General features: G+C 32.6%; 28 protein-coding genes, 2 long non-coding RNA genes, 1 other non-coding gene and 5 pseudogenes across 36 annotated transcripts; 21 read left to right on the top strand and 15 right to left on the bottom strand.

Moving 5' to 3' along the window:
* The first annotated feature begins 9807 nt into the window (after positions 1 to 9807).
* Positions 9808 to 12273, top strand: LOC125816279 (uncharacterized). Of its 2 annotated transcripts, XM_049495867.1 has the most exons (2): positions 9808 to 10940; positions 11010 to 12273. In XM_049495867.1, exons 1-2 carry the CDS (start codon positions 9815 to 9817, stop codon positions 12104 to 12106), a joined length of 2223 nt encoding a protein of 740 aa, XP_049351824.1. In that variant the 5' UTR covers positions 9808 to 9814; the 3' UTR covers positions 12107 to 12273. The 2 variants fall into 2 exon arrangements, with proteins under 2 accessions (XP_049351824.1, XP_049351823.1); XM_049495866.1 differs by having other exon boundaries at positions 9808 to 12273.
* Positions 12274 to 16185: 3912 nt separating this feature from the next.
* LOC125816285 (protein PELPK1-like) lies at positions 16186 to 17950 on the top strand. The gene is made up of 3 exons (XM_049495872.1): positions 16186 to 16714; positions 16946 to 17228; positions 17421 to 17950. Exons 1-3 carry the CDS (start codon positions 16199 to 16201, stop codon positions 17657 to 17659), a joined length of 1038 nt encoding a protein of 345 aa, XP_049351829.1. The 5' UTR covers positions 16186 to 16198; the 3' UTR covers positions 17660 to 17950.
* An 11934-nt stretch (positions 17951 to 29884) lies between these two features.
* Positions 29885 to 31108, top strand: LOC125815017 (protein PELPK1-like). The gene has a single exon (XM_049494434.1). It carries the CDS (start codon positions 29915 to 29917, stop codon positions 31106 to 31108), a length of 1194 nt encoding a protein of 397 aa, XP_049350391.1. The 5' UTR covers positions 29885 to 29914.
* Positions 31109 to 32826: 1718 nt separating this feature from the next.
* LOC125815016 (protein PELPK1-like) lies at positions 32827 to 33783 on the top strand. The gene has a single exon (XM_049494433.1). It carries the CDS (start codon positions 32827 to 32829, stop codon positions 33781 to 33783), a length of 957 nt encoding a protein of 318 aa, XP_049350390.1.
* Positions 33784 to 35607: 1824 nt separating this feature from the next.
* LOC125815015 (protein PELPK1-like) lies at positions 35608 to 36051 on the top strand. The gene has a single exon (XM_049494432.1). The coding sequence runs from the start codon at positions 35608 to 35610 to the stop codon at positions 36049 to 36051; it is 444 nt and encodes a 147-aa protein (XP_049350389.1).
* Positions 36052 to 37283: 1232 nt separating this feature from the next.
* Positions 37284 to 39749, top strand: LOC125815014 (proline-rich extensin-like protein EPR1). The gene is made up of 2 exons (XM_049494431.1): positions 37284 to 39157; positions 39404 to 39749. Exons 1-2 carry the CDS (start codon positions 37284 to 37286, stop codon positions 39747 to 39749), a joined length of 2220 nt encoding a protein of 739 aa, XP_049350388.1.
* A 2722-nt stretch (positions 39750 to 42471) lies between these two features.
* Positions 42472 to 44683, top strand: LOC125815013 (proline-rich extensin-like protein EPR1; annotated as a pseudogene).
* Positions 44684 to 48169: 3486 nt separating this feature from the next.
* Positions 48170 to 50476, top strand: LOC125815012 (proline-rich extensin-like protein EPR1). The gene has a single exon (XM_049494429.1). It carries the CDS (start codon positions 48170 to 48172, stop codon positions 50474 to 50476), a length of 2307 nt encoding a protein of 768 aa, XP_049350386.1.
* A 3829-nt stretch (positions 50477 to 54305) lies between these two features.
* On the bottom strand, positions 54306 to 56173 carry LOC125816282 (uncharacterized). Its single transcript, XM_049495870.1, has one exon. The coding sequence runs from the start codon at positions 55740 to 55742 to the stop codon at positions 54510 to 54512; it is 1233 nt and encodes a 410-aa protein (XP_049351827.1). The 5' UTR covers positions 55743 to 56173; the 3' UTR covers positions 54306 to 54509.
* An 8848-nt stretch (positions 56174 to 65021) lies between these two features.
* On the top strand, positions 65022 to 68428 carry LOC125816287 (peptidyl-prolyl cis-trans isomerase FKBP12). Its single transcript, XM_049495875.1, has 5 exons — positions 65022 to 65254; positions 65476 to 65509; positions 65593 to 65654; positions 66440 to 66492; positions 68088 to 68428. The coding sequence occupies exons 1-5, from the start codon at positions 65167 to 65169 to the stop codon at positions 68187 to 68189; spliced, it is 339 nt and encodes a 112-aa protein (XP_049351832.1). The 5' UTR covers positions 65022 to 65166; the 3' UTR covers positions 68190 to 68428.
* A 3403-nt stretch (positions 68429 to 71831) lies between these two features.
* Positions 71832 to 74776, top strand: LOC125816284 (transcription factor bHLH143-like). Its single transcript, XM_049495871.1, has 3 exons — positions 71832 to 72438; positions 72565 to 72709; positions 72804 to 74776. The coding sequence occupies exon 3, from the start codon at positions 72821 to 72823 to the stop codon at positions 73907 to 73909; it is 1089 nt and encodes a 362-aa protein (XP_049351828.1). The 5' UTR covers positions 71832 to 72438; positions 72565 to 72709; positions 72804 to 72820; the 3' UTR covers positions 73910 to 74776.
* A 2244-nt stretch (positions 74777 to 77020) lies between these two features.
* On the bottom strand, positions 77021 to 80187 carry LOC125815632 (root phototropism protein 3-like). Its single transcript, XM_049495153.1, has 4 exons — positions 79744 to 80187; positions 79583 to 79652; positions 78203 to 79456; positions 77021 to 77817 (listed from the first exon to the last, which is right to left on the bottom strand). Exons 1-4 carry the CDS (start codon positions 79854 to 79856, stop codon positions 77275 to 77277), a joined length of 1980 nt encoding a protein of 659 aa, XP_049351110.1. The 5' UTR covers positions 79857 to 80187; the 3' UTR covers positions 77021 to 77274.
* A 3075-nt stretch (positions 80188 to 83262) lies between these two features.
* On the bottom strand, positions 83263 to 87812 carry LOC125815616 (serine/threonine-protein kinase PEPKR2-like). Of its 3 annotated transcripts, none has more exons than XM_049495132.1 (5): positions 87714 to 87812; positions 87379 to 87486; positions 86328 to 87292; positions 85016 to 85312; positions 83263 to 83932 (listed from the first exon to the last, which is right to left on the bottom strand). In XM_049495132.1, exons 3-5 carry the CDS (start codon positions 87067 to 87069, stop codon positions 83598 to 83600), a joined length of 1374 nt encoding a protein of 457 aa, XP_049351089.1. In that variant the 5' UTR covers positions 87070 to 87292; positions 87379 to 87486; positions 87714 to 87812; the 3' UTR covers positions 83263 to 83597. The 3 variants fall into 3 exon arrangements, with proteins under 3 accessions (XP_049351089.1, XP_049351090.1, XP_049351088.1); XM_049495133.1 differs by having other exon boundaries at positions 87403 to 87486; XM_049495131.1 differs by having other exon boundaries at positions 87643 to 87806.
* Positions 87813 to 89649: 1837 nt separating this feature from the next.
* On the bottom strand, positions 89650 to 89733 carry TRNAL-CAA (transfer RNA leucine (anticodon CAA)). Its single transcript has one exon. It is a non-coding gene; the product is annotated as a tRNA-Leu (tRNA).
* Positions 89734 to 90414: 681 nt separating this feature from the next.
* Positions 90415 to 92059, bottom strand: LOC125816124 (2-oxoglutarate-dependent dioxygenase 19-like). Its single transcript, XM_049495716.1, has 4 exons — positions 91802 to 92059; positions 91387 to 91622; positions 90968 to 91295; positions 90415 to 90764 (listed from the first exon to the last, which is right to left on the bottom strand). The coding sequence occupies exons 1-4, from the start codon at positions 92057 to 92059 to the stop codon at positions 90507 to 90509; spliced, it is 1080 nt and encodes a 359-aa protein (XP_049351673.1). The 3' UTR covers positions 90415 to 90506.
* Positions 92060 to 95558: 3499 nt separating this feature from the next.
* Positions 95559 to 97627, bottom strand: LOC125815741 (2-oxoglutarate-dependent dioxygenase 19-like). Its single transcript, XM_049495289.1, has 4 exons — positions 97381 to 97627; positions 96879 to 97117; positions 96175 to 96502; positions 95559 to 95928 (listed from the first exon to the last, which is right to left on the bottom strand). The coding sequence occupies exons 1-4, from the start codon at positions 97609 to 97611 to the stop codon at positions 95665 to 95667; spliced, it is 1062 nt and encodes a 353-aa protein (XP_049351246.1). The 5' UTR covers positions 97612 to 97627; the 3' UTR covers positions 95559 to 95664.
* An 11870-nt stretch (positions 97628 to 109497) lies between these two features.
* LOC125815833 (calmodulin-5/6/7/8-like) lies at positions 109498 to 110432 on the bottom strand. The gene is made up of 4 exons (XM_049495391.1): positions 110232 to 110432; positions 109998 to 110155; positions 109795 to 109872; positions 109498 to 109728 (listed from the first exon to the last, which is right to left on the bottom strand). The coding sequence occupies exons 1-4, from the start codon at positions 110305 to 110307 to the stop codon at positions 109597 to 109599; spliced, it is 444 nt and encodes a 147-aa protein (XP_049351348.1). The 5' UTR covers positions 110308 to 110432; the 3' UTR covers positions 109498 to 109596.
* A 17535-nt stretch (positions 110433 to 127967) lies between these two features.
* LOC125816735 (RING-H2 finger protein ATL54-like) lies at positions 127968 to 129499 on the bottom strand. The gene is made up of 2 exons (XM_049496357.1): positions 128636 to 129499; positions 127968 to 128315 (listed from the first exon to the last, which is right to left on the bottom strand). Exons 1-2 carry the CDS (start codon positions 129344 to 129346, stop codon positions 127968 to 127970), a joined length of 1059 nt encoding a protein of 352 aa, XP_049352314.1. The 5' UTR covers positions 129347 to 129499.
* Positions 129500 to 131958: 2459 nt separating this feature from the next.
* On the bottom strand, positions 131959 to 132603 carry LOC125815011 (RING-H2 finger protein ATL54-like). The gene is made up of 2 exons (XM_049494428.1): positions 132527 to 132603; positions 131959 to 132451 (listed from the first exon to the last, which is right to left on the bottom strand). Exons 1-2 carry the CDS (start codon positions 132601 to 132603, stop codon positions 131959 to 131961), a joined length of 570 nt encoding a protein of 189 aa, XP_049350385.1.
* Positions 132604 to 132990: 387 nt separating this feature from the next.
* LOC125815009 (RING-H2 finger protein ATL52-like) lies at positions 132991 to 134283 on the bottom strand (annotated as a pseudogene).
* Positions 134284 to 134816: 533 nt separating this feature from the next.
* Positions 134817 to 136111, top strand: LOC125816738 (uncharacterized). Its single transcript, XM_049496359.1, has 5 exons — positions 134817 to 135091; positions 135190 to 135258; positions 135358 to 135440; positions 135611 to 135813; positions 135931 to 136111. The coding sequence occupies exons 1-5, from the start codon at positions 134880 to 134882 to the stop codon at positions 136009 to 136011; spliced, it is 648 nt and encodes a 215-aa protein (XP_049352316.1). The 5' UTR covers positions 134817 to 134879; the 3' UTR covers positions 136012 to 136111.
* Positions 136112 to 138449: 2338 nt separating this feature from the next.
* LOC125816734 (acetyl-CoA-benzylalcohol acetyltransferase-like) lies at positions 138450 to 139751 on the top strand. Its single transcript, XM_049496356.1, has one exon. It carries the CDS (start codon positions 138450 to 138452, stop codon positions 139749 to 139751), a length of 1302 nt encoding a protein of 433 aa, XP_049352313.1.
* A 1113-nt stretch (positions 139752 to 140864) lies between these two features.
* Positions 140865 to 141553, top strand: LOC125815008 (acetyl-CoA-benzylalcohol acetyltransferase-like; annotated as a pseudogene).
* Positions 141554 to 145118: 3565 nt separating this feature from the next.
* Positions 145119 to 150633, top strand: LOC125815007 ((13S,14R)-1,13-dihydroxy-N-methylcanadine 13-O-acetyltransferase AT1-like). Its single transcript, XM_049494427.1, has 4 exons — positions 145119 to 146570; positions 147245 to 147322; positions 147415 to 147536; positions 150432 to 150633. Exons 1-4 carry the CDS (start codon positions 145119 to 145121, stop codon positions 150631 to 150633), a joined length of 1854 nt encoding a protein of 617 aa, XP_049350384.1.
* Positions 150634 to 156320: 5687 nt separating this feature from the next.
* Positions 156321 to 161446, top strand: LOC125816737 (uncharacterized). Its single transcript, XM_049496358.1, has 7 exons — positions 156321 to 156693; positions 157492 to 157603; positions 158482 to 158643; positions 159623 to 159669; positions 160379 to 160496; positions 160958 to 161021; positions 161094 to 161446. The coding sequence occupies exons 1-7, from the start codon at positions 156496 to 156498 to the stop codon at positions 161146 to 161148; spliced, it is 756 nt and encodes a 251-aa protein (XP_049352315.1). The 5' UTR covers positions 156321 to 156495; the 3' UTR covers positions 161149 to 161446.
* A 1096-nt stretch (positions 161447 to 162542) lies between these two features.
* Positions 162543 to 163821, top strand: LOC125815006 (acetyl-CoA-benzylalcohol acetyltransferase-like; annotated as a pseudogene).
* Positions 163822 to 164338: 517 nt separating this feature from the next.
* Positions 164339 to 166245, top strand: LOC125815005 (acetyl-CoA-benzylalcohol acetyltransferase-like; annotated as a pseudogene).
* A 454-nt stretch (positions 166246 to 166699) lies between these two features.
* On the top strand, positions 166700 to 168005 carry LOC125816733 (acetyl-CoA-benzylalcohol acetyltransferase-like). Its single transcript, XM_049496355.1, has one exon. It carries the CDS (start codon positions 166700 to 166702, stop codon positions 167999 to 168001), a length of 1302 nt encoding a protein of 433 aa, XP_049352312.1. The 3' UTR covers positions 168002 to 168005.
* A 218-nt stretch (positions 168006 to 168223) lies between these two features.
* Positions 168224 to 172753, bottom strand: LOC125816732 (bifunctional riboflavin biosynthesis protein RIBA 1, chloroplastic-like). The gene is made up of 7 exons (XM_049496354.1): positions 172598 to 172753; positions 171738 to 172116; positions 171441 to 171662; positions 170427 to 170749; positions 169392 to 169521; positions 168780 to 169076; positions 168224 to 168683 (listed from the first exon to the last, which is right to left on the bottom strand). Exons 1-7 carry the CDS (start codon positions 172645 to 172647, stop codon positions 168411 to 168413), a joined length of 1674 nt encoding a protein of 557 aa, XP_049352311.1. The 5' UTR covers positions 172648 to 172753; the 3' UTR covers positions 168224 to 168410.
* Positions 172754 to 190561: 17808 nt separating this feature from the next.
* LOC125816731 (dicarboxylate transporter 2.1, chloroplastic-like) lies at positions 190562 to 194758 on the top strand. Its single transcript, XM_049496353.1, has 4 exons — positions 190562 to 191492; positions 192624 to 192937; positions 193656 to 194104; positions 194404 to 194758. Exons 1-4 carry the CDS (start codon positions 190596 to 190598, stop codon positions 194517 to 194519), a joined length of 1776 nt encoding a protein of 591 aa, XP_049352310.1. The 5' UTR covers positions 190562 to 190595; the 3' UTR covers positions 194520 to 194758.
* Positions 194759 to 195907: 1149 nt separating this feature from the next.
* LOC125816730 (probable DNA helicase MCM9) lies at positions 195908 to 206758 on the bottom strand. 2 transcript variants are annotated; one of them, XM_049496351.1, is made up of 21 exons: positions 206511 to 206758; positions 206311 to 206413; positions 206141 to 206240; positions 205176 to 205314; positions 204981 to 205047; positions 203415 to 203589; positions 202766 to 202865; positions 201172 to 201269; positions 201006 to 201071; positions 200709 to 200801; positions 200333 to 200449; positions 199572 to 199644; positions 199289 to 199355; positions 198990 to 199071; positions 198734 to 198855; positions 198579 to 198646; positions 197390 to 197499; positions 197263 to 197310; positions 197023 to 197175; positions 196414 to 196530; positions 195908 to 196207 (listed from the first exon to the last, which is right to left on the bottom strand). In XM_049496351.1, exons 1-20 carry the CDS (start codon positions 206627 to 206629, stop codon positions 196439 to 196441), a joined length of 1992 nt encoding a protein of 663 aa, XP_049352308.1. In that variant the 5' UTR covers positions 206630 to 206758; the 3' UTR covers positions 195908 to 196207; positions 196414 to 196438. The 2 variants fall into 2 exon arrangements, with proteins under 2 accessions (XP_049352308.1, XP_049352309.1); XM_049496352.1 differs by lacking the exon at positions 206511 to 206758 and having other exon boundaries at positions 205176 to 205238; positions 206311 to 206378.
* A 1568-nt stretch (positions 206759 to 208326) lies between these two features.
* LOC125816729 (uncharacterized) lies at positions 208327 to 219565 on the bottom strand. Its single transcript, XM_049496350.1, has 14 exons — positions 219218 to 219565; positions 218869 to 218945; positions 217643 to 217801; positions 216918 to 217131; positions 215831 to 215917; positions 215565 to 215704; positions 214499 to 214579; positions 213625 to 213689; positions 212898 to 213073; positions 211523 to 211653; positions 211342 to 211429; positions 209820 to 210036; positions 209521 to 209627; positions 208327 to 208990 (listed from the first exon to the last, which is right to left on the bottom strand). The coding sequence occupies exons 1-14, from the start codon at positions 219383 to 219385 to the stop codon at positions 208511 to 208513; spliced, it is 2190 nt and encodes a 729-aa protein (XP_049352307.1). The 5' UTR covers positions 219386 to 219565; the 3' UTR covers positions 208327 to 208510.
* A 3477-nt stretch (positions 219566 to 223042) lies between these two features.
* LOC125815004 (endo-1,4-beta-xylanase 5-like) lies at positions 223043 to 225842 on the bottom strand. The gene is made up of 9 exons (XM_049494426.1): positions 225814 to 225842; positions 225580 to 225665; positions 225288 to 225391; positions 224987 to 225203; positions 224715 to 224884; positions 224502 to 224600; positions 223997 to 224405; positions 223533 to 223909; positions 223043 to 223460 (listed from the first exon to the last, which is right to left on the bottom strand). The coding sequence occupies exons 1-9, from the start codon at positions 225840 to 225842 to the stop codon at positions 223116 to 223118; spliced, it is 1836 nt and encodes a 611-aa protein (XP_049350383.1). The 3' UTR covers positions 223043 to 223115.
* A 2414-nt stretch (positions 225843 to 228256) lies between these two features.
* LOC125816252 (uncharacterized) lies at positions 228257 to 229574 on the top strand. Its single transcript, XR_007442218.1, has 2 exons — positions 228257 to 228340; positions 229487 to 229574. It is a non-coding gene; the product is annotated as an uncharacterized LOC125816252 (long non-coding RNA).
* A 920-nt stretch (positions 229575 to 230494) lies between these two features.
* LOC125816251 (uncharacterized) lies at positions 230495 to 243434 on the top strand. 2 transcript variants are annotated; one of them, XR_007442217.1, is made up of 7 exons: positions 230495 to 230557; positions 230888 to 231114; positions 232637 to 232796; positions 239488 to 239609; positions 240526 to 240688; positions 241031 to 241181; positions 241525 to 241620. It is a non-coding gene; the product is annotated as an uncharacterized LOC125816251 (long non-coding RNA). The 2 variants fall into 2 exon arrangements; XR_007442216.1 differs by lacking the exons at positions 230495 to 230557; positions 230888 to 231114; positions 240526 to 240688; positions 241031 to 241181; positions 241525 to 241620 and adding an exon at positions 243404 to 243434 and having other exon boundaries at positions 232002 to 232796.
* Positions 243435 to 245221: 1787 nt separating this feature from the next.
* On the bottom strand, positions 245222 to 250086 carry LOC125816110 (2-carboxy-1,4-naphthoquinone phytyltransferase, chloroplastic). The gene is made up of 10 exons (XM_049495703.1): positions 249787 to 250086; positions 248756 to 248859; positions 247872 to 247943; positions 247167 to 247305; positions 246392 to 246498; positions 246227 to 246317; positions 246080 to 246118; positions 245885 to 245995; positions 245542 to 245607; positions 245222 to 245365 (listed from the first exon to the last, which is right to left on the bottom strand). Exons 1-10 carry the CDS (start codon positions 250069 to 250071, stop codon positions 245234 to 245236), a joined length of 1146 nt encoding a protein of 381 aa, XP_049351660.1. The 5' UTR covers positions 250072 to 250086; the 3' UTR covers positions 245222 to 245233.
* Positions 250087 to 256660: the final 6574 nt, after the last annotated feature.

The following is a 256660-nucleotide window of genomic DNA, read 5'->3' as shown; positions in this document are numbered from 1 at the left end:
CATGTAGTTTTCTTTTCCAGCTGACCTCATACCCACTTGCTCTACTCACCCAAAATATAGTAGTAGTAACCACCAGATTCCAAAATCTATATATATATGGGGAGTACAACATTCAGCTTTTTTTAAAAAAAAAATTATTTTCTTGTATATGATATGTGGTGATGGGGTTTTAAAATGTTGATTCTTTGTTCCGTCTTTAATCTACCATGTCATTAATGATTTCATTTATTTAATAATGATAGATAAATTCAATTTCATTCAATTTATTCCTTCATTTGAAAGTGAGACGAGGGCAGGTGGAGGTGGAGGGTAGGTACGACACAATGTGATCGACTTATTTTTTCTAATTTTATTAATTATTATTTTCAAGGAGCTTTTTTTTAAAAAAAGAAGAAGATATTTTTCATAAATTTTGACCAGAAAACACACTCTAAGCTACCAGTTGGCCGTGTATTTGAATTTGAAATATTAGTTTCTAATTTTATATTTTTGAAAATTTCAACATCTGGTTGGACATATATTTTATTTAGAAATTTTTGAACCTTTTTGAGTGAGAGAATAATTTCCTCAATTTTTGGTATGTTCTCTCTCTCTATATTTATATTGCATATCAAAACCTTCAATTTTATTTTTTTAAAAAAAACTTAAAATTGATTTGGCCGGTTGAATTGATTTTTTCTTAAATTATTGACACCCTTAATAAAACATTCACACAATATATAATCCTATGCTTGGCTAGAAAGATTAGAAAAAAAGAATTCTAGTTCATAACTTATGCAGTGTACAATTGATCGTAAAACAAAACAATTCATGCATAATTTTATTTAGTGCTTGGTTGGCATGAATATATTTAGAGACTAAAGAAGAATTATTTACATCACAATTTTTTGTAGTTTTTGTGATTATTAATTTGATTGGATTTATCTATTTTCCGTGAAAGGAAGCATATGCATATATCCATCAAAAGGGTAAATAGTATTTATCAAAGTATATATTCGAATTTTAATAACTTATAATCGAAAATTTTGTTATCTGCGCCTGAGATTTTGTGTCTCCTTTATGAGGAGGGGACCATTTAGTACATACACCAAGATAATATCTTAATAAGAAATACAAAAGTCTGATTAGTCATAATTAAACTACTAATATTTTGATACCAATTCATTGGTGCAAACTATCTGTCTATTTGGCCATTAGGGAAGTTAATGAGAGCGCCGAAGATTCAACTTAATTTAATTGACTTTTAATTTAGCTAATGGGCTACAAGATCTTCGAACGCAACGTCATCAAGATATTTTTAATAACTTAAGAAATTTTAGGTTCAAGTTATGAAAACGAAAAAAATATCTACTAATATCAAACATAAAATGAAAATATTCACCTACCACCACCCCTTCACCAACAAAAAAGAAAGAAAAAGGAAATCATATGTTGAAGGACAAAAACTAGTGATATTGTCTGTATTCCCTTTTATTTTATGTATATATATCCTAAGAGTGCGACGTAATATTTTGAATATAGTGATCTTAAATTAATGATCATACAAAAAATATTACCATTTAAGTTTTGTGATTTTAAACATGTCATGAATGTAATTTCTATAAGGATGTAAATAAATATTCTTATTAATCATAAAAAAAATGAATCTAAGATTTTAATTTGATTAGTTCGATATTTAAAGTTTTCAACATTAAATTTCATCATATTTCTTAACTTATGTTTTTTCTTTCTTTCTACTTTAGGAGAATCAATAGTTTTATCATGTACCCTGGTTAATCTTGAGCAAGCCTTACTTGTCTATTTATGAATTCAAATCTTATAGTTATCGAAGTTTTATTATTTTTCACATATATATATATATACTAGAAAAGAAAGCCCGGGCGCTACCCGGGCCCAACATTAATAAAGTTATATTGTTGCTCTCTCTGTCCCATATTAGATGAGAATCTTACTAAAAATATTTTTTTCATATTATTTGAGCACTTATTAAATTAGGATAGAATTAATTAATCTTTTCCATTTTACCCCTACAATTAATATGACCATTCCTATATTGTATGTGTATTTTTTGTAACTCATTTCAATGTGCATTGATATAAACAAAGGGCAAAATGGTGAAGTCTTCCAATGTATTAATGATTTCTTAATCACCGTGTAAAGTTGAAAGTGCCCATCTAATATGGGACGGAGGGAATATAGTTTATGTATTGTTATAAAATTAGTAAAGATTGTTATAATATATGTTGCTCATAAGTGAGCTAATATAGAAACTTATTTGTCATTTGTCTTTTTAATTTCAATTTTAAATAGCAAATAAATGTAGCGATAAGATTGAGGGTAGAAATGAAGAATATCTTTCTAAATTTAAGTAAAAATAAACAGAGTAGAAGTAACATTAGGGTTATCGATAGGACGATTCATTCGGTTATTTTAAAAAAAATTATATCATTCAATTTTTCGGCTATTTTATAATGTATAACCAAAATTAAAATTTTAAAATCATCTCAATCCTAATTTATGTGACACAAGCAGTACAAAAATTAGTGTTTTTTTTGTTGTCTTGTAGATATTTTAAGTTATTATTTATTGTAAATTATAGTACTTTTTATTAAAGTTTTTAATAACATATGTTACTTTTTATGTTTGAGAGTTAAACCAACTTTTTTTTATATGTCTTTTAATTTTATATGTTTTTTATCCTTTTCCATTTTCAAAAACCAATACTCTCTCCATTTTATTTTATATGTCATTTCTTTTTATAAATATATTGGTTATTCCCTCTTCTTATTGGAACACATGTTGACTTGTGGTGAATACTTATTCCCTCTTCTTATATAGTAATATATATTTATGTTTCACAAGTATGTAAATAGCTGGAAACTTAGAATAGCTAGGCCTATATCCCCTACTTTAGGAATGGGCTTTGGTCCATCTGCTTTGTAGTCACAACTCAGGACATCTTTTAAGGTCCAATGCTTTGCAACTGCTGACTACAATTAGTGTAAGATATTCTTGTTCCTTAATAGCATTTTATTTAGGGAAAATTGTATGAAATAACAAACTATTAATTCAAATTAAATATTATAGCCATAGTTTAATTTATTTGTAATTCGCAGCAAATATCCCATTTTTTTCCATCTGGTTCGGCATACAATTACTCATTCGGTATACAAATGTATAAAATGTGTTTGTGTTTGTATAAAGCGAGAGAAAAATGTATATACAAATACAAATACATATATTTTCGTCTTACACACTTATAATTATATAAATACAGATATTATACAACTTACAGTGTATAAATGAATTTATACAAAACAGAACAATTTGTATAAAATTGAATATATCTAGCGAATTATACAAATCAAAAGCTCCATAGCAAACATAAATTTTTTTATGGAGCGCAATTATGTAAACTATAGCTATAACATACAAATTTGATTTTTATGTTTGCTATATGTTTAAATTGCTCTTTTATTTGAGGAAAATTACGCGTATAAGCAAATATATACTAGTTAATTAGTTAACATAGTTATAGTTTACCTTAATTACAATTCGCGACCTACTTTTAGCTATAATTATACGGCTCAGCTTTTTAGTTTTGTATAATTCGCACGTTTGTATAATTCAGAATTTGTATAATATAATTTGTATAACTTTTGTATAATTCGAAATTTGTATAATATAATTTGTATAACTCTTTACACTTATGATGTTTGTAATTGTATGAATTTGTTATTTCGAGTTTATACAAAAATAACTGAATTATATAAATGTACCCACGAATTATACAAATGAGGTAGTTTAAACTATAGCTACAGTTCGTAAATATGCAAACTATAGTTATGGAGCATAATTAAGTTTATTATAGTGGCTATTTGCAAAAATTCCCCTATTATTTATCAAGAAAATGGAACATTTTGCAACTTCAAAAAATTTCTGAAATATTGGCATAAAGGGTTTTAAAAAATACTCCAATACTTGTTGACATTCAATAGTTGGCAGAATATATTCCCCACACAGACCTTGTGCTCAATAGAAGGGAAAACTAAGTACGCCAAAATTAACCAACAAAAATAAGGCCTGTTGACTAAAACTTTCTTCATATAGCCATGGACTTGAATTTTACATGTAAAAAAGAAGACAAAGAGTTGGATCGGCTGATAATGGATGATCAACTTGACAAGCTCTATCAAGCTTTTAATAATTACTATAAGAAAAAGAAGTCCATAGATGATGTAGATCCTAAAGACTTTATGGACAATTACTTTGCGCAAAATAATTATGATTATCTTCACTATGATGCACAATCCAGTATTATGCAAATTTCTAGGGACTTTGAAGTGTTTGAAAGTACAGAGTTGCCTTCAACAACCAAAACATCAATAGATTTCAATAATAATATGGATCAATTGGAAGAAAATGTAGAGGAGTTTGAAAAGATGATAGAAGAAATGATCTCTAGCAATGTGCATCCATCTAACAATCCTTTTGGATGCTATAGTAACGTTTATGAAGGAGATGGCATGGCAAATTATGATACTAGTATTATGCAAATTTCCAATGATTTTGAAAGAAGAAAACTCACTCCAGCAACAAAAACATCAATAAATTTAAATGAGAATATTGATCAATTGGGAGAAGATGTAGTTGAGAGTCCTGAAAGGATGATTGAGGAAATGGCCTCGCAATACACAAGTATTAGCAATGCACATCATGATTCCTCGAGCCCTGTTATAAGGTACTTCTTCTGTGGCCAAACAAAGGCTAACAACCATCGCAGAAAGAGACAGAAAAGGAAATACAGAGGAGTCGTCATGAGTGAAGAACAAAGGCTTCTCAAAATGGCTAAACAAAAAATTAAAAACAGAGAAGTTGCTGCTAGAACACATGAGATGAGACTGGTAATTAAGCTATTTAATTTTCATGACTTTCTAAATTTTGACACTCTCATTCGATTCTATTCGATCCTTTGTTTTTATAAGGCTCGTGAAGCATATTTGGAGTCTCAACATTTGGAGCTTCTCATGGAGAATGATTTCTTGAAAAAAATGGTTATGGTAAAATTTATTGACGATATAATTCTTCACTATTTTTGTATAAATATGATACTTAGACCTAATTCAACACCAAAACTAGTTCACAAGAGAGGATTTGCCTAAGTTCACATGAACAGACCACTAGGTCATTCCTCAGCCAATGTGTGACGTTAATCCACTCTAACACCTCGTTCACGCTCTGGCCCAACTAGAGCAAGGATCAGGCATGAAGGGTATGTTAGAGTGGGTTAAAGTTTCACATTGACTAAGGAATGAATTGATAGCTAGTCTGCTTATGTGAACTTGGACAATCCTCTTCTCATAAACTAGCTTTTGGGATTGAATTATTAGGTCCAAGTATCATATGTTTATAATTTTGTTATTTCAACTTGAATTAAGTATTAGTTTCTTAAAGAACTTTCACCACTTTCTCTTTGTTAACCAGTTTTTGGAAGATCATAAGAGAGTAAATGTGCCGCCTGAACCATTGAGGAGGACCATCTCAGGACCAATGTTGATCCAATGACATTAGTGTACATGGAATTGAATGGAAAATAAAAAGTTAGGTACACGAAGAACACAAGAGGAAACGCAAGAAATTTTGTTTTTTTTTAACAAAAACCTATCCTTTGTTTGGGCTTACTACTACTATTTAGTATCGCAGAAATATTGATTACGAATATTTTTCATTTAATTACACGTTTCCTAATTATTTAATAATAGATTGGTCTTCTTAATTTTTGTTTTTCAAATAGATTTAGTTATATCTTTAGCAATTGATTTTACACTTAGGGTGTGTTTGGTATGAAGGAAAATGTTTTCCTAGAAAATATCTTCTTGGAAAATAAGTTGATTTTTGACTTATTTTCTCATGTTTGGTTGGTGAGTAGAAAATATTTTTCGGAAAAGATTTTTTGTGTTTGATTTATGAATGAAAAATGTTATTGAAAAATTTCTTTTATTTTTACTAGAGTAGAAAATAATTTTTGAAATTGAAAATATTTTTTAAAAACAAACTTAATTTTTTTTGGGGTGGGGGCTGGTAGGGGGTGGGGGGGATCGAGGGTAGGGATGAAAAATTGAAATTTTGAAGTTAAAAATATTTTTTTTTTAAAAAAAACTTAAATTTTTTTTTGGGGGGTGGGGGGGTCGAGGATAGGGGTCAAAAATTGAAATTTTAAAGTTCAAAATATTTTTTAAAAACAAACTTAAATTTTTTTGGGGGGGTGGGAGGGGCTGGTAGGGGTTGGGTGGGTGGGGGGTCGAGGGTAGGGGTGAAAAAAATGAAATTTTGAAGTCGAAAATATTTTTTAAAAACAAACTTAAATTATTTTTTTTTGGGGGGGGGGGGGTTGGTAGGGGGTGGGTGGGTGGGGAGGTCAAGGGTAGGGGTGAAAAAATGAAATTTTGAAGTCGAAAATATTTTTTAAAAACAAACTCAAATTTTTTTTTTTGGGGGGGGGGGCTGGTAGGGGGTGGGTGGGGGGGTCGAGGGTAGGGATGAAAAAATGAAATTTTGAAGTTGATTTTTTTTTTTTTAAATAAAACTTAAATTTTTTTTTTTTGGGAGGTGAGGGGGGGGGCTGGTATGGGGTGGGGGGTCGAGGGTAGAGGTGAAAAAATGAAATTTTGAAATCGAAAATATTTTTAAAAAACAAATTTTAAATATTTTTTTTGAGGGGGGTGGTTGGGGGGTTGGTTTGAGTGTAGAGACAAAATAAATTGATTTTTTCAACAATTTTTTTTTTTAATTAGAAGTTGGAAGAGAGTTTGGAAAATGTTTTCCTTAAGTTTTGAAGGGAAGTCATTTTCCTTAAATTTGAGGAAAATGAGTTGATTTGAAAAACATTTTCCAAAACATTTAACCCAACCAAACATGAGAAAGTTGGAAAATGTTTTCCTTCATACCAAACACACCCTTAGTTGGGTACAAGTTCTTTAAAAGCGTGTGGCATAAATGGCGAAAAAATTATTTATATTAAAGGATACAAAAATTACAGATTAGCACAAATTGAAGTAAAAGTGCAAATGACCAAACTCCTTACAATTTTTTTAAAATAAAAATTACAGACCGTAAGACTTTGGTTCAAAGTGACCGATTAATATTGGCAACACTGAGCTTCATCTGTCTAATTTTTTTCACACTTTTCAGTACATACGTGTTTTATAAATGTCGTGAACCCAAAAAAAGGTCATTCATAACAAATCACCATATTTTGGGTGGTTTTAATTTTTGTCATTCAATAGTTAAAGGAAAAAAAAAAGGTGGTCTGATAGATTCCTGACATCATAAATTATATATCTATTCGTATCATAATATATCACAAGTTATGTCATAAAAAGTATAATAAATTATGTCGTGTTACATTACTTAATTTCCATAGAACTTATATCGAGCAGAGCAAAACTTAGTTCCTACATAATAAAAAATTCTCTAAACTTATGCCGAGCGAATTAAACCATAAATGAGAGCACTTTGATCTATAAATTTTATGAAATAAGAAGCAAAGACAAAAATTAATGACCATCATATTTGGTGAAAAAACTTGAAAACAAGAATGGGCTTGGATCAATCTGTACCGGGCCTTGCATCATCTAAAGTGGGCCGAAACTTCAACTTCAAAATTATGGAAAAATTACGGAAATTCCGCCTTTTAGTTTACTTATTACCATTATCCCCTATAAGTTTTACAAAATCTCCAAAATCTCTCATTTTCGCGCATCAGATTAGTGTATCTCGCACATTAGATTAGTGTATCATGTATAAAATGTACATCAGATTAGTGTATCATGTATATATAAAATGTAATGTATCTTACTTAACGATTAATGTATCTCGCGCATCAGATTAATGTATCAGCGCTTATATTATTGTATCCGTTTGAGGAATTTCTGTAATTATCAACTTTTAAGGGATATATTGTAATTTTGCATTAAAAGTATGTGATTTCTGTAATTTGCCCAAATAATATTTTACAATTGTAAGCTTGCAGATTAATGACAGAATGCCAACACTTTATTTATCATGTTTCACTGAATTTCATAAAAACAGATGAAATATCTTGATTTAATTATATATTAAGTTGTATATAATTAGGAATAAAATGGGGATTGAGTGAAAGTCATATTGAATATAAAATGCAACCGTCACAAGTTGTGATTCTTAACTATTATTTGACCATAACTTCTTCTAGCTTCTTTTGTCGCTACCCAAAATTTTTCTTGTATAAATGGATTCAATTTTATATGTATACACTTTTTTTTTTAATTTATACAATACATTTTAAGATTTACTCTTAATTGGTTAATCGATAAGGTATATAAAGACACTTAGACTAAAGGTTTCACTTCATTTCTCATATATCTCATGCTCAATAATCAATTCTAAAAAGTTTGTCCCCAATGGTACAAACAAGAAGCAACTTCATGTATCACAATCAAAATTTGGCCATTTTTAAGCGGTTAACGATTAATAATCGATATCTTAATAATTTATAATAGTTTAACATATCTACAAATTGATAATCGATAAGACGAATCAATAGCATTCAAAATCAAATTAAACCACACAATTAATACTCATACATCTAAAAGTTGGACTAATATGTAACCAAATAGATCAGTGAAATTTTTGTCAAAATATATTTCAAAACAATATTTGATAATAACCATAATAAAGATAACGAAAATTTTATTAGATAGTTATACATATTATAAAAATACAAACAGAAAAATTTAAACTTAGTAAGTATTAAACGTGTTTGAATCATTAAACATTTTTTAGCCAATTTTAATTCAAATAACTTTTAAGCGATTCAATAACTTATTTATTTTAATTGTTATGGTTGCTAAATGATTCTTTCTCTGTCTATTTATAATTGTCAGGTTGCGAAAGTCAATTTAATTAATTTTCAAAGTTAAGTTAGATTATATTAATTTGATATTTTTAATAAAAAATTTAGATATTCAAAAATAATATAAAAATACTATAAATTTAATTTTTTTACATATCAATGTGATAAAAAAACAACTCGTAAAATGTCAGTTAGAGACTTAGAGTGGTCGGAGGTAGTATGCAAATTTGCTCACTTTTCTCGAATTGGAAAATAGTCAACCATACAACACTCTTCTTTTTCTTTCTAAAAGAGCTAGATATTTACCACACTATACAATTAGGGAAAAGAAAAAAGAAAAATATTAAATTAGTTTCTACTATTATTAAACTGTCTTTCCACTTTAAATTCTTAACCTGCCACGTGTGAATCGTTCATTGTTCAACTGTTTGTATAGTGCAATAAATTTTACCCCTATATATACTGCTAAATATTACTAGTAATTAAATATCTTAATATAGATATATATAATTTTAACTTAAGTTACTACTAATTGATAACTTAATTTAAATCACTTTGCTTTTAGTAATTAAGTATAGTTTTGAGATTACTTCCATGAATCATAGTAATAACAGATATCCCTATAAATCTTATTGAAACAAATCACAACGGAATAGTTAAATTAACAAATAAATCTATGTTTTACCACAGTAAACATTTTTAATTTTACCTTTTTACCCTTTTATCTAAGGTTATTTTCATTGTTATAAAGTGTACAAACACGTGGCCTTTATGTCATTTTGTATCTAATAACTTGTGTCCTTTTTCAGAGCAGTTAATATAGTACTGCTACACTTAATTTATCTCTCTTTTCTTTCTTCTTCACTTCAATTTCTTCATTTCTTGGAACTGAAAGTTGAAAAAAAAAAAAATTAATCAAAAATGGAACATCCATTCTTCATGAACGGCGCCGGAAATACGTCGAGAGCGGAGGCGATACGGTGGTTATCAATAGCGGAGAAGCTATTGACAAACCGTGACCTAGTTGGGAGCAAATCATTTGCGACCCGGGCCCATGAATCCGACCCGACCCTTTTACCTGCCGACCAAATTCTTGCCATCGTTGACACCCTAATCGCCGGCGACAAGCGGATCAACAACCAGCATCTTGACTACTACTCTATTCTTCAAATTCCTTCGAACCAAACCCATGATTCTGAACTTATCGCTAATCAGTACCGACGTCTTGCGCTCCTATTGAACCCTCAGAAGAACAATTTCCCTTTCTCTGACCATGCTTTTCATCTTGTTGTTGATGCTTGGTCTGTTCTTTCAAACGCTTTTAGGAGAAGTGTTTATGATAAAGAAATTGGGTTTTTTCTTAACCTTAACCCTGTGTCGTCTCCTCCTCCACCTACTAATAACCCAGTTGGTTTCATGCAACAAAGTTCTATGATTTTTCAGAGTCAACCACAGTCGCATCCGGTGAGTTCTGTTCCGAGTTCAAGCAGAGAGCGGCAGACTGTAACATTTCTTCAAGACCCACAACCCCAGTCAATGACTTCTGTGTCCAGCTTGACTAGAGAGCAGCAGCCGGTAACATTTCTGAGCAGAAATCAGACACAGCCAGTAAACTCTACTATGCTTAGTCCGGACAGAGAACAACACCCCTTTACCTTTGGGTCAAGTACCACAAGAGCGCAACAGCAAGTAGCTTTTGCAGAATCAACAAGAGGGCAACAACAAGTTGCTTTTGCAGAGTCGACAAGAGGGCCACAGCAAGTAGCTTTTGCAGAGTCGACAAGAGGGCCACAACAAGTAGCTTTTGTAAAGACGACAAGAGGGCAACAGCAAGTAGCTTCTGTAGAGTCGACGAGAGGGCAGCATCGAGTAGCGTCTATGGAGTCGAGAAGAGAGCAACAAGAAGTTGCTTCTGTACATCAGCAAGGTAATAAGCAGGCACCACAAAGAAACGAGGGCTTGTTGGGCAACAATCAAAATTTCTCTGCTAGTACTGGTAGAAATGTGAACAATGAGGGTTTGTTTGGGAACAATCAAAATCACTCTGTTAGTACTGGTGGAAATGTGAACAATGCGGGTTTGTTTGGAAACAATCAGAATCACTCTGCCAGTATTAGTAAAAATGTGAACAATGAGGGTTTGTTTGGGAACAATCAGAATCACTCTACTAGTATTAGTAAAAATGTGAACAATGAGGGTTTGTTTGGGAACAATCAAAATCAGTCTGCTAGTACCAATAGAAATGTGAACAATGAGGGTTTGTTTGGGAGCAATCAAAATCAGTCTGCTAATACTAGTCACAACAATGAGGTTTTTTTTGGGAACAATCAAAATCATTCTGTTAGTACTAGTAACAACAATGTCAGGGGAAAAGAGAGGAGTGCAGATGCATCAAGTCATGCTGTTCCTAGTTTCTGGACTGCATGTCCATATTGTTATCTGATGTATGAGTATCCTTTAGAGTACGTGGATTGTACTTTGAGGTGTCAAAAGTGCAAGAGGGCATTTCAGGCTGTAAAGATTGCCTCGCCGCCGCCAATTATTGAGGGACAAGAAGCTTATTTCTGTTGTTGGGGATTTATGCCTTTAGGATTTTCCTTGGAGATTTTTAAGAAATACAAAGGCAATATTTCGAGCTGGACTCCATTTGCACCCATGTTTAATAAACATGGAGGTGTAAGAAGGCCAGCTGCTCCGAGAGTTTATATTGATGATTATGAGGATGTGTTTCTGGGATTATCAGAGTCGAGTGAAGAGTCAGATGAGGATTGGAAGGGTGATAATAAGATGAAGAAGGCAAAGAGTGGGAAACGAAAAAGTAAAAGGATTAGGAGAAAGAAGGCCAAGATACAGAAATCTGACAAGGGAAAAAATGTTGTAGTGAATGCTGGTGATGATGTGCAAGATGTTTCAGCGACTCAAGGGGGTGTAGAAGTGCCCAATGTTACAACAGCTCAGTCTAGCAAGAGAGCTGGTAACACAAGAAGGCAAGCTGGAAGGGTTACTAAAGATGTTGGGAAGTTGGATTTGAATGTTGAATTCAGTAATGAGGTTGAAGAGCCCCCTGCACCTGGGATGGGCCAAGGCAATGGAGCTGGAACAGGGGAGGATGGGAACATTGAAGGGATTGAGTTTTTTGAAGGTCTTGATGAATTCCTAAGCAGTCTTCCTATACTCAATGCTGTGGGTGATGATAAGGTTAAGGCTGCCTAGCGAAGTAAGGCATTTCTTTTGTTCTAGTCGTAGCTTCCTTTTGTCTTTTGTATGTTTTAGTAAGGGATGAAAAGCTACTCAGGCATTGGCCTTGATGTTTTCATTGTAATGCTAATGTATTGCTAGTTTGCATTGAAGTAATTGCAATAATCAGCTTTTTGCTCTAATCTCCATACTGCATCAGTTATCTTGGTTTTCTTATTGTATAGTTTAAATAATTTATGATCAGTTTCCTATGTTCCTATCTTTTAAAAGATCAAATAGGTTCTCAGAGGGCCTTGTTTGCCTGTTCGTTTTTTCCGTTCAGTTGTGCCACATAAGTTTTAACTTTATCTTGAACTCTGTTTGCTTGAAACTAAGTCTTTTATCTACTTATCTCAGGCTATTGATTGCTTTTAAGTATACTTGTTGTTGGTTGTTTGGAGCTTAACCCTTGCAACTTGCAAGTAATAGATTCATATAATTTTGATTTTTTTCCCTTGTGAGAAATGACGTCAGCATTTTTGAATCTGTTAGGATAAATTTTTGATATATGCTAAGCTTCCATTTAAATAAAAGGGACTCATCCGCCGCATACAATGTTACAAGTTTTTGCCCCATTTCTCTTTATACATGATTATAAGTCTTGGTTTTGGATCTTTTAAAAGCTTTGACAACAAAATTTTCAAGGAAAAAATTGGCCATGGAGACGGATCTGGAAAAACTAAGGCTCCATTCGAAGTGCAATGTCTCTTGGATGGCAGCAAATGAGGTTTGTTTGAGACGTGACAGCAAATGAGGTTTGTTTGAGATGTGACAGCAAATGAGGTTTGTTTGAGACGTGACAATTTACAAGGAAGAGCTTCACATCACCAATAGGTGGTCTTTTTTTTTTGGGTAAGGTAATCAAATCATATTAGAAAAGCATTACAAGAGAGCAAAAGAAGCTGCTTCAAACAAAACGTGAAGCAAACTTAGGCCTAAACCTGTAAAACAGCCAAATAATTCCCTGAATATTCTACTAGGCTAAAGAAATGGAGCTAACAAATTCCAAAAAGTTATCCCCATTGTTTACTGGGGAAAGAAAGTGCCAACTGAATAAACATTCAAAACATCTAGCCTTGAGTGTGCTAGTAGGAGTTGAGATTCCATCAAAGCATCTGCTATTTCTCTCGTTCCAAGGACACCAAAAAATAACTATTGGGATTATTCTCCAGATTCTTTTGATGGTTTTATCTACTCTCCACAGTGACCAAATTACATAGGCATCTTTCATGAAGAAGGGCATTACCCATTGGAGCCCAGATAAAGTGTAAAACAAATTCCATAAGCCAACTGCTGCAGGGCAGTGCAAAAAGAGATGGTTTACAGTTTCATTGTCCTGCTTGCACAAGAAACATCTGTTGATGGGAATTATTCCGTTTCTCCTGAGATTGTCTTGTGTTAGGCAAGCCTCTCTAAGGGCATTCCACGTGAAACAAGTGACTTTGAGAGGGAAGTAAATCTTGCATATTCCCAAGAACCAATTGTAACTTTTCTTCTGCAGCTGTTATATATTTTCTTGTTACACAAACTCTCAGTCAGTAATTCACCTTAATTTCATAGCTTAGTGCTGAAGTTTCACAACGTACAATTTGAAGGGAAGTTTGTCATGCTTGCTTGTGTGGACTCTTCGCATGTGTCCGTCAACTATGGAAGGTTTCCAATCAGGTGAAGCCTCTGCAATTCACAGTGTGGCAAGTCCAGTGCCTTCTTAGTTCTTATGAAGAACAATTAGCTGTTCCTAATATTTGCTTTTGTTCCTTGTTGATAATCATGTTTTGTATTGCCAAGTGTGTATACATTTTGGGTTGCATTTTCAGTACATATATTTTGGTTCCTTTCTTTCGGTGCCAAAAATAGTCCGTTGGTGGCAAGTTCAGATCATTAATCTTCTGACATGCGACTTTCTTGAATTTTCCTTACTTTCTTTCCTTTTTTGCTTTTGTTTTTAGATTCTGCATTCCTGTCACCTTCATTCAGTAACAATGTGCATATCTTATATTCTTTAATTGTTTAGGAGAATGGAATTTGGTGCAACATGTAATCTCTCAATTAGCATGATGTTGCTGCAATATTATTTGGAGATCTATAAATAAATTATGGATTGGAATTCATTGATATCCAAAATCATGATAAGAGCTTGTGAAATGGATTTATTTTACAACTTCTATGTGAAATTGGGATCTCATTAATTATGCTCGACAGAAATTTGTGACGATAATTAAACTTTATTCATTAACAATGAAGTTGCATGAGGTTCCTATTCAATTTCTCTTTTTATATACTTTCTTCTCTTTGCTTTCCTCGTTTCTTTGTCTAAGCTCTTGTTTTGGAGCTGGTGGTCAGGGAGTGACTTGTAGTGTCTGGTTCATTTTTCCATCTGAAATGATGGTTAAAGGATATTTCGACTTTGATTTCATTTTTATGCAGGTAGAGAACACACTTGTCATTGGTCGCAGGAGCTGTGCAGGTCCCTCCTAAAAAGATTATTCCAGAATAAATGGGCAATAGTTAGGAGAGGTGCGCCAGCGGCGAGCAGAAGCAAGGTTATTAGATACCTCAGGAAAGAGCGAATCGCTCTCCTTTCCCTAATATGAACCTTGAGTCATCAAAGCCTTTCTGACTCGGCCTGGCCCGGTCGCCCTACTCGACTGACGCTTCAAAAGGTGAAACTCTCGGTCGTAGTTTGGCAACCTATCTTCAGTAGGGGATTTATGACATAACGAGAACGTTAGATGATGCAAATTGAAGGTTGGCTAGATTCTCTCTTCTATTTATGTGTTTTCAGGTGACTCCCCACAACGATTGTGTGCAAAGTCAGATATAAACTTAGTTTTGTTCTGATAAGTTCTTATATCACTTCCAACTTGGTTCAAGTTACTAAATTGCTGTTTCCGGCCTCAGTTTTAACCAGCGATGCAACCTCTGTGAGAAGGTATGATCTCTTTTTCATTCTATTTATGTTGCAGTTATACTGAATCCGCTTTTTCTTTTTCTAATAACAAAGAAATTCCGGAGGGCTAGTTAAACTGAATGCACACGAGGGATAACCACCAAAAATCTCAGATGGAGATAAGAGCAGTTCTTATCCATTGGGACCATAAAATACACAGGCTTGTTTATTGACTTTGATTGGTTAAAACTTCAAAATGATATAGCTGCCGTTCTTTCATATGTTCAGAGTTAAGTAGCAAGTATTTCTTTTCTCTGTTTGGTTTCACTTTGAAAAGAAAAATTGAAAGTGCCTATGGTTAGTTTCAAAATAACACATTTTACTCTACAAATGGCCAATATGGTTTAAATGGAAGATGCTGGAAGAAGCATCATGGAACAAATGCATGCTTTGTAGACTTGTATTAAACAGGATTGAACATTTTGTGTTGCATGCTTTAATAAGAATCCTAAAATGTGGTTTGGTAGTTGAAATGATTGCATGGAATAGGCGGCACATGAGGATTCTAGTTGACAAAGAATATGAGTATTCGATCCAAAGGTTTAAGCTGATGGGTGGAGTGGTCTAGGACATTATAAACATTTCTGTGAATCCTTACACATCCAACGAGTGACGAGTATATTTTAACACAATCCTGCATAGGTAGCCTGGTTATATGGTTTACCGGTGGACTGATTTTTATTTTTTTGCTTTTTTCCACGAAGGCTGAAGAGTGGATATGAAGGAAGAGAGAAGCCTAGAGTGGCATGGCGGGATGATGGTCCGTAGAAGGATATTTGTCCAAAGCATAGAGTAGATAGAGAGAAACAGTTGTGAAGACTGATTTACCAAAAGTTTGAATATGGATACCATATGAGTGAATATGTCTCCAACCCATAATAGTGTGACAGGTTTACACTAATATACAATTTAGGTCATCTACATTGACTTTTGACGTACCGTACCAAACTATAAGCTAATTAGTTTGATGAGAAATTCAACTACTCACATCACAAAATCCTAAAAGTCCTTGTAATTGCATTCTTAAAAACCTATATAAAGCAACAGACTTGAAGCCAATGCCACATCCAGTCTTATACACATTATTCTTTCTTATAGCTTCTACCATCTGCAGAAAAATGGCTCAACATTACCACATATCATCTCTCTTACTGCTTGCATTTCTCAATATATTCTTCATTCATGGCAACATAAGTGGCGCGACTGCACGCCACCTCCTTGAGACACCCGTTCCTGAGATACCTAAACCAGAACTCCCAAAAGTTCCAGCCTTGCCAAAGCTTGAAATCCCAACTGTGCCGAAGCCTCAGCTTCCAACCATACCAAAGCCTGAGCTACCAACTCTACCGAAGCCCCAGTTACCAACTTTGCCAAAGCCTAAGATGCCTGAGATCCCTACTATGCCAAAACCTGAGCTTCCTACTATGCCAAAGCCCGAGATTCCTTCAATGCCAAAACTAGAGTTTCCTCCCTTGAAAAAGCCAGAAATCCCACCAGTGCCTAAGACTCAGGTTCCTCCGGCTATGAAAAAGCCTGAAGTTCCAACTCTACCAATGCCCAAGCTACCGAGTCTGCCAAAGCCAGAAATTCCAGAACTACCAAAGCCAAAAGTCCCAGAACTTTCAAAGCCAGAAGTCCCAACTATGCCAAAACCGGAAATCCCAGAACTACCAAAGCCAAAAGTCCCTGAGCATCCAAAGTTAAATATCCCAACAACGCCAAAGCCTGAAATCCCAGAACCAAAAGTCCCAGAGCTTCCAAAGCCTGAAATACCAACTACGCCAAAGCCTGAAATACCAGAATTACCAAAGACAAAAGTTCCAGAACTTCCAAAGCCAGAAGTACCAACTATGCCAAAGCCAGAAATCCCAGAATTACCAAAGCCAAAAGCCCCAGAGCTTCCAAAGCTAAAAGTCCCAACAATGCCAAAGCCTGAAATCCCAGAACTTCCAAAGCCAAAAGTTCCAGAGCTTCCAAAACCTGAAGTACCAACTATGCCAAAGCCTGAAATTCCGGAACTACCAAAGCCAAGAGTCCCAGAGCTTCCAAAGCCTGAAGTACCAACTACGCCAAAGCCTGAAACCCCTGAACTACCACAGCCAAAAGCCCCAGAGCTTCCAAAGCTAAAAATTCCAACAATGCCAAAACCTGAAGTACCAACCATGCCAAAGCCTGAAATTCCAGAACTACCAAAGCCAAGAGTCCCAGAGCTTCCAAAGCCTGAAGTACCAACTACGCCAAAGCCTGAAACCCCTGAACTACCACAGCCAAAAGCCCCAGAGCTTCCAAAGCTAAAAATTCCAACAATGCCAAAACCTGAAGTACCAACTATGCCAAAGCCTGAAATCCCAGAACTGCCAAAGCCTAAAGTCCCAGAGCTTCCAAAGCCTGAAATCCCAAAACTACCTAAGCCAGAAGTACCAACTATGCCCAAACTTGAAATCCCAGAACTACCAAAGCCAAAAATCCCAGAGCTTCCAAAGCTAAAAGTCCCAACTATGCCAAAGCCTGAAATTCCAGAACTTCCTAAACCAACTCTTCCTTCACTTTCTCCACCATACAAGCCCGCTACTCCTTGAGTAAATTATATGCTACTTTCACTCTATTAGGAAGTACCCAACTGATATTTTGCGATTTCCATCTTAGTCTATGAAGCTTGCGACCTGAGCTGTGACATGGAGATAGTATTGGATACTTTCTGCTAGGAGTAGAAATTGTAATTCTTTTATAGTAGTATTTGAGTTGAATGTACCATGTTTGATGTGTCGTTATATTACGAGTTTTTTATTACTTTCTATCAATACAATATGTGTAATATAGCTCTGATCTATGTTACTTTGGTTTAATTCGGCTAATATTTCAAAAGGTCAGATTTAGAAATTTATCTAGTAAAATCATCAAATTTTGTTTTATATTAGTAAAATCACTCAACTTGGTATTTGTATTAATAAAATCACTCAACTAAATTTATTATAAATTATATGACATTATATTTATTGATCCACGTACAACTAGACCCAAATTTATTCACAATTTTACCCATCAACTCAATTAAAAAACTATGTTTTGTTACTTGACAATCTATGCATTCCAAATGGTTCGTGAGCATGGGCCAATGGCCATGGGATCAAACCCCTTCAGTGGGCAAGTTTATTAGCTAATGCAGATTGTTGCTTGTTATCTTTCTTTGGATCCCCACTCTCTGTCAGGCTATGGACAGAGACAAGTTGAAGAGCTATCGTTCTGTCAATCCAGCGAGTTTTTTCATTGGGTTAATGGGTAGAATTGTGAATGAATTTGTTTCTAATTGCATGTGGATCAATTAAAGCTACATCATATATTTAATTAATGGCAAATTTAGTTGAGTGGTTTTATTGATACAAACACCGAAGTTGAATAATTGTTAGATAAATTTTCAAAATTGAGTAATAAACTTCTCTTAATTTTAGAAATTTATATATGGTGACGTTTGTTTTTTTCTTTGCTTTGGTAGGTGATTACTGGTGATTTAATAAATTCTCAAAGAATAAAACATATACGGTTAAGATGGAAGAGTTTCATTGTATATATAGAATTAGTTGACTCTTTCATTGCCACTATTATTTTTGAAATATATAAGATCTAATCAAATTAATTGATGAAAAAAAGAGAGTATGTTTTTATTATGTCTAATTTAGGAATTGAGATTTATTGACAACGAAAATATGAAATTTTTATTCATACAACTTTCTTGGATAAACTCATTATATTCTCTTGACTTTGAGGAATGTTGAAGAACTGAAAAAGCTCCTTAGTGGTGTTTTCTTCCCACATAATAATCCTATTCAATTGCCTAAAAAGGCTTTTGCTAATCAAAAGGTTTAAATTTTCACAATTTATTTATTAATTTTATAATAAATTAATGCATAATTATTAATTTATTTAATGTTTATTAAATTATACATTTAAATTAGTTATAATTCATATCTCTTCATCTTATTATAACTTTACTCTTAAATATCCATTTATATTTTTTTGTGTATTTCATTTTCATAATTCTTAAAAAAAATTAATTCATATTAAAAAAATTATAATAAACAAAATATAGTAATAAGGACATAATTAAGAAGTTAAAAAAAAATTAAATTAAGAATTTGTATGGAGAATCAAGGACTACTAAGAAAAAAGATAGAGAAAATTAAAATATACAAAAATAACACAATATATTGTTATTTCAAAATATGACCTCTTATCCATTTACTTCACTATCATAAATATTGTTCTACTATATACATATGAATAATTTGTATTTAAGAAAATACAAAAAAAATAAAATATATTTTGTATGTTGAAAAAAGATTTAATTTTTTTTATATATACTAAAAAAAACTATAGTCGCGCAAAACACGACAATTTCACTAGTGTATGTCATAAAATTTGAAATCACCCAATGAAATCAAATGAACAAGGTAGACAACACGACGTACAAGCTACGCCAACCGCATCTTATAAATAGTGGTTCGCAATGATCAGTCCTGCCTCTAAACTCTAACGTTAATTTTTTCTCTATGCTATTTATCACTATTAAGTCTTCCATCACCCTTTTCTTCTTCAACATAGAATCACACACGTACTAATCAAGAAAGAAGAATTGCGGTAATTTCAAGAAAGGTCATGTATTTTTTTTAAAAGATCAATATCCCTCGAAAACACTTGTTACTTGTAGAATTTGAAAGGCATGCTAATGTTATTAAGTCCATTGTTCATGAATCAATATATAAAGCTGAATCTAAGCAATCCTATGTGACACCTCTCTATGACCACCATTCTTATTTTTTTTTCCTCAAATTTTTGATTTTTTTTTATTCATTTCAATAATCTATTAAATACCTCTAATGCATCATTAGCATACAATTAAAGAGGATAATAAAAACTTTTAACATAAATAATATCTTTATTGTTGCAATAGGAATGAAGAGTTGTAACGGTTGTCAAGAACTTATTGCAATTAACCAATTAAAAATCTATATAAAAAAAATAGGTAGAATAACACATAATCTGAAGATAAATTGACAAAATGGAAGAATCTTTGCAAGAGAAGATGTACTACTCAAGGTAAATTGAATTTTTAAAAGCTTCACTGTCTCAGATAAATCGATTTTTTGATTTGTTTGTATATAAAATTAGGCAGGAAATCACATAAGCAGAAGGTAAATTAACAAAATGAAAGAATCATTGAAAGAGAAGATTTCTTCCTCTAGGTAAATTAAAATTTTGAAAAGCTTTATTACCTCAAATAAATAAATTTTTTGTTTTGTTTATACAAATGACATTAGGCAGAAGAGCACATAATGCACAGGTAAATTAACAAAATGGAAGAATCATTACAAGAGAAGATTTACTACTTCAGGTAAATTTATTTTGCTTTTTTTTATAAATAAAAAATATGCAAGAGATAAAATAGAGAACATATAGCAAAAGAAGGTTTTACTACCTCAGATAAACCGATTATTTTGATTTGTTTGTATAAATGAATTCATTAGAATATACCTGTGTCGATTTGATCATTTTATGCCAGCAAGAATTATTATAGACGAATCTAGCAAAACAAGAACAAAATTCTATTAAGGAATTCAATATACCGAAGATCTAAAGACATCAAAATATCCTCTAACATTCAATTTGTGAACCGTGAAAATGATGCCCACCATGAAGTATTATTTCTCTCATTCTAATCTTTTTTATTTACAAATAATGAGTATAGAGAGTACTGAAATGATATGAAAAGGGAAAATAAATTTTTGATTCTCTTTTATGACAGTAAAAAATATAGATAAAAGTAAGAAGATAGTAATAAATTGAGTAAAAAGTAAAAGGAAAGAAAAAATTTAAAAGAACTACCATAAAAAGAAAACACGAAAAAAGGAAAACAAGTTAAAAGAGTTACTTTTTATTTTACTTTATTTGTAGTCACTTTTCTCTCTTTCTACTTTTTTTATTTAACATTTGAATTATGAAATTATAAAAATATATTAATTAAACTTAATATATATAACTACTTAAAAAGTAAATAAGATTATAGTTTATAGTATTTTTTGAATTTTCTTAACATAGTACATAAATAACAAAAATATATATGAAGTCAAGAATAGGAGAAAAAAAAACTAATTATAATATTTAGTCAAAGAGATATTTTTGGCAAATTTTATAGATCAAAAGGAAAAAAAATAAGGAAAGAATAAAAATTTTCTTGAATAATAATAAATTATGATAATAAGGAAGAGAGATGGATGATATTATTTTTCTTTAAATTTTTAAAAAAAATAGAAGATAGAAAGAGGAATTTAAGAAAAACTAATAAATAGTAGTAATATGAGGAGAGAGATAATTAAGGTATTTTAAAAAAAAAAATTAAACTGATTTTATAGATCAAAAGAAGAATTTTTTTGTGAATAATAATAATAAATCATGACAATAAGGATATGTTTAAGGAGGAGAGATAATGAGATTTTTCATTTAAAAAGCTACTAAAAAAGTTTTTTTTAAAATTAAATAAATAAATAAATTGTAGTAATGATAAGGAGGTATGGAAGGCAATAAATCTTAATAATGACGTGAAGATAGAGAAATAAGGTAAATATATTTATCATAATATAAAGGTGAGTATCATAATTATGTTAAAAAAACATGATATTAAATAAGACAATATTTTATAACTTTTTTGAGTTTATGATAATAAGGTGGAGAGATAATAAGATTTTTTATTTTTAATAAACTATAAAAATGGAAGGTTAAAAAATGAATTTAAGAAAAAATAATGAGTAAATTGTAGTAACGATAAGGAGAGATGAAAGACAATAAATTGTAGTAATAGTGAGAAGAGAGATAAATAAGGTAAATATATTTATCATAATAATAATATAAAGGTGAGTATCATAACTATGTCTTCAAAAAATATTAAATTAGACACTATTTTATAACTTCTTTTGAGTTTTTTTAACATAAAATATAAATTAAAAAATATTTAAAATTTCAAGAAAAGGAGAACTATGATTCTTGATCAAGAGATATTTTTTATTCTTTTATATATATATTTTATAGGTCAAGAGAGAAAAATTAAGAAAAAAAGAGAAATTTGGAGAATAATATTAATAAATTAATAGTTATGAGAAGAAGAAGGAGAGATAAATAAGATTTAATTTAGAAAACCTTAGAAATAGTAGGTGGGAAGATAAATTAATTTTTTTCTATAGTACCAATGAGTAGAAATAAAAAAATATAACAGGTTGCAGTAATATCACGAAAATAGAAAAAGAAAATATTTGAGATTTATTTTTTATTCAAATTTTATAAATCAAATAAAAAAAGCTTATTGAGGAAAAATAAAATTTTGTGAATAAGAATAATTAATTATGGTAATAAACTGGAGAGATAAATAAAAAAATATTTTAAAAATTATAAAAATAGAAGGTAGAAAATGTAATAAATTGTAGTAGCAATGGTGAGGAGAGATGAAATTAAGAAAAAATAATACATTGTAGTAATGATAAGGAGATATGAAAGGCAATAAATCGTAGTAATGATGAGAAGAGAGATAAATAAGGTAAATACATTTATCATAATGTAATAATATAAAGGTGAGTATCATAACTATGTTAAAAAATATTGTATTAAATAAGACACTATTTTGTAATTTTTTTGAGTTTATGATAATAAGGTGGAGAGATAATAAGATTTTTTATCTTTAAAAAACTATAAAAATGAAAGGTTAAAAAACGAATTGAAGAAAAAATAATGAGTAAATTGATGATAAGGAGAGATGAAAGACAATAAAGAGAAGAGAGATAAATAAGGTAAATATATTTATTATAATAATAATATAAAGGTGAGTATGTATCATAACTATGTCTTAATTTTTTTTAAAAAAAACTCAAGAAAAGAAGAAAAAGGAGAACTATGATTTTTGGTCAAAGAGATATTTTTTTATTCTTTTTTATATATATTTTATAGGTCAAGAGAGAAAATTAAGAAAAAAAGAGAAATTTGGAGAATAATAATAATAATAATTTAATAGTTATGATAATAAGAATGAGAGATAAATAAGATTTTATTTAGAAAACCTTAGAAATAGAAGGTGGGAAGATGAATTAATTTTTTTATAGTAACAATGAGAAGAAATAATAAAATGTAACAGGTTGCAGTAATATCACGAAAAAAGAAAAATAAAAAATTTGAGATTTATTTTTTATTCAAATTTTAATTAAAGGAAAAAAACTTATTAAGGAAAAAGAAAATTTTGTGAATAAGAATAATTAATTATGGTAATAAACTGGAGAGATAATTTTTAATTTTTTTAAAGAATTATAAAAATAGAAGGTAGAAAATGTAATTAATTGTAGTAGCAATGATGAGGAGAGATGAAAAATAAGATATTTTAAATATATATTTTCTTAAATTGATACATCACTCTTCAGTTATAACTTTAAAATAATGATATCAACATATAATTATTTCTTTCATGTTCATGCCGTTGGTGTTTTCATGGATGAGTGTTTGAAGTTAAATTACATCCAGGAATATCATTGAAATTCTTAGTAGTATTTTTAATTAAATCTATAAAAATCTTTTAAATCCCAAGATTTATGTAGCGCTATATCATGATCTAATATGTGTGGATTACTTTCTATACAATAACACCATACTAAACAATTTTTGTCCACCTTTCCCTTTATTTATATAACAAATCAGTAACACAAGCAAGTGCGTACCTCATATTTTACCCTCTGACAAAGACTCTCAAGCTCTCTCACGATACTCTCTACCACTTTACCCGAATTAATAAAAAAAAATACAATTCAACCTTTCTGCCTATTCTTTCTCAAAATGTCTTACACTTATTTTTACATCAAGATTTAACAATTTCATAAATAATCTCATTATTTAAAAGAATAAATGGAGATCACAACCAATGGAAAAAGTTGTAAAATACACTTATTTTTTAATTTCAAAATATTCACGTTGATCTACATGATCAATGTGAAAACTTATCTATATATATTCCTCTACACCTTTTTATTTACTATATCTCCATAATAAATTCATACCATATATTTCATAATAAATAAATAAAAACAATGTGAATCCCCAACTTTCCTCCAATTATTTATAAATTTTTCACACTTACCTTTACACAAACATTTAACAAAACCAAATAATTAATTCATACAATTAAATTGTAGCACAACCAATAAATAAAAAAAGTGGTATAAATACCACAAACAAAATAATAAAGATCCACACACACCATTTATCTTCATAGTCACCATCAACTCATAGTGGTTAATTGAGGTTAGTTTTTCAATATCCAATATTATTATATGAAACTTACCATTTATTGCAATATTGTATCTTTAGTTTGACTTTGACAAATACTTATACAGAAGTACTACAATGGATAAAAAAAATATAACGATGGGCCCCAAATAATTAGTTCAGAGAATTGTTAAGATAAAATATTAATGATAATATGCATGACTAGATTAAATTGTTCTGCTAAATATTTATTTTTGAATACAGATACAATTGAACAATCAAGCAAATCGGTTAAAGTGATGTATGAAAATATTATGCAAGAGCAAATTGCATATTTCAGAAAGGAACAAGAGCAATTGAAAAAATATATATACATAAGAGTTTCACAAGATCAAACAAACAAAGAATGACATGACGTCTTTCATGTATTGGTTTCTATGTAATAGGAAGCTGAAATAAATTATGATTAGAGAATATATTCTCTAAACATCAATCTAATAAAAATGTTGGGCCGTTGTTGATGTATTTATATATTTTAGCAATGAAAATAAAGTATTTTTTTAATAGAGTATATATTCTGACTTATTCATTAAGAATGTATTATTCACATTAAATAGATACTAAATTTGATAAGTTTCATTATGTATCATCATTTCAAATGAAAAGATAATGATATGCTCAAATAATATAACGATATAATTAAGTATAACTTACATAAATTGCATAGTGTAAAACCTAAATTACATCATATCCCTTCTCTTTTCTATTTTACAAAAATCCCTTAAAAAAGAAGTCATCTGGATACATTAATTATGATACATTATTTTGCGGCTATTGCTCTTAAAAAGGAAAATAACAGAAAAAATCTAATTACAATCCCATAATTTATGTTATTCAGTTCCCTTCTTACTGTCAATCACTGAAACCTAGATCCTAACATAACAAACCAATTCAAAAATCAAAACTCCATATACGTCATCGTTCTTCCTGTTTCGTCGTTCTCCCTATTCATCGTTCTCCCTGTTTCGTCGTTCTCATTGTTCATTGTTCTCCCTGTTTCGTCGAAGAAACTTTCTAAAGCTTAGATATGAATGATACCGGAATGATATGATAGTGGTCGGGGAGAATATTAAGGAAGAGTAAGTGAATCAATTTCAAGATACAAAGATCTGATAAAAAAGGCATGTGATTAGTTGTTTTTAAAATTCTCCATGTTTCGTCTTTCTCGTTGTTCCTCGTTCTCATTGTTTTGTCGAAGAAACTTTCTAAAGCTTAGAAATGAATGATACCGGAATGATAATTTAGGTTCGGGTGAGGTGAGCGCAAATAGTAGTTCAGATTCAAGTTGTGAGTAGAAGAACATTCTTTATTGCAAGATGTTCGTCCACCCGCCGCCTTCGGTCAACTCAAACAAGGATAGTTGTCAGGGAGAATAGTACGGAGAAGTAAGTGAATCAATTTCAAGAAACAAAGATCTGATAAAAAAGGTATGAGATTAGTTGTTTTATACTGTGAATTAATATTTTTGATTTTTCGATACCTAAGTCGTGATATTGTTCATGATACATTGTTAGTCACTACTTTATAAATAAAACAGTTGCATCAGATATGTTAGATTATTAGATTTGTGTATCATTGTTTGGTAATTCTAAAGTATCAAAGACATGTAAAATTCTTCTTCGTTGTTTAATGTATTATTGACGATGCGAGTGTAATTATGGTACATAGGTATGACATGTATCATGTAGTTGTTTGTATCTGAAACATGTAAAATGTTGAGGACAATATGGTCTGCTGTGATTTGTTATAATAATGTATCTAGCATTTTTTTTTTGGAACGATACATTAAACAATAACAAATTTTTAATGTATCTTGTACAATTGCAACAGTGAACAAGCAGAGAATGATGACTTCTAACATCGCAAAATGTATCAATGGTTGCCTTGTTGAGGCAAGACAACTACCTATATTATGCTTTTGGAAGAAGCTAGAATTCTATTTAGTTCTTGAAAGTGCAAAAATCGGGAAATAACATCTTATACAAAGGATACATTTGGGAGGATATTTGAAGAGATTTTGATTATAAACGCATCTAAATGTACAAAAGAATGTCAGGACGACCAAGGAAAGGAAGGAAGAAAAATCCAGATGAAAAACTAACCACAAACACGAACTGTTGTGGACAAGAAGGTCACAATTAAAGAAACTTTCTTTCTGAAAGATACTTAATGAATACTTTTTTTGGAGTACTGTGATGTATCAAATTAATAATTTTCAATTTGTAACATTTTTTTTACTGCTATAGATATATACATTATAAAGTACTTTTAAATTATTAATTTCTGATACAATAAATTGATTTGTATCAAACAATTTTTAACTCTAGCTATAATTTTGATTGATAATTTCTGATATAATAAAGTGAATTTGTTACAAGGAATTATGTTTCAGATATACTATTTATATTATGTATGATTTTGTGTTTGATACAAAAGTGATTGAGAAATGTTGTGTGTAACGTATAATGAAGTGTGAATATTAATGTATCACAAAACAAACAAAAGGAATTAAGTTGATACATGTTTAAAATATCCATGCAGTGGTTAAATATTAAATGTATCTATAGCTGCTTAGAACTACATAAAACAATATAATTGTGCATTTATTTGTTAAATATTCTGAGTCAAATACTTATTTTGTTGATATTTTTTTTATCATATATGAATCATGTACTTATTTTTTTTAAAATATTTTTGTATCAGATAATGATATAATATCCAGTGTTATGATGTATAAAATACTTATAATAGACACAATGTAACAAGGTACTAACAATGTCAAAAATTATATTCAAAATAAACAATTTTGTTAAAGAAAAACTGTAAAACTTGAGAAAATGTATCTTGAAAATAATAAACCCTCCAAAATATTAGTTAATGTATCTTAAAAACAATAAACATCAAAATATGTCTGTGAATTGGTACATAATCACTAATCTATATGAACCAAGTCATCTCATTGTTGTGGAGTGAAATAGCTCTTCAGCTTTGGTGGATCATCGTTATCACTAACATATCCTACCTTGACCTTGTCAAGATCGTAATTCCATAATAGTGTTGCATATCTTGTGTGAAGATAGTCAGCTCGGAAACCATTAAATGGATGTTGACTTCATCGCTAAAGAATTCACCAAAGACAACTACAAACATTCCGCAGTCAATATAAACCTTCTGTAGGTACATTATAAAAATGAATTAAATTTTAACAAAAAAGTTAATTACATGTACATTATAGTAACTACAAAAAATCTTACTGTTTAGTTGATACATAATGATAGTAACTGATACTCAATACCACTTGATGATATTTGTATCTGATACTAAATAAAACATCATATATTCATTATATGTTATTTAAGTATCATGGTTAAACTATTTTATAATATGATACACTATTCTGCAAATTACATCCCATGAAAATAATTTCTACTATATAATTTGATACATTAATGACAATATATCAAAAAACAAAAAAAAATCAAAATTAGAATTTTATGTATAATTTCCTAAGATTTAAAGCAAGATACAAAACAATATGATAATGTATCATTGTTGTCAACATATCCAATTTTTTTAAAACAACTCACCAAGGATGACATGAAATAATAAAAAAAAAAGAACCAGATAATAAAAACATACCTGGGTAATGTAGATCTGGAAATTGCAGGAGCAACTTTTCAATAGAAGACGACTATAATCATATATTCGGCTGTGAATTATACATAATTTTGTTTTTACCCCATTTATCATCATCATAATCATACATTCGTCTAATATTAGAAAAATTTAGTTGAGTGATACCAATACTAAAAGAACGATCCAGATCCATATGTATCAGAAAATAAAGAAGAAAAAACATAAAATTGAGGAAGACGACCATGGAGGAGACGCCTGTAACTATTGCGTTGTTTGAATTTGATTGACCGGAGAGAGAATTCTTTTGAAAATCAAATTGATATGCTAATTGTAACTGATAAGATTGTGGAGTGAAATTAGGGAGAGATTAAAGGAGTGAAAAAGGGAAGGGAAATCGTGGGTTAAGATTGGGATACTTGTGTATCTTGAGATTTTGGAAAAAATAAGGAATTTTAGAATTTTTTTTAAAATAGTAGGGAACAATGGAAAATATAAAAAATAAAAGTGTGTACATAGGTAATTTATCATATAATTAATCCAAAATAAAAAAATCCTAACACATATCTATTAATCCTCGCGTGAAGCGCGAACATGTTCCTTAGTTCCAATATAATAGGGGTGACTCAATAGAATGGATGGTCTAAAGCCAAAATTTAGAAAAAGAGAGATACATTTAATTAATATATTTTATACATTTTATTCTTGTAAATTCTATAAAAATATTATAATCTATTCTAATTTAATAATTAATTTTTCTTTTTCAATTGACAACATTACCTTTCTTGTAATATTTTGTAGGAAAATAATAAGCATATATAAATTATAGTACGTTACATAACAACACAAATGTTTAAATCTCTTTTATTGATTATAGTTTTGAAAACTTTTTCATTAGAATCAATTATTATATAAACTATCAAGATTATTCTAAACGTATTTAAAAATAAAATTAAGACTTCACTTTATTGAATATATCAATTAGATTGTCATTTTTTACTTATATAATATTTCATAATACATTAAAATACAAAAAATCAATATTATAGTGATTGTTATCTTTAGAAGACATTCAAAGTTACAATATTTTTTAAAATTTAATTATTCTATAATCTAATTAGTTTGAGCTTGAAATGTTTAATAAAACATCTCAAAAGAATTGAAGACAATCTTACAAAGTCAATATTAAAACATGGTTGATTGAATTTAAATTGAAGTGAATTAGAGAAATAAAGAAATAAAAAGTAACTATAATTTTTGATTATGTAGGATTTTTAATTATAATTACATCAATAATAAAATATGTGCATAATAATTAGTAAGAGATGTCATGGGTGTTCCAGGAAAATGTAAAGGATGCAGCAGTATGCCCTTGTGAGGGCTATCTGTAACAAGGAAGAGATTAGAAAGAAATTAGCGTAATTAGTGGTGTTGTCACCCATTTTGTATCCTCTAGTCATTAATTCTGAAGCTCTCACCCTCTGTTTTGACATTTGCTAGTTTTTGTTGGTGTCATCGAGTTATTACGTACACACCGAAATGAAGATTTGTGGTAAAAAATGAATACTTTTCAAATAAATAAATCAGTTGCCAGCATAACCTATATGCTTGTGACAGGTTCAGACTATTATGTAATTTAGGTAATCTACATTGACTTTTAAGTAGCAGCTGTAATTTAGTTTGATGAGAAATTCAACTAACTAAGGTCCCTGTCTAACAAACAAAATCCAAAAAGTCCATATTGCATGCATTTTTAAAAACCTATATAAAGCAACAGACTTGAAGCCAATGCCACATCCGAAACTCTTGCACACCCACATATTCTTTAATCTTCTAAGATTTGCAGAAAAATGGCTCAGCATTACCACTTATCCTCTCTTTTACTACTTGCATTTCTCAATTTATTCTTCATTTATGGCAACATAACTGAAGCGACTGCACGCCACCTTCTAGAGACCCCCCTCCCTGAGATTCCTAAACCAGAACTCCCCAAAGTCCCAGCCTTGCCAAAGCCTGAAATCCCAACTGTGCCGAAGCCTGAGCTTCCAAAACCTGAGATCCCTAATGTTCCAAAGCCTGAGCTACCAACTTTCCCGAAGCCCCAGTTACCAACTTTGCCAAAGCCAAAGATGCCTGAGATTCCCGCAATGCCAAAACTAGAGTTTCCTCCCTTGAAAAAGTCAGAAGTGCCAACTTTACCAAAGCCCGAGCTACCGAATGTGCCAAAGCCAGAAATCCCAGAACTACCAAAGCCAAAGGTCCCAGAACTTCCAAAGCCAAAAGTACCAACTATGCCAAAGCCTGAAATCCCAGAATTACCAAAGCCAAATGCCCCAGAGCTTCCAAAGCTAAAAGTCCCAACAATGCCAAAGCCTGAAGCACCAGCTATGCCCAAGACTGAAATCCCAGAACTACCAAAGCCGAAAGTCCCAGAGCTTCCAAAGCTAAAAGTCCCAACAATGCCAAAGCCAGAAATCCCAGAACTACCAAAGCCAAAACTACCAGAACTTCCAAAGCCAGAAGTACCAAAGATGCCAAAGCCTGAAATCCCAGAACTACCAAAGCCTAAAGTCCCGGAGCTTCCAAAGCTAAAAGTCCCAACTATGCCAAAGCCAGAAATCCCAGAACTACCAAAGCCAAAACTATCAGAGCTTCCAAAGCCAGAAGTACCAAAGATGCCAAAGCCTGAAATCCCAGAACTACCAAAGCCAAAACTATCAGAACTTCCAAAGCCAGAAGTACCAAAGATGCCAAAGCCTGAAATCCCAGAACTACCAAAGCCGAAAGTCCCAGAGCTTCCAAAGCTAAAAGTCCCAACAATGCCAAAGCCAGAAATCCCAGAACTACCAAAGGCAAAACTACCAGAACTTCCAAAGCCAGAAGTACCAAAGATGCCAAAGCCTGAAATCCCAGAACTACCAAAGCCTAAAGTCCCAGAGCTTCCAAAGCTAAAAGTCCCAACTATGACAAAGCCTGAAATTCCAGAACTACCTAAACCAACTCTTCCTTCACTTTCTCCACCATACAAACCCCCTACTCCTTGAGTAAATTATATGCTACTTTCACTCTATTAGAAAGTACTCAGCTGATATTTTGCGATTTCCATCTCAGTCTGTGAAGTTTGCCACCTGAGCTGTGACATGGATATAGTATTGGATACTTTCTGCTACGAGTTGAAATTGTAATTCTTTTATAGAAGTATTTGAATTGGATGTACCGAGTTTGTCGTGTTATTATACTATATGAATGTTTTATGTATTTCTATATATACAGTGTAATAAAACTTTGATATATGTTACTTTGGTTTAGTTCCTATCATTTGCCATCTCTGCTTTTGCTCGATCGTTGTTTGTCCATTCTTTCCCTCACTGTTTTTTCCTTCCTAATTTATAGTAACCAATTTCTCCATTACATTTCAAGAGTATGGAATAAAGGATGAATTAGTATATTTAAGTGCCACAAAATGGAGTGGACTCACATTTTTAGTGTAGAACCAAATTGGTGATTTAACTAATTTGCTTTTTGTTCCATTCATCCTAATTAATGCACATTAAATGGATTCAATTACCTCTGTTTCACCTTCTCCAAAAGAATGATAAAAGCAATTTATGCTTCATGTATGATTAGTTAGCTGGTGCAACTACACGAGCCACCTTCTGGAGACGCCATTCCCTGAGATCCCTACACCAGAATCCCCAAATATTCCAGCCTTACCAAAGCCTGAAATCCTATATTATACCAATACGTGAAGTATTATCTATTTCCAACGTTCCAAAGCTATATGAATCCGTGGCGTAAGCAACGTTTTTTGTAGGCAGGGTCCATATTTAAAGGAGCAAACAAAGAATAAATATTGTAGCGACATCATATTAAAAATATTAGTTTATTACTATACTTTGCTTTAACGAGTTTTCATTTTTTAAATGTATTCATGACAGCATTAAAAATAGTGTCTTACGGTGAAAACCCCATCAACCACTTAAAAGATCATTATTCATCTGATTTTACAAGTCAATCTTAATCACCTTCATCACCGAGAAAGCAATACGCCAAGTCTCAAGTAATTGGACCGGGTAGTTTTCAAAATTAGGATTTTACAAGTGGTGAAATAATTGAATCCAAGTAGCGTTTATAGTTATTTATTGTCCCTTTCATACACAAAAGTTGATGTGTTCAAGTAGTAAAACCCAAAAATTTAAAATGAAAGATTGCAGTACTGAGTAACTGTCGAAGTTTATTGGCGAAGTTAGGTGCTTTTGCCAGCGAACCAATTACAGGCAATCTTTGGGAAGTGGTGTCATTTGTTTTTATTAATCCTAAAGCTCAAAAGAAACTCTAAAGTAATAACCTTTCTATTTTGTAGTTTTTGTCGATATCGTTGAGTTATTATGTACACACCACACCAGAATGAAGATTTGCGGTAAAAAGTGAATATTTCTTCACTTTTCAAAGAAATGAAATCAGCTAAGCTAAGAATTTTTATCAGGTTACCAGCATAACCTATATGCAAGTGACAGGTTTAGACTATTTTAAGTAATTTAGGTCATCTAAATTGACTTCTGAAGTACCAGGCTGGAGGCTAATTAGTTTGATGAGAAATTCAACTACTCAGGTCCGTGGCTAACAAACAGAATCCTGAAAGTCCTTGTAATTGCATTCTTGAAAACCTATATAAAGCAACAGACATAAAGCCAATGTCACATCCCAATCACATTGAGTCTTACACATTATTCTTCTTTTCGCTTCTACAATCTGCGTAAAAATGGGTCAGCATCACCACGTATCCTCCCTCTTACTACTTGCATTTCTTAATTTATTCTTCATTCATAACAACATAACTGGTGTGGCTGCACGCCACCTCTTAGAGACGCCCGTCCCTGAGATACCTAAATCAGAACTACCGAAAGTTCCAGCCTTGCCAAAGCTTGAAATCCCAACTCTGCCGAAGCCTGAGCTTCCAACCATACCAAAGCCTGAGATCCCCGCTGTTCCAAAGCCCGAGCTACCAACTGTCCCGAAGCCTGAGTTACCAACTTTGCCAAAGCCTAAGATGCCAGCTATGCCAAAGCCTGAATTACCGACTTTGCAGAAGCCTGAGATTCCAGTTGTGCCGAAACCCGAGCTTCCTTCTATGCCAAAGCCTGAGATTCCAACAATGCCAAAACTCGAGTTTCCTTCCTTGAAAAAGCCAGAAGTTCCAGCAATGCCAAAGACTGATCATCCAACTATGAAAAAAGCAGAGATTCCAACTATACAAAAGTCTGAATTACCAACTTTGCCAAAGCCTGAGATCCCAGCTATACCAAAACCCGAGATTCCTACTGTGCCGAAGCCTGAGATTCCAACAATACCAAAACTCGAGTTTCCTCCCTTGAAAAAGCCAGAAATCCCAGCAGCGCCAAAGACTGAGCTTCCTCCAGCTATGCCAAAGCCTGAAATCCCAGAACTACCAAAGCCAAAAGTCCCCGAGCTTCCAAAGCTAAAAGTCCCAACTATGCCAAAACCTGAAATTCCAGAACTACCAAAGCCAAAAGTCCCTGAACTTCCAAAGCTAGAAGTACCAACTATGCCAAAGCCTGAAATTCCAGAACTACCAAAGCCAAAAGTTCCCGAGCTTCCAAAGCTAAAAGTCCCAACTATGCCAAAGCCTGAAATCCCAGAACTACCTAAACCAACTCTTCCTTCACTTTCTCCACCGTACAAACCTGCTACTCCATGAGTAATTATGTGCTACTTTCACTCTATTATAAAGTACCCAACTGATGTTTTGCCTCAGTCTATGAAGCTTGCGACCTGAACCATGACATGGAAATAGTATTGGACACTTTCTGCTAGGAGTAGAAATAGTAATTCTTCTATAGTAGTGTTTGAATTGGATGTACCATGTTTGACGTGTCATTATACTATATGAGTGTTTTATGTACTTGTTATAAATATAAACTATGATCTATGTTATTTTGATTTAGTTTGTATCATTGGTAAGCTTTGTTTTTGCTCATTCCTTATCTGTTCACTCTTTCCCTCTAGTTTTTTCCTTTCCTAACCAATTTCTTCCATTACATTTCAAGAGTATGGAATAAGGATGAATTAGCATAATAAGTTATAGTACTAAATTGATGATTTAGCTATTTTTGCCTTTTGTTTCGTTATCCTAATGCATATTAAATGGACTCTGTTACCTCTATTTCGTCTGCTCTTAAAGAAAGATAAGAACAACTTATGCTTGGCCTGTTAGCTGGTGCAACTGCAGCTTCTATCTAGAGAGGCCATTCCCTGAGAGTCCTAAATTAAACCAGACAGAATCCGCAAATATTTCGGCCTTAGCTTCTTGAAGCCTGCACCTCTAACCTTATACTATATACTCAATAAGCGGTGTCTATATTTAAAGGAGTAACAAAGAACAAATATTGTAGCCACGTCATATTAAAAGATATTAGTTCATTACCATTATTCTCTTCAACAAGTTTTGTTTTTTTCATAATAGTATTATTGTTTTCACAAGGTTAAAACACCAAACAACCATTCAAAAACTCATCATTCATTCGATTTCACAAATAATCTTAATCAATATCATCCCTGAGAAAGCAATACGCAAGTCCAAGTAATTGTACCCAATAGTTTCCAGAGTTCAGGTTGTTTACATGTGGTGATCAAATAATTGAATCTGAATAGCGTTTATAGTTATTTATTGTCCCTTTCGTACAACAAAAGTTGATGTGGCTAGATGATTTAGTTTAATTTTTCCTTACAAAAGGTAGAAAGTCATATCCATTGAACCAGGCATCACTTTTTTTTAAGCAGTAAAACTCTAACCGTGTGAAGTTTGCTGGCAAAGTTAGGCGCTTTGCCAGAACCAACAGGCTACGGGAAGTGGTTTCATTTGTTTTTTTTTTTATAATGAAAAACTTTATTTTGCATACATGTCTTTAATAAAATTCCTGATGAAGATGTCGGAAGCCCTTCATCCTACCTATATCCGCCCCTATTAATGCTATTCTTTCAGTATTAACTTTTTTATATGAATTTGATATACTATTCTTTTAGTATTAATTATTTTTTCTTTCTTGGAGAATTGTATTGATATTTTGTGGTATAATGTGAATTCAGGACTTTTCTCTTTTCAAGAAAATGAAATAAGCTACTCTATCCGGTCCAAAATAATGTCATTAGCTAATTTTACCATTTAAATATTGACAAAGTACCATTTAATTAATGTCATTAGCTAATTTTAGTGGTGTAACACCCCCAAAAAATTCATTTATATTTGGACAGGAGGGAGTAATAAAGAAAGGATTTCTATCAGGTTGCTAGCATAACGTATGTGTTTGTGAAAAGTTTACACTATTTTGTAATTAGGTCATCTAGATTGACTTTTGAGGTACCAACTAGAAGCTAAGTGGATGAGAAGTTCAACTACACAATCCTTACTTAACAAACAAAATCCAGATGTCCATTTTAAAACCTATATATAGCAACAGAAATAAAACCAATGCCACATCCGAATCACATTTGAGTCTATACACATTCTAAGATTTGCAGAAAAATGGCTCAGCATTACCACCTATCCTCTCTTTTACTACTTGCATTTCTCAATATATTCTTCATTCATGGCAACATAAGTAGCGTGATTGCACGCCACCTCCTAGAGACGCCCGTTCCTGAGATACCTAAACCAGAACTCCCAAAAGTTCCAGCCTTGCCAAAGTTTGAAATCCCAACTGTGCCGAAGCCTGGGCTTCCAACCATACCAAAGCCTGAGATCCCCGCTGTTCCAAAACCCGAGCTACCAACTTTCCCGAAACCTGAGTTACCAACTTTGCCAAAGCCTAAGATCCCACCTATGCCAAAGCCCGAGATTCCTGCAATGCCAAAACTAGAGTTTCCTCCCTTGAAAAAGGCAGAAATTCCAGCCGTGCCAAAGACTGAGGTTCCTCCCAATAGCGAAGCTAGGATTTTTAATAAGGGGGTTCAAAATCTAAAGAACTAAACACACGGACTAATCGAAGGGGGTTCAACATCTACTATATATACATAAAAAATAATTTTAATCATGTATAAATAGTAATATTTTCTGCCAAAACAGAAGTATGGATTCTAGCCTATTATTTATTGTTATTTTAGTGATCTTTTTACACAAACTCTGCGCCAAAATTACTAGGTTCGTATGAATCTAGTATTTCGTGCTGCATTTGCCCCTTCATGCTTTGTCACCTGGAAACTCATGATTTGTGCCATCAAAAGTGACTCCAGCCATTCCCGAAGCTCAAATTTAAGACATCTGATTAAGAATTAATAAATATTTATTCTCTCCACATCTCTACCAGAACGCTTGATGATATCTTCGTAGTAGCTACTCTTTCTGTCACTATTGTTCCACACAAAGCCTAATTTTGTCTGCAATCAATATAAGTATAGTGTATATTAGACTTTTTATTATATTAGACTTTTTATTTCTTTTAACTAGGACGTCCCAAATGTTATCGTATTTTACTAAAAATATTACGTATTATTTTGTAGATAGTTGATCACAACCTTTAAGTATTCATATAATGTAATGTTTTCTCCATCAAATTAAATTATCAATAGTTATTTTAATATTTTTAATAATAATATAAATACTTATATCAAGTTAACATTAAGACGCGATAATCAGTCAAACAATGCTTTAAAAAAATAAGACTGAGGGAGTTTATATTTTGATTTTAAAAACATTTAGTTAAAGTGTAATGATTTTTTTGTACAGGAAGAACCAACAGTGTCATCATTATCGTGATAGAGTTGTATGCATGTCAAGTTAAACTATATTTGATTAAGATATGTTGTGTCTCTCTTATAATACCCACTTTTTATTTTAATTTGATTTAAAGAGACAAACAACAAATAAAGAAAGGACATAAAATACATTGTAATTGACAATTTAAAGGTGATTAGTAAATATTTAACAAAAGTTTGATTCCTTAATAATCTCATATTTATTAATATGAGTATTCCTTTATTTTAGCGATATTCAAGATACTATGATATTGCTATTACAAGACAAATTCTAAATACTATAATATTGGCAGATAAATAGGTCAACTAACGTATCAAATATTGAAATCCTCCTTTTTATATGCTTGTAAAAATCTATATATAGCTAAATGAAAAACTATTGGAATATCAAAACTTCATTTGCTCTTTAACACATGTTACTCTAAGCTTCTTGCATCTGCAGAAAAAATGGCTCAACATTACAAACTGTCCTCCATCTTATTGCTTGCATTTATCTACTTTATACATGACCACATGATTACTACTATAACAGCACGTCGCATTCTACAAACTCCTAGTTTCTCAACGTCCATTACCCCTAGTTTCGCAATGCCTACTACCCCCAGTTTCTCCAATTCCCCCGGTGTTTCAGAGCCTGCTAGCCCAAGTTTCTCCAATTCACCTAGCCTTTCGAAGCCCGAGACTCCTAGTTTCTCAAAATCTGAGACCCCTAGTTTCTCAAAACCCGAGACGCCTAGTTTCTCAACACCTGAGACCCCTCGTTTCTCAAAGCCCGAAACTCCTAGTTTCTCAAAACCTGAAACTCCTAGTTTCTCAAAGCCCGAGACACCTAGTTTCTCAAAGCCCAAAATTCCTAGTTTCTCAAAACCTGAAACCCCTAGTTTATCAAAGCCTGAGATTCCTAGTTTCTCAAAACCCGAAACCCCTAGTTCCCCAAGACTCGAAACTCCTATTTTCTTAAAGCCTGAGACCCCTACTTTCTCAAAGCCCGAAACCCCTACATTTTCAATGCCCAAAACCCTTAGTTTCTCAAAGCCCGAGACCCCCAGATCTCAAAAGCCTGAGACTCCTACTTTTTCAAAGCTCGAGACCCCGATTTTCTCAAAACCAGAGACCCCTAGTTTCTCAAAGCCTGAGACTCCTACTTCTCCAAAGCCTAAAATTCCTACTTTCTCAAATCCCAAAACTCTTACTTTCTCAAAGCCCGAGACCCCAAGTTCTCTGAAGCCTGAGACTCCCAGTTTCTCAAAGCCCGAGACCCCTAGCTTCCCAAAGGCCGAGACTCCTAGTTTCTCAAAGCCTGAGACACCAAGTTCCCCAAAATCTGAGACACCTAGTTTTTCAAAACCCGAGACTCCAACTTTCTCAAAGCCTGAGACTCCGAGTTCCCCAAAGTCTGAGACCCCAACTTTCCCAAAGCCTGAAATCCCAAGTTCTTTAAAACCCGAGACCCCAAGTTCTCCAAATCTTGAGACCTCTAGTTTCTTAAAGCCCGAGACCCCTAGTTTCTCAAAGCCCGAGATGCCAAGTTCCCCAAAACCTGAGACTCCTAGTTTTTCAAAACCTGAGACCCCAACTTTTTCAAAGCCTGAGACGCCGAGTTCCCCAAAGTCCGAGACCCCTGCTTTCTCAAAGCCTGAAATCCCAAATTCTTCAAACCCCGAGACCCCAAGTTCCCCTAAGCCTGTGACCCCTAGTTTTTCAAAGCCCGAAAGCCCTAGCTTCTCAAATCCCGAGACTCCCAGCTTTTCAAAGCCTGAGACCTCAAGTTTCTCTAAGCCCGAGACTCCAAGTTTCTCAAAGCCTGAGACTCCAAGTTCCTCGAAGCCCGATGCGCCAAGTTCACCAACGCCAAGTTCACCAACGCCCGAGATGCCAAGTTTTACAAAACCCGACACTCTTAGTTTCTCAAAACCTGAGACTCCAAATTCTCCAAAGCCCGAGATCCCAAGTTCCCCAAAGCCCGAGATTCCAAGTTCCCTAAAGCCCGAGATTCCAAGTTCCCTAAAGCCCGAGACTCCAAGTTCCCCAAAGCCCGAAACCTCTACTTTTTCAAAACCCGAGACCCCCAATTCTCCAAAGTTTGAGACTTCAAGTTCTCCAAAGCCCGAGACCCCTAGTTTCTCAAAGTCAGAGACTCCTAGTTTCTCAAAGCCTGACATGCCAAGTTCCCCTACGCCTGAGACTCCTAATTTCTCAAAGCCCGAGACTCCAAGTTCTACAAAGACCAAGGCTCCTACTTTTTCAAAACCTGAGACCCCAAGTTCTCCAAAGCCTGATACTCCAAGTTTCTCAACTCCCGAGACTCCTACTTTCTCAAAGCCCGAGACCCCAAGTTCCTCAAAACCCGAGACCTTAAGTTTCTCAAAGCCCGAGACTCCTAGCTTTTTAAATCCCAAGACACCAAGTTCGCCAAAGCCCGAAACATCAGGTTCTCCAAAGTTTCAAACTCCTAGTTCCTCAAAGCCCGAGACTCCAAGTTCTCCAAAGCCCAATACACCTAATTTCCCAGAGCCCGATACCCCAAGTTTCTCAAAGCCCGAGACCCCAAGTTCTGAGACCCTAAGTTTTCCAAAACCCAAAACTCCTAGTTCTGAAAAGCCTGAGACACCAAATTCCCCAAAGCCTGAGACCCCAAGCTCTCCAAATTTTGAGACTCCTAGTTTCTCAAAACCCGAGACCTCTAATTCCTCAAAGCCCGAGATTCCAGCAGCCCCAGAACTCGAGACTCCTAGTGTCTCTATGCCTGAAATACCTAGTGTACCAAAGCGTGACCTACCAACTACCCCAAAACCTAAGATCCCAACTTTTACAAAGACTGAATTACCAGTTGTTTCAAATCCTGAGATTCCTAGTGTGATAAAGACAGAAAATCCAAAACTTTCTAAACCAACATTGTCAACTTCTCCATGAGTAACTATGGTGTTATTCATGTGTCATGACTTGTGCTGCCTAATTGCATATGAATGAGTTGACAATGGGTTAGATGCGAATGGATAAAATATTCGACTAGACGGTATTTTACGTGAATAAAAATGGGTTGAATGATGGATGATATTATAATATCCACTTATTATCTACTCATAAATTGTACAAAATTGAAATTAGTTATTAAATAAAGTGAAGCACTTTCTTTTTCTTTAATTTTTTGTTTTGGTAAGCCAACTTACATTGCTTTTCACTTTGTTAGATGTTTATGTTTTCTTAGTCAATATTATTATATTTAGAAGCTATAGTTTCTAACTTTTGGTACGAAGTTTTTGGATGCTAAAACGGTAGATGCTAAAATTAGAGATCATTGAATTAAACTACAAAAGGTTACATTAGATATACTTTATATATTGGTGTTCAGTTACTTTGAAACAAAATAAATACTATGCACATAGTGGCAACAAAAAACTTGAGGAATTTTATAATGGTAATTACCCACATGATGACTTTATTAATAATTCTCAACTAATATCCGAATAATAGAAATAACTTAAAGATCATTGCAATATTTTTGAACATAAATGCAGAAATTCGACATTATCACATATCTCAAAAGGCTATGATGAATGATTGCAAATATCGTATTTTTTGATCAATTTTATCTTCTAATGCACGTGTGTTTTCTGATGGTAACATTTTTTTCTTTATATAATGTCTTCTCAATATTGCATGATCTATTAAAAAATAATTGTGCATCATTTTTTTTCTATTCTTGTGTACACAAAGAATTGAATATTTTAACTTCACAGCATACACTATACTATTATGCAAAATGATTAAAGATTTGTTGACATTTCAGCACTGTAATTGTCACATTAAAGCACATATTATGCACATTTTAGGACTCCAAAACTTCACTACAAAAAATCTCCACAATTCAACGTATTTTCGAAAAATTCATCAGCACTCTAAATTTCACTATAAATTTTTTTGGTGTACTCATTTACTATGTTTATAAAAAGAAGTTTCTAACATGTAATTTTGTTAGAGTACACCTCTTCAAGCTGTCAATGCCAAGATTAATGTTTTGGTAATTACCTTCCAAATGACTCATTGAGTGTTTAAATTTCTTGAAACTAAATGCACAATGCAAGTTAATATTTAAGGCGATAAATTGCATATTCTTTTCATGTTGTAGTTATTATGAGTAGCAAGTAAATTTATTTCAAATTCATTCTAAAAGTAACAACTTATTATTATGTTAAAAATTAATGCAATAACTAAAACAAATATTGTTAACACATTATTTGGCTACTCTTCCTTCTCAGTTTTTCTTTTATAATTTATAGTAATAGTAACCACTTTCTTCCATCACACTTCAAGAGTATGATTTAAAGGATGAATTAGCATATGTTGAAGTGCCGGTTGAATATTTTGTTCCATAAATACACCTCAATAGAGTGTTGTGTTTGTTAACTGATTGATACCATTTTTTTCAACTCTCTAAAAATGTGATAAATCTTTCAAGTGTAGTTATATTATTCTTATTGCCATTTCTGTGGATTGTACTAGTCTTTTTTGGCTTATTATTTATTGTGATCTTTTAACACATGAACTCCACAACAAAATTACTAAGTTCAGATCTAGTTTTTCATGTTGCATTTGCCCCTGCCTTCTTTGTCACCCTGAAACTCATGATTTGTGCCACCAAAGGTGACTCCACTTCCAAAGCTTGAATTTAAGAAATCTGATCAAGGATTAATAAATATTTATTCCCCTCCATGTCTCTACCTTAATGATATATTGATGATCGATATCTTGTTGGTAGCTAGTCTTTCTATCACTATTGTTCCATACAAAGTCTAATTTTGTCTGCAATCAAGTATTGTTTATTTGTTCCAAGTTGATTTCAACTTTTTATTTCTTTTAACTGGGCGTCCCAATACTCCCAAATGTTATCATATTTTACTGAAATATGGAGTATTATTTTGTCGATAGTTGATTATAACTTTTAAGTATATTCATATAATGTAATGTTTTCTCCATCAAATTAAATTATCAATAATTATTTTAATATTTTTAGTAATAATATAAATACTTAAATCAAGTCAACATCAAGATGCGATATTCAATCAAATAATGTCATATAAAATAGGACTAAGGAAGTTTATATGTTGAATTTTAAAGATATTTAGTGAAAAGTGTAATGATTTTAGTTATTACAAGGTGAAATCAACATTGTCATTCTTATCGTGATAGAGTGATATGCATGTCAAGTTCAATTATGTTTGATTAAAATATGATGTGTCTCTCTTATACCCACTTTTATTTAATTTTATCCTAAAAGAAAAGCTAGAAATAAAGAAATGACATAATTAAAAGACATTGTGATTGATAATTTAAAGGTGATTAGTAAATAGTTTAACAATTGTTTGTTTCCTTAATAATCTCAGATAAGCTAGTAAATCTGAGCATTCCTTTATTCTAGTGATATTCAAGATACTATAATATTGCAATCATAATACAAATTCTAGATATTATAATATTGGCAGATAAATAGGACAACCAACGTATCAAATATTGAAATCCTCCATTTTACATGCCTTTAAAAATCTATATATAGCTAAATGGAAACCAATTAAAATATCAAAATTTTATTTTCTCTTACCACATTTTTCTCTAAGCTTCTTGTATCAGCAGAAAAATGGCTCGGCATTACAACTTGTCCTCCATCCTATTGTTTGTGTTTATCTACTTTGTGCATGACGACATGATAACTACTATAACGGCACGTCGCCTTCTTCAGACCCCTAGTTTCTCAGCGCCAACTACTCCTAGTTTTTCAACGTCCGTTGTCCCAAGTTTCTCAACGCCCACTACCCCCAGTTTCTCAATGTCTGCTACCCCAAGTTTCTCCAATTCCCCCGGTCTTTCAAAGCCTCAGAACCCTAGTTTCTCAAAACCTGAAACACCTAGTTTCTCAAAGCCCAAAACTCCTAGTTTCTCAAAGCCTAAGACACCTAGTTTCTTAAAGCCCGAAATTCCTAGTTTTTCAAAACCTGAGACCCCTAGTTTCTCAACGCCCGCTACCCCAAGTTTCTCCAATTACCCTAGTCTTTCAAAGCCTGAGACCCCTAGTCTTGCTAAGCTTGAGACCCTTAGTTTTTCAAAATCTGAAACACCTAGTTTCTCAAAATCCGAAACTTCTAGTTTCTCAAAGCCAGAAACTCCTAGTTTCTCAAAGTCCGAAATTCCTAGTTTTTCAAAACCTGAAATCCCTAGTTTCTCAAAACCAGAGACCCCTACTTTTTCAAAGCTCGAGACCCCTAGTTTCTTAAAACCTGAGACTCCTAGTTTCTCAAAGCCCGAGACTCCTAGTTTCTGAAAGCCTAATACCCCTAGTTCTCCAAACCTCGAGACTCCAAGTTTCTCCATGCCCAAGACCCATGGTTCACAAAAGTCCGAGACTCCTATCTTCTCAAAGCCTGAGAACCCTAGTGTTTCAAAGCCCAAGACTCCTACATTCTCAAAGCCTGTGACTCTTACTTCCTCAAAGCCCGAGACCCCTACTTTATCAAAGCCTGAGACTCCTACTTTCTCAAAGCCTGAGACCCCAAGTTTCTCAATGCCCAAGACCCCTAGTTCTACAAAACCCAAGATTCCTAGTTTTTCAAAGCATGAGACTCCTAATTCCCCAAAGCTAGAGACCCCTAATTCTCCAAAGCTCGAGACCCTTAATTCTCCAAAGCTCGAGACCCGTAATTCTCCAAAGCTCGAGACCCCTAATTTTTCAAAGCCTGAAACTCTTAGTTTCTCAAAACCTGAGACTCCTACTTTCTCAAAGCCTGAGACTCCTACTTTCTCAAAGCCTGAGACTCCTACTTTCTCAAATCCTGAAATTCCACGTTCTCCGAAGCCCAAGACCCCAAGTTCTCCGAAGCTTGAGACTCCTAGTTTCTCAATGCCCGAGCTCCTAGCTTCCCAAAGCCCGAGACTTCTAGTTTTTCAAAGCCTGAGAACCAAGTTCCCTAAAATCTGAGAGTCTTAGTTTTTCAAAACCCGAGACTTCAACTTTCTCAAAGCCTGAGACTCCGAGTTCCCCAAAGTCTGAGACCCCAACTTTCCCAAAGCCTGAAATCCCAAGTTCTCCAAGGCTCGAGACACCAAATTCCCCAAAGCTTGAGACCTCTAGTTTCTCAAAGCCTGTGACTCCTAGTTTCTCAAAGCCTAAGACTCCAAGTTCATCAAAGCCCGAGTCAACAAGTTCCCCAATGCCCGAGATGCCAAGTTTTTCAAATCCCGAGACTCCTAGTTTCTCAAAGACTAAGACTCCAAGTTCTCCAAATCCCCCAAGTTCCCTAAAGCCAGAAACTCCTAGTTTTTCAAAGCCCGAGACTCCAAGTTCCCCAAAGCCTGAGACCCCTAGTTTCTCAAAGCCCGAGGCTCCTAGTTTTTCAAAGCCCGAGATGCCAAGTTCCCCAAAGTCCGAGACGCCAAGCTCTTCAAAGCCTGAGACCCCAAGTTTCGAGACTCCAAGTTTTCCAAAACCCGAAACTCCTAGTTCCCCAAAGCCCGACACACCAAGTTCCCCAAAGTATAAGACCCCAAGTTCTCCAAATTTTGAGACTCCTAGTTTCTCAAAGCCAGAGATACCTAGTTTCTCAAAACCTGAAACCTCTAATTTCTCAAAGTCTGATATTCCAGCAGCCCCAGAACTTGAGACTCCTAGTGTTTCTAGGCCTGAAATACCAAATGCACCAAATCGTGAGCTACCAACTACCCCAAAACCAGAGATCCCAACATTTACAAATCCTGAATTACCAGTTGTTTCAAATCCTGAGATTCCAAGTGTATTAAAGATAGAAATACCAAAACCTTCTAAACAAACATTGTCAACTTCAATTCTCCCTAAGTAACTATGGTGTTATAAATGTGTCATGACTTGTGCCGGCTAGCAGAGGATTAGATCGCATATGAATGAGTTGAAAATGGGTTAGATGCAAATGGATAAATATTTGACTTGTCGGTATTTTATGTGAATAAAAATGAGTTGAATGATGGATGATTTTAGTATCCACATATTATCTACTCATAAATTGTACAAAAATGAAATTTGCTATCAAATAAAGTGAAGCTCTTTCTTTTTCTGTAATTTTATTTTTTGATAAGCCAACTTACATTGTTTTTCAGATGTTTGTTTTTTCTTAGTCAACATATCTAGAAGCTATAGTTTCTAACTTTTGGTACGAAGTTCTTGGATGCTAAAATTAGAGATCTTTGAATTAAAAAAAAAATCTCCACAATTCAACATATTTTCGATAAATTCATCAGCACTATAAATTCGATGTATAGCATGTTTTATCTGTCATTATACTATATAAGTGTTACATTTATATTCTATATGTACAGCGTAGTAAAGCTATGATTGATCTATTTTACTATATATCATTGGCCGGACATGATCTCTGTTTCTTCTAAATCGTCGTTATTTATCGATCAACTGAACCATTTTTTCCCATCACATTTCGAAAGCATGGAAATGATGAATTAAGTGTTGCGCTGGTTGAATAATACTTTAATTTGGACAATGATAGAAATTGCAGAGAACGTTCTTCCATTGCAACATTCACAAATCATAAGTTTCAAAATATCATCTCATTTTCACTAATCAAATTTGATAGTTTTCATCAGTGAAAAGTTTTAAAGAGAAAATGTTTGCCATGACTAAAAAAAAAGGTTTACACGTAGAATGGGTCAATTTAAAACAAAAGATTTGTCTAGTTTACTTTTTTTTTTTTTAAAAAAAAAAAAACTAAAATATCTCAACAAACTAAATAAAAACTTAAATTCAAATTCATTCTAAAAGTATAAATTTATTATGTTAAAAATCACTGCAATAACTAAAACAAATGTTAAACATTGTTTGGCTACTCTTCCCTGTCGGCTTTTAATTTATTATTTATTCATAGTAATAGTAACCACTTTCTTCCGTCACATATCAAGAGTGATTTAAAGGATAAATTAGCATATATTAAAGTGCCGGTTGAATATTTTGTTCCACAAATATGAAATATTCAATAGAGTGTTGTGTTTGTTAACTGATTAATATCATTTTTTTTTAACTCTCTAAAAATGTGATAAATCTTTCAAATGTGAGCGTCCAATTTTCTTAATATATGAATTTACAATGTAGTTATATTTTTCTTATGCCATTTCTGTAGATTATACTAGATTTTTTTCTCATCAGGTGTTGGACATCTATTTTTGTAGATTTATGTTTTGTTGGTTCAATTTTTAAGATTTTTAATATTAAATAAACATATTTGATATGTAAATTAAAAGTATGAGTTCTGACCAATTATATATTGCGATTTTAGTGATCTTTTTACATATATACTCCACGATAAAATTACTAAGTTCAGATGAATCTAGTTTTTCATTTTGCATTTGCCCTTGCCTGCTTTGTCACCCTGCAACTCGTGATTTGTGCCACCAAATATGACTCCATTCCTGAAGCTCGAACTTAAGACATCTGATTAAAGAATAATAAAAAATGTTTATTTGTTCCAAGTTATAGTATAACTTTTTATTTCTTTTAACTGGTACGTCTCAAATGTTGTCATATTTTATTAAAATATTATTATTTTGTAGATAGTTGATTATAACTTTTAGGGAAAATACATAAAAATCCCCCTGAATTTGATCGGATAACTTACTTTAGTACTTAAACTATACGGGTGTTTAAATACCCCCTTAAAATCTTTGAAGTGATTTTTTTTCCACCCTGAGACTATAACACCACTCTCACCCGCCACGTAAGCGCCACATCACAACCATGTAGGCACCATGTCATTAATCTTTATTTCTTTTTTACTTATTCACTATTTTTTCTTATACACTTTTTAAAATTAATTATATCAATTAATTAATTTATTTATAAATGCATACCCCTCCACCCCCTCTCTTTCTTCTTCCTTGTTATTCTCCATTATTCCAACCTTCAATACTTTCTTTTCTTCTTCTTCACTATTCAACAATTTTTTAAGTCACTTTAAAGAAGAAATTCACATTATCTTCTTCGAACCCTCCCAACGAATTTACCCTCTTGGAGAATGGATTTTTTTGAAAGCCAATTTTTTCTTGACAACTCAAATAAGAAATGAAAATTGCATAAGAAAGTTGATCCAAAAAAAATATAAATTTTATGAGAAATGTTTGAATGATCTAGAAATCAAAATGGGTCGCTCAAAATTTAAGAAAGTTTACATTTACCAAATCGATACAAATAATAGAGTGAAATCGACGTCAATAAAATGACATTGCTATTGAATTTTACGGATTAGTAAAAGATTAGTGGAATGAAAATAGTGGATAGAGGTGGGGAAGAAGATGGAGGAAGAGATGTTTTAATGGAGAAAAATGTGTATTGAAGAAGACAACAAAATAAAAAAAAAATAATTAAAGAAAATAAAAAGGGGACCCACTAATTTCATTTACCTCTTAATAAGAAAATTTACATATTTTAAAGATTTAATATATATAAAAAAAACTATTTAAATAATTTGTTATATATTTTCCAATAAAAAAAGGCCATCTGTAGGGCTTTAAAAATTAAGTTTTTTTTTCTCTTTTTTCACGCACTTTCAGGAGAGTGCACTCACTCTCTCTGCCACATCATCCCTTAGGGGGTGTTTTAATCACTTAAAAGATGTTGAGGGGTATATAAACACCCGTGTAGTTTAAGTATTAAAGTAAGTTTTCGTGCCAAGTTCAGAGGGAATTTTATGTCTTTTCCCTAACTTTTAAGTATATTCATATATAATGTAATGTTTTCTCCATCAAATTAAATTATCAATAGTTATTTTAATATTTTTAGTAATAATATAAATACTTAAATCAACTTAATATTATGATGTGATATTTAATCATAATGCCTTAAAGAATAAGACTAAGGGAGTTTATATGTTGATTTTATAGATATTTGGTGAAAAGTGTAATGATTTTGGTTCAAATATGTTTGATACAGATATGATGTGTCTCTTTTATACCCACTTTTTTTTATTATTATTTATTCAAAGAGAAAAGCTACAAATAAAGAAAGGACATAAAAGACATTGTGATTGAAATTTCGGAAGTGATTAGTAAATATAGCTTAACAAATGTTTGCTTCCTTTATTCTAGCAATATTCAAGATACTATAATATTGCTATCACAATACAAATTCTAGATACTATAATAATGGCAGATAAATAGGTCAACTAACGTATCAAATATTGAAATTCTCCCTTTTAGATGCCTTTAAAAATCTATATATTGCTAAATGGAAAATTATTAGAATATCAAAATTTTATTTGCATTGCTCTTACAACATTTTTCTCCAAGCTTGTTGCATGTACCTAAAAATGGCTCAGCATTGTAACTTGTCCTCCATCTTATTGCTTGCATTTATCTATATCATGCATAACCACATGATAATTACTATAACAGCACGTCACCTTCTTCAGACTCCTAGTTTCTCAACGCCCGCTACTCCTAGTTTTTCAATGCCCTCTACCCCAAGTTTCTCAACACCCACTACCCCCAGTTTCTCAACACCCACTACCCCCAGTTTCTCAACGCCAGCTACCCCAAGTTTCTCTAATTCCCCCAGTCTTTCAAAGCCTGAAACCCCTAGTTTTTCAAAATCCGAAACACCTAGTTTTTCAAAGCCCGAAACTCCTAGTTTCTCAAAGCCTGAAATACCTAGTTTCTCAAAATCTGAAACCCCTAGTTTCTCAATTCCCGCTACCCCCAGTTTCTCCAATTCCCCTAGTCTTTCAAAGCCTGAGACCCCTAGTTTTTCAAAACCTGAAACACCTAGTTTTTCAAAGCCCGAAGCTCCTAGTTTCTCAAATCCCGAAACTCCTAGTTTTTCAAAGCCTGAAACTCCTAGTTATTCAAAATTTGAAACCCCTAGTTTCTCAAAACCTGAGACCCCTACTTTTTCAAAGCCTGATACCCCTAGTTTCTCAAAACCTGAGATTCCTAGTTTCTCAAAGCCTGAGACCGCTAGTTCTCCAAAGCTCGAGACTCCTACTTTTTCAAAGCCTGAGGCTCCTACTTTCTCAAAGCCTAAGACTCCAAGTTTCTCCAAGCCCGAGACCCCTGGTTCACCAAAGGCCAAGACCCCTACCTCCTCAAAGCCTGAGACCCCTAGTATTTCAAATCCCGAGACTCCAAGTTTCTCCAAGCCTGAGACCCCTACCTTCTCAAAGCCTGAGATCCCAAGTTTCTCAAAGCCCGAGACCCCTAGTTCTCTAAAACTCGAGATTCCTATTTTTTCAAAGTCTGAGACTCCTAGTTCCCCAAAGCCAGAGACCCTTAATTCTCCAAAGCTCGAGACCCCTAGTGTTTCAAAGCCTGAAAGCCCTAGTTTCTCAAAACCTGAGACTCTTACTTTCTCAAAGACTGAGAATCCTAGTTCTCCAAAGCTAGAAACCCCTACTTTCTCAAATCCTGAGACTCATACTTTATCAAAGCCCAAGATTTCTAGTTCCCCAAAGCCTGAGACCCTTACTTTCAACAAGCCTGAGACTCCTACTTTCTTAAAACCTGAGACCCCTAGTTTTTCAAAGCCTAAGACCCCAAAGTCTCCAAATTCTGAGACTTCAAGTTCTTCACAGCCTGACACTCCTAGTTTCTCGAAACCTGAGGCCCTTACTTTCTTAAAGCCCGAGACCCCAAGTTCCCCAAAGTCTGAGACCCCAAGTTTTCCAAAGCTTGAGACTCCTAGTTTCTTAAGTCCTGAGACTCCTAGTTTCTCAAATCCCAAGACCCTAAGTTCCCCAAAGCCTGAGATGCCAAGTTTAGCGAAGCCTAAGACTCCTAGTTCTGCAAAGCCTGAGACAACAAGTTCCTCAAAGCCTGAGACTCCTACTTTCTCAAAGCCTGAGACTCCAAGTTCCCCCAAGCCCGAGACCCCAAGTTTCCCAAAGCCGAAAATTCCAAGTTCCCCCAAACCTGAGACCTCAAGTTCTCCAAACCCCGAGACTCCTACTTTCTCAAAGCCCGAGCCGCCAAGTTCCTCAAAGCCAGAGACTCCAAGTTTCGAGACTCCTAGTCTCTCAAAGCCCGAGACTCCAAGTTTCCCAAAGCCTGAGATGCCAAGTTCCCCAAAGTTTGAGATCCCAAGTTCTCCAAAGCCCGAGACTTTTACTATCTCAAAGCCGGAGACCCCAAGTTCTCCAAAATCCGAGACGCCAAGTTCCCCAAAGTCCGAGACGCCAAGTTCCCCAAAGTCCGAGACGCCAAGTTCCCCAAAGTCCGAGACTCCAAGTTACCCAAAGCCCGAGAGCCCAAATTCTCCAAATCTCGAGACCCCAAGTTTCCCAAAGCACGAGACTCCAAGTTCCCCAAAGTCCGAGACTCCAAGTTCTCCAAAGCCCGAGACTCCTAGTTTCTCAAAGCCAGACATACCTAATTTTTCAAAACCCGAGACCTCTAATCTTTCAAAGCCAAAGATTCCAGAAGTCCCAAAACCCGAGATTCCTAGTGTCTCTAAGCCTGAAATACCAAGTGTGCCAGAGCGTGAGCTACCAACTACCCCAAAACCTGAGATCCTAATTTTTACAAAGCCCGAATTACCAGTTGTTTTAAATCTTGAGATTCCAAATGTGATAAAGACAGAAATTCCAAAACTTTCTAAACCAACAGTGTCAAGTTCTCCGTGAGTAACTATGGAATTATATATGTGTCATGACTTGTGCCGGCTTATGGACGGATTAGATCGCATATGAATGAGTTGAGAATGGGTTAGATGCGAATGGATAAAATATTCGATTTGTCGGTGTTTTATGTGAATAAAAATGGGTTGAATGATAGATTATTTTAGTATCCACATATTATCTACTCAAAAATTGTACAAAACTGAAATTTGCTATCAAATAAAGTAAATAACTTTCTTTTTCTTCAATTTTTTTTTATAAGCCAGCTTACATTGTTTTCACTCTATTAGATGTTTGTTTTTTCTTAGTCAACATATCTCGATGCTATAGTTTCTACGTACGAAGTTTTTGGATGCTAAAACTGTAGATGCTAAAACTATATATATATATATACTTTTTTAATAATTCTTAACTAATATCCGAATTCCTCTATTGTTATAGCGAATGATTACACCAAATCAATGCAACTTACAATAGGTGAGTGGTTCAATGAAGTAAATTGTCTACTTTCTGCGTTACAAATTGTTTGTCTTGTTTTAACAAATCACGTGATTTTTGTATTCTTTGCTTCAACAGATTTTTTCTCTCTGTTTCTCCCAACATATTTATTTACATACGCTTTGCTTATATGTACAAGTATGGGTACATGATTTTTTTTGGAATGTGTATGTATAATTCTTTCTTATGTTGCTTCGACATTGTTCCCATATTGTTCAACAAATACAGTACTGTATAAACTAAAATCTTTTTAGTACAATAAGTAACTCAGCTTATAATTTCCGTGCTCTAATTAATTCATTAACCACTCACCCAACTGCTACTTTTCTTCTTCCTTATATATTATACGTGCTACTATTATTATTCTTTGATAATAATTGAAGACATAATAATCATGAGAGACTAATAAATTTTTGGTGCTATAAAGCTTACTGCATAACTGTTTTTGGATACTTTAATGTGAAATGGAGAATTTGGGAGAAAATAATAGTAAGATACAAGTAGTACTACTCTAATTAATTAGCTTGTCCAAGAAATTCGTGAGATGTCCTTATTGTACGTACAACCCTTTTTCAACCAAACAAAGTTTAGAAATCATGTAAACTGAAAATGATCTCGTATGATTACCTATAAATTGAACAAAAGAAAATGATTTTTTTCAAATCTCTTACGTGTAAAAATGAAAATATGTATAAAAAAAAACAAAAAACTAAAGTCTAAACATAACATAATTGTATGTTTTAGGATCATTCAATTATGTGCATAGCTTGATCCAGTTATAAGATGCAGGTAGTGGTTGGTCTACAGTAATTTAACCAAATCTTGTGAAGCAATTGAGCTTTAGAACATGAGCTGTATTGTATATGAATAATGCTGCTGGAAAGACGACTTTAAAAATTCTATGAAATTTGATTTATATTATACCTATTGATGTGGTTGGTGGGACGGTTGCAAACTATTTATGTTTATCCAGATGCATCGAGTTCAAACTCTAAAAATAGAAATTTACGTGATAAAATAAGTTATCTGATGTGAATCTGAATTATTCGGACAAGTGAAAAGTTAATTTCTTGTTGCGACTGGTGTCACTGTTTTTCATTTTATCTTTTCTTTAGTCTGTTCTGTTCCTTTCTGGACAGCCTTTTGGTTGTTGTTTTTAAAGCCAATTTAATGGCATCAACGCTCATCGAATAGTAACAGCTAGCCACATTTAAGAGACCAAAGGATTCATCTCAATAAATTAAAGCTGTATCGATTAAATTCCTACTCCAAATTAAACTACCATCGATACGCGTTTAGTTTAGCATTTCGGACTTGTATATTCTTTTTCAATTTACGTGACTCTATTTCTTTTTAATTAGTATAAAAAGAATGATTTCTTTTTTAATTTTACCTAGAATCTCATAGTAACATAATCAAAATTTAATTTACAATTGTTTTGCAATATTCATTGAGATCAAATGCGGAGAAAAATTTTAGTTGAATGATTGATTTGTCATTTGATACTTGATAAAGTATATACTTTTATCAAGTGTCAAGATCACTTATATTTTTTTAATAAATAAACTTAAATCTTAACATTCCATGTGTATCTATTCCCTCCGTTTCATAATATGACTATTTTTAGCTTGGACATATTCATTAAAAAAATTAAATATTTTTATTAATTTACCCTTAATTAAATGTCTTGAAAAAAGAGTAGTTCTTTAACAAAAGCTACTATTTAAATAAGCATAAAATTGGGAGGAAAAAAAAAAAATTCTTGATTTTGTGATCAAATGGAGGGAGCATTACACTGGACAAGAATAACGTGAAGTTCATGTTACATATATAAACAAGTGCTTGATAGAAAATAACATGAAAATTGAAGAAGTGTCAATAACTAAAGGAATATGGAAAAAAAAAAAAAAAAAATGAAGATGGGTGTAAGTTGGAGGGTAAACAGATCTTTTTAATTAATGCTAATAACGGAGGGAGTAATGAATGATTCGTAGTCAAAAGAGAATAATGGAATAGGGATTTAAGTTGATATTCTCAACCACATAGGAGGGTGAACATATTGAATGCTCATTATGTTTCTATTCCCATACTCTATATAACTTACCCAAAACCCCTGTACACCAAATCAACATTTAACAAAAAGAGTAGTATTTTCTTACAAAAAAAATGGCTTCTTCATCCAAGATCAATGTCATGATAGCTGTTGTCGTGCTTGTTGTATCAGTAATGTCAATTGGGGAAGCGACAGCAGCTCGGCGTATTCAGCAAATGGGTGGTTTTCCCTCATTCCCTATGCCTACTAATCCAGGTTTTCCTACTCCATCAACTGGCTTTGGTGGTTTCCCCTCATTCCCTATGCCTACTACTCCATCAACTGGCTTTGGTGGCCTGCCTACTTTTCCATTTCCCTCATTCCCCAACACTCCAGCTGATCCCAATGTTCCTGCACAAACCACTACTCCTTGAAATGTGACATCATATCTTCTGATGATGCAATTAACTTCTAATTATGTGTTTCAATTGTTTAAATTAAATTGCTTAGTGAAGCAATTGTTGCTTAATGTTTGTTGTTATTTATGTATCTACCTTCATTATCATTTACTTATGAAAAACATTATCTTAACTTTTTTTCCTTTTCGCCTAACCCAACATTTCCAAGTTGAGTCTATTGGGGTTCTGTTTAAGGAAGAAAAACTAATAAAGGCCATTAAATAGCCAATAATTCAACTAAGATCTAATAATGCAAAACTGTTTTCATTTCACATTCCTCACCCACAATGTCACCTACAATTTTTAAAAATCAATTTGGATATTGTTAAAAAAAGTGGACTTGCTCAACTGACTCTCAAAAGGTAGTTCATGATTCATGAGGTAGAACTGAACAGCACTAAATAAATGAGACAATAAGAAGAGGACCACATAACATAAAGTTTCAACTACCACATAAGAAATAAAATAAAGAATTGAGAATGGGTGAGGATCTAATGTAATGTTAATAAATTAAAACTTAGGTCTAAGTCAACCTTTAAAATAAGTTCACGAGGTAAGCAATGGTCAAGAGTCAGAGACAATGTAAAGTGATACAAAATATTTCTGAGTAGAACTTTATACTTTTAAATTCTTAAGGGTAAATGTAAAACTGTTTTTATTAGTAGTGATTTCTTCAAAGGCATGTAAAAATAAGAATGGACAACTAATATGAGACGGGGGAGTATATAAATGTGCGATTGTTTCACTTGATCAACACCGCGCTACAAATTCACTTGTAAATGTTTTTATTCCGACATGATTTAATGTAGCAAATAGGAATATATGAAGATACAAAAAAGATCCCAACTTTTAAATAAAAGGATAGAAGATGAAAAACATTAAATAAATCACACAACAGTCTTCATGCCAACACAAACAAAGTAGAATTAAACAACAAATGGCTCAAACAGGAGAGCCAAAGCCACTGATGAACACTGACCACATGATACACGAAATGAACAACAATAACAAGAGACTGATAAAGGACAAAGCTAAATCAAGTGTCTTAGATTCAACTCCACCATTGGTGCACTGCAACTCCTTCATCTATTAACTTCCCATACAATGTCAAACATTGCCAATAAGCCCTCTTTTGGCTTCCATTTTCCTCTTCATCATCATCATTATCAACTTCTTCCAATTGGTTTCTGCAGTGCAAGAACAACTCATCTACCAAACATATTGCTTTCTTCTTGATCATTTCCTCCACCACTTCTGCTTCTGCCTTCATCACAACATAGTCCTCTTCCTTCACATTTTTGCTCAACCATTCTGCTGCCCCAACTAAGGCTACTCCATCCCCTGATTGCTCTGACTCTTGGATTTCGACATCCAAGTTGTAAATCTCGAAATCTTGATTATTTGCAGGGTAGCTCCTCTTAAACCATTCTGTTACCCCATTTTTCTCATCAGAAATGAAGACTCTTCGAGGGTAATTCTCAAGAGAATCACCTAGCAACTCAGGAAGAAACTTCATCTTCCTTGAAAATGATTTCAGCAATGCCCTTTTTGGCGGTTCGAGCAACACATCCTCTAATCCTTTCAATGCAACTTTCTTAGCCTCAGGTGTGCTTCCACAAACAATGTCCTTTTTCTGTGAATTCAGCTCAGCATTTCGTACCCCAGTTTTCCTAACTCCCACCAAAGTCTTGTCAAATCGTCGAATATACACGATTCTGTAGTTTGCTAGAGCTTTAAGCTCAGCTAAAGGATCATTGGTGAGTTGAGTTATAACAATGCCACCAATCTTGAGCACACGATCAATGAACTTACTGTTCCATTCAGTCTGAGCAATTGCAAAATCGAATGTCTCATTTGGAATCGAACTCTTGTAATCCATATCCGAATCAAGCACCAAATCAACCGCATTGTCATTCAACAATTCCAAATCTTTGACCAAATGATCATTCTCAGAGCTCAAAACAAGTCCTTTATGCCCCTTCTTAACAAGGCCTTCATCTGCCAAATCGCGAAAAAGATTATGCAACACATTGAAGTCCCTCCCATCAGAATTCACATAAGAATCGTCAATTACATCGAATGAACCTCTTAGTATGGACCCAATTGACGGCATTATAAAAAGAACCATTGCAAAGAACAAAGACCGTGACATAATCCTTAAAGCCCTCGAATCTGGTAGCTTAATAATCAAAACGGTGTCTTGATTCAACCCAATTTTCAACTCGGGAAAATGATTCCCCTTGATTTCCCCTCTTTTGGGGCAATACCCAAGACCAAAATCCATGCTTTTACGACAAACCGATCGGAAGAGTCTGTAAAAACTGATCGTACCTTGTGCTACAAGAACAGAGAGAGAGAGAGAGAGAGAGAGAAAGGGGGGGAAATCCAGCGACGGAAAAAAAGGTGAATTTAGCGAGTACAAAACCTAGCGGCGGTGTGATTGCCACCCACAAGAGCAACACGGGTAGATTTGATTCTACTCCAAAGGAGCAACAATTGTCTAATTCTAGCAACCTCCATGTTTTTTTCTGTTTGAAGCATTCAATAAAAAGGTCAAGAAAACCCCATGGAAAATTGAGTTTCTAGGTACACCCAGAAATGAAATTAGATGATCTAGAACTCAACTAACATCAACAATTAAGGGGAAAAAATAACCTTTTTTTCTTTAAGAGAAAAAAAATGTGGAAGAGATGATGATGAAGAAGAAGATGATGAAGCATAGATCTTGGAAACGGATGGATTTAATAGAGCTGTTTTGCATGCGTGTGGGGACTTGAGGGCCGTTACTTTGTTGTTCTGCTATTTTTTCGTTTTACCTCCTACTTTTTTTTTTTTACCGTGTTTAGAAACTTTACGCCTACAGTAAAATTTTATGGGTAAAAAAAATTTACACGTACAGATGATAAATATATGCTTATTAATTAGTTACAGTCAAATATAAATTATTTGACTGTAAATATTTTTGTTTGGTAAGGAAATAATCTTCAATACATGTTCCACCCAGGGTATTTATGCAATAATTTAGGACAAAGCTATTAATTTAATTAAGAGCATAGCATACGTAGAAGACAGGTAGATAATCGTCAACAGACAAAAGTATTTTTCTATATTTTTATCGAACTTGAAGGAAGAACTAGTAATATAGTTGAATTTAAATGAAAATACTCAGAATGTGTATGGTTCTTTTTAGAAAATAGCATATATATTTTTTTTTTCAAAATCTCCACTTCTAAGTACTTTCTGCTTTCATTTTTACTTTTCTCATATACGAAAAATCAGCACCCATTTTTACTTGTTACTTTAAGTATATTAGGCGAAAAAATATATTGTTATTTTTTATTTATTTTTATATTTTACCTTCGACATTAATTATTTATTTTTCAAATCATTTTCTAAACCTCAGACTATACATCATCAATTAACATATGTATTGTAATAAAATATTCATATTAATCATTATTTCTTAAAAAATACACAAAATCTTAAAAAAAAAAAAAGTGAACAGTGAGACTCACTTTGAGAGTATGTCTTATATAAGTCCATTGAAAACATGAGATTTTTTGTTAATGAACATTTGCATGCCACTTTTTTATTTACACCTTTTACAATATTAATTTATTTTTTTTTGTTTATATCAATCGCATAAACCTGAATTGAACAAAAAAAGAAAATAAAAAAACTGTTCATAGTGAAAAAATTAGCCATAAAAGTTGGGAGTAGTATATTAGGCCATGCAGGCAAAATAGATTATCAATCAATCCCTTCAACAACTACTCTTGCTTTATGTCTAGACTAGACTAGTAGTTGAGTTTCCCTTTAAAACACGTAACTCCATCCAAAATACTTTTATTAAGGTGGAGTATTAAAGAAAGAAAAAACATTTAGTAGTATATTACTAGGCCACTTAATTAAACTATGAATTGAAAAATTCCTTCAACATTCTTCTAGAATTAAACTAGAATCAACTAAATTATTGCCTATTTGCTTACTTACCCTCAAATCCCCTAGCTACATGATTGATTGTTCATTATCATTTTTAAGGTTAGTTGTATTGGTCGATTCGATTTGATTTTATATATTATTATTTTATTATTTTTACATATGCTAAATCAATAAGATATTTTTTATCGATTTTTTGTTTATTAGTTCTTATCATTAATGGTTCGGTTTCGAGTTAACTAATAAAAAAATGTGACTTCTCCACAATTTGGCGCGATAAGACAATAATGTAATTTAACATAATCCTCATGAAATAGAAACAACAGTAACTAATATGATAAAAATAAAAAAATAAATACAAGTGCAACACAAATAAAAGAACTAGGACAATAATTTGAGTTGAAGGCATGGAGCAAAGGTAGTAACTAATAAGATACTCATATTAGCATTCAATTTTTATATAGAGGTAAAGTAGTAAATTACAGAGTTATCAGTTTATCCAATAATTCAAAATTAAAAAATCAATATCGAATCAATAACCAGATAATTTTTTTTTTTATAAAATCATTAAGAACCCATTAACTCAATAACATTTTTTTTATTAAATTTATTGATTGATTCAATTTTTGCACACGAAATTCAGATGGGAGGTTCAAAATGAAATTGCCTAGGTGCATTTATAGATGATTAAGTAACTTAACGTTAACAAGTGTCGGTGGATCAAGTGTAGGTATCACATGATTGAGGTAAGGTACAAACAAATAGAGCTCACATGCTCTATCTCTGACAGAGATGGTTCAGCCCGTTTGCTATAATCCACCTGGCAAAGACAACAAGGCCCATTTCGATTTGGCACTTTCTTATTGAACCAAAAAAAATGGAAACTTTATAACATGACAACTTTCAATTATTTAAACTTGGGGTTCTAACTGGGGAAAGAATATGCTTCTTCAATTATTTGAAAAATGAAATAGAGATTTAATTATTTGGTTGGTTGGTTTCTATAGTTTCATCTATTGTCAGTTAATTTTTTATTCTAGATTTATCTAAAGTTGGTCATTTTAGTCGAAAGCTGGGCTAACTATATAAATTGTTAACTTTTACACACACACTTTTTAATTATTTGAATTCCAATATAATAGAATATGTAGAAGCATACGATTGATAACTCAAATGATAAAAACAAATTAACAATAATACACTATCTGATTAATCATTCGATTGGCAAACAGTTTAAGGATCATTATCACTCGATAGCTAAATCTCAACATACATATTATTGATGTCTACATTAAATGCATGTTTTCATTTTACATTATGACCAAATTCATATCTGAAAAAATGTACTTTGTAGAACTATTCCATCTTTATATATGCACTTTATAGTAAACAAATGAAATTTACACATATTCCGAGGATAAGAAAAAAAAAATGTAAAGAATGTTGGAATTGTGTCGTGACACCTAAATCATATTAATCGTTTAAGGACTTCGAAAAAACTGTAATGACGGTTTTAATTTTTTAAACAATAAAAACAATTTCATCGAAAGATAAAATGGAATGTCTTATTCTAAGGGCCGTTTAATCATGCGATATAAAATTATAATATAAAATTATGATATGAAATTATAATATAAAATTATAAGATGAAATTAAAGTTTTATTTGGACATGCAATTTGAAGTTTTTGTGTTATATATTTCTGATAAGTTGTAAAATTATTAATATAGTCCCAATTATTTATTAAATCTTACCAAACAAACAAAAATTTATAAAATTGCATAATTAATTATTACAAAGTCATTGTGGTCGGTCGTGTTCACTCAATATAGATGAAAAACTATTTTTTTTTATTAAACATTGAAGTAGTAGTAATAACTTTGGTTTAAAAAATAATGAAATTGATGAAATAAATGATAAAGTATGAATTGGTTTAAAGTAATACTAAATATGTTGCTGAGACTAACAAATTTTAAAAAGTAATGATATGATTATAAATTTCATTTACATATGAAATAAATGGCAAGTAGATTTATATGGGGTTATTTTAATAAAATATAAACTTGTGAATCAATTTTTATATTTAAAAAAAGTCTCAAATCATGATATGGACTTCCCAAAATCATAATTATTTGAGAATATGAGATTCCATCTCATGATTAAAATCAACGTGAAATCACATGTCCAAATATTAATTTCATCTCATGCTTTTATAACGTGATATGATATCACATGGTCAAACATCGACTTAATCGGGCAAAAAACATAAGTATACAAAATAAGCACCTTAATAACCACTATATAACAATAGTTGTTTATTTTTCACCACTATAGCAATAGATTTTTTTCAAAAACATGAAATAATATTAATAAAAAGAAAATGAAAAAAAATTAGAAGAGAGATTATTATGACCCACGATTTTTTCTCATTTTTTTTTACCTTCCACAATTAACTCAAATTGTTATACATTCTCTTTCATAAAAAAAAAGTATTTTAACCAAATTAAAACTCTGTACCTCCTCTATTATGAAAGTTTGTATAATTATTGATATGAACAATGTTTCAATTCTAATTCAATACAACAGACGATGGGGTGCAATAAGTATGTATCGATAAATCACGTCGAAATTGGTGATTGTTAGTTGTAATTTTCGTTATTGTTATTTTATGATCTGAAAATAGTAGTGTTGTATGTGATGGGTGTTGGTGTATTTGATATAGTATAGATAATTTATTATACACCAAATTCGGTTGGTGTATGTGTAAGTACGGCGTAATTGATGATTTGTTAACATAATGAATTCAAAATTTGATGCTTTTTCGTGCTTGTTATTTTGAAATCTGACCATATTAGTGTTGTATCCGATGGCGTGGTGAATATATTTTAGATATTTAGCTTCTTTATTTTGTGGTAGATGTGTTGGTGTATTTGATATATTTTAGATAACTTATATACACCAACTTTGCTAGTGTATGTGTATATGTTTGTGGTATACGTCATTGTTGTTAAATAACTTGGTAATTTGTAGTGTATGATATTTGGTTGGATTAAGGTATATACATTGAAATCTTAAAATAATTATATTGTTTAAATTACTGATGTTGGTGTATTTCATACCAAAATAACAACCAAATTGTTATACTATTTCAATAGTTAAAGTTATTTTGTATAGCAACATCATCATTGTTTTAATATAAATACATCATATTGTGTATCAAAAAATAAATCAATTTTTTATACTAAATTAAATTGAAAACACTATATATATATATATATATATATATATATATATCGGTGAATATGATTGTGCAGTGACTATATTTAGATATTTAGCTTTTTTTTGTTTTTTTAAAGGGCCGCAGGAAGAGCATCTCTCTCTGTCTATTTTTTTTTTGTAAATGTCTTGGTGTTAGTAGATGTACATCATTCATGTATAAACTTGTTTAATCAAATTTATTATACCATAATATAATGTTTTTTCTTTTTTTTACAATATTAACTAAAAGATTACATTATCGATATATGGATTAGTCTGCAGAAATAATTATTAGTGTATGCAAACATTTTTTTTATGATTTTATATATATTGGTATTTCATATAATGAAATATAAATTGGTACTTCTTTTACAAAAGAATTGAAACCGAATTGGAGAGAGAGAAAAAAATTGCAAGAATAATTGTATCAAATAAGAAAAGTGTTTAATGGTAGAATTCCTATTAATTAGACAATAAATTCTCTGCTAAAAAATTAACACTTAGATTCAAAAAATCAACAAAAAAAAAAGAGAGAAAGAAACGTATATCCTCAAAAAAGGATTTTTAAATAAAGAATCATATTCAATTATAATTGTTATTGAGAATATCAAAGTAAATATAGTAAATTATGAGTCCCACAATATTAGCACACTAACCCAAAAAAATTGTTGGGTTATGAAGGGTGATTAAGGCGTCATGCGGAAGCTTACAATTGCAAATAATATTGTTGATAAATTAGACGACACATAAAACTATACTAAAGGATATAATATAATTATTTGATATGACCATTGGTCTACATAATTAAAAACTAATAAAAAGCATAAAAACTATAAAGAGAAAATCTCCCCATAAGCAAAATTCTCTAAACAACTACACTGTGGATTCTATTGTGTTATGCTATGAGAATAGGGATCTTCAATTTATAGATCTCCAAACATTTCCTCTAAGGAAAGAATAAACCAAATATGGAAGAAAATTATATTTTTCTTTCAGAAAAAGTTTAAGCATTTATGATAATACTTTGACTTTTCTTTAAGGAAAAAAAATAAACTTCAAATAAGGTAAGAAAATCAGGGCAAAACCCTAACAAAAATAGCAATTAAAAATGTGTATTATTTTCAAAATTAGTTCCTTATAGTGTTGAAACTGAAAGGTATTATTGTCAAAACGTTGATTTTGATTATGGTATAAAATTAACGTTCGATATAAAAAGGTTTGTGCCTTTGTAAAAATTTCAACGGATTTCTGTATAAAATGTTACATATTAAGGTATTTTGTTGGATTAAAATATGATGTAATACTCTTGCTAAACTGATAGGTTGAACACCAACTTCAAATCATAATTTATGTCATATATCATCTGTTAATTATTTTATAAGAATATATTTATCCAATTAATAATCTTATAACACAACAACACCAATATTTTATCAATATCACCTTTCAGTTCTAACACTGAAATGAAGAACACCACATTTTGAGAAATATTATTTTTCAGAATCTTTAAGGATTAAAAATTAAGTATAAAGATAAAAAAATCATCAAATTTATCCAATTGTATAAATATAAAATTTTCTCCTTACCCTTCCTTTTAAACAAATTATGGGTAACAGAAATATACTTTTCATTACCAATGGTAGGATTTTTTTCTCCATATTCACTCACCGAAGATAAAGTGAATGCTTTCAACTCGAAACTAATTGATCTCAAACAAATATTATTAATATTCTATTTATTATCGTACAGGTCAAAGGAAACATATAATTTTATTTCAAATTATAGGCAATTTTGAAAGAAAAAAAAGGTTTGAAGATTAACCAAAATTCTTAATGAGAAAAGATGTAAACTTCTAAGGAGTATAAATCATAGGAAACACACAATTTTCTTTATTTTCTGATTAGAGATGATTTTGAAAAAAATAACTAAGAAAGAAACAAATCAAACCCAATATCGAAAAAATATGAATGAATAGCTTCTTGCTCCTAAAAACTAACAATGAAATTGATAAAACTAAATTAATGATTTTACTTTCTTGAAAAGAATAAGAGAGAGAAAAAAAATCTTAAATATAGAAACATATTCAATAATAGTTATAATTGAAAATCTAAAAACTATACACCATAAATTATGGGTCCCACACACTAACCCAAGAAAATAGCTAGGAAAAATATGTAGAAACGTGTAGTATTTAATACATTGTCATATTTGTAATTAAAAACTTAATGTTATAAATAAAAATGAATATATTAATATAATGTAATTTAAAGTCTTAAACACAATATTCTAGTAATTTTTCCACTTAATCTAGCTTTGACATATTTGATTTGACAAAATATTTGACCAATCTTCTTTATAACAAAATTTATCTTGATGGTTAGTTTACCATAATTTTTTTATTTATTTGATTTTAAATTGATAAAATGAATAATTTTGAAATATTTATTTGCAAAAATAACATTACTTATTGTTTAGGCACATTGCCAAATGATACTTCTATTTTATACTCCACTAGTGAATCAATTCGCGCGATAGTAATAAACACATCTTTAAATTTATTATTTTTTGTTTTCAATATTGAATTAACGCAAATATAATTTTCGAAAGATTAAATCAATATATGAGAAGTTGAAAATTTAAAACTAATGAAAAAATGAGGAAAATTGATACAATAACTATTTTATCAACTATCAAGGAACATTTACAAAGCAGTATGATTTACATAATTTAAATCTCAGACAGACCATAGGCTGACCAGATCAACTAATACTTCATTTACAATCAAAGCAACTAGTTTTGGCCACATTCTTTAGGCATGTTAGTGGGTTTCACTCTAGATGGTAAGACAAACAATAAGTAAAAACTAAAACTGAAAGGTAAAAAAAAAGTAAAGTAATGAAAATAAATCAATTAAATACACTCATATCTTATTTGTATTTGTATACATTCCACCTACTTTATCTATTTCTTCCTTGCACTTTTTCTGATTAATTAAAAAAAAATATTGGTCATTCAAGAATACATGCTACACTTAAATTGCTCCACAATCATCACTTTCACGATGTCATAAGTTTCCTCGAATAGACAAAGTCTGACCAATATTTTTACATTAACACCCACACTGAATATGTTATCCTCCTCTTCATATTGTCTTCAAACTTTTCATTTCCTTCCTTAAATACAACAAAATAAACAACCAATGTTATTTAATTCCATTTATAAGAAAAGAGATCGATAAGAAAGCAAGCATGAGAATCTATATCGCTCAGACTTGCACTATTGTTAGAGGAGCCTCAGACTTGCACTATTGTTAAAGGAGCCAACACACAATTGGTGACTATTTTAAAGAGTCCGAACAACACAGGATCTAATATTGTTATTTATATAGCAAAATTCAGTCCGAACAACAAAAAATATTGAAATCCTAATAAAGTATAATAAGTAAAGTGGATAAGATATGGATTAAAATAATGAACTTTCTTATGCAGCATGCACGCTCTAAATAAAATTTATGTGTGACTTCGTGACTCAATACTAACCAACATAATATGATTACTGGCGGATGTGGAAACTGCAATGTAGCATCGACATTTTGCACTGCACCGATCTTCCAACATATATGTGCTTCAAGCTGATCAGATTTATTCCTCATTTATATACTTATATGTATTGTATGTTTTTTTCCTTGAGAGTATATTTGCAGGTGTAACAGTTCCTAGGAAAGTATAGCAGTTGGAATATGAAAGGTCAGGACTTTTCATTTTTGATACCCTTTTAATTAAGCAATCAATGTAAACCGTTACAATTTAAAAAATGGCTAGTTAAGAGAGTGACCTATGATTATTCTTATGCACAAAAAATGACGAAAAAAATGAGAAAATTATCAAAAATCTGAAAAATAGATAAATAGCTTTCCTGGATGATGAGAGGTGCCACATCAGCTTTTACAAATCTTCCTTTATATATATATATATAGATTCCGTTCCTTTTATTCAAGCCAAATTGTATTGGGCACTAGCCTTATCAATGAAATTTTAAAAATTTAAATTGAATAATTATTAATGATCAGTGAACTGATGAATCCATTTGCAACTCCTTTTGAAAATCTTACCTAAATGTCTTTTTTTTTTCAAATACTTACTTTTTTCGTCTACTTTTAATTGTTATGTTGTATTTTTTAAAAGTTAATTTAACTAATTTTTAAAGTTAAATTAGATTACATTTATTACAAAATATTTAGATATTGAAAAAGTATACGAAAAAATACTATAAATTATCGTAATTTTTTTGCATAACAATATAATAAAAAAATACATCGTAAAATATTAATTAAAATCCGCCCATATATAATATTTTTTTTTAAAAAGGGCATAAAAGGAAAGTAACGAAGATATTCCGCTGCCGCACGCGAGAATCACGTGACATTGATCCTTGAAATTGACAAGCACTACAGTTTCAGTCATCAAACCCTAAAACAAGAAATCGGAGAATTCATCAAAATCACCGGAAAAAATGGGAGTGGAGAAGGAAGTTATCAGAGCCGGTAATGGCCCCAAACCACAGCCTGGTCAAACTGTTACTGTCCACTGCACTGGTTACGGTGAGTCCTCTTTCTTTTTCCCCCCAAGAAAAAGATCCATTTTCTTTTCACAAGGGATGAATCGGATAAATCGCATCAAACTAGTTAGGGTTTAATCTCTAATTCAGTCTGTTTTTCTCCTAAATAGATGAATCGGATCTTTAATTTAGTTTGATTCTTTATTAAGTACAGTTTTTAGTAGTGTTTTGGTTAATATTGTTTTTCTTGTTTTATGCCTGCAGGGAAAGATAGAGACCTGAGTCAGAAGTTCTGGAGGTAAACTTATTATTTTTCTTTTATGAAGTTTGATACAGGGTTATGTGTAGTATATATCTTTGCCTAATTTGTACGTGTAACAGCACTAAGGATCCAGGCCAGCAGCCTTTCTCTTTCAAGATCGGCCAAGGCAAAGTTATCAAAGGTACTTATGACTCCTGTATATATTGATTTATATGATTTGTCCCCTAGTTTATGCGTTAGTATATGTTGTTAATAAATGCCTGAGAATGTATTCAATTGGACAATCAGTTTGGAAAATGTAGTCATCTTATATTGGACTAACCATGAATGGAACTTATAGTAGTGATCCCACTTCTTTTCTTATTGATTTCAATTGTCATTTTAAATCTCTCTCTAAAACTTGATTTCTGACCATAGAAGTGGTCCAGAAGCTTATATCTCTTTTACTGGACAGCTTTTAGTGCCAGAAAACTACACTTGTGTAAAGCAAACAAAAGCTTACTACTTTAGTGGTCAAAGAGGTCTAAATGTGACATAGGTGGATTCATGCAGAGTTATAGATCTGTTGGCAAATGATGGTAGGTCTTAAAGTTAAGACAACCGGCTTCCTATCATTCTAGAAAAGACACAATGGAAGGAGCAAAGATAGCTTTCCCCTTAAAGCACATACATAATTCAGCTGATTCTTTGGTGTCTGAGTGATAACAGATTAACGTTGGATAAACTAACACTCTTTTATCAAATCGAAAGCTCATATCTGACTTATGAAGTGAAATTTGGCTGTGGTAAACTTTTGTACTGGCATATATTTAAATCCTTCTATGTTTGTCAGATATGTGCCCATTATGAACAAATCCCCACCTCCTTCTGGGGTCTTCAAAGGGAGAAACTTGGAGAACACTGTAGACCATAGTGACAGTTCTCTCGGGTTGCATTTCTTTTATTCTTATAGCTCCTTTTTTACAGGATGGGATGAAGGAGTACTGGGCATGCAATTAGGAGAAGTTGCTCGATTAACGGTAAATGGCTTCTCTTTTCTTTTGATTCTCAGTTGAGGTAAAATTAATCACGGAGTTAGTTATCCATGTTATGAAGTTTAGACTTCCATTGAGTTATGGGTTTATAGTCAGAAAACTAAGAGGCAATTGGAAAAAAAAGGAGCTTGATATCTCCTTAGTAATTTTTACATTATTGAGTTTTGATTTATTTTCACTTCACTAAAATGTCACAATCCTTTTGGCTGACTGGCTTATTTAGTATCTATCAGGGCCGACTCAACAAGATTGGGGCCGAAAGCCAAACCTTAAAGAGGGGCCCTAATATTTTTATTTAAAATCTACTTTTCTAGCCTTTTTAGATGCGGAGTCATTAATTACTGTTTTATAATCGATTTGTTTTAGTAATTCCTTTTCAATTGATAATATCTAATCCACTCAATCTCTCCTGAGACATTATTGATCTTAGATAAGATTTTATCAATTTTAGTTTTGAAAATCTTCTTTCGACTAAGGCAACAATTACAATAATTGTTAACATTATTCTATAAGCAATATTTTTTAATTCAGAATTTTTATTATTTTTTAAAAATCTATCTAAGGCTCCTTTTTGGGATTTATTTAATTCTTCAAGTTCTCTTTTTCTCTCTTTTTGTAAAACCGGAATCATATTTTCTTATTGACATATTTAAATTGAATAGTTTTAATAATAACTAAAACAAGAATATATATATACTTATGAACTAAGAATATCAACAATAACAGATTTTCAAGAAACTATAAAATGAAGGTAGAATAATGAAACTTGGCTCACGAATTTGATAAGTTGATAAAACAATATCGACATAGTGTTGTGTTCCTTCAATATTATTATAATGATTGCTTGTTGCACTTCTTGAGATTTTGAAGAAGACACACAAAAGCAATTTTTGTTCTTTTGTAACTTGTAAGCAATAGTAAATAAAAAAAAAATTGTAGGAGAGAGTTCAATATTGAGAATAAAAATAATAAAATAGAGAATAAAAAAGATGAGTATAAGGCAAATAATAATGTAGGGTCAAATTTTTAGGAGATAAATAAGGAAAACACAACTTCCCACTTAAGGAAATTATTCCCAAAAAATGTTTCATTCCCTTAAAAAAGTGGAAAAACTAACGGTCATTTTTTTTAAATATACTTCTTACAAGTTTTGTTTAAAAAAATTTAAAAGTACATATAATTTTTTTTTAAAATAATATATATAAGTATTTTTTTAAAAAAAAATATTGGGCCCCAAGCGATGACTTTAGTGGCCTAGTGGTTAAGACGGCTCTGGTAGACATTATGATGTTTTCTACGATTGATGCTCAAATATATTGATGGTTTCAGATGGCTCCCCCTAATGGTCGTTTTTCAATTTCTGCCTCGTAGTAACTGCCCATTTCATGGTCACATCATCTCCATCTTTTTGATGGGATTGGCTGAAAAGTTTATAATAGAATGGTGATGATACAATATTTGCATTCTTCCTAAGAGTATTAATCTTGCTATAATTGTGTACATATCTGAAAAAAGTTTCTAGACTTTATGTATTAAGATCTTCTATAAGGAGGTTTAAACTGATGTCTTTAATTTTGCAGTGCACCCCTGATTATGCTTATGGTGCTGGTGGATTTCCAGCATGGGGTATTCAGCCAAACTCAGTTCTGGTTTTTGAGATTGAAGTCTTAGGTGCACAATGAGCAATTTGCTAACATTTGGGCAATCCTGATGGAGCTGTTGTGTACTCTATACAGTAGACAGCTTGAGGTTATCAGAACTGCTCATGTACTCTTTGCTCTAATGCAACTTGTTGAAACAGATTAAGGCGATAATAAATGCTTTCTAGCTTTTCTCTGGATAATGGTCATACTTTGAGACTACTAATCTGCATTACAAGACAAATTAGTTGGTAATTAAATATAATATGGAATGGATGTAAGAATTTGTATGGTCAACTCCAACTAATATGGGATACTATTCTCCTCGTCCTCTTCATATGCTTGCCTACTGCCTTCTGTAAATAGCTAATGTTTCTTCACAAAAATTGACAGCTTAAAAGAATTGGTGGAAATTCAATTTGACAAACTAGGAGGAAAAAATGGGAATGGAAATATTTAGAAATATGTGAAATTGTCTCTGTGGTGGTGTACCCTTGTGTCTTGCCAGTTGTTCCCTTCTTCTTTAAGGGTATGCTGGGTGGGATTTTATTTAACAACAATAAGATGTACACTATAGGAGGGACAATCCCAGCTCTTATGCCGGGTTTCCTTGGTCTATCTGTTGAGAATCAAAAGATCTCTAATTATCTGTGAGGCAACTCTTGCTGTTCATGATGATCTGAGGAATTTTCCAGTTTGTAGCTGGTGCTTGTCAACTTGATTGGCTTCTGTCAGGCAGTGTTTGATAACTATGTCATACTGTAATTCACTGATTGTGTCATTTTGCAAGGAATGCCAGCCTTGCCATTCATTAGCTATGATGTATCTTATCCCTTTGCTTGATGCACCATTCTAGTCCATACGACATTGTCTGGAGTTTGAATGATCATTTGAGCAAATCTGGAATGACCTCGTTAGTTTGATTTAGGCCACAATTAGATGAGGTGATGATTTAAGAAATAATAGTGTGTTTTGACGAGTCTAGTGACAGGATTAACTGCTTTAAGAGTTCAGCGGTGGAGTAATATTTGTCTCCATTGTATATCATGAAAACTTAGATTCTTAGTGTGGCACAGAAGAAGCCCCACCAACTTTGAGCCAGTTGATTGTGGCCAAGTAGGTGCTCCCACAATCTCATTTGAACACCATGAGGGCCTACCACATCAATCATTAGCTATCATCAGTACCCCTCAAGGGCTCTCCACAGTAAGATACTCATCTTGAAAGGTACTTTGTTGTTTGCTACATACTTTGCTGTCAAACCAACCACCCTCTTCTTCTTTTTTTATCTCTCAATTACCATTTAGAGATCAAATTGGTCTGTCTGGTAAGCAGCCTTCAGTCATGTTAATTTGGTATTGTCTCACAACTCTACACATCTCTTCTTTTGTGTCACTACTGCCAACCTCCATTGTTGCAATGTCTAAATAAATCAGCAAGAAACTAACAAATCCCTTTAATTGATGCTAGTGGTTGCTTTGTGTCTTGAAAAGTGTAGACCTAAATTTACTCTTATGATTATTCATTATTTGAAAATTTACTTAATTATATGGAGTGGTTGTCGATTATTATAAAGTATTATTGAATCTAATATAATATAGGGAGTGGTTGAACCTGCTTTGGCTGAAAGTCCTATTTCACACCATGGTGTTAATCATTTTATTTTCTCTTTTGGAGTCATGTGGAGTAGTAATTAAGCTTTTCAAATTACAATTATGCTTTCTGCTTAACTTTCTAATGATGTTTAATGGACCTTAAACACCCATTGCCTCCTAAAGTCGCGGCCTGAGTCCTTAAAAGTTTATCAATACTGGCATGATCCTCATAAATATCAAGGGCACGAGAGACTAAATTAAGTGTGCGTTTGACCATGTTCCATTGTAAAATTCAAAAAAATACACGAGGGACTAAATTAAGTGTGCGTTTGACCATGTTTCATTGTAAAATTCAAAAAAATAATATTTTTTTCAAGTGAAAATGACATTTTAAAATAAACTATACTACTTGAATATATAAGCGATAATTTTTTTTGGTCTAATAATTTTATTTTATGTAACTTAAGAAATTAAGTTATGCAATTTGGTTGAATATAATCATTGCTAATAATTATACTTGATCGCAAAATCATCATTTTTGTTGATTTTGTTGCACGTTTATGAAGAAGGGTTTAATAACAGTTGTTTAGTACTCAATTCGTTCATTTTATGTGAGACCATTGGTTTGAATCTTGAGTTCAAAATACTCGTGTTTCTTACCCATTTCTAAAATATATTTTCATTTTTACTTATCACTTTTGATATAACAAAAACAGTCTATGTTTTACTCCTAACATTAAATACTATTCTCCAAATCATTTTTCAAAACCGATACTAGACACTAATTAGTAGGAATAATATGGTAAAATACTTATATCAATAATTGTTTTATTAATGGGTGTAACATCAACAAAAAAAAAAAAAAAAACCAAGAAACGATACCATTGTATTTATGATTGTAATGAAGGGTAAAGTTGTCATTGGAACGTATATATAATGCTATCCTACCCAAATTACATCACTTCTTCTTTCACCTGCTCTTCTTCTACTTTCAAACAATAATCACTTCACATTCTGCCTCTGCTTCTCCCCTCTCTTCATTGTAAGTTTTTCAATACCATTTTTTTTCTTAGTTTACACACTGTTTATGTTTCTTTAACATAATCATGATAATTTAAATGATAAGCACTTGGATTTATCTGGTTTGGTGAAAGTTAATGTTCTTTGGGATATCTTTTATCTAATCTTGGAAAGCCCCTGCTTATCAGTTTTTCATCTTTAGGTTTTCTTGATGTTTTTTTTTCTGAATTCTTGATTTTATCTCCATGTGTGTTTTTTCTTGATGTTTGCATCACTTCTTTCATCTTCTACCTGTTTACATTCTGCCTCTGCTTCTCTCTCTCTGTCTCTGCATACTGCTTGCTGGTTTACACTTGTCTTGGATCTCTTCGTTGTACGTTTTTCACTAGACTATGCACACTGTTTATGTTCTTGATACTTTAAATTATAAGCCCTTTGATTTATCTGGTTTGGTTATGATCTTTGGGATATCTTTTTGTCTAATCTTGGAAAATCCCTTATCATTTTTTCATGTTTAGGTTTTCTTGATGTTTTTTCTGAATTCTTGATTTCATCTCCTTGTGTGTGTGTTTTTGCCTCTTCAAAAGATTTTCAGAAGCATTTGTTTGATGGGGTTTTCTTGCAAGATTTGGCCTTAAACTTATGGTTTTACTGTTGAGAACACCAGTTTTGCTTCTTTTTATCAATTTTATATTTATTGCAAAGGATATCTGGATTTAGTTTGGGTTTTAGTGTTTAAGTTCATGAGAACTCATAGAGAGCTGTATAATGTCATGATGTAGGAGCCTGATTTGATTAGGTTATTGAGGTTGATTGTGCCTAGGTTACTCCACATCCCTTCAATTCCTTCTAGCCTTTTTTTTTCTTCTTTTTTTTTTAAATTTTATTCATATGAAATGGAATAAGAGATAGGTTTCAGGTATGTTGTGTGGGTAAAAAACCGTCGCTGTCTGGTAACTCACAATCTTTTTTCTCTTAAGGATTTTGGTGATATTACATTGCAAACTGTTTAGTTGTTCTGGTTCAGGACTTTGATGCATATGCTGCCAAATGTTTCAGGTGCACTAACTTCCTATTGACAACATACCACGAAAACTTCTGTAGTGTAAAGAAGTAACAATATGCGGTGGCTGAGCCTATCAATTGATGTGCTTTGTTGCGTCATCCCCTTGAACTTGTATTGCAGGGTGATCCTTTAAGTCATTTCTCCTATTAAACCAGATTTCTCTTTTCCCTCACCATTCTCTTCATCTGCCTATCAACTGTAACCAGTTAATTTTGTCTTTTTTCTTGATAAATCTATAGGATTAGCTGAAAGATAGACAATTGCTAATCAAATTAAATCCTCTTAGTCCTGATTTTGATTCGTTTGCACTTTGTCACTGTGCTCATTATTGGTCTTTCAGATTGCTTTTTTCATACTGCAATTTCCTCAAGCTTCTCCTTTGTTGTAGTCTACATTTTCCTCCGAAAGCTAGTACCTATTATTCTTGGGCTTCAGATATTGTCTTTTGGCATAGATTTTGAATATCATTGGAAGGTTGAAAGTAGTTATGGTGTGCCAAGCCGCAAGCCAAACAAGATTTCGGGCCTTAAAGCATGAGAATGGAATCACGGGGAGAGCAACAATTAGAGTTAGGGTTATAGCATGCTTTCAACCATTGCAGAATTGCCAGGTTCGTTCTATATTATTGCCTCACTTATGGATAATTTCTGTGATATTTAACTGTTGCTTCTCAGCTGTGGGCTTCTATGATGTAATTGAAAAGCTGCCAAACTTACAGTCTGTTTTTGCTTACCAGGCTGAATACTTCCGTCAGTTGTTGAAGCCTGTGACGTAGATGCTCTGAGTTCACGCCTTTGTTTTAAATCCAGCTTTATAGTAATTTCTTGTTATTTACGTCCTTAAAGTAAATTAAGGTGGAATTTGTACAATCCATATCACTGGTATGCATCTAGTCTTTCTGCTGCTATTTGTGTTAAGCTTCTGTTGCATTTTGCCTATGGATTTCCATCTAATTTCTTACATTATGCATGTTAGGTTTCTCTTCTGTCTAGATGGTTACAACCAGCAAGCTCCTATATTACCAGCAGGATCCTGCATGGACTTCACCAAATTTGAATTATGCCACTACACTCTTGCAACCTGGACATCACCTTGGTGTTCCATCTCTGTATACCCCTGCCATATGTGCTGCAAATGCAGTTTCTCCTAGGCGTTCAAGCTTTGTCCCTTGTTTGCCTAATTCCAAGGAAGCCCGTCACAATGTAGTCAGTTGGCTGCCAAACTTAGTTCCCACCAAAAATGAGTATCCAAGTGATGCTAAACGCTTTCTTCCTCACTTGATTGGGTTTAAGTCCCCACCAACTGATGCATCTACAAGTTCTCAGAAGAGGTTTCTCATTTGTGATCAATCTGGGAATCAAACTAGATTCTTCTTTAGTCAAGGATGTCCTGCTGAGAATGAAATTATTACACCGAAAAAAGTGTTTGGTGCTTATGGTTTGCATCAAAATGAGAACCTGAATGTTGTAGTAGAGCAGAGATCTCATGTGAAGCCCGTTAGTGGAGAGAAATTGGATGAAAGTTATGTAAATGGTGAAGAAAGTAATACGCATGAAGATACAGATGACATCAATGCCTTGCTTTTCTCTTCTGATGACATTGAAGGCGACGAAGATGATGATGTTTATGGTGAGGATGATGAAGTAACTAGCACAGATCGCTCTCCTTGTGCAAAACAGGGGTGCTGCGGCTGCGGTGAGCATGAGCAACAGTCTGTGGAACTTACAGAAGAAGTTGCCAGTTCTGATGGCACATGCAAAAGGCTAAGATTGCTAGATGGTGGGTACAAGAAATCATCATACATAGGATCTAGATGGCCCAATGATGATGTGGAAGCAAGATGTGTGAGAGGCTCTCTTCCTTCTAGTGGGAAGGATAAGGATTCCAGTTTGAGCACTAGGGAAAGGAAAGTTAAAATTCGTGAAACTTTGAAGATTCTTGAGAGCTTGATTCCTGGGATAAAGAGTAAGGACCCGTTGTTGGTTATTGATGAAGCAATCAACTACTTGAAGTCTTTGAGGGGTAAAGCCGAAGCCTTAGTATCTGAGCTCCCTCAAGAGTATCCCCCAGCCCCTTGTTAAAGAACAGACTAGTATCCAACCCCTACAACAGTAGCATTATGGATTTTTAGGGGTATAGTTGCTTGGATAGTACAGAAAAGCCATATATCATTATTTGGTTGAAAGTAGTTAAATTGTGAAGCATTTACCATCCTCATCAGTCCTACAGTGCAACAAGTATTATTATCCACTAGAGGAAAAGATTTAGTGGGATTCTTTTGATCTTTTACTTGCAAGGGGTAGAACAAAAAGGGGAATGTTTATGGTCGACGAGGAATGATTATTTTTAGCTTTTGTGGTTAAGAAAGTAGAATTTCAAAGTTCAAAAGATGAGTGCTGTAAATGAGGGGGGACCCTTTAAAATCTTGAGAAAACCATGGATTCTATGCATGCGCATTTGGTGATTTGGGGTCCCACCATCCACCCTATTATGTTTCTTGAATTGAATGACTGTATGATGGTTTTCTTTTTGTGGTTGGTTATGTCAGGGTCAGTTTGTGTGACTATTTCACTTGGTACTTGCTATCTCCCACCAGCACAGGGTCAGAGTGGCTTGCTATCTCCCACTGTTATAGGTCAGAATGAGTAGCTATGATGTTTTGATCTTTCTGTTGATTCCACAAAAGGCAGTGATGGCATTGGTGTTGAAGAAGGTGCATTGAAAAAGGGACCCCTGCCCTCTAAGCTTATCATGAAAAGGGTGATGGAGAGACATGATCAAATCTTGTCTTAAAGTTAGGTTTGTTTCCACTTTGGATGGGTGAGTTGTAGTTGGAGACTTGTGAGTCTTTTCAGCGTGGTGTCTTTTTATGAGCCTGATGGACCCTTGTGTTTCATGCTATTATTGCTGTGTGTGTTGTCTTTATGCTTTTTCTACTTAAAATAATATACTAGTAATAAAATATAGTTTGTTTCGATATTTTTATTTTTGCGTCCTCTCTGTTCTTGTGATCCTTTTCATATTTGCTTGCACCTTTTGTTGAATGGATACTGATGTCTATGTTTGATTATTATGTGGTTATATATATTTATAAACGTTAGAACTAATTACTGTTATCTTACTTGAAGTTGAAATCGTTGCCTGCTAAAAGAAGTTTACTGTTATCAAACTGAAAATGGGTTATTTTATTTCCGCAAGGAGAAAAATTAATGTTCTCTGAGATTAACTTCTATACATTGATGTTCTAAAAAGTTTGTATACCATCAGATTAAATTATATATAACTATTTATAATACTAAGTGGGTAAGGCAAAGAATTATCTAATAAAGCAATTTAAATTGCATTTATGATGGGAAAAATTCATTATACTATTGAATATAAATGGATTTAATCATGTAAACTAAATCCTAGAGATTGTTTGGTACGCGAGATAGGATAGACATGAATATCCTTAAGATTAGGCTATCTCACCTTCTATATGGGATTGAGCCCCACCATTTTTAGTTCAAATTGTTAGCTCTTGGGACTAATATTACCAAACGATCCCTAATTGTACTATGAAAAGGGCTACCATGCCAACATGCATAATCACAGCTCTTTTGAAAGTATTGCAAGCTATGATTCAGATATTGAAATTCAATGAAAAAGGTGTAAAAGTGTGCAATTGGTTATAATTTTCATTTCTTCTTTAGAAAGAAATGGTATACCTATTATTATTTTAGGACTTTGACACTAATATCACTTTTCTACCTACTTTAACCGAAGTTAATGGTCTAATCTCTAAAGCACATCCAGCAGGGGCAAACCTAATATTCAACCAAAGAGTAACAGCAAAAAGGAAAAAGAGATGGCGTGTCTAGCGACTTTTTATTACTAACAAAAATAAAAGATCCTCAACAAGGATAAGTACAATCAACGGAGACTAGGGCCTTACCTTACTAATCCTAATGAGGTAAAGAAACTTTACTAATTAACAAGCATGATTGTAACATGTAATTTATTAAGGAAAAAAAGTGTTCTGATGTATAACAATTCTTGTGTTGGACAACACTCATCTTAGTTTAGCTTAGCTTAGCTTTGTGGTTACTATTCTACATTGTGGTTCATTCTTTATGCACTAGTTTTTGAAATTTCACCTCACGTATCTTTAGGAGAAGAGTAAAACTCCAAGAATGTGGTCTGTTAGCGAGTTAGTCTTTTGGAGCCATGTTTGTGAAAGGATCTGAACACCCAAATGCAATACATCGATAGTTCAAGATCATATAAACCTCTTTATATGTTCTTCTGCACCGAACATCAAACTTTATATATGTCATAACTCATAAAGATCAATGAGGTTTGCATACCTTCAATAAGTGGAAGGTACAGAGATTCATTTAATGAATATCATCATTGGAAATTGAGGAATACAACATATATGTATTAATCACCAGTCAATGAACCACCTTGTTTGTTATCTAGTGAGTGTCATGGAGGAAGTAGTTCCCAAGATTTTGTCCTCTAATATTTCCATGTTACATGCATTTTGTCCATAGAACAATGAAGGAGTCAATTCCTAACCAATTCTATTATATATTCAACGTGAAAGGCTTTCGATCCCATCTGTCTGAACTTTCAACTACTGGACAGACAAGTCCACCAAGACAGGTACTAATCTTGTAGTCTTGGTACCTAAAGATGAAAAGTGAAAGAAGGAACAACTAGAAGAGACAGAGAGATATAGAGCTCTAAAACATTCGTTCCTGCTGTTATGTTTAACTTCTGGGATTTGTCAAGTTAAGTTGTTCCATTATCTCCTTGTTTCATTTGTTTGGAAGTTTAAAGTATCTACTTGCCATGTTATGTTGCCTTTTTATCTTTTTGGTTAAGACATGACTTGATTCAGAAAGCTATGCAATGCTTCTGATATTCCATTTCACCACAGTTTTCTAACCATTTAGTGGTAATCAAATATTTTCCTGAAAGTTAAGCAACCTCACTAAGTTTTTTGCTCTAATGAAGTACATACTGTTGAGAGACCAGATACAGAGCTGCATCTTATTCATTTAATTAATGGCTTCTCGACTGCCATCGAATACTACGTTAGTATGTATTACACTTGGTCAAATTAGTTTTTATATTCATGTAATTCTTTACGGATAGTCACAGAATAATAATAAGTTTAACTGCATGTCAGCGGTGGTATGCATACCAGCAAAACCAGTTTTACTGCACCTCCGAATGCAAATTTAAGATGGTACAATCATTACAGAGAAACCAGTCACCAGTAAACTAGAGAATCTATAATAAATTGTGCTATTATCACAATTTCTATCTACAATGAAAATGAAAGTCTTAACTACTCTTGTGATAGGAGAATCATGATAATCTTGAATATTAGGGAACACAGAATGACTTTGTGAGGTAATCTTGTAACCGGTAGTCTTCTATCATAGCCTTTTCCTTCTCAGGAAATGGAATTTCTCCACCTTCTAGGCTTTGTGGTCTGTTCAGCATTTGGGATATGACTACTGATGTCATGTGTTTCTACATTTGTCGTTTTTGTGAGCTTGCTCAACTTTTTCCAACCTGCAGTCCATGCTGAGGCTTGTTTTGGTTTTGCAATCTTATCGAACTGTCTCTGTAAGTTATCCATGTCATTTTGGAGTTCTACGTATTTAGTCTTCACAGTCTCTAGTTCAAACTTAAGAGTGTTGATGTCCTTCTTGGCTGCTGTCCATCCCTCTTGAAATGATTGTGGCGTTGCTTCAAGCAATGACTTATGGTGTGATACCAGGGGTTGATAATGAGATTCCCCTGCATCTTTGAGAGAGATATTGGCTATTGCATTGCTTATCTTCACCTGCTCAGAGAAGAGAACTTGCACCACAACTCGTAGTGGGAGCCTTTCGTTCTGAGCAGCATGCATGCAAGCATCAACAGAGAGTTTCTGGCAATCCATCACCCTGCAAAGCCTCTTTCTTTCATGTTCTGAGAGTGTTGGATGGGCCTGTTATGTTGTATATCAGTGAGTTTCTGTTAAAAGGATAAGCATGTTGGGCTAGAATTCTAAGATGCAGACAGTATAATTTCAATATTTGCAGATGATTTACTTCTATGTGATCAATTTGATCTTTAGCATATACAACATTCTAGAATTCTTAAGCAAATGTCACTTTTACTTGAAAAATTATAATGTATAACAGTAAGTTTGTTTAACTCCTAAGATATGTAAGCAGGCTAATATTGTTGGTTTTTGAACAACGAGATTTCAGAACAGAAAGGCTAACTCTATTCATGATAAATCAAAAACAACAAGCTCAACAGCAATGGCTTTAAGGATATCAATTAATGATGCACCCAACAATAAAATTGTCAGGATTATATTAAAATACCTTGAGATAGGAATCAATTGCTCGATAAAGTCCATCGTCACATGTTCTTGCTGAATCTGGCAAAGCCTCTGCCAAGACCTGAAACTTTGTCAAGGAAAGATTTCTATCTCTAGATACTTCTGTTAAGTAACTGTCAACGAGCCTTGCCACCCTCATCTTGGCATTTAGATTTGTACCCCTTTGACTTCCATCGTGCATATGTTTATCGGGGAATGGATATCTACTAGGACTTGAACTTTCTGTCTGCTCTTGAATTATGAAATGTTCCAAAAGCCTCTGCACGAGATCAATGTCGTACATGGTTTCACTTTTATTGTAAGATGGTATGAGGAGATCAGCCAATGTAGCCTGCTCAAATTGCATGCCTACGCGTTTCTCCAGTTCTGTTATCAAAGCTGGAGCCACTTTAAGCATGTTTGCCATCCTCAATAGTCGAAGAAGGAAGCTACATGAAACACTGTCCTTCTGTTGTGGGAGTATGCTTATTAGGCTTTCAACAATCATCCTTTGATCTTTTGCCTGGACAGTTGGTATTTCTTCTCCTGATCCTGCTATTATCATATGGAGACCCCCTCTCCAACTACTGCTTCCATTACTATTACTGCTATTGCTGCCATCTTCTGTCAATCCGGATCCTTCTTTGATTAAACCTGGCAGCCATTTAGTTGCATACTGCATAATGGAAGCACCTATCAGTTCATGTCTCATTCCCTTAACCTTGATTGCAGTAATCACTCTCACAAAGTGATCAATCCTGAGAATCGTAACATCTTCAAACCACCAATCAGGAGGTACTTGGTGGTTTCTACTCGGACTAGAAACGCTTGCAGGCTTACCAGTATATTGCCATTTTATTCCTTTTGGATTGGCACAAGCTTTCCATGCAATGGACTCACTACATCTTCTAACAATTTGTAGGTTTTCAGCCCATGGTGATAACTTTTCACAGCTCTTTAGCACCAGTATGGAGTCTCTCCATGAAGATAAAACCACATAGCTGAGAAAAGCTTCAGTCTTGAATATAAGGTTGCCTTCTTCCAAATCCTCAGTCATTTCAAGATACTCTGCTGCACATCTTAAGCCAGAAATATTGGTTGCACTTAGATCAATAGCAATACCATAACAGAACTTTGCTGCTAGCTCAAATGCCTCAGGTCCACCTGGTAACTCATTTAAAGATATCTTACTCAATTCTGCATCCCTTGACTCATATATGATTCTGTTCATTTTCCCACTTCTAGAAAGCAAAGGATACTTTTTTTTTTTTTTATACATATTTAGTAGTGAAGTAAACAAAGAGAAACTAGTCAGTCATATAATTTTCCACGAGAATAAGATATGAGATAGAAATTTGAAGTGTTTTGAGTTATAGGGAATCACCTTGTGTAAATGGAAATTTACATCTTCAATTTGAACTAAAAGGTCACTTGGGATATCAGTTGCTACATACCTATTCAAAGAACACATAAGTTGAGGTATTCCAACAAGTCACCATATAATTGAACCATTTTAAAGAAGTAATACAAGTAGTTAGTACATACCAAGATTGTCCTTTTTGCTCAAAACTATCAGTCTTGACTCCATTCTTGCTGGTACTGTGAACTCCATTACCATAATCTCTTCCACTAACAGACTCATTTTCTGATTCCCACATGTTGTGAAGCTGAAAGACTAGAAAACAGAATTCACAGCAGAGAATTTTCTCAAGAAAACTCACAAGTCACACAGTCTCAAGAAAGTGACACCAAGTTGAAGGAAGGGAGCAGAGCAAGTAGAGAAGCTGGAGTGGTGAGGAAAAAAAAGGAAAAATCTCACATGGGGATGCTTGGAATTATCTCATACTTGTCGGCTTCTCAAAAGATTTTCAAGGCAACTTACAGGCTGTGCAGTAATGGTCACAGTACTATTCTGTGGATCAATTCATTGCTAATTCTCTTTTCCAATCATTGAATTATTAAAATTTCTCAATAGGTGTAAGTCTTAGGGAGGAGAAAAGGGGTTAATCCTCATATACTCATTAAGCTTTTTTGGTAAATTTGTTTGAATATCGAAACAGTCTATCTACCTTTTTTAAGTTGGGTAAGATCTGCGTATATACTATCTTTTTCAGACTTCACTTATAAGATTACACGGTATATGATGTTGTTGTTGCTGGTAAGTCTACTTAAACTTTTCCCACTTCTAAAATTTTGTGTTAACTAGTTGGAATGTCCAAAACATTCTTTCTCATGAGAGAAGGACTAATGAAGTTTTTATTTTTTACATGGAGTAGGTATAGTATTTTTATAAATGTAGACATCAAATTTATTCTCTAATGAAGGAGTATGGACCACTTTCTTCCTTTGAGTTCATGTGTGTAAATTATATTTTGGGTAATCTGGTAACTCTCATTTCTATCTTTCATTTTCTTGTCCTTATTCTTTTGTTTGGCCATTTATATAAGAATAAAAGTTGGGTGTTGGCATGGAAACTTCTAGTGACTAGTGAAATGTTCACTCCCGTTCATAACATTACTGCCTGTCTTAAAATGTATACATAAAATTAATGGATATATAGTGAAATTTCTAGTCCACTATGAAATCCTAGATTCGTCTCTCAAAATATTTTTGTGAGAAGTAGAAGTTTCCATTTTCATTGCAACTTTGGCCTTTTTTCCCTAGAGACACCCTCTGAAAAAATTGAATGTGTAAAAGATTGCTTGTAATAGAGGGATGTGTTTAAGTTCCGGGGCTACGTACCCAAAAGAAAAGAGAAACAAATAAAATGTCCTTCCTTGATGTTTTTATAATTTTATAGTAAAAGCAAATCTAAGCAATTATGACCAAGAGACACATGCCAATATTTTTTGGCAAAAATATAGGTTAGTGCTAAATATATGTAGGTGCAATTGGGATGTTGTACTCTAGACTCTAGTCCTCTTGATAAATGATGAATAACAAATTATATGGGTCCTAATGTTTTTGTCCTTGAAATGACTGTAACAGTAAAAGTTAGTAGCCATTTTGGAATCATCATCAATTACTATTATATGAAAGAGAGATCTCCTAAGGGGCTCCATTGTCAGATTCATCACCCATATGTGTCTCTTTAATTTACTCCTACTTTTTTTAATACATATAATTGTATGATCTATCAATTTTATATTTTAAGAAGATTTACTTATAGATAACGCACATGTATCATGTATGTTGGCCAAAGTATACTCATCGAGGTCTTTTGATAATTACTCATTCCAAAAGATAAATGATAACTCAAAATTATTAAAAAGATGGTAGTTGCAATTGTAAGCAATTATTTTCTTGCTTTACATACTCATTCTTTTTCCATCTTTTAATTGTTGGGACAAAATAAATCCATAAGTTTCAGTCAAGTTACAAACAGACGGTAAATAGGGATGGGAAGAGAAAACATCAAAATCGACTTCAATCATTAAAAAGATATTTAGACTCAAACGGGTAGTATGAATTGATGAATTAATAGTTCCTTGTGAAGAAGGATGTCTCCATAATTAATTGTCATTTTCTCTGATAAGGAAGTCTCCTCTAATTTTAATATATTCTACTTGTCTTTAATTTAAGACGACAAAATTCAAAAAGTTTATTTTTAAATTTCATGTTGAGTAAAAAAAAAAAAGAAACAGGAAAATACTATTTTATTATTAGAAGAAGTGAAAGAGGGCAAAATCCGCCTCCTCCTCCTCCTCATCAGAGTAATAAGAAAAAAGAAAATAATACCAAGGAAGTGAATAGTGGTGGAAATGGTGCCACGCCAAACTATTGAGGCTGCAAATATATAACAAATACTTTGCTGGATATTATATCTTATGTCAAGTGAGGAGACATCAAGTAATACTTTCTACACACCAATTAAAGATGATATGGCGATAGAATTTCTAATGTAGTACTAGTTTTCCGTTCGATAGACACTTAAATTTATATACAATTGAACAAATAAACACAAATATTCTACATGTTAGTTCACATGTGAAATACTTAAACTAATTTGTATTATGTCATATAAAACGTATGTCTACTTGTTCAATTTTATATAAATTTAAATACTAATCGGTTAAAGGTCAAATTTAGAAACCACGTTGTATATTTCCTTTATTTTTCAAAAGCATAATACATAAACATGACCCTTAACTTGACATCAGTTGGCAACTATGACCTTTAATTTTCGATGTGCACAAGTAGACACTTAAACTTATATAAAATTGAGCAAATGAACACATTCGTCCTACATGGCACCCTACATGGCAATTTTGTGTCCTACATGTATTATGCCATGTAGGACACTTGAGTCTAGTTGTTCAATTTTATACAAGTTTAAGTGCCTACTTGTACACATTCAACATTCAAAGTTGGAGGGCATAGTTGTTCATTGAAGCCAAGTTAAGAATCATGTTTATGTATTATGCCTTTTTTCAAATCTTAACTTTCAAATGAATGACATGGGTCCAACTAGGTCTTCCAACATATATTCATTGCCTATGCCCCACTTCGAAATGGACACATTTCCCATTTTATTTGATCTATTTTTTTAAAATATTTTTTTGGCTTTAGCTTATCTAAACTTTAATATTTGCTCTACTAGTGGGGCTTTGATTGTTTCCCTAGTTGACATTTTCAACATCTGAAGGAACCTTGGAAAAGGAAAGTGAGGCCAAATCAGTGGCTTATGACATAAACAGTAATTTGACTGGCTTTGGTGTGAAAAAAAATGGACCAAATCTGAAGTTGTTTCCAGTTCTTGTTTGATATCTTCAAATAGAAATGCAAATAGTTGTCTTCCTACTAGTAGGCAGCAGGACAATATCTCCGTTAACGGAACCTGTGTATTGATAAAAAATGCAGCACCTTGACAACATAATGGACCTCCAGATTAAAGAAGATGGATGATTTTGAATCCAAACACAGAGATGGGGGACTGTTTTAGGTATTTTCAAAGAGAAAAAGCCAAAACAGCTCCTTATCTTTGGGCAAAAACCCACAGTGAATCCTTGTTTTCTCACATGGAGCACCAATCTTAATCAAGATTGATACCAAATGCATCATATCTATCACCATTGAATGTTTTCTTACAACGTTCCAATAGAAATGAGTCAGAAAACACGCCTTATTTACATAACACACACACACACACACTAACTTATAAGTTAAGACATGTTATGAATTCACATGACAGAAGCAACCCCAAACTAGTCGAGTATGATCTGACAGGTTTGTTTATTAATGATTATTTATTCTAGAGCCAAAGGTTAAATGAAATCAGTTCACCATTTACCACTTCATGTAGTTGGGAAGTCAAATCAATGGACATGCTGTGCTACACCGTTGCTTCAAAGGGATACCTTTACAAGGGGAACACTACATGCTGCTGCAGGTCATACCCGTCAGAACGCTGTACAGAGGTGGTTAGCTTGTATGTTAGGGGAACATTCTTGATCGATTGTTCTGGCTGGGCTGCATATTCTGCTTCTCTTTGGCTCTGATATCTTCATGTGTGAAACAGCCACTGTGAGAGCATCGATAAAACCAGAGTCTTCACCTTCAGGCATCTTAGACGAACTACCAGATGTTAAAGCTGAACCAAAGTCATCACTGAGAGAGCTAAAGGCTAAGTTTCTTCTCTCTCGCTCTATCCTAGTAGTAGCAGTCAGCTGGCTTCTAATTGGCTTTGCATGATACTTCAATGTGGGTGCAGTGTAAAACAAAATCCATGGATGTCCTGTAAGAAAAGAAAAATGGATTCATCAAAATTTAAAAGAGACATCAGACAAAGGTGGGATATAGACATTTGCAACTTTTGCTTGTCATGATATTAGTGCAATGCGTTTATTCTGAAAAACAGTGGAAAACAAAGATGGATATAATCAAAATACAAATAATATCAACTCTTAACAGGTAGTCTTTACCCCGCCATCCCCCAAAACTCCAAAGTAGCCCACTTAACAAGGCAATTAATGGGCCTGTTACAGTGAATGCCAACTTGAGCATATTACCCAAGGGAAACAAACAATCTGCCAGATATATTCAATTGCTCAGGGCATGATGAATATGACAACCAATATCTGAATGATCCAGCAAATTCAACTGAATAATTGATCTGAACTCCATGCTTCTACGCCATATCCAAAAAGTTCCAACAGATTATGTTGGATAACCTTGCAGAGCAAGAATGTCAAAGAAAAACTATGTTACCCATCACTAGATCTGTCAACAGGGATGTACAGGTAAATACACAGGACTGGTCCATCAACACCAGGATTTTTTACAAATTATATTCTTGTGGTGATGAAACCATTGAGGCTTCCGTGATAAAAGGAACTATAGTTAACCCAAACTGAGTCTTCTGGACATGCAATTCCAACACCATAGCTTATAGCTTGTTCACAGGGATAAAATAAAGACCTATTCCAATTCGTGAGATGAGGCAACGTGTCTTCAGCTGAAGATTAATATATTTAATAGATTCTATAGTGTTTGAAGCGATTAAGCACAAATCTATCACCCTCCGCGCACCCCAAGGTGAGGTGAGGCATAGACATAGACATGTTTAAGAAAAAATCCAGCGTTGTCATTTAACAGAGTAGACGAATAATCAGTCGTATTTCATATTCTACTTGTAAGGCAAGACACAGATGCTGCTAAATAATGTTCCAGAGGTAGATCCAAAGCACTTCATCCAGTCCTAGTTCTCTTTGATGATTACATTTCATTAAAAAAAAAAACCCCGATAAAAGAATATAAGGTATAAAGTCAACTCATCATAGCAACAGTTAAGAAAGGAAGAGATCTGAAGGCTACTCACTTAGTACTTCGTCAGCACTGTACCTTGCTGAAACATCCCTTGTCATCATACAAGAAAGCAGATCACGAGCTGGTTGTGATACAGATTCCCAAGCTCCACCACTGAAATCAAGGTTCTCCTCCTTAATCGCACTGAATATAGATTCCAAAGAATCACCTTGAAATGGGAGCAAGCCCACCAAAAGTGCATGTAGGAGGACACCTACACTCCATATGTCCACTTTCTCTGTGTAATCACCTAGCAGAACCTCAGGAGCAACATAAGCTGGACTTCCAACTACTCCAGTCAAGCTCTGACCTACTAGCACAATAAATAATTGAGCATTTTGAATACATCATTAGCTTACAAAAGAAACACACACACACACAACCGCTTCACCCAGTTTAGTACAATGAATCCTCCAAGAAGAACTAGAATGACTTAAAATAGAAATTTAATGATGCGCTCACAAGAGACAACATGAACATAGCTAACATCCTGTGCGACAAAGAGTTGAGACCAACATGTAAAGACCCATCATCCAACATTGCATTAAATTCCAAAATGTTTCTAGTCTTTCATGTGCATAATCTGAGGTAAACACCTCCCAAACTAACTCGGTAAAATGACCAAGCAAGGGGATGGATAAAAATCAGGGGTTTAAGATAAGAACTGTCATTTTAAAAAAAAAAAGAGAAATCCTTTGATTGAACCTAATTGGACATGGTGCAAAAAGTGAAGATACACATGAATTTTTCATGGATTAGCACATTTTTGTGAAAGGTAAAGCTTAACTTCTAGCAAAAAAGGAATAACCGCACAACAAGGAGTATACTGGAAAAAGACATATTTGAATGCACACTTGGATAGATTGAGGGTGCGTATAATGCACACTCTTCAACATTTCATTCCCATCAAGGTTTGAGAAAAGTTTGAAATGTTCCAAAATATTTCTGCAAATGAAAATTAAGAAACTTGGAAAATATGTGGACAAGTGATTTCAGTTTTCTAAAGAACATATTTTAATCGCAAAATAAAAGGAAATAATTGTAAACAAAGGCAATCAAACAAAGGTGTTTCTGAATCCCCATATAAGTTCCATCTTTCTTGGGTGCAAGGAGTAATGCAGATCGGTGATCTGGGATCACCAAGAAGCACCGCACTTGAGGAGCACAAATTAACAATTTCAGCCTTAGATTAAAAACAGCTAGTCAGACAACAATATGTAGACATAATAATATAGGGTGAGTTATCTGGTTCACGCACACTAAATAGAATAATATGAACAATACCGGCAAATCAAATTCAAATAGAGGAGGTCATCTTGAATTACCATATGAAATTCTCACAGCTAGCCCAAAGTCTGAAACCTTAACTTGTCCAGAGGTTGTAAGGAGGACATTTTCAGGCTTTATGTCCCTGTGCACAACACCCATCTCATGGCAGTATCTGATAACCAGCATGAGATCTTTGATCACATTAGCAGCTTGTTGCTCAGGGTATCGCCCAACCCTAGCCATTTGGTCAAGCAACCTTCCTCCTGAGCAAAGTTCCATAACAAGATAAAAAGATTCAGCATCCTCATACACAGCCTTCAGTGTCACAACACCTGGATGCCCAGAGAGATGCTGCATTATCTCAACTTCACGGTGAATGATCTCTTCCCCCTTTAGCAGAGTCTTGCAAGCATGTTTTTCCCCACTCACCTTTCTCTGACATAATAGAACAGACCCAAATTTCCCTCGTCCAATAACATCTCCCATCTCGTAATCCTGCTCAATCTTCTTCTTCCGCCCCAATCGAGTAGCTGAATCAAGACAGCCTATTTTCCTTTTAAGACCTCGTCCAGGTGAGCGTGAACGTGCACTCCCACAAGACGGGGCAGTAGCTACTCCAGTAATGATATTCTTCCTACAAAAGTTGTCATCTTCAACCACAATTTCCCTAGATTTCTTTTTCCTTTGAGAATAATCCTCCAAGGATAAATGTGACCTGACTACTGTCAATAGACTCTCATCTTTTTGACAAACCACTGAAATTTCTACTCCCTTTCTCTTCTTGCCCAAGTTCTCCATGTAAAAGATTAAAGTAATTAAACTTCCTATAAATCATAAGCAGACCTCCAACCTACATCTAACCAAAAGGCACATAAATCGTCAAATTCACTAGCTTGTCAAAACTATAAAACTATCTCCTCCAATTTACTACTTCAGTTCTAATAGCCCAACCAGTACAAGATCTACCGACCAAATAATGAAGAACACCGGTGCATAAAAAGTTCCAACTTTTTGTTACATTCTGCAATTTCAAGAAAAGGGTATGCATGAAAACAAAAAATAATCACAAAACAAAAGAAACAAGAAAAATAGAAAAGTGGTAAGAACCTCTTACGGCGAAATGCCTCTTACTCCTTTTCCTGCGACTCATTTGAGCGAACAGTTCCAAGGTAAAAGACATGTCTATGGTCCTTCCTTTCAGAGGATATAGCTAGTCTGAAAGGGAAAAATACGAACACCCACTAGTTGGGTCAGGTATATGAATCCCCAAAAGCAAACATATCAAAAGTGAAACCCTAAAATAGTTCGATTAACGAAGCATATAGACTGAAAATCAGAGATGGAAAATTAGTAATAGTATCTTTTGTTTACCTTCATACAGACGAAATGTGTGTAGTGGAGAAGGAGTGAAGAAGGGTTTTTGGTGTGAGGAAAAAGATGACCACTTTTCCGGTACAGACACGTGATTCTGAAACTGCCACTTCACTATTCGCGCCGATCAGCGTCTTTCGACGCCTCAGGTAACGCCACGTCACTAAATCAATTCAACCAGGGCAGCTCAAAGTAATTAAAAGCCTAAAGCGAAATTTCAATTAGAGGCTTAAAATCTAAATAAACTCCATATATATTTATTTTAAAAATAGTTTTCTAACTTTTAGATTTCAATTAGAGGCTTAAAATCTAAATAAACTTCATATATATTTATTTAAAAATTATTTTTCTAACTCTTTAGATGTAAATTTTTGCTTAAAATTTCTTTATAGATGATTTCTTCAAATATCTTTTTTATTATTATTATTAGTTTTAGGTAAGATTTTATCAATTCAACATTAGAAAACACTCTTTTACTAGGGCCATTACTATATGAATTGTTAACATAATTCTTAGTAATAAGTTGACAAACTTTAAATAAAAACAAGAGTTAAAATCAAAGAATTTGATTCAAGAAATTGATAACTCGGTATATCCTACTTTAATATGTTTGTTGCATTGCTTGAAAATTTAAGAAGAAATAAAAAACAATTGTAATTTACTTTGTTCAACACTTTTCGACTATTGATTCATATTTTTGACAGACTATTACTCTACCTTATCAAAGATTTGGAGAAAAATAGTTCAAACAGATAAATAATATGAGTGTTAGCAAAAAATAATTGGTTTTTACTATTTGAATGGAGTTAAGGAGAACAAAATAATATAATTTTATGTAAAAAAATTAACAAAAAAAATTATTTTTGGTAAGAATTTGAGGTCCCAAAAATTGGAGGCCTAAGGCATATGCCTCAAATTTTGTATGCAAGAGCCGCCCTTGAATTCAACATGACTTCCACTATCAACTTTCCCACTTAAGTTGTGGTTTTGTAACGACAATTTTTTTTCCATGCAGTTCCTATTAGAGGTAAAATAGTATATAATAAAAAGTAATTTGTATTTTGATTCAAATTTGAAATATCTGATTACTATTCGACCATTAATTGTAACCACAAATATTAGTTAAGCTTTGAAAACACACTATTGTATACTCTATCTGGTCGTTTTGTGAAGCCTATACAAAAATATAGTGTTAAATAATACTCCATGTATTAGTAATGTTATAATCAATTGTTTTGAGATTATTTTTTATTTAATATTTAATTTGGAGTATTGAAAACAAGGTGTGAGTAAGCCATAAAGTTTTAATTTATGAATTGATAGAATAACGTAATGACACAAAAATATATGTAGAAATCAAAAGTTTAAGAAACTTAAAAAAAATCACAACAACAAAAAAATATCAAGCATGTTTTTACCACTACAATTATAAAAGTAAGTACTTCAATGGTGTTAAAATTATTACGAGATACAAATCATAATGTTTTTAACTTTTAAATAATTAAAATCACAAATTCTTAAAAGATGTTATTAAACTACATATTTTCCTATTGAATTCAATACTCAATAAACTTTTTTCTTAAATAAAATTTTTAATTTTATGGTTCGTTATTTGATTTGTATTTCTACAAATGGATTGAATGAACTCCGGACATTAAGGTGTAGGTGTGCTGAAAACATACAATCAAACGCTTGAGGCATAAGCACAAGACTCAACTTTTGCAAATATTCCCGTCTAAAAGCAAGCGTAGAACGACTCTCTTAGAGCCTTTTAAAACAATGTGATAAACAACCTATGTAGCAGAAGCAGGAAAGATTAGATCAGGAGCAAGAAAGAAGGATGTTCATTATATAGTGGTGTGAGGAAGTGGGATTGCAGCAGCCATCATTAGTTGTTGCTTCTTTAACGTCAGAATATATTTGTAGTCTGAATTTTTTACTCAGACAAGAAAAAGAGAGAAATAAAAATAAAGGTAAAACTGTTTTATTAGTAAAAAAATTTTTTTTTGTCAGAAGTGGGATTTGAACCCACGCCCTCTTACGAAGACCAGAACTTGAGTCTGGCGCCTTAGACCACTCGGCCATCCTGACTTATTTGTTAAAGTTTATTAAATATTACAATATCAATTATAATTGGTAATGTGAACAGTTGGGCAAGTAATCCCAGTTCTTGGTTGGGACCATAAGCTGCTGAGCTGTTGTCATTAAAGCAGTAGAAAAGGCCCAACTCCAGGTCCAATAAGGCTTTGTCCAACTAGCTTTCTGATATGCTGTTAAATTATTATTTTATTTTTGGGCAAAGAGGTAAAGCAAATAACCAAACATAATCTTGTGTTAGTAAACAAGGGAAAAATTGTACAAATAAGATTGTTTTGAACACAATTCCAAAATCAGATTTTCTAAGAAAAGTTAGCTAGGATCTGTTACTTTTAAAAATATATTGGATATCCATACTCATTCTATGGCTAGGATCTATTACTTTTAAAAATTTATTAAATATCCTTGCACAAACAAATTGTGGGTTGTAGAATTCGCTAGAAAGAGAAAAACACCAAAAATAATAAAATAAAAAACAAAAACGTCGGAAGTTTGGAGAAGCAATTGATTAATCTTCCATTTGAGTAGGTGTCATCAACTTGGACATATATATATAAGATATACATGCAATGGCCCTACTTCACATCACCCTCTTATCCGAAAATGACATTTAATTTGAAGATATACATATAAACAGACCCTGCCAAAACGTTTACTAATTTAAAAGATTACACGTTAAACTATAGTATTTATAATATTATTGAAGTTCCACAATACTAGTATATCATCAAACACTTGGAAACAAGAGGAAAAATATATAAAAACACTCAGCTCCTTGGGATTTTAACTCTTTCCAAACAGGACTTTGCATTAAGTTGGTTGCTCTGTTGCATCTCCAAGTAATCCTTGTACTTCATTGGAATATAATAAGCTGATGGGCTATTCTCTTTTTCCATCAATGGAGAAGCTGGCCTCACAATTGTGTCTAATGATGGACCATGAGCTACCGCTACTGATATCCTTGTTACTTTGTTGTTCACCACTGCTCTATGTAGATTGCTCTTGTACTTCCCATTACTAAATATCTACCACATTAAAAAAAAAAAAAAAAAAAATGATTTCAAATATCATCAAATTCTAAGTCTTGAAGTAACAATAAAGTAACTTGTTATTTCAATCTTACTATAAATAAAACAGTTCAACTGAACTCAATACTTTAAAGGCTAATGATTAATGTTTAAATCACGCACCTTTGTGACTCTAGACATGAAAAGGGGGATTCAATTACCTCAAGATGATCGCCGGTGTTAACCAAGAGAGAGTTAGGAAGGGCATTGACATTAATCCATTTGCCTTGATGCTGAACCTGGAGACCTCCAACTTGGTTATGAATGAGAAGTGTTAAAAGACCATGATCTGAATGAGGTGGCATACCCATTGTAAGTTCAGGTTGAGGACAAGGTGGATAGTAATTTCCAATAAAGATTTGAAGCCCTGATTCCAACTCTAAATCTTTGTCCAAGTAACTCTCTTCAAGCCCTAAACTTTCACAAATGCCTCCTAGTAACTTTCTTGCCACTTCCCGGAGTTTCTCACTATACTCCAACATAATATCCCTGTCAAATTAACACTATCGAGTCACTAAAAGTAGCATTATAAGGCGATTGATTGCGTTGTTACGCTATACTGTCAGTATATATAAGTTACCTGTAGGATTGTGGTTTGGTGGGGGAGTGAAAATGAGGATGGACAAAGACCTTGAGAAAATCTCTCCAAAAAAAGACCTTTTCTTTACAAGTATTAAAACTTGTACCATATCTTATAGGATCCAACACATGCTTCCCAGTAAACTTGTGTTTTTCTTCCTCTGGTAAATTGAAAAATTCATAAGTGCAATCAATCACTGACTTCATCAGATTTTCTGGTATGCCATGGTTCACTACCTGCACTTAATTAATTTGCACAAAACAAATTAAAAAGACCACTATTATACTTCCTCTGTTTCAATTTGAGACGTTCGTGATGTTTTTCAAAATATTAACTTCTAGTAGTACTTTTTATGTACATACATAGGTTCTAACGTGACTTCGAAATTAGTTAGTTTAATCGTCATACTACGTACCATGAAGAAGCCCCAATCTTGACAAGTTTTGGCGAGGTGGTGGATGGCTGTGGAACGTTGATGAGAATCATGAGAGGTGAGTAGAGAAAAATCAACAATGGGGATTGAATCTGAATCATCAATATCATTTGTAGCAGAGGAATTGCTATAACAAGAGTTATGAACATAATTACTAGGTATGAAACGCAAATCAGGTGATTCAGCAAGCTCTTTGATATTGGATGGTTTAACCACAAGTGGAGCTGTAGCCTCCTCCATATATAATTGCTGAAAATGCTTGAAAGTTAAAACAGAGGTTGATAATTTATAGACATGTTGTAGAATTTGTAAAATTCCTTGAGGGTAATGTCAACATCGCTTATAGCAACACCCACACCCACACCCACACCCACAGAGAGAGGTTGATAATTTATTTCTTATTTGTGGATTTAATTAAAAAATAAAGTTATGTTTTTATTATCCACTATAGCTTTTAATTCTAACACCTTGTTTAAGGGCTTAAATTGGATGATTCTTGACTCGCTTTTTTTTCCTTAAAAAAGTAAAATGAATTTACAAAGTATCAAAGAAATAAAATGCTTTCACGTAACTTATCTTTGTTATTACGTGAGACTCGAATTAGGTACACGTTATCCTCATCCATCCATCAACAACCACTAACTCATATGATCATATCTAGTAACAACGGACGTCGGACGGGCTTGTTAAAGTGAACCAACAACTTACTAATTCCTCCATTTCAAAAATAAAATTTAGTTTTTTTTTACAAAAACTCTTTAATTAAATTTAACGTTTTATATGACACGTTTACAATCACAAGATTAAATAATATTTTAATATATTTACATACATCTTTAATTTAGTACCATAAAATTTAAAAATCTTCTTTATATTTCTTATACTCCATGCTAAGTATATGTGATTTGACAAATGGAAGCTAGCATACTTTTTAGAGATTCGAATTTAATTGAGTAATAATTCGATAACAATTATTTAAAAAATGCATTTTATCAAATATTTTTTTCATGAACGTCAGCCTAAAAATACCCAATATTGTTAACAAGTAATAAATCAAATTTTTAAAAAAAAATTCTGATATTCCTGATAGTAACTTTCTTGCCACTTTTCTCGATTTTTCACCATACTCACCTAAAACTTCTCTGTTAAATTAAACCATACAACATAAAATATAAAGTTATGATATGTCCAATATAAATATTTTTGAAAGAGCAGCTTAATGAAGATTTCGGAACTAATAAAATCGTCGCAATCGCACAGGCCCAACTCCGACAAGAGTGACCCATTGATTGTATATATACACTTATTTATGTCAATTTGGACGGCTCTTACATTATCTGTATAACACTATAATAAACCATATAAGACATTACGTGAAGAGTTGTTAAATTGACTACATCCACAAGATCAGGCTTAACTCATCGGTGACCCCTTAAAGTTGACACTGAATTTTACTTAGACACCTCAATTAAGGCTGGACACTGGACCGAAATGAACCGGTACCGGACCGGAATGGGACAGTTTGACCGGGTTGTTGACTGATACCGAGATGAACGGGACCGGGATGGAGGCTCGATTCCGTCCCGTCCCACTATATATCGGGATAGAATCGGAACGGACCGAGATGGGATAAACGGGATGTCACATATAGCTAATTATTTTTTTTGAGTTATTTTAAATTACGAAAATATGAATGTTTTTTTATTTTTCTAAGTTTATTAGTTTATAGTATTTAAGCTTTAAAATTCATAATGTAATTTTACTTAAGTTTATTTTAAAGATATTTTTAAAAACTTTTACTTATATAAGTTTGTAAGTTAAGTTTAATAATGTTTTTTTAAAAAAAGTTTTTAAGCTTATGTTATAAGTTTTCAAGATTTGAATCTTTTGGAGTTTATAAGTTATTAAGTTATACTTATAACTTGTAATATAAAGAACTTAAGTCTGTAAATATTAGATACGCAATCTAAAGTTACTATATTTACACAGATCTTTGCTTAATAGACTAAAATGAAATTATGAACTAATGAACGAGTGGATCAACAATAATCTACCTAATCAAATTGAACGAATTGTGTTTTCTTTATTAATTTTGTAACTTCTATTTGTAGTGAAAAATAACATTTTGTGTGATTATATGCTAGCAAATGAATTTATTTTCGGTCCCTAAATAACATGGGATTGTATTATTCAGTTCGGAGTGATAGTGATCTAAGGGGTCGTTTGATACAAAAATTAATAACGCAGGGATTAGTAATGCAGAGATTAGTAATGTAGGAATTAGTAGTGCAGAGATTAGTAATGCATGGTTTATTTTTATCAAGTGTTTGGTTCATTGTTTCCAACCTCATCTTGTGTTTGGATTAAAACTATTTAAAAATCCTCTTCCAATTATACCCTTGAATTATTATGTAATTGGGTCAAGATAGATAATTGTCGGACAATAACTTTTTTTATGACTTTCTAATTAGCTATGAGAAGAACAATTTTATTGTCATATTTTCTATTTTTTCACTTGAATTATTTGAGGATAATAAATTGTCATCTTAATAAATTGATCAATCACAAAATGTCAATTTTCAATTTAAAAAACATAAATCATCTACTTTTAAAATTGAAAAGACGATAAACAATGGTAAAATTGAATAAACCATCTACATTTACACATAAAAATTGCAAGTTATAGTTTTAATATGTATGTAATTTTTTAGATTGTTCAAAATACAAATAATTAGAAAACCACACAAATATATATATATATATAAGATCGCAAACGTTACGTAGTGATATATTTGCCTTTTAATTAGTAAATATGTTAAATAACTCACATTTCAAATTTGTATTGAATTTATTTAATTAATAACAAACAATTATCTCTAAATAATTTGTAAGCTAATTTATTTAAATAAATTTACTAGTACAAATATAAAACATAAAATCAAGAAAATACACAAAATAATTAAAATGATTTGAGGGATATTTTTATCTTTACATAAACTTATTCCATGGTATTATATCATGTGTATTACTAAAACCTCCAAATGAAAGGTATTAGTAATACATCATAATAAAAAGTAATTTGTATTTTGATTCAAAGAAATAAAATGCTTTCACGTAACTTATCTTTGTTATTACGTGAGACTCGAATTAGGTACACGTTATCCTCATCCATCCATCAACAACCACTAACTCATATGATCATATCTAGTAACAACAGACGTCGGACGGGCTTGTTAAAGTGAACCAACAACTTACTAATTCCTCCATTTCAAAAATAAAATTTAGTTTTTTTTTACAAAAACTCTTTAATTAAATTTAACGTTTTATATGACACGTTTACAATCACAAGATTAAATAATATTTTAATATATTTACATATATCTTTAATTTAGTACCATAAAATTTAAAAATCTTCTTTATATTTCTTATACTCCATGCTAAGTATATGTGATTTGACAAATGGAAGCTAGCAAACTTTTTAGAGATTCGAATTTAATCGAGTAATAATTCGATAACAATTATTTAAAAAATGCATTTTATCAAATATTTTTTTCATGAACGTCAGCCTAAAAATACCCAATATTGTTAACAAGTAATAAATCAAATTTTAAAAAAAAACATCGAGAATTATTTTTACCGAACATGCCAAAAAGAGGAGAGTAATGTTGTTGCCTACTTAACTCCCTAGGGCCACAAAAAAGGTAAAGAAAAAGTAAAGGTTTAAGACACCTCAATCATTTTTGTTTTTTTTTGTTTTTATTGCTAAATTGGTATTTAATTATGACTACATTTAAAAAGAGAGTACATATTTCTTGAGACAAGTCGACTGAAACAAAATGAAATTTTTACTTCAATGGTGGTGAATTAATCTTGATTCTGTCCAAACATGACTTTCCATCAAGTGGATTTGTCTGCTGTATCTCCACATATTCACTGTATTTCTTGGGTAGATAGAGTGGTGGAAACCTTTCATTTTGGATTAGAGGTGAATCAGCTGGACTCACTGTGGCATTCATAGCTGGGCAATTTGCAATTCCTATTGATATCCTTTCCATTTTGTTCACTACTGCTCTGTGCAAAACACTCTTGTACTTCCCATTCGTAAATATCTGTCCCCAAAAAAAAAAAAAAGATGTATCATATTGCACATAGTAAATATTAACATTTTAGACAACCATCTAGAAAAAAAATCACTTGGATTCGTCGCGGGTGTATACATGGCACATAACAAGTGTATAATCAGTGTATACATGTAGAAGATGTTAACATTTTTAGATAGTCGACTATATAATTTTTTTTGACCCACGTAGCTATAATAGAGTAGTTTGTAGCCAGCCGTTATCGATGTATTATACCTCGAGGTGATCGCCAGTGTTAACCAAAATAGAGTTGGGAATGGGATTGATATTGATCCATTTTCCATTGTGTTGTATTTGTAATCCTCCAACATCATTTTGTATTAGAAAAGTTAAAAGGCCAAAATCTGAATGGGGTGGAAGGCCCATTACAAGTTCGGGCTGTGGACAAGCTGGATAATAATTTGCAACAAACACCTCGTAACCCGAGTCCAGATTCAGGGATTTGTTCATCAACTCTTCTTCTAATCCTAAGCTTTCTGATATTCCTGATAGTAACTTTCTTGCCACTTTTCTCGATTTTTCACCATACTCACCTAAAACTTCTCTGTTAAATTAAACCATACAACATAAAATATAAAGTTATGATATGTCCAATATAAATATTTTTGAAAGAGCAGCTTAATGAAGATTTCGGAGCGAATAAAATCGTCGCAATCGCACAGGCCTAACTCCGACAAGAGTGACCCATTGATTGTTTCATGTCAAAAATCAAAATGTGGATTTTTCAAAGTGGTCACTTTGATAGGAAGATTCTTCCGGTTGTTATTGTCTTTCACAAATTTAAATTGACAAAAGTCTATACGAAAGAAAAAAGATAATAAGTTGCAATTTATCTCATATTAATATCATAAAAAGTTATATAGTTTAAAATATTAGTTAAAAAATGAACAATAGCACATAAATTGAGAGACAGAAAATACCTAAAATTATTGGGTTGATCGGGGCAATGAAGTTGAGGATGAAGAGAGAGTTTAAGGTAATCTCTCCAATAAGTAGTGATGTCCTTAGAAGTACAATTAAAGCTAGTTCCATACTTTATTGGATCAAACATTTTTTCCCCTTTGTACCTCCATTTGTCCTCCTCTCCCATTAAGAAGAATTCTTTTATCACCCCAATCAACTCCTTCATCAAACTTTCTTCTATTCCATGGTTCACAACCTGCACTCAAACAATTCCTCTATCACACAAACACCATACTACTCTCTCTGTTTAAAAAAAATGGTCTAGTTTGACTTGAAACGAAGTTTAAGAAAAGAAAAAAGATTTTTTAATTTTATGGTTCTAAATTAAAGTTATGTCAAATATACCAAAATGTTCTTTAATTTTGTTGGCTGAAACATGTCAAGTGGAAGTTGAAGTTAAGTGTTGCCAAAAAAGGAAAAGGGTCATTCTTTTAATATAGATATATATATAATACATACCATGAAAAATCCCCATTGTTGACAAGCTCTTCCAAGTTGTTGAATGACTTTGGAGTGTTGATGAGGGTCTTTTGAGGAAAGGAGGGAAAAATCAATGATGGGGATTAATGAATCATCATGATTAGTGTCAATAATGGCTGGTGATGAATATTTATGATGATTATCAACATAGTAATTACAAGGTACTGCTTTTAAATTGGGCAACTCAGATACTAATTTCACGCTTCTCATAATGTTATAAGTAGCTAGCAACCTTATTTTTTGAATGAGTGTTGAAGAATAATGGCAATGGCCTTGACATGTATATATACACTTATTTATGTCAATTTGAACGGCTCTTACATTATCTATATAACACTATAATAAACCATATAAGACATTACGTGAAGAGTTGTTAAATTGACTACATCCACAAGATCACGCTTAACCCATAGGTGACCCCTTAAAGTTGACACTAAGTTTTATTTAGACACCTCAATTAAGGTTGGGCACTGGATCGGAATGAACCGGTACCGGACCGGAACGAGACAGTTTGATCGGATTGTTGATTGGTACCGAGATGAACGGGACTGGGATGGAGGCTCGGTTCCGTCCCGTCCCACTATATACCGGGATAGAATCGAAATGGACCGAGATAGGATAAACGGGACGTCACATATAGCTAATTATTTTTTTGAGTTATTTTAAATTACGAGAATATGAATGTTTTTTTATTTTTCTAAGTTTATTAGTTTATAGTATTTAAGTTTTAAAATTCATAATGTAATTTTACTTAAGTTTATTTTAAAGATATTTTTTAAAAATTTTACTTATATAAGTTTGTAAGTTAAGTTTAATAATGTTTTTTTTAAAAAGTTTTTAAGCTTATGTTATAAGTTTTCAAGATTTGAATCTTTTGAAGTTTATAAGTTATTAAGTTATAGTTATAACTTGTAATATAAATAACTTAAGTCTGTAAATATTAGATACGCAATCTAAAGTTATTATATTTACACAGATCTTTGCTTAATAGACTAAAATGAAATTATGAACTAATGAACAAGCAGATCAACAATAATCTACCTAATCAAATTGAACGAATTGTGTTTATTTTATTAATTTTGTAACTTCTATTTGTAGTGAAAAAGAACATTTTAAAGATGTGTGATTATATGCTAGCAAATGAATTTATTTTCGGTCCCTAAATAACATGGGATTGTATTATTCAGTTCGGAGTGATAGTGATCTAAGGGGTCGTTTGGTACAAAAATTAATAACGCAGTGATTAGTAATGCAGAAATTAGTAATGTAGGGATTAGTAGTGCAGAGATTAGTAATGCATGGTTTATTTTTATCAAGTGTTTGGTTCATTGTTTCCAACCTCATCTTGTGTTTGGATTAAAACTATTTAAAAATCTTCTTTCCAATTATACCCTTGAATTATTATGTAATTGGGTCAAGATAGATAATTGTCGGACAATATCTTTTTTTATGACTTTCTAATTAGCTATGAGAAGAACAATTTTATTGTCACATTTTCTATTTTTTCACTTGAATTATTCGAGGATAATAAATTGTCATCTTAATAAATTGATCAATCACAAAATGTCAATTTTCAATTTAAAAAACATAAACCATCTATTTTTAAAATTGAAAAGACGATAAACATTGGTAAAATTGAATAAACCATCTACATTTACACATAAAAATTGCAAGTTATAGTTTTAATATGTATGTAATTTTTTAGATTGTTCAAAATACAAATAATTAGAAAACCACACAAATATATATATATAATCGCAAACGTTACGTAGTGATATATTTGCCTTTTAATTAGTAAATGTTAAATAACTCACATTTCAAATTTGTATTGAATTTATTTAATTAGTAACAAACAACTCTCTCTAAATAATTTGTAAGCTAATTTATTTAAATAAATTTACTAGTACAAATATAAAACATAAAATCAAGAAAATACACAAAATAATTAAAATGATTTGAGGGATATTTTTATCTTTACATAGACTTATTCCATGGTATTATATCATGTGTATTACTAAAACCTCCAAATGAAAGGTATTAGTAATACATCATATAATACCATGTAGGATGTATAACTAATCCATGTATTAGTTATACATAGGCTCAAATTTCTATCAAAAATAGTACTAAATACTACCATACATAATATAATATATGGACCATTTCTTTTAATGCCAAACGACCGAGAAAAGAAAAGTCGGACACTGCAATAATGTTCTTTGAATTTTTCACGTGAAAATATTGTACTACGTAATTGAAAGATGTAGATTGTTGATGTTAACTTATGAAAATACAATGAAGTTTTGAGGTCCAATCAATTCATAATTCACATATACGTGTCAGGATAACATACATACATTTTACGATAATTAAGTTGAATTACAATAATCGATAATTCTGTGCCTGTATATAATTTAGGAAAACGAATACGTGTACTCCAAAAAGAAAAATTATTTATAAGTGGCTACTCTCTTACTATTATACCCCTTGTTTTTAACTATTAATTTGTGTCTACTGTTTGATACTATCAAAGTATATATATTTACTCAGATGGTATCAAAGAGGAAAAAAGAGTTCTTTAGTGAAAATACTACTCAGTTATTCATTAATATCATTGGAGTATATATATATATACTGTGATGATATCATGGGCGGAAGAGGATGTGTTTCAGTGAAAAAACTGTTCAATTACCGCTTGATATTACCATAATATATAGATACCATCAGAGTATATATATACTTTGATGATATTAACAATTGTTCAATAATAGAACAAGGGAACAGTCAAGTAAACAATTTGGGTGTGGATCTAATCAGATAAATATATTGGGCTAGGTTCAAGGATAAATATTTTGCCTAATGAGTCTAATTAGTGTAGTTTTCCCTATAATCAAAGTATGGAGTAGTTTGACCTTCTCTTCTTTTAATTCGTCTGTGTATATTATAATAACTTCAAATTAATCTATTTTTAATCTAGCAAAATGTTTGCCAAATAAAGGAGGAATTAGGTAGTAATTTATTTTAAATCTTCTCTTCCTTTATGTTTTATGTAAAATCTTAAAATGACTTGATAAATTTGCTCATTATGTATTAATTTAACCTAAAGAAATGGAGGATGGTTGGATATGATTCGAGATCTATCTCATAAAACAAGATAATCTTTGATTAATATATTTAATTATGAAAGTTAGTACTTTTCGTGTGGGTTTTAATGTCTATTTAACAAACGAAATAATCATGTCTGATTTTGTTTCAAAATTTAGTCAAATTTAGCAAGTAAATTTAGACAAGAAGAAGTAATATAGAGGTTAACTTGATTAGATCTCATAATTAATCTAATCTAATGCCAAAAGAAATTGTATAAAATAGTAAACTATTAATTCAATATAAATGTTATAACTAATGTTTGATTTAATTGTAACCCGTAGCAACAATTGCCATTCGCCTCTCTCCCTAGCGAATCTCGCTCGCCACTCTCCCAGATCTCGCTCGTCACTCTCTCTCGTCTCTCTCACTTTATACAAACACAAATGTATAAATTGTGTTTGTGTTTGTATAAAGAGAGAGAAAACTGTATATACAAATACAAATACATATATTTTCGTCCTATACACTTATAATTATACAAATACAGATCTTCCCCTACCAGTTCTCTTTTGTCTTTCTCTCTTTCTCGCTTTATACAAACACAAATTATACAAATTACAATGTAAAAATTTGTGTTGTATAAAGTGAGAGAGAGATTTGATATACAAACGTTTTATTTCGATTCATTTGTATACAAATTCAAATTTTATGCAGATATACAAACACATAAAATTGAATTGAGAGGCTGCCAGCAATTTATACAAACGAGAGGCTGCCAATGATTTATACAAATGAGAGGCCAACGATTTATACAAATGGGAGGCTGCCAGTGATTTATACAAATCTGATGCTCCATAGCTATAACATACAAATATGATTTTTATGTTTGCTAAACCTAAAACTTACTCAAAAAGTTATAGGTTGTCACGACCCGAGCCTACACCCTGGACGTGGCCGGCACTTGAAGACCATTGCTGGTCCCCAAGCGAACCCTCATCCTGGCTGACAACAAGCGGAAAACTGATTCAAGCATACAAAGCTTAAAAACTGAAATAAAAGTTCATAAAACTTAAATATAAACTTTAAGTCCAAAGAAAACTCTGTATAATAAAATATATACAACTCGCCATAAAAAGGCAACTTTAGTCTTTAAAACATTTAATAAAATAAATGATACAGACTTCTCAACTGTACTGACTATCTATGAAGCCTCTAACTGATAAAGATGGAAGTCGGGACAAGACCCACGACATCCTAACAAATGATATAACTGAAAGGTAAATGAAATCCTCTGAAACCAAGGAGGCTCACCATAGCTAACTCGAACTCTCGGATGTATCAACGAAGCTCCTGTTGATGATCCTGAATACCTGTGTCTGCATCATGAAAAGATGCAAGCCAAATGGCTCAGTACGTGGAATGTACGAGCATGTAAGGGGAATTCTAAAACATAAACATAAGCTTGAAACTTGATAAAAAGGAAACATATTTGCCTCTTTTCAAACTTACTCAACTCAAGGAATACTCCAAACTACTCAAACTTACTCAACTCAGAAGTACTCAAGGATAAGATACTCAACTCAGAGATTAGATAGTCAACTCAAGGATATGATATTCGACTCAAAGATATGATATTCGACTCTGGATGCTCAACTCTGGATACTCAACTCAATATGACTGAACTCATTTCAATATAAAGCAATTTAAAACAAGTGCAATATAAAGAAACAAACTGTTTAAAAACATGCTCTGAAATCTGTGTGTATGCAAGGATACAACATAACTCTGAAATGTATATAAAAATACAATAAACTGATGTATATAAAAATACAATAACTTCTGTGGGAGTTTCTCTAACCGACAACCATCACATAAGAGCTATAGTGATGATACAGCGATCTACCTCACGCTGCCAGCGCATCCTATACCCGGCCAAAGGTATAGAACCTGAACTACTAATGGATCCACTAGTCTATGTGAAAAAGGTTCATCTAAAAAGTATGACCCTTTTCTACCCATGATGGCTACATGGTTTATGGGGGCTGTGAGTTGTCTGAACTCTCCCCCATATCGGTGCTCAATACTACTCCCAAAAATATACTAGCTCTTATGTTTTAAAAAAACATACTTCTTTCTGCTGATTTGAGATAATTGCTCAAAAACTTAGCTCAAAGGCTATCTTGGAAATCTTACTTTCCCTACTTGCTTAATTTAGAAAGCTATTACTCTTTTCTGAAAACTAGCTCGAAAGCCCTTTGGAAATCTCAGTTTCCGTTCTTATTTAAATGTGAAAACATTTATAAACTCTTTGGGAATACTTAGTCCCCATATACTTTTGAAGAAAAGGACTTCAAACTTTACTCTTTACTCTTTACTGAACTCAAAACTTAAGTCTTAAAACAAAGTTAAAACGTTTGTAAAAGACTTCTTAAAATATGGTTCATACCGAATTATGGACATGAACTACTCAATGCAAGGTTTTCAATAACCATAGATAGAACTCAAATACTTGGAACTCAAGAACTTCAATAATACTACTCATTTCAAGAATGCTCAACTCAGAGGGTTCATGCGGAATTATGACCATGAACGACTCAACTCAAGGACTCAAAGATACTTCTCTTCTCAAGACTGCTCGACTTATAGGATTCATGAGGAATTATGGGCATGAACAATTCAACTCAAAGAATTTATGGGTAACATGTAATAGTCTCATGCTTAGAAATATAATCTCAAAGGGTATTAGGAACTCAATACTCAAGACTTAGAACTTGAAGATACTACTCCTCTCAAGGATACTCAACTTCTGGAGTTCATGCGGAATTTATGGGCATGAACGACTTGACTCGTAGGTCTACATAACATTATGAAACTCATGTATGTGACTCTTCTCATTCTCTGACTTACTTCCTCAAAACTTAGTTCAAATCGATAGTTGATCTCAAAGGATTGAAAATTGAACTCAAAGGCTTCCTTGAACTCTACCCTTAACTCTCTCTTGAATTTGAATTATGAATTATGAATTCAAGAGTTATGATTCATGATATGAAGGATCTCAATAACAATATAGCTATTCGATAATTATGAATAGAACTTTTAAAAGAAACATGAATTCAAGAACTCAAAATCAACTTATCTCAAGAATACTCAAATCTAGGGAAAGTATCCTAGATTACTCTTTTTCTGATCTGAAAGTAGATGTAGGGTGTGAGGACGAACTAGTCCAACACTATGATAGCCTTACATACCTAGAAGAACAAGATTCTTGAAGAATCTTGAAGAATCTTTAAGAATCTTGAAGAAGAACTTGATTAGAAGCCTTGAAACCCTAGCTTGAAGGTAAACAATCAAGAAGACCTTTCTTGAGATTCTCGAGTTAGTTTCTTAAAATCTCTATTGCCAAAAATTATGATTTTCATGAGTGAAGATGAAAATCTGATTGTTTTGAGCTTTTTATTAGTCAAGAAATTCGTTGATGGTTTTCTTGGAGGTAAAAAGACAAAAACCGATTATTTTCAATATTTTCCCGTCGGCTAATTCGTAACAGCACTGTATAGGTTACTAAAATAGGCATAACTTTTTACTCAGATATTGGATTGACGTGAAATTGGTGGGGTTGGAAAGTAGATTCAATTACCTTTAATTGGATAGGCTATGGCTCACGTAAATCTTAATATTCTAAGAGATATGGTCGTTTAAAGTTGACCTAAGCAGAATCTTACTTCAAAACTTAATGAAACTTCAAGAACACTTATCAATAACTCATCAAGAACTCTAATCTTTAAATTTCAAGAACGAAATTACGCTGAATAAATCATGATTGGCGTGTGGGTGAAAGAACCCAACACTATGGAAGCTTACATACCTCTTAGGGATTAAACCCATGGCGAAAATCCGCAACAAGATGCAAGAATCTCGACGAACGCTTTCATCCTTTCTCTTTTCTCCTCTTTTCTCTTCTTCTTTTCTCAACTAAAACCTAGGTGTATTTTAGGATTATAAAACTGAACCTAATAGGATTAGACCCTTCAAATATTACTAAAAACGAATTAAATCTGGTTGGGTAAGGAAAAGACCAAAATACCCTTCTCTATTTTCGGCTAACCTTCCTTAACTGGTCAGCCTATCTTCAAAAGGTCATATCTCACTCATCCGACCTCGAAACTTAGCAAACTCAGCGGCGTTGGAAAGATAATTCAAAGATCTTCGCTACGGTATCTGGTAGCACACCTAATTTATCCTGAGCTAGGAGTTATGGTTGTTTGAAGTCGACCCAAAACTCATACTTAAGCATAACTTGCAAAATTTCAGATTTTGCTATTTCCAATTTAATTCTTTTTGAAACTCAAGGTGCTACATCTAGTGACCTTAACACTTAAGAAATTTTAAATTCCTTAGTAAAATCTCACTCACTACGAAGAACGGTTTGAGTCTTAGTTCAAAAATTTTCTGGGGTGTTACAATGGATATATGTATTGAACCATTTAAAACGTAACTATGAAAACCTTTTTTTTTACACCTCCCTTGGGAGCTTTCACCTTTACTCCCTAATTAATTAATGACTTGAACTCACAAAATGAATGTGTTTACCATCCGAGCGACTTCCTCTTATCTAGTAACTATAAAAACACACCAATCTTAGCTTGTCTATGAAATTTTAATGGTATATCTAGGTATGTAAGAGCTTTAGGAGTAAATATCTCTAAAAGTCACTCAACTTTGAAGAATTATTTAGTAAAGTCATTCAACTTTGTTTTGTATCAATAAAATCACCCAACTTTGAGATTTTCTTTTAAAAAATCACTCAACTAAATTTATCATTAAAAAATTAAAGAAGACTCATATCTTAAAGTTTAAAGCCAACACACCAACGATTTCATAATTCTCAAAATTATGAATCTGGAAATTCATGGTTTCTGCAATACTCTTTAAATTTATTTAATTTTGTGGAAAAACAAAAACAAATTAACTTCCGAAAATTGGTTTGCATTTTTTTGGTTTTTGGTGTTAAAAGAATCAACCTCCCATCAATTTTAACTAAAAGTATGTGTTTGTGTATAAGAACTTGATTTCTTTTTTAAAAAGAATAATTAAATAGACTATATATTATATCTATTCAAATAGAAAAATATTAAAAACTAAACGGAAAAGTGAAAACTAAACGGTAAAAAAAATGGGCAGTGATTTTTGACTCCATAAAACTTCTTTAATCGTCCAGCCAAATTTTAGTTTTAATATAATTAAAGGGATCCATACAATCTTCTTTAGTGAGCAGTGATTCTAATTTTATTTGCGAGGTTTATATTTACATGGCATAAGAATTAATTTATTTTATTATGTTAATATTTTCTTTAATGAAAATTTTGGTTGAGTGATTTTATAAGGAAAAAAAGCTTTACTTGAGTTTTTTTACAAGAAAAAATACTTAAGCTGAATGACTTTATTAATATAAAACAAAGTTATGACTTTGTAAGATAATTACTTATAATTGAATGACCTTTTGAAATATTTACTCAGAGCTTTAGTAGTACGGTAACACTATTGAATTTAATGCTTCTTAAGAAATCAAATTCAGGACAATGAGTTTTATTGTATATAGTTATTATCTATGATTTTTTGGCTTTCCAGTTTTATGCAAAAAGATCATAGATACTATATATAGTAAATTATTTTTGATTTTTGTCAAATATTTAACCATTTATATTCACTAGATTTGACAAAAACAATAAGGAAAAAAGATTTAAATGTAGACAGCAAGAAAGTCTCATCAAATCTCTAAATATATAACACAAAAAACTGCACCAAACACTAAAACTATATTTAAAAAAACTAGCTGAAACTACATCTAAAAGGGTTACACTAATTTCTAAAAACAAATGAAAATATAGCCGAATACTACAAGAATTGTACCTCTAAATATGACTTCCTGCTAAAAAAATTAAAATTTTATAGTTCCGTCAAATGCAATAAATAAAGTTCAGTAAATATTCAATGAAGACTAAAAATATTAAATTTTGGCAAACTTTAAAAACCAAAAAGTTCAATACATATTTGAGAGACCATTTTAAACCTATCATCAAACATAAGGGTTAATATGGTTATTTTTCCAATCTTTGCCTTTCTTATAGATAAACATAGGCATAATATATAAACCTGACCCTTAACTTGACTTCAGCAGACAACTATGTCGTCTAACTTTGAGTGTGCACAAGTAGACACTTAAACTTATATAAAATTAAACAAGTAGACACTCGTGTACTACATGACATAATACACGTAGGACGCCACGTAGGACACAAAATTGTCATGTAGGGTGTCATGTAGAATGAATGTGTTCATTTGTTCAATTTTATACAAGTTTAAGTGTCTACTTGTGCACATCCAAAGTTAAAGGTCATAGTTGTCAGCTGATGTCAAGTTAAGGGTCAACTTTACTGTGACAATAGTTTTAAAATGATGTTAATAAAGTGTGAAACACACGATTTAACTCTTTATAACAATCGGATACACTTGATTATTTGTTCATTTTTACTTGTCATGTTTTGCTTTATAGAAGTTTATTAACTAATTTTTAGAGTTAAAGCTTATGATTTTCTTCTATTTAACTAATTACGGCCTTGCAACCTAGCATCCCTGTTTTCTTCAATTAAAGACATAATTTGAGAGATGGCTCTACTTCTTATAGATCAAATAAAAATAAATTGGTGAAGTATAATATTAGTAGTTGTTTGATTGGGATTAAGATTTTTTCGAAACGTAAGCATATTATATTATATTATTAATAAAGACGTAGAAAGATCCAAAATTATATTCACAATTTGGGAGAAACATAAAAATATTGCAAGAAATAAATAAAAACCATAAATAAAGAGCCACAATCATTCACACGTTAAAAAGATGCAAATGATGTCAAATAAAAGAATCAATGGCCCATTTGAAATAACTAAGCTGCCCGTTTGAACAAATAAACAACACGTTGATATGGAAAAATTTAGCAATTAAGTCATAATATCTAACATAGTTAGTCAAAATAACAATATTTTAAAATATTTATTTAAAATGGCAGAATGACAATATTTTTATAAAATAATATGTATTCAGATTTTAATATTTTAAATTAATTTTATTTATGGAAAGAGTCCTATATTAGACCAAATTATATACCAATAATCGTTTAAAGTGAAAAAAATAAATTAAACCAATATCATTAACCTTTTTTCACCACCATTCACGTTTCTTCCCCAACTTTCACGTTTCTTTCACACCTTTCACGTTTCAAGTTTATCTTTCTTCTAGGTGCTAAATTGTTGTTCATCAAGAAATTTTCTTTATTGTTAAACGAAATCTCTTTATTAATTCAAGCAGATTTCTCGGTTGGCAAAATAATTTCCATTATCAATTTTGATTTTTTTTTTTGATTTGATGTTTAAATCACTGATTCTATACATTACGGATTTTCAGTCGAATTTTCCAATTTTTATGTGATTTTGTTTAAATATTCATCATATATTTATTATGTTCAATATTTTTTTGTGATTTTCTTTTAATTTTTCAGATTTTGTAGATTCTTGAAATTCATATATATGTTAGTTTTGCTTGATATTTAATACATTTTAAAATTTGATAATATCAAATTTTGCTTTTAGGGTTTTAGATTTTGGGGAAAGTATCTAATTGTCTACAATGACTGATTCAATCAGAACTACTAGAGGTATACCAAATAATATTCAAAATTTTGGGGAATTTCCCTCATTTGATTTGTGTATTACCCAAGGGTTGCATTGTATTTCAATCTCAATTAGTATACCAACATGTTTGTATTTCCTTCTTAATTTGTATTCATCCTAACTGTATGCTAACAATTTTGTATTGTATTTTATGTGTCTACTTTACCTTTCAAAGTCACTTTGTATTTCATATGAAGAGAGTATTTAATTTCTTTTGTATTCACAACTTTATATTCAATCTTACTTTGTATTTATAACTTTGTATTTTCATCTCATTTTTGTATTCATATATTGTTGTATTCAACATATAATTCATGATCCATTAGTTAGTATTTTACCTTTCAAAGTCACTTTGTATTTCAAATGAAGAGAGTATTTCTTTTGTATTCACAACTTTATATTCAATCTCACTTTGTATTTATAACTTTGTATTTTCATCTCACTTTTGTATTCATATATTGTTGTATTCAACATATAGTTCATGATCGATTAGTTACATTAACTTAATGGGATACAAATTATTGTATGCATTCAAACAGAAAAAACAACTACTAAACTAAAAAAAAAAAAACAATTCCATTCGTTATACATCATAATTTGGATACAAAACATTCGAAAAAAGCTATAAATCCCAATGCATACAAAGATTTCACTGATTCAATCAAGAAAAAAAATAACACTCTTGTACTCGACATATACGAATATCTCATCCAAACAAATAAAAAATCGAACAAAATACCTTATTGTTTTTCGATTGTTCACTGAATGCGACAAATTTATAGTTGTCAATTTTGAAAAATTCTGTTTCAAAAATATGTCATATTCAACTTGAAGAAGTTTTGAAAGTTATCAGATGAATTATTCGAAAGACAAACTAAATTATTTTAATTTTTTTTATGTTCTTAAAAAGAAAGCAAAAAAACGCTCGACGGAAAAATGGCTATTTATGCTCTTTTCAAAACGTAACTGATTTGTATTTAAAATCTTTTTTGCCTTTTTTGAATCTTTTTATTCCATGATTTTCTCTGTTATGTTATTAATTATTTGTATTCTTTCAAATTAATCAAAATAAAATAAATACATAACTAATTCCTTAACAAACTAAAATAATGACATTTTTAATAAATAATGAAACTGTTGCTAAGGAGTCCCACTAAAAGTTAAAATATTGTTGTTTTAAAATTTTTCCCGAAAAGTATTGCTTGCGGTTCAAAACGTTTTTGTTTTGCCAGTTATAAAGAAGGACAAAATGGAAATTAAAATACATAAATTAAGACCAATATTTCAAGAGGTTTATTTATTTATATATATTTAATACTCTCATTAAACAGTAGAAATTAAGCTGTTTAATTATATGTAAGTAAATTACAAAAAAAAAGGACTAAATAATCATGATTTTAACAAATTCGTCATAGCTTACGAGGCCATCTCCATCAAGATCTGCCTCTCTAATCATCTGTTGGGCTTCTTCCTCTGTCAATCTTTCCCCCAAATTCATCATCACATTTCTTAACTGTATTCACACAATTTATTTTTAGTATAACGAACAATAATTAATAAGAGTATAAGTAAGACCGACCTCATTAGCCGAAATAAATCCATCTTGATCACGATCAAATACTTTGAATGCTTCTTTTAGCTCCTCCGTTACATTGTCCTACACAATATATATAAGTGCATGAGTTTAACTTCAATACATCGTCGATTGTCTGTATTAATTAGATACTTGAGATCGTCTAAAATTTTATTCATTTGAATGTATGTAAGTTATGTTAAATATACCTTGAGTTTTTTAGCCATGATATTCAAGAAATCTTCAAAATCAATAGAACCATCACCATCAGGATCCACTTCATTTATCATTTCTTGTATCTCTTCCCTTGTTGGATGTTCATGTAAAGATTGAATTACTGATGCAAGTTCCTCCATTCTTATCACCCCTTCATTTACAATATTCAAACTTAGGTATATATAAGTAAAAAATAAAAATCGATTTTCTTGAATTAATCGACTTACCATCACAATCCTTGTCGATAACCCAAAAGGCTTGACGAAACTCGGAAATTTGGTCTTCTGTTAATGCATCAGCCATGCCTAAATCTTTGGTGCAAAATAGGAATTTATTTTAAAGTAAATTTCTAATTTGGAGAAGAAATAAGAGAATTGTATAAGTTGGAAATGAGAAATAAACCAAAGTTAGTGGTAGTTTAAAAAAGGGTGTGGATACGACATTTTCCACAAAATAAAATTTTTGCAAAGTCAGACACACGCCTGATGAAGGGGAAAAACATAAATAAATTTTATTCAACATTCAAGAGTTGAAGCTTCCTTTAATATTATGGAGTCCGAAATTTCTTTAGTCAATAGTTGAATATAATTAAATTGAAACGAACACCATCAAAGACTTGACACTTTGCAATTTTTGGAGCAAATTTGAGTGCCCTTACTTTCATTCTTGTCAATTGAACCTTGACTTTTTTTCCTTTTTTTTAAAAAACTTCTTTACTTTGGTAATTTTGATTGTGATAGCTAGGTATGAGTAATTACATGTTAAGTCTGCCACATCGGCCAAGGATAGGGACTTGGTGTCTTTATATTTCTCGGACAATTTATATCTCTTGGGCTAATTTTTAAGTTCAGTTAAATTTATGATTTTTTTATCACGGTATCAAAATCAGATACCCGATCCGATAGTTTACGATATAGATAGATAGATATATCCATTTATGTTGTTCACGTAAATGTGCAAATTTGTCCGTACAGAAAGTGGGGAATTTGATTTCGTTATATGACTTGGTATAAACCTCACCTCGTAAATCAAGATTCATTTCATTACCATATTATAACTCAAGAAATAAGTAATACTTTATTTTATTTTTTTGCAGTCAAAGTATTGATTAGAAGTATGCCAAACGCATATATATTATAGAAATAGAGTAGTCCACTAGGAAATGATAGTCCACTTTTTGATTAAGTCATCCTCATGCACTTAATTAGGAAATATTCAAAGTTCCACATGCAAAATCGTTATCAATATTAACTTTCTCCCATTATAGAGAGAGTCAATATTTCCTTTTTTCTTTCTGGAAATGCCAACAAAAAGAAGTGCCTAAAAAGATCATTTAATATAGATTTAACTTAATTATTTTGTTTTTTCAATATTGTGATTTGTGAGTCTGAATAGGTCTCGCCTTTTAACGGGACTTGTTAAGTTTCAAAAAGAATTAGTGATATTTTATTTTTTTAGACTTGAAATATTATACATACAATAATATTATAAAATATATTAATTATATCATCAACGTTGTTTAATATATTATAGTATGTTACTCCCTCCATTTCAAATTAATTGAATTGTTGAGATGTTTCACATTCTTTAAGAAAAGAAGATTAAGACATAAATTAGGCATAACTTTCCATTTTTATCCTTATTAATTATGATTAAAATAATTAAACATTAATTATATAACTAATTACAGTACTAACTAATGAAGGGTAAAATTGGAAGAACATTCTAAAAGTAATCATGAAGATTGAACAGTTAAGTTAATTTGAAAAATGAAACATATATTAACTATTCAATTAACTTGAAATGGAGGCAGTATTTCTTTTACTCACTTTTTATGTGACGACTCATCCATATATACAGTAGACACTAGTTGTTATTATTCGTTAACGCACTCGATGACGTAAAATCTTGTGTCAATCTATTGTCAAAACAATTTTGGTTTTTATATACTCACTTATAGCAAACTTGAACTTTTGCAAGAATATCAAATTCTTCAAGATATGTTTTAAAAAAGAAATAATACAAATAAAAAGAAAGAATAGCACTATATGAGTTTGACTGCGGAACTAGAACGCAAAACTAGGTAATCTTTTTAGAAATTGAGTGCAAGTGACTAAATAATTAATTAAAACAACGCATCAAATTAAATGCGTTGATTGACTTCCAAGAAATAATAAGGGTAGCAAAAGTGGCCTTCAAAGTCTTACTATCCTTTTGAGATGACTACACTTGTTTCATTCTCATAAATAATAAATTATTTCTTGGAGGTTTATATTATATTAGTACTCTCTTTGTTCTTAATTACTTGTTTATTTTTGAATTAACACACCTATTAAGAAAACAATGATTGACGTAGTGAGTTTTTCATTTTACCTCTATTAATTATGAAATAGACGAACTAAAAACCTTAAGATTTTCAAGAAGTTCTACCTTTTTCAAAGTAATTAATTGAAGATATAATAGGTAAAAAAAATTGTCCTTTCTTAATTTGTCAAAATGTACAAGTAATTAGGGACAACTAAAAAAGGAAAAGTGGATAAGTAATTAGGGACATAAGGAGTACTAAACATCATTTAATCAAATAGGGATAGTGTGATAAAATATATCAATAATTGTTTTCTTAATGGGTATATCAAGTCAAACAGTGACAAATAAAAATGAAGGGATTATAATTTTATAATATCGAAAGTCTTATTAATTTGAAAAGTCAAAGTTTAGATTTGGACTTTTATAATTTGAAGTTAAGCTTTGCTAAAATCGATAATTCTAGATCTATGTTTGAATTTGAAATTCATTCAAACTTCAAATCTTCATAAATGAGGTTTGAAATTATGTTTGCCAAAGCTTAACTCGGACTCACAATTTAGATTTCTATCCTGCATGTTCGGAATTTTTAAAGATTATTTTTGGTAGAAAAGGAAAATTATTTTATTATTGAAGTTGCATCGATACAATAGGGCTGGCTACTTCTAATGCAACGTAATTGTTCAATTCATGTGGACAAATCTATATCTATATATTATAATAAAGCTGGATATTAAAACGGTGATGTGGCGCTCTCTAAGAGCTTGATTCTTATTTATCTTTTTTTATGGTTTTTTTTTTGACATTTTTCTCTGATTTCTTTCAATTATTTTATTTTCTTACCTCTTCAATTACATAAATTTTACTCTTAATAAATATTAATAATGCTCATAACTCCTAACCTTTCATATTGATAACCATCAAATAATTTAATATACAAATTCATGACATCTCAAAATCACACTTATAAAAACCTATTTTGAGACATATGTGATGATTATTTTATTTTTTACATCAATCTATATATATATAAATCTGAATCTAGAATCGTTGATATGGCATGCCTCTAAGAGCTAGAAAAATATTTATCTTTTTTTGTGGTTTTTTTTTTTACCATTTTTCAAATTTTAAAATATAAAAAAAGTCACTTAAATATTGAAGATAGTCACAATTAAAGTCATTCAATTATAATTCCTCTAATGTACGTTATTTATCTTTTCATATTCGTATGTTACTAATTATTTTACTAACTATAAATACTAAAGCAAATGTCTTACACTGCACAACATTCTGTCTTTTTCATTCATAATTTCCTTTCAATCTTTCTTCTTTTTATTTTGCTTCTTTTCATTCGAAACTCTTTTTCCAAGAAGTTTCTTTCATCTTTTTTCCTTTTTTTTAATTGTTTTTTATTTTAGCATTAACAATGTTGTCTCCACATTTATTATCTTTGTATGTAATTTTCATGCCTGATTTTTATTTGTTAGAATATGGGAGAGAACAACATATATATGACCTTATTTGTGAAAGAAACTTGTCGGGATCAAGTTTGAAGAATATCAATCATTAGCGATATAACAAACTTTATCTATGTGTATTTTTTCTGTTGCAAGCTTGTATATAGTTATAGTGTGAATTCAAATGTAACAAATTTTATTTTTCTAAGGTAAATGCCCTGTTTTAAATTTAAGAAATAAAATATTAATTTTACTTCAAATTATTATTAGTATTAGTATTATTACTATTATTACTATTATTATTATTATCATTATTATTATTACTATTATTATTATTATTATTATTATTATTATTATTATTATTATTATTATTATTATTATTATTATTACTATTACTAGTACTATTATTATTATTACTATTACTATTATTATTATTACTATTATTATTACTATTATTACTATTATTATTATTATTATTACTATTACTATTACTATTACTATTGTTATTATTAATTATTATTATTATTATTATTATTATTATTATTATTATTATTATTATTATTACTATTACTATTATTATTATTATTACTATTACTATTATTACTATTATTACTATTATTACTATTATTATTATTATTATTATTATTATTATTATTACTATTATTATTATTATTATTATTATTATTATTATTACTATTATTATTATTATTATTATTACTATTATTATTATTATTATTATTACTATTACTATTATTATTATTATTATTATTACTATTACTATTATTATTATTATTATTATTATTATTATTACTATTATTATTATTATTATTACTATTATTATTATTATTATTATTATTATTATTATTATTATTATTATTCACAAACAAAACCTCTCCTTATACGATTTCTAAATGCTCCCAAAACAAGTAACATATTAAAAAAATATAATTATTTCTTTCATCCCAAACAAATGATATATGAATAAAAATAAAATCTTAAAGAATATTCTTGAAGCTCCTCACACTTCCTATAATTTTTTTGTTTTGACAAAGTTTTCTTCTCTTTGACAAGAGAGATTTCTTTAATATAAGAACTCTTTGTGTAGTATAAATCGATTGATTTTCTTTATCTTTTTTGTTGAATTTATAGAGACCTAATGGACTTATCATAATGATAGGAGAAATTGATATTTGAAACATGATTTTGGAGATTATGAATAAAATAATCAAAAAGGAAAGTATAATTGAATTAATTACCCAAAAAAGGATATAATTAGTAAGACATATTTTATTTTAACTAGGATAGTCATTCTAACAATATTATAATAAGAAAATAAGGAGAAAAATCAAAAGGGGAGAAAAATGTTATCAGGTTTTATAGTATTTTTTTTTTACAAATATCCAAATTTATTTTAAAATCGAAGTTATGAATGCATAATTTAATTAAGATATATATTATAAGTCCTTTTGAAACTAAAAAAATATTTGGATGAATTAAAATTTTAGAATAGTGTAACTAGGGTTGCTTGGGCCACAACAAATAAATCAAAATTATACTTATTGAACAAGGAAGAGGATTGTATTAATATTTGATGCTTTTAGCTATTAAAATATGAAATATATTTATAAAGTTAGGAAATAATAAGTAATACCTCTCAAATACTCAAAATTTATTTTAAAATTGGAGTTATATATGCATAATTTAATTAAGATAAATTTTATTATAGATCCTTTTGAAACTGAAAAAAAAAAGATTTGGATAAATTAAAATTTTAGAATAGTGTAATAAGGGTTACTTGAGACCCAACAAATAAATCAAAAATATACTTATTGAACAAGGAAGGGGATGGTATTACTTATTAATGTTTGATGATTTTAGCTTTTAAAATATGAGAGATATTTAGAAAGTTGAGAAATAACAAGGGAAATTAATAATAACTAACACTTCTCTTTCATCAAGAATTTTATCCTCCTTTTTTATTTTATTTTTAAAAAAAAGTCATATTTCTCATAATTCACACTTCTTCATCTTCATTATTTTCACTCTTAATTAGTAATAGCCATAACTCACATTAAATTATCGTAGTTATTTAAAAAGTTACTTACATAATCATTTAATTTTAACAATAAGAATGTGTATGCAATTTATATTATGGTGACACTAATAAAAACTTACACTAACAATTAATATGTTAACTCTGAAAAAAAACACAACAAGATGAAGGAAAGAAGAACAAATAAAACGTATAAATATATTTATTTTTTACTTCATATAACACACACACACACATATGTCTAATGGTTCAAAAAAATATAACCATATTGTTATTTATATACTTTTAGTATACTAAGATAATGAACTCGATTGACACATCATTTACTATTTGAGAAGATTTATTAACAAGTGATAAAAGTTTGAGAAATTGTTATCATTTTTAATATTTTTGACTTATCTAAAATACCTATAATTTTTTGTCCATTCCACTAAGTCAAATTCAAATATAATTGTAAGCCACATTTTATATGAAAGCTAACATATTAAAAATTTATTGAACATAATTTTGATTGTTAAATGATAATCAAATCAAATAGGAGCATTTTTTTTTAATATAGTTTATAACATTTAAATATAATTATAAATTGACTTTTCAATTAATAACAAATTTATAAAATGCAATTCACATCGCGCGAAGCGCGGACAAATTTACTAGTATATAATAAAGCTGGATGTATGGGAGGTGATGTGACATGCCTCTAAAGTCAAAATGACATTTATCTTTTTTCTTAATTTTTTGACATTTTTCTTCATGTTATAATTTATTAAAAAAACCTATAAATTATTTTTGAATTACATTAATTTAGAAATCTGAAAAGTCATTATCATTAATTTAATGATTCTTTTATTTTCTAATTAAACCAAATAAATAATGCAGTTTACCTTCTTCATCCGTTTTGCTCATTTAGGTCATCAATAATTTTAATATCTAATTAAATTGAGAATTTAATATATTCAATGTCTATATTCCTTTATGTTCTTCCATATTCCTTAATTCTCTTTATATTGTCAATTTATTTGTCATTTTGATCATGTGATGTCTATGTTTCTCAATGTTTTTTTTAAATTCATTTTATATTGTCAATTTATATGTCACTATGAAGCTTCATTTTTTTTGTAGGTTATTTGGTTATGCCTAAAGGCTAAAGGTCTCATTTCACAGTATCTAACTATCTGGCAAGTTGTTAAAATATATTATTTTAGTTTTTTTTTTTTTTGCAATTATTTTGTACTAAATTGGGTAGGATTATGTATTATCAGATAGAGAATTCAAAAGAATAATACATATTTTTACTTTGTATATTCATTGTCATATGTATCTTTGTTAATCTAATTTATTTTAAGTTAAATTTGAATAGTTGACGTTTATATGAATTTTGTTTGTTCAAATAACTAATCATGACTTTCAATATAATCAATGTATTTTATATTTAATTTGTAAGAATTTTTATTTATAATCATCTTAATTATTGGTTACATGTGTTGTTATGTTTTTTTTTTACTTTGTCTATTGACATTTATGCAAAGATATATACATATTTATGTAAGCATCTCTTAAAAATTAGAAATTCTAGTAATCTATTTTTTTCCATTTTGATTCTTCTTCTTATTGATTTACTTTTATTTATCAAAAGTAATCGTAAAAAAGGATATACCTTTATTGAAGAAACAACCCTTCAACGCATCAATTTTAAAAACAAATTTTATTGAAGAGTACCATAATGCTCTGATGGTTCATTTATTCTCAATATTCAGAAAACACGATATGAACAATACAATTTGTGGATCTTTTTTTTCTTTTGATAAATTTGTTTGTATATGTGTTTATGGTTTTTTTTCTTTAAACATTAGGTTTCAAAAAACTATATATATCGGTATCCTATACACAAAAATCGATACAATTATCTCTTGAAATTCTTTTCTTTTTTTACTTCCTGTTAAGAAAATAAAAAATAAAAAATAAAAAAATCTTTGCTTAGTAGTACATGTATAGTGTACACTACACAATTATTTATAGAAGACTAAAAAAAATTGAAGTGATATAAAATCATATCATAGAAAAATATATAAATTAAGAACTAATATAAAATTGGAGAAAAATTAAAATATTTGATTTTGCAAATTGAGATCTTTCAAATATATGATTGAGTTGTAATATTAATCAGCACAAAGCATGAATAAGCTCACTATAATAATATATATATATATATAAAGGTAATGATATATGTAGGGACATTTTTATAGTCTAGAAAATTATTTATCGTTTATCTCCTTTTTTTGAATTTTTTCTTATTCTTTTTATTAATCAATTTGATTAATAATTTAAAAAAATCTATCATATTTATTAGGGAAAAGGGTCAAAAATACCCCTCAACTTTGTTTTATTGGTTGATTATGCCCTTACCGTTAAAACGAAGTTATTAGTACCCCTGTCGTTACCAAACTTGTTACATGTACCCCTCAATTGGATGAAAAATCCCAAATTAACAAAATTAACCCGATTTATTTAAATTAACCAATTTTAACACGACCCGACCCATAAAATGATATAACCCATCTATGTTCATCTTCATTTTTAACCTAATTTATCTGTGTCCCTATTTCCTACTTCCTACTGTTCATCTTCATCACTTCCTTGAGCTTCAAATCAAACATTCTTCTTTGCCTTCTTTTCCGTCTTTTCCGCAGCTCACGTCTCGGGCATCATTATGCCATTACATGCATCTCTTTAATACCCCATTCTCTTCCTTAGAACCTGCCCTAAATCCGATACTTCCAGCAACGTTAAATTCGAAATCTCATTAACTATCACTGATACTCTCCCTGATGGAGCCAACTTTGATTCGTGAGTTGATGTTGTGAAATTTGAACTGATTAACGGTTTAGTAAAGTTGTATAAATGGGTTTCAGAATTTTTTTGAATCTTAGACTGTGGAATTGTGAATGCACATAAGGTGTTTGATATGTGGAAATAGTTCTGGAACGGTGATACAGAGAATTAGAAATAAATCGATTGAAACATCTTATGATTATGGCATAAAAGCTTCTAACTGAATTGCTAGGGCTTTGTAATGGTGTCGGAACAGTGATTACATCGACGATAGGTTTAATCGTTTGGGAAGTAGGAAGGTTGGGGAAGTTGAGGTTTTAGGCTTACTTGTATTTACTTAATCCCATAAGGTTATGGAAATGTTATTCATGTCTTTAAAAATGTATTTTCCTCCATTGTTTTTTGCCTTGATGTTTATATAAAAAAGATGAAGATGAAGAAAGCGGGTCATATATTAGATGGATCGGAATTGGGTTAAAATTGGTTAATTTAAGTAAATCGGGTTATTTTTGTTGATTTGGGGTTTTCCATCCAATTGAGGGGTACATGTGACAAGTTTGTAGATGGCAGGGGCAAAAATAACTTCATTTTAACGGTAAGGGTATAGTCAACCAATAAAACAAAGTTGAGGGGTATTTTTGACCCTTTTCCCTATTTATTACATCTAATTATATATATATCACGAGTTACAAAAGACCTTCATTTATTTATTTTCTCTATTTAATAACATGTCTTATCAATCCTTTCTATTGAGATATGTAATATGTAGTGTGTTGTATATTTATGTTGTACAGTGCATTAGTCTAGCTTACTGTTTGATTAAGTCGGTTACTTAGTTAGTTAATTGACAGCTGTAGATTGGTCACAATAGTTTGTTAGATAGTTTGTTAGATATTTTCCATTTATCTACTATAAATGTATACTTACAGATGGAATGAATTAGTTTTTTACATTCTCACAAACAATGTTTTACAATTCTTTTTTCTCTCTTCTTCGTTCCTAATGGAACAATAGAAGAGAAGCAGCCATGGATGAATCTTAAGCTCTCGATAAAGCTTGATCATTCAATTTCAAAGTTTGACATGGTATCAAAGCATCATGTCGATTTTTCCGCAATCAATTCCTCGTGTATTATCGATCTGCAGTTGTGTGAGTTTGTTCATTTCGATTGAAAACTCAAGCTTCTCAATCCTCTGTTGTTTTCTCTTTCCCTATTCCTCTTACTGTTTACGAATTGATAACTGTTGACGATGACTAATGATACTACCAATATTGCTACTAATACCACTGATGCCCCAATTGATTCGTCTAGTCCATTGTATATGCATCCATCTGATAATCCGGGTGCAATGCTTGTACCAAATCCTTTTAATAGAACTGGTTATAGATCATGGAGAAGAGGTGTACTACGTTCTTTGTCAGTAAAGAACAAGCTTGGATTCATCAATGGCAAGTGCGAGAAGCCGGCCAGTAATTCCCCAAATTTTCATTTGTGGGAGAGATGTGATGATATGGTCACATCATGGATTCTAAACTCTTTAGGCAAAGAGATTGTTGATAGTGTCGAATATGTGAACGATGCAGCTGAACTCTGGAGGAAATTGGAGGATAGATATTATCAAACCAATGGTGCAAAGCTATATCAAATTCAAAAGGAAATCAATGATTTGTCACAGGGAATTTTGGACATAACTGGTTATTATACAAAAATGAAGAAACTATGGGAAGAGTTAAGTAGCCTAAATGTGAAAACACAGTGTAATTGTGCTTGTACTTGTGGTGCGAAGGAGAGTGCGCACAAAAGAGAACATGACAAGAGACATACAGTTCTTAATGGGGTTAAATGAAGTATACACTACAGTACGAGGTAACATTTCGATGATGAATCCATTACCCTCTTTGCCACAAACATTTTCACTGTTGGTCCAGGATGAAAGGCAAAGAGAAATCAGACCTGGTAACCAACTAGGCACTGCCTCCACATCTCTTAGTGCTGGTGTTTCAAGATCTGGGGGGATACAATGCAAACAATGGTACTATTTTTAGGCCAAGTTATGATGCATTTGGGATCAATGGTGAAAGTGGTTTTAGAACCAATTATTCTTCACAGACTGGTCAATCCTCTAACAAACATAGCGTTAATTCTGTAAGAAATCAGGTCACACTAAGGAAAAATGCTACAAACTTCATGGTTACCCCCAAAACAATCAGAATTTCAGGAACAACAATAACAACAACAATTCTGATTGGAAAGAGAAGAAGGTGGCACATGCTCAAGGACCTTCTGCAGACATGTTGTCTACTAGAGGTGATGATATGAGAGAATAAAAGCAACAACTAAGCATTTCTAAGGACCAATATGCACATTTGGTGAACCTTCTACAACATTTTTATCCTACAAACACAGGAGAATCATCAGACAACAACATTGCCAATGGATCTATAAATTTTGCAAGTATTGTAGTTTGTTCTAACAGAATCTCTTCTATTGAATTTGGTAAATTGTCATGCAAATGTTCAAAAGCAAGAGAAGACATATGGATCATAGATTCAGGTGCATCTAACCACATGACTTTCCATAGATCTCATCTAACCAATATTAAACAACTACCTTATCATGTCCTAGTGAGTCTTCCAAATGGTTATAAGGTCAAAGTAACTGAAATTGATAGTGTTCATTTGATATCTGAAATTACTTTACATTAGGGGTGTGCAAAAACCGATTTAACCAATAAACCGAACCAAAAAAAACACTATTGGTTTATTGATATTGGGTTATTGGGCTAACGGTTTTTAAACGGTTTTGCAAATTTTTTTATTGGGTTATTGGTTCGATTTCCGGTTTTATAATTTTTGTTAATGGTTAAACCGATAACCAAATAAGACTATACTAAATTTACTAGTCTTATTGTTAATAGTTAAACGATTGTTACTTTCACACTTTTTGTTAATGGTTAAACGATTGTTACTTTCACATTTTTTCCTTTGAATGTGTCTAGTGTCTAAACTTGCAAGAAAAATGATTGTTACTTTTATGATTATTACTTTCATGCCAAATGCTTGAAAAATCATATGGTTTATTTGAAAATTTTCTTATCGTGTATATAATATATATGAGTATTTTCTTATTTGTTAAACTGAAAATCGAACCGTTAAGTACCATAAACCGATTAACCAAAAACCGATAAGAAATATGTTATTGGTTTGGTTATCGGTTTGAAGTATTTACAAACCAAAAACCGATAAACCGAACCAATAACACCTAAAACCGAACCGAACCGACCGATGCGCACCCCTACTTTACACAAAGTTTTATATGCTCCTTCTTTTAAATACAATCTAATCTCTGTACATTGTTTGACTTTAAATCCTAAAAGCATAATTTCTTTTATTGATAAAAATATGTCTTCTGCAGTCCCCTTCAATGAAGAGGTCTCTGGAGATTGGTAAAGTAGAAAATGTCCTTTACCTCCTATGCTCTCATTGCTTGACGAACTATATCTGTTCTACTACGGTTATGAATATTAGTTCTGAAAAAAAGCAGCTCAGTGCCTCTAGTTTACCTTCATCTTTTGTTTTTACTAGTTGTCCTTGCAATGACAAAAATTGTAATTCTTCATTCTCTACTTTGAATATCAATAAAGTACAATCTTTTCCTGTTTCTTTTGTTTTTTATAAAGATAATGTAGATTTGATGTGGCACAATAGACTTGGACATGTTCCTTTTGGCAAAATGAAGGGTATTTCATCAATACCTGCCCATTTTTCTTCAAAACAACCTTTTTTATGTAACATCTGCCCTATGGCTAGACAAACAAGGCTACCGTTTCCTGAAAAGATCACTTTTACCAAACAAATCTTTGAACTACTTCACATTGACCTATGAGGTCCATATCATGTAGTAACACATGACAAGTATAAATACTTCCTTACCATGGTGGATGATTACAACAAATGCACTTGGACATATCTGTTATCATGCAACAGTAATGCACCACAAGTCATTAAAGCCTTTGTCACTTTAGTTGAAAACCAATTTAATACTCACATTAAAATCATTAGATCAGACAATGGTCTGGAGTTCACAAACACAGAATCCAATCAGTTTTTTCAGTCCAAAGGCATTATCCACCAAAAGAGTTTCCCGACACACCACAACAAAATGGTGTTGTTGAAAGAAAACACAAATACCTCTTGGAGACTGCCGAGCACTCCTGTTCCAATCCCAACTTTCAATTAAATATTAGGGAGAATGTCTACTCACAACAACCTATATAATAAATAGACTCCCCACAACCCATTTCAAAGACAGATGCCCTTTTGAACTCCTACAGAAAAAAAAACAAACTATTCCCACATGGAAGTGTTTGGTTGCCTATACTAGCCCACTACTCCAAAAAATCTCAACCACAAATTTGACCCTAGAACTACTCCCCGTGTGTTTGTTGGATACCCTTTTGGAACTAAGGGGTACAAGGTCCTAAGTTTAGCCACTAAGAAGATACATATATCTAGAGATGTTATTTTTCATGAGAGCATATTTCCTTTTAAATTGCTTTCTTTTACTGATTCATGTAGACATATTCCTGATGTTGTTTTTTACTCCAATAATGATTGTAATGAGGAGCATATGCACTATGTGTCAACTAATACAAGTTGTCATCCCAGCACTGCCATTCAGATGTCTCCCATATCACCACATAATAACTCTACACCACATAATAACTCTCCAGTTATTAGTCCTAATAGTTTGCCCATAGACCCTTTTGAACCTGTAATACATGTTTCCACTCCATCACCTACCATTCATGCTCCTGTGGTGAGAAGGTCTACTAGGACATCTAAGGTCCCTGTCCACCTCAATGACTATGTCCACTCCTTGAAGCCTATATCTTATTCCCTTAATGCTTTATTTTCCTTACACCAACACATTACACCTGACTCATTGAACCATCATAGTCAGAATCTTGTTGAGAGTATTTGTCATGACAATGAGCCTTCTTCTTATGGAGAGGTTGACATCAATCCTGCCTGGCAAAATGCTATGACTCAGGAGTTTCATGTCTTACATGCCAATTATACTTGGGATCTAGTTCTTCTACCACCACATAAACAAGCCATTGGATGTAAGTGGATGTATAAAGTGAAGCACAAAACAGATGGTAGTATTGAAAGGTTCAAAGCTAGGTTGGTGGTGAAGGGATATACTCAACAACTTGGCATTGACTATATTGAAACCTTCTCCCCTGTCATTAAAATGACCACTGTGAGGGCCTTGATTTCCACTGCAGCTAAGAAAGGCTGGGATATTTACCAATTAGATGTCAATAATGCTTTCCTTTATGGAGATCTCCATGAGGAAGTTTACATACAGCCTCCACCAGGGCTGGTTCTCAGTAATCCTAATCTAGTCTGCAAGTTAAGAAAGTCATTGTATGGTTTGAAGCAGGCCAGCAGACAATGATATGACAAGCTTACTCAGGCTCTTTGTTCCAGGGGCTATCAACACTCTTTGAATGGTTATTCTCTTTTCTTCAAAAAGACAGATCACTCTGTCACTTTCATAGCAGTGTATGTTGATGATGTCCTCCTTACTGGAACTGATCTAGTTGAAATCCAACAGCTCAAGGCATTTTTACATGACAGCTTCAAAATCAAGGATCTAGGTAAATTACATTATTTCTTGGGATTGGAAATATTATACAAGGCTGATGGTATCCTCATTTCTCAAAGGAAGTTTGTCCTTGATTTACTCAAAGAGTATGGTTGTATTACTTACAGCAGCTTTACTTCACCACTAAATCCAAATGTGAAACTTCAGGCCAAAGAAGGGACCTTATTACCAGACCCTACCTATTATAGGAAACTAATTGGCAAGTTGAATTTCCTCACCAACACTAGACTTGACATTGCTTATAATGTTCAACATCTTAGTTAGTTTATGCAATCTCCAAGAGAACCACACCTGAAAGCTGCATTTCATCTACTAAGGTATCTCAAAAGGGATCCTACTTTGGGCCTTTTCATGTCTAATGATCCCTGCTATACCATCAGAGCCTTTTGTGACTCTGATTGAGCTTCAAGTCCTGATTCTAGGAGATCTGTTAGTGGTTACTTGGTTCTTCTTGGCAATTGTCCCATCAGCTGGAAATCTAAGAAATAAGAGACTGTCTTCTTGTCCTCAGCTGAGGATGAATATAGGGCCATCCGAAAGGTTGGTGGTGAACTGGTGTGGTTAGATAGGCTTCTCAAGGAACTTACTGTCCCTTTTTTCCACTCTTATTCATGTCTACTGTGATAGCCAGTCTGCCTTACACATTGCAAAGAATCCTGTTTTTCATGAAAGGACCAAACATATTGAAGTGGATTGCCATTTTGTGCGCAATCAGTTGAATGAAGGTCTCATTTCTTTACATCACACGCCTACTTCTGATCAGCTTGCAGACGTCCTGACCAAAGCTCTCACTGGCGTTAAGCATGCAACTGTTCTTGACAAGTTGGTCGTCCTTTCACCCCTTCCAACTTGAGGGGGGGGGGGGGGGTATTGAGATATGTAATATGTAGTGTGTTGTATATTTATGTTGTACAGTGCATTAGTCTAGCTTACTGTTTGATTAAGTCGGTTACTTAGTTAGTTAATTGACAGCTGTAGATTAGTCACAGTAATTTGTTAGATATTTTCCATTCATCTACTATAAATGTACACTTACAGATGGAATGAATTAGTTTTTTACATTCTCACAAACAATGCTTTACAGTTCCTTTTTCTCTCTTCTTCGTTCCTAATGCAACAACAGAAGAGAAGCAACCATGGATGAATCTCAAGCTCTCGATAAAGCTTGATCATCCAATTTCAAAGTTTGACACTTTCTACCTAATTCTTATGTTACATATAGTTTAAAGCTAGACAAAAAAGAGTGATGTCATACCTTCTTTTGACTAACAATAATATTTATCTTTTTTAAATCAATTTTTGATTTTATATCTCATATTTATCAATAATATTTAATGCAGATTAATCACATATATTTGTTTTAAAAAATAGTCCAATGAATGATTTTTAGTTTTTACCATTACAATCGTTCATAATTATTATCCACAATTATGTGAATGCGTGTCTATGGCTCTATATAGACGTAGAAACGGACAAACACAGTCTACCTACATTTTTAATAAAATCATGTACATTAGATTTAATTAAGACTTGAAATTTCATATATTTGATACATTATAAAAAGTTGTTCGATGAATTTAACGAGCTATTTATGATCGCGCAAAGCGCGACTAAGTTCACTAGTAGCAAAATAAATTACAATATGGCGTAGTTCTCTTATCTAGCTAAACCTCAGGGGCCATAATTCATAAATTTGTCGTCATAAAATCCATTAAATTAACGTTACAATTAGTTATACGGCTATCAGAGATCTCAAATTTTTCGTAATTTATTTTCCTTCGTACCATCTTAATATTGACAGGCCAAATTATTTGCTCGTTGGCACCCAATATTAGGTAGGTAGTAAAAATGTAAAATAATGACAAGTTATCACGGTTATATATTGATGGACTGAACGGATTAGCCCCATTTTAAAATTAATAGGTAAAACTTGCATTGTCACAAATCTTACCAGATCGCCATAATTCAGCTACAAAATCATGGTGTATCGCCATAATTTATTGTGGAAATTTTTTGTCTACACATTTTTGCTTTAAAATAGTCCAAATCAACTCCATATTAGATATTTAACATTCTAATGTCAAATCTATATGATTTTTAATAGTTAAATTCAATCTAGACATTCAAAAATCAATAAACCTACTTTGTCTTGTTTATAATCAAGCTCGCTATTTTCAAGTTTATACAACCAAATAAATTCAAACCAGCCACAAATAAGAAATTAACTTTCTAGAGCCTATATGAAGAAAATTAAGGAGGAGGAAGAGAATCACAAGTTATCTTTAACCAAAAGAAAATTTCTTTTTCTAGTCTCTTATTTTCACAAAAAGAATAATAATGTAAGGGGTCGTTTGGTAGAATGTATTAACAAAAATAATGTTTGCATTAGCTTTCTGTATTAGTAGTACTTTGTTAATTACTTTTTTTATGCTATGTATAACTAATACACTCTATTGTGTAGTGGGGAGTGTATTATTAATACCATGGATTTCTAGGTATTAGTAATGCAAAGGTATTTAATGCATGCATTAGCACTTTAAAGACACAAATACCCCTCAAAAGCATTTTTACATCTTTTTCACCATAATTGTGGAGGATATTTTTATAAATAAATACTTTTGTACAATACATGTTATTTTTAATACGCCAAACTAAATAATGCATAAGAAATAATTTAGGTACAACTAATGCAAGCATAATTAATACAAGCATTACTAATACAAGTATTGCTAACATTCTATTTAACATTTATTTTTATACACTCTACTAAACGACCCCTAGGAGGTTACTAATCATGCTATTCTCTCTCTCTTCCAGTCGGCTCCATCTTCAACTATAAAGCGGTTTAAAGAGTACCGTTCGCACCCTGCTATTTTGTTTGGGCTTCGTGCCATCGAATATTTATATTTGCATTACTTTTGTTAAACGGGCCAAAAGTTAAACACCAACTCTTAATGAAAAACTCTATGTATAAGACCTTCTAGTAATCAAATGACCCAATTTGTATGCCAATTTTAGGATTTAATTGCCGAGGCAAAGTTGCAAGAGTTTCCTTTGTGAATTTCTTACATATGTTGAAACTTCAACCAAAACCAAAACTGACTGGCCAAAAATATTTGAGAATCTATGGCCAAACGCTTGCTTAATTAATGTGAATGAGTTGGTGTTCATTCGAAATAAAAGAACACGGAACTTGTAAGCCTGAAAAAAGAAAGAAGCAAAAACATAGTAAGAAGAAAAGACGACAATTGTACTTTGTGTACAAACACAAAATTCGCCAGATGCCTTTGGCATTGACAAATAAAAGAGAAATTCTTTTTTCTCTTGCTGATCTCCATTTCTCATCAGCCTCATCAAACTACTACACTTATTACAACTAATATTCAGTATCTCATACATTGTAAAGCAATAGATACAATTCTGTTTCTTTTCACTTTTTTTTATGAAGTATTAATTTTGATATTCAAAGGGAGGAGAGTGGGGAAAGGGAAAGGGAAAGAGAAAACTCTCATCGACATTTGGAATTTTCATTATGTCTGATATCACTTTAAAGATTATCTAAGAAAAGGCGAAAAGAAAGAGATGGAATTAATTTGGTAAGCGCTTTACTGTAGCCAAGCTTCAACAACAATTGTTCGTCCCTTCACCGAAGAAGAACAGCACTCTGGCTTCTTCTTATCATGTGCTGTTCTTGCATTACTCTGTCCAAACAAAGGTTTTTCATTCTTGCTGACATCTCATTACCATCCAAAGTACTCTGTGATACTGAAGCAGTAGATAAAGATTCGAATGATGTTGATCTTCTTGACGCACTAAATTCACTTAACACTCCTTCATTAGTACCATTCCCCACATCTTCCTTGGAATTTCCACTGATATCCATACTACTTAGTTCTAATGACTCGCCTTCGTTTTCAATTTCAAGAGTTAATTCCGTGGCATTCTCTGAAATTCCCTCATGAGCTTCTTCTTCATGTCTCAGCCCTGAATTCTGCAATACTGACATAATTAGTAAAGAAAAGTGTACTCTTTCTAATCGTTTAAACGTTCAAATAAGATAATCGCACACTTAAAACATGATATCAGAGCAAACAACAATTTTGATTCGAGTATCACCACAACTATTATTAAAAAGAATTGTTTACATGCTCTGTAAAAAGAATGTTTAAATGCTGTTTAAGCTACTCTCCAACTAAGCTACACCCACCCCACTATTACATTCACTCACTATACCAAATTGAACACACAATTAAATAAAAGTATATTTTTTCTACAACTTCTAAATGAAATGATAACACGCTTCAAGAATACCTGTTCAGGCAAGGATGGAGTGGCAGCTGGGGCGATGACAATGCCGGCACGGCACATGGGACAATTGGTGTGTGCTCTAAGCCAAGTGTCAATACAAGGTATGTGAAAAGCATGGTTACACTTTGGCAAAATCCTAAGAGTTTCATCTTCTTCAAACTCACTCAAGCAAACAGAGCACTCTGTTCCTTCAATGATTCCTTCCCCTGTTTTATACTTGCAAATCGTGATGGCGCTGATGATTGATGGCTGAAGACCCACTGTTCTAATATACCATATAGGATGATCCACCATAGGTCCATGAATATCTTCATCAACAATATCACTAAACTCCTCCTCTTCTTCTTCTTCTTCTTCAACTCGTTGCTGCGGTCTTGACAAAATTATTGCATTCCGGATTCTGTAACCCACGAAGCAACAAAAAAGGAAGAAAGAAGTAGCCAACACAGAAAACAGAATAATCAAGAAGATGGAAATAATGGGTTTATGTGGAGATTGAGAAATAGGAACTTTGGGGGTGAAAAAGTTTGGTGGCAATGGCGGTTCGATTTCAGAAAACAGGGGAAAACTACAAATTGGGTAACAAATATACATACATGAAATTGGACAAATTCGAGAAAGATTCTCTTTTGGGTTACAATAATAACTGCTACAATTTTTACCAGTAGAATTATCAAGTGATTCAAAGATCAGCTTTCGATCATGGAATACCATGGCTGCTACTAATTGTTTCTGTGAAGAAAACAGAGCATCATAGGATGATTTTTTTTTGCAGCCTAGTTTCTAACGAAACTGTAACATGGATGAAAGACATTTGTCTTCTTTGTTTGATGTTATTTGACTTTTAGGAAGGCTAGTAATACTAGGCGGCTGCCATTTTTTTCCTGCTTGTCCCACCAAACCTCGACAGGTTTTTGGCAAATTGGACATTTATTACCTGCTCTAATTAAAGACGTTATGGAAAATGAAATAGTCAATTTTACAGCATAATATATGGAGTTAATTTACTGAAATTTTTCCATGGTGTTATTGAATTTTACTCATTGTAAAATTATTTTAATATAGAAATTTACTGAACTTTTATAAAAATGTTAAAAATTTGCAATCCAATTCTAAGTTAAATTTAAAATTTTCTAACCAAAACGCTAATTTTGAAATAAATTGAATAGCTAATCTTAAAATAAAAAGATTAATTTTCATGGTCAAATGTGCTCCTAATAATGATCGACAGACATAAGTATAAATGTGTAATTTTTTTTTTATTTGTCTACTTTAAATTTTACACGCCCTCACAAATAATGATTTAAATAAATATTTTACTATGATATTTATATTAATTAATGTTTAATGCCTTTGAGCAGAGAACCTTTCGAAAATAACTTTACTACCTCCACAAGATAATAGTAGAATTTGAGTATAGTCTATCCTCTTCAAACTCCACGTAGTAGGATTATAGTGGATATATCATTGTTGAATTTTGGATAATTAATTTGAAGATTAACAATTTATTATGGGAAAATTGTATGAAATAGCAAACTATTAATTCAAATTAAATGTTATAGCCATAATTTATTTTAATTGTAATTCGTAGCAAACATCTCTTATTTTTGCCATCTGATTCGATATACAATTAGCCATTTTATACATTTCAGTATAAAATGCATTTTTGTTTGTATAAAGCGAGAGAAAAATGTATATACAAATACAAATATATATATATATATATATATATATATATATATATATATATATATATACAAATACAAATCTTATTATACAAATTACAATGTATAAATGAATTTATACAAAACTGAACAATTTGTTTAAAATTGGATGTTTGTAGCAAATTATATAAATCAAAAGCTCCATAACAAAGTTTAGAAATTATGCAAACTAAAGCTATAACATATAAATATAATTTTTATGTTTGTTATATGTGAAAGTTGTTCATTTATTAATAAGGGTATTATAACATGATTTCTTTTTAATATATTAAAAAAATGAAAAATTTATTTTTAGAATAACTAAGAAGTAAAAGTAATCATAGGTCTAATTTCAGTCTTGTGGATCACTATTGTTTAAGAGAAAAAAGAAGAAGAAAAAAGATCACTATTTACTTTTGGGGGCAAAATTAGGGTATTATTTTCTGGTAAATTGAAAAAAGTGACGGTGAATCATGCTCTCCTCTAGAATTGAGCGTCACAACTCACAAGAGAAAACCAATGAAGTGTGTAGCGTGAAAAATGAATGGAGGTATTGGCCGTTGTTAATTAATTGATTACATTCCTACTTACATCTTTGAATGTGTAGGATTTACTTGTTGCTATGCATTGGTTACAAGTTTGTACATAGTAGGAGAGAGTAGGTCATCAGAAAGGGGCTTGTAAATTCTTCATTGGGTTGGGGGGATCCGTGCTTGCTAATTAAGATAATACTTTGCCAAGAGAGATTGCCCTTCCTCTTAACCTAGAAAAACAGGGTGTGGATTGAAGTAATAATAATAGACTTTTTATTAAATATCACTGTATTTCTAACTCTGGGGTTGGCTAAACCATTCACAAGAAAAGAAAAAGAGAAATGTGTAACTTCAGTTTTCTGAGAAGCTGACTTGCTCATACGTGTCTTAAGTCCGGTTATTAGTGAGATCAGACAACACAAGATAGCGGATCAAACATGTTCATGGGATTATATATCACACGCTTCAAGAGGTATTACTCTATTTACTTTTGAATAAAATGTGACATGTATGTTGTCTATCTTAAATGCAATGATTCTGGATTTTTGCTTCCGCTGTTTATGCATATCTTCCATCATGAACCTTATTTAACTATCTTCACGAGCATTAGCCACATCTCCCTTTGATTTTTGAACTTACAATGATGCTCAAAGTACTTAGATCCCTTGACTCACCTTCATTTCGACTATCAAGCCTTAATTCCATGGCATTTTCTGAAAATTCCTGAACGAGTTTCCTCTTCAAGTCTCGGGGCTAGTTTCTGCAATGTAGAGATAACTAAGAAAATAAAAGTGTACTTTTTCTAATAACGTCTTTTTAGATAAGATAGTCACAGTTACTAGTATATTCTAATAGCACACAAAGATCTTGAATTTGAATCTCATTGTTGTCCATTATAAATACAACAACCAAGTATTTAGCTCATGGAAAAAAATTAAGTCCAAGTATAAGCTAAGAGGTGTGTTGATGTCATAATTAAGTATATAAAAGTACGTATATACTTTCTAATACAGTCATATAGTTATAAAGTAAATAAAAGTGTGTGTTTTCAACAATTTAAACTTTTAGATCAGATGATCACTCGTTTAACTCAACTGAAAGCTGTAGTAGTGGGTATTGTGATGACAATGCTGGCACGACAAATAGGACAATTGGTGTGTGATTTGAGCCAAGTGTCAATGCAAGGTACGTGAAAAGCATGGTTACACTTGGGCAAAATCTTAAAAGTTTCATCTTCTCGAAACTCACTCAAGCAAACAGAGCACTCTGTTCCTTCAATTAGCCCTTCACCTCTTTTATACTTGCGGATTGTGATGGTGCTGATGACTGATGGATGAAGACTCACTGTTCGAATATCACTTAATTCTTCTTCTTCTTCTTCTACTACTACTTGCTGCTCCGGCTGTGAAGAAGCTCTTGAGTTTTTGGGAATGACGAGGGAACAAAATATGTAGACAGCAATGCCTAAGCCTGTAAATAGAATTATCAAGAAGATGGAGGCAGTATTTTTTTGTGGTGACTGCGAAAGAGGAACTTCAGTTGTGAAATTTTGTGGTAGTGGTGGTAGAATTATCAATGAATGCCTTTTGTTTTTTCATTTCTGTGGTTCTTCTTATTGGACTTTTGTGAATTCTGTATATTAGACTACTGATTAAGACAGATTTACAGAAGCTGCCATTATTTTCCTCCTTGTTCCGCCCAATCTAAGCTGGCTCATGGCAAGTTGGACATTCATTGTTCCAAGAAATTAACTACTCATATGCATTGATAGTTTAAAGCTCTTGTCTTTTCCAAGTTCCAGCATCACCTTAGATGTATTTTCAATGAAATATTGTATTATCTTTCATTCCAGAGTGTACTAGCTTGTTTTGAACAAACGTCAGTTCTCTGAGATGCTGACTTTCTCACACGAGTCTTAAGTCCTGTTGTTACTGGGATCACACAACTGAAGATTGTGGATCAAAGATGTTCATGGGATTATCACACACTTCAAGAGGTATTCCTTGATTTATGTTTGAATAAAATTTGATATGTATCTTGTCTATCTCACATGCAAAGTTTATGGATTTTTGCTTCCGCTGTTTAAGCACATCTTCCATCATGTACCTTATTTAACTCTCCTTCAGACTTCAGGAGCATTCACCACATCTTCCGTTGAACTTACACTGATACCCAAAGTACTTAGATCTCCTGACTCGTCTTCATTTCGAATGTCAATCCTTAATTCCGTGGCATTTTCTGAAATTTTCTGCATGAATCTCCTCATCCAAGTCTCAGCGCTTAATTTTCTGCAACATAGAGATAACTAAGAAAATAAAGTGTACTTTGTCTAATAACTTAGTTTTTGGATAAGAGTGTCACAGATTTCATTGGTATGTTATAAAGTGGCAAAGATCCTGAGTTTGAATCGCATAGCTATCCATTATAAAAAACCAAGTATTTAGCTCATGGAAAAGAATTACGTTTGACTATAAGCTAAGAGCCATGACATGCTGTAAAAGTAAATAAAAATATGTTTCTCAACAATTTAAGCTGTTAGATGAGCTGGTCACACGTTTTGCTCAATGAAAGCTGCAAGTGGCGGGAATTGTGATGACAATGTCGGCACGGCACATGGGACAATTGATGTGTGATTCGAGCCAAGTGTCAATGCAAGGTATGTGAAAAGCATGGTTACACTTTGGCAAAATCCTAAGAGTTTCATCTTCTTGAAACTCACTCAAGCAAACAGAGCACTCTGTTCCTTCAATTAGCCCTTCACCTTTTTTGTACTTGCGGATTGTGATGGCACTGATGACTGATTGCTGAAGACCCACTGTTTGAATATCACTTAACTCTTCTTCTCCTCCTCCTACTACTTGTTGCTCCGGTTGTGAAGAAGTTCTTGAGTTGCTGAATTTGTGGATGGCGTAGGCACAGAATATGTAGACAGCAATGCCTAAGACTGAAATTAGAAGGATCAAGAAGATGGAAACAGTGTGTTTATTTGGAGAATGCGGAAGAGTAACTTTAGGTGTGAAATTTGGTGGTGATGGTTCGAATTCTGGAAGCAGACAGATACGTGGGCAAGTATTAAAACATCGCAGCGGACAAACTATAGAACGATACACCTCTGGGTTACAATAATAGCTGCTACAAGTTTTGCTGGTGGAATTATCAAAAGATTCAGAGATCAGCTTTCGATCAATATGGAAGGACATGGCTACAGTTAATTGTTTAATGACAGATGAGAAGAAACGTACATATAACTGCTGGGGTCTGCCTTATTTCAAATTTTGTAGGCAAGAGGAAATAGAGCATCTTACAGCCCTAGTTCATTCACGACGATGAATGCCTTTTGATTTTTTCTTTTTCTCCTATTTTTGTTTTCATGTATGTGTCTCTTCTTATTGGACTTTTGTGAAGTTTTTGTATATTGGACGGCTTATTAAGACTGAATCACAGAAGCTGCCATTATTTTTTCCTCTTTTTCCCGCCCAATCTAAGCTGGCTCATGACAAATTGAACATCTATTTTTCCAAGTCAAGCGTCACCATAGATGTATTTTTATATGAAATAATGTACCATCTTTCATTCTAGTGGGGACATGCTTCAATAAATTGTTGGTATCTTAATTTATGTTGCTGATTATTGTGATACAAAGTTACTTGTCCTGATTAGTTTTAACTGTTTTCACAAAATTTAGGAGCAATGCATTTGAAATTTTTGCATAAGAATGTACGTGTAGCTTCATCACATTTTTATTTAAGATAAGATTGGCACAATAGCAAGATAAGGAGTTCAATAATGGTTTTAGCTTACAAGGAACAGGTTACTTGTTAGCCAATTTTTAAAGTTACTTTTAGTTTAAAGTCAGCATAAAATAAGCATTTCTTGGCGTGTTAGGATCTTCTTTCTCACATGTTAAGCGCTAACTTCTTAACTGTTCAAATAACAGCAATTCATTCCAACTTATGTATCTGATTTTCCTCCTACAAAAATTGCGCTTCTATTTTAGTTGGTTAATTAACCATGTCTGCAAATTCTTCATCTTCATACAAAATCCGGAGTTTTGTTACTTTGCTTCACCAATACTATAGAGTTCGCTTTGATGCTACATCCTCTCAGTTACAGGGTCTCCATGGGATAGTTCCAACAACTAGGATCAGTTATTGTGGTTCAGCAAGTCCAGGATTACGGTTTATCAGTTCAGGAGAGTATCGAATTCCCAATAAGAAGGATCGGTAACTAATTCTTCTCTACTCATTTTTTGTTTAGATAAGCAGAAAATATAACCTTGTATAAAAAAGATTGAATCTTAGTTCTTGATTGCATCTGTAAGGGGAAAAAATGAAGCAAGCAAGGTTCTTCCAGTAGAGCCACCTCCTTCTAAGCCCAATTTATTTGTTTGGTATGCAAATAATTAATAATTAAATTGTCATTTTTATTTTATTTTTCCAATTATTGTGATTGATCATTTGAATTTGATGATCTAGTGTACTATTACCAGGGCAAAATGGCTTTTGGGATCCATACTATCAATAATACTCCCATTTTGGAAGCAAAATTTGGACAACATTCGAAGAATTGAAGGTATGAGTTTTTGCTAATTTAAATGAATATTGAATAGTCGTGAATGTTGAGAATAACTTAAGCTTTTAGATGAGATGATCACATATATATATATATATCAACACGTCTAACATAACATGAACGTTACAATAACAGACTGAAATGATAAAAAGGAATTGATGTTTATTCAGGAGAGGTAGAGAAGGTGGCGGAAGAGGTGGAAGAAGCAGCGGAGGTAGCAGCCTTGGTGGCGAGTAAAACGGAAAATGTAATGGCAGTGATTGCCGTTAAGCTGCCTGAAAATAGTTTACTCAAAGAAACAGCTGTAGCAATTGAAAATGCATCAGCTGTGGTTGCTAAAGATGCTCAATTTACTTGTAATTTCATTCACAAGGTTTGCAAACCAAATTGTTTTATATCTAATATCTAATATCCTGTGTCGTAAATATCATCTAATTAATTATTTTCAGCTGGTTTAGTCTCTCTAATATGAAATATAATGGGTTAACAGGTTGAAGGTGTGGAGCAAGACTTGAAGGACTTGGAGAAAATGGTTGAACCTTTTATTGAAAAAGTGGAAGAATCCAAATGAGGCAATAAAATAGTAGTAGTAAATGTACATATTTTTAATTTATTTATTAGTGCCTCAAATATCATACAAGAAGCCTTATATATTCTTCATTTTTAGACACAATTCAGAACAATGTTATTATATATATATACTATGGAAAACATTTAATATTCTGAAGAGGTTAAGCCTACTTTCATATCATGATCAACATTTGTATAAGCAATTAAAATAATGATTTTATATTGCAAATTTTTCAAAAAACATGATTTAAAATATAAAATTTAACTCATAAGTTCATATTTTGTGTAAAAACAAAAACCTATTATTTTAAATTTTGCAAAAAAAAAATTCATACTCCTCATGAAGAGATCGTTCGTACAATATTAAAAGAGTTATCTTTTTTTTTAGTCTTTTATATATTTGAAAATATATAAAAATAAAATAAAATTATAGATCACGATAATTAACAAATTAAATATTTAAAAGATACAATGAATTCTATTGACTCTCAAATTAATAATTTTTTGATTTAATTAATCATAAAAAACTTAAAGTACACATTTTCTTAGAACATCATGAAATATATATTTGAAAAAAATTTATAAATATTGTTGAACAACTATTTTTAGTATAGTGGACAAGTATAGATCAACGGGAAAGTAATTAGCACAATATTTAAAAAGATAAAAATAGAAAATGATGTTCTTAACTTTTGTTGTGTGAATTGTATCACAAATTCACTTAATATGAAACGAAGGAAGTATTGAATATGTTAATGGGAAATACTTTTTCCGTCCAACAATATTTGTCCACTATACTATTTTGGAAAGTGTAACAATACTTGTTCACTTTATGAAATTAGTAGATAATTTTTCATTTAGTTCATAATTTACTCTTATCATTAATTATAGTCATTTCTCTATTACATTTTTCAAGACATAATATTTATTATATTCAAAGGGTCATATAGTAAAATTAGTAAATTATCCTTCTATTTATAGTTTATTAAAAATGTTAAAGTCAATAGTAGACAATTACTTGTCCACTTTTGAATTGTTGACACACCTATTAAGAAAACAATTGTTGACATAGTGAGTTATCATTTTACTCATATTAATTATGAAGTAGATGAATTAAAAATTTAAGATTTTCAAAAAGTTTTGCCTTTTATAAAATAATTAATTGAGGGTATAATAGGTAAACAAAATTGCCCTTTCTTAATTTGTCAAAATTGACAATAACTAGGGACAACTAAAAAGGTAAAAATGGACAAGTAATTAGGGAAAGATATATGTGAGTACTTTGAGGTATTGGGAAAGAACACATACTTGCATTAATAAGAGAAATTAAATTTTGGGTTTTTGAGGTATTGGGAAAGAACACATACTTGACTCTCAAATTAATAATTTTTTGATTTAATTAATCATAAAAACTTAAAGTACACATATTCTTAGAACATCATGAAATATATATTTGAAATTTTTTTTTACAAGTATTGTTGGACAACTATTTTTAGTATAGTGAATAAGTATAGATCAACGGGAAAGTAATTAGCACAATATTTAAAAAGATAAAAATAGAAAATGATGTTCTTAACTTTTGTTGTGTGAATTGTTTCACAAATTTACTTAATATGAAACGAAGGAAGTATTGAATATGTTAATGGGAAATACTTTTTCCGTCCAACAATACTTATCCACTATACTATTTTGGAAAGTGTAACAATACTTGTTCACTTTATGAAATTAGTAGAAAAATTTTCACTTAGTTCATAATTTACTCTTATCATTAATTATAATCATTTCTCTATTACATTTTTAAAGACATAATATTTATTATATTCAAAGGGTCATATAGTAAAATTAGTAAATTATCCTTCTATTTATAGTTTATTAAAAATGTTAAAGTCAATAGTAGAAAATTACTTGTCCACTTTTGAATTGTTGACACACCTATTAAGAAAACAATTGTTGACATAGTGAGTTATCATTTTATTCATATTAATTATGAAGTAGATGAATTAAAAACTTAAGATTTTCAAAATGTTTTGCCTATTTAAAAATAATTAATTGAGGATATAATAGGTAAAAAAATTATCATTTCTTAATTTGTCAAAATTGATAAGTAATTAGGGACAACTAAAAGGATAAAAATGGACAAGTAATTAGGGAAAGATATATGTGAGTACTTTGAGGTATTGGGAAAGAACACATACTTGCATTAATAAGAGAAATTAAATTTTGGGGGTTTTTGAGGTATTGGGAAAGAACACATAATTGGATAAAACTGACAAAAATTAAACCAGTTACTGGCGTGCCGTGCCGTGTCAACTGACACATTATATATGAATATAGAATAGGCCAGCAGATAGAGATGAATAAATGGTTTATTCAGAAACAACTTCATTACTACTATTATTTTGCTACTTTTGTTGTTTGTCAATTGTCAATCCTAATGTAATGGCCAATTTAGAGATGATAAGGAAAATGTTGAAGCCCTCAACTCCTACCCCCAATCATCTTCGGACCCTCAAACTTTCATTTTTCGATCAGCTCGCTTTTCCTGTATATGTCCCAGTACTCTTCTACTACTTGCCCAGCGTTAAAATATCATGTGATAAGCTTCAAAAATCTTTGGCAGAGACGCTAACCAAGTTTTACCCTCTAGCAGGTAGATTTAGTGAAGATGATGATGAACTCTCAATTCACTGCAATGACGAAGGTGTTGAGTATATTGAATCCAAAGTCAATATGGATCTTGCTGAGTTTCTCCGTACTGAACATGCACCCAAGATTGATCTTCTTCCTGAAATGGATCATCGGCCATCAAGTCCATTACTTGGAATCCAAGTTAACTTATTCAATTGTGGAGGACTAGTCATAGGGACACACATTTCACATAAAATAGCTGATGCTTTCACTTTAGCAACATTTGTCAAGGAATCGGCGCACACTAGCCTTACAGGAACACTAAAAGCTGGCTCTCTCCCAAGTTTCGGTAACTTGTCATCGCTCTTTCCCACCAGAGTGCTATCAGGAACGACTCAGTTTCCATCATACATTATTAATACTACTCGCCCTAAGATTGTCACGAGGAGGTTTATCTTTGATGCTTTAGCAATAGCAAACCTCAAAAATACAATTGAAGATTCAACTGACATTAGGCCTACTCGAGTGGTGCTCATTATGTCGTTAATATGGAAGGTTCTTGTGGGCATTTCCACTGCCAAAAATGGACATTCAAGGAACTCGTCTTTATTATTTCTTATTAATTTGAGGGGAAAATCGAATTTACCATCGTTAGATAATGATGCTTTAGGGAATTGTACAATGATTGGAATTGCTAATATGGAGGCAAGAAAGGATGAGTTAAATGATTTTGTAAAGTTGGTAGGAAATACAATACGGGACACATGTGTAGCCATTGGTAAGGCGGAAAGCGTTGATGACATTTCCTCTTTAGTTGTTAACAATCATAGAAAAGTTATAGAGAAATTTGCCCAAGGAGACGAGATTGACGTTTATCCGAGCACTAGTTGGTGCAGATTTTGTTGGTATGAAGCCGACTTTGGTTGGGGAAAGCCATTCTGGGTGAGCCTCGTTGAGTGCGATGCTTTTGAAGGAATTAGTCTGATGGACACAAAAGATGGTGATGGAATAGAAGCATGGGTTTCTTTAAAGGAGAATGACATGGCTCAATTCGAGAGAGACCCCAACATTTTGTCATCCACTTCAAAACTAGCATTCCATTCCTTTGGATAAAATGAAACTATGTAGTAATATTTCTTGCTTTAATTTGTATTGCTTGTCCCTTCCCTTTTTTTTTCATAATAAAAGAATAGTAATTACGTACCTTCTTTTATACTTCAGTGTTTCCGTCTATTCACTTTTACTTGTCACATTTTGATTTGACACACCAATTAAGAAAATAATTATTGATGTAAGTATTTTATCAAATTATCTCCTGTTAAATGATGACTTTAAATAAATATTTTATTCTGAGGGTAAAACATGAAAAAAAAATTATTGCCTTTTCTTGATAGATTAAAAGTGATAAGTAAAAATGAAAATCTATTATAGAAATAAGTGACAAGTAAAAGTGAAGGGAAGGAGTAATAAATTGTTTGAAATTAATAAGACGGAACAAAGCCGACCTCCAGATGGAATATATTTGGATAATGCTAGCTTTAGTTAATTTTTGGAAAAATTACAAAAATATACACTTTAAGACTTTAATTAACTTAAAATCAATATATTTATATATAATTACATAAAGAGTTTTTAAATTATATAGATAACAAAATAATTATTAATTTTTATTTAAATGTATTTTTTTCCGATTTTCTCTCTCCTATTCGGTTTTATCTTTTTATGGCTTTTAATTATGTGCCTTTTTATAAAACCCAAATTAAATCGATTCATTTAATTGATTTGGTTTGATTTTTCGGTTTGGATCGGTTTTTATCCAAACCATGAACACCCCTACTAAGGATAATATTAAAAGAAAGGTAATACAATTCTATTTTTGATATAGGATCAAGGAAAATAAAACAACGAAATTACAAATTTATCTGATTAGTTGGGTAATAAAAAAAACCTAGGTTTCGATTGAAGAGAAATTATTAAGAGATCTCAATTATTAATGCAGGCTACATATTGTTGCGGTATTTTTTGCAAAGTTTGACTTTATTGATTAGGGGTTCGGTTGCCTAGTGAGTTAGAGGGGGCGGGGTAGGTATTGGCATTATATCCCTATAGTTAGAAATAATACATAAAAATCTCCGTGAAATATAGTTAAATTGTATGTTACACATTCAAAATTAGGCTAGAAATACATAAATATATATATATAACTTCATTCATCAATTGTGATATATGGCCAAGTTAGGGATTGAAATTCAAAAGGAAAATGTTGAAGCCCTCAGCTCCTACCTCGAATCATCTTCGGACCCTCAACCTTTCCTTGTTCGATCAGCTTGCTCATCGTGTATATGTGTCAATACTCTTCAACTACTTGCCCATCAATACATGTAATAAGCTTCAACAATCTTTGGCCCACACGCTAACTAAGTTTTATCCTCTGCCTGGAAGATTTAGAGAAAATGATCATCAACTCTCAATTCATTGCAATGATCAGGGTGTTGAGTATGTTGAAACCAAAGTCAACGCGGATCTTTCTAAATTTCTCCATGAACCTTTGGTGGATCTCCTTCCTAAAATGGATCATCGACCATCAAGTCCATTACTTGGTGTTCAATTGTGGTGGACTAATCATGGGCATACAAGTTTCACACATCGTAGCTGATGCTTTCACTTTAGCAACATTTGTCAATGAATGGGTGTACACTAGCCTTACAGGGACCACAAAAGACTGTCTCCAAATTAGTTTCGGTCTCTTGTCATCACTCTTCCCCACATGAGTGCTATCAGGACCTCAATATTCGCCACCACCTCCCAACAGTACTACTCGCCCTAAGATTTTTACAAAGAGGTTTGTCTTTGATGCTTTGGCAATAGCAAACCTCAAAAATACAATCGAAGATTCAACTACCAGCAGTAGCTAGCGGCCTACTAGAGTGGTGGTTCATTTTTAAAAATAGAACTTTTATTTTATTTAGCTTAAATATTTTTGTTTATGCATTTCATGATAAGTTTCATATGTATTTAAAAATATTTTTTTCTTGTGTAGCTTAAAAATAGAACTTCCCTCTTAAGTTTATTAAAGTGAAAGAAGATTTATGAGAAATCAAAATATAAATAAACATAAGAATAAGTCAAATAAATTCATGAATAAAAATTATATTTATATAGTGTAATTTTAGAAAAATATGAACAATTATCATAAAAATAAGAAGTAGTGAATATTATTACACATGATATTAAAAATAATGTAAATATGCATAAATGTGAAAAATGATGTATAAAAAAGGTTTAAAGGGTATATTTAGCATTTATCTATTTTATCCCGAGATAACTTATCCCGTGATCACTATACCACTCAAAAAAAAATAAGAGAGAAGAAAAACCCTTGAGAAAGTGCATGTACGTGGGCGGATCAAAGTTGTCAATCATTGAACTAGGAGAGCAATTTTTATAAAATGTGGATTAAAAATTCAAAGAATCCACATTTTATAAAATGTGGATTAAAAAAAAATACTAGGACCTTCTTTAAAATTTGACTTTATTCCCAATCTAGTTGAGTCGATCCTGAAAATATGTTACAGAATATGAAGAGTGTGATTGTGCATATTCAAAGGAGAATATTGTGTCAGATTTTAGAATTAAAGAATACAATCGTATTTGATACGATGAAGAAAGTCTTACACATGATAATTGAATCCCCTAATTAATTGTTTAATCCAATTTCCACGCCATGTTTATTAAATAAATAAACTAAGGCTTAAAAAGTTGCATAATTGCATAAACATGTTGGGCAGTCTGTAGAGTTGAAACTAATGGCCTGCCAGGCATATGAATTGGAATCATGTTCGAGATTTTGATCTTTAAAAATATCTCAAGAGTCTATGGGATATTTTGAGATGTCTTTTAAGGGAATTTTGTACCCTTTATATAGGTGTGAACTAGGGTTTAGGGTTGAGTAACCTCCAAAAATTCTAATTTGAGTTGAACACAATTTGTACGGTCTCAATTCGAATTGAACGCATCTTGTAGAGTTCCATGCACAAAATTGCAATGTCTACAAGTCAACTTGATTCATTTTTAAAGTAAAATTAGAACGCATTACTTCGATATTTTAAACAAAAAAAATAGATATTCAAAAACTATACGAAAAGTATTATATATTGCAATATCTTGCATATTAATATGATGAAAAAATTACTCATTGAAACCACTCGTGTATATTATACTTTGATGGTATCAAGAAGGAAGAAACATTCCTTCAATGAAAACATTGTCGAGTTACTCTACCATCAGAGTATATTCATATACTGTGATATTATCAGAGAGGAAAAAAAGGGAAGGGTAGGCCTTGTCGTTTTAAAATAAAAAGAGAATATGAAAGTAATGAGACATTTAAGGTTAAATATTTTACTTTTTTTTCGGAGTATAAGTGTTTTTTTCTGGTCACATCATTTTAATCCAATCGTTTATTCGAAAAAATTTTTTCAATAATTATGGATAAAATCATGAAACAGAGAGTTAGAAACAGTATGTTGTGTTTTTCTTATGTACAAATGATAAATTGAAGATTATTTAATTTACATATAAAAGTATTAAATTAATTTGAAGCCGGATATGTTGCAGATTATGAAGAGTGTGAATGTGATTTTGCATAATCAAAAGAGAATATTGTGTCAGATTTTTAGGGTAATACAATACAATCGTATTTGATAGGATCAAGAAAGTGCAAGACATGATAATTGAATCCCCTAAATTGTTTAATCAAATTTCCATTTCCATGTTTATGGAGTACTACTTGATAAATAATCATGATCGATGAGATCATAAAAAATAATATATAGTTGAGATTAGTGGCGGAGGGAGGATTTTCATCAAGGGGGTTCAAAAAAATAAATTAATCACATAAATAATATTCACAAATAAATTAAACGGGTCGAATCGGATATAAACGGGTTGGATTAAACTGTTGAATCAAGAAGCAAAGAGTTTTTTAATATTTGACTTTATAATTAGGGATTAAACTAATAAATCCTAAATTCCCAATCAGCGTTTTAATTTTTTGGAACTAAACATCATTTTCTGATTGCATTATTATATTTTTAAATAAATTAAAACGCCTAAAATATAAGCTGATAAAAGAAATGCTTCTGCCCGGATTCGAACACGCGACCTCGCGTGCAGTAAAGTGAATTCCTGAACCCCCAACGCCACTGAGCTACGCCTTTGGTGTATGTTCAGGGGGTTCAGTACTATATATATACACGTATATTAAAAATTTAATCTAATATATATAGTGTAATTTTTCGACGAACGGGGTTCGGATTACGTAAATCCGCCCCTGGTTGAGATCTATTGCAAATCTTGCACTTAAAAGAAAAGTCAAAATAATAAAAGTAAAACTTTTTGTATCCATTCAAATAATTGATTATTTTAGATTTACACCAAATATCACCCTACGCCAAAAATAATAAAAATAAAGCTAACTCTATCCATTTAAGTTGAGCTCTTTTTTTAAGAAATAAACAAGAAACAGTTAAGATAAAATTATAAAAGTCACATTCTTATTTAAACTCTAAATTAGTAGAAAATATATTTTATATTTCTTTTTCTCTTTTTGCAAATTTTTAAAAAATTGTATCTAAATTATGACTCTTTTTAAAACTATTTTTAAATCAAAATATTGAAGAATTGAAATATACCTCAATGATATACCATGACACCATGTAGATATACCGAAATGGTATTATGGATGATTAAGTAATCTATCGAAAGACTGAAGCAAATCTCAATGAAAACATTGTTCAATTACTCATTGAAATCACCAGTGTATATTATATTTTGATGGTATCAAGGAGAAAGAAACAATCCTTTAATGAAAACATTGTTCAGTTATTCTTTGATACCATCAGATTATATTCATATAATGAGGCATTTAAGAGTAAATATTTTACTTTTTTGGAGTATAAATGTTCTTTTCTCGTCATTTTCAATAATTATTGATAAATCATGAAACAAAAGAGTTAGAAATATTATTTTGATAGATAAATTTAATTTAGATATAGAGAATTATATTAATTAGAAGCAGGATATGAGATGTGTTGCAGAATATGAAGAGTGTGATTGTGCATAATCAAAAGAGTATAATATTGTGTCAGATTTTTAGAGTTAAAGAATGCAATCGTATTTGATACGATGAAGAAAGTGGAACACATGATGATATAATTGAATCCCCTAAATTGTTTAATCCAATTTTCATGCCATGTTTATTAATTTATTTCTTTATTAAAAAAACTAAGGCTTAAAAAGTTGCATAAACATGTTGGGCAGTCTGTAGAGTTGAAACTATATACATATAATAGCCAGGCATTATATACATATAGACTAGTAGCAAAAGAAAGAGAGAAGCTATATATTAAGAAAAGAAGCAAAAGTAATACTCAAATTACTTTCTCTTTTGTTTATTAAGTCATCCATCCACCAAATAAAATGTTAGACGATATTGAAATTAAGTCAAGGAAAATGTTGAAACCCTCAGCTTCTACCTCGGATAATCTTCGGATATTGAAGCTTTCCTTGTTCGATCAGCTGGCTCCTCGTTCATATGTACCAATCCTCTTCAACTACTTGCCGAGCAGCACTTCATCATATGATAAGCTTGAAAAATCATTGGCGGAGACGCTAACCAAGTTTTACCCTTTTGCTGGAAGATTTGGAAAAGATGATCCATTCTCAATCGATTGCAATGATGAAGGTGTTGAGTATGTTCAAACCAAAGTCAATGCAGACGATCTTCCTGAATTTCTCCATCGTCAAGCCAATGATATTGAGTCGTCTTTGCTTCATCTTCTTCCTGTAATGGTTCATATGCCATCAACTCCATTACTTGGTGTCCAAGTCAATGTATTTAATAATGGAGGAATAGCTATAGGGATAAACGTTTCTCACATCATAGCTGATGCTTTCACTATAGCAACATTTGTAAAGGAATGGGCGACCACTTGCCTTATAACAGGGACCATCAGTACACAAGATACTACTAATAATAATTATCTCCCCAGTTTTGGTCAATTGTCATCGCTCTTTCCAGCAAGAGTACTGCTACAGTTGCCATCACCTCCCAACACTAGTACTACTGACCCTGAGATTGTCACAAGGAGGTTTGTCTTTGATGCTTTGACAATAGAAAACCTCAGAAAAACAATCAAAGACGATTCAACTACTGATGATGACGACATGATCAAGCAGCCTTCTAGAGTGGTGGTCGTGATGTCCGTAATATGGAAGGTTCTTACACACATTTCTTCCGCCAAAAATGGAAATTTAAGGGACTCGTCTTTAGGATTTTCTATTAATTTGAGGGGAAAACTGTCATGTGTACCGTCTTCAGAACATGCTCTAGGGAATTATGGAATGATAGGAATTGCTAATATGGAGGCCGATGAGGCAAGAAAGGATGAGTTGAATGATTTTGTAAAGTTGGTAGGAAATACAATACGGGACACATGTGCAGCCATTGGTAAGGCGGAAAGCGTTGATGATATTTCCTCTTTAAATGTTAACAATCAAAAAAAAGCTGTAGAAAAACTTGTCCAAGGAGACAAGATGGACAATTATATCACCACTAGTTGGTGCAAATTGCCTTGGTATGAAGCTGACTTTGGTTGGGGAAAACCATTTTGGGTGAGCCCCGTTGGCTTCAATGCTATTGAAGGAGCTTTTCTGATGGACACAAAAGATGGTAATGGAATACAAGTAGCGGTTTGTTTGAAGGAGAAAAACATGACTGAATTCGAGAAACACCTTGACATTTTGTCCTCCACTCCCATAGTTGGAGAAAATGAAACTACTAAAATTTCTTGTTTTGCGTTGCTTTGCTTGTTGCTTCCTATTTTCTTCATTCATCACAAACCAATGTTTGGCTATGAGATTAATAAGCCAGTTAGTCGATATTCAAACTATCTTTATGTATGTATGTATGTATGTGTGTTAGCCCCTCGGCGCTTGGGAGACATCCTATTTAATTAATAAAGATTGATATAATATCTTTCTTGTCTTGTTGGTCTACTAAAATGAACTGATTATAATTATATTGTGAAATCATCATTTCTACAAAAGAGGAGATCAACCAAAAACAATTCTTTTTAATTTGTACGATAGATTGCTTGAAATAAGATCACAAGATTAATGTAATAAAACCAATAACCTGCTAGAATAAAAGTATTTGGATATATAACTAGTGAACTTACCGTGGTTAAGATCAATGATCTCGTTACATTTATTAAATGATTTCTTCTTGATAATCAAATAACGAGTCCGGAGCCAAAAGGGCAACAATTTTTTTCAAAAATTACAAAAGGACAACTAAATTATTTATCAAACCAAAAGGGTAACTAATCTTAACGGCTTTTAAATCAGAGTTTCCGCTGCAAGGCGCAGAAACCCATACGCCTTACAAGGCTATGACATCTTTTAGCCTTAGGCGCAGGCCCACCTGCGTTTTGCAGGCTTGGGATGTTGCATTGAGGACGATGAAGGTCGATATGCACTTTAACTTGCGGTGGTTGTACATCGAGTTAATGTTGGTGCTCAACTTTTTTTATTTGATCTTCCAGGTTGGGGAAGTAGTTGTGATTACCTGCAAGCCAGAATATGCCTATGGAAGCGCTGGGTCCCCACCGGATATCCCCCGAGTAAGTTAACTCAGTAAATCTTTTTTACATGCTGCAAGCGTCTCTTTAAGTTTCCTGCACCGGTTTGCTTCCTTCTCTGTCTTCAATGTTAGGTGACAGCATTGAAGTCTCACATTATTAACCAAGCTGCGCGACATGTATTAGCCAACACTCTTAACTCCAGCCGAAGACTCTTCCTATCTTGCAAATATGTAAACCATAAACTCCACTCCACGTATGCACTGATCACTTGTGCAAAAATCACATTGAGTAGGATCCCACAACACCCAGATTCTACCACGGCCAGTAGCTTGGTAGTTATGACACCAAGAGCACCTAGTAGTGACCTTTGTTATTATAGAAGTTGCATACTTAATATTAGTTCTATGTTCTACTATGGCAATTAAGCCAACTTTATTCTCCTTAAATAAATGCTTTAAAGACTTCTGCTTATGCACCTTATTCAGCTGCAGCTTTCAGAAACAAAAAATTTAGAGTGATTTCACTGGATTAAATAGAGACAATATGAGGGTGAAAGATGAGGCAGGGGATTTGTTAGACAAGTGACCAGTGAAAACAAGAAGCTAACAGAGATGCTCATAGTGGTTTGTGAAAATTACAATGCTTGAAGAAACCAATTGATGGAGTATATAAGCATCTCTGTAAGCTTAATTGTTTCAAGAAGCCAAAGTCACAGTTGTTTCTATGAAGACTGAAGCGTATGATCAATACCTCTCTTGTAAGTACATACTCTTATTTCAATGACATGACTTTAGACTTATTTGTATATTAGCTAAAAGCTTAAGTTGTTAGAGAAAATATGCTATTAATTACTTACTTATGTCTTCAGCGTGCCAAGACTAATGAGATAAAGCAATGTGAACATATTCTTGTTCCTCCAATCTGTTTATTTCTTCCCCATCTTCCTCTTTGTTTTGTGATATATAGTACCTGGATGTGCAAAATACTAAAAATAGTAGGTTTGTTTTGGTTATGCAGGGGAAGTAGTCTGGACAGCCACAAGCTACTATTTTCCGCAGAACAACAGAGGCTTGTCAAGCAAAATAATCTTGCCGAGGAGCTTTTTCTCGGCTATTTCACATAGGAAAGGTATATAAAGGACAGGTCAGTGCCTTCTTTTCTTAACAGAGTGAGATAAGTTGCATTAGCATACTAATGATAAGCAGTAACAACATTCAATTCCTTTTTCCTTTTTCTAATGGATCTTTCTCCTGACTTATGATAAGAGATTTTAAATTTCCTTCCTTGTATAAATATTGATCATTACAGTGATGCATCACTTGTCCATAGCCATTTTTTTTTTTTTTGTGTGTGTTTTATAATCGTAAGTAGATGTTATACATAATAAATACAGCGACATAGTTGGTGTACAAGATGTCATATAGAGTTCAAAGTGACAACATTTGACTCTCAACTTGTAGGGAATTTCTTGTAGAGTCTATATATAAAACAACTCAAAAGCAGCTTACCTGACAAACCAAACTAGAAGAATTGAGGTTCAACAATCAACAGAGTGAAATGACTGAATTTACTTGTGTGACAGCTATGCTATTGGTGGTCTTGCAGGCGGTGAAGATATAGACTCCTTTTAGCGTGTCGTGACTCAGTGTACTGCTGCACTACCTGAGCATAAACCACGATATGTAATGGTATGTGTCACTCTTATGATGTTCCTTGGTAGATATAACTTGATGCCTCTATTTTCAAATTCTCTAGTTTTATATGTGATGCCTTCAGACTTCTGAATAGTTGCAGGCCTTTTCTTGAGTATGGATGCTAGTGAACCCTGTTTATCAATAAAATCAAGATTAGCGAATGACAATTTTTGTAGTGATTTGAAGTTTCTTGTAATCGTGAATAATATGTTTCAATTTAGTTTGTAAAACTAATAGTACACTTTATAATATATTTTTGTGTTGAAATATTTTGTTATTTCTTAATGCTAATAAGCCCCTTTTAGGTTTGACTATGATGTACATGTTAATTAGTCAATAATATTTAAAATAAAAAATTTCTAGCATAATGCTCTAAAAGGTTACATGTTCATAAATTACAGGGGTTAAAACTCCTGTTAATCCTAATGTAAAGTTCATGATTTGTGGGAGTTTTGACTTCCAAAGTTCACAAATTGTTGGGGTTTTGACTCCTAGAACTTGAACTGCAGTTTTTGATATACATTTCTGGGGTTCAAACCCCCACTAATAAACCCCTGTTATAACAGGGGTTGGTCAAAAACTCCCGGGACTTAATTGTGGCACACCTAATTGTAGGGGTTCTCTCAACTGCCGTAACACTAAATTGTGGGGTTACTGACCGCCGCAACATGTAATTTTAAACCCCGCAATTTAAGCATTTTTTTTGTAATGTACCTCTTACATTACATTACATTAAAGAAGAGATACCTCTCAAATAATATTAATCATGTCTGTCTCAAAATAATAAAATCAACCCCTATATATATAGGAAGAACCTATCCCAAATAGAATAGGATTTAAATCCTATTTTTATGAAAACTTTAAACTAGGTAACTTTTAAACTAGAAAATTTTAAACTAGAAAAACAGGAAAACGTTAAACTAGGAAAACTTTTAAAATAAGAAATTTTGACTTTAAGCATTCAACTTTTTGGGCTCTTTTATTGGGCTACGTGTGGCCCAATCTTCTTTCGTTTGGACTTGAATTTGGACACTTCTTTTGTGATAAAATATTCTTGATTTTCATTGAAGCCCGTCAACTTCAATACAAGTAGGCTGACATGGATGCTATCAGGTGGTCATCCTGTCGTTAATACGGAAGGTTCTTATGAGAATTTCTACGGCCAAACATGGACATTCAAGGGATTCTCATTTATTATTTCCCGTTAATTTGAGGGGAAAATCAAATTTACCATCTTTAGAGCATGCTCCTGTAGTTGCTACAGTAGAGGCAAACCAGTCAAGGAAGGAGTCAAGTGACTTGTAGGAAGTACAACAAGGGACATAGCTGCAGGCATTGGTAAGGCAAGCATCGATGATATTACCTCTCTGTCCGCTACCTATGGCACGGAAGTTATAAGCAAACTTGGCCAGAAAGATGTAGACAATTATCCCAGCACGATCGAGTTGGTGTAGATTTCCTTGGTATAAAGCCGATTTTGGTTGGAGGAAGCCATGGTGGGTGAGCAGTGTTAGCAAAAATTATGAAGGAATAAGTCTGATGGACACAAAAGATGGTGATGGAATACAAGTATGGATTGCTTTGAAGGAGAATGACATGGTTCAATTCGAGAGAGACCCTTACATTTTGTCCAACACTTTGGAAAGCAGCATTTGAATAATCCTTAGAGAACTGATACATTATATGATCAGCTTAAACTAAGATTCCTTGGATCTATTAAGATACTCATTATATTAATTCTTTTCTTTTTTTTACATTTGAATATTGGTTTAATTTCACCTTGTAATTTGAAGAGAAATCAAACCAAACAGTTTTCTTGTCACATTTTTTTGTTCCAAACATGATGAGCCTGATGGGAATATGCAAATGATATATCGAAAGTCAAAATTTATACATCAAAGACTGTTTTACACATTTAATTGTATAATTTATCTTTAAAAAATATTGAATTTAATTTAAATTTCTTATTCTATAAACAATTAATTTATATCTAGTCGGGCATAACTCATCGAGTATAATAATTATAAATATATAAATTTCTATTTCGCAATTTTTATTTATTTATTTTGAGCACAAAATCATATATATATATATATATATTATAATATTTATTTTATATATATTATTATAAGTGGGAAGCTCCAACTTTCAAAGTTCGATTACCATTTTACTCCTCCACTAAATCAAAATAAAATTAATTAATTTATTAGATATTTTAATTACATAATGGTGGAATATGAAGTGCAACAGTTACACTTTAATTGTTTAGTTATGACATTATAATTATAATTGATTAGGCTAAATTCAATTAGAGTAGAAGACAAAATAATGTATGAAACTCTTCCAATTCGATGACTCTTTGAATTTTGAAATCAAAATAAAATTTATGTATCATGATTCTCCATTAATACATTTTGGTAGGTGAAAACACAATCAAATATCACTATAAACATCAATAAATTGCTCCTTTGATCATCATATTCTTTTCTTTTCTATCATCTACTATTCTCGTTTCTTCTTTTCTAGATAATGATATAGATACATGTCGTCAAGAAGCTAACTGATAGCTTCATTTTGAAATTAAAAAGAGAAATTTTCTTGCAATATAGTGCAAGTGTTAAGCTTAGAAGTATAAGATATGACCTATATATTTCTTTAGATCTTTTTTATGTTAGCTTATGATTTTAAGTTTCTTTTCCATTTTGGAGTTAAATATGGTTGTCCAAAATAAATTTGGTAGCAATCCATATTTTTATGTAATTTTGTATCATTTTGCATTGTTTTGGAATTTTTTTTCTTTGTTTTTGTGTTATTATTCTTTTAAGTGCTACTTAATTGAAAAAAACTTCTATTAATACATGATGAGTTCGATAATACTTGAATAGTTTATGCAAGATCCTTTTGTTTAAATACAAGTAATTTAAATAAAGATTGCTAAAAGATTATTACTTTGAATAAAAGATTTTGATTGTGTTACTTTATCGTCTATCGTCTAACATAGTGTTGCGAACACATACATATATTGTTCATTTTCACCATTATGTTTTATTTTTTATTTTTCGACAATTTATACAATATGAGATTTAACAATTTCATTTTTGAATAAAAATGAGAGTTACATTTACATTCATGCAACAATAAGCATAATAGTTTTCTTAAACATAAATTTCATATTAACGGTAGCTTTCCGTAGTGTTAATATTCAAATGGTTGGTATGATGACAATTTTGCTTTTGGACATTTTGGTTGTTTCTTTATGAATTCCTTCAACCCTTAATTGTTACTACTAAAAACTATTCCTCAAATTAAAATCATGTAAAAAATATAATGAGAATGGAGTAATTAAGCTTCATTTTGTTTTTATTTTAATAAAATATAAGTCAACAATATCATTCTATTAAAAGTGCAAACACAAATGTCCTTTAAAAGTATATTTATCATTTTATTTTTAAAAAAAAATTAATTGTCTATTAAATTTAATTGGAAAGACCTTTCATCTATCTTTAGACCTTACAAATATAATTAAAAATGCACATTATAATTCTCCTTTTATTTGTCTATATATTTTAACTAGGAAACATATCCGCGCTTCGCGCGGTAAATTAATCAATTTAGAAAATATTTCTAAAGTACAAATTTTGTGAAACAAATATGATAAAACTTTTCATGTCTATGCATAAAAAATAGTTAAAAATATTTATGAAATCTTTCTTATATAATTTTGTTATTAAAATTAGAGTTAGATGAATGGTATATAAAAACATTTTCATTTTTAAATACAATATATGTGATTCTAATAGTAGTAGGTTTGTTTCTTTCATCATATATATGACATATTTGTTTTCCAAAAATTTCCTTCATTAAGAATAAAACAATAAAAAATAAATGAAACTAAACATATAAAGGGAAAAAAGAAATATAAGAATCCACTACAATGGAATCGCTCCTCTTCAATTAGACGGTTAAAACTTAAAAGGTATTTACTACAATTTCTTTTGATTATAAGATTAAAATTTTGAAATAATATTTTTCTTTTATTTAATTATAAGTATTTAAAACTCTTTTCTTAGTTATTATCCTATGTCCAAAATTAAGTCAACTAACAATGTCTTTCTCTAAGCTTATATATGAAAAGTATTATAAATTATAATTTTACTCATGTATTTATTAATATGAGTAAAAAGATATATATTAACTAAATTTTGATCGAAATTTATATCATTTGACTCTTAAGAAAGAACGAATTAAAAAGAGAGAAAACAATTTTAAAAAGTGAAAAATTAGATAATAGGAATAGTACAATAGGAATATGATATGACCTTGTTACAAATTTATCCAAGATATAATATGGATTAATGGATTAAGTTCATAGGTTAGATTTTTTAAAATTTGCAATTACAAAATTCTCTAATTTTAAATTTAAAAGTAGATATTCCAACATTAAAAAATATTTGTTAATATAATCCATATCTTATGTAAAAAAAAAAACTATAGATTACAAAGTAAAAGGGAAAAAAAAATTAAATCTAATTTTGTAAAATATTCAAAATATGAAATATTTATCCTCTACTAATTTATAATTCGTAAAATTTAAAATGGTTAAAAATGTATTGATGAAGAACAATGTCACGGAATTTTATAAGCCTCAACTTGTTTAGTAACTCTAAGCTTATATATGAAAAGTACTATAAATTATAATTTTACTCATGTATTTATCAATATGAGTAAGAAGATATATATTAACGAAATTTTGATCGAAATTTGTATCATTTGACTCTTAAGAAAGAACGAATTAAAAAGAGAGAAAAAGATTTTAAAAAGTGAAAAATTAGATAATAGGAATAGTACAATAGGAATATGATATGACCTCGTTACAAATTTATCCAAGATATAATATGGATTAATGGATGAAATCTTCATGTATTTATGCATACAAATTTAATTATTTTCTCAAATTAGTTCAAAAACTTTGCATATCACCTATTTTATAATTAATTAAGTTCATAGCTTAGATTTTTTAAAATTTGCAATTACAAAATTCTCTAATTTTAAATTTAAAAGTAGATATTCTAACATTAAAAAATATTTGTTAATATAACCCATATCTTATGTAAAAAAAACTATAGATTACAAAGTAAAAGGAAAAAAAAATTAAATGTAATTTTGTAAAATATTCAAAATATGAAATATTTATTCTCTACTAATTATTTATAATCCGAAAAGTTAAAATGGTTAAAAATGTATTGATGAAGAACAATGTCACGGAATTTTATAAACCTCAACTTGTTCAGTAAGAAAACTTTTTAGCCAAAAGTAATGTACCCCTTCTCTAATTGCTTTCAAAATTTTCTTGACTGCTTCCTCTTAACACTTTTCTCAAAATCATATTTTTAAAATCCTTATACTATTTCAACATTTATATGAATTGGAACAATTTAATTAATTCAAATAATAGAAGAAAATTCTTAGACATTCTTAGTATAATTTGTAAATATACGCATTTCTCAATGAAACAAATTTCTATTATATTTATGAAGAATGGACAATTAGATCATTTCAATGATGAAAATTTTAAAATAAATAAAATAATGATAATTCACAAGGAGACTATAATTAGTTGGAACTTGGAAGCCATATATACTAACAAATAATTGATACATATACTAAATCAAAAAATGGATCAAAATTCACATGTTCTTTCCTCATTAGGAATCAAATCATTAATCCAAATTCATTGAGATAATCTTTTTTGGCTTGTACTTCAAGAGGATCAGTGGCAAGTCCAATCAACTTTAAAATCTCTTGTTTTTTTTCTTCACATGTGTGTTTCGCGAGGCAAGGACCTAGTTATCCTTCAATCGTTATTCCTTTGTTTCAAAAGGAGCCAGAATCACCTCTTTTTTCGATCATGTTCATTTGATACATTTTCTACACACATAAAATTCATAATAAGCTCAAAACACTCAAAATAATAATCTAACAATACAATTATGCATAGAATATAAAGCAATAAGTTATTATTTGCCAATAACGTAGTATAATAAACTTTTAGCCGAATACCACTCCACAATTTGACATCTGTAGTTAGAGATAATCTAAAAAAGGAAGAGAGATCAAGGAGCCTAGCAACTGATTACATATGTGAAATGAAAGAGGATTTTTGTTGATGAGATAGAGAATGAATATGTACCTTTAAGCCTTAGAAGGAATTTAATTAGCTGTAGAGAGAATATGCTTAGGAAAATAGTGGGGATTAACAGAGTTTAAATAGCTATTAAAAATTAAATATAATCATTAATGTTGCAATTACTAAAAAAAATTAAACTTTTCTAATTAGTGCTAATTTGTAGATAATCAGTTATGTGGATTAGGAAAACGCCCTAAATTTAATTGGAGAAATTACTACGTGTTATAATTATACTAAATGCACCACTATGTTCTTAGCTGTTACATAATTTATTTTGATGGTAAAAGTAAATGTAAAAATGCTAATAGTAAGGAAAGAGAGTAACTGTTAATAATAAGGACAGAGAGTAAATGTTTAAAAAGTATTTTTGAACAAAAAATAAAATAATTTTTTTTAAGAAAATAAATAAATAGTAATAGAGGCCAATGAAGCATGCCACATCAGCTCTTTTTTTTCCAGCTTTATATATATATATATATTGATGTGATGTCTTTTATAATGGATGTCATGTTTTTATTTACTTTTCTTTCTTTTCCATTTGAACTTGTAATTTTTTCTATAAATTTGATGTTACACCACCTAGATATTTTGTAATATTTTTCTTTATACATATCTTTTTTCATAGCCAATTTCTTTTTTTTATTATTAAAACTTACGTTTAGTAATTAAAATATATTAATTCCTCTTATATAATAAAAGATTGATTTTTCGTGAAACATTAAAATATCAAATCTCCAACATCTGATACAAAATTTTCATGCTATATTTTGTGAAGAGCTATATTCTTATGTCAAATTTATATACAAAAGACTTAGCGATGAATTTATGTAGGTTTCACTATGATATATTTACTTATATAAATTAAATTTTTTAATGTCAATTAGGGGATAAACATGCCACGCAAGTTTTCAAGACTTTTTTTTTTTTTTTTTTTTTTTTGGGGAATCTAATTAAGTTAATTAAAAATTATAAAGTTAGAGTTAAATAACAAACAATAAATAATCACAATTAAATAATTAACGAGTAAGAGAGAAATTGAATTTGGGCCTCCTTTTGGGCCAAATTTGTTGGATTTCTGGGCTTAACCCAATTCCCGTTTTTAGTATACATCTGATGTATATCAGTGTATATCAGCATGTGCATAGGCTCGTAGGATGAAAAGAGCAAATGACCCAGTTTGAACATCACCGTCTATGGTGGGTCAAGCTACAACCTAATAGACTTTTGCTCTGAAGAAAACAACAAAAAATTTGCTTTCTTCTCTAGGCAAAGTTTGCTTTTGTATCAGTGATAAACCTACTAAAACCCCTTTCTTTGAGAGAAATTTGGAAATGGGGTTTGATGAAATGGAACCAATTTTTGGGCGAATAAATGCAGAGTGGTCAGCACCTCACAAAACCCCTTTAAAGTCTTTCCTCTTTCATGTCCACGGATTGCCAAGTGATCCCTCTACCCTCCATGTCTGCGCCACTGACTTCCATTCAAATACATGGGACGCTTTGAAGTCTGCGCAGGAGCTTGAAGATATGGTTTGCCTCCTATTCAACTTACTTTCCTTCTTATTTTGGACTCTCAATTCTATGCTTGAATTTTCTCAGCTTCTCCTGCAAAAGTTTGATTCTCTCATTTCAATTCTAGATTTTCTGCTCTAATTGCTAATGTGGATAGATTTAGGGAAGACCAATTAGAGAATTTAAACACAAATCTAATTACTCTAAAAAAAATGACGAGGATTTAAGCTCAAATCCAGCAATTAGACTTGAAATATTGCTTAATCCAACCAATTATCAATTTAGATGCTTGTACTACTATTAGGATGAAAACTTTTACTTTTGTATTTTCGTTTCTTTTTTTAGAGGGAGGAGGGAGAGAAAGTAAAAGAAACCTAACTGAACTTTCTCCGAACTTCATATTGAACTGAATGGTATTTAGTAATTTCCATAAATGCCTATAGTATGACTTGCGACATATCGATTGATTCCTTCAAAACTGTTTGAAGTAGATATTACTAGTTGATGAAACTATGGACAGGACACATTTTACATATTCTTTAGATAACTGGAATAAAAGCTGTTTGGTAGAAAAGAGAATATAACATACATTCCACATGCTAATTATGAGTTATGACTTATGAGTAATTAATTCTTGCATAATTGTCTTTGTTTAGCCTATCTTTTTGGTGGTTTTATTTGTAATCATTGTTCTTTTGACATCTTCTTCTTTTTTTTTTAATCTTTTTGTTTCTGGTTCATTCTTAAGAGGATCTAAGCGAAGTTTGGTTCTTATGTTTCAAATCATAGTCACTGGTTTCATATAATTCTATACAGAGGGACAGAACTGGTATAGGAGGCTCTTGGTCTGACTTTGTAGATTACCTTATAGCTGCCGTAAAGTCTGAAGATGTGAAGCTTGTTATGGATGGACAGTCAAAAGTTGGAGGTGATCTTTAATTTTATTCTCTTCAAATTTGTTCAGTGGTATAATATGTATAGACAATATTTCCTTTTCTCTTTCCTCTTTTTAGCAAGAAGCATATGCCCTAGTTTTTTGATAAATGAGAAAGCATATCTCCAATAGAATTGATGTTTAATTTTGAAGACGTTCTGAAGGTTGAAACAATGGTGAACAAGTACGGGCTTAAGTCAGATCTCTAATGTAAACATACGGTTATTAGAAACTCCTCTATGTCTCTTTACATTATTCTCACACTTGTGATAGTTCATTTGTGTGTATCCTTTATATATTTTATATGAATTTCTTTGTTCTCTGACACCTTCATGAGATTTTTTCTTGTCACTCTATCATATGTTTTCTTGAGTCATTGAATATCAGGTGAAGATATATTTTCCTCTGTTAATATATTTTCATCGAACTTAGTTCTGTCAGAGATCTATCAGACATAAATCTAAATCGGTTGTCCATAATCCTTAAAAACGACCCAAGTTTATGCTCAAACAGTTTTGGATTCAATGCTGCGAATATTCCTTGAGTCACAAAATTTACCAGTGCTCGCTGGAGTATTTTAATATTTCTTAGTGTTAGTGAAATAAATTAACTTCCAAAGGGAGGCTAAATTTTATGATGCCAGGTCTAAACCAATATATGAAGTTATTTGTTAAGTCAGGTCCTAAAAACTATACAGATATATTATTGGTTTAGGTAATCTTCTTATCAACCCTCTTCATGTGCAATGACAATAATTATCCTTCATCCTTTGTTTCTGTTGTTTCTCTTTAGAATGAGTTTCTTAGTTGGAATTTTTGAATATTTGAGGTTTCAATGTATCGATTCCTCCCTCCCCTCGCTCTTTCTTTCAGGCGCTGCGCATGCAAAATTGGTTGCCCAGAAAGCCAAGGGGATGCCAAGAATTGCTATATCACTTAGTAAACTTGTGGATACTGCAGCAACTGAAGCAATGGCAAATCTTTCTTTGGAACTCTACACAACATTCACAAATGTACATAATTTGCTTAAAGCTGGTCTGTACCCTGATCCGTGAGTAATGGTTTATGTTGTTAATTTAATTGATGAATACCTGTAATTAATTGGTTAAAGCTTATGGAAAGTATTTCCAGCTGTTTTTGGTGTTATCAGTGGTGCCATTTCAAGATTAGACAGTCAGGCCCCATTGCTGCTTCTTCTTTAAGTTCTTCAAGAAAAGCTGCAGTAGCCTGTCTATATCTCTTTGTTTTTCCTTCTTCAGTCTTTGAAGGTGACTTTGCATGAGGTGGTGGAATTAGCGTTCTAGTGATATTTCATTTGAGTTAATGTTAATTTTGTCAAGCTTGTACATTGGATATTGAAATTAGTTTGCGTGTAAAGTTTCTTTTACTTACTATACTCTCATATGTTAGTTAATTTATGTAATTTCGGTAAATTGTGCACCTTAGTTTGAAGAAGCGCATGGTTCACTTTTCGCTACACGCTTAGAACCCAAGAGTTCTGTCATGTTTTTGCACTTCTTGCTTTCTGAACGAGTGATCTTAGATTGCTATCAAAAGGGCGATCAGGTGGTGTCATCAATTGTTACTGTGCCTGTCTACCAAAAGTGTGAAATGTACGTATTGTTTTTAAAATAGTATCATTCCCACTTGTATACTCTGGTTGTCTTTTCTTTTCAGAATTACCACTCTAGCATGGGTACAACTTTCCAAGTCCCCTTTTTGCACCTCTAGCATAGGTCTAACATAAAAAAGTAAACATATTGCACACCTCTGCATTCGTTCAATCTTAGAACCTTCATGTAAGAATTTACTAAAATGGTGCAGTTTGCACTATATCCTCAACTTATTCATATGCTATCACGTCTATGCTCAACTTTTTCCTTATTCTGCCCTGTTTTGTGAACAAATCTCCAATAATTCTACAAGTTCCTTTTGACTCTTGATGACCTCATGTGACTAACGATACATTATCTTTTTGAGAGTGCATTTCATTTTCTTGCTGTTTTCTTTGCAGAGCAACAACGATGCTGTGAGTTGATAAATGTATTATCTGAAGAAAAGGTATTCTTTTTTCAATCAGCCTTGAACTTTTGTGAAATTTGACTTTGTCTATGCTAGTTGCTTTACAAATGATTAAATGCTTGTTTTTATTTTCCTTTGTTCCATCTCATGTAATTTCATTTATTCATGGGGAACTTGAGGTTTTTGATCTGTATTATACGATAATCTTTTTCTTCTTGTCCTCGCTATTTGACTGAACATGTTTATCCTTTTTTTCTTAAAAATGAAATCGTGCTCACTATCCAATAGATGAAGGATGTTAGCTCCATTATATTTCTCTGTGTTGTCTTAACTGCACTTAGGAAAAAAAAAACTGTTGCTCAATCCGTCTTGCTATACTTTGTAGCGCACCACACCCTCCCATCAAAAGCACAGAGACACGAGTAGTCTCCTTGCCCACCACCACAGTATTGACCAGGTCATAACCTGTCAAACTCTGGAACTTGAGAAAAAAGTAGTTGGTTGATGTGATGTTAGTGATTGAGAAGTGTGGGAGTTGGTTTGTAGTTTATAAAACTGCTTCCTATGTAGCCTTTTTTATGTGCAGATTTGTTGTACGTGGTAAAGCATTCAATAGTAGGAAATGCATGTTATTTTATGACAATCTCAGAAAGTAAAATCCCCAACCAGAACTTGGGATGTAAAGAAGTGTTGCTAGACTGTAAGGAGTACAATTATGTTGTTTATAGTTGTTTTGTTTACTTGGCAGGAAAAGAATGAAACTGCGCAGAAGCAACTCGATGCACTTCTGTACTCTAAAAGACAAAAGATTACTGAAAACACAGCCTCAGATACTGCAACTGTCAGTAGCTCACTAGAGTCTCCAGGTATAGTTAAAAATATATATCCATTTTGAAGTGGAAAGTGGAAATGAGGCATGTACAGGATTGAATTTCGATTCTTCAACTATGTTTGAACAAGTTTAGATTAGTGATCAAAGCCTTGGCTAGTTTATTAATGTGGAGAAAAGACGAAAGAAACTTGATAATGCAATTAATAAGTTTCCGAAAATTTCTGTATCAAAGGCTTTTTTTTATAATTTTCCTCCTAGGATGTATTTGCAGACTATACCTTTTACCAATCCCAGACTTCCTCTATTGTCCTATTTTTTCTTCTCTATTAAGTATTCTGTAGGAGAACAATTCACATCCTTTATGTGATGTCCACTGACATGTATAAATGGATTTTAATTTTACCATTAACAATCACTGTTGCTGCAGCTAATTGTCTACTTGTAGATATTACTGCATTTAATCTGTTAATTCGTTCATCCTTTACCCAATTGCAGTTAAGCAAGCAGCCCAACTTCCCTCTACTAAGGTGACTAACCGTGTGGTACCAGCACATCGTAGGTAAGTTAATTCAACTTATCCTTGCATCGATATTAAAAGTGTTACTTCAATGAGTAGTTGCTCGGTTTACAGGGCCAGAGTCCGAGGTGTCCTTTTGCATGATACTGAAGAGGAGAGGCAAGATTAAGAAACTGTCATTTATCTCCGTGATTGATTGAAGCATTCACACATGAGCTCTTCTGTAAATACCGTATGATGGAAAATATGGCGTTAATTAATTGATGTGTAAAACAGTCTTTGTTTATGGTGACCAAGGTGAACTTCCTTCATCCAAGTTTTATCCACTTACCGGAAGACTTGTCAAGGATCAAGGTTTTTCTCTTTATTGATTGCAGTGACCATGGTGTTGAATGCTTGCAAACAAAAGTAGATGGAAAGCTAGCTGAGTTGTTTCACCAAGGACTAGAATGTAAGAATGTAAATGTTTATTGCGAAGAAATTATCGAGAGTGTAACGGCCATTGGATTTAGGGCTCAAATTTGATTGAAATTAGCATTTGTTAATGAAATGTGAACAGAACTTCAATTTCAAATTTCAAGTAGTGATTTCAGTTTTTTAAAAATATATAATTTGACTCATAAGTTTATTATTTGCAAATAAAGATCCATCATTTTAAATCTTGTAAAAAGAAAAAAAAATTGTGTCAAAGTGAAGATAGTTGGTACTTTGTGAGGGGATTATATTAATGAACAATTAATTACTACTATTATTGCTTTATTTGACGTGTGAATCTTTTTACTAATTGGGCGCCTTTCAGTACTTTGTTTATTAACTGTGGTTCGTCCATTTGGTAAGGTTGCATATGAGTCAAAGAAGTTTTGATAGTTCTCACAAATTATGGAGAAAAAGATATCGCTTGAAAAATTCAAATTATATGTCCAAATAAAATTTCTTCAACTTCAAATTAATCTAATTTCAAGACCTAAGCTATTGCAACTTAATTTGATTAATTAACGATATATAAGCAATTGCAAGTTGCTTTGTTTGATGAATTATCGATATATAAGCAATTGCAAGCTGCGTTTGACGGTAGTGGGGTGTTATTACCATCCTCTGAGCCGAGAAATCTAAGCCATATAGTAGCATTATAACAACACTTGTTACTTTTTAAAAAAAATTGTATCTTTGCTGGAACGAGTCAGAGATCAAAATGTTGCTATCAGAAGTTCAGAATCATCTCCGTTGACCCCTCCTTTATCCCTTTGTGAAATATGTGGATATATAATACTCCTAATTAAATTTAGTAGTAAGTCTAATAAAAATCGTTACTATAATGAATGATAATTGAGAGCAATAAACTAATGCTTACCAAAGTTTGCAAAATGCCGCCAGAAACGCCTAGTGTATGTATGTATTATTGGTTCAAAGTACACCTGCGTTGCCATCTTGTATTAAAACGTGCGTTAAGCCCTCCTTAAAAACAAACCACTCGAAATCAACAAAAAGAGAAAAAGTAACTCTTGCCATCATTTCCAAATACTACTACTTATTTCTTAATTCTCTGTTGTTTTTGGTATCTTAATGGCTCATTTAGATATTCAAATCCAGCTAAGGAAAATGGTAAAGCCTTCAACTCCTACCCCAAATCATCTACGGACCCTCAAACTTTCATTGTTTGATTAGAGTGCTCCTCATATATTTGTACCAATCAATATTGTTGCACGAATTACTGATCAAATTAGATGTGACAAGTTGCAACAATCTTTAGCCGATACTTTAACCAAGTTTTACCCTCTAGCTGGAAGATTTAATAAAGATGACACCTCTATTCACTGCAACGACCAAGGTGTTGAATCCAAAGTCAATGCGGCTCTTGCTGAGTTTCTCCATCAAGATTGAGCTTTTGAACGACTTTCTTCCAACTGATTTGCCATCAAGTTTACTACTTAGAGTCCAAGTGAACATCTTCAATTGTGGAGGACTAGTCATTGGGATAAATATTTCACATATTCTAGCTGATGGTTTCACATTAGGATCATTTGTCAAGGAATGGGCACACATTACCCAAACAGGGACAACAAAAGATTGTCTCCAAAGTTACGGTCACTTGTCATCGCTCTTTCCCCCAACAGTGCTATCAGGACCTCAAGTCCAACGTAGGCCCTAAGATTGTCACCAAGAGGTTTGTGTTTGATGCTTTCGCAATAGCAAATCTCAAAGACAGAATCAATTTGAGTGCCACATTCACCAGACCTACTCGACTGGTGGTCCTTCTTTCATTCCTATGGAAGGTTCTAGTAGGCAATTCAATAACCAGACATGGACATTCAAGGGGGTCGTCGTCTTTACTATTTCCGATTAATTTGAGGGGAAAATTAAATTTGCCTTCTTTAGAGAATGCTCTAGGGAATTTATACGTGACGGTTGTTGCTTCTGTTGAGGCAAACCAGTTGAGAAATGAGTTAAATGGCTTTGTTAACGTGGTAGGAAGTACAACAAGGGACACATCTGCAAGCATTGGTAAGGCAAACATTGATGATATTACATCCATGTTTGCTACCTGTGGCACAGAAGTTATAAACAAACTTGGTCTAGGAGACGCGATAGACATTTATCCAAGCTAGTTAGTGCAGATTCCCCTGGTACGAAGCAGACTTTGGTTGGGGAAAGCCATTTTGGGTGAGCAGTGTTAGCAAGCCTTTTGAAGTATTTATCCTAAATGACACAAAAGATGGTGACGGAATAGAAGCATGCATGGGTTAGTTTGAAGGAGAATGAAATGACTGAATTCGAGAGAGATTCTGAAATATTGTCATACACTTCAAAAGTAGCATTTGATTCCTCCATGTGGATAAAATGATTCATTTTGAAGTGTAGAATTTTCATAAGAGCGTAGTGATAAGATTCTGTTTTGGTTTTTCCCTGTTTATTTATATGATGAAAAGGAATATCCAATTTCAATTGAACTGTGAATGTGGAGGGATCAAGTTGTCACCTGTTGTAAGGAAATGAGTTAGCTGATCTGTTGACAGATAATATATGATTTATACATATCGTTTATGTATTAGTATATTTAAACATGTGTGTCCACCCCTGATTGATCTGAAATAATATTGATATAAAACTCAAATGAGCACATGGATCGCGTGGGATCAAGATACTATTTGTTATTGAGTTTTCAGCGAATATTTCTTATAAACTGATGCCCTGACAACGAGAACGAGTATAACCAAATATGCAGAAACAGGTTGACATAACACATGGGACTGTCTGTAGTTTTGAAATGGGCTTTATAAATACAGCCAAAACAAAAAGGAACAGTCTAGACATTTTTGCTCCTTTTCATTACCAGACACTATATAATACTAAGAAATACTTTCTCTTTTGTTGCTAATCCTATTTAATGGCCAAGTTAGAGATTGAAATTCAGACAAGGATAATGTTGAAGTCCTCAACTCCAACCCCGAATCATCTTCGGACCCTCAAGCTTTCATTGTTCGATGAGCTGGTCCTCATGCATATGTGCCAGTACTCTTCCACTACTTGCCAAGCAATACTGAAGGAACAATTACTGAAAGATGTGATAAGCTCCAAAAATCTTTGGCCCAGACATTAACCAAGTTTTTCCCTATAGCAGGGAGACTTATTGAAGGTGAATTCTCAATTCACTGCAATGATAAAGGCATTGAGTATGTTGAAACCAAAGTTAATGCGGATCTTGCTGAGTTTCTCCACCAAGGACCCAACACGGAGCTTTTGAATGATTTTCTTCCATGGCCTAGTACTGTTCCTCCATACTCAGATCTGCCATCAACTCCATTACTTGCTGTCCAAGTGAACCTATTCAATTGTGGAGGACAGTCATAGCGATACAAATTTCACACATCGTAGCTGATGCTTGTTAGGGTTTTGCTTTGATTTTCTTACCTTATTTGAAGTTTTTTTTTTTTTTTCCTTAAAGAAAAGTCAAAGTATTACCATAAATGCTTGAACTTTTTCTGAAAGGAAAATATAATTTTCTTATATTTGGTTTATTCTTTCCTTAGAGGAAATGTTTGGAAATCTATAAATTGAAGATCCCTATTCTTATAGCATAACACAATAGTATCTACAATGTAGACATTTAAAAACTTTAGTTTATGGGGAGATTTATTCTCTCAACAATTTATAATATTTTTCTTTTAAATAATTAGTTTTCATATTAATAATATTATGTTTTAGTATGGCTTTATTTGTCATCTAATTTATCACCGTCTTGATTGCAATTGTAAGCTTTCGCATGACGCCCTAATCACCCTTCATAACCCAACAATGCTTTCACTTTAGCAACATTTCTCAATGAATGGGCGAACACTAGCCTTACAGGAAAGACAAAAGATTGTCTCCCAAGCTTCGGTCACTTGTCATCGCTCTTTCCAACAACACTGCGATCAGGAACTCAATTTTTACCACCATCCAACAGAGGCCCTAAGACTATCACGAGGAGGTTTGAGTTTGATGCCTTGGCAATAACTAAGCTAAAAAATACAATCGAAGATTCAAGTGCCATCAGGCCTACTAGCGTGGTAGTCGTTATGTCGTTAATATGGAAGGTTCTTGTGGGCATTTCCACCACCAAACATGGACATTGAAGGGACTCGTCTTTTGTAGTTCTTATTAATATGAGGGGAAAATCAAATTTACCATGTTTAGAGGATGATGCTCTAGGGAACTGTACGATGTCTGGAATTGCTAATCTAGAGGCAGAAAAGGAGTTGAATCATGAGTTGGTAGGAAATACAATACGGGACACATGTGCAGGCATTGATTGGTAAGGCGGCAAGCGTTGATGATATTTCCTCTTTAGTTGTTAACAATCACACAAAAGTTAATGAGAAATTTCTCCAAGGAGAGAAGATGGACATTTATGTGTGCAGTAGTTGGTGAGGATTCTCTTGGTATAAAGTTAAACTTTGGTTGGGGAAAGCCATTCTGGGTGAGCTCCGTTAGCTTTGACGCTCTTGAATTAATCTGTCTGATGGATACCAAAAATGGTGATGGAATAGAAGCATGGGTTAGTTTGAAGGAGAATGTCATGGCTGAATTCGAGAGAGATGCTGATATTTTGACATTTTGTTCGATCTCCACTTCCAAAATAGCATTGGATCCATTCCTTTCGATTTCTTGTTTTCTCCATTCATCACAAACAAATTATGTTGTTTGCCGAGTTGGTAGATACTCATTATTTTTCAAACTATCTTTATATATGTATCTTCTTGAGTCATGGGATACAAATCCTAGCTGATGGTTTCACTTTAGAGTTAAGAGTTATTAATTTATCTTTGTTTGTTGAACCAATCAGCTTGATCCATTTTAGGCATATCTATTAGTCCAAATTTCTAGTGCTTCTCTTTAACTGTATTATATAAATTCGTATGCAAATAAAATTGAGAGAATCAGTTTGGATTTTATTTTTTCCAGAGGCTTCTAGATTGGATCAATGCCTGTATTTTTGTTTGAGCTCGGCCGGTCACTTCTGGGCCGGCTTATTGATAGAACCATTTGCTTTTATTTAATAAACAACAAGCAGAATATATACAATTTAAACAAAATGTCAGCAGTTAATAGTCTGGTCCAAAAATGCATCCACACATTTTTAATTGCTCAGATCCTTTTCATTAGCAGATACTATTTTATTTCCTATTAAGAAACACTCTAGTGTATTCAAACTCTCTTTTGTTGCTAATCCTAATTAATTAATGGCCAAGTTAGAGATCCAAATCCATAGCAGGAAAATGTTGAAGCCCTCAATTCCTACCCCGAATCATCTTCAGACCCTCAAGCTTTCATTTTTCGATCAGATGGTTCCTCGTGCATATGTGCCAGTACTCTTCCACTACTTGCCAAGCTGCAGTACGACTACTGAAAGATGTGATAAGTTGCAAAAATCTTTGGCCCAGATATTAACCAACTTTTACCCTATAGCAGGGAGATTTAATGAAGATGAATTCTCAATTCAGTGCAATGATGAAGGTGTTGAGTATGTCCAAACCAAAGTCAACGCGGATCTTGCTGAATTTCTTCACCAAGGACCCAACACTGAGCTTTTGAATGATTTTCTTCCATGGCCTAGTGCTGTTCCACCATACTCAGATCTACCATCAAGTCCATTACTTGGTGTCCAAGTGAACCTATTCAATTGTGGAGGACTAGTCATAGCCATACAAATTTCACACATCGTAGCTGATGCTTTCACTTTAGCAACATTTGTCAAGGAATGGGCGCACACTTGCCTTACAGGAACGACAAAAGATTGTCTCTCAAGTTTTGGTCACTTGTCATCGCTATTTCCCACAAGAGTGCTATCAGGAATTCAATATTCACCACCATCCAACAGGGGCACTAAGAGTTTCACGAGGAGGTTTGTGTTTGATGCTTTGGCGATAACTAAGCTCAAAAATACAATCAATTATTCAAGTGCCATTAAGCCTACTAGAGTGATGGTCGTTATGTCGGTAATATGGAAGGTTCTTGCAGGCATTTCCACCGCCAAAAATGGACATTCAAGGGGCTCATCTTTTTTATTTCCTATTAATTTGAGAGGAAAATCAAAGTTACCATCTTTAGAACATGCTCTAGGTAATGGTACCATGTTTGGAATTGCTGATCTAGAGGCAAGCCAGGAGTTGAATCATGAGTTGGTAGGAAATACAATACGGGACACATGCGTAAGCATTGGTAAGGCGACAAGAGTTGATGATGTTTTCTCTTTAGTTGTTAACAATCAGATAAAAGCAGTAGACATGTTTTGCCAAGGTGACGAGATGGACATTTATTCGTGCACTAGTTGGTGTGGATTCTCTTGGTATGAAGCTGACTTTGGTTGGGGAAAGCCATTCTGGGTGAGCTCCGTTAGCCTTGATGCTATTGAAGTCATTATGCTGATGGACACAAAGGATGGTGATGGAGTAGAAGCATGGGTTAGTTTGAAGGAGAATGACATGGCTGAATTCGAGAGAGATGATGATATCTTGACATTTTGTTCTCCACTTCCAAAGTAGCATTCCTTCCATTTGGATAAAACGGAACTAGTACATTATTATGTAATATTTCTTGTTTTGTTTTGCTTTGCTTGTTGCTTCTTGTTTTCTTCATTCATCACTAGTACTCTTTGTTTGAATCAATGAAAAACATGTGTCATATAAACTTAAATCGTGATGATATGTGTACGTACATACATACTCTTTGTTATCAGCAAAGTCTCTGTTGGCTTTCACTAACACTTGACAAGGTGAATTGCATTACTTCTCATAATTGCTAATATACATCCAAGGACAAAAAGAATTGTCCGTAAAATATCAGCACCAAGAAATCAATATTTAGGTACGATGAGCAATAAATAATGATTAATATTTGAATTATGTGTTAAAGGTGATAGCTATTCCTCAAGCAAGTTGTTCGCCAACCAGATCATCTTATAGTAGAAGTATTCTCAGAGTTTGGTTTACCATTTGTTGTGCTGGTGCTGGTGCTGGTGCTGGTTGCCGGGCGAATAAGGTTCAAACCGTATACATGGCCCATTTTAGCACGTTTTGTTTCCAAATATCTCTTGTTATCTTTTGTAATGGGAGTCACAACGGGGACCCTACCAGAAATTGCCAAACCATAACCCTTGAGCCCGCTGTATTTTGCAGGATTGTTAGTCATCAGCTTCATAGTTCGAACACCAAGATCCCTTAAGATCTGCAGATGAAAAAAAATTAGTTTTGCGTTAAGACAACAAGATTTACACAAAAGTTACAGCACAATCCAGAGACAGCCTATATAGGAAGTGAGTACCTGTGCACCAACCCCGTACTCTCTTGAATCAATGGGCAAACCAAGATCTTCATTCGCTTCAACAGTATCACGTCCAGCATCTTGTAAATTATAAGCACGAAGTTTGTGACCCAAACCAATGCCTCTACCCTCATGACCACGGAGGTAAACCAAAACCCCCCTGCCAGCAGCCTCAATTTGTTGCATTGCAGTTGCCAGCTGGGATCCACAGTCACATCTGGCTGAACCAAATATATCTCCTGTGAGGCATTCCGAGTGTACCCGGACAAGAATATCTTGTCCATCTCCTATATCCCCCTGGTCATTCAACAAATTCATCCCAAATCAGTACCAACAAAATGAACTTGTCAAGCCAAATACACCCATAGTTTGCATTAATAAAATTCTACAAGGATGTCAAACTGTACGTCAAACTGTAAAGTGATGTAAGATACAATAGTAAACGTGCTCGTCCCCTTTCCACTTAAGAAGAAGATGGAACTTCATGTTTCAAATAGATAAGATATCTAGTTTTGTGATTAGTGAAGCACAACAAACTGATATGTTTGTACAACTTCGAGTTGTCCAACCACTGCCGAAGATATATGCGAGAATATCCTGAAAGTTGCTTACCTTAACCATAGCAATGTGCTCAATTCCATCTATTATTGACTTGAAGCAATGGGCAGTAAACGGGCCCCACATAGTAGGTATTCTTGCAGCAGAAGCATGCTCTACCAGCTGATCTGTTTTCCTCCTATATCTGTAAAAGGAAGTTCTTGTCAGATGATGTACCAAAAGCTAATGTAGCAGAAATGATAAATGAAAGCTTGCTTTCAAGCATTTGCTGGACAAAGCAAGGATAAGAGAAGTCACATCTACTGAGTTTTAAGATATTAATGCAGCTAAATGCAAACGAAATGAAAAAAAAAATCAAAAGTAGACTTCTTTTGATCAAGTAAAACTAAACTAGACATAGTATGTTAGCACATGGATGTGTTGGCAGACACAATTTAGTAAAAGAACAGATGCAATGCACCAACCCATGAAGATAAAGTTTCTTCAAAGACTTGCTGCATCTCCAATCTCTTGTAGTCTGGTTGTTCAGTAACTGAAAAGATTTATATCACCATTGATTCCATGATGCCCAATGATAGAAAAGCCTAAGTCTATCTTCATCCTTAGAAGTGAGAGCTAAGCTTACAGTTTTTGGGGATAAGTAAGCTTACACAATATAAGGAAATCATTGACTTAAATGGGAACTGTCTGAAGTATACTAAGAAGTGGTTTACCCAAAAATAGAATGTGGAAATCAGGATTAGGAAGCTATTACAGGGTGCTCCTGACTATCAAATCAGAACTTTAACACATCTCTTGGTTTCTCTTGAGGAATAAGGGGCATGGACTTTTGCACAATCTCCCAAATTAACTGCCTAGTATGCAGTAGATAAAAGAAAGAAGAAGCTAAATAGAAAAATAGATCCACTCAGAAAAGGAAGCCTCACTTTAGAACCATCAGAAGTATTTATCACCTCGTTAAAGCATGACAAAACAATAAACCACGAAAGAATTTATTCAGCAACACCAACTCTTAAAGAAATTTTTTTATTTGAAATTGGTAACATAACACCAACTCTTAAAGAAATCAGAAGCAGATCTGTTAACCACCTGATTAAGTCAGCAACTGATATGATCTTCAAGTTATGTTCTTTTGCAAATTTACGAAGCATAGGCAATCTAGCCATGGAACCATCATCATCCACAACCTCACATATTACTCCAACAGGGTCTAAGCCAGCTAACACGGCAAGATCCACAGAAGCCTCAGTATGTCCAGCTCGTTTTAAAACCCCGCCTTCCCTATATTTCAAAGGAAAAATATGCCCCGGGCGATTGAAATCCTCAGGCTTTGAATCTCCGGATGCAAGTGCCAATACTGTCGTTGCTCTATCATGAGCAGATACTCCTGTAGTCGTTCCATGTTTAGCGTCCTGCATGATTGTTTTACCATTAATCCTTCGTAAGCATCCAATTAGAAGGAGACAAGACTAGGATGCTGAAAGGACAACTAGCAGCAAGAGGGATCACACAGGACGGATAATTCTCAAGAGATCTTTTAGCACAGAAACCAAATTAAAAGAATTAAATGTTGGAACATCTTTCAGAAACAAGCCTTAGGTATGTTCATTTATGTTTTAGCCCTTATTAAACGTAGAAGTAAAACATTGAAGATAAAGGTTGTCGTATTCCACACAGTTGCCAGAATAGCATACACTAGATGGTAGATCCTTGAAATATTCCCTGGAGAACACAATATCCCAGCATTGATTGAGAGTAACTCTCCAATTGGAAAAATGGTAAGGCAAGTAGGCGTGCTTACACAACAATTATAGTGTTGGACTTGGTACAGTAATACTCTTTCTGTTTACAAAGCATCCCACAAAATTTGTAGCAGAAAAATTCTTACATGTTTTTTTCTTCTTTCTTTAGTTGGTATGGTTTAGATATCAAACAACTTAGTAATTTGACTGTATCAGGCAGGTTTAGAAATGTTAAATTCCCAAATTCTGAAATGAGAACTCACTTGCCATTAAGGAAGCTCCCTTGCACATCCCCCATACCACCCCCAACTCCACCCTTACAAAAAGAGATGCAAACGTAAGTAATCAAGTTAATACATACCACTGAGACTGTGAATGCTGTACAAAGTTTCTCCTCATTCTTTTTATCGTTTACCATCAATGGAAGCTGTAACCTCTCCAAGTGTTCTTCTGTCATGCTCACACAAACTATCCCTGTTCCATACTTCACAAAGAAAGCCATTGCTTCTGATGTAGCTTTGGATGCAGCCATAACTAAATCCCCTTCATTTTCTCTGTCTTCATCATCTGTAACTAGCACCATCTGCAATAAGGATTGACTTAAGTTTATTTTTACAAACATAAGAAAAACTCTTGTTGACTTTTAAGAAGAACCTACCTTTCCTTGGCGAATGTCTTCAATAGCCTCAGGCACAGATGAAAAACCTTCCGTCGGACAATCCAAATCACATTCATCATCATCTGAAAGAAAACCACTTGTTGTAGGAACACCATCTGCTTCTAGCGTTGCAAAGGTTACAGCATCAGGTTGAGTCTCAGTTCCTGTAGAGAGGCTACTAAACAGAGAAGCTTCTCCCCTGGATTGAGAACGAATGTCTCCTTCACCAGATAGCAATGCAGAATTAATCTTGAAATCATTCTTGATGGTTAAGTGTGGTCTAGCATTAAGCCGTATGAATGACCCTGAAGATACCCCATTAAGAGAAACTAGATCTCCGGAATGCAATCCATTGAACAACTTGAAGTTCTTTAATGCTCTACAAGAAAAGTTAGCAGATTAGGGAAAACTCATAATCCTGCAATTATTTAAGAAATTGAAAGGTGAGAAATCAATATTTAAACAGGTGAATGGAGAATGTTCAACCACATTATAAACTAAGCTGATGCTATTGACAGATCTTAGCAAGTTTTTACATGACTAGATATGCTACATGTCAATTAAACTACTACTACTACGCCTCAATACCTAAATAATCCATCACCAAGTCAAACAAAGAATCTTGAAAAGCAGTAAAATTGTAAAACAGAGTGCGACTCTGTAAAGTTCAAACAAGAACAATTCCAAGAAACCATTCAAGAAATGTACAAATCCAAGTCAATAAAGCTTTCCCTTTTCAAAAAATGCATCCACGGTGAATTCAAACATACCCATCATAAAAAGAAAGAACCCATAACAGGACACTACAAAACCCAGATTCCTAAAATCAACAGATTGATTCTTGAAAAGAAAAAGCTTACTGGGATCGACTGAGAGATGTTGAAGGGAAAGAAATGTTGATGGAAGCCATGAATGTTGTGTCTTTCAACGGCAAGGTGAAACCTGAAAGAAGATTAATGGTGGAGTTTGGTGTCTTTCTCTCCTTTTATAGAAGAGAAAGCGAAAACCAACTTCTTATTTTTCAATGAAAGATTTCAGAAAGGTCTAGGAAATAGGTAGGTTGGCGCAAATTAATGCTACGCTAACTTGCGGGTCATGTCCATTTCTTTCATTCACCAATACCAATTTTATACAAGCTCATTTTGCGATTTACTCCGTCTGTTCTTAAATATTTATTTTACTTGTTTTTTTTATTTATTTAATTTGATAAATCAAAAAAGGATAAAAAAAAATTACCTATTATATCTTCAATTAATTATTTTGAAAAAGATAAAACTTCGTGAAAATTTTAAATTTTTAATTCATCTACTTTATACTCCCTCCGTCTCATTTTATATGTCATCCCTTTCTATAAATAGCTGGACCACAATACTTATTATTTTATAAAATTTATGCATAAATTATCATATTTTGCCTATTATGCCCTTGATAGAATAATTAATTAATTTTGTCATTTATTAATAAAGTTGACTTAAGAAAACATTAAATAAGGGTAAAAGAGTAAAGTTACATCATTTTTTAATGCAATTGCAAAGTAAAAAGGTGGCATATAAAATGGGACGGAGGGAGTAATTAATAAGGACAAAATGGTAAACTTATTATGTTAATCATTATTTTCTTAATAGGTATGTCAATTCAAAAGTGGACAAGTAATTAAGAATAGAGGGATTGATCAGTTATAACCTTGTAAAAATAAAATGCGTATATATACTATAATCATTTACCCATGTTATCGAATAAATTGTGCATTCATATCTCGTTGTTCAGCAAATAGGTATATATATATATTATTTTTGTTAACAAATCAATATTTCGTAAATTAAAAAAAAATCAAAAATATCATGTAATTTTAAAAAATAATTTTACCCTTTTTTTTTACTCTTCTAGATGACCAAAACTAAAAAAATGTAATTTCTTTTTTATTTGGTTATCACCTCGTGATCCTGATGATGATCTTGTTAGTCGAATAAGTGTCCCAGATATAAGTCGTTGAAGTGATGATTGAATAGTAGAGGGATTGAGCATTTTTCATTTAGATCGGATCAGGTCTGGTCAAGGATGGATGGTAAAGAATAATAGGTAAGGTATTTTTTTAAAGTCAATGAAAAACTTAATATATATGAAACATTTGTTAGATAATGATGATGTTTATATTCATCACTCTTTAACAAATGGGATACCCATTCTAAATTACAAAATTTTAAAAAATATATTTGCCTTTTTCCCTTTTCAAAAAAAAAAAGATAAAACAACCAATCATGTACAAAATAAAAAATAACAAATCTTCCGTCAATATTTAATTAATTATAATAAGAAGAAGATAATGTCTTATAGATCGCCCATGATTCATGGTATATCGTATGGCGACAACTGACAAATATATTTATTTTTAATATATAAATACACACATAAATTGGTAGGTATTATTCATTGCACGATTTACAAGCATGGATCCCAATAATGTGTTAAATACTATAATATTTTACTATAAAGGACGATTTTGCGTATCAAATGTTTGAAGTCGGAGTGATATAACAATATATTTGGAAAGCTAATAATTATAATAATACACTTTGTTTAGTTTGGTAGATATTTTTATCAATTAAAATGTATACGCTGTAATTTTCTATTGGTAGGTGTATGATTTTGTATTATATATTTCACTCCTAAAATACTCTATATAATAGTTTCATATTGGAAACAACAAATCAATTCGGAATTAAGTTCTAGTCAAAGGATATAAATGTGTTTAAGCTACTTATTTAATTTTGATAAGAAATTTAACTTATTTTTATAGATGCGTGCAAGTTAGAAACACCTACGTACTAATATACAACCATATAATTTTTTGTTACTTTTGTTGTATATCTCATTAATATAAAATATGATTATGTCTCAATTTATGTGAAAATGTGTAGAGTATAAAAATCAAAATATTTAATGTTGATTATGAATTTATACATAGATTTTTCAAATATTTTAAAATAAAATTTCTTCATTTAAAAAGTACACAAAAAGTAGTAAAAATCAACACAGCTGATGGTTCAAAATAATTTTTGAGATAATTATAATTATAATCAAAAGAAAAATATATGACTCCCAAATATAACACTTTCACATAAATTGGGAGGGAGTGTACGTTAGAATATATTTCCTCCATTTCCTTTTACCTGACATACTTTTTTTTAACGAGAGTCAATTATATTAATTTTTTAAGCTAAATTAAATTAGATTAATTTCATATTTTAATTAAATTTAAATATTTAAAAATAATATGAAAAATACCAAAAAGTTGCATTCTTTTTTTCTTTTTAATATAATGTAATACATTTTAAAATTTTGATCAAAATATATATAATATAACTCCTGAATAATAAAAGATGACAAGTAGAAATGAACTATAGAGTAATATTTTGGAAATTTTCTTTGCAATATTTTGTTAAAGGAGAATATATGGTCCAATCATGTTTGTCTGTTATTCATTACATAAAACCATTTGTAGTTCTTATATTACAAAAAAAGTGGGCGTTATGCTGGATGGAGCTGGACCAATCCAAATTGTGATAATGAAATGTACACACAATAACTAAATATGCTATCCCTAAATCCCATTTTTCACTTTTGACCAATTTCCAATTTACAATTTTGGCTGCTGCTGGTCAAACTCTGACCCACTTGGGTCTTCTTATCCTCGTTTTAAAAAATAAATAAAAATTAAACGTTAGAAATAGAAGTTAATTACTTAGAATCACGCTAATTTATAATATTACAAATCTCATCTGATTTTGGACTTCGGGTGCATGTATCTGGCGCGTCCAGATACATGGCCAAAATCATGTGTATTTGTTCTAGATATATTGTATCTAAATGGAATCACGTGTATCTGACATTTTCACTCTTATCTCGCTCATCACTCTCCTCTCTCCTTGTATTTGATATTCAAGATATATGTATCTAGTATCTCAAGTACATGTATCTAGTGTGATTCACATGTATCTGCGGATCTCGCTCGCTTCTCACCTTTTCCTGCTCGCCTTGCTTCCTATTTTAGTGTATATGGTAGAAAAATACATATATTTAGGTGTATTTAACTTGAAATATGACATGGAATTATTAACTAGTGAGACTTATTTTAAACTATAAAGAGAATTAGTAAATATGATAGAATTGTTTATCTAATTTTGTAGGTTTTCTTCTCTTTTTTTTCTACGTTATCCAATATCTCATTAAAACTTAATTAAATTTAAATTTGTATTTAAAAACACCGTATGAGAAAGATAAGCATTTTTTAACGAAAACGACTTCCTACCACATTGTCTAATACCTTCTTTTCTACGCTTTCATTTCGTTCCATCCCCTTTTACTTTTTAATCTTATAAATTTCTTTAATCGTATTCATAAAGTGTTAACCTTCAAGATTTCTAATTCTCAAAAATATTTGGAGGACAATATTCAGTTTGTCCAATTTTAATTTTTTTTATAAAAAAATAAAATTTAAGTATAAAAATATTTACAATAATTAATAATTTAAAATATTTTTAAAATTATAATAAATAAATATTTCTTTAACTAGTAACCAAAACACATAAAATGAAATGGAGAGTAATTAGTTTTGATAGCTCTTTTTCTATTATATATAAGCAATAAAATTTGTATAAGGGAAAAGGGTCTGATATACCCCTCAATTTTGTCATTTAGAGCTGATATACCCCTCGTTATGAAAGTGACTCATATATACTCTTACGGTTATATTATACAAGTGGCTCACATATACCCTTATAGTTACAAAAAGAGCTCACATATGCCCTTCATTTAACAGAAGTGAAAAAAGTTAGTTTAAAATTTATTTGTTTGACTTTAAATTTTAGAAAAATTCATGTAGGGGTATATATATGATACTTCTAATAAAGTTCAAAGTATATTTTAATCATTTTTCATACAAAAATTATTTTTTGACTTTTTTGATTATCATTATTTGAGTTTTTTATTCTTTTTTTATTTCATTCTTTAGTGTAAAGAAAAAAAAATAAAACTGATGTTTTTGCGGCTATATTGTAATTTAGTTTTTGTATTTGTAAGAATAAAAAAAATGGGGCATCTATAATAAATTTTACAAGAAAATTAGTGAAACATAACGAAATTTGGCCATCAAAATAATAAATTTAAATTAGTTGTTGAAACAAAAAAAGTAAAAAAAAAAACGTGTGAGGAGGATCAAATATACTCCATATGGATTAAATTTTTTTCAAAAAATAATTTAAATATTAAATTAAAATAATTTTTTCCACTTTCGTTAGAGGAAAAAGATATATGTGAGCTATTTGTATAAAGTAGGGGTATATAACAAGATATATCGGCTTTAAATGACAAAGTTGAAGGATATATTAGACCATTTCCGTATAATTTTGTTTCGGGAGACAGGAAAGAGTTGACCACATCCGTTAGCAAAATAAAAGTCGTTATCGCTTATTTCTCAAAGGCAAGTGGAAGGCTGATGCTTGCCAAATTGGTACAAAGAAGTTAGTTAAGAGGTAGGCATCCGGTTCCATTGCGTGCTAGAGATAATAACGGGCGGTAAATGGATGAATTTGATTAAATTCGAGCAAGTTAAATTAATCTATATATTAAAAATTTAATTAGTTCAAAATTTATTTAAACAAAAAATAAATAGAAAAGGACTTAGGATACCTATTAATTATGCTAATTGGTGTAAAAATACCCTTCATTTACCTATCGGACCTAAAATGTCTCTAACATCAACCTTTTAGCTCTTTTTTTTTTTTTTATCTTATTAGCTATCCAAACAATTAATTAAATTAATTAAAAAGACTACCAAGTATATTTATTTATATCCGCTACTAATATATAAGAGGGAATAAGCACACACGTTTCGGTCGACGCGTGTGCTTTCCAGAAATATCTACTAAGTTTGAGGATAATTTAGTCATTTTAGGTTTATTGTGGCTGCTTGCAAATTAGGACTCTCAAAATATCACATGTGTCACATATATTATTTAAAAAGTGTGTTTAAAATATTATAAAAATAATTGACAACAAAATTATAAAATTAAAACAAATAAAATAATATATATTGGCCCGAACTGGTCCGGGCTTTTGTATCTAGTTTAAAATATAAATAAGCACATACATTGGTAGGTACTTCCTCTTCCTACTTCTTTGTCCGCTTTTGAATTGGCACACTACACACCTATAAAGAAAACAATGATTGACATAGTGAGTTTATCATTTTACCCTATTAATTATGAATTATTATTTTTTTGGCAATAAAACTGTGAATATTACCATACCAAAACAAAGTATTACAATTTAGGAAAGAAAAAACTATAGCATCTAGCTACTTACTATCTACCACAAATTCTATGTATTAAATGTTGACAATTTCTTGATTTTCTAGACTCCTTAACTCTTTCTAGTCTAACTTGTAACTCCTTTATTTGTGCAATGATGAAATTTATATTTACATGTTTCTGTCTAAACTGCCTCCAATTCCTCGCTTGCCAGGTATAAAAAAATTGTTGCTCCATACATAGCAGCTACTGCTTCCTTCTTCAATTGCTTCCAACGTCTTCTTTTAATCCACGCCAATATTTGTTGAATTGTGCCTCTTAGCAGTACCACATCCATCCAGTTAGCCAAATCTCTCCTCACTGTATTCCCCCAATGACATTCAGTAAACAAATGTTGGTGCGTTTCAGCACTCTCTTCCTAACACAAGCCACATGCTGCATTTTCAACTTGTATATGCATATTCTGTAGTCTATCTTTAGTGAGCAGTCTTCCTTGGTATGCAATCCATAAGATAAATCTTTATCTAGGCTGCATTATAGAGCTCCAAATTAAAGTAAGGCTGCCTCTGGGCATTTACGTAACAGACCAAGCATGGCTTGGTAGCTACTGGTCATAGAGTATGTGCCATTTGGTGTCAAAACATATTGTCCCCTTTGGTACCATTGGAGCATTTCCATCTTCAAAACATTCAGTTTCTTTCAATACCAACTACAATCCGACCAAAATTAGGGTATTTTTCAGACCCTTCCCTTTAGAAAGTATACAAAAAGTAGTACATATCAATATAGCTAATTATTCTAAATATTTTTGAGAAAATTATAATCAAAAGAATTCTCATCAATTGGGACAGGAGAGTACATTAGAATATATTTTTTGTATATTTGTTTAACATGTCATAATTCACTTTATGAGAGTTAATTTAACTAGTAATTTTTTAAGTTAAATTAAATTAGATTAATTTTATATTTTAATTAAATTTACTATTAAAAATATAATATAAAAAGTATTGTGAATTGTATTTTTTTTTTAAATTACTATAGAGTAATACATTTAAAATGTTTATCAAAATTTATATAATTTAACTCCAGAAAAATAAAGTCTGACAAATAAAATGAATGGTTGGAATTTTCTTTGCAATATTATCTGCAAAGGGAATAAAAAATCAAATCGTCCAGAAGAAGGATTTGATTTAAGGTCCAACCATGTTTATTTGTTATTCATTGCATAAAACCATTTGTAGTTCTTATCAAAAAGTGGTTGTTATGCTATCCTTAAAATTTAAATCCCATTTTGCACGTTCTTATTTTCATTTTCCTCGTTTTTTTAAATGTCTGATTTCTGCGTTAAAATTTGATTAAATTAAATTGGAGAATCTTATAACTTAGTTAGTTGGCTACTTGAATTTTATTTTATTAAGGGTTCGATTCTCCACAATCTTCTTTCCATTTCCCTTTCCCTCACCCCCAATTTTTTATTTTTTTAAAAAAGTTTGATTAAATTTAAATTCATGTTAAAAAATTTCACTCTCTAATAAAGACGATTCTATATCTACATTCTCATGTACCTTCTTTTCTTATTTTTCATTTCGCTCCATCACTTTTTTTTATTTTAAAATTTTCCTTTAATCTATTCACAGAGTATTAGCCTATGGCTAGAAGATTTCTGATTCTCACATTGTCACATATATTTGGAACGAGATTCAATTGAGCATTTCTTTTTTGAAAAAACAAAATTTGAATATAAAAAATATTTACAATAATTAAGAGTCATTTAAAATATTTTTAAAATTATAATAAATAAATATATCTTTTATTTAAATAGTAGCCAAAACATCTAAAATGAAACGGGGGAGCAGTTGGTTTTGATAGCTATTTTTCTGTTACATAAACAATAAAATTTGTATATTATATTTTGGAAGACAGAAGAAAATTGACCAAATCTGTTAGCAAAATAAAAGTTGTTGTCGCCTATTTCTTTAAGGCAAGTGGAAAGTTAATGCTTGGCAAATTGGTCCCATTGCGTGCTAGAGATAATAAGGGACCGTAAATGGATGGATTTGGTTAAATTCAAACAAGTTAAATTAATAAATATAGCAAAAATTTAATTTGTCCAAAATTTATTTGGATTAAAATAAATTGAATCAAAATGGATCAAATAATAAGTTATAGCCAACATAACCTACCTCTCATTTCTTTTTAAACATATCACAGCTATTAAAGTGAAAACTTTTAATCTAAAATATGAAAGAAGCACTTTGAGATAAAAATGTGTGTTTTGATTCTTTAACATTTAAATAGGGAATTTAATAGGGCGAGTGGATGTGGGTTAATTCGACTTTTTTTATTTGAAACATTGTTTGTACCAAATGTGAACATTTTGAATTTGCTAGAAGACACTTCAACGATACTCTTTCCTCTTTTTTTTTGGTGGGAACAAAACTCTTTTTGTTGCCTCCGTTCTTCACTCTATTCTTATAAAAAAAATGTATATTCTTTGCTCAATTTTAGCTTTATTCTCTTGTAAGATTCATAATCTTCTTTTTTTTAAGTCTCTTATAATACTCATAACTCTTTATTTTATAATCACTAAAATGGCATTATCTTTTGGTCTCTAATTTAATTGTCCCTATTTTGATATTCTACAATTCTTATGAGTTGGAAATATTGTGAGGAGTAGTATATAACATATTTATTGTGCTTTAGTACAATTATTCAATCGTATAGATTGGATTCTTTTATTGCGAATATGTTACTATGTCATAATATTTGAATAGAATATTTCAATTAAATAAATATTATGTGTTGATTTCTAATTTTATGAATTTTTTATTTATTATGTCAAACTCAGTTGAAAAAAAAAACTAATTATACAGAGTGGGGCGAATCTATACCGGATGAATTGAAATTTTCGTAAATTTATGCGATTTTGCCCAGCTCCATATTGTCATCTCTATATTAAATATTTCCGTTCTACTTATTTCAAGAGTTAATATCTTAAAAGGTCATTAAACTATGAAAAATTATCTAGCAAAGTCATTAAATTTTGTTTTATATCAATAAAATCACTCAACTTAAGATATTTATCTACAAAAATCACCCAACTATATTTATCATTAAAATAAATTTGGCATAGCAAAATAAATCACTTTTTATGCCATATAAATTACATGGACCCAATAAATAAATATAAAAAATAAAAAAAATTGTCCCGCTTATCAGTACTCCCGTTCTTTTTTTATTATCAAATTTTAAATATGAAATTCAAATTCATAAGAGATCCAATATCAATTTATCACATTACAACTAGCTAGCGAATATATGCAATGAAATTCTATAAATCGCATTAGGGTTGCACATTATTACTTGTATTTTGGCGTATACATTATTACTCATTTATTTGAATCAACATATATGTACTGGAGTATCTAACTAAAGTAACCAATATATAATGATCACTTTAATTTAAAAATGAATAAAATAATCTTCTAGAAACAGTGGCTCAAAGTGTAGAAATTGAAAATTGAAGCAATGTGGGTATAAGTCGAATTTACACTGGGCGAGACGATTAAAAGATACAAAATTTTAATTTGTGGGATTCAAATTTATATGGTAAAAAATAATAATTATCATGTCAGATGTATCTCAATGATAAATTAAGAAGGAGATCTTTTAAAATTTTGTTTATTTGTCATGAGGTCCATATTTACATGATATATAAAATAATTTATTTTGTCATGTCAAATTTATTTTAATGTTGAGTGAATGAGTGATTTTTAAAGATAAAAGCTTTAAGTTGAGTGATTTTATTGAAACAAAATAAAGTTTAATGACTTTGCTAGATAATTTTTCATAGTTCAATGTCAAATTTATTTTAACGTTGAGTGAATGAGTGATTTTTAAAGATAAAAACTTTAAGTAGAGTGATTTTATTGAAACAAAACAAAGTTTAATGACTTTCCTAGATAATTTATCATAGTTCAATGACCTTTTTAAGATATTAACTCCTTATTTCAGATATATCCTTTATGGCCAGGAAAGAAAATACGAGAGAGAGAACACAAAATGTATTTGATTTGCCTGGCTCGTGCCATGATTTTCCTATGCAAGAACTTTTCTAGCTATTTTTTCTAATTTTATTTTCAAAATCATGACATATTTTAAATAAAATATATTAATAGATTCTCTCTAATTATTTAAATTGGTACAATTTTTTAATTTTGGTTAAAAATTTAAATAGGTATAAGCTAAGAATACTTCATATTATTTTAAATTTGGGCATGTTTGGACATGCGATATAAAATCATGATATATGAAATTAGATTGACGTGAAGTTGAAATTTGGTTTGAACATGCATTTTTTTATTTTTAAGTTGTTGTTTCTCTCTCATAAACATGAAAACCCCACAAGCTATGAAACTATCAAAAAAATAATTAATTCTTATGTACAATCTTACCAAATGAACAAATTATAGTTCATAAACAAGATATCGAAATAATATCCTAAGGCGCCACATATCTCCATGTACCTTTTCTAAAAAGTATATTTTCAATAACAAACTTCCAAATTCACGTGATTTTATGAATATTCACTAGTCAACAATAGTAGTAACGACTAGAATTGGTTACTTGAACGAAACTAAACTATTATCTAATATAATTCTTTCACATGATACGGAGGACAATCTCTTCACACCGATCATAAGTCTTGTTTTGCAAAATTTAAAATGTCGTCTGAATCTTTTTTATTTTTTACAAATATAAACTTATGAGTCAAGTTTTACATTTTTTTTAAAAAGTATTTGAAATCATAATTTGGAATCCCAAATCATGTCTTTTCTGAAAAATCTGGAATATGAAATAATAATTTCAAATTACATGTCCCAATACTAATTTCAAATTATGATATAAAATTGCAATTCCAAATGCAGACTTGATAAACTTTTTTTTAATTAAATAATTTTCTTACAATCTACCTCGTATTCATGCACTACATATATTCTTCAAAATATATAGTAGTACATTCTCTCTAATTATTTAAATAGGTATAACTAAACATATTTCAAATTAATTCCAAACTTGATCTAATTATTTGACCGACTCCTTCATGGTTTTCCCACACACATATGACGAAATGTTTTTTTTATTATTATTTAAAATCTAACATTATATTATAATTTATAGTTTTGTGCCTTGACCATGCTGGTTTGGCGTCCGACTTTATAATATAGATTATTATCTAGTATTTTTTTAAAATAATAATCCATAGTTTTAATCATTTCTTAGTGCATTTTCTAAATCATTGAAGTTATTATATTCAAAAGATGACATAATTATATTGTCATTCTATTATTTTTTTTTAAAATGTGTCAAGTCAATATAAGATAAACAACAAACGTACTATGAGTAATTTGAGTTCAATGTGAAAGCCAGATTTATTTTAGTAGAAAAGACTTGAAAAATAACACTATATCTTATTGATGCAAGATAAATGTAAAGAAAGAGTAATGACTCAAGTAATAAATTTCGGATGAAATCAAATTAAAGAACATGAGAAATTACCAAAGAAAGGTAGTTGTGGGTGGTAAGTGAAAGTCAAGAAGGGGGGTGAATTAAAATTTCCTTCAGTCGACTTCCTACTCTGGTCAGTCGACTCACCTGCACGTTAGTAAAACAAATATACAGAGATAGTAAAAGCAGTAAATAAATGACACAAAGAGTTTATACTGGTTCGAAATATCGATGTGGTGCCTACTTCTAGTCCCCTTGGGTTACAAGAGTTTCCTTAAGAGCTTGTTGAGAACTTGTGTGTACAATTAAGAGCCTCGTCAGATATGCAAATTAGATCTTCTTCTTCGACACAACCTCTACTTGTATAACCTACACTTAGATCTTTTTCTTCTTTTTTTCAATTGTTCATCCAAGTGTGTACAAAGTTTTATGAAAGATAAAAGAAGATTACAATATAAGTTCAAGTGAAGTGCGTACTTCACAACTATGGCTAAGAGAGGTTTATATAGCTTTGGAGGACTTTGCTCTTTTACGGAAACCCAAGGGAGTTTGAATCAAGGATCTTTGATTGAGTTCTTGATTTTATTCTGATTGATTTGCTAAGTGATGTCCATATCAGATATGTGCATAAGCAAATCGATTTCTTTCTTTGTATGATGATCTTCTTGTGGTCTTGAATCTTGGTTGATCTTGTTATCTTGAATGCATCCCTTGATTTCGATTTCTTCTTTTGTAGTTTTGGATGTTGGTTGTTCTTTGCTATCTTGAATGTATCCCTTGACTGATGGAGTTTTGTATCTTCTGTTGATTTCCTTCATCCTAGGCAGATGCTAGAATTAATGCTTGGTCTTGGATATTTCTTGATTGATATGTTCCTTGAATGCTGGAATCTTGATTTATTTATTTTCCTTTTGTGTCTCGTACATCACATGGCTTTCCCTCTTGATGTAGTGTGTTTTGACTTCTTTCCTTTTTGATTTCTTTGCCTTGATTGATGATTTTGGCTATCTTGAATATATTTTGCATCCCTTGATTGATGAACATATTTTCTCCTTCTTTAGGTGTTATATTCTTGGCTCATCTTTTTCCTTCTTTGCCTGCAACAAGTCACAAGTCGGTTAAGTGTTTCATTATTAAAATTATTTGATTCTATTAGGCAAACAGTAAGTAATAAAAGAAAAAAAGAACATATAAAAGTTGATTTTGGAGATAGGGGAAGAGGAAAATAGAGAAGGAGATTACAAGGTTAGGACTTAACTCTCACTAGCAAGGTGAAAATTTATGTAATGACGATCAATCAACTAAACTACTAAGATTTTCAAAATTCTTTAATTAGTTAATTTTATGAATATTTTTATAAAAAAATTCTTTAAGATTAAAAAACCTAAATTACTTGCTGTAAAAAAACCAATCAAAATTTTCTGACTTAAAATTTCTCAGGTACTAAGAGCATGTATGGATGTATTTGTAGCCAAAAATTATAAGTTAAAATTTCTAATGTATGATTTTTGATTTATTTTTATTAATACTTAAAAAATATTTTTTTAATCTTAGACACATATTATAAATGCAACTTAAAAATTATTTTCCCAAACTCACAAAAAAAAAAAAAACACTGCAAAAGGCCAGTACTTACTTCCAAATCACATGATATACCAATCCCAAAACTTGAGCAAAGTTGTGCACATACCGCTCTTTCCATATTTCACTTTGTGAAATTATACCGTGAGTATGTTGTAATCAATATCCCTACTTGTTTTTTCTTTGAACATTTTCTTATCTATATTTCGTTATCAATTTCAAAGGGAAGTAATGAAACTCATGCATCCTAACTCCTAAATATTCGTATATATACAGGCTAAAGAAATTGAAAGGCCAAAAATAGTTGGTGGCCGTTGGTCCTCTTTGGTATTTGGGGTTGTTGACACTCAATTTTGACCCTCCCCGATAATAATTAGTTTTGAGCCTCTTAATTTTCAAACGATTTAGAATAATTACCTTTACAAAATTCAAATAGTTTCAAGGTTATTTTAAGTATTTCCAGTCGGTTTTTATAGTATTTCGAATAATAAATTTATATATTTCATATAATTATATACGTAATTAGTATATTTTATAAATGTTTGAAAATTATGTCGAAGATTTTTACTTTGTTGAAATAAATATCTTCTAGTTTGAATTATGGTTTTAATTTTCGGATTAATAAGTTTATATGTAAATCGAATAGTTTATGGTTAAGTTAATTATTTTATTTCGTTAAGATTAAAGAACTCACAAATTAGTTATATTAATTTGTCTTATATGAATTCTAGCCGAATCTTCTAAAATTAATTCTTTCGGCTACTTCTTTAATTTGTTGGCCAAATTGCTAATTGATTTTACTACTAATTTTGGCCAAAATCTAACGTTTCCTTTTAGGACACCTTAGTATTGGGCCTTTTTTTCAGATTTCCTAGACCCAATTCTTATTCCATTAACCCCAGCCCACCCCTTTAATTCCCAGATCTGGCCCACCTTTTAATTCCTCAAACCCAAAACAATAATAACAACAACGTACAATACCCTCCCTTCAGCCGTGAGCCGACCCAACTCTCAGCAGGCCCATTCCAATCCTCATATCCAACCCAATTCCAATTACTTTCCCAAAAGAACCCAACATACAACAGCAACACAGTACCAACAGGCCCCTGTAGCGTTTCTTCTTTGCAGCGAAGAAGCGTACACTCCAAACTCCAGAAAAAGTAGAAACCCAGAAACAGACGTGTACAACAGCACCCGTCCTTCCCCCTTTCCCCTTTCGGAATGAGTCAAAACCTCAAGAAAAAAAGGTGTTTAGCCGGAAGGGCAAAAGGTTTTGGAGTTTTGAATTTTGAATTTGGCCTTTTGAATCTGATTTTTTATCCCTTTCCCCCCAAAATCCGAACCCTAATTCTCCACTATAAATACCCTGTTCTTCTACAAGTTGAGGGGGGATTTTTTTAAAAGGGATTTTCTAGTGGAAGAACGTTAGAGAAAGGGAGGGGAAAATTATTTTTTGGAGCAAGAAAACAGAAAAAATAATTGAAGTAAAAGGACATACCAAATACATCTCAAGAACATTCTGTTCGGATTTCTTGGTTGCTGCTCAAGTCGGAACGTGCGTGGTGAAAGTTGTGATTTCCTTGCTCTTCGTTCACTGCACTTTGGAAGGTAATACTCGTTTTTTCGATTCAAGCATTTCGCTTTTAACATGTTGTTTGTTTGGTTCTCTACTATGTGAACTGTCTATATGTTAATATTCGGGATTGTTCTTGACTCACTGTCGATTACTAATCAGTCTGCATTTGGTTTGTTTGCTCAAAATGATTCTTCTCAATTTCTCTTTCGCTCAAAGTCGGATTGATTTCATTTTAATTTCCATACAAGTTTTCCCCTGCTAAGGTCCCTTTACTACAAAGCATGACCCCTCTTGTCGCTTATAACTTGTGCTCGAGTTTGGAGTCCTAAAAATTTAGTTTTTTTTTTCTAAAGATAGGTCGTGTAGGCCGAACTTCCTTTTTTTTTTGTGCGTCTCGACTGGTGCCAGTGTGGAGCGAATGGTGTCCTGTTTTTCTCCTTTATTTTTCCTTCTCTTCGTTGTGATGTTTGGTTGGGTTCATTTATTCTGATTTCGGTCTTGTTTGATACCTGCCCTTTTCAATTTCGGAATCTTGCTCGTTTTGGTTTTATACAGTTAAGCAAAGACCATGTATGAGAAGTTTATTGTTGCTTGTCCGTTTCCGATTTCTTAAAATCCAAAGTGTTGTGGTATGTTGATTGGTCAAGTCTCTAGGATCAAACATATGCCATGTAAAAGTTAGTTTGAGGTACAAATTTTATTTATTTAGCAGCGATTCATTAAAGATGTATTAACTTCAGATTTCTTTTAAAAAATGGTAGTAATATAAATCAACTTCCTAGCATTGCATATCATAGCATGTATTTATTTATAATTCGCATTAGTGAAGTTTGCTTTAATTTTCAAGCGTGTATTATTAATGTATCCTTGTAAAAATCTAAATGTGTCTGTCGGATCCCTATAGCCATTGGGTATGGAATTAACTTATTTTGTACTACTGATTGATCTAATTTCTTGGTTCCTCTAAATATTATATGCTTTCCTTGATCATCTTTGTATAACATTGATACAATGAACTAATCATATGCATCTTTGCCTTGTTTCTATTCTATGTATCTTGGTTGTACTGTACAGATTTAAAGTGTCCTCCATGACTAATTCTTATCTTGTTTTTTTTTGTGGGTTTTCTATGTTTGAATTCGCCTTGGGTCCTCATGGACTTCTCTACTCCCCTTTGTATTCCGATTTGGGCTGTAAAGGCCCAAACTTGCTCTTCTTGCTCGAGTTGGCCTCACTACCGGGTCAGCGAAATTGGCGTACAGGTTGAAAGCAGCAAGATGATGCTGGAAATTAAATTTTCAAGGTCCTAAAGGGTCAAAAACAGGCTGATATACCTTCCGTATACACTTGTATACAGTCGTAAAGTACAAATACGGTTTAAAAAATGGAAATACAGGTTGCAGGGGTCAAAACAGATTGTATACATCTGGTATACGGTTCAATATACAGGAAAATGGGCCAAAATATGACCCATATACAACAATATACTTTTGATGTATACACAGGTCTTTGGGGCGAAAATGGGCCTAAAGTCCAATAGATTTGGCCCAAATTCGGGCACCCTCTGTTATTGCCACTATTTATTTGTTCGTATTAACTCTCTAACCCTTTTTATGTGATTTGGTTTTAATTTAATTAATTCCCCAAAAGATGAACATTCTTTATGTTAGTTTATTTTAATACCATTCATTTTTTATCAACTCTCATGCTTTTATTGATATTTAGTCAAAACTTTATATTTTGTTTTCAATTCATTCAAAATAGTTTCTTGCTTTAATTAATCCGATTGGTTCAAGTTATTTTTAAAATGATTTAAAAAGATAAATTCTAATTAATCTAGTCTTTTTATTCTATTCACTTGCATCATAATTCAATTGTTTCACTTTGGATACTCTTCTATAAAAAATAAAATGAAATAAAACGTGTCATTTGTTTAACTATTTTTCTCAAAGCTAAACAAGCATCGTAAATCATCATTCTTATGTTAAAACATTTTTTCTTCTTTTCTAAAAACTAGTCAAAGTCATTTTAGTCAAATTGCCGGTCAACTGCAAGTTAGCGGGCATTTCGAGGGCCTAACACCTTCTCGGAATGCACATTGAACTTCGAACCCTTTTATTTTCAATCGATTTTATCTGTTTAAATCTTTTGAAAACCTTAAGTCTTTTTTTTCTTGATTTTTACTAAAAATTAAGTGGCGACTCTGTTCTTTTGAAAATTCGATTTCTCTTAAATCATAAGTTTAATCGATTTTTCGAAACTTAGTCATTTTTCTTTTATTTATCTTTTTGAGTAAAACAGGGGCAAACGAAAGGCCAATAATTAAGCCCAATACTCACTTCCAAATCACATGATATACCAATCCCAATCAACAATTCTATTGTGCACCAAGTCGACTTTCGATATTGTAGGTGCTATGATTTGGAAGTGGTGAATAAGGGTGATTCAGTTAGGAAAATTGGGCCTTGTAAAATGTTGGAGAATTTTATTTACAATCGCGTTGATTTAAACGGACCAAGGGTTAGAAGGAAGAGATTTATGCTTATTGTGATGCTTAGTATTCTATCTCTCATCTCTACTCTATAATATATCTGATTTCCTCATTCCCTTCTTATCTCTACTGTATAATATATATGTATGTTTAATGGTTATCAAATTTCATAAATGAGAAGAGAGGCAAATACGAGGGAGAGAAAAAGAGAGATTGATTTATCATATATAGTCGTAATAAAAAATAATAACAATTTTATCGGGTACTAAATAATTATAAAAGAATAAATGAAGCAATTAAATTTGAATAAGAATTGTGAGTTAAGTTTTGACCCGTATTTTAGTCCAAATTAGCCTAATCAATTTCAGCCCAAACGATCATTGACATGTTTATTTATTAACTCAGTTCATCTTGAGTTGTTCAAATTCAACTCAACTCATTCATTTGTCACCTCTAGATATGTGCATTATTGCTCATTTGAGAATATCCAATAATTTTTTTTATTTTTTTATTTTTTTATTTTTAATTGAGTATATCCAATAAAATTGAAACAATACAAAAAAATATAAAAATAGCATGTCTCTTGTGCAAAAATGACACAAACAAATTGAAAATGGTCTTTATATGTGCATTATTATTTCCCCTTTTCAGGTACTTAGTAAGAAAATAGAAAAAATAACTCTTAACAATAACTTAATATTCAAATTCGTGACATTAAATTTAATTGTGACCTTCCATTGAATTTCTTTTCGAAGTTTCACGTTGAAAGTTAATAAGAAAAATAAACTAAATACAATATAAAATTTATGGATGATGTCAATTAGTAGTTTTCTAAGTATATTTGGGAAAATTACATAAGTTTGTCCAAAATAAACAATAGTATTAAAATTGTTTATGCTAGCTTAATTCGATAAATTGATATTAGAATCAATGATTTATTGAGCGCTAACATGTTGCAACCATCAAGAGCTAGAAACATATCTAAAATGGTGTCATGAAATGAGTTGATATACTATCTTTACTCGTCTATGGATCAATTTTTTATCATTAGTCATAGTTTGAAGACGCACACATTTGAGAAACCTACCAGCTTGGAGTACCATAAATATTCAAATGAACATTACATTTTTGAACAAGAATATGAATCTTGGTGAAAGAAATTATACATGAGACGTAAGGGTGACTTTACCAATCTTTTTTTCTTCTTATTTTACTTTATTTACCCAATAAGTGAAGAATAAATAAAGAGTGTGGCCCTTACCCTCTCAAACGAACAAAACGATCTATTATGTGGCCATTGTAGTTTCCGCCACCCCAAAGGCCCCTCAAACATAAATTTTCCACATTTCATCTCTCTCTCTTTTCACTTCACTCTTTGCCGGAGAAAAAAAAAAATGGAGAGATTGGCACTTCACTCTCCATCTTCAGCCACCTCTGCCGCCGCAGCCGCCACCACATCCTTCTCTCCTCTCTCCTACCACCATCTCCGATCACGTTCCTCCGCCATTCCCGCAGCTGCTCTCCGTCCAGTTTCCTCCCTTCGATCATCTATTTCCGGTTCAAGATTCAATCTTTCCGGCCCAAGATTCAATCTTTCCGGCCCAAGATTCAATCTTTTTCATCCCAAACCTTTCCTTTTCAATCCCCTTTCAAAACCCACTTCAAGAAATCCACCGTCTCCCAAACCCATCACTGCTTCTTCATCCCCTGAATCAGATAAGATAGTAATTGTAGATGTAAAGCCCAAACCTCAGGGTGCGAAGCTCATTCCTTTGATTATTTCTGTTTCAATTGGTCTTATAGTCCGTTTCTTGGTTCCAAGACCACCTGAAGTTTCTCCTCAAGCATGGCAATTGCTCTCCATTTTCCTATCAACAATCGCTGGTTTGGTCCTCAGCCCATTGCCAGTAGGTGCATGGGCTTTTCTTGGACTTACAACCTCAGTTTTGACCAAAACTTTAACCTTTTCAAGCGCCTTTAGTGCCTTCACGAATGAAGTCATCTGGTTAATTGTGATTTCTTTCTTTTTCGCTCGTGGGTTTGTCAAGACTGGCTTAGGAGATCGAATTGCCACATACTTTGTTAAGTGGTTGGGGAAGAGTACTCTTGGTTTGTCATATGGATTGACCCTGGCTGAGGCTTTAATTGCACCTGCAATGCCCAGCACTACTGCAAGAGCTGGTGGCGTATTTTTGCCTATTATTAAGTCTCTCTCACTTTCAGCTGGAAGTAAGCCTGGTGATGCCTCCTCAAGGAAGCTAGGGTCTTACTTGATCCAATCTCAATTTCAGGTATGCCTTTGTTTTGCTTGCTATAGATGTGTGGTGTGTCACATAATTAGATGACTTTAATGAAATATAAAACATACTCTATGGATACATGAATTAGTACTTACCAAATGATCCTATTATTCAAGAATTCAATCTATATACACCAATGGTGAAAATAGTTTTTGTGCCATCAGGTTATTTAAAAGCCAAGTAGGTAACTGTCTAAGGTAACATTAAGTTTGTAACCTGCAAAATAAGGTTATTAGCATGCTAAAATAGGTTAAACTATTAAATTATATCCATAGGGTAATTTTTGAGAGATCTTTGTCTGAAGACTGGTATTTATCTTGAATTTGCAACAGAAGACATTATGCATTTGATCAAGTATTACTATCTTTTCAGTTGTGCATCTGTCTCTTTCAGGAATACATAACATATATGGGGTTAGAATTGCATATGAGGTGATCCCAGTCCTGCTAGTTTAGATGAGCAGTTTCCTTCAGTTGGATAAGCATATTGTTATGAAATTGTTCATTTTATAAGTTATAAGTCTAATAGTAGTAGTTCTGTGCTTAGCACCCAGGGGTATGACCTAGTGGCAATGAAGTGGAGAAGAACCATGAGGTCTCTAGTTCAAACCTTCGTAGAGACAAAAACACTAGATGAACTCTTCTAATATGCCTAAGCATTGGTGAGCAAAGCTATCAATACTTGTGATGGTGGCAGGTAGTAGGTACCTGATGTAATAGTTGAGTATAAGTCTGGCCGAGACATTTCATTTACTGTGCCAATCTCATTTAGCAATCGGATGTTAAAGTGCTTCATCAAAATCACATGCGTCAATGCTTTAATGTCTGTACTCCGTGTTTCTTTGAAATTATTTTATTTTATATCCAGTGAAAATTGTACAGTACAGATCTTTTTGTGCAAGCATCTCATTTTTAGCAGAAGAATATAATCAGTTATGCCCTCCGCCCTCCTTTTGTTCTTTTGGCTGTTTTAGCAACTTAGTTAACTATTTTGGTCTGGTACATGTGAATGCTATATTTTATGCAACAATAAAGTTTCTTGAAGATGTATTAGTTTGCATTGTTGTGCCATCTCTTTAGATGTCCATCTACTTACAGATTACTTTTTTGTGGTGCATGACAGTGTGCAGGTAACTCTAGTGCTCTTTTCCTAACTGCTGCAGCTCAAAATCTACTCTGCCTCAAACTAGCTGAGGAACTTGGGGTAGTAATCGCAAACCCATGGGTGTCTTGGTTCAAGGCTGCTAGTTTGCCTGCATTTATTTCTCTTTTGGCTACTCCATTCATCTTGTACAAGCTTTATCCTCCTGAAACCAAAGATACACCAGAAGCCCCCGCTATGGCAGCTAAAAAACTGGAACTTATGGGTCCTGTTACAAAAAATGAGTGGGTGATGATTGGCACAATGCTTCTTGCAGTGTCTCTGTGGGTTTTCGGGTAGGTATCAATTCACAATTGATGTTGATACCTGTAATTTCTATTTAGAACTTTTAAGTGTTGTGTGTGGCCTCTTTATGATGTTGATTTCAGGCAATAGAAAATTATTACAGGGTATAAAGTAGTGCATTTCTAGACAAAAAGAATGAGGCTACAGAGAGGCAATTGAGAGTCCGTAATAACTGTTACCCCCCTCTGTGTTTTGCGGATGATTTCTTTCTATTTTCACCAACATGCCTCAGTAAAACCACCATTCTTCTTGAAACCTTTCTTCTCAAGGGACCATTTGGATTTTCTTTGATCTGAGACTTCAAGAATTAGTCGCAAGTTTCTGCGTAGAAAGTTGAATAGGGAGATTCTTAAGAGACAGAATAAAGGGATAAGAGTTATTTTCCCAAGAGACTGCTTGAAAATTTTTATTGAGTGGAGTTGTTATTCCGACTTCAAAACCAACTTCTTGTGTTAGTGCATTTTAAAGAATGATTCATGTGGAGAGCTGTTTGGATTTACAGTGCCAGCAGGCTTGAGCAGCAGCTGTGGCAACTGTACCACCATTGTATTTAAAGCTCGTTCCTCACTAGAATATTCTTCCAAACCCCTCCTCTTTTCTTTCTAAAATATCTTATCATTGGTTACATTGTGTATGACTTATGTGTGGGCAGTGTGTTTATGATGGTCTTAATGTGTTTAATTTCTAAAACTTCTATGTTGTTCTCAGTGATGCTCTTGGAATTGCAAGCGTTGTTGCTGCAATGCTCGGCTTATCAATCCTCTTGCTATTGGGAGTGCTTGATTGGGATGACTGTTTAAGTGAAAAATCAGCATGGGATACTTTGGCTTGGTTTGCAGTCCTAGTTGGCATGGCTAGCCAGTTGACAAACCTTGGTATTGTTGGTTGGATGTCTAGTTGTGTAGCAAAATCCCTGCAGGCTTTATCGTTGAGCTGGCCAGCTGCATTTGGTGTTCTTCAAGCATCATACTTCTGTATCCACTACTTATTTGCAAGTCAAACAGGCCATGTGGGAGCGTTATACTCTGCATTCCTTGCTATGCATTTGGCATCTGGAGTGCCTGGTGTATTGGCAGCCCTGGCATTAGCTTACAACACTAATCTATTTGGTGCTTTGACACATTATAGCAGTGGTCAAGCTGCTGTCTATTTTGGAGGTATGTAGCTCTCTTGTTGGCTCTTTAATTGGTGCATTTAACTAATTCTGCTTGATCATATCTTCTGTCAAAATGGTTTTGTTATTTTGAGAAAAGCATCCTTAGTTACTTCTTCAGTGACCAGATGAAGTTGTTTATTCTTCATTTTCTGTTTGCTGATAAAAGATGAGCAAGTAATATTGGAATTAATTGGTAGATATATGACTAGTTGCATTTTAACCCCGTTGCTTGGGATAGTCTGTTTTCTTTCTCTATTTTTAGATCTTGGACTGATTATTGTTTTGTTACTTGTATGACAGCTGGTTATGTAGATCTTCCGGATGTCTTCAAAATGGGATTTGTAATGGCAGTCGTCAATGCTATTATATGGGGAGTCGTTGGGACATTTTGGTGGAAGTTTTTGGGTCTATACTGATTCTAGTTTCTGGCGCAAGTAGATTTTTTCCCATTTATACTTGCCCTTTGTGTTGTGGCATTTAAGCAACGACCTCGACATTATTGACTCCAACCTGAAGTACAATCTCTATATTAGTGTCAGCATTTCTCCATTGTAATATTCTTTAAAACACGCGAATGAAAAAAAAAAATGTATTTTTTGCAGTTTATTCATCATTAAGGAACGAATGTGAAATCAAAGTTATCTCCTTTCTGGGTACTAGTTGGATCTCTGTAACTACTGTCTGCTACATTTTGGTTCCTCCATCCACTTAACCATGGATCAGTTCACCTTTGCAGTTTGAGGCTTAGATGGCCGAACGGGGATGGCTTCTGCACTTAAAAATCTTTCTTTCCCCAACACTTCACGTCTTCACTATGGAAGATGATGAGGAAAGTGAAGTACAAAATGAGCTCTGGAAAACCGTAAGAAGTACAACAATTATCACACCTTATGGAAGGATCAAAATCTCTTCCATAACTCTAAATTTGTTACTCCAATGATCTTGCTACAATAAGAGGACAGAAACGAGCAGAGCTTGTCTAGCTGAGGATATGTATGCCTGGCTCAGCTCCTTGTCTTCACTGGTGTACCATCATATATATGCACGCACTATATATCATCCTTAACTTCTGAGTTCCATTCTTGACTCGATCCTTAAGAGAACAACATTCCCTCTTGAGGAAGAGAAAACAAAGACGCTTGGAAGGAAAGCTGATTTTGTACGTGTTAAGCAGCGATGTAGCAACCTCAAGAATGTTTATGTAGCAGATAACTGGCTTGAGGAGGAATATTTTGAAAGGAATGGAGTAGGGTAAGTTTTTGGGACTTAGGTAGTGTGATATAATGCATTGAGAGTTTGAGACTCACATTTCACAACATTTACTGACATTATTGCTAGAAGCAAATGACGATCCATTAGGTTCGGTGCAAGGACAAGTTCATAGAGGAATCGACATTTTTTTTTTAACGAAATGGACTTGTCATACATTACAATCTTATAGAAGCTAAAAAGTCTTATAAAAAATAGTACAAGTTTTGGACGCATCTATGCTAACCATGAAGATATGCTCCTTTTCATCTACAAAACACCTCCTATTTCTTCCTTACCAAACTGTTCAATCAAAATACATATAGGAATAGACATCCAAATCTTTGTCTCTTGCCAGTAATTAAAGTTCTATGGTAGCACAATAATCTCCTGAAACTGAGGCACCTCACCATACTCTATACATTGACAAAATCCACCAAGTAAAATTGCAATGAATTGATTCTGATGAGTCCTCACACAAAACATCTACTATTCAATATCTATCAAACTGAATACCCAGTACACCAAGAAAAGTGTATTTTTTCTATGATGGTAATGCCTGAGCCAGCTTGTGCGTGCCTTGGCTATTTCACCAGACACATGCAATCTCTCACCTTCGCAAGTATTGGGTAACTCGTTCACCAAGGCTTAAGCAGATGGGAAGAAAAGTGTGTTTCTCAACTTGATTGACAGCTATGAGAAGCAGTTGACAACTGAAATCTAGTGGAAAAGGATGACTACATATGTCAGTTAGTGTTTTATGTGCAAGAGTTCGGCAAAGACGTTGATGGAAAATCTTTTGATCGTTTGGGCTACAATGAGTGATGCCACACAATGTGAAGGAGGAACTGTCCACCTTTAGAAAACGAAGACAAGACAAAGGTCGTTAGGGATTGTTCAGTTAGCACTCATGTGGGTTGTGTGAAAAACACAGAAATAGGTGAGCTTTTGAAGGTATAGAGAATAATTTTGTATATTTTGTTAAATAGCCTCATAGTCCTTATTTCTTTTTTTCTGCATCATGAGAGAGAGAGAGAGAGAATCAGCAGTCATTCTATTTACCTGTTCTTAGAATAAAGATTGAACTTTATCTGCATATTGATCCTCCAGTACTGATTACTTCAGGGAATTCGTCTTGGAGATGCAGCCTCTCAAGGATCAGTCTTTCTTGTTTGGCATCTATGTCTTGTCAAGAATAACATATGATATGCAAAAAGAAATGAATATTAACCATCCACATTTAGAGGGCCAATTGCTTGAATTAATAACCCAACTATACTATAGATGAAACAGAGAACAAACTTCTTGCTGAGTAACACCCAAACATAACACCACTAAACAAGTAGATTAGAAATAGATTTACTGAAATACCATCAGGCAGATTATGGAACAAGGGTAACTTAATACACAAATTAACAAGAAGAAAACAAGTTTACTGTTTACACAAATACTTTCTATTCATTTTCTGTGTAGCTTGGATGTTGTGACTATAGTTCAGATGCACAAAATTTACTAGATTCTCAACATAGAAATATATTTCAGCAACTTTTCCAGTAGCGACTGAATAAACTCGCATAGGAATGCATACAATTTTGTTAGATGAACTCAATTTCATAGATTTCTGCATCACAATTCATATGCATGCAAATAAATAAGATGCCATTAGGATACATTCTTGGTCAGGATTTTCCGCAAAATTGGAGTGCAATGCGTTCCCCATGCTGTCCACTATAGCTGAGGTAGTCATGGATGACTCAATGCATAAGATGGCAGTGATGGCATCCAATCTCCTGACCTCATTTCTAAACATCAATCTTGCATGTGCTGTAATATTGCCATATTGGTTTCTTTAGAATCAGTGACAAATAGAATTAGGGCCAAGCCAGGAAAAAGCTAGAGTCAATAATTCACCCTGGGCAAGTCTTATCAGACTCTCCAGCATGCGCACAGTTGTTCTTGCTGTAGATATTCACAGTTGTTAAGTGCATAGCCATGGAACAATTAGAATATTTAGTGACAATGATGATGTTTAATGGACCTGCATTTTGAGTTGCAGATCTTCTTTGCAGTTGGTAATAGCTTGAGATAACCTTTTCTGCCTCCTTTGTGAGGACTGGTCTAAAGTATCTCTTCACAAATTGGATGTACCTACAAGATGTGATCAGAAGACATCACACTGCCATCTCCTCAACAGAATGTGATGAAGTAATTGCTGCTGAAGATTCTCTTGTGTTGGAGTTAACACGGTAACAAAATGGTATGACACAAATAGAATTAGAATTAGATCTTTTTCCTAGTGTCATGTGGATTTCCTTTATACTGATCTGTTTTGATATGTTGTGCTCACCATCTAGCTTTGTAGCAACTTACAGGACACAGCTGTTCAGGAGCCCAAGGAAGTATTATGATTGAACTGATTATCTAACTAGCAACCAAAGTCCACTGTCTCACATAACATGAAAGTCTCTTTGACAATTCAGATTCTCAAAAATCAGTGCTACTAGAAAGGCTAAGAATATGAATTTAAACTTACTATTTTGGCTCCAAAATTACTTTTTTGTTTACTCATACATGCATATCAATTGGGAACCTTCCAGTTTTAAGCGCTTTTAAGAAAATTCATAAAAAAGGTCATTCCCTAAAAAACCTATCTCCCAAGCTTGTCAAATAAGAATTATCAAACTAGAGTACACTGCCAGATTTTTGGCCATGTTTATGAATGAAAATACGTTACTTGATCAACAACAAAAAAGAGTTGTCAAGCTAAAAAAGCTTTGCAGAATTAAGAAACGCAAAAAGAGAGAAAGTTCTTTGCATGTTGCTATATGAAACTAAGTCTTGCATACCAGCTTCTAGTCTTCTACAATAGGAAAAGATAAACCATAGAGTAGCGAATCATCCAAATTGGAAAAGGAGGGGGGGACTAAACTAATACTATTGGTTTAAAAGGTAACAATGTCGATAATCATATTTAGGGACTTATCCCATCTTGTTCAGTTTCAACGTTATTAATGTGCAAAAGCATGTGTAATCCCTTACTCTTCATGACAATCCAATATTCATAGTTAGGAACTTATCTTGTCTGAGTCTTTATATATAGAAGCAGTTAGCAGTCTAGCCAAAGTGGCGTTCTCTATCTATGGAGTAATAGATAAGTAAACAATTATTTGCGGATGAGTACATATCATGTATATCAGAATCCAGATGGTTGTCAGGAAGTATTTTACCTTCTGAGCATTGAAAGTGGCCAGATAGTCCCTAGATCCTCTTCATAATTGTGGTTCTTGGTTTCTGCCTGTCAATCACATAAGAGAATTTTCATCCAGCTAATTTACCCTTCATGACAAATGGTAATGTATTCACATTGTTTTAGATTCATCACCTCAGCAAGAATGTGTGAAGAAACAACAGCATCCCAGTCTGGGTTTTTGGTGTCTAATAGAACTAGGACTATGTCAAATCTGCTCAGCAGCGGGCCAGAGAGTGTCGTATTAACAGATAAAGCTAGTTTTAGTTAAGAACATAGAAAACTAATGAGATGGGCAGCAAAGCATTTAACATGCCTGATGGAGATTCTAGCTTGCAAGAAGGTTAAAGGCAAAAGAATAAAAGAAATAGGACATCAAAAGCAAAGATACGCTGCTCAGGATCATAATGCCCCTTGGGGTTAGTTGCTCCAAAGACAATTGTCCTTGTACTGAGAGTTGTCACAAGACCAGCCTAGAGATTAACCATGTCATCAAGGATCACAAAAGGATTCATTTAATTAAGAACAATAGAACAGTAGATATTGCGGGGAAAAGAATGTGACAGGAAAAGAATTTAGAGAACATCCAGAAATCATGACCTTGCCAATCATGCATGTATTGACTTTACCAAAAAAACGTATTGACTTTACCAATAAAAAAAAGTTCAGGTTCTTCAAATAATGATATACCTTTGCAACACTTATAGTCTGCTGCTCCATTGCCTCATGGATGGTTGCTCTGTCATGCTCTCTCATGCTGCCAAACAAACCTTGACGAGTCAAACATCAAATGAATTGTCTATGATAACATTATTGGCTATTTTTGCCGCAGAAAATAATCATTAAATCATTTGAATCAACAACCTCATATAACCCTAACTAAGGTGCAGACTGTACTTTACGCCACACCAGTTTTATCAAAACAAGGAGAAACTGAACAAATCAACATAAGACTTCAATGATGCAGCTATACCTGTCAAACTCATCAATGCAACAGAGACCACCATCTGCTAATACAAGGGCACCAGCTTCTAACATCCACTCTCCTGAAAATATAGCTTGTCTTTACAAATGATGATCAAAGAACTTTACATATAGGTCAAAAGAGTATCAAGAATTAAGTGCATGTTTGGTTCGCATTATGGGGAGGCACTCAGATAAGTTGTCCCCTCATATTGTTCCTGGATGTAAGAGGTACAACAGTATTGAGTATCCCACACCTCCTTCATTTGAACATATTATTTAATTAATGTTAGTAGGGCGCTAGTACTAATCTCAGAAGCGGGGTCACATCAGCAAGACTATTATACCTTTTAAATCATTTGGGATTTGAACCTGAGACCTCATGTTATCAACCCACTTCATTGACCAATGTGCCAAACCCTTGGGAGCCTAATTGCAACTTTAGAATTTCATTTTTAATAAAAGCAAGATTCGTAACACTTGTGTTTATTTCTTGCACATCTCAAGAAAATTCAATAGGAAGGAGGAGCAAACTTTCACCCTCCTTTTCCATGTGAAAAACAAACAAGTTTAAAGAACTCAACCACATTATCGTGGAAGCTGGCACAGGTCTCTGTGCGAGAGGGCCCTTAACTCTGCCTCTGTGTGAGTGTTGCGACAGAAACACAGACAGTTCCCCACATCAATATGACCAAAGCAAATAGATAGAGACAGCTCCAAAATTTCAACACTACGGATATTAGCAAGTAACAAGGTAAGGGAACAATCTACCTCCATCTTTAACTGCGGTTACAGTCAATCCAGCGCTAGTGCTTCCCAACCCAGTCGTAATGACAGATCTATTGCTCAATTTAGCAGCAAACTTCAGAAACTGTGACTTCCCAGTGCCTGACAGGATAAGCAAGAAACCATATTGTCTCACTTGTCACAACTTTCCAACATTCAAATGGATATAACACTCCATAAAATTGACACCACAACCGTGCAGGAAGGTGAAATCAAGTATACCAGCTGTTATGCAGCACATTAGCACTAAACACAATTAAATGAGAGCTGCAAGTACTGAAAAATCTCTAAGATAACCATTTACCTACAAAGTAGATATTCTAATCTTGATTCAAAGCATTTTAATATTACAATTCATTACCAGGATCACCAACGAGAAGCAAATGAGACTCTCCTCTAACTTTTGTTCCAGAAGCATCAACATGTTGGACACCTCCAATAAGCGTCAATGCCACTACATTGAACTCAAAGTTGGTCATTGGCCAAATGGTAAAGAAAGTATCCATACTGTTTGGACACATAGAACTCAAAGGGGTTACTTTTCACGATGCACAGTTGCTGACAGAAAACTAAAAAAGTAACACAAACTCTTTATAATACAACTAACATTTAGATATGTGACATCAACTGAAAAGGAGACACTGGCAGGGGAAAATACCTGCAAGCTTAACAGTGAAAAGCCCAAAGACCTGTGGGCAAATACCTTGTAGAATCGCATTCCTACCTGTGTTTAGGGATGAAGAGAATAGAAAGAAAAGCAGGTCTGAGTCCCAAGTACTTTTAGCAAGTAATCAAAAATTAGTACCAGTTGACAGAATTTTTACCCTTTAAAGGGGTATCTTTGAATTCAGTCCAAAACTGCTTGAATTTCAGAACAGCATCATCGGGGATATCTATTTCTGACTTCAGCTCATTCATTCTCCTGAAGATACATTATAGGTACTATGTGAATAAAAAGGCAGTTAACTTTATGAGGAAGTCAGAGAAATGTATTACCTCCACCAAGCAGTGGGGGAGACAAAAGGTGGTAGGTCAACAAGGCCTCTCACCCCAAAGTTTTGGAAGGTATATCTTGCTTCTTGTATGTGTTTGACATATTTAGAAAGATAAACTGTATGTCTGTACCTGTTACTTCTATACAAAAACAATTTTATTTTTGTTGTATATCTCTTCTGAGTTTAAATCCTTATTTGGCAATACCTCCTTGGATATAAGATTCATTAAGTTCTACAAACATCACCATGCTATTTTAGCTTTGGAAGATGACAAATTGAATCAATGATATTGTATATTTATTCACTTATCAATCAAAAGGAAAGAAACACTATAACTAGAACCTGAAGGATGATCACTTTTCCAGTAACAAAACCAGTGAAAAAATCAAAGGCAATTCTTTATACTCTGAGCCCATCATTGGGACTCCTGCATAATATCAAATACCAAGGCATTATAGAAATGGATTCCTTGCTCGTGGTTATATGATGAAGAATAGAACTTCTCAAAATCGCAATCTGAAGATTATCGTGGATGAGACTGCTGATCTAGTAGGGAATGCTAAATTAGCTACAATGAGGAGTGGGCCTATTTTATACAGTAGGCTATATCAATTGCCTAGTGGGATTAAAGGAGCTTATTTGCTAGACAAGATGCAATTACCTAGCATAAGGATAAGATACGACAAAGCCAACTTTTTTGTAAGTTAATTTGTATAGTCTCTAGATATGCGGGAATATAAAGCAGTGGCATGCTTAAACATTCCCCTTTTGCAAGGATTGCTTGACAATCGTTGATGTATATTTGGGGTTAAGGCGAAGTCCCCTTTTGTTGTGCTCCTACATAATTTATATATACATCATCAGGATTGCAATCCTGGAATTTTATTTTATTTTAAAAAGGCCAACTACATACTCTCACTCACAGTCTTCATCCCATCAACCCCATGCTTTAGAGTATGAAATAGCTGTATCTACTGACCGATGAGAAAAAATTTACATCACCGAAACGGATGTTAAATAGAGGAAACAAAAGAAACGGTGATTTGCTTCTGTTTAACCCAATTATAAACCAGCCCAATTGATGAGACATCAAGCGGTATCTAACATTTCAAGTGGCACTTTCTGCATTCATTTTCAAATTAAACTGACAAGGATTGAAGGCAAAAAAGAAAAAAGAGTGACTTTGAGCTAGCCATGGTTTAGCGGGTTGCTCTGATACACTAAACAACAGCCTAATACTTCAGGACAAATCAAAGATGTGTACTTCCAAACAAGAGCAAAAATTTGTATAAAATACCAATAATTAATTCATAGGTTCTGCACAAATAATTGAATCCTTGCACTGTTTGGGTTTGACTTGTGGTTGTATGAAATATATTGAATTCATTCTTAAAATGAACTCAGCGAAGTACTCCTCTGTTACCTTACATGGTTGGCAATTAGTACCGGATCAAGGTCACAGCGAACGTCTTTTAAATCAGTGGACCATTTGGCAGTTAAGATCCCAGTAACAATCACATCATCTGACAACATTAAACATGGCAGTAACTTAAGGACAAGATAGAAAATGTCTATCAAGCCTATCAATGAAAAAGAGAAGGAAAAGAGAGAATTGGGTCTCAATATGGTAGAAGGTGAATTTACATACTATAAAGCAGAATATGATACAAAAAAGCAGATTGACACAAGAAAACTACTTCAATACTAAAAGTTTGACCTATTAAAGTTTCAAAATTCAAAACAAATTTTAAAACTTTGACCATGATGATCTCAAACAAATGTTTAGAAACTTTCAATTCTAAAATTTGTGGCAAAGAGGGTGCTTGACATGGCTTACATCAATAAATTTTGTTTTATAAAACGTGACTGATAAATGTCCTAAATGAGCCCTAAACAGTGATCCTTCTGAACCATGTAGATGAGATCAGGACAAGCTTTCTAGGATGGAGGGGCTAAATCTTTGTGGTGTCACTGTATCAGAGCATAAGATGATTCAGTACACCCCATAGTAAAGCTAGCAAGGGACAGCTTGTTAGAAAACTTCAAACAATCTAGTTTTAAGAAAGTAGTACCTCCAGCTTTAACCATGTCAACAAGATCATCCTTCAGAATGACAGGAACGGAGCGAGGAATAGCCCCAACACCCAATACCTGGGTACTTTCTTGAATTTTAATCTCCTGATAATCATGACAGATCTTATTGTCTTCTACAAGCTGAAAACTTGTGCTTTCACAAATTACAGACCTCTGTAAAAGAACTTGAAGAGATCAATGATTTTCTTACAAGCAGATAGTTTTACAAAAATCAGAAGCCAAACCAGATGAAAGTTATTGCAAACCAACATGGTAGAATGGGAGGCAGAGCTTCAAGATTGTTTAATAAAGTAAAACAACACAGAATATATAATTTATGAGGCAGTTTGGATTTTACTGTTACCACTTACCAGCAGTGTTATCAGAGTCGAAAAGCACAGAAAAATGTCAAGTGTCTGTTGGGGCTTTAAACACGAAGCACAATTAAAGTGCACACTATAGTAAAGAAAAAAGTAAGGAGAAGATAACATAGTCATTTTTATTGTGTTGCCTCTATTTTTCAACATTACGTGAAATGATCTAATAATTTCAAATATGGGATGATACCATATAAACTCAATTTATGGACATATTTAGTTTCTAACTTTAACTTTATTTTAATTCTCAAACTTGCATATTTAGTTAAACCGTTTTTTTTTTCAAAACAGTGCCAAAAAGTAATGCTTAAAGGGAACCTGACTATACATAAGTTAGTATCTTGCAGCTTATGTGAACATCACCTCATAAACTTTTGCCCTCAAATATTTATTCCATTTTTAGATGCTAGCCTGCACTAAGCTCCCATTATACACAGGATCCCACAAAGGGCAGGACCAGCTCTGTTCACCTGGACTAATACACAAGGAGTTCTACTACAGCCCAAAATTACACTCCAAAACATCATGGCTGAATTTGTTGTCAGTCATCTAGTTTCTTAAAATAAAACGTGGCAGAAATTCATCTCTATTTCTTGATGAATACCTTGTATCAAACAAAAGCCTCAATCAAATCAATTAACATGGTTGAGTATGTTAAGTTCCAAAATTCAGTAAGCATATTTAGTTTCTAAGAATTCAATATGCTAATAATTTGTTATTTGTTAGAATTAATTAAGGAATAAATGCAATTTTATTCCATTCTAATTAGTTTGAAATGTTTTGCAGTATTGCTTACTTACATTCAAATATGCTCTTACAATTTTGATATTTGTGATATCTTAACCAGGAAACTGAAAAACAAAAATACAATTGTTAAACAAGCTGACAGAAAAAGGTGTTGAGTGCAATCTCATTACATGCCAAAAGAAACATTCGCTTTTCTCAAAGCAAAAGGTAACTAGCAAACCAAAAACAAGAATCTAGCAGGAATCCACATAGACCCTACTCTTGTGAAATAAGGCTTACGTGAAAGGTTAATGCATACCGATGTGCAGGAAAATGAAGAGAAGATTAGAAAGAGCTCTTCTTCCATGAGCAATAAAATGGAGATAAAAATCAATTAGCAAAATCAGAGTATTGTTTGCGTGTTTGTCCAAACAAACAAATAAGAATGAGTTGGAAGCAGACCTGCGAGGGACAAAAAATTGGTTTTGGAATTGAATTCCTTGTTTCCACCTCCGGGTAAACCTTGAACCTACATAAATTTTCCTTCTTAGCCGATGATCTATTAGGGTAGATAGGTAACAACTTGACCATGTAATCTTGCCGTAAGACTAGATAGAATATTTTTATACGGCCAGTTCAAAGGCACACAAGAACAACCTGTGCTTACATCGCCGACACTCATATATCCTTTCCCCTTCAATCATCTTCACTGCTCCAGACCTGATCACAGTCCCTTTTATAGTAAGAAGAATCCCACGATGCTTCACCCTAACACGGCCAATGCTGGGAAAAGTTTCTAAAACATAACAAAAAGAGACCAAGTTTGATATTACAGGATATACTTAAAACTACACTACACTGAACTCTGAAGCATGATATAGCAAGGGTAGCGGGGGTGTATGACATGGAAAGTAGAATATGCAAGAAATAGCTAAAGGAATACTAGTAATATGTACTTTTGGTGGTCAGGGCATGTGCATTTAACTTGTGAACCTTGTAGAAATTCCTGAATTGGGAACATAAACAGTAGGATTTTACTTTTATACACCGATAGTATAAAATTTATTTACGCTATCATGCTGTTTGGAAGCCTATTACAAGTACTGTAAATGTATTCAACACATCAGAGAGATACTTCAAAATCCCGATCAATGATGGGTTTTTATATATAAAGTAAGAGACTAACATTGCAGTGGGCATCAAGAAGATGCCAAATTACAGAAGCAGTAAACTGTTAGCTCCAGTACAATAAAGGCATAGATTCTTGATAGTCTCTATCAAGTTGTTTAAAAGCCAACTACAAGCAATTGTCTATAGTAAGCACGAGGTGGAAAATACAATATGTAACCTTTGAAGCAGCTTAAACTACACTGATAGAGTATAGAAGAATCATTCAACTATTTGTCCATATATCTTAAATACAACAATAAGAAAGCCAAGAAACATAAAAGGAATCAAGAAAGCAACCAAACAAAAAAGATCAAGAAACCAACCAAGAGAGCCAAGAAACATAAAAGGAATCAAGAAAGCAACCAAACAAAAAAGATCAAGAAACCAACAAAGAAAGCCAAGAAACATAAAAGGAATCAAGAAAGCAACCAAAAAAAGATCAAGAAACCAACCAGGGCATTCAAGAGGAGAACCACTGATATTAATACGAACATGTACGTTGTCCTTAACACTTGCGTTTTCACATTGTTTAAGATCAGCCAAAATAACTTTCTACACAAAGCCAAAGAACAATTAGTATCTTTGTACCATTACTGTACATAATTTTCGAAGAGGTAAATACCTGAGCCCAAACGGCAGCTTCATTAAAAAGCGGTAAATACTCGGTGGGTTTAGCGAAAATGAACTGAGAAAGGGCTGGATTGTCATCCATTATCTCTGCAAAACTGTTCCACAAAAAAAAAAGAGTTGGAATGTAAGGAGAATTGGAGCCAAGGAGGATTTTGTGCTTGTGGATTCAAGGAGCAGTGGAGTGTTTCATACTCGACATATACGGAATAGTGAAGTCGAGGATCAGTAGCCAGAATGATGGAGCTAAGCTGCTCGGAGTGTTGGCTTAACAAATACGCCGCCAGCTCTTTGCTGTGAACGTTGCCCTCCATCAGATTTTTCCGACGTCGGAAGGGCTTTGCTCTGTCACCGTCGCCGGCGTATTTAAGGGTACCGAATTAATTGGGGCCACCGAGTTTTGGGCGGGAAAGATTGGACGCACTGTTACAGGGTACCGAATTAATTCCTTTCTTTTTTTTGTCGGCCGTAAGGAGCGCTTTATACTACTAGTCTACTACTATGGTTTCAATTTGTATGTCTACTTTCCTTTTTTTTTTTTTTTTTATAAAATGTCATTTTTTAAAAAATTAATTTTAATTTTAATAACATATTTAAGCTAACGGAAATAAAGAATATTTTAGAATATTCTATAAATCTTTAATACAAAATTTAAAAAAAAAATGTATTTTCTTAAATTTTGTACTAAATTAAAACAAAAAAATCAAATTGAAATGGAGGGAGTATTTGTTTTGCCTCGAAAATAAAAACAAAAATAATTTGAAATGTTGCTTGTTCGTTCTCAATGTAATTTTCTTGTTGATTTGATTCTCTAAATCAGTGTTTTAAAATGTGAGGGCGTGAGACGGAGCGTGTTACTTAGTATAAGGCGAGGAGTAAGCTCCATGAATTTTAAAATTTTAATTTACGATATTGTGTAATAATATAATAACACAAAAATATAAAAGTACATCAATAGTTTGAAATAATTACAAACATGATTAAGAGAATTCATAGAAAATAAAACTTCTAACATGATTATATGAGTATAGATAATGTAATGATATTAAAATTATTATGAGATGTGAATTAACTCTAATATCTTAACTTTCTAATAATAAACGAATCATTATTTCTAAAAATATATTATTATCATAAATTTACCCTCTAGAAGAAAATACTCAATTAAACTTACTAATATTATAATAAAAGTATTACTTACTTTCAAATAGCTAAATAATAAAATATGATAATTTTGAGACAAATGACAAAAACATGAAGACCAATGATAGTGAAAAAGTAAAATTTCGCTATGTATTTTTAAAAGAAATGTTACGGAATATATAATCACCCTCACAGTGTTACCAAATAGTAAAAATGTGATACTACTACAACTTGTTATTTGAGTTACTTTCAATCTTCTTATTTCTATAGATTAAAAAAATATTAAGTATCATTCATTTATTCAAAATTATAAATGGTCAATAATATTAACTAAAGAATTTAACACATAATTTGTTTAAGATCTATTAGGCAAGCCCCGAACTTTGGACGTGTATAGGGCGTACAATCGGACGCTCTGAAGCAAATCCCAACAGATTCTTTTAAAACACAGCTCTAAACTTAATTTTTTTTTTTCAATTACAACAATTATTGTTTTTAAATGGAAGCGGACAAAATTAAAAACTACTCTCCAGCAAATATTTTCCCTCAAACTGTCAAGCATTTTGTTATTTTGTGTTGCACATTTCCTTTATAACGTTTCTACTGGAATTAAAATAGGAAATTAACTAAAAAAATATTCCCTAGAAAGGATGGCGGGGAAATTGTGGTGATAAAAATCTTCCTATTTTAGAAAAAAAATATAGCAAGTGCTAAAATGAATGTGTTAATAATACATCTATTAATATCATTCAAAATACAACAACTGTGGGTGACAGAGTGAGACACTACAGAAACTTGAGTTTCCAACTCTTCTGAAGTTTTCAAGTTGAGGATTATATGCTCTTCTGTATATATATACGTATATATATATGGTTGAAAAATGACTATGCTACTACCTGTTACAACGAAACAGACGCCAAAAAGATCTGCAGTTGCAGAAACCTACTATTTGGAGAAAAGAATATTGAACAAGCTTTACAACCAATATCCTCATTCTCACACAATTTGTAGGCTGCCGCTGCTCTCTGACACTTTTTTTTTTTTACATAATATTATCTGACTGGCCTTGGTCTTTTCAAGCCTTCATACACATCATCATCACTGTCATAGTTTGTGGACTCTGAAGCTGGTCTTTTTATCTTATCAAATATTTCATCCAGGGATTCAGTTGAGGAAGCACGACTGTGTCCTGCATCTTGAACTTGATGTAAAGGGATGAATCCCTTCGATTCCATGTTAGACTTGAAGTTGCGAAAACCTGTTTGCATTGATCTCCAAGTCGAGGATAAGTCTCTAGAAGGTTGAATTTGCAAATCCATCATGGAGTTCTCATCCCGTGACAAGGAGCGTTCCCTGTTCCTTCCATTTGAGCTCATGCTATTTTCTCTCTTCATCTGTCTAGCTCTTTTTGCCTTATACTTTCCATTGATCTCTTCTTTGCTGCTCTCATGTTGTGCCTCTCCTTTTAGAGGTTTTGAATGGCTAACATTATCTTCTTCCCTTAGTCTTGTCGATGATTTTGTTTCATGGAGCTTTTATTACAAATACAAACCCAAAGTCATGAAATATGGAAGAAGAATCATTCACGATGTACAATTCAGACATGCACTGTAAAACCAAATAAAACTTGCACACTTAGGCCACATCTAACACTGTTTCAATGGATAAATGATACCCAAGTGTCCAATTGCCACAGGATCTAAATGCGACAAACCAGCCTTGCTATATAGTTCTCCAGTTTGGTAACACTTGGAAGCACAACAACAACAAACCCAGTGAAATACCACAAAGTGGGGTCTGGAGAGGATGGAGTGTACGCAGGCTGCCTTACCACTACCCCTCTGAGATAGAGAGGTTGTTTCCGAAAGACCCTCAGCTCAAGCAAATCAAAGCAGTAATTAAAAGAAAAAGTAACAATTGGAAGTAAGGTCAATATTGTAAAATATTGGACGCCATAGTGTAAAACACCGAGGATTTATGTGAGTAATGAAATGACATCTACAAAATTAATATTTTCCAGATAATTGATGGAAAGAAATGTTATGTTCCGAGAATCACATACCATATTATTGCTGCCAGATTCAAGATCCAAACTTGCATTCTGGAAATTCCTTGCCAATGGAACAACAAGTTCACCAACTTTATGTCCTTGTTCAAACCAAGAACGTTCTGAGAAGTGAAATCAAAGTCATTTTGTGCTTTACCTGTTTTGACAGAAAGTCTTAAACTACTTGTTTTAAACTGTCCTCTTTAAGACCACCATTTCCAAAAATAAAATAAAAAAATACCGAAGCCACAAATGAATTTTGGCAGAATGATTCCAATTACATGCTTTACATAAGGATAAATGCTAATACTAACCTTTTTGCAGAATAATGAGTCCTGAGGGATCAAATCCATCCAAATCATCAGCCTCTTCACTCAGGAATTTGAAAATTTTCCAGTTCCCAAAATAGCTAAGGACTCGATCAAAAAAGTTGCTCGCAATCAATAAGGTGTAGATGACCATAATAAGTGGATAAATTTTATTGAAACTTCTTCCAAAGAATGGGACTGCATCATCAATATTCCCCATTCTCTGCATTAGTAGAATTTCAAAAAAATCATCAACTTGTGTGGTCAATTAGAAAGATGAATGTCTTATGGAAGTTCAATATCTGTTCGTCTCCCTCCTTTTTCTAGTTACTTCCTAATGTTGTGTCTACTTGTTTATATGCATCCAATTACCAATTGCAAGCGGATTAGGAAAAGATGAATTGGTTTAGTATTAGGATTAGACCAGAAATATTAAATAAACTGACCATTAAGATTTCTTGTCGAATCCTTATTGGTTAATTATATTCTAAATTTTAATGGTTCTATATCATCATGATAGCCAAAAAGGATGTTAGCAGCAAGATAGAACTTCTTAAGCTATAGTTAGAAGTATTATGAACAACACCGTTTTTTTGTCTGACGAATATTATGACTACACCATATTAACCCAAATTCCCAAATTTAAATGTGTCAGAAAATATTTTCCAAAAGAGGATAATACTAATCCCTCCATCCCAATTTATGTAATGGTATTTCCTTTTTAGTTTGTTTAAAAAAGAATGACATCTTTCTATATTTTAGAGATAATTTAACTTTAAACTTCTCATTTTACCCTTAATGAGATGATCTATAACCACACAAACATCTATGGCTATTTTAAACCACAAATTTCAAAAATCTTTCTATAACTCCATGCACGGTCAAAAACCATCCCATAAACTGGGACGGTGGACCAAGTACATATTTCAACTTCCTAAAATTTTTCCTTTGATGTAAGAATGAAAGCTAAATATTTCAGAGTGGTTGTATTTCACTTCTTTCGTCTCATTTTCTTGGACTTGTTTTCTGCTTTAGTCCATCCAAGAAGATAACTTCTTTACTTACATGACAAAGTCCATCATTTTCGAAAAAGTCAATTTACAATATACGATTACTATGGGAAGCCAGGTGCATTAAGCTCCCCCGAGCATCGGGTTCGGGCAAGGGTGGACCACACTTGGACCTTGCAAATTCGCAAGAAGTTGTTTCCACGGCTTGAACCTGTGATCTACTGATCTTATATAGTAATCTAATTTACATTATTTCATTTTTTTTTTAAAATTGTACATTATTTTAATTTATTTGGCATCTCTACAACTCCCTCATATCATCCAATCATTATTTTAAAATATACAGTTTACATAACATGCTTTAAAACTTCATGAAAGTCAATCAAAGTCATGCAAAATGAGAAAAAGGAGTTGTGTTTATGCCTCACAAGAAAATCCAATATTTGATAATATCTCGACATATTTCCTGGAATTAAACCTTCTAGCCTTACAAAAAAACATATTGATCAGTTACTTACCTTTTCAAAGATAGTCTTTGCGCCGTTGTCAAGATGGATAAGGTTGAGAAAGTTGTATGAAATAGGAGGAGCATAGCGTGCAACCATCCTAATATAATTTACATTTTCATTTTAAGCAGTATTAGGCAGAGAATAGTTGTGAATTCCCCTAAGAAAGAAAAGGAAGAACAAAGAGACGTACGAGCATATCATAAGCAAACTGACTGAACTTGTTTGTCTTGGAGTCAATGAATAAAATGTCAACATTCCTATTTTGAACAAGGAATAGTATGTGCACATACACATATACATTAAAGGAATAAAGGCAGCAACCTGCACAAGAAACAAGGGAAAGAAGACGGGAAAACATAAATATAAATGCACAAGCCAGAAAGTAACTTCAAGACACTACCAGTTTAGCTCATTCAATTTAATGTCAAAATGAAAGTTGGTGACTTCCATATGTTGGAAAATTATACAATAGCATAAGTAGTCAAACCACTCGATAATCTCCAAGGGACATGTAAGTTAGACGATACATTGTTGGTGAGCTCCCTATAAATCTACCCCTAATTAAACTCTTTTCTCCAAAGAGAGAAAGGTCATGCAAATTCTGCATTCTTCTTGTTCCATGAATAATTAAAAATGTTTTCAAGGAACCCTTCGGGGTGGCCCAGTGGTTTGAGCTTGGGACTTCCATGTTGGAGGTCTCAAGTTCGAAACCCCTTGCCAACGAAAGCAAGGGGTTTGCCTTCTGGGTCGAGCTCGTCGCACCAGGCTTGCCTAGTGCGGTTTACCTCTCCTATGTGGTTTGCGAGCTTGCATAGGAGCGGGGGTTTTACCCTGTGCGCACCCAAAGGGTAGCAGCTGCGGGTTTCCCTAAAAAAAAAAAAAAAATGTTTTCAAGGAAAAGAAGCCGAACAACATTTGACTTTGATTACATCTACTGGAGAAAGATACCCATCAACCATTAAGCGCCATCAAAAGATTCAAGCTAAAAGAAAGGGGGAACATAGTGTCTCCCTCTAACTCGCACATACTAACAAAAGTTATTGATCTCATAGATCTTAACAACGAGAATACCTGTAAACGTGAGAGAAGCTCTGTAGAATAGGAAGCAATGCTTATAAAAGTACATGTATGACAATACTAACTCTTTCCACCACATTTTTACCTCTACTTCAAATGTGCAGAAGAACATGATCCAAGCAAGGAACAAAAGAAAGCTACAGAAAAATAGAATTTAAAAAACATGTTCAGTCTATCTTTTTAGCAAGTAACATGTTTCCTCCATCTTACTTGAGATCATATATGGAATCCAAACAACTAGTGAAAAAAAGCACCTTCACAGTTCAATCACTGTTCAGAAGAGTTATGGACAGGATAAACGATGCAAATAGTATCACAATGTTGTGTTGATTATGGCTAAATAATTATTTGGAAAGTTCTATCTCAAATCTAGTCAAGGTCTTCAGGCAGAAGGTTTCATTCATTACAAAGTTAAAAGATTCTATTTCAATAAACTAAGAGAGGATAGAAGTAAAACAAAAAACAAAAAACAACAGAGAAAATATTACCTGTACAAGCATTTCGTGCTCTTTCATGGCATTAATCAGAATAGAAAAGAGAGATAAATCAACTCCATTTGGTAGAATTGTTGCCTCGGCAAGAAGTATAGAAGCCGACATACAGCCTAAGAGGATTGCCAAAATTTTCTGAAGTTGCTTTGCCAATACACAACGCCAAATCAACTCTGCAGGGGAGCAACTTAATAATCACATTGTATTTGGTCATTTATTCAAATTTTCTTTTTATTTAGTACTTTGTGTATGATCATTTATTATGAAGCTGCATTTTCTTAGATTGTTTTATACAGAAAAATAGGAAATACGTTTTTTTGCCTGCACCATTTACCTATAAGAACTAGAAACTACATTATTCCACAAATATATTAGATTTTGAAGGTAGGATTATGTATCTCAAACCAATAAGAAGAACAACAACAAACCAGTATAATCCCACAAGTGGGGTCTGGGGAGGGTTGTTTGTATGTAACCCTAACCTTACCTTGTGATGGCAGAGAGGTTGTCTCCAATAAGAATTACCAAATCTCTACTTTTGAGATCATCATCACGATTCATTATTAAAAAAAAAAACATAATCAAAAGATCATCATCAAGATTGAAAATCAGAATTATAGCATAATGTGCCGCTTTCTTAGCATCTAAGTAGGAAGTGTTTCAAGAAATGCCAGAATTTGAGAATGCCTATGTTACAGAATGAACAAAAAAATCTGACGATCACCTGTTATGTCCAGCATAGACCCTAATCTTCCACTTCTTTCAGGCCGGAAGCTTGATACATATTTCCTGCCAAGTTAAGAAGAAATAAATTCCTAGAGTCAATTGAGATATCAACACAAACAACTTAACCTGCAACACCAGATTGTGTATACCTTATACCACTAGCCTGACTAGTTCACGTCAAAGAAAAGTTAAATATACTGTCTTACTACTGCACGTGACTCGACTCAAATTGTACCTCTGCTATAGAATCAAGTAAACAACATGAAAGTGAGCAGAATACTTCCCCTAGTGAAAGCGAAAGGTCAGTTCCCCTCCCTTCACTTTCTTTTGAGATTGAATGACAAAGTCTCATTCTATCAATTTCTTGTCATATGAAGATTTAAACTACTGGTCTTAAATAAAAGAACTTAATTAGTAATGATGGCCAAGTCAAAACCTATGCAACAGAATTAGCAGGCAGGTCTAAGCACATGATTAGGGGAAGTAAAGGAGAGCACTACTCTTTGATTCATCCGGTTCACTGCATCATCTATCAGTTTTAAGTCCTGAACCATGAATCTTCGTACAGAAAACACACTAGGTATTTGAACAATTACCAACTAATTACTGCTTCACAGAGATACATATAGGACTATAGCTATAAAAGACTGCTACAACAACAACTACTTCAATCCCAAGCTCATTTTGATTGGCTATATGAATCCTCCACATTCATTCTGATCAATTTGAACATCTACTACAATCCTACACTCAACAATCTGTCTTTTCATATAAATTAGGGGTACAATGATTCTAAAACTTTACCAAAAATGTCTAGACTTCTACAGTTAATGGAAAATGAGGAAACAAGAAAGAAAGGAGATAGAGCAAACCATCCAGTGCCACTACGGTGCTCAAAGTTCTTTATGGTATCTTCCAGCTCAAGTGCTTGAGTTACAAAATTCATATACTCGCTGTATTAGAGAAGAGGCATAGAGTTAATTATATATTATTAGTGCATCAACGAAATGTAATATAAAATATCAAACTGCATGAGGTGAATGTATGAAGTTGGGTGTTTCACCCATAAATCATGTGGTTCTTTGAGTAGATAATTCCCAGATAGCATCACCAGGGGGCAAATGTATTACTCGCCTGTCCCAGTTTATGAGACACTTTTTGAATTTCGAGATTCATACCAATCTTTCTTTGACCGTAATTTTTCATAAATATTTTGAATTGTCAATTATTGTGACTTATAGTACTTTTTACGTAATTTCTAAGTATGCAAAATTTATTAAAAAATTTAAAGATTCCAAGCCCGAATTCACGGTCAAAATTAAATTGTTCGACTCTCGAAATTCAAACGGTGCCACATAATTGAGACAGAAGGAGTACTAGTTTATTAATTTACTCTACGCATATTAAACATATAGTAATGGTTCAGTATTTCCCTCTTAGACAAATAAACCATTTTCATAAAAGTTGAGAGCTTAAGTGGGTTCAATTTCAACAGACAAGGGGGCAGAAAAAACATTAAATAGAAACCATTAAGCCACTAACCTACAGCAGTGTAGTTGTCATAGATGGAAATACTAGCTTTTAAGACCATTGCAGAAGAGTTACACGTGACGTGATGTAATTATTAACATTCAAATCTGGAATTAGATAAGATAAAAAGAAGAAGGTTTCAGGGATACCAGGATCCTAACATGACCCTCACAGCCATAAGCTGTAGGAAAATTTTCTTGGGCTAGTTTTTCACCAGCGCAGAATGAACTCCTAAGCAATTAATATCATTCTTAAACTCAAAATAAAGGTCTCAAAGCCTGGGGTGGGGATCCAGGTTATAACATTTGTGGATAACCAATTATACAGCATGACTTATCACTTATGATCCAAAATATTAACCATGGACCACATGTACTCAAAACTTTTGTGTCAGCCATGAAGATGTACCTTTTGTATCGGTAGTATTTCTCTCGAGCTATCTCGAGTTGCCGTCTAAGTGCAGCCATTGTTTTTGCATCAGTGTCATAATCCATATCATTTTCTCCTAAATTTCCACCTTGAGGTTTAAAAGAGGGGTCTTCGCTAAGCTGCAGTTGAAGTAAAACAGACATTAATGGATATGAAAAAAGAAGCATTTAAACAAGAATAGAAGTGCTGAAATTGTTAATATGAAGCTTTGAGGCATAATCATCAGCAAACAAAAGCATGATTACCATCTGACTCAGCATCTTGTCTATGACATTCATGTAAGGTCTCAAAGGATCACACTTTGACATCTGTTTTGACGTGGCTTGGGCAACCTGAAAGGGTGAAACCACATCTTTACTGGTGGAAGAGAATTTTGAATTCTTCATCTTCAACAAAATTAATCTTTGCTCCAACAGCAGCATTTTAGGTAGGCCAAAAAAATGAACAGTCAAAGCAAAGATTGCCCAGGATGGAGAAATGCATGCACATACTATCAAACCACCCCACCAAATGTCTCAAAAGCAGCTACATGTAATGCTAGCCTATTCTTGATTATAAATGGAGTATGGGAAAATTATGGAACTGCGCTAAAGCTATGAAAATAACTTCAACAACTGAAACTGAAATTTGTGGAGAATGCCAAAAATGAACCTAATTCTTCTTTGAGCTCTCCCTTTTCTTCCAGTGATTTGTATGTGGAGATCCCTAATTCACATGTTGCTCGGTTTGATGGAAGTGGCAGACAATAGGATTAAGTCTTGTATAGTTCTAAACCACAATGGTAAAATGGGACAGGACAGCTTGAAAATGCATTAGCGAGTCCTAGAATTTTCTTATAAACAACATATTACAAAACAAATCTCTCGGTATCCTTTTTTGTAGTAGTTGGGAACCCGCAGCCGCTACCCTTTGGGTGTGCACAGGATAAACCATGCTCTAGTGTAACAGGCTGTAAGCCGCACAGAAGAGATAAACTGCACTAGGCAAGCCCTGTGGGACAAGCTCAACTGAGAAAACATGCAGGGGTTTAGGGGTTTTGAACTTGAGACCCCCTCCTCCCATTTGGAGTTCACCAACTCAACCACCCTTGCGGGTTAAATCTCGTTGTATCTTCTTCAACGTTTTCCATCTTAAACATACTTCATCCCCGGAATTAGAAGTTGTAGTCTAGTTGTTACAGCATTCTAATCTTTTTCAAAGATTAAGAAAACGAAATATTTGTCAAGAAAATATTTTAGAAATAAATGTTAACAAGCACAGAAGGTGTATTGACAATTAGACTTTGTTATGAACAATTACAGAAGAACGTCACGTGTCAAGTACAGAACTTACTACTATTGCATTTGAAAATTCCTGATGAGCATCATCAAGTTTGACGGCCATTTTGGCCACCTTGTGTGAAAGAATCTTTTGGTGAGTTGTCCAATCTGCACATCTCCAGATGCCTTTTGGAATTTCACTTAGACCAAAGCCAAGAAGAAATGCACCAGTGACTAGACCAAATGTATTGGAGCAAGCCATGGCAAAACCAGGAATGTTTCCTATCCTGCATGTGTATATTCACAGTTTGAGAGTGGAAGGAAGGGATCAATGGTTGGAAATTGAAGCTTGGAGTGGTAAAACGTGGAAACAATTTTGCAGGAAAAAAGAACAGACTAAACCATGTCTCGTTAATTCCTGAGCTTCCTACATGACCAAATAGATGTAAGCTCTGTCTAGATAGTAAAATTTAAAGAATCGCATCAGCTTTTATCTACTACCAATTCTAAATATAGAGACTAACTGGTCAGCTCATTGATCCCAAAATAGAGGTGGTCTACTTAACCAAGATGCTTCCGCGGCACAGTTTGAAAAGAATGCCTTGCAGCCTTTTTGTTGCACTTGGCAAACAGAGTTGTCTTGTTGTAAAACCAGTGAGCTTATTTTTATCAAAGAAAATGTAACATAATCCAATGACAAACAATCAAATATGATTTATAACAACAAAGCTTAGACTCAGGAGAAGAGAAACATGTGGCGGCAGTCTACATAAACTATTGAGAGAGTTAGATATAAACCGGTATTCTTGAACAACAATGAGCAAGACAAGTCCAAAAAGCCCGATAGCACCAACGCATAAGTAGAAAACTAAGTTTGCATGTGCACTAGTCTTCAGTCTTTCAGTCATAGTGAAGTCCCCTGCATCTTCATAACCCTGAAGTATAGGCACCACAACCCTGAAAATAGCCATAATGTATGATAAAAAGCACTTCGTTCGTTAGAAACACCCCAACCAGTGTCATCCAAATTTTAATAAAGCAATATCTAATGAAACTTGAAACTACAGAAAACCACTCTTTATCTAGCAATAACAGCTATTAGCTACATTTGGCAGTTTGAATATACTATGTCTTCTCCATTTTTCATCAAGGGAAATGAAGACTGGTAATATCCAATTGAATATCAATAAAATATAAGGACAGAAATATAAGGCTTAGGCATCTGGTTTGACTGTTTTGAGAGGGGTCTGATTCTAGAGTTGCATTCTTTTTCCGGTGGATGGGCGCAGTAGAGCATACCAAATGCTGCATGGTATTTGCCTTTGAGAGTCAAATTCTGAGAAGCTGGGCATATAAGTATCCACAGACACACCAAACATTTTACAAACCAATACTGGAAAACTTAAAGAGGAAACAGCACCAGATAAAGCCATAAAGAAAGCTGACGAGTACATCTGAACAAAGAAATCACACTGTAACCATCATGAAATATTCAGCAAAAGCATTGTCATATATTTTTCCAAATCTTAGCCATGAGTTAATGTGATAAACTACCGGTAAGACTAAGAAGTTGAGGAGCACTGATATAGGTGGTACGAGAAAAAATGATCATCCACTTACAGATTTGAACAAAATCAGACGCCTGTGGCAGTCTGCGAGTTTTCAGTGTTTAATTCAATGTGGACCAACTCTGAAAAGATTGATGTACATATACATATACTCTTACCAATACTTGTACTTTTCCTCATATGACTAATCAGAAAAACTCGTATTTTTCTACATATGTCAATAATTCAAAAGTTAATCCTTCACCCCCAAAAGGCTAACAATACAACAATTGTCCTGATCACAAACAAAAAATTTATTGAAAAAAAGAAGATAAACCCAAAACAATGCACTTCAAGTACTACCATTCTTCTATGTTCAGAACCAATACAATGCAGTTCAATAAGCAGTTCAGTAAGCAATCAAGGATGGTGAATTAAGCATAAGGTTCCACATTAATATCAGAGATTGTAACGCACCAAGTGAGTAAAAATGTACTCCAATAAGACCAGCTCCAAAAGAAAGATATTTGTCCCTTATCATGATTGGATAGTGTCTGCACAAAACAGGAACAATGCTTAAACCCTTGTCTACTAGAAATGAATAAATAATGCAAGTATGCATATTAAGCTAGGTTGAGGTCAGGTAAAGCTAATCAATTTCTGATGAATTCTCACAATATTGTATACGTTATGTACTCTCCCAAATCCAAGCTACAGCTACATCTGTACCAGCTAACGGGTCGAAATGAAATATTGAGAATTTATGTAACTGATCGGTCGTCGAAAATGAGCAAGGATCAAAAAGGGAAGGGAAAGTAAAACGTACAGCCCAGATATCGGCGGGAACAAGGATGATGATAGATAGAGAGCAGAACCAGGTGTAACCGACGGTGTAACGAACGTAACGAGGTACGTCTGGTCCGGCGAAGTACCAAAACGTTAGACCCACCATTCCGATGGTGAAGGGTAACGATATCAGGTAAAATACCCACATTTCTGATGATCTCCGCAGCGCTTTCCTTTTTTATTCGCCGGCGTCACAAGGAAAGCGATCGGAAAAAAAATGTTACCTACGTGCCCTTTGCGTGGAGAAAGAAATACACTGAGACCGATTCATGCTACCACCTCACTCACCATACCTTCCAATTTACCTCCAATGCCGGAATAACTACAAATTACTATACTTCAAATATTTTTTCCGTATATTATAAAAACGGAAAAGCATCAAAAATATTTTAAACTCTGCAAAATTAAATAAAATTTAAGATATATTTTATAATCATACTCTACTTTTAAAATCGAAAAGACAATAAACAATAGTAAAATCTAATAAATATGATATATTTAAATTGGCCAAACACATATACAACCCCTTTAACTTGTCCACATTTTTCATTTTGACACTTTATCTTAGTCTTGTTTCATTTTAACCTTTAAACTCCATTTTTTATGTACCATTTTAACACGAAATACTATTTTTATGATTTCTTTATTTTTATATATATTCTTCAATTGCAACTTATTATTTTAAATCGACATGTGTTAGTTAATTTTAGTTAAAAAATTAAAAATTAACAAAAAATAATTCTTTTTAAAAAATAATAATTTCTTTTTAAGAGTGTTACAGATTTTTGTGTGAAAAATAACCTATGAAATTGTGTTGGTTTTCTTTCTTTAAAATCAACAACAACCTAACAAAGTCAGTCGAGTTTTAACATTGTTTAGTAGTGTTATTAGCAATGAACAAAAGTCTTTTTTTAGTAGTGTTATTAACAAAGTCAATCGAGTCTTTTTGAAGATGGGTTTTTTATTCGTATTGATTATATTAAACATTAAAAGTGAGTATTTGCGTTAAATTTAGATAGCCTAGATGATAAGAAAAAATAAATAAGTAGTGTTATTTAATTTAATTGAATATTTAAGAAATAAAATCAAAGAACTTTCGTCAATTTATTTTCATGCAAAAATACAGAGAAATATAAAAAAAAAATATTATTGTTTGAAATTTTTTATGTTCGTTCGCGAATGTTTAATTTTTTTACTAAAATTAACAGGCACACGTCTATTTTTAAAAAAAATAAGAAATTGCAATTGAAGAACATAAATAAAAATAAATCATAAAAATTAATATAAGTGTTTAAATGGTACAGAAAAAATGGAGTTTAAGGGTTAAAATGGAACAAGACTAAGTTGGAGTGCCAAAATGAAAAATGAGGGCAAGTTTGAGGGATTGTGTATGTGTTTGGCCATTTAAATTTACAAGATTCAAAAAAGTGTAGTCATACAAATATTATGACATTTCATGATCACAAATTCTTTGATTTTTTCCTGAAACTTGTGAAAGGTTAAAAAAATTCACATAAGTAATAGAAAATGTATTATATAAGAATAACAATGTATGTAAATACACATTAATAATAATTATTACGTTTTTTTCCTTTGGTAGTTTCTATTGGTTCTGCTAAATTTTTTTTTTTTTTTTTTTCTATTAGGTGTGCAAAATGAAGGAGTATTTACCATCTGACCACAAATTATCAATCACTCTCTAAATGTGTTTCACTATTTAATTTCCTTAACCCGTCTTTCTTGACCTTAAGTTTAATCATGGAGGACTTTTAAAATTTTAAGAAAAAGAGAATAAAAATATGACAATTGGAAGAGAAAAAAGTCTAAGGTATTGACACCAATATTAGAATTGTAATTTAAAATGCCCGTGATAGGCTCTCATTAACATCTCTAATATATACTAGTAGGTACTTTGTATGTATCACTCAACAAAAAAGTTGGTAAAGTGGGTATATATTTGTAGGTATAAGAACTTGATAAAAGCATTATAATCAATGCACGATGGATATGGTTAATCTTGATTTATTTATTTTTTGAATTATGATGATTTCTCTTATATTTAGCAGCGCTTAAGTGTTATTTTGGAGCTGATGTTAAGTTTTGATGATTTAACAAACTTCAGGATCTAACAAGGGACTAGACCCAGGAAAGACTCGGTCTTCTAATATTGAAACTGATGATAGGGGGAATGAACAAAATCAAGGGTTGAAAGTTGAAGTGGCTGGATATTAGTCTGCCACCATCAAAAATGGGGAAATTGTTATTTTAAGCTGAATTGAAGTTTTGATGATTTAACAAATTTCCGGATCTAACAAGAGACCTGGTCGAGGAAAGATTGCGTACGTGGAAAAAGTCAAAAAGACAGTTGTCTAAAACGTGCCACAACTGCCAACTCTATTGTGGCTGGTGTATGTCTTTTCATAGTAGCAGCTCAGCCAATGGCTTGGTCCTAAGGGTTTGGGTCCATTTGATAATAGTCTTTTCTCCAAAGACAAATCCAAGATTTGGCAAACAAAGTTTCAAATTTCTGAAAATTCATTAGCTCACAAAGAAAAGGTCATCTTTAAGGAAGAACATTGTTCATGCTCAACAAGGGACCTGATGGAGTGTTAAAGCATCTTTGTTGTATTTTGAGCTTTGTGTCTTATGTTCCTATATTGTAAATCTACTTCTAAGTTATAAAGGATAGTAGATCTTGCTTGTCTATGTTTTTAGTTTGAGTCGTATTAAGTCCAATCATCTATGTTTTAGTCAAGCCTTTTTACATCATTGTTTTGATGTTCTCTTGGGTAGAGTTGCCTAGGAGTGTCAACTAGAGTTAGTTGAGGTGTGGGTGCAACAAAGTTGCTGCTTGTTTATGCTCTTATCTTCGAGATCGGAGTTAGTGGCTAGAGTTAGCCTTGTTGGGTTCTTGAAGTCTAGATCAACTTGAGTTAGTTGGTTTAGTGGGCAATAGAGTTATTGCTTAGTTTTCTTTGTAGTAGAGTTGCTACAGTAAGGGGGAAGGGATTAATAGTTTAATTCCTAGGTTGCAAGAGTTTGTAATCTAAAAATTTTCTCCGTTTGGGTGAAATGGAGTTTGAGTTGAAATCTTGTGTATACATGTCGTGGTTTTCACCTCCCTTGAGCAAGGGGGTTTCCATGTAAACTCTTTGTGCCTGATCTACTTTGAGCTATTTATTTTCCACACTGTCACTAGTGGACACCTCCATTCTAACATTAAGTATATAAAATTAACGAAATACTGATAGGGAAAAAAGGTGCATATATCTTATAGGGAGGACATACATATTTTCTTTTCAATACTTACACGTGATAGATAAAATAATACATTTAGGGGTCGTTTGGTGTGAGGGATAATACCAAATAGTCCCGGGATTAAATTATAGTACCGCTTATTTGTTGTTTGGTTGGCAAGTTCGGGATAACTTATCCCGGGATTAATAATTAATACCGGGATAAGTTATCCCTCTCTTGGGGTGGTATAGTAATCCCGGGATAACTTATCCCGGGATAAAATAGGTAAATGACAGAAATGTCTCTTTCAACCCTTTTGTTATATCACTTTTTACATTAATGAAGGGCATTTTTGTAAACAAATAAATTGTTCTTAAAATTTATTATTTTGAATACAACAAACCAAACACTCAATAAAAAATAATCCCAACACAACTTATCCCATCATAACTAATCCCAACATAACTTATCTCAACATAATTTATCCCATCATAACTCATTTTCAAACCAAACGACCCCTTAGCATCATAAAAACATCAACATTAGCACGTATATATAGTGTCCGTGCTACTTATTTTCTTAGCAATTAAAGTTGTTTTTTCTTATCAATCCACATTTTCAGTGGCATGTGAAAGATGAATTCACAGACTAATCGAAACATGGAGTGTTTCAGACTTGTCATCATAGACCTGCACTTCCTTTGTGACATTGGCACCACTATTAGGATTGTAAACTGTGATCTCATAGTCTCCATGGAAAACTTTAACCTCAAACGATCCTTCTTTATCTGTAACACCCGTTAAGTTTGTTGTCTTCCATTCAGCAAATAACTTGTCAACCACATCCCCTGATGGCGAATTTTGCAATTCGTAATTTAACAAACACATCTCATTGCATCTATCTGGCTTCCATCCTATCCATATCATCATCCCTTTCACAGCTGGATGTGCAAACGCTTCCCTCATAATTTCTTCCAAATAGTAAGCCTGTAATGATAGTGTTAAACCGTCAGCAAACATGACAAGTAAAATAGGACATGAATCGTGATAGGAGTATACCTGGTTGGAACAGGGCATAACATTTAGCTCGGTGAGCCAAATGGGCATTTTAGTTTCTCCTAACAAATCAAAAACAGCACGAACATATGGTATATTAGGATGACTATCAAAATGCCCTTGAAGTCCAATTCCAATCACCAATTCCTCATTCCCTGGAAATGCCTTAATCTCCTGAAGCTTTTCGACATATTTGGAAGGTATAGAAACCATATCACCAGGGTGCTCTAAAGTGTTGAACTCATTTAAGAACATAGTCGCTTTGCTGTCTAATGAGCTTGCGATCTTGTAAAACATAGCTGAAGCATTTTTCCCAAGTCTTTCCTCAAATAGTGGGTGATGTAAATTCTCATTTACAACGTCCCAAGCAACCAATTTACCTGCAGAGACGAACGGAGATTATCAGCTACAGGTTCAACTGAACTCAGTATTTCCAAAATGAAAATTTTGAATGTGTCTCTATTTACCTGCATATCTTGACATAATGCTACCCATTCGTCGTACAGATTCACTTAAAAGTTGTCTTGGTGGTAAATCTTTTACCCAACGTTGGATATTATCTGCTCCCCATAGGACAGTATGTCCTCTGACATCAATCCCATGGTCTTCAAAGAATTTGAGCATTGCATCTGGGGTGCTATAATTTTCGTGGCCCTGTAATCCTTCCACATAGTACCATTTCATCTCGTTGTCAAAAACTGCTGTTGTGAACCTGGACACGAACCATTTTTGATACGATTCAGACATTAAAATGGACGATGGTGTCGCACAGCCAATAACAAATTGTAGTTTCCTCTGTTGAATCTTGATTTTTGCTCCTCCAATTTTCTTGCCATCCTTATTTGACACATTTACTCTCAATGTTCTCTTCCGAACCTATCAAAATATATAACACAGAAAGAGTAAATTAAGAGGAGAAAAAAAGAAAAAGAAGGAAATTTTCGTTTGGAAAAAGTCAAATTTAGGAACAACCTTCTCTATATTTTTCAACCGATTTTCCTGCCATTCATATTTGGTAAATTCTTTGAGAGAAACACTATCCACCCTTAACTCGGACTTAGTGTTATTACTCTGCACGATTAAAATAAAACAGATTACTTGCTATAACATGTTAAAATATGTTGCACTGACAGTTATAAATGAGAATTATTTTTACAGTTGTCTCGCCCAGGTGCGATATAATACCTGAAAATGGAGTACTGAAGGTGCATTATGATCAACAGTGAGTCCACCTTTGATCATAGACCAGCAACCAGATTTAGCTATTACTGATCCCACAATAATAACAGCTTTTTGGGCTGAGTTATAAATCATGGCAACCACAGTATCTGATCCTTCACTTAATTGAACCCAAGCTGCACAATATTATTTATAATTAACTTGATGAAATTCAGGTTCTTCAAAATCAATTATAGGAATATGAAATTTTATTTTATGTCTATAGTAATTTTTTTTACCTGAAAACGCGTAATATAGGCCCTTCTTCAAGTGAAAAGATTGTGAGACACTATAAGGCGTGGTTCTATTATACGCCACAATAAATTTGTTTCCACCAGATTCCCTTGCTTCTATTTTTACATGACCATCTATTTTCCAGGCCTCTATGCCTTTATCAAATCCAGGATTTGCAATTAAGCCTCCTCCATATTGAGGATCCAATGGTTGCTTGTGGCACTGAAATTAACTTATGTGAGAAAGAGTTTAACTTCTATACGTTGATACTGTAAAAAGAGAAATATAAAATGTTTTCGAGTATACCTCTATTGTTGCTGAATAGTCATAAAGTGTAGCGCCATGAATCAAATATCCTAGAGAAGTGAAATTGTTGTTAATTACTACTTCATATAAGATACGGAAAGTACCTGCAAGTATTTAATTGCCAATTCGACTCAAGGACATGAAATTTAACATCATGATTTTATTTATCATGAGATCAGATTAAATTAATTAAAATACTTGTAGGACCAACTTATTTAAAAACTTGTTCATCTTCACATACATGTCTATTTCACGGAGCCTGTGCCTTCTACTGATGTATATATGTACTGACCTGCCAAAAACAAGGAGCAAAAGAGAATGAACCCATTGTTTCCAAGTGTAGTCATGTAGAACTTTCTTCCTCGTCGCGTGTTGATTCTGAAAGACACAAAAAATAACATAAGATAAGATGTAAACAAACAAGTTTTACTTTAAGATTGATCTTGCTATTTGCAAAATGTGTAATGCCAAAAGAAGTAACTTATAGTATAATTTAATGCAATCAAGATATATGAAAGTATAGTACATTATATGGACAACTTTTGCAACTAACATATAGCCAAAACAAGGAGATAAATTGTTGCAATTAAAGCTATGATCAGCCGATTCATCTTATAGAAATCAAATGTCAATGAACTTCCAATTTTCGGCACGAACGGTATATAGAGACAAATGTGTGAAATAATTAAGAGTTGTTGGTTCATGAACTTCCAATTTTGGGTACGATTAATAGAGACAAAACTATGATCACATGTTTTATGTAAGAACTAAAATGCATAGAAAAATAATGTGAATAAAATTATTATGCAATGAATAATAGCTAGCACATGTCTTGTTACTCATATAATTAAATCCAATCTTTAAACTCTCCCCCTAAGAACCATTTATATCAAGACCCTTTATTATGTTGGTAAGAGAAGTTGTTTTGGTCGAATTGTGAAAAAAGTATGTATGCTAGTCTGATTAACTATAAAGATAGTGATTTTTTTTTTTAACTTAGGTCAGGAACAATCAAACTGTAAACCTTTATGACTTAGTAATGACACATGGTTAATTTCTCATATGACTATCCAACTAATGATTATTATCTCAGAAAATTATCTTTTTCTCTACATTTCACTATTAATTAACAAAAAAGGTAATTTTACGAGAAATCAACTCTCATGACACAACACAAAGAGGAGCTAGGGCAGAAAATTACATAATTCATGAAAAGACAAGAAAGAAAGAAAAAACTGTATGAAATGCTGACCAGAAAAAATTAATAGAAACAACAAAAACCACGCTCAAGTGACTTACTAGTATTAGTCAAAGGAGTCACTTTCTTTTCTTCCAATTCTCCTTGCCTTAATTCTCTTTTTTTATTTTTATAATATATGAACCACTTCATAATATATAAATATGTTTGTCACACCGTGTACATTTAAAACATTTCCATAATATGAATATAACAAAGTGGAGCTTTAAAAGCTAGGTAAATAATGAATTCTTCATCCGATCGAAGAATTTCGAAATACATGAATATTATGAGAATCAAAAATTAAATTAGTACTATAATTTAAACGTGAAGAAAAGAAATTAAATTAAATTAGTACTATAATTTAAACGTGAAGAAAAGAAATTAAAGTGAGATGTTATTATTTGGGACAAATCCATAGCCAAATTTAGCATCTCAGATGTGAAATTAATTGAGATGGTTGAATCACAAAAATATTAGAACAGATGCATCAAAAGTAATTTATAGTTACCAGCTAGATAAAGGCTTGTTCATTCCGTCTAAATTAAAAAAAAATGACATATTTTTGCATTTTATGATAATTAAAGTATCTAATTCTTTTACATTCATTAAAAGAACTATGCATTTATATTCATTAAAAGAACTACATAATTATATATTTTACATAAAAACTCTATCTTAAGTCGACACCTATTTTAGTTTTATATTCTTCAAACTTTTATTTATACAATTTTGTAGTATTTAGTATTTACCTCATCAGGTAGTTTCTTTAATTTTTTTTTAAAAGAAAAGATACATGATCGAATATAAATCGCTATATTTCGATCTTAAAAAGTAATATAGTACAAAATTATAAAACTTGTGAATCCAAAAGTGTAAGATTTGGGTCAATCAACTTGTGAAACAAAAATATAGCCATAACAATTAAGTTTCGATAGTATAAAATACATAATAAAATTCTTCACGAAATTATACAAAATGATGAAAAAGGGTAAAAAAAAAGAGAGAAGAAGATCTTAACTATGCAAAATTGAATAAAAAATGCCTCTGATTAGCAGTTTAGTGTAAATATGTTCTTGCTGTCAATAGTTTGGTCCAAAAGTGTCACTATCATTACTTAATGGATCAAAGGTACATGAAATTATTATGTTTTAATTGTTAAAATGAGATTAAAAAGATAAAAAATATTATTTCTCACTTATTTATTAGCTAAAGTGATTTTAAACTAAAAGAAAACAGTAATTAGGTTATTCAATAGTAATATTTGTATCAAGAATAGAATTGTTTAAGAAGAAAAAAAATACTAATTCTTATTAGATTTTTTTTTTACCATTAAGTAAATAATAAATGTGTTTTTGCATCAAATTATATTAGCAGTATGGACATTTTTAGACCAAATTATTGACAACGAAAATATTTTTGAATCAAAATATTAATTAAGGGCATTTTTATTCGATTTCACGTGAAACATTTTTTAAAATCATTTTCCGTATATATCATAATAATTTTATGTTTAGGGCCATATAAGTTAATTGAATTCTTGGGCACGCATCCGCGATCCATGGGCCAGAAATCCATAACCCGGGTACTTTCGGCTATTTTATATGGGCTATAAAGTAACCCAACAAGGCAACAACGGAGAAACACAAAGAGTCCATGACCCGGGGATTTTCCCAAATCAACTCTGTCAAAACCCTAAAAGACTGTTTCTCGTGGCGGGTCGCAACACTCGCCATTTGTATCCATCCGGGTCAGGGTATATTCATCGGACCCATTCTTCTTTCAGTTTCAGCAGTGGCTTCCATACCGAATCTAGGTATTGCAATTTTGGGAGTAAATAAATTTTGTTTGTGGATCAAGAATGTGAAAATGTCTACATAGATTTCAATTTTGGAAATAATTTTCTACATTGTATATAGACAGGAAGAAAACAATCCGAAACAGTAGACATAGTTGCTGCTTTTCTTCAAGAACTTCAAGAAACTATGATTTTCTTTATTTCCTTTTGTCCCAATTTTGCATTATTGATCTTTTAACTTTTTGTCTAAATAAAATGTATGAAGTTATTACTTAACTGATTATATTGATTTATAGGGTGTGGAGCTGAAAAAGGAAATGGATACAATGGAGTTTGTAATTTCAAAGAAGAGTAAAGGGACATTGAGATATTGATTCAAGGTTGCAATGACCTTAAGCAACATATAGACTTGTCTTGTGTTAAAGAAAATGCTGTGGTCTTAACAATTGGTTAGGAAAACCAATTCTAATGGTTCTAATTCTACAGGTGATTCCACATTTTCAAAGTGTCCATTTGACAATTAGAATTAGTTTTCAGATCACTTGCAAAGGCCACAGGATTCACTTAAACGCAAGATGAATCGTTCTTTTGGTTTAGGGAGACAATGTTTCTTGCATCTGATGGCATGCAATTACAGAGAAGATGAGGTGTTTTTAAGTAGTATTTTGTATTTATTGGCTATGAGCCCTCAGACATTCAAGGTTTTACCTGTCCTGAGTGGTGGTAGTGGTTTGCAAGGTTTGAAGCATATTATTACATTGTCAAATGTAAAGGATCATATTGGTTTTTCAGTTTGGTACATAAATGCCTCTTTAATTGCTATATGTGTATGTTTGTGTGTGTCTTTTTATATTTAAAATATTATATATCCTTATAACGATACAAGGAGAGAAAAGTGAATGTAGATTATTTCAGAAGATAAGATTACATTGTTACTTCTTACTGATACTCATTTATTTCTTGTTTCATGTCATTTCTTATCTTTCTTTGTTTTAGATATGATAGGCATTATTTTCTTTTCATGCCATTTATTCAATAAATTGATAATTGTTGTTTCTTGATATACTGTAATAGCTGATTGGATTCTCATTTGGCCTTTTCTCAGGCTCTTGCTTTGGTGATCAAATAAGAATCGCTTTGTTCACTGGTGTGTTTTTTATAAAGGAGATAGACTAGTGTTATTCTACAAGGAGATTACACAGGCAAATATGGACTTCTTAGTTTCCTGGTTGAGCACTATGCAAAACAGGAGGTTAGTAGAGTTCAAAACAAGTTATCTGATTCATTTCTGTCCAGAAATTTTTAGAGAATATATAGTCAGAGGTCGATTGGTTGGCCACATAAGAAAGTATCAACGCACGCAAAATTCTGCATGTGTAATATACTATGTTTGGTTGGCAACATAAAACTTTGTATTGCTAATTTGATTTCCGGTGTAAAACTATGCATAACAAAATCCCCTCCCTCCCAATTTAAGTGTCTTGGTTTGATTGAGCATAGAGTTTAAGAAACAAAGGGAGACTTTTGAATCATAAAAAAAGTGCTTTTAAGCACTTGTTTTTAAGCCAAAAACTATAAGTCCATCCAAACAGGCTCTAAGACACTTAAATTTGGGACGGAGGGAGTACTTCTTTTGTTGTGGTACTAACTATGTATTGCTAATAACAACATAATTATGTGCAATTCAGTGCATTATCTTATGTGGGGATAGGATATGGAATAAAAATAGTAATTATCGATACTTGGATAAGAGTATCTAGAAGCATAAATATTGCTTTTAAAGCAGACAATTATTCAGCTCATAAAAATCAAATGGCCCCTCAAGGTATGGGTAGTGCGTGCCTATTTCCTATACAAAGACCTTGAGGACATGCAACAAATGGGCAGTAAGACTGGCAGGTCTCTTGGTCAAATGTCTCTCCAACTCTTTTACGCCAAGTATTATCATATTCATGTGAGTAATATCTCTTTTCTTGAGAATTGCTATATATGCCAAATATACTTGTCCAATTTTTTTTGATGTGCCATTAATGGGAAATACCTTACTTATTCCTAAATAATTTCTTTAAAAAGATTGTGGTCAGATTTTGTAATAATTGCCACTCTTTTAGGAGATATTTACACATTGCATTGTCAACCCGGTTGTACTCTTTGGTTGTAAGGTCCTGTCTGATCCAATTGATAGTAATTTGTGACCCCTCAGTGGTCATAATTATTTACATTAGGGTGTAAAAGGTACTCTATTGATCTATTTTCTTGTGAATTTGTATTCCTGATGTTTGGCACTTTTAGGATAATGGTAGCTGGTCGGTTCCATTCATTACTATTGAATTCTCAATGACTATCGACTTAGCTTGTACAGTCACACTCATTAGGCACTTGTATGAGAGAGATTAATTCAACCACAATCCATATAGGAGGCTTCTATAATCTGTCAATCTTAAACAAGAATTGGGAGAATCACATTTCTAGAGATAACACACTTTATATTGTGATTTTGGTATCAAAAATAGTAAAGGAAAGATGTAGAAATGGTAGTTTATTAATTCCGCAATGTGTATTCAGTTATAAAGAAGGGAGGTATGATAGGATTTGCATGCGATTTTGTCCCACATCGTCTCCAAAGCAAAAAAACCATTCTTTTGTTAATCTATTTAGCGGCCTCTAGTTATGAACTTCAACACACAGCTATTGGGCCCGCCTAAGTGCGGGCCCTTGATGGCTCACATCACCTTGTAGGAAGGTCCTTCCAATGTTGCAGTATGCTGCAAATCTTGTCCGCACGTTTGCTGGTAATGTAACTTCTCCCTCAAGCTCTTGTTCCATTAAATTAGTTTTGTCCTTTTTCTGGTTTTCCTTTTCTCTGATTTTTGTGATAATTGTTCATCCTTAACTTTATATCCTTGGTATTTGCCTATAAGTTTTCTTTCTTTTTGTCTCCTTACCTTTGGGCGTTATGTTTTTCTTGTTTTTGTTGAAATACATTTGGAAAGAAAGAGAATTAAATTAAGTATAAGCTCTTAACACATATGAAGTTTCTCGTTCTTCTTTCAGATTTACCAGTTTCAATAAAAGCTTCTTGTTCTTCTTTTCCCTTCTTGTGCATCTATTTTGAAAGTCTTCATTCTTTTAGTTCGAGTACGACTTCTATCTTAAACCTCAGGTAAAAGCTTCATCCGAACAAGAACAGAAAAGGTATGTACTGACTAATTGAACGGTTTTGTTGACCCAAATATTGGAAGTTTTCACTCGTTCCGCTCTCAATCTGGGTTTCTCTTGAATGATTTGGATAGTCGGCGAATGTTGGATGGTATATGGATTTGTTTCTTCGCTGATTTTAAATGATTAGATTCTTGTTTCTTGTTCTGAGAATCTTAGATAAGATCTCAAAGCTAATCCTATGAAAGTGTTCTAAAACTTTCTTTTGGATGTTTAATCATAGTTGACATTTTTAAATACAACATAGATAGCAAAAAGAGCATGCTTTATACTGCTGACATCAGAGCGTCTGGCTTATTATTTGCCAATTTTCCTATCTTTTCCTGTTATAAAAAATTAAACTAGCTTTACCTCATATAAATAACATCTAGTTTTTTAATTTTTCAAAGATGAACTAGTTCAGGCTGATTGGCTGAAATCCAGCTTGGTTAATTCTAATACCAAAAGAAACCTGTAAGCAGTGATTCTTCATAAATTTTCTGATTTATCATGTCTGCTAACCTTAAATGTCTGATAACGTAAATGTAGAAAATAATTATTTTTTTTGCCACATTTGTCCTTAGTTTCCTTCAGCATTGTCATCCTGTCATTCAGCCCGGATTGGTATGAAATTTGTTGCAGCAGCCTCTTCACAAAACTCTGTATGCCACACCCCTTGATGACAATGGATGATAATGTGTGACGATGTAAAATTATAGTATATCGGTTGTTAACATGTCTCAGATTCGAAATAGAATGGTCTTTAATTTCATTAATGAACTCTGTATACAACAAGTTTACCAAATAGTAGAGAACTACACTATCCATACAAACCGGAACCTCATGGGTGCACAAAGTTAGAAACACAATGCATTCCTCATATGTGCAAAGTCAGTTATTACATCATTTAAGCTCTCATATACCTGTTTCCTATAGATCCACATTATTGCTAATGGAGAACATCCCAGCTGTGTGCTTGGCATCATCCACTGTAATCTAGACTAATATGACTCTCCCACCACAGCTGTGTTGCCTATTGCAATGTAACAGGAAGTAGAGCATTTTCACACGAAGCACCAGCAGACAATTGACTTATGTGACCCTTTGCTTTCTCAGGCTCTTGGCTGTCAGCACCCCTCCCCATCTGCGATTCAAGCAATTAAACACACCTTTCTTGGTGCTATCCTACCTGTGATTCAAGTAATCAAACACACCTTTCTTGGTGCTGCCCGAGTTACAAATCCAGGCTATTAAACAACCTTTCTTGGTGCTCAAGGTATCGAAACCAATAAATGCAGGACCTACATATTTAAATTGAAATAGAATTGTCTTTCTGTATCAGTTACCATCATCAATTTTTTAAATCTTCTGTATTATGCATTCAAAGATTAGAACTTGGAAGCAGAAATTTGCCTAAATGAGAACTGTAGCAGGTTCTTTTTAATGTATAACATTTCATAACATTTCCTTTTAGTTTATAGCCCTACATCTCTTCTTCCTTCCCTCCCAGACCTAGAAGTGTAACTTTCTTCATTGAGCCTTGCATCATCCATCCACTGTATTCCGAACCTATTCAGCACTCTCACCATAGTTGTGTCACCACTTTTGCAATGTAACAGGAAGTAGTCCACACTATCAACTGTGCATTTGCACATGAAGCACCAGGCGTCAGCTGACAGATGTGATCCTTCACGCTCTCATGTTCTCGGCTGTCAGCATTGGACCCGAGTTGCGACCCAAGCTAATAAACATATCCTCCTTGGTGCTCAAGGTATCTAAACCAATAAATTTGGGATCACACATCCAAATCAGAATGCGTTCAAAGGTTGTAACTTGGAAGTAGAAGTTTGGCCAAGTGAAAACAATATGAGATTATTATTTTTTAATTTATAGCCATACAATTGTTTGGTATCTCATAACATTTTTGAGAAGAGTATATGGCATTTCATAGCATTTCTTTTGAATTTATAGCCCTACATCTCTTTTTCCTTCTCCCTAGGCCTATCTCTGTAACTTTCTTCATTGTTCCTGGCATCAGTGTATTCTAAACCAACTCAACACTCTCACCGCAGTTGTATTGCCACTTTGCAATGTAACAGGAAGTAGCCCACATTCTCAGCTGTGAATTTGCACATGAAGCACCAAGTAACAGCAGTATATGTGATCCTTCGCATACTCATGTTCTCTGCTGTCAGCACTGGACTGGAGCTGCTGACCAAGCTAATAAACACACCTTTTCTTAGTGCCCAAGGTATTTAAACTAATAAATTGGGATCACACATTCAAATCAAGATAGAATTTTCTGTATCATGCATTTGCATAGGTTGGAACTTGGAAGCAGAAGTTTGGGCAAGTAAAAACCGTAAGAGCAATTTATTTTTAATAGCCATACAATGGTTTGTGATCTCATAACATTTTTGGGAGGAGTACATGACCTTTTATGAAATTTCTATTTAATTTACCATCTAAAAAACAGCATTTTTTTTATAGCTACATTATTCTTCTTTTATCACCCTACTTTGTGGGATTATATTGGGTATGTTGTTGTCGTATCCCTATGTCTCTTCTTCATTCTTCCCTAGGGATGTGAAACTTTCTTCATTGTGCCTGACATAGTCCACTGTATTCCAAACCAATTCTGCACTCTCACTATAGCTGTGTTGCCACTTTTGCAATGTAACAGGAAGTAGTCCACATTCTCAACTGTGCATTTGCACATGAAGCACCAAGTAACAGCAGTATATGTGATCCTTGGCGTACTTGGCTGTCAGCACTGGACACGAGCTGCGACCCAATCTGATAAACACACCTTTCTTGGTGCTCAGTTGGATCATACAACTCGTGGTATAAAGGAGAGGACTTATTCCTGGAGCCTGGTCAGTAATACTGGATTAGGCTGAATTGGCAATTATCCAGGCGGCTGCGGTGCGAACTTGCTTTCTGTAAGCAAGATTCCGATGGATAAACTTACTGATAGTCCAGCAGTTGTAGAAGCTATAGAAATTAGAACCTCAGATTGGCGGAGTCTCCTATCAATCAGTGATTTCAAGGCCCGTTTGGGAGTCAAAAAGTCCAATGAACTTTTAGACTTTTGACTTTACAAATTAACAACTATGGTCCTTTTTTATATAAATCTTCACCATGCAGGTTGATTTAAACTCCTCTTGATCTAATATTATGTAAAAAAAAAATAGTAGCTTGGATTTAATCAAAGCAGTGTTTGCTTCAATCAATGGAAAAATCTATCAAGAAATAAAGTTGCTTTTTTTCTTCTTCCAATTCTCCTTGCCTTAATTCTCTATTTTATATAATGAATATATGAACCACTTCATAATAAATAAAAATATTTGCCTCACCGTGTATATTTAAAATATTTCCATAATATGAATATAACACAGTGGAGCTTAAAAAGCTTGGTGAATAAGAAAATTAATTTTGAAATACATGAATATTATGATAACCATAAATATAATTAGTGCTATAATTTAAACGTGAAAGAAAAAAAATAAAAGTGAGATGTAATAATTCGGGACAAATCCATAGCAAAATTTAACATCTTAGATGTTAATTTAATTGAGATGGTTGAACCACAAAAAATTAGAACAGATGCACTAAATGTAATTAATGGTTACCAGCTAGGCAAAGGCTTGTTCATTCTGTCTAAATTTAAAAGATTGATATATATTTTGCATTTTCCGATGGCTAAAAGTATCTAATATATATATTGCAAATTTCATGGATTAAGATTTATATTGCAATTATATAAAAAAGTTAAGTCGATGGTCTATTTTAGTTTTATTCTTCAAAAACTTTTATTTATACAATTTTGTAGTATTTGCTATGAGTAGTTAATTTTTTTAAGAAAAAAAATATACATGATCGAATTATAAATCAACCTCTACATATCAATCTTAAAACTAACGTAATACAAAACTATAAAACCTGTATATCCAAAATATAAGATTTGGGGCAATCAACTTGTGAAACTGAAAAATAATCACACACAATTAAGTTTTAATTGCGTAAAACATATAATAAAATTCTTCACAAGACTATATAATTTATGGAAAAGGGTAAAAAATACCTTTAAATCATGTAAAATTGAACAAAAATGTCCCAAGTTAGCAGTTTAGTCTAAAATATATTTGTTGTCAATATTTCGTCCAAAAATGCTTCTATGGTTAATTAATGGGTCAAAAATATTGTTTTTTTCAATACATTAGAAAAAAATCTTTTTCTAATGATGATTTTTTTTTAAAATTAGTAAAAATTTATTCTACTTCAATTCATAAAAGATTAATAATTTTTTTATCGTTATCTAAATAAAATTGATGACTATGATCAATTTAAAAGGTACATGGAGTTATTGTATTTTAACTGTTAAAATGAGATTAAGAAGATAAAAAAAAATTTCTCCTTATTTATAAGCTAAAGTGATTTTAAAAGAAAAATAATAATAATTGGATTCTTTAATAATAATATTTTTTATTAGAAATAGAGTGTTTAAAAAGAAAAAATACTAGTAATATATTTGCCAGAAATCCATAACCCGGGTCATTCGGCTATTTAATATGGGCTATAAATAACCCAACAAGGCAACAACTGAGAAACACAAAAAGAGTCCATGACCCGGGTTTTCCCCAAATCCACTCTGTCAAAACCCTAGAAGACCCTTTACCGTGGCGGGTCGCCATTTGTATCCATCCGGATCAGGGTGCATTCCTCGGATCCGTTCTTCCTTAGCATTGGCTTCCACACCGAATCTAGGTATTGCAATTTTGGGAGTAAATAAATTTTACATGTGAAGAAGATGGAAAATAAATTTTGTATGTGAATTAAGAATGTGGAAAATAATTTTGTATGTGAATTGAGAATGTGGAAAATAAATTTTGTATGTGAATCAAGAATGTGGAAAATAAATTTTGTATGTGAATCAAGAATGTGGGAGAAGTCTACATAGATTTCAATTTTGGAAATAATTTTCTACCTTGTATATAGACAGACAGAGAACATCCGAAACAGGAGACTTAGTTGCTGCTTTTCTACGAAGAAACTATCATTTTCTTTATTTTCTTTGGTCCCAATTTTGCATTATTGAACTTTTAACTTTGTCTAAATAAAATGTATGGATTTATTACTTAACTGATTATATTGATTCATAGGGTGTGGAGTTGAAAAAGGAAATGGAAACAATGGGGCTTGTAGTTTCAAAAAAGAGTAAAGGGACATGGAGATATTGATTCAAGGTTGCTAATAACCTTAAGCAACAAATAGACTTGTCTCGTATTAAAGAAAATGTTGTGGTCTTAACAAATGGTTAGGAAAACCAGTTCTAATGGTTCAATTTCTACAGCTGATCCACATTTTCAAAGTGTCCATTTGAACAATTAGAATTAGTTTTCAGATCACTTGCAAAGGCCACAGGATTCACTTTAATGCAAGATGAGTGAATCTGTTGGTTTAGGGTGACAATGCTTCTTGCATCTGATGTTAGGGCGACAATGCTTCTTGCATCTGATGGCATGCAATTACAGAGAAGATGAGGTGTTTCTAAGTAGTATTTTGCATTTATTCGCTATGAGCCTTCAGACATTCAAGGTGTTATCTGTCCTGAATGGTGGTAGTGGTTTGCAAGGTTTGAAGCATATTATTGCATTATCAAATGTAAAGGATCATATTGGTCTTCCAGTTTGGTACATAAATGCCTCTTCAATTGCTATATGTGTATGTTTGTGTGTGTTTACATACATAATGTATATATGTATGTGTGTGTGTCTTTTTATATTTAAAATATTATATATCCTTATAATGGGAAAGGTAAGCCATCTGCAACACATGAGGAGAGAAAAGTGATTGTAGATTATTTCAGCAGATAAGATTACATCGTTAGCTTCTGACTGATACTCTTTTATTTCTTGTTTCATGTCATTTCTTGTCTTTCTCTGTTTTTGATTTGATAACCATTATTTTCTTTTCATGGCATTTATTCAATAAAATGATAATTGTTGTTTCTTGATATACTCTAATAGCTGATTAGATGCTCATTTGGCCTTTCCTCAGGCTCTTGGTTTGGTGAACAAATAAGAATTGCTTAATACACTAGTGTGGTTTTGATAAAGGAGATAGACTTCTATTAATCTACAAGGAGATTACACAGGCAAATATGGACTTCTTAGTTTCCTGGTTGAGCACTATGCAAGACAGGAAGTTAGTAGGCTTCAAAACAAGTTATCTGATTCAGCTCTGTCCAGAAAATTTTAGAGAATATGTAGTCAGGGATTGTTTGGTTGGCCACATAAGAAAGTATCACCGCACACAAAATTCTGCATGTCTAGTATACTATGTTTGATTTGCAACATAAAACTTTGTACTGCTAATTTAATTTCCGGTGTAAAACTATGCATAACAAATATTCCTTCCGTCCCAATTTAAGTGTCTTGGTTTGACTGAGCACGGAGTTTAAGAAACAAAGGGAGACTTTTGAGTCTCGTGGTCTTAAATTAAAAATGTGTGTAGTCTTTTAAATTTTGTGGTCTTAAACTTGCCAGGTAGATTGTTGAAACTGGAAAATTTACTAAATATAGAAAGAGACAAGTCTTTCTAGGACAGATCAAGAAGGAAAGTAAGATCATGTTTAGATAGGCTTATTTTAAGTGTTTTAAGCACTTTTTTAGTGTTTGGGTAAAATAGTGCTTTTAAGCACTTGTGTCTAAGCCAAAAACTACCAAGTCCATCCAAACAGACTCTACGACACTTAAAATTGGGATGAAGGGAGTACTTCTTTTGTTGTGGTACTAAAGTATGTATTGCTAATACCAACATAATTATGTGTGATTCAGTGTATTATCTTATGCGGGATAGGATATGGAATAAAAATAGTAATTATCGATACTTGGATAAGAGTATCTAGAAGCATAAATTTTGCTTTTAAAGTAGACAATTATTCAGCTCATAACAATCCCTACATTGATATTCATTGCATAACACTCCTTTACCATGATCCCTGCATAAACTAGTCCGCAAACCAAATGGCCCCTCAAGGTATGAATAGGGTGTGCCTATTTCCTATATGAAGACCTTGAGGACATGTAACAAGTGGGCAGAGTAAGGCTGGCATGTCTCTTGGTCAGATGTCTCTTCAACTCTTTTAAGCCAAGTATTATCTCTTTTCTTGAGAATTGCTATATATGCCAAATATACTTGTCAAATTTTTTTATCACAGCAGCGGTAGATCACATGTCATAAAAAAGATATGCCATTAATGGGAAATACTTTACTTATTCCTAAAGATAATTTCTTTAAAAAGATTGTGGTCGGAATTTGTTATGGTCTTTATCTATCTCTATCACAAACCAAGTGCAATGACTGCCCACTCTTTTAGGAGATATTGGCATATCGCATTGTCAAGCCAGTTGTACTCTTTGGTTGTTCTGTCCTGTCTGATCCAATTGATGGTAATTTGTGACCCCTCAGCGGTCGTAATTATTTGCTTTAGGGTGTAAAAAGGTACTCTGTTGATCTATTTTTCTTGTGAATTTGTATTCCTCCACTTTTATGATAATGGTAGCTGGTAGGTTCTATTCATTACTATTGTAATTCTCAGTGACTATCCACTTAGCTTGTACAGTCACATTCATTAGGCACTTGTATGAGAGATATATTAATTCAACCACAATCAATATAGGAGGCTGCTATAATCTGTCAATCTTAAACAAGGATCGGGAGAATCGCTTTTCTAGAGATCACACACTTTATATTGTAGATTTGGTATCAAAAGTAGTAAAGGAAAGATGTAGATTTTGAATGTAGAAATGGTAGTTTATTAATTCAGCAATGCATATGCAGTTATTAAGAAGGGAGGTATGATAGGATTTGCATGCGATTTTGTACCACATCGTCTCAAAAGCAAAAAATCATTCTTTTGTTAATCTATTTAGCGGTTTCTAATTATGAACTTCAATACACAGCTATTGGGCCCGCCTAAGTGCGGGCCCTTGATGACTCGCATGACCTTGTAGGAAGGTCCTTCCAATGAGTTGCAGTATGCTGCAAATCTTGTCCGTGCGTTTGCTGGCACATAGGGATCCAGGTAATGTAACTTCTCCCTAAAACCCTTGTTCTATTAATTAGTTTTGTCCTTTTTCTGGTTTTTCTTCTCTGATTTTTGTGATTATTGTTCATCCTTAACTTTATATCCTTGGTATTTGCCTACAAGTTTCCTTTCTTTCTGCGTCTTACCTTTGGGCGTTATGTTTTTCTTTGTTTTTGTTGAAATACATTTGGAAAGTAAGAGAAATTAAGTATAAGCTCTCAACACATATGAAGTTTCTCGTTCTTCTTTCACATTTACCAGTTAAAAAAAAGTTTCTTGTTCTTCTTTTCCCTTCTTGTGCATCTATTTTAAAAGTCTTCATTCTTTTAGTTCTAGTCCGACTTCTATCCTAAACCTCAGTTAAAAGCTTCATCCGAACAAGAACAGAAAAGGCATGCACTGACTAATTGAACGGTTTTGTTGACCCAAATATTGGAAGTTTTCAGTCGCTCCGCTCTCACTCTGGGTTTCTCTTGAATGATTTGGATAGTTGGCGAATTTTGGTTGGTATATGGATTTGTTTCTTCGCTGATTTGAAATGATTATTCTTGTTTCTTGTTCTGAGAATCTTAGATAAGATCTCAAAGCTAATCCTATGACAGTGTTCTAAAATTTTCTTATGGATGTTTAATCATTGTTGACATTTTTAAATACGACATAGATAGCAAAAAGTGCATGCTTTATACTGCTGACATCGCAGTGTCTGGCTTATTATTTGCCAATTTTCCTATCTTTTTCACATTGGTGCTAATGGAGAACATCCCAGCTGGGTGCTTAGCATCATCCACTGTATTCTGAACTAATTTGACACTCCCACCACAGCTGTGTTGCCTATTGCAATGTAACAGGAAGTACAGCATTTTCACATGAAGCACCAGCAGACAATCGACTTATGGATCCTTTACCTTTTCAGGTTCTCGACTGTCAGAACCCCTCCCCATCTGCGATTTGAGCAATTAAATACACCTTTCTTGGTGCTATCCCACCTCTGCAATTCAAGCAATCAATCACACCTTTCTTGGTGCTGCCCGAGTTACAAATCCAAGCAATTAAACACACGTTTCTTGGTGCTCAAGGTACCTAAACCAATAAATGTGGGACCACTCATTTCAATTGAAATAGAATTGTCTTTCTGTATCAGTTACCATTATCTATTTTTTTTAATTGCATAAATGAAAACTGTAGCAAATTCTTTTTAATTTATAGCCATACTATTATTTGGGATATCATAACATTTCTGGGAGGAGTGTATGACATTTCATAACATTTCTTTTTAGTTTATAGTCCTACATCTCTTCTTCCTTATATCCCAGACCTAGCTGTGTAACTTTCTTCATTGTGCCTTGCATCATCCACTGTATTCTGAACCAATTCAGCGCTCTCACCATAGCTGTGTTTCTACTTTTGCAATGTAACAGGAAGTAGTCCACACTATCAACTGTGCATTTGCACATGAAGAACCAGGCGTCTGCTGACAGATGTGATCCTTTGCGTTCTCATGTTCTCGGCTGTCTGCATTGGACCGAGTTGCGACCCAAGCTAATAAACATATCCTTCTTGGTGCTCAAGGTATCTAAACCAATAAATTTGGGATCACACATCCAAATCAGAATAGAATTGTCTTCTGTATCATGCGTTCAAAGGTTGTAACTTGGAAGTAGAAGTTTGGCCAAGTGACAACAATATGAGATTTTAAAAAAATATTATAGCCAATTATTTGGCATCTCATAACATTTTTGAGGAGTATATGACATTTCATAGCATTTCTTTTTAATTTATAGCCCTACATCTCTTCTTCCTTCTCCCTAGGCCTATCTGTGTCACTTTCTTCATTGTGCCTGGCATTGTCCACTGTATTCCAAAAATTCAGCACTCTAACCATAGTTGTGTTGCCATTTTTGCAATATAACAGGAAGTAGTCTGCATTCTCAACTGTGCATTTGCACATGTACTGGGTGACAGCTAACGTATGTGATCCTTCGCGTTCTCATGTTCTCGGCTGTCAGCAGGGGCGGACCTACGTTGGGTCAAGCGGGTTCACTTGTACCTACTTCGTCGAAATTTTGTGCTTCTTACATGTATGAATTCAATATGTAATTTGAATATGTAAATAAAATGAACCCAGTAAACACTAAGGCGAAGCATAGCTTAGTGGTTTTAGCGGAGTCAATTCAACCACAAAGATGAGGGATCGAATTTCATTTTGTACAAAATCTCTACATGTTTTAGTTTTTTTTAAGTCACTAGTGGTGGGTCCCAGAAGTTAATTAATTAATAGATCTACACCATTATAGTGCTAGATCAGTTTTCCATTTAAGTTTATTATTTGAAATTGGTTTATAGCTTTTAAAAAATGCAATTGTACTTAGTTTAAATTCTTCTATAAAATACCAAGTTGTGTGAAAAAACAAATTTCTTCCTCGGTATACATGAAGGTTGGGTTAGTGTGTTTTTATTTATTTATTCATTTTACTAAATTATTTTCTTATTTTATTTATGATTATTCAAAATTGCTACATTCTTATTGTTATTAATAAGATTAATTCTCAACATTTTAAATTGAAGATATGTGAAAAATTTCAATCTTATTATTAGTAGTTGTTTACATGGTATATTTTTTTGTTATGAAATGTTATTGTTTTGTTTGATTACTTTTTTCTTTTTAAATTGAACATCAACTCAAAACCCATATTTTCGAAGGTACAAGGGGAATATGAGTTTATATAAATCTGTGAATCGATCATGAACATTATAGGTGTGGAAGTGATCTTGGTTAGAGATCAAGGACGTCGCCTGGCATATGAGTAGCAAGAGGGCACTTATGCTTCGATGGTGGGGCCTTATGGAGAAGGCCCCAGCCTAATAGGGACATCACACTCCCCCACTTCAAGCACACCTCTGTATCGACTGAATTGCTCTTTTGGTCTAGTCAGGAAAACTGCGCGAGCTGATTAGATGTGTGGGGCAGATGACTCGTAGTACCCCTTTTGATCCAGCCATTTCTTTGCTTGGGTAGTGAATCACCTACTAAAGAGGCAGGCATGCACGCCTTATTTGAGACTACTAAGGCAGACGGTATACTATTACATTAGATAAGGAAAAAAGGGATCTAAGCAAGGCAAATGTCGTACACTTGAGTGATAAATCATCATTTATTTTAGACTCAAAATAGCACATCAGAACATTTTTTGGGGCTAATTATGGGAATAAAAAAATATATGATAATTGTTAGTACTGTCATGATTCATTATAATTTGAACCCACTTGAACAAAATTCTGGGTCCGCCACTGGCTGTCAGCACTGGACCCAATCTGCAACACAAGCTCATAACACACCCTTCTCTCGGTGTTCAAGGTATCTAAATCAATAAATGTGGGATCACACATGCAAATCAAAATAGAATTGTCTTCTGTATCATGCTTTCAAAGGTTGGAACTTGGAAGCAGAAGTTTGGCCAAGTGAAAATGAAAAACTATAGCAAATTGTTTTTAATTTATAGTCATTCTATTGTTCGGGATTGGGTGGAGTATATGACATTTCTTATATTTCGTTTTAATTTTATAGCCCTACATCTCTTCTTCCTTCTCCCTAGTCCGGCCTATCTGTGTAACTTTCTTCATTGTGCCTGGCATCATACACTGTATTCTTAACCAACTCAACACTCTCACCGCAGTTGTATTGCCACTTTGCAATGTTACAGGAAGTAGCCCACATTCTCAACTGTGAATTTGCACATGAAGCCCCAGGTGACACCTGACATATATGATCCTTCGCATTCTCATGTTCTCAGCTGTCAGCACTGGACCCGAGCTGCGATCAAGCTCCTTTCTTGGTGCCCAAGGTATTTAAACCAATAAATTGGGATCACACATTCAAATCAAGATAGAATTTTCTGTATCATTCATTTTCAAAGGTTGGAACTTGGAAGCACAAGTTTGGATAAGTAAAAACCGTATGAGCAATTTTTTTTAATAGCCATACAATTGTTTGGGGTGAGGAGTACATGACATTTTATAACATTTCTGTTTAATTTACCATCTCAAAAAAAAAAAGATTTTTCTTTTTGAATTTATAGCTACATCTCTTCTTCATTTATCACCCCACTTTCTGGGTTTGTTGTTGTCGTATCCCTACATCTCTTCTTCCTTCTTCCCTAGGGCTGTGCAACTTTCTTCATTGTGCCTGACATAGTACACTGTATTCCCAACCAATTCAGCACTCTCACTATAGCTGTGTTGCCACTTTTGCAATGTAACGTCCACATTCTCAACTGTGCATGTGCACATGAAGCACCAAGTAACAGCAGTATATGTGATCCTTCGGCGTTCTCATGTTCTCGACATGAGCTGCGACCCAAGCTGATAAACACACATTTCTTGGTGCTCAGTTGGATCATACAACTCGTGGCATAAATGAGAGGGCTTATTCCTGGAACCTGGTCAGTAATACTGGATGTCCCTGATACCAGCAGCAATATAAAACTTTGGTCAGAAACCAGTATTAGGCTGAATTGGCAATTATCCAGGCTGTGGTGCAAACTTACTTTCTGGAAGCAAGATTCCAATGGATGAACTTACTGATAGTCCTGCAGTTGTAGAAGCTATAGAAATTAAGATGACAGTATACTGGGTCAGATTTTTGTCTGTTTGAAATTTGTCTTGTAATTAAGTCCAACTTGATTGAAAACCTGAGACTGGCGGAGTCTCCTATCAACGATTTCAAAGTCTGTTTTGCAGTCGAAAAGTCCAATGATTTTACAAATAAACAACTATGCCCCTTTTCCGAGCAAGTTGGGTTAGTTATATGAATCTTCTCTGCACATGTTACTTTCCAATATTATGTAAAATAAATAGTTTTGATTTAATCAACCAGTGTAATTACTTTAATCAATAGAAAAATCGAGACCTAAAACCTAGAAGTGTTGCACTACAAGAAAAATGTGAATTACGTGGGGATTTTCCTAGGGATTAGTATGAAAATCCGCATGAAACTTATTTTCTTGCAAATTTTCATACTAATCCCCAGGAAAATCCCCATGTAATTAACCCCTTTCTTATAATAGTGTTGTATATCTTTTTTATTGACATTATTTTTTAATATCAATTTTACAGGCAAAATCAGTCACCATTAGGCAAACAGGATGTAACCTCTTACTATATGAGGGAAGACGTACGACAAAACATGGAGAAAGAATTATTAATTAATTAATTGTCAATAAGTACATCAGGAAACACTGATTTGTTGATGCATCACATTCATGCATTTCTTGAAAGTTCTTCTCAGTGCTCAAAGGAATTTTGGAAATTTAGTGAACTAAGGGCAGTTCAAGTAATCCAATGTCCATTGGATCGAGAACACAGTGCAGGCAGGCTATTGCCAAGAGCTTTGAATCTTTTCTCCATTCCCTTCTGTAGAAAGTTCATCTTGTAATTTGCATTCAAAAGAGCCTGAGTTTGAAAAAAAATTGCTCCTTGATGCTTTCAGGTCTCTCAGCGACAATGTGTATTCCTGAGATCAGACGTAGCCACTAAATCAGGAAAAAGTCGTTCTCATTTCTCACGTAAATGCTATATTCATACTTCACTAACCACGAAAAGCCTAACCTGATGAATTCTATGATTCAGAATATTGGTTTTGGAACAGGATATCTAGCAACCATTTTAGCTGCTACCAAGCCAGCAGCCAGAGCCACTCCAAATAGAGCATGAAGTCTCACACAGTAATACTTTGCCATAAAGATCTTTGATTTGTCCTAAAATATTAAAGTTCAAAATCATGACTCGAATGAACATTGATTGCCCAAAGGGAGAGCAAAGTAGATATAAGTCAGAGGAGGATATACATTTGCATTTTCTATTTCTCCAACATTACCCCAACAATGACCAAGATGATGTTTTAGTGGAAGAATAAAACAAAATCTTCACTCACCTTATGGTTCTTCTCCACATAGCTAACTACGAGTTTTCCCATTGGTATTGTTAAAGCACAAAGAATCTGGAAGAAATTGATACTGGATTAGATAGTGGAGCATATCCAAGTATCCAGAATTTGAAGGTTAAAAAAATAACATTAAAATCGCCAACACAAAATCCATAACAGGTTTATCACAACTTAGTAAACTTCTTTGGTGACTACAAGTTCAGGAAATTGTTTCTGGTTAAAACCAAATGAACAAAAGCTTCCCAAAACATGTACGTCGCAGATAAACAGAAAATGAAATTTTTCATTGGTAATTATTGTAACCACATTAAGAAACCATATAAAGACTTACAATGCATGTAAATGGAAGTGTTTGAGTGAAACCAAGAAGAAGCATCCCTGAATAGAGTGTTGCCACACCCACTTTTACAACTCTAGAACCAGCTCCTGTACCAAGCCTAACCTGAACTCAGAGGCAAAAATACAAGTGACCACTAGTTCTTCCATTTCTACTTGAACTTTTGATGTCTGACCTAGGTGTACTTACCAGTGGAGAAAACTTTCCCACGGCCTTATCCCCTTCTACCTGAATTTTGTATCAGATGAATGAGTTGCAAGTACTGGTAAAATAACGGTTAATAACAAATTATTTCCCACAATGATGGAGTCAGGGAAGGTAAGGAGACCTTATTACCTGGTGGAAATGACTACAGAACAGGATAAGTGATGTTGTGAAACCAACAAGTGCTGATGCTGAAAGTGTTGTATATGTGATTGGGAGCTCACTGAAATGCATATTAGACTAGATTTAGTTATGTGCAAAAACCTTCATTATATGGGTATTAATAATAAAACAAACCTGGTGCTGCTTTGAAGCAAGTAAAAGGCAGTCGTAGCAAAAGGACCAAATGCAGCAAAGCACAAGGGTTCCCCCAGACCTTGGTAACTTAACCGAAACGGCGGGCACTACAAGACAGTTTGTTAGAAGCAACGGAATCCAATTATTTACATATTGAGGGGAAAGAGAGACAATAAACACCTGAAATTACTCATAAATCTCCCATACGACATAGAGAGAGGGGGGGGGGGGGGGGGAGAGAGAGAGAGAGAGAGATTAGCACAGAAGCCCACTAATTTAATATTAAAAACATTAAAATAAGATCTTTGTAGTTTAGCATGGAGAACAAGAGGACAAGACAGGTGCTGTAATAGAAACTGCTGAAGTTATTTTTCTTTTTTTAAAGAAAATAGTTGGTATTAAGCAAGCTCCATTGATGGAAACTTTGAACAGATACAGCTGAGGGAGAAAGAGCAAAGTAGGATCAGGGAAAAGAGAAATTGAAGTTCAAGAAGTCTGACTACTTCTTAATCCCAATGGGAAATTGAGATTGAGACAATGATGGATTGATTGATTGCACTTGGATTAGAGATTTTTTTAGAAGAAAATTCGATTTCCAAGCATTGTAGCAATTAGCGGGGTTATAAGAAAGAACCATTTATAAAGAGGATCTTCGCCACTTCAATTAAGATGTTGAATTTCCTATGCTAACCAGAATAATAAATGTTGCTTATGGAGCAATATATGCAGGATCAGAAGTATAGAAGATTCCATTGGACTAAATTATTTGAATTACCTGATACATGTAACCACAAGTAATTGCAGAAGCTAATAGTAATATAGCACGTAGATTTGCAGCCTCCACAGATGTATAAGTAAGCCCCAAGAAACCAAGGGCAAGTAACAAGCAAGCAGCAATGAATGTTCCTGTGCGGCTTACACCAAGATTACAAAGCAAAGTGAGTCAACCTTAAAACTGTAATTCCAAACAAATTAATATAAGGCCATTGCATGACCACATTGTTAAGGCAACCTTATACAGGAAAAGTCACAGGAACTTAATATTCACAAACTGAAATATGGAGGTAGTCTGAGAAAGAGTGACTTTAGTTGATACATCCTCTTTATTTATTTTTTAGAAAGGTAACATTTTAGTTGACACATACTTTTAGTCAGCAAAAGAGTAGACTCTAGGACATACTTGAGACAGGTTATTGACTTATCTAGCTTGTACCTATAATCCAGTAACTATGATAAATAGCAGTCTGACTGAAGGATGGTCAATATACAGGTTATCCTGCCCCCTTCATGTATTCAATGACAATGATTTCAAGCATAAGAATTAATAGCTCAATATACACAGCCATGCACTTAATTTTCAGAAAATTAAGGTACATCATCCTATTCAATATAAGTAAGATTAAAATAAAAAAAAATAAAAAAAAAACGAAACAAAACAAAATAGTAATGCGATTGCCATGGCAGCGGTAGAAATTTTTACCTGCCAACAATGTTCACAACTGACTCTTTCTTGTCCTTATCAGCTCCTGTGTCAAAATCATAAACGTCGTTGCTGCCCAGATTACAGAGATATTGATATAGAGTGCAAGATGTTTAACAAGGACATTATAGTCCTTACTTATAACATAACCATAAAAAATAAAGCCACATGCATTATAATGAAATACAATCTTTTTAAAACAAATCAGAATTATTCCTATTACAGTGCACCAAGACAATGTCAAGGGTTGGCTAGCGGTCAATAAGTGGGTTGAGAACCATAAGGTCTCATGTTCAAATCCCAACGGAGGCAAATACTAGGTGATTTTTTCCTATTTATCAAAGCCTTGGTGGGCAGAATTGCCTAGTACTTGAGTTGGTGGGAGATAGTAGGTACCCCGTTAAATAAGTTGAGGTGGCACGAGGTTTTAAAACAGTGGGTTTGATGCTTAACCACTTCCATCTACCAAGTTAGCCCAAATATCTCTCTCATCTGTTCAGAAACAATCTCAAAATATACAATTCTTAACCAAGGCAACATGGAGTTACACTTAAGGGTAGAAGAGAAAAGAAAATGTAATGAAAGTAAATGAAAAGAAAGGGGGAAAAGAAGCAGAGGACTAGAGAAGAAAACAAGATTTTCAAGAACTAACCCCTCTAATATAAAAGTCCTACCCCTATCCTTATTCGTTAATTGTTGCAACAAATGTCATTCAATCAAGTGCTGAATATTGAAGAGGATTTGATCGTATCTAAATGTCATTCAATCAAGTGCATCTTGCACTAGACAACTTTGACTAGATGGTGAAAGCACATCAAAGTATTTCCACCTTGCCACCATGATCAAGTAGTAGATAGAATTCCCAAAGACAGTAAAACACAGACCTTAAATTAAGCCAAGTGATGATAAAAACTGAAGATGCCAACAGCATAAAATAACGCCTAGCAGAAAAGAGGCCTGTCTGCAAATAAGCAGCTGCACTCCCCACCTATTCATGAGTACCAAAAGAACAGTGAGATTTTAGTGGAATGATATTGCAAAATCTGTTCAGTATAAGCATAGACGGTTTTACTATAATTATTCACCACAACAACAAAACCAAAGGTAAATTTGGAAATCTCTTTAGCTAGATCAAGTGAAAACCACTAACACCAAACCAAGATGGACTTCAAGAAATAAGAACAAAATGGATTTTTTGCTCAACTAAACTCACAATCAAACTTTTATGTATAAAAGGGAATTCTCTCTTTACACTAAAGATAAATGAATAGAAGTGATTTTTTTATAAGCCTAACATCACTCTCGCTTTAATGGAACAATCTCCTAATTCTGTTTTTCCAAATAAAGCCAAAAACGACCTAACAATGACATCCTCCTAGTTGTCTTCTTTTTCTTGCCAATCTTTTGAGCAACATGATCATGCTATTTCAATGGAATACATAATTTCTTGCCTATCTAGTAATCACCATCACTCTCACATATTTAAGTTTACCTGTTCCTGACGACAGTCCAGGCTGTTCAATTTATTACCATTTACAGTAGTTGTCTAGTTGCAGTTATAGGTCTAGCTAACTTATTTAGTTTATTTACTATGGCGATTCTGCCTCATATCCAATCTGCAAATAAAACTTCTCAACAAATATTATAAAAAATCCACCACATTTTTCTTGCTAGGTAATTTAAGCTAACATATTTAACAAGTAGCCACAGTTAGCCTTTGTATAGATTGGTTTCACAAGACTAGCACTCGTAATGATTGCTTGCATTGAATCTCAATAAACATAAGAAACTAGTTAGGTTTTACCTTCACATTATGCCATTCACATAGGTTTATATCCAAAATTCAAACAACATATCTGGTTGAAAATGTTAAAACTCGAAAGGAGACTCTACAGTTGATAACATCAAAACTTACAGTTAGAGGAACTAAGGCTACAGAGTATATTGGCAGTTTGATTGCCCTCCATATCAAAGTAGCTTGTGAGATATTTTCTTCATTTTCCTCAGAGGTAGCATCATGTTGCTGCACTTTACACATGAAGAAACCTCTCCGGCTTAATTGCCATTGCCTGACTTCTTTCCATCTTAAGTTAATAACACTGCTGGATCTTCCTGTGCTTTGGAAGCAGCAGATTGATCTTTGTGTGACATGTGATGGTAGTGAACAAGTCCTAAAGATAAAATTCCTGTCAAACCGCATAATGTCAAGGTCAGAAAAGATTCAATTGCTGATCAGGGATTGAACTTAAATTGTTTTCAGACATTGTGGTAACTATTCAAAAATCAAGCCCAAAGATGATCATCATCTTTGGGATGTTCAGCAATCAAATGACAAGCAAACATTTTCTAGCATTTGCAAATTCAACTATCTAAACAGCTAAATATTTAATAAGCTACAGAAGGAAATGAAATGAAAGGAAGCATTCATTCTTTCCATTACTAAGAACAGCACAACTTGAAGGTATCAAATAATTCATTTTTTTTTCAAAATGAATTCCCATTGAGAATTTGAGAGGCAGTATTTGACTAATAAGATAACAACATTTTGCAATGGCTTACTTCACGGAGGTTTATAGGCATTAGGTAGCATTAGTGTAAAGTGCAACACATTCCCCCATTGAATGAATAAAACATAATGTGTTGAAGCTACACATAAGCAAATATATCCACAGAACAGATTCATTTCATGAATTTTGATATTTCCTACGGTTACATGCCCTGCATTCATGTGTACTAATGTGGATAGACACGATTGCATTTATGTTTAAACATATCCACAAAATGTATTCACCTCATGCATTTTGACATTTCCTGAAGTTGAGTAGCCAAAGACAGTGATCCTCCATTTTTGCATATGAAAAAATATTGATCACATACTAGTCTAAAACATATTCGCTGTTTCAGCCATACCTATGTTAATAAATAATTCCCCATAAAAATTATTTGCTGGTGTACCAAACAGGGTGTGGAGTCCCCACTCCATTAATGTTTTAAGCATGCTTGTTACAGGTAAACGAGTAGCATCTCCAGCTCTGGAACTAATTATTTAGAAAATGACAATTACATTTAGAGTCAAGTGCTTCTTGACTCAATCCCAAGGTATAGACTAGTGGTCAATAAAGTGAATTCAGAACAATGAGGTCTCACATAAAAAAAACCCACAGTAAACATACCAGGTGATTTCTTCCCATTTATCCAAACCTTGATGGACAGATTTACCCGGTACTTGCACTAGTGGGAGGTAGTAACTACCAGTGAAATTAGTCGAGATGCGAGCAAGTTGGCTCAAACACCACGATTATTAAAAATATTACTAACATATAGTGCATCACATATATCTTTCAAATGAAACATACAAGATACACCAATCCCACATTTTCCTACTTCCTCCATTTCAATTTGTTTTCCTTATTTTCTTTTTTTTTTAGTCCGTTTACGAGAGAATGCCTCTTTACCTTTTTTTTTTTTTTTTTTGCAACTTTTTAATTTAAACTTTACACATTTAAGACCATGAGATTAAAAAGTAATTTGGTACATACATGAAATTCAAAAGTCTTTCTTTATTCCGTACAAAGACAAACAAATTAAAATTGTAGGGAGTATGACAAATAAACTAAACAAAGCCCAACATCACACCTTTTTCAGTGAAAAACTTTATCTTGGAGATTAGTCTGTAATACTCACACAACACTAAAGTAAAGAAAACAGGAGCAATAAACTTGCCTGGAAGAAGTAGGCGCATGGCTACTCTTATTAAAGGCAGAAACAAGAATTGGACCATTGAAAGCGGCTGACGATGCCATCAGTAACTTTCAATACCAGTTAAAGCATTAGCCAAAATTGGGATTTTGAAAACATCACCACTGAAATTGAGAATAAAGAGACACCCGGAAGAAAAAAAAAAAAGAATACCCAAAACCACAAAATATTAGTGTATCAAAGTAGAGAACATATAAAAAGTAGCAAAGTTTATCCGTATCAAGAATCAAGAATTTCAAGAAACAGCAGTTTTTAGTTTCTTCATCTGTTATCTGTGGAAGAGAGTGCAAAAGATAAGCCTATCAGTTGACGAACTGTTGATAAGGACGAAATGACAAAATTGGCCCCGTATTTTCAATGGCAAGTACAAAATAATTCCCTTTTTTTATATACACCGAATAATTTTATTCCTTTAAATTTGTTAAAAATTACAATATTTTTATTTTCCATTGAGTATTTACGAACCTAAACAATTAATTTTGACGAAAATCATGAAAAAAAAGAAACTAACGAAAAGTCACATTTAAAGATAATAATCTTTTTCATCTGTCTAGTTGGACAAAATAATTAGTACTCCTCAATTAAAATATATGACCTCTTTCATTTTATTTTATGACAATTTAGTTTCAATTTTCCATGTGATAAAAAGTCTTTTTTATTTTTTAAAATTTTGTGTAAGTTAAACTAAGTGGTCTTTTTTTTGGTGAAATAGTCTGATGAACTATTAGGTATGAGTTTATATTCTAAATTATTTTACTTGACATTTTGTCAACTAAGCCCTTAAACTCAATGATATTTTAAGCTCTTCTGAGTTATCATTGATCAAGCTTGCATGGAAACTCAATTATTAAGTTGGCACAAACACGTGATTTCACGTGTTGAATGAGCATGAATATCAAAATTTCGACTAAAAATAATTATTAATTTTTAAATAAGACCAAAAATAAGAAAATTGTAAATAAATTTTTTTTCCCACTTCTTTCTTCTTTTCCTACCCCACCCCACTCCATTCTTTTTTCTTTTTCTAATTATGTGTGTCTTGTTCCCCATCCAACCCTTATTTCTCTCTTTCTCCCCTTCCCAACCTTCTTCAATTTTTTTTCCTTTTTTTTCATATTTTCTTTCTTTCTAGATAAACAAAATGTGGTGTTGTTATAGATCTGTGTTTTCTTCTTATATTTTAGGTAATTTACAACTCATAAGGTGAGAAGATTCAATAGTCTTTAAGGATGAAAAGATATTGTTCGATATCTTTGTGAAATTATGTAAAATGAAATTATGTAAAATGAAATTATGTACAAATATTATGATATTGACGTATCTTAATGATGATTCATTGGCATCAATGGAGAAAAGGAATTTATGGTGGTTCAAAGGATGGATGTAGACGCTGATAAAAAATACAATTGAGAGTTGCGAATGATGAAAACTTTAAGAAAAATCGAACTATGATCTTTAAAAACTTGAAGAACCTCGTCACAACCATAGAAAATGACAGTTTGGAAAAAAATGAAAGATAATGGAGATGGTGTTAATGGTGGTTGTTGCCTAGAGGGTTGAGGGAGGTGGAGAAAAGGTGGGAGAAATCATTATTTTATTTTATTTTTTAAAATAATTTTATTTTTATTTTTTGTATTTTATGGAGTAACATTTTTTATTAATAATTTTAGGATAACATTTTTGATTAATAATTGTAAAATAGTTATGAAATAATTATGACATGTCATTTATGAAATAATTATTGTTGGAGGGTTTTAAAAATCTCATTTTAATTGAGTTTAAGAATTCACTTGACAAATAAACAAGTAAAAGAATTCGGATACAAACTCTTACAATTATAAAGGTCTATTGAATCATTTCACATTTTTTTTAAAACCGAAGAAGTACCTAATAAATAGGGCCATGTAGGGGTTATATCATCCCCACACAATAGTAGAATATTAATTACGGAGAAGGGTCTAAAATACCCCTCAAGTATTTGAATTGGTACAAAATTACCCTCCATCCACCTATCGGCTCTAAAATACCCCTGACGTCCACCTTTCGGCTCAAAAATATCCTTGATGTTATCATTTGACTCATATTTGCCCTTATTTTTAATAGCTCCCTTAAAGTAAAATTAATAAGTATTTATTTATTATATTGCTTAATGTGATTGGTCCAAATTGAAACCCTTCTCAAATAAATAATAAAAATGATATTTTTAAAAATTCTATTTTTCTATAAAACCACTTATGATTCATATTTTGACCCGATACACTTGAAAATAATATTGAAAAAATAATTTCATGATATCTTCCTAGTGGCCTATTTTAAATCAATCCCAATTTATTATAACGTAACCCAACTGATAAATGGGGATCCAACTAAAATCCATATTTACCCCGACTGATTGTCCATCTAAAAATATTATTATTTTCAAGAATATAAAATTTTCTCTCAATTATCCAAATGTCTTGTTCATTTTCTCTTTTATTCCTTATTTTAATCTCTTATTCTTAATTAAGATATCCGAAACGAAAACTTAAAATGAACTCACATATTTATATTTCCTTCTTTTAGTTAATCTTAGTGTCATGATGGGATGAGGGTGGGGATAAAAGACATGATTGTTTTTATTTTTTAATTTTTAATTTTGGGTACACACAAAAAAATGTAATATTTGTACATATTTGCTTGATTAAGTCATCTTTTATTGAACTAATTATTTCTATATGAATGCATCGTTATTTTCCTCCTTTTTTCCTCTCTTGTTTGTCATAAATAAAAAAAATAAAATTGTGGACAAGATCCAAATAGATGTCTAACCTTTTTATCATTTTAAATTTACTATGAAATTCAAAATCAAGTAAATTATGTGAGCTTATATATTAAGTAATTTCAAATTATTTTAACGGAAAAGGGCCTAAAATTCCCTTAAACTACGAGATTCGGTACAATATTACCCTCCATCCACCTAATGAGTGTGATCCGTTAGACATAAGGGTATTTTTTAGTCGAAAGGTGGACGTCAGGGGTATTTTAGGGCCAATAGGTGGATGAAGGGTAGTTTTGTACCAATTCAAATACTTGAGGGGCATTTTAGGCCCGTCTCCGTATTAATTAAGGTTCAGGTCATGATTAGATCCAATTGTGAATATTGAATTATATTCCCTCTGTTCCTAATTATTTGTCCACTTTTCCTTTTATAGTTGTTCCTAATTACTTGTCCATTTGACAAATCAAGAAAGGACATTTTTTTTTTACCTATTATACCCTCAATTAAATGATTAATTACTTTGAAAAATGTAGAACTTTTCATTCACTTCATAATTAATAGGGGTAAAATGGTAAACTCACTATGTCATTCATTACTTTCTTAATAGGTGTGTCAATTAAAAAGTGGACAAATAATTATATACAGATGAAGTAGTAGAATAACCAACCTCAATTAATTAATATTCCAATCATAAATTCGTACCCGCATTTCTAAATCTATCATTCAAATTCCTAAACATTCCTTCCTCGAATTTATTACTATGAGGTGAGTTCAAAGTTCTCCCAAAACTTCATTTTCCAATTTTGTCTAAGACCATCTTCAATCCACCTCTATTTTACTCTCCATTCTCTATATTTGGAGAGTAAAATAGAGAATGGGCACTCTAACCCACCTCCAAATCACCCTCTATTCTTCAAATTTAGAGAGGTGAATAGTAGTTCTCCAAATTTGGAGAACTATGTACTATTCACACTCTCTATTTCACTTTTTTATTATTTTATTATTAATTTTAATTATAAAGAATACGCAAAATTAAAATGGCAAGATGAAAAAAATTAATTTAAAAATACAATACATGATATGATAATTTAAATACAAGATAACAATACAATACATAACATAATAATTTAAATACAAGATAACAATACAATATAATACATAACATAATTATTTAAATACAAGATAAAATACAATACATAATTGATCACAACAATAATTTAAAAATGTAATCTTCATATTCACCATTAGATGGATTTCATCTTATTATAAACGGTTGGATGAGATTCTCATTAGTACATTTAATATTTTTTAGATAAAACATAACTTATTATATAATGAACACCATTTACCACTTGAAGTCTGCATATTCATCTCATTTCAAAACATATTCAAGTAATTTGGTTTGTCCTTTGAAAATGAATTTCAATCTTGGAGATGTTCTAATAATAATGATGAAAATTTTTCTTCTTCGTCATCATCTTCGTTAGATTTGAAGTTTTTTCCTAGTACAGAACATCATGATAATTTAATAAATCAGCTACGTATGAACAACTACATGTTCTAACAAGTTCTACAAAATCATACTAATGAAGTTTTCATAGGTGGCTCCATTCCAGGTCATGTGGTAATCAATCGTGATCATGAGGCGACTGATGATAATTTATTTCGTGATTATTTTTCAGTCACACCACGCTTTAATGATGTAATATTTCGTCGTCGTTATCGAATGTCCAGCAATTTGTTTCTTTGTATCGTTGATGCAATTAAGGATCACGACACGTGCTTCAAACAACGCATTGATGCGCTGGGTAGATTTGGATTATCTACTTTGCAAAAAATTACCGTTGTGTTTAGAATGTTGGCATTAAAGATCACGACACGTACTACATGATATAATGACTACATGTATTATATTGCACGTGCACAACATGATAATTGAGGATGAACGTGATCTCAATGCACCAATTCAAGATGCCGTAGAGGCTCCAACTCCAACTATAAAAATGGTGGTAGATGAAAATCTCCGGTTTGAACAATTTTTAGCTAGACATAAAAAAATTAAGGACAAAAAATGCTCATTTTGAACTCCATAATGCATTAATATAGTATTTATGGGAGCAACGTAATAATTTTGAAAATTGAGTGTTTATGTAATTGTATGTCACTTTTATTTGAATTTGTCCCCTAATTTTATGTATTATATTATATTTTCTTGCAATTTATGTTATTTAAAAATTTAGAATAAAATATAATTTCATATCACATTAAATAT

Source organism: Solanum verrucosum, unplaced genomic scaffold (genome assembly GCF_900185275.1).
Source record: "Solanum verrucosum unplaced genomic scaffold, falcon-dt-bn FXZP01000261.1, whole genome shotgun sequence".
NCBI classification, from domain to species: Eukaryota; Viridiplantae; Streptophyta; class Magnoliopsida; order Solanales; family Solanaceae; genus Solanum; species Solanum verrucosum.
Note: the sequence above shows the minus strand (reverse complement) of the source record. Positions and strands in the feature narration are given on the sequence as shown.

Coding starts and splice junctions, on each gene's coding strand:
- LOC125816279 (XM_049495866.1), top strand. CDS start 9,815: ATGGAACATCCATTCTTCATGAACGGCGCCGGAAATACGTCGAGAGCG.
- LOC125816285 (XM_049495872.1), top strand. CDS start 16,199: ATGGCTCAACATTACCACATATCATCTCTCTTACTGCTTGCATTTCTC. Junction 16,715..16,945: donor CAGAACTTTCAAAGCCAGAA/GTCCCAACTATG, acceptor CCAAAGCCAGAA/ATCCCAGAATTACCAAAGCC. Junction 17,229..17,420: donor AATTCCAACAATGCCAAAAC/CTGAAGTACCAA, acceptor CTATGCCAAAGC/CTGAAATCCCAGAACTGCCA.
- LOC125815017 (XM_049494434.1), top strand. CDS start 29,915: ATGGCTCAGCATTACCACTTATCCTCTCTTTTACTACTTGCATTTCTC.
- LOC125815016 (XM_049494433.1), top strand. CDS start 32,827: ATGGGTCAGCATCACCACGTATCCTCCCTCTTACTACTTGCATTTCTT.
- LOC125815015 (XM_049494432.1), top strand. CDS start 35,608: ATGGCTCAGCATTACCACCTATCCTCTCTTTTACTACTTGCATTTCTC.
- LOC125815014 (XM_049494431.1), top strand. CDS start 37,284: ATGGCTCAACATTACAAACTGTCCTCCATCTTATTGCTTGCATTTATC. Junction 39,158..39,403: donor GAGACTCCTACTTTCTCAAA/GCCCGAGACCCC, acceptor TGAGACCCTAAG/TTTTCCAAAACCCAAAACTC.
- LOC125815012 (XM_049494429.1), top strand. CDS start 48,170: ATGGCTCAGCATTGTAACTTGTCCTCCATCTTATTGCTTGCATTTATC.
- LOC125816282 (XM_049495870.1), bottom strand. CDS start 55,742: ATGGATTTTGGTCTTGGGTATTGCCCCAAAAGAGGGGAAATCAAGGGG.
- LOC125816287 (XM_049495875.1), top strand. CDS start 65,167: ATGGGAGTGGAGAAGGAAGTTATCAGAGCCGGTAATGGCCCCAAACCA. Junction 65,255..65,475: donor TGTCCACTGCACTGGTTACG/GTGAGTCCTCTT, acceptor TTATGCCTGCAG/GGAAAGATAGAGACCTGAGT. Junction 65,510..65,592: donor CTGAGTCAGAAGTTCTGGAG/GTAAACTTATTA, acceptor TACGTGTAACAG/CACTAAGGATCCAGGCCAGC.
- LOC125816284 (XM_049495871.1), top strand. CDS start 72,821: ATGGTTACAACCAGCAAGCTCCTATATTACCAGCAGGATCCTGCATGG.
- LOC125815632 (XM_049495153.1), bottom strand. CDS start 79,856: ATGTGGGAATCAGAAAATGAGTCTGTTAGTGGAAGAGATTATGGTAAT. Junction 79,653..79,743: donor GAGCAAAAAGGACAATCTTG/GTATGTACTAAC, acceptor TTCTTTGAATAG/GTATGTAGCAACTGATATCC. Junction 77,818..78,202: donor CAATTGATTCCTATCTCAAG/GTATTTTAATAT, acceptor ACAACATAACAG/GCCCATCCAACACTCTCAGA.
- LOC125815616 (XM_049495132.1), bottom strand. CDS start 87,069: ATGGAGAACTTGGGCAAGAAGAGAAAGGGAGTAGAAATTTCAGTGGTT. Junction 85,313..86,327: donor AGCTGTGAGAATTTCATATG/GTAATTCAAGAT, acceptor TTGTGCTAGTAG/GTCAGAGCTTGACTGGAGTA. Junction 83,933..85,015: donor CAGTGCTGACGAAGTACTAA/GTGAGTAGCCTT, acceptor CTTTTCTTACAG/GACATCCATGGATTTTGTTT.
- LOC125816124 (XM_049495716.1), bottom strand. CDS start 92,059: ATGGAGGAGGCTACAGCTCCACTTGTGGTTAAACCATCCAATATCAAA. Junction 91,623..91,801: donor AAGATTGGGGCTTCTTCATG/GTACGTAGTATG, acceptor AATTAAGTGCAG/GTAGTGAACCATGGCATACC. Junction 90,765..90,967: donor ACACCGGCGATCATCTTGAG/GTAATTGAATCC, acceptor TTAATGTGGTAG/ATATTTAGTAATGGGAAGTA.
- LOC125815741 (XM_049495289.1), bottom strand. CDS start 97,611: ATGAGAAGCGTGAAATTAGTATCTGAGTTGCCCAATTTAAAAGCAGTA. Junction 97,118..97,380: donor AACAATGGGGATTTTTCATG/GTATGTATTATA, acceptor GTTTGAGTGCAG/GTTGTGAACCATGGAATAGA. Junction 95,929..96,174: donor ACACTGGCGATCACCTCGAG/GTATAATACATC, acceptor TTTTGGGGACAG/ATATTTACGAATGGGAAGTA.
- LOC125815833 (XM_049495391.1), bottom strand. CDS start 110,307: ATGGCTGATGCATTAACAGAAGACCAAATTTCCGAGTTTCGTCAAGCC. Junction 109,873..109,997: donor TCATGGCTAAAAAACTCAAG/GTATATTTAACA, acceptor TATATTGTGTAG/GACAATGTAACGGAGGAGCT. Junction 109,729..109,794: donor GATTTATTTCGGCTAATGAG/GTCGGTCTTACT, acceptor GTGTGAATACAG/TTAAGAAATGTGATGATGAA.
- LOC125816735 (XM_049496357.1), bottom strand. CDS start 129,346: ATGGTATTCCATGATCGAAAGCTGATCTTTGAATCACTTGATAATTCT. Junction 128,316..128,635: donor CTCCATCCTTGCCTGAACAG/GTATTCTTGAAG, acceptor TCAGTATTGCAG/AATTCAGGGCTGAGACATGA.
- LOC125815011 (XM_049494428.1), bottom strand. CDS start 132,603: ATGAATGTCCAACTTGCCATGAGCCAGCTTAGATTGGGCGGAACAAGG. Junction 132,452..132,526: donor ATGGCAGCTTCTGTAAATCT/GTCTTAATCAGT, acceptor AAAAAACAAAAG/GCATTCATTGATAATTCTAC.
- LOC125816738 (XM_049496359.1), top strand. CDS start 134,880: ATGTCTGCAAATTCTTCATCTTCATACAAAATCCGGAGTTTTGTTACT. Junction 135,259..135,357: donor AAGCCCAATTTATTTGTTTG/GTATGCAAATAA, acceptor TACTATTACCAG/GGCAAAATGGCTTTTGGGAT. Junction 135,441..135,610: donor CAACATTCGAAGAATTGAAG/GTATGAGTTTTT, acceptor ATGTTTATTCAG/GAGAGGTAGAGAAGGTGGCG.
- LOC125816734 (XM_049496356.1), top strand. CDS start 138,450: ATGGCCAATTTAGAGATGATAAGGAAAATGTTGAAGCCCTCAACTCCT.
- LOC125815007 (XM_049494427.1), top strand. CDS start 145,119: ATGTTAGACGATATTGAAATTAAGTCAAGGAAAATGTTGAAACCCTCA. Junction 146,571..147,244: donor GCTATGAGATTAATAAGCCA/GTTAGTCGATAT, acceptor TTGATCTTCCAG/GTTGGGGAAGTAGTTGTGAT. Junction 147,323..147,414: donor CCCCACCGGATATCCCCCGA/GTAAGTTAACTC, acceptor CTTCAATGTTAG/GTGACAGCATTGAAGTCTCA.
- LOC125816737 (XM_049496358.1), top strand. CDS start 156,496: ATGGGGTTTGATGAAATGGAACCAATTTTTGGGCGAATAAATGCAGAG. Junction 156,694..157,491: donor CGCAGGAGCTTGAAGATATG/GTTTGCCTCCTA, acceptor AATTCTATACAG/AGGGACAGAACTGGTATAGG. Junction 158,644..159,622: donor ACATAATTTGCTTAAAGCTG/GTCTGTACCCTG, acceptor TTTTCTTTGCAG/AGCAACAACGATGCTGTGAG.
- LOC125816733 (XM_049496355.1), top strand. CDS start 166,700: ATGGCCAAGTTAGAGATCCAAATCCATAGCAGGAAAATGTTGAAGCCC.
- LOC125816732 (XM_049496354.1), bottom strand. CDS start 172,647: ATGGCTTCCATCAACATTTCTTTCCCTTCAACATCTCTCAGTCGATCC. Junction 170,750..171,440: donor CAGCATTCACAGTCTCAGTG/GTATGTATTAAC, acceptor ACAATCATGCAG/GACGCTAAACATGGAACGAC. Junction 168,684..168,779: donor AGTACGGGGTTGGTGCACAG/GTACTCACTTCC, acceptor TTTCATCTGCAG/ATCTTAAGGGATCTTGGTGT.
- LOC125816731 (XM_049496353.1), top strand. CDS start 190,596: ATGGAGAGATTGGCACTTCACTCTCCATCTTCAGCCACCTCTGCCGCC. Junction 191,493..192,623: donor TGATCCAATCTCAATTTCAG/GTATGCCTTTGT, acceptor GGTGCATGACAG/TGTGCAGGTAACTCTAGTGC. Junction 192,938..193,655: donor GTGTCTCTGTGGGTTTTCGG/GTAGGTATCAAT, acceptor TGTTGTTCTCAG/TGATGCTCTTGGAATTGCAA.
- LOC125816730 (XM_049496351.1), bottom strand. CDS start 206,629: ATGGAGGGCAACGTTCACAGCAAAGAGCTGGCGGCGTATTTGTTAAGC. Junction 206,414..206,510: donor CACTATTCCGTATATGTCGA/GTATGAAACACT, acceptor TTTGTGGAACAG/TTTTGCAGAGATAATGGATG. Junction 200,450..200,708: donor GCTTCTCGTTGGTGATCCTG/GTAATGAATTGT, acceptor TTATCCTGTCAG/GCACTGGGAAGTCACAGTTT.
- LOC125816729 (XM_049496350.1), bottom strand. CDS start 219,385: ATGTGGGTATTTTACCTGATATCGTTACCCTTCACCATCGGAATGGTG. Junction 214,580..215,564: donor AAATACTACCGATACAAAAG/GTACATCTTCAT, acceptor TCTCTAATACAG/CGAGTATATGAATTTTGTAA. Junction 211,430..211,522: donor AGTTTGCTTATGATATGCTC/GTACGTCTCTTT, acceptor AAATTATATTAG/GATGGTTGCACGCTATGCTC.
- LOC125815004 (XM_049494426.1), bottom strand. CDS start 225,842: ATGTTAGTTGCAAAAGTTGTCCATATAAT. Junction 225,666..225,813: donor GCAAAAGTTGTCCATATAAT/GTACTATACTTT, acceptor TGTGTCTTTCAG/AATCAACACGCGACGAGGAA. Junction 223,910..223,996: donor CATTATGTCAAGATATGCAG/GTAAATAGAGAC, acceptor TCGTCTCTGCAG/GTAAATTGGTTGCTTGGGAC.
- LOC125816110 (XM_049495703.1), bottom strand. CDS start 250,071: ATGCGGTTTGACAGGAATTTTATCTTTAGGACTTGTTCACTACCATCA. Junction 248,860..249,786: donor TAGCCTTAGTTCCTCTAACT/GTAAGTTTTGAT, acceptor ACTCATGAATAG/GTGGGGAGTGCAGCTGCTTA. Junction 247,306..247,871: donor GTTGTGAACATTGTTGGCAG/GTAAAAATTTCT, acceptor TCTTGGTGTAAG/CCGCACAGGAACATTCATTG.